At 38.3% G+C, this 243793-nt stretch overlaps 3 protein-coding genes and 1 pseudogene across 5 annotated transcripts; all 4 read left to right on the forward strand.

Annotated features, from left to right (window-relative positions):
- The first annotated feature begins 1309 nt into the window (after positions 1-1309).
- On the forward strand, positions 1310-5804 carry FCRLB (Fc receptor like B). 3 transcript variants are annotated; one of them, XM_058537967.1, is made up of 6 exons: positions 1310-1340; positions 1626-1646; positions 2010-2264; positions 3855-4121; positions 4801-5079; positions 5389-5804. In XM_058537967.1, exons 1-6 carry the CDS (start codon positions 1310-1312, stop codon positions 5802-5804), a joined length of 1269 nt encoding a protein of 422 aa, XP_058393950.1. The 3 variants fall into 3 exon arrangements, with proteins under 3 accessions (XP_058393950.1, XP_058393958.1, XP_058393965.1); XM_058537975.1 differs by having other exon boundaries at positions 4934-5079; positions 5389-5722; XM_058537982.1 differs by lacking the exon at positions 1626-1646 and having other exon boundaries at positions 4934-5079; positions 5389-5722.
- Positions 5805-20377: 14573 nt separating this feature from the next.
- DUSP12 (dual specificity phosphatase 12) lies at positions 20378-25155 on the forward strand. Its single transcript, XM_058539687.1, has 6 exons — positions 20378-20736; positions 21799-21912; positions 21998-22116; positions 22500-22596; positions 22900-23086; positions 24731-25155. The coding sequence occupies exons 1-6, from the start codon at positions 20393-20395 to the stop codon at positions 24890-24892; spliced, it is 1023 nt and encodes a 340-aa protein (XP_058395670.1). The 5' UTR covers positions 20378-20392; the 3' UTR covers positions 24893-25155.
- Positions 25156-31800: 6645 nt separating this feature from the next.
- ATF6 (activating transcription factor 6) lies at positions 31801-242842 on the forward strand (the record flags this gene model as incomplete). Its single annotated transcript, XM_058536922.1, has 16 exons — positions 31801-32026; positions 41861-41937; positions 48596-48683; positions 50661-50767; positions 57836-57965; positions 58575-58778; positions 64950-65170; positions 80264-80449; positions 81599-81690; positions 109018-109149; positions 113547-113660; positions 114743-114842; positions 125299-125366; positions 131740-131854; positions 190116-190200; positions 240024-242842. Coding segments are annotated over 16 exons (2154 nt in total), but the record flags the coding sequence as incomplete, so codon positions are not given.
- LOC131405022 (proteasome activator complex subunit 3-like) lies at positions 160514-163207 on the forward strand (annotated as a pseudogene).
- Positions 242843-243793: the final 951 nt, after the last annotated feature.

A 243793-nucleotide genomic window follows, 5' to 3' on the forward strand; every position in this document is an offset into this window, starting at 1 on the left:
CTTTTCAGACCCATATGACTCTCTCTCCTTTATCAAAATTTGCTCTCAAAACAGGATCTGAAGTGGCCAGCATAGTTTAAATGACCAATCATATTTCCCTAAGAGGCATTTGCATTTTTAACAAGGACTAGCACATTAAGAGAAACTATGAGAGAATTCTCAGAGTGAAGCTTTGGGCATCAGCAAGCAAGGGGGAAAGACACTGTCTTAAAGAGAGTCGACAGTGTCTGACAGTCGATCTCCTTCCTGCCAGAATTCCAAGGGAAGGAGGTGCCCCAGTACTGAACAGCCACAGGTTAGGACAGGAGACCACCCAAGGAGACATACTATCAGGTTGGAAAATTCATTAAGTATTTACATGAGAATTCAGGTTCCCCATTGCTCAGGGTATGATCATGTGTCTCGGAAAGCACAAGAAGTAGGGCCAGGAGGTCGGGTCTGAGAAGATTCTGAGGGACTGACGCAGTGACTTCTCTGCCACAGGTAAGGAGTCCTAGAACTGAGGTGTGGTTGGGCAGATTTGCCGGGATGAATAGAAGGAAGGAAGGCATAAGTGAGTGGAGATGCCATAGGGTGAGATCCTTGGGGTGCATAGGAAAGAAGAGTTTTCTAATTTCCGAGGGTTTTAGGTTTCAGGAAGGAAGAAAGAAGGGGAAACACATTACATTTCTATCCTTGACTGGGACACTGGAAGACAGTGACACAGACGGTGGTTGGCGAGTCATGTCTTTCTGTCTACTCATCTGTGGGAGGATGTGAGCTCTGGGTGCAGGAAACCCAAAGTCAACCTCACTAAAGGCCTCACACCAATGTCTGTTATCAAGGAATGAGCAGAATAAAGACCCTGGGTGGAGCTTGAGGACATGAAAATGTGTCCTCCTCAATTGAGGCTTACAGGGCTGACTGGAAGGTGGGGAGGAGGTGAAATGGGAGTGGGATGTCAACAGGAGCCTGAGGGTGGCAGGGTCACCTGCCAGAGCCTGGGGTTCTATTTGGTTCTCTTGGGCTGCTGAGGGCACAAGCTCTGCTCAGCAGGCCTTCACCACAGAAGTTGGGGCTGGCCTTAGATGTGAGGTGGTTGTAGGAGTGGAGGTGGGACAATGCCTGGTGCTTGGGACACCTGAGAGTTGACACATGTCCAGCCTGTCTCCTGCTCTCTGCAATCTACTATCTTCAGGAATTAGGAATGGGTGGGAGAAGCAGCAATGTCTCTCAGTACTCAGTGGTCAGCGTTGGTCACCTCTCTCTCCTCCCGCATCCCATGTCGGTGCATCTCCGTCGTTCTGCAGCTGCTGCAGGGAAGCCCATCATGTGGGCACTGACAGCCCTCCTGCTCCTGAGTGAGTCCTCAATGAGGCAACAGCAGCATAAGGACTTTGGGTGTGGGGTGTGGGCCAGTGTCTGTGTGTGTGTGTTGGGGGGATATTCAATCCTCGATTCCAAACAATTCATTATCTATTTTTGGAGGGGCAAAGACGCGGGTTCTCAGAGCAGAGGAAACTAAAGGCAGAAGAAAAACAGGTCTTGAGACCTGTTGAGTCTTTCTTGTGGTGAATAGAGTCCCTTTCTTCCATCTCATCTCCAACATTCTCCTTCTTCTTCCTTCTTTAATTCTTGTTTTGCAGTTCCAAGCAATGGGCAAGCCGGTGAGTCTTATACATCCCTGATCCCAGTTTCCTACATCTTCCACTCCAGCCCCCCTAAGTGACCTGCTTGGGTACTCCCCACTTTTTGGCTGTTCTGGGATAGTGCCTTTTCCCACTCCTCCTCAATCCCTGTGACTCAGTTTGCCTGTAGGCACTTAGAAAGGAGTGCACTTAGAAATGTGTGCTAACTGAGGCACTAATAGTGTGTAGCCCAATGCGGTCTCTCCTCCCTGAGAGGTGGGTTAGTAACGTGGGCTGGGTCCCGAAGCTGGAGTTTTCTGAGATTTCTCAACCCTAGAAGGCATCTTTGGGCACCTCACCTTGATTCTCTTTTCCACATTGCCCCCTCCCACACACCCCCAGCTACTCTAGAGAAGCCCATATTGTCTCTACACCCGCCTTGGACCACAATCTTCAAGGGGGAGCGGGTAACCTTGCGGTGTGATGGGTACCACCCTCTGCTCCTGGAGCTCCGGCCCATCAGCACTCTCTGGTATTTGGGACACCTACTCCTGCCCTCTCACAAGAAGAGCATCGAGGTGCAGACACCAGGGGTGTATCGATGCCAGACAAGGGGAGCACCTGTCAGTGACCCCATCCACCTCTCTGTGTCCAATGGTGAGTGGTCTGAGGAGGAGGGAAAGGACAGCACCTGTCTCCTCTGGCAGTACTGGCCCTCCTGTGGGAGAGGACACTGGGCCACTCCCATCGGGGCAGGAACCAGGGGCTATCTCAAGTCTCTGGAGCAGGCAGGGGCCTGCATGGCACTCTGCGAGGGATGCAGTAAAGCTTGTCTGCTCCCAAAGGTCCCCTCACCCTCCTGCCACTGTGGGCGGCAAATAAACATTTCTGTTTGTTTATGAGACTAGTCAGAAGAGCAGAGGCTCTGAGGACCTGGGATACTGGACAGAAAAGTTTGCCAGAGGGCAAGGAGAGAAAGGGCAGAGCAAAGCAGGAAAAGTGAGGGTCCCTGGGCAGGCTGCATGCAGCTGGGGGAATTACTCTTGATTGAACATTGTAGTGCCTCTCTGCGCCTCCCATCAGTAAAATAGGGACCATAATAGTATCTATCTCTTTGGTTGTTATGAAGATTATAAATGAACTACATCATATTGTTAAAGAAAAAAGCAGCAGTTGAACAGAGTACTTAATCAAAATTTTATTACAGACATGTACGTATGTGTACACGAGGGTCAATTAAGAAATTGACTTCCTGGGATACTTACAGGGTTTCAAAACAGAATAAGAGAAATAACAATTTTTCATTAGGGCCCAGGATTGGCTACTTCATAGGGAATATAATATCTTAGCCTGGTAGGTCACAATTTGTATTCAGAATTTAAAGATCATCACTCAGTGTTCAGATTAGCACTTATACACACTTCACATCCACACTCTGGTTTCTCGTTTGGAAATCGATGGTGAGTACAGACAAGATACTGACCATGACAGACTGTGGTTACTGTTTGCGGAACTGAGAGTAGCATATAATTGTGGCTGTTACTTGCAGAATTCATTTTCAATGTAAAACACCTAAAATAGCATCTAGCACATGTTAGGGCTATGTGTTAGCTATGATGATGACGTTGACGGGTAAATACAGAGTGCTGTGGGAAGTACCTAAGGCTGTCCTGGGGCTTAGGGACATTTCCTGGGGGAGATAAGGTCTAAGCCTAGACCTACAGGACAGGCAGACCTCAACTAAGACAGGTGAAGCGGAGTCTTCCCAGCAGGTACAAAGGCTCTGGGCTCCGAGCAGGGCCACTTCTTCCAGCGGTTCAGTATGGCCGCGCTTAGTCTGCATTAGGAGTGGAGGGTGGAGAGGGTAAAGGAGAAATGGGGCAGGGGAGAATACTGAGATGATGCTGGAGTGGTAACCGGGGGCCAGGTCAGGAAGGCCCTGATGCCACCCTAACGAGTTTAAACTGCATTCTGATGGGCGTTACTCTTTGAGGTGGGAACCAAGTCTCAGGCATCTTTGACTTCCTGGTACCTAATCAAAGACCAGTCCTCCCCTTTCCCCACTCACCAACTAATGCTCCCTGCTCTGAGGCTCCTGGGGTGCCTGCCGCTCAGTCAGCGGGGAGTGAGTTGGTGGGGGAGGGGAAGGAGAGCAGCTCTACGGGGGAAGCAGGGAGGTGGAGAATGAGAGACCCCCAGGGCTGAACTTCCTCTTGGAGTTAGGCCTGTCTGTGGTGACTGTCGCAGACTGGCTGATCCTGCAAGTGCCCTATGCTGCGGTGTTCGAGGGCGAGCCGCTGGTCATGCGCTGCCGTGGCTGGTATGATAAAATGGTCTACAAGCTTCACTACTACCACGACGGCCAGGCCGTGCGCTACTTCCACTCCAGCGCCAACTACACAGTGCCGCAGGCGCGCGCCAGCGACAGCGGGCGCTACCAGTGCTCCGGCACCATGCGCATCCCAGTGGAGAGCGCGCCCATGTTCTCCTCCAAGGTGGCCGTGACCGTGCAAGGTGGGGGACACGTGGGGCCCGGGAGGGAGGCAAACGAGCGCTGGGAAGTTGTGGGACAGGAATCAGGCGGAGAAAGGAGAGGCGGAGATTCACGTAGCTGCCACGTGGCAGATTTCTCTGCTAGACCACTGACACTTTCTCCTCTCCTCCGCAGTGAAGGCGCCACTCGATCTGCAGCCTGCGTGGGGGCGGGTGTCCCTTCCACACACCCCGGCTTCTTACTCAGGGTGGGCACTCCACATAGGGGGCAGCTCTGTCCACAGCCCCAGCCAGAATGGTGGCGGCAGTGGTAGGGGGTCGCTGTAGGACTGGGGCAAGGGAATGGCTCCTGTGCGTCCCGCGAGGCAGGCGCAGCGACCCCCTTCTGGGCTGGAGAAGACGAGCTGGGTGTCAGCCGGGATGTGACATTAAGCATCTGGCCCGGTCCCGCCTCTCCAATCTTTTCCCGTCCCTTATGGACTCGGTCCCCCTACCCCACATTTCAGAAGGCTTTCCTTCCTCCCTCCACGCGTCCACACAGACTCCTCCCACACCTTCTTGGCCCCCTGGGTGGCAAGGAGCCCTCGCGGGAAACCGGAAGGAGAGGGGTTGCGGGGCCGTGAACAAGCGGGACCTGGTGCCCTGGGACCTTTGCTCCGGGCTAACGTGCATCCCAGCCACAGGGTCCCCCTCTCCGCAGAGCTGTTCCAGGCCCCAGTGCTGAGGGTGATGGGCCCAGTGGAGGCCCGCGGTGGGGTGGTCGTGCGCTGCGACACGCGCCTGCACCCGCAGAAGCGCGACACGCCGCTGCAGTTCGCCTTCTACAAGTACAGCCGCGCCGTGCGCCGCTTCGACTGGGGCGCCGAGTACACGGTCCCGGAGCCCGAGGTCGAGGAGCTGGAATCGCACTGGTGCGAGGCGGCTACCGCCACCCGCAGCGTTCGGAAACGCAGCCCATGGCTGCAGCTCCCAGGGCGAGGTGAGTGACCTCACGCCCTCCCGGGACGTCCAACCCGGCGGGCAGCCCTGTCTCAGCCTCTGGGCACCTACAGTCTTCCCCGCACTCCTCCTCCTGCCACCTGCACCTGCCTTCCCCTTTCACCGTCCCCGCCCTCTTCAACCCCTTCGGCTCCCTTCCCTCCTCTGCATTCCTAGTCCTGCCCTCCTCCCTCCCCTCCCTGGCCCAGTGCCTCCCTCCCACACACCCAACTCCTCGCCCCCTCCTTCCCCCCGCAGGCCGTGGGAGAAGGATTGCAGCCGCGCGGTACTCAGTGTGTTGCTTTCACAGGTTCTCCCCTGGACTTGGCGTCCACCACCGCCCCCGTCCCACAGGCCCCTGCCTTGGCGCCCAGTAACAAGCCGCTTTCCTTCAGAAAGTCCCCGGTGTCCAGATCTGTCCCATCGGTCACCTCTGTCTCGAACACCACCTCAGCGGGGCTGCAGTTCCCAGCCGGCAGAGCCCCCACTGCTGGACCACCGGCCTGCGCTCCGCCCACCTCCTTGGAACAATCAGCTGGAGCCCTGAAACCCGACGTGAACCTTCTGCTCCGAGAAATGCAGCTGCTCAAAGGCCTTCTCAGCCGGGTGGTCCTGGAATTAAAGGAGCCACAGGCCTTCCCAGAGCACAGGGAAACACTCGAGACCCTCACTTCCCACTTGGCTGCGAGCCCGGGAACACCGGAAACCGCTACTGTGGAGAGCTGAGGTGGGGGGAGGGGGCTACTGTCCCCTCTCCAGACTCATTCATCCCTGGTCTCTCCCGCTTCCCATCACCTGGCGACCTTTCAAAGCCGTCTCTGTTTGCATCCCTTTATTTTGCAGTGGTTTTTAAAGAAGCACGCATAAAGTGTGGTAGTTGATGATCTCAGTCTTACACAGCATATTTGAGCAGTTGGTAACCACAAGGCCTTCCCTCTGATCTCTTCCTTCCCCTCACAGGACTCAGTAAGAAGTTGAAACCTGTTATTTACTACTTAGAGGTTCATGTTTGGAAGTGAATTTAGTCATCCTTAGCTTTTCATATAAGCCCACCCAGCACATATTTCAGCACAGGCAATTTTTTGGTACTTAAGGCCATTGAGGTAACTGAGCCCTGTGGAACATTTTAGGGTCAAGTTGTAATTATTCATAATGAATTTAATGTTAATTTTAAAAAAACTTTCAGTTCTATTTCTGATGAGTTTATACCCTCAAAGTTCTGGGTTCTATTTAGTTTTAGAGAGGGAAAGGTATTCGTGTGGGCCTCCCATTCCAGGTGATAAGGGTCAGAGTTCTGTTAGACTGGCCCAGATGCGCCTCCGGCCCCACTGTAGCTAGATAAACTGGTGGGCTCTGGTAACAGCAGATAGGCCATGCTCATTTTAGCCATAAATTAAACAAGAGGTACCATTTGCACTGACAAATCTCTTTGAAGAAAGTTTAAGTCAAATCCTCAAAATTGCTAAATTCCAGTTTTTTAGCAGTTTTTTTTACTTCCCTAAGAGCGATTCTAACACTAACACACCTAGACACACATGTGCACAATCTGTATCCCACCCTGCGTGGATACTTGACTGTCACTTGAAGGAAAAAAACAAGGGGCCATTTCAATTGCAATTTCAGAGGTGTGCTCCCTACAAGTCCATTTTCATGAATCTCCCATCTGCCTACTACAGCCATTGGTTCTCTGCAGGTTGGTGTGACTTGTTCTCAGGAAGTCTCGCTCTCATTGGATCCATCAGTTAAGCTTCACTGTTACGCTTAGAACTGATAACAACTCTACTCTCCCATTTACTTCTACATGATAGATCTTCAGTCACAACCCAATTTCCCATTTCTTTTTGAGTGATTAACCAGAATACATCAACATCCTTCCTCATTTTCTCCTTAGTATTATCTTCACCATGTTATTATTACAAAGTCACTAAAATTATACAGGGAGAGAGGCAGGCAGGTACACACATAAATTACAATGCAATTTGATAAGTACTCTATGAAACACTATGGGAATGCAGAGAAGGAAGCTGAATCTTGAAGGCAGAGCAAGAATTCACCAAGTGGAGATGTGAAAAAGATTGAGGGGAAGGGCATGTAGGCTGAGGCAGCAAAGGCATGGAGATGTGAAAGTGTGTGTTTACAGAGCTGCCAATAATTGGGAGTCGTTGGAGAATTATGTGGGGGGGGGCGTGTGGAGGGGGCGTATTTTAGGAAGAAGGTGGCAGGAGATGAATGTGAGGAAGTAGAAAGAGATCAGCATGTGAAAGTTTTCTTAAGTCCTTTAGCCTGTTGAGTATTTGGGATGGATATTTGGAAGCATTCCTTAGATGAGGGCATCAATAAGTCTTACTGGAGGAGATGCTAACTTAAAATTAAAAAAGAAGAATCAGATAAACTGATCTCAGTGGACGCTTTCTGATCCCTGAGAAAGTATGTCCAGGCTCCTATAATCCAGTTCTGGGGTTCTAGTTTACAAGGGTCTTTGTGGCTCTGATTTCCAGCTTTCTAAAGCAGGCTCATCTCACTTTTCAGAACTCTCCTCCCAGGAAGCCTTCTATGCTAACCCCCCTCTACCCCAGTGGCCAGGATCCTTCCCCCTTCTGATTTTGTTCCCCTGATTTTCTGCCAGCCCTGATCTAGACGGGAAGTGGCAAGCATCAGTGCCAAGAGGCTTAGTAATCAAAGGATCCCAAGTCATAAAAAAAATAAGTTGATCATTTTTTAAGAGAGCAAAAGAGTGAAATAGCCACTCACAAGACAGTTAGTGTGGCAGTATCGCCTTCATTTACACCTTGTTAACAGCCACGCTATCCTTCTTCTCGTCCTGCCACCTGCCTGCATTTAGAACTAGGGATGTGGGGGATGGGGAAGAAAAAGGTCTTATGAGTGAGAACAAAAATCATTCATGACAATTTTTCTGTAGGTGGAGGGAAGGGAATTGATGTTTACGCCCTCTAGACTCCACTGTCTCTAAGCCCCCCAGCTCTCATAGATCACCCCCTACAATATCTGTTAATGATTTCCCAGGAAAGCCTGCACTGAAGAAATAACAGCTTTGCCTCACCCAGCCTCTGTCTGAGTTTCCAACACGCATTGAGAGAAGCAGAAGGCTAGCTAGCCCAAGGAGAATTTCAGAGCTCATTCCCAAGCATCAAGCACAGCAACAAGATGCTGGAGAAGCCGGGGGAGGAAGCTGCTTCTCTCTGGTTCTCTGATCAGTTCTGTGGCTCAGACTCAGGCCTCAGACCCTAAACTTACTATGTCCACACCAGATACCAAACAAGGAACCCAAATGTCCTCCGTCAGAGAGCAAAAAGGATCCTGGCAGGTTCCATTTGGATCTCAGCCTTACTCTCTCATTCTGTCCTCCCCAAGTTTGTTGCTTATATCAACTTTACTTTACGGAAAGAGGGAACTCTTTGGGTTCCACATTTATGACTTTTTTCCTGAGACAGTGAATCTAATCCTCTAGGTTAAGGTCCAAACTCCCTATCATGGCATAGGGAGCCCATTCACCCTGTACTGCAGCCACACCAACCACTTGCTCTTTCCCCAGCACACCAGCCTCTTTTGTGCCTCTATGCCTTTGCATGTACTTTTGCCTCATCCTGTATGGGGAACTGCACAGGCCTTCTGAGCCCAAGCTTCCTCATCTGCAAAATGAGAGAAATAAATAAAAATAACCCCACAGGGAGAGAGAAACAAATAAACAGACACTTTCATTAAGACAGGAGATGCTAATGTGCTTAGAAGCACAGAGGAAGGGCACTAAACCCAACATGGGGGTTCAGAAACCACTTCCTAGAGAGATGACATCTGCCAGTCCCTATTGATGGACTATTAGATTTTTCCTAAACTTTTGATGTTTCAAATTATGCCGCAATGAATATCCTTACACCTATATCTTTATGCACATATTTGAATATATCTGTGGGATAAACTCCTAGAAGTAGAATTGCTGGATCAAAGGATATGAGTCTTTTTAATTTTAGTAGATATTGTCAAATTATCCCTCAAAGAGGTTGTACCAATTTGCACTTCCACTAATTATGCGTGAGAGAGCTTGTCTCTCCTACCCCAGTCAAGAGAGCACATCATCATACTTTTATTTCTTAATTAAACCCAGAGAACCTCTTGACTCTTTATCCACTGTTGAATGCCTCCAATTGGACCCTGATAGCATTACTAACGGTACATCATGCAGCAGCCCAGCAGTACAGTCCCCCTGGAGTCAATGGCCCTGTTTGTAATGCTAACCCGTCCATTTTCTGAATTCCTTGCTAGCTAGTTCACAGTTAACTAAGGGAAATGCACTCCTGACTATACTTCCTTATTAAACATGGACTTCGGCCAAGTAGAGCTCTTATTCTAAGCCAGATTATCCTAGTTCTTCACCAAATTTCCATGTACTACATGTAACATGCTATAGTTCGCCCATATTGGTTTAGTTTGTTCCCCAGTCATTACTCCTGCAAAGATAATTGGCTTCAATGCTGACATCCTATTTATAATAAGAGGTCTCATATAATTGTACATCCCTGATTCAGCTAACATCTGAGGCTAAAGAATTGGTACAACACACTTTAGTCTTTTTCAGTTCCAAGGAGCCACTCTCGTTACCGTGATGTGGGAGATGACCATTCTCCGATCTCTTAACAGTAATGTGCCCCCAATGTAGCATGTTAAATAGGCAAGCTAATTAGCTTTGGACCTAAAGGTGGCAGAGTATAGAATTTAAAAACCCTGGCTTAGGAGTCAATAGATTTGGGTTCCAGTGTCACTTTTACTACTTACCAGCTATGTAGCCTTGGGCGGGATACTTTATCTCTGAAGTTCGGCTCCCTCATTGTAGGATTGTGGGATAAACCATTAAAGAAAACTCTAAGAAAGAAAAAGTAACCAAGTATCCACACAACGTCTTTTAGGCTTAATTAGAAATAGAATTTTTTTAAATCACAAATCACTCTTACATATGCATAAAAAGGAAAATATGAGGGAAATAAATTGAGTAAGGTATTCCTAAAAGTTTTTCACTTTCAGAGTCTGACTTTTCTCAATCACTTTTTGACTCAGATTTATCTATGTCAAAATCTGTGAATTATCTATGAATTTTCCCACTTTTGTAACATCTTCTTTCCTCTAAAGAGTATTAGTAATGCAGCATTTCTTAAAAGAAGTCATAAGAGTAACAGTCACTGTTTCCAGACTTTTTAACCGGCTTTGTAATTATCTGGAGCTAGCTTACTTTTGACTTCTGGTTCAGGTGTGTTGCTAAACACGTCTGATTCACCACCCACTCCACCTCTCCCCACAACCTACAATTGTTTCACTGTTGTCTCTAGAAATTTCTTCCAAGCTGCTCACACTCACTCTGTAAATTTTGATACTGGCATTTTAATGTTCATGTTTATGTCAGCAATGAAAACTATGACAAGACAGCAATTATAAGATGCGTTATGATTTCAGAGATGTTAAAATATAGTTTTAAAAAATCTTAGAATTAATAAAATAGAAAATGTACCCTGAAAGCAAATCTCAAAATGTCTGGGAAAAAAGTTACATATGACCCTACAAGTAGCCAGAGACTAAAGGTGGACATCTTTAGAGATGAATTGGAGGTCCTCAAAAATCTGATGGAAATTTAAAGACTGTTTAGTTCAACCAAGAAACCACTTCTTGAGACCTTTCTAAACTTCTTCTGCCATATGACCATGCAGCCACACTTGACTTTTTGTGAGGATGTGGCTGGCCCTCATTACCTCCCAAGGACAGCCCACTTTATCTTTGGACAGCTCTGGCAATTAGAAAGTTCTTCCTGGGGCCGGCCCAGTGGCGCAAGAGGTTGGGTGCGCGCGCTCCGCTGCGGCGGCCCGGGGTTCGCTGGTTGGGACCCCAGGCGCGCACCGACGCACTGCTTTGGCAAGCCATGCTGTGGCGGCCTCCCATATAAAGTGGAGGAGGAGGGGCACGGATGTTAGCCCAGGGCCGTCTTCCTCGGCAAAAAAAGAGGAGGATTGGCGGATGTTAGCACAGGGCTGATCTCACAAAAAAAAAAAAAGAAAGAAAGTTCTTCCTTATATACAAGAGCAAAATGATTTTGTTATAACTTCTACTCACTGTTCTTCCTAGGGTTAAACAGAAGAAATCTAATTCCTGGTCCTCTTGTTGGCCCTCCAGATGTTTAAAGACACTGCGTAGGTTACGCTTAGGTTTTCTTAGAGATAGACTCTTTTTTTTAAACTGTTTTTTCAGTGTTTTCAACTGTTTCTAATTTTGAGTTTCTTCTCCACCCTGGCTTTTCTGAGCACATCTCTAGTAGCTCTATATTTGGTTTCAAATGTGGGGCCCACAATGACTGCTCCGGTGGGTGTGTCCAGGGCGAATAAGGCAGGAAGGCATGATTTTATTTTTATTTTTTACAATTAAGCAATTGCACTTGTGACAGGATGTCAAAAGTGATATTCCATGAGACAATAGAAGTGAAATTCTGAAGCCAGATTATCATATGCAGAATTTACAAAGGAAATGGTTAGAGATCTGTTCCTTGACTTTTGGACTCTGAAATCACATCAAGGAGATAAAAAGGGGTCAAGGTACAGAAAGGAGAGAGGACTTGTGAAGGGATTTCTTTGCCATGATGTGAGTCCCCATCAAAATTTTTCCTCATAGTGGGGAGGTATGGGCAGCTTACCACCTCCTCCTCAAGCCTAATGAGGGAGACGCCCATAGAGTCACCCAGAGCGGTCTGAAATGTGTTCCCTGCAGTTGGCAGACAGAGGGAACTGGGCCTGACTCATGTCTGAGAAAGCTAAAGTGAGCTGCAGCTGCAGGATAGAAGAGCCTTTTTGGGGATCAGCCTGCATTACAGAATATCCTGGGGCAAAGCCTTGTGTGTGTATTTCGGTGGTTCATGAAAGACAGAGAGCTGGCATGGGGTTGTCTTGATTCCTATAAAATAAGGCCACCAGGAGGGATAGACAAAGGCACCCAAAAGCTGGAGGTGAATCTGGATGCCTAGGAGCAGAGGGAAGACGTGCAAGCGAACACGTGGAAGACAGATGCATGTGCCTTGAATACAGGACCGGAGGAGAGCAGTCCCCAGAGAAAAGCATCTCCCAACAGACCACAAAAGTGCCCGTGGGAGAAAGAGTTGGCTTTAGCTGCCTGCCAAGCTCAGAGAGCAGGAAGCTGCCCAGCCAAATAAGAACTTTCTGTTACTTTACCCCTTCTCCCTCCTTTCACTCTTCCCTCCAACTTTGGCTTTGGTGAGTAGCAAGGAAACAGATGCAAATGAGAGGGGGAGGAGATGGGGGGGGGAGGAGTGGGGAGAGAGAATGTGAGAGAGAGAGAGAGAGAGAGAGAGACAGAAAGAAAGAGAGAGAGAGAGGGAATCCAATCAAACTCCTTCCCCAAGTCAGGACCTTAGCTGGGTAAGTAGGAGGACAAAGACTTAACTTTGAATAAAGATAAGAGGTCAAATTGAGATCTAGAACTGGGCATTCTAATTTATAAATTGAAACTATGCTTGTGACCTAAAGTCATTACAGGATTGTCCATTACCAAGAGAAGCAGAAAAATCATGGATCATCTCAAACTTTGATGTACACATGAATCACCCAGAGCTCTTCTGCAAATGCAGATTGTGATTCAGTGGCCCTGGAGTGGGGCTTGAGATTCTGCATTTCTAACAAGTTCCCAATTGATGCCAGTACTGCTGGTTCTCAGGCCACACTTTGAGTAGCAGGGTGCTGGGAGCAGGGGAAGATTACCCCATGGGATCAATTTTAAATGGATTATGAAAGATAAAAAAGCTGCATTTTGATCATGCCATGAATTGTGCTTTCAACATACAAGTCATCCACCTTATTTAATGTTTTAAACATAGCATTATTAATGAATATAGTCTTAACATATACATAAACAAATATAACACTACATATAAACATAATATTTAAATGAACAAATATACCATTATTAATGAATATAATCTTCATTTGAGAAAAATCATACCGCCTAGAAAAATGTTCAAGTCTACTTTCAGATACCACCCTCCCACTTGCTCAGTGACTATAGGGGTAACTACTGTTTGACAATTTGGTGTGCACTCTTCTAGATCTTTTATAAAAATCAACTTTTAAAGTATATAGTTATATTGATCTCTGAAAAACAGAATCCACTCTAGCCGGATTAAAGGAAGCCAGCTAGGAAGGAATTTATTACATGGTATTTAATAGTTTACAGAATAGTTGAGAGAGATGAAGCAATAGACTCCAGTTTGAGTTTCAGCAAAGTTTCCTAATATCAGGCCACTAAGGGAGTTGCTGCCTCTTCTGTGGTGAAAAAATCGCCAGTCAAGGACCACACAGCCACTGCTATGATCCGGGAAACAGCCATGATAAGGAAGAAGCTGCTATTTCTGGAGCACCAGGACTGTACTCTGTCTGCTATCATCCAAGAAACGGATGCTCAGGGCCCTGTCTCTTAGCACCACAGAGCTAGAGCCTGGACACTGGGATCTGTGCTATTGCTGCTACAGAAAAACCCCAAACCTCCTTAGCCTGGTTTCCGGAAGCAACAGAAGCTGCAGAAGTACAGCCTCTACTTCACTTTCACTCCCCAAATATCCTCCACGGGGCTTCTGAGCGGCCAGACCTGAGTCACACCTGGCACCCAGCTGCAAGGGAGTCTCAGTCCCTTTTAGCTTTCCAGGCTCTGCAGTTCTGAAAGGCACTGGAGAAGGTAGTGAAGTGGATGTTGACCCCATTTCCACAGACAATAAGGAAGCGAGTCCTAGAATTTTACTGCTATAAAGGACCTAGAGATTTAGGTCCTTAATTTTAGAGATCAGGAGATTGAGACCCAGAGACTAAACAATCTGTTAGCGATGGGGTAGAAACAGAATTCAGGTCTTTTGACATGGAATTCATTGTAGCATAAAGGATAGCCGCTTTTCCAGAAGTCAAATGACATTGTCCAGCCTCATTAAGCTTATTGCCTGCAAACCAACTTGAGAAATTGTTTTCATCTAAGGTACACATCTTTGCCCCCCAATTTATATTTATGTAGTTCATTTTGGGGACAAAAGTGCAGAACCTTATATCTATCTCTTTTGAATTTTGTCTTTGTTAGCTTAAGAAGACAATTTTGGATCCCTGTGTAGTCCCTCTCACCTGTAACACATGCAAATTAGGTAAGCATGTCTTCTGTGCCCTAATCCAAATCACTCAAAAAAAGTTGAAGGAAACAGATTAAAGAAATTTGGGTGATGGCTTTTTCTCACTAGAAATCTCTCTCTTCATTGCCATTGATCCATTTCTCACCCTTTCAGTGCAATTATTTAACCAGTTACCAACCTCCTCAGTTGTTCTAACATCCAGCCTGTATTTCTCAGCCTTGTCCACAAGGAAATGCGTCCAAAAGCCTGGGCAAGTAAAGAGTCAGTGTGTGAGCCTTCCCCCTAATCTGCCTGTCCAGTCATTCTGTCAGGGAAAAAACAGGCTATCAGGGCAAGACTCTTCTTGGTAGGCTCATGCTGGCCCCTAGTGGACACTGCTTCTTTTTTCTTGTTGTGACTATTTTTTATTGAAGTATACTTGACATATAGCATTGTATTAGTTTCAAGTGTACAACATAATGATTCAATATTTTTATATATTGTGAAATGATCACCACAATAAGTCTCATTAACATCCATTACCATACATAGTTACAAAAATTTTTTTTTCTTGTGATGAGAATTTTTAAGATCTACTATTTTAGCAAGTGTGAAACATGCCATACAGTATTATTAACTATAGTCAGCATAATTAATAGAGCTGCTTCTTTTTCTCTGTGCTTACAAGCCATTCCTGCAGTAACCTGCTCTAGAATATCGTTTTAGATTGGAGGCAACCTTACTGGTTTGATAGCCTGAAGGTATAGAAGCAGATGGGGCTTCTCCATTTAGTACTCGGTGGCCCCACTAAGAGATTCTGAGATCCTCTGTGAAAGGGGCTGTGGACACATGAGGCCTGTGAGGGACGTATAGGAGCCCCTTCCCTTGACAGAAGCTGCAACTCTGTGTGGCCGCTGTTAAAGCTGGATGTGGCCGGTGTGACTGAATGCATGTCCCAGGACAGCTTGTGAAGTCTCAGAACAAATCGTCCTGTTTGTCACACATATCAGGCACATTTAATGAAACAATCTCATGTCCTGGCCCTCACATCTCTGTGCCTTCACCCTCACTGCTCTCATCTTTCCGCCAGCCTTTCCAGGCCTTTCCGCCTCACTTCCTTCACCTGTGGGAAGACTCAACTCAAATGCCAACTTTTTGGAGAATTTTTCAGTTTCCTCTAGCCAAAATGAATTTTTTGTTTTGTCTGAGCCCCAGAGCATTTTGTTTGTACTGTCGGTTTAACATATGGTTTGGGTATTTGTACCCCTGTCTACATGGCAGAAACTTGACTCTAAGGTCCTCATTTTATTCCATACTGTATCCCCAGTGCTGAGCAACAACTAATAAACTGAGATAAAACCAAGGCGGGGGAGGTCTTCAAGGAATTTTTAAAAATTCATTGCTTTGGGACCCTATAAAAGTGCTTTCATTGAACATCAAAATCTGTTGTTTTTTTTTAATGCTTTGGGTGGTTTCCTCCTACCAATTTGAAGGTTTGTAAATGGCCCATCTCTATTTTCAGTTCTCATGGCTGGGGATGAGTAAATTATTGGTAAGAATGGGCAAAGAAATACTTCTTGGAAGAGGTGAGATAGCGAATATGAAACACACTTAGAAGAAGAGTATATTTGGTGGTAAGGAGGGGCAAAGAACAGTATTTTAAAAGGATTTGGAAATATTCTGTGGACTGACCAAAAGTTTATAGGATTTCTGTTTATTATGGTTTAAAATCCTTTAAGGAATGTTAGAGCAGGCATTAATTATTAGCCTTGACTTTTTTGGATGGGGACACTGAATTCAGTGGGGACACTGCAATTCAGAGGGCTTAACTGGCTTGGCCAAGTCATACAACTAATACAGGACAGAACGGAAACTAAGTCTAGGACTTGCGCATACAAGTCCAAAGCTCTTTGCACTACAACACACTGGACTAAGTTTAGGCAGCAAAAGAGCCCCAAAGTATGTGCTATTGGGAAGAGGGAACCGTGGCCATTCTCTGCATTTTGTTTGTCTAGGGAAGGGTGGAGGGAGAGGATTTCTGCAAAATGTAACCCAGCAACCCCTTGATATGGAATAGGGAACATCTGTGGTATCCTTTGCTCCACTCATCTGACCCTTTGTTTATCAGTTTCTCTTTGAGTCAAAAAAGGAACTGAAAGCACAACCCAAATATCAATAACCAGTTCCTGCCAATGTTTCTCAGAAGGACAGCTGCACAATGTGATGAGTTTGCAAATGTTGGGGGGTGGGGTGCAGTTGGGAGTAAGGCATGGGGAGTTGTTGGGTCAGTCGACCAAGTTGTCCCCACACAATCAGGGTGCTGCAACTCCATTAAGTCATCTCTGGTCCCAGGGTTTGTGGAGCTGAAGTTACTTCCTCAGAATCTTAACAATAGGTCCTTCTAGGGAGGGAGCACACATCTTTACAGAGACAGACTCTGAACTAATAAATGGACTTACGGATGTGGTTGTAGCAGTGTAGTTGGTTAGGATCTGCTTTCCCCCAATCCTCATGACCATTGAATTCCTGGACTGGTCCCCTCAATGATTCATCTCTGCCTAACAGCTTCCTCAGCACACGCCATCTGCAGCCACTCGTCCCCAACCACAGCTTCTCCTGCTGTCCATCCCCTCTGAGCTGCTTTGGGCGCAGTGGTTCAGCTTGAGATTTCTTTCTCCCACCAATAAGACATGTTGATAAGTTAATCCTTATTACAACTCTGCAACATGGCTATAATTATTCCTATTTTGCAGATGAAGAAACTGGGACGTAGAGAAATCATAACTTTCTGAAGGCACATGATCACATAGTAGTAATAGCAGGGCCAGATGCAGCTTGGGACAACTCAGATCTAGGTTTTCTCTGGCTTCAGACTGTGCCCCTCAAAGACAGTGCCAAATCTGAACTCATCACTTTCTCTCACATCTCACCTTCTACTCACAAACACAGACAAAATAATAGAATTATGTTATTATCATCCATTTATATTTTTGTTCAACATTTTTATTTGGGGGCTTCAAAGTACATTTCTTGTGTATCTTTATAACTGTCCTAGATCTTAAGTCCCATTAAGAACACAAATGACAAACATTTACTGATAATTTACTGGGTGGAGGAGGGCCTGGGCAATATGCTGGGGATAGAAAGAGGAACTTGTCTTTGGACCATGATGGGGAGGTTATGGGGCAGAAAAGGGGAAACTTTCCTGCTCATTGCTCAGCACAGAAAGGTACTTACAGCAAATATTTTTAAAAATGAAAGTGATAAATCCTACATGTGACTGTGGTCAAAAATCTTTGAGAAACAACCAAAGAGTAGAAAGGCTAGGTGATGTGTACATGTTCTCACCCAGTCATGCCATGTTACATAAAATGGGTGTCTTCTAAAAATGCAAGACACATACTTGATGATATAAGAATTTTTGCTTAGTCCATATGTATCAAGGTTGCAGGTTTGCTGGTCATAAAATGAACAGATAAATTGTGCCTTTGTGTGTGTCTAACAATCCTAGGACATAGAGCTTTTTCTTCTTTCCCTGACAAGAAGCAATCCAGCTCCCTCTCCAAAGACAGCATTTCCTTCCCTAGGCCTGAGATCCTACTTTTTCTAGCAGGTTATTTTCATTTTTCCCTATTTTAAGGTAGGTGCAGAAAATATACCTTGCCAAAGGGCAAATGGTGCCACCTAGTGGCTAAAAGTACAACTACAGAAACTGGTCAAGTCACTTCAGCCTCAGGAGTTGAGGCATTTTTATTCACCCAGTTACAAGTACTTACTGAGCCAGGCTCTGTGGGTATTCAATAATAATTCAGATGTGTCTCCTACTCCCCCATCCTTGAAGGAGCTAATAGTCATTTTAGGGAGTTGAAGAAGAAAATCTCATTTCCAACAGAAAAATGATAAAGCTGAGGGAATAATTAGGATACCTTAATAAAATATTCAGGAAATGAACCCTTAATAGTTTTTTTGTTCCTTTTTCCAGAATGTAAATATCTATAATTGTCAATAGTGAACAACTTTAATAATACTGGTTGAAAAAAATAAAAACTACATAGAAAGAACCGTATAAAGCCTATCATGTAAGTCTCCCTCGTGCCAGTTCCCAGAAATAACCACTAACAGTTTGATACATATCTTTCAATATTTTTCATAGATCAACCACTTACTTTGTTATCTTTTTAAATAGTAGCCTAGTATTTCATTGAATGGATAAAACAACTTATTTCACCAATACATTACTTGTAGTCATTTAGATATTTCCAGTATTTCACTAGTCTAGACAATGGATTCTGTATCACGGGTCACCAAGATCACCCTCAGGCTCCTTCAGGATGGCTGATCCACTAGGACTAACAAAACTCAAAGGAGCTGCTATACAAAGTTATGGCTTATTACAGTGAAAGGATACAGATTAAAATCAGCAAGGAGAACAGGCACATGGATGAAATCCAGGAGAAACCAGGTGCAAGCATCCAAGGAAGTTTAAGCAGCAGAATAACACAGTTGGGAATGGGTTGGGGAGGACAATACTAGAGGGAGAGAGTCCAGTTAAGAGATTGGGGCAATCACAAGTCAATGGATGACAAGGGCTAGGGTACTGGCAGAGGGAATAGAGAGGAAGGGAATGTGTTTAAGAGCTATTAAGATGGAGGAGAGAAGGCTATAAGACTAAATGGATACGGGAGATGAAAGAGGAGGAATCAAAGATGACTTTGTTTCCGGTTTGGATGATTAATTGGGTGATGGCTTCATTCACCAAGACGGGGATTAAAGGAGGAGGATCAGTTTGGAGAAAAGTAAATCCATTGATATCCCAGGAGCTAAGGATCAGTGGCACCACAGAGAGGTATAGTGAAGCGAGGACTGAGAGCTCCCATTGGCTTTAACAATCACCTTTCATGTACCTGTTGGCCATTTGTATGTCTTCTTGGGAAAAATCTCTACTCAGTTCCTCTGCCCATTTTTTAATTGGATTGTTTGGGGGTTTTTTTTGCAAATGAGTTGTATGAGTTCCTTATATATTTTGGATATTAACCCCTTATCAGATATGTGATTTGCAAATATTTTCTCCCATCCCATGGGTTGCCTTTTCATTTTGTTGATGGTTTCTTTTGCTGTGCAGAAGCTTTTTAATTTGATATAGTCCCACTTTTTTCTTTTGTTACTTGTTCTTTTGGTATCATATCCAAAAAAACATTGCCAAGATCATTGTGTGGTCTTGGCACGCCTACTGAAGCTCATTTGAGCATACATGTGAGGGTCTATTTCTGGGCTCTCTATTCTGTTCCCTTGGTCCCTGGGTCTGTCTTTATGCCAGTACCATGACTGCTACTTCTTGACCAATTACAGCTTTAGCCTCTCTCTAGCCTTCCCTTCCTATAGGTAAGATTTATTAATATACCCAATCATAGACTCACCCCAACTTCCTGACAGCATCCAATCCAGAGCAAAGCCCTGCTTCCTTAGACCCTATCCAAAATCACCTAACACAAGCCCAAATCCTGTAATGGGATCTTCCTAACACCCTCTTACTGAGATTTCCCCAAATTCTCCACAGTTTATGGTTGAGTAATAAACCCAATTTGTTTAACTACAGGTGGGTTCCTGGTGGCGGCTGGAGGGCACTGACATACAAAAACATAGGATTAATATCTTCAAAACATATAGAACAATTTACATCAACAAGGATTCACATATCAACAAAAAATTGGGCAAAAAGGAAAAATAGTCAGAAAAGAAGAACTACAAACAAATGGCTTTATAAGCATTGGAAAAAAATATTTTACTTCAAATGCATAAAATTATGCGGCTGATTCAGCTGGTGGGACCATCATTTCAAAATTGAGTCCAGCTGCTCCTGCAGAAAGTCCAGAAAATCTCAACACTAAAAGCCTGAGAAACTCTGTATTTAGGGAAGTTTATCCTCCACTACCAAGTTGGGGAGCGGGGGCGGGATACTGGTCGAAAGGCCGCCCTGAATAGGGTCAGATCCGTCTCAGCAGCGGTAACACCCTCCCCAGTTAAGTCCACATTCCCACGGTCGACTTAGTCCTCCGAGGGAGCCGCTGCGCAGCTCAGGCCGGCTGGTCCCAGAGGAAGGACGTTCTAGCCGGCAGCCTACTCGATGGTAGGGCCCGCAGCTGCCCGGCCTCTGGGCGCCGCCATGTTGAAGGCGCGGGGCGGGAGCCATGGCTGCGAGCGCCCCATGCACAGCCAGAGCGGGGCCAGCTCCGCCGGGCAGATGCTGGAAGTGCGGCCAGGGCTATATCTGGGTGGAGCTGCGGCCGTCGCGGAGCCGGGCCACCTGAGGGAGGCGGGCATCACGGCCGTGCTGACGGTGGACTCGGAGGAGCCCGACTTCAAGGCGGAGGCTGGGGTCGAGGGTCTACGGAGCTTCTTCGTGCCAGCGCTGGACAAACCCGAGACCGACCTGCTCAGCCATCTGGACCGGTGCGTGGCCTTCATCGGCCAGGCCCGCGCCGAGGGCCGCGCGGTGTTGGTGCGCTGGTGAGTGGCCCGGTCCGTGAGGGCAGCAGCCCCGCCTCGCTTCCATCCTGCCCGGCACCCTTGTCCTCCTAGGCCCCGGGAGAGGACGAAGGGGCGGTCAGACCGCAGGACCCTCCCTCCACTCCCTCCCGTGGCAGGCGTGTGTCCGGGAGAGGAGGGGCAGGAGGTGGGCCCAGATGGCATGCATGCTTTCAATCATTCATGTTTTGGTTGGTTCGTTTTGCAGCCGCCGAGTGTTTTTTTTTTTTTGGAGGGGGAGAGTTGGGGAGGGTGAGAATAATCAGATAAATGACAAAGTCCCAGCACCTAAAGAGCTTAAAGCTCTTTTGGAGAAGCCAGACACATTCCCAGATGACTGTAATGCAGACTGGGATGCAAGGCGTGTACCAAGGGAGAAAGATTAACAAAGGTTAAGGTTATTCAAACTTCAGAGGAAGAGCGGATTATTTTCAATGGTTTTTTGAGGGGACAGGGTGTGTTTGCTGAAAAAGAGAAAAGGGAGAGAAAAATTGGTCAGGACATAAAGGATTTCTAAGCCATGCCCAGGGGAAAGATGGGATAGGTTGTAGCCATGGCAACAAGATAGAAAATCTTGACGGGTAATTGGAAATTCCTAAGTAGTCCTGTTCAGCTGGATTGGAGTGTAATAACAATAGTTTAAATTTATTGAGTCAGCACTTTTACTGTGTGCCAGCGCTTGTTTTAAATATTTACATAAGGGACAAAAGGTGATAAAATGGAAAGAATCTGGGACTAGATCTCCAGGGCCCTTAAAGTCAAGAGCAAAGGAATTTGGATTTGTTCCAAAGCCATTGTAAAATTTTAAAAAACTAGTGTAATTATTTTGCAATAGGTAATACATTCACATCGTTCAGAATTCAAAAGGAATAAGGAAATAAAGGAATAGTTCTTTTTGTAGTATTTCAGAGGCAAAGGGTTTATTTGAAGAATAAGAAGCAGACGTGAAGTGTCCCTGAATTTTACCATTAATAGGGGGCTGGGGTTTTTTTTTTTTTTTAATTGTTGCTATTTGCTATTTTATTTTAAAGGTCTCTTTTTCAGTCATGCAGGAGTCAGTCGAAGTGTGGCTGTAGTGACTGCTTTCATGATGAAGACTGACCAACTTACCTTTGAAAAAGCCTATGAAAACCTCCAGACTATCAAACCAGAGGCTAAGTGAGTTCTTTGTTATAGTAATAATTCTTCTTTTGTGATTTTATTTATTTAAAGAAAACTTAACTTTACACGTTTGTCCTCACAGGATGAATGAGGGGTTTGAGTGGCAACTGAAATTATACCAGGCCATGGAATATGAAGTAGATACCTCCAGCGCAATTTACAAGCAATATCGTTTACAAAAGGTTACCGAGAAGTATCCAGGTAAGTAATAATTGTTAGTATGTATTAGGCCCTTTCTGGATGCTGTTTACTCTGACACTAAACGCTTCAGGTGTATTATCTCACTTTTCTAGCAGTTCCTTGAGACAGGCACTATTATTTCCTTTTGAAACTGTGGTTTAGCAAGAAGTAATTTGTTCAAGGTCATATAGTGGCGGACTGGGATTTGAACTCGGAGACTATGTGCCCAGAATCCAGGGCTTCTTCACTATTCTCTCCTGTCATCCTGATTTCTCAATACTGGAGTTTTTTTTTTTTCATTTCTGAAGTCAGCACTTGTTGCCTCAATTTGAAGTTAACTGAATTTTGTCTGAAAATGCAGAGTTGATTTTGACAAATGGATACATTTTAATTATGTTGTGTAGAATTGCAGAACTTACCTCAAGAACTCTTTGCTGTTGACCCAACCACCATTTCACAAGGATTGAAAGATGAGGTTCTCTACAAATGTAGAAAGTGCAGGTAAAATATTTTGTATCTTCTGGAGATTTTGTCTTTTCCCAATAGTTGAAAGTAATGAAAGTTTCAACTTCTTAAAATCTGTAGGAAGAATTTGTTTAATTGAATAATACAGAAATTTCTAATTCACATCTCTTTTCAAGAAGAATATAAATTTTTAAAAGTAATCAGGTACTTGTAGAAGTTATTAAAAATTAAAATAGCGTAATCAATGTTATATTATTTGCCCCCTAAGAAATACTATATATTTCATCTATTTTTTCATCCTTTTGGAAGTCAATTTATCTTTTTGTTTGGGAGTTGCAGGCGATCTTTGTTTCGAAGTTCTAGCATTTTGGATCATAACGAAGGAAGTGGTCCTATAGCCTTTGCCCACAAGAGAATGACACCATCTTTCATGCTTACCACAGGGAGTCAGGCTCAATGTATGTCTTATTTCATTGAACCTGTACAGTGGATGGAATCTGCTTTGTTGGGAGTGATGGATGGACAGGTGGGAACACATTTTATTTTCTACGGTTTGATTATATCATCTATGTTTTGTTCCTTAGTCCATTTTAAACTATATTTTTAACTAGCGTTTTACTCCATCTTTACTTTGTTTCTGAAGATTATATCTTTTTAGTGTAGACAAGAATCTATCAAAAATAAATTAATTAAATAAAAACAGGCTGATCTAAAATAGTGAGCCACTTTTTGGTTGACAGCTGTTGGTTTAAGTCACTTAATTCCTTTTAAGGCTATTTATATTTTTTTAAATAAAAGACTAGCGTAAACTAATTAGAATATATTTAACAAAATGAACTTTGTAATAAGTAGGGCAAATCAAAGATTTTAAAATTAGATTTAAAATATCTTCCTTTTCTTCCCTTTTTCTCTTTTGGCTTCATGTATCTCTTTTTTCCCCTGATCTTTCAGTTTAGTATGTTTGCTATGAAATTCTTTTTCATTTCCTGTTAATTCTAAAGAATGCAGCTCATATGAGCATTCTGTGACAGCCACATTTCTTCTTTAGGTTTACTTGATATTAATCTAAAGATAATCTAAGATATAATTAATCTTAATAATGATTTTTAAAGTCTGTATGTATTTTTAAAAATCTGTATAAAAGTTTATGTAAGTTTATATAATGAATATTTTATCAAACTCTTTCACTATATTATTTCATTTGAAGAATACAATAACTTTATAAAATAGGTAGAGCAGATATATTCACATGTTATACGTGAGGAAGTTTAGTTTACATTAGTTAGTGTCTTGCCTAGGAAGAGGTATCCTATATTCAAACTCATGTTTTCAGACAATGCTGCTTTATTGAGATATATAATTCACCCATTTACAGTATATATTTCAATGGTTTTTAGTATATTTACAGTTTTTTACAACCATCACCATTTTCATCACTCCCCAAATAAACCCTGTACTCATTAGCAGTCATTTCTGATTCTTGAGGTATTTGCAGCAGTAGGGTTTTTAATTTTGATAAAGTCTATTTCATCTATTTTTTTCTTTCGTGGATTGTGCTTTTGGCTTGCTGCTTTTATTTAACCTGGAAAATACACAAGGTAAAGGCATTTTTGTGAGAGATTTTTTATCACATTTGTGCATACTTCTTTGTACACTTCTTTGAATTTTCTTATAGAATATACACCTAAAAGTGGAATTCCTTGTTTGAAGAGTGTGTACATTTTAAATATTACTAATATTCTAGGCTGACATTAGAAATGCGCATACATATTTGCTTTTCACTAACACTGAATGCATGTACTCATTTCCCCATACCCTTGGCGTAATGGATATTATAAAACTGGTAGTTTTGTCCATCTGTGAGATGAAAAATGTTAATCCTAAAATGTTTTAATTTGAGTTTTCATGACTACTGAGGACCAACATCTTTATATATTTATCAGGCATTTATAGTTTCTTTTTCTGTAAATTTTCTTAACATCCTCGGCCCATTTTTCTATGTATTTTGTCTTTTTCTTATTGATTTGTAGGAGCTCTTTAGATTATGATTAGATGATAAACTCCTTGAAGGTAGGGGCCATGTCTTACCTGTTTTTATATCCTGTATTGCCAAAGATAATTGTTTTATATAAAAGTGAATGAATGAAGTAACACTTTTGCTTTATTCCAGCTTCTTTGCCCCAAATGCAATGCCAAATTGGGTTCTTTCAATTGGTATGGTGAACAGTGCTCATGTGGTAGATGGATAACACCTGCTTTTCAAATACATAAGAACAGAGTGGATGAAATGAAAACGCTGCCGGTTTTGGGATCACAAACAAGAAAAATATGAACTTGTGACATTTGATAGCTTGAAAAGAAACTTGCTGATGATATGTGCTACCCTTGCTTATTGTCATTCCTAGCAGATTGTCCAGTTTTTAAGCCATCAACATTTCATTTGAAATGTGAGAGATAAAACCACTTGATGTGACTTGGAAACTATGCTTTGTTAGCTTCCTCCACTATTTAAGTAGAATACTTTGTATGGAAATCAAAACTTTTTAATCATGTAAATTATACTTTATTTGATATTAAAATATTCTATAGCCCAGATACTTTCTTTGTTTCATATATTTTAAAAAGTTCTCATGTTTGGATTGTTAGTTATGTGATCTTAAGGTCTGGATGGACAAAATTATGTACGAAAATTGGAAACTATCATGTTTAAATAGATAACCTTTTATTTCCAGAAATATAAAACAGATTTGTTGGGACATATTTTGATATTTATTTCTCTTTCTCTCTTTTAAGAGACACTAGTAAATCTATGTGTGTCTGGATTTTTCTTGGAGATGTAGAAGGAAAGGCCATTAGTAAAACACTGACTAAAATGTGGTTTGCCTATTACTGTTCAGCAATCCCAGTTGTCTAAATTTTTTTTTTTTTTTTGGTGAGGAAGATCAGCCCTGAGCTAACATACATGCTAATCCTCCTCTTTTTGCTGAGGAAGACTGGCTCTGAGCTAACATCTATTGCCAATCCTCCTCCTTTTTTTTTTTCCCCAAAGCCCCAGTAGATAGTTTTATGTCGTAGTTGCACATCCTTCTAGTTGCTGTATGTGGGACGCTGCCTCAGCATGGCCAGAGAAGCGGTGTGTGAGTGCGCGCCCGGGATCCAAACCCGGGCCGCCAGTAGTGGAGTGTGCACACTTAACCACTAAGCCATGGGGCCAGCCCTCAGTTATCTAAATTTTTAGAAAAGCATGTTTAAGATAGCTTTGGAAGTAATCTACTTAAAGAAATATATTAATCTTAAATGTGTTTCTAATGATGAAGAAAATAAAAGTGTAGTAACTACATATCCATTAGTTTTTTAGCCTATGTTAGAGTATTAGAAAAGGTAATATGTCCAGATTAGCTTTTTTTATTTATTTATTTTTTTTGTGAGTAAGATCAGCCCTGAGCTAACATCCATGCCAATCCTCTTTTTGCTGAGGAAGACTGGCCCTGAGCTAACATCTATTGCTACTCTTCCTCGTTTTTTTTTTCTTTTCCCCTTTTTCTCCCCAAGCCCCAGTAGACAGTTGTATGTCATAGTTGTGCATCCTTCCAGTTGCTCTCTGTGAGATGCCGCCTCAGCATGGCCTGAAAAGCAGCACGTTGGTGTGCGCCTGGGATCCGAACCTGGGCCGCCCGTAGTGGAGCACGTGCACTTAACCGCTAAGCCATGGGCCAGCCCCCAGATTAGCTTTTTAAGATGCTCTCTGGAAACTAGAATTTATTTTACTCATTACTGAAGTTAGAATTGGACCTAATTAGATATTTGGACATTTACATGAAATCAGACTTAGCTAATAAAGAGAAATATAGTCCATGCTGTTAAGACATTTTGCATGTTTACACGTGTGTGTATATGTATATAAACGCCAAAATGGGAATTATTTTAAATGCAAAAAAAATAAATAATGATCCTCTTAAAAAATGCCTAACAATTTTTGAAATGTGTAGGAGTGTTATAGATGATTCTTGAGAATATCTCAACGTAAGGACGTGAAGCCTCTGGCAACTTTCATATAATAATTTTTTCTTCATAAAAATCGTATTTTTCTTCATAAAAAATCATTTTCTTCATAAAAATTATATTTTCTTATGAGAAAAAATGTCTCCATTTCTGTCTTAGCTTTCACAATATCTGTTTACTTCTTTATGTTATACTCTAGAATGATTTATAAAAACAATTAGGTTGAACCATAGGAAATTGCCCCCTTTGTAGGTAAAAAGTAGTTGAGTAGCAGCAGTTTCATATGGTTGAGTTAATTATCTGTCATACACTGTAGCATCCAGCACAGACAAAATTACATAGATTTTATTTGAATTTACAATTGTCAATTTAGTAAAAATTTACTGAGCACCTATTTGCACAATTCTAGGTGATACAGTGAACAAACTAGATAAAACCCCTGCCTTCCTATAATTTATATTCTAGCTGAGAAAGACAAAATAATACCTTTTATGAAAGATAATTGCTATTTGCCAATTGGAAATGATTTTGGGGAAATGACTTCATTATGTAAATTTTGAAATTTTGTAAAACATCCACTAAGCAAAAATTTCAGATCTAAAGTCCTTTAATGTTTTAACTTTTGGGGGATAGATAGATCAATTATGCCTTTGTTCTCAAAACAAAACAAATGGAATCCTTTTTAATATTTAGGAATATCAACTTAGAACATTTGGAATTACACATTTGTTGAAAATAGCAATATTAACCTTATTTCAGAGGCCTGTGGTACAGTGAAAACAGTACTGCAGTAGAAGTCAGAGATTAGGCTCTAATTTCTGGCTCCACTGATCACCATCTTCCTGGAAGTGAGCGGGTCTTTTGAAAATTTTCTTCACAAAATAGGATTAACATATGCTCTGCCCTCCTGAGAGGGTTGTTTTAAAGATCATTTGCATTAGCCTTAATTCCTTCTTATATAAAGTAGAGATAACAGTATCCACATCTGGGTTATAATGGGTTATAATGAGGATTTTTGTGATACAATGCAGGTAAAGAACTTAGTATAGTGCCTAGCTAGTAGCATTCAACGTTTTTCCTTGAAATATCTGCAATTTACTGAGCACTTACGGGCCAGTCACTATGCTGAACACTTAATATGGATCATCTAATTTAATCCTCACAACAACACTATGAAATAGATCACTGTTCAGTGTGATACATGTCTTAAAGATGTCATACTGAAAATGTCAATCATATTGTAAAATCTACTAGTACTGATGAAATGTAATTTTTAACTAAATTGTAAATTCACTAGTCAGGCACCCCACCAACATTTGCAGGGTTCTGACAAGAGTGCAGTTGAGGCCCACATTTGTCTTAATGTTTAAAAGTTATAAATCAAGCTACCAAATTATTAAATTAAATGTTTTATTCTCTTGTCTTGACCAGCACACCTTCACAACAACCTGGAAGACCAGGTTTGAGTTTAGAATTCTCTGAGTATATGGTGTTTCACAACAAAACATGGCAATGCAGGGAGAGTTGGCCCCTGGCCCACAGGTGCACCCTTTCCCTCCCCTGGATTTGTTCATGAGAAGCCTGGTATGTATGCATATGTGGACTCCCCAGCTCACATTTCTAAGCTCTACACCATAGGGACAGTTCACCCTTAGGAAGTCAGAGGCCTGAGCAAGCCTTAGAAGCAGGCTTGAAGCTATTTGGACTGTTTGGGTGTCAGAAGCACATCTCCAAAGGGGGCAAATGTTCTGGTTGGGCACACCACCTTGGCACCATGGATTCTTACCCTGTGGGATGAGATTCTGCCAGATGCCAGAGCAGAGTCCTTTATAAAGTGTGGATTTAGGGATTTAGGCAAGGGGCTCCTTTACGTGTCTAGATATAAAACTCTTTCAAATTTCATTTCTCTTCCAAGGGTTTAAGTTGAAAGCAAATGAGGAATAAATTAAAGAAAAAGGATTCAATAACGTTCAACATTCACGATTTTTTTTAAAAAAGGCAGGGTAACTAGAAGCGAAGGAAGCTTCCAGAATCAGAGTGTATATAAAAAATCTACAACAAATTTCTACAGCAAATTTCTTGATGAAAATTGAAAATAAAAGTTTCCTCATATTAAAAAAAACTGCAGAAAGAAATCTTATTTAATGGTAAAACTTTTCAAACTTTCACATTAAAGTTGGGAACGAGTTAAAAGATGCCTACCCTTGCCTCTACCTTCAATATTGGACTGGAGGTCCTAGCCATTGCAATAAAATAAGGGGGGAAGAAAGGTTTAAGGCTTAGAAAAGAAAAAACTTGAACTCACTGATAAAGTTTGACATCTCCAAAAGAGGGATAATTAGAAATTATGTGCCTCCTGAGACAATGCAAGGAAGTACCTATGAAGTATTCTTGCAAAAACAAATGAGGAAGCAAAAAACCATCCAATCAAGTCTCTAAATTTAACTGGCAGTTTACAGGAACAAATCGCCATGAAGATACAATCAGCAGAATCACAAAGGGAAATTCTACAGGACAAATGACAGATTCTTGTCTCTTGTGTTTATTTGAAATTTTCCATATTAAAGGTTAATTTAAAAAAAGATTACATGGTAAATAAAATAAATTTTAACACGTTAGTGTTTGCATACAATAACTTTTTCTATATAGAAAATCCTAGAGAACTTAGACAAAATATTAGAATCACATAATTCAGCAGTTTTTGGATACAAAATTGCTGTATTAAAATCAATAGTGTTTCAGGGCCGGCCCATGGCTTAGCGGTTGGGTGCGCGCGCTCCGCTGCTGGCGGCCTGGGTTCGATCCCTGGCGCGCACCGACACACGACTTCTCTGGCCATGCTGAGGCCGTGTCCCACGTACAGCAGCTAGAAAGATGTGCAGCTATGACATACAACTATCTACTGGGGCTTTGGGGGGAAAAAATAAATAAATAAAATCTGAAAAAAAAAAATCAATAGTGTTTCTATACCCCAGCAATAACCAAATTTAAAAAAATGACATCTAAGACAAAACTATAAAACTATGAAGAGAAAATCTTAAAAAATCTTAACGACCTCAGGAGAGGGAAGGATTTCTTAAGAAAGATACAGATAGCAGAGATCATAAACAAAAGATTGATGAATTTGACTACATTGAAATTAAAACCTAGAGGACAAAAACCCCATAAACAAAGATAAGTGTCAACCTGGGAGAAGGTATTTGCAACATACATACGAGTTAAAGGAGTAGAGTAGGTTGTCTAAAGATGTACATATCCTTGAGAGAAAGAAAATCCAATAGCAAATTTTATAAAAGATAAGAACAGGTAATTCGGAGAAGAGGAAATAGGTTCAATAAACACGAAAAGATGCACTAACTCTTTAATTGTCAGGGAAATAGAAATTATAGCCACACCCTCACAGCGGCAAGAACTGTAAAAGTCTGAGCATATCTAGTGTTGGTGAGAATGTGAAGCAAAGAGAACTCAGCATTGCTAGCAAGGGTGTAAATTCGCATAATTTGGCAAATATTAATACTTCTATTCTACCACCTGGCATATATCTTAAAGATGTTCTTGCATATATGCACAAGAAGACCCACACAAGGATATATTTTACGTAACAGTAAAAAAGTGAAACAATCCAAATGTCCATCAGCAGGGAAATGAAAAAAGACATTGTGATATAGATATTCAAGGAAATACCATATTACAGTTAAAACACGGATAGATCAGAAAGTAATGTTGAGTGAGAAAAGTGATTTGGAGAACAGAAGTATGATATGTTTATGTAAATTAAAAAAAACCCAAAACAATGCTAAATGTATATATCCATAAACACATTTAAACACGGTAAAAGTAGAAATAAAAATGGACTTGAATGATTCCCATAAGATTCATAATAGAAGTTGCCTGCGGGGAGGCAGGGAAATGAGACATTGGAAAAAGCCAAGTTCAACTTTTATCTGTAATATTTAATTTCTTATATTATGAAAAGTTTGAAATGGAAAATGTTAATATTTGTTCATTCTTGGTGATAGGTACACAAACGTTTGTTTCATAATTATCTGCACTTTTTGAATAAAAACTAAAAGTTTTGAAAATTAAAAAAACGAAAACTTGCTGGAGTTCAGTCATGGTGATACTTGTTAAAAAAGGACTAAGGTGTCTGGTGGATACAGAAGAGAAGACTCTTGTTGGTTTTATTTTAGTTTTTATGTCAATTTTTGAATTTGCAGTTGGATGAGAATAAAAGTGTTACAAACTTCACTTGAAATGAAAACCAGTTAGTTATCTGACGCTAGAAAAAATCACCGTTAATGTAAGGGGATTTCGTGAATTTTTTCCGGGGTTGGCTCCGGGGCTATTTTGTATACTGTGGATTATGTAATCTGTAGTAATCACCCAGCCACGAGGAGTTTAGAGGATTCTGGGAAGCATTTGTTTTGTTTAGTAACCACGGGAAAGATTCCACTTGGTCCTGGAGGGATACGTGTTCTTAGGGTAGAGTATTTTAGATGTTCGCCGCTGACAGGCTTTAAAAAGAAATTCGATTAAGCAGCGTTCTTGAAACTGTTTTATCAAACTGAGTTCAAATTTTCAGTTAGAGTTCGTGATGTGTGTGAATTTCTTCTAAACAAAAACGAAGCTTAAGTTTTAGTAACAGAAAGATTGGGAATTTACATTATTGTAGGTCTTAAGGTAAACTCGCTTGGACCTTCACTACTAAGTACTGTGCTTTAGAAATGCATATCTAGGAGATAGGTTTGAGCATGGGGAGTTTATCTTTTATATCTGCTTTGTTTAAATTTGTTTAAATAAAAGTAGGCTTTCTCAAAGTACGATTATTCATAGTATTATTGCTTACCTTGGATACTGTGCCGGTAGAGAGGCAGTTCTAACGAATTTGGAAAAATAGTTGTGTTTTTCTTTCACACACTTGTGTATATGGAGAATTTTTACATTGATAGCGAGTTATTTTAAAAAACTGCACCAAATTTACTTTATTAGTCTCTAATTTTGTTTTGTAGTACCTACACTGTGGTATTAAGAAGCATATTCAGGAAACAAGCCCGTATGTTTAGAATGGGGTTTTACTTTTCATTTTTAATATTATCAACACATTTTATTTAACCGAAGTAGTGTTTACGTGTCTTTTTTTTTTCTTTAAAACAGCGGAACAGAAAGTGCTGAAAACTCCAAAAGGGAAATCTTTATTCACAGATCTTTTTAAATTAGCCTAGTCTCTGACGTCCCTCCTTTCTGGTTTGCGTAAGTCCCTCGTGCAGTAGCAGTTTGTCTTCATTCGGCCACCGTCCCGTCAGCTTTACGGAGTATTTTGTCCGCCTGCCGCCGCCGTCGTCCCAGATATTAGTCACCGAGTTCAGGGCAGGGGAGCGTGTTTTGGGGGAGCCGGCTGGCGTTGCCGGCGCCATGGAGTCACCTTTTAGCCCGGGACTCTCTTACCGGCCGGATGAAGACTGGGGTAAGTGGGGTCTCCGAATGTACGAGGGGTGGCTCCGGGTTTCTCCGTCCCTACTTCCGCCCACTTGTGACAGGTGTGGACGAATGCTGCCCTGGGAACGAAGGCTAACGTGTCGCTTCGGTCCGTGTTCCTAGAAGAGTCAAGTAGAACCGGTTGATTTCTGCCCTGGCAACAGCGAGCGTAACATGTTGCCTGAATGAGATTACTATCGTCTTTCACTGTTTCCCCTGGGAAAGTACCAGGTGATCATTTTGTGGGGCGAAAACAACGTCGTTAAAAAGCATAGGGCAGGATGGCTCTGACCACCAAAAAGGCTGCAAGCTATTTTCTCTGAGTGTGGGGTGTGGGCGATGATTGCCGTGGAGTGTGTTTGTGTGTATGTCTTTGGTTTGTGTGAGAGAATATGAATGTATACAAAAATCTTCATTTCGCAGCTTCCACTATTCCACTAGCCTATTGGTCTAGGCTGATGTCCATCTTGACAGAGAACCAAAGCACCCAAGCACCTGACGTCAGGTACCTGATTACCTAGACCTAATACTCGTAAACGGATATAATCCTGACTGCCCTCCAGATACAGCTCTAAATTTTCTTATTTCGGATATTTTGTTTGGTTTTCTGGTGAGGAAGCGTAGAATGGAATGTAGTGGGAATGAGAGTGGAGAAGCTTTGCCATTTAAGTGTTTAGAGGAACCTTTTATTCACCTCTTGGTTTTGAGACATAGTACTAATACTGTTCTTGGGCCCTGTGGTGAGCCTACGCCATTCACCTACTTTGGAATTTGGGGGAAACCCAGACTGATCTTCATCTTTCCCCCTTGGACCATCATTTTCAGTAGCAACAGTGTAATCTCAATTCCATTTGTTGAACTGAAGTCCTCTTTTGATTTAACAGGGGCAGAACTTATTTTAAATTATATACTGTTAGAGATTTATTTCAGTCCTTGGGTAGATTTTCTGGGAGTTGCTGGAAAAACTTTAGACTGTTCCAACCAAGTGTATTTTCTCAAGCCAAATATAGTACTGTAGTAGTAGTAACGATTACCATTTGTTTAGCGCTTTGTGTCAGGTGCCCTGCTACACTCTTGCATGCATTATTTTATTAAATCCTCCCAACAGTCCAGTGAGGTAGTGTTGTTTTACAAATGGGGAAACTGAGGCTGAGAGAGGCTGAATGCTCCGTTTTATAGCTTGTGAGTGGCAGACGCAGGATCAGAACCAGGTTTGTCTACCTCCAAAGCCTGTGCTCTTAGTCACTATTCTATGATACTTTCCTAAATTATTGCTACCGATTTGATTCTTCCCAAGATCCCTCCAGTTATTAACAAATCTTTTTCAGTATATCGGGTAGTTATGATTTGTTTTTGCAGCTAGTCAACTATTGTCTTTTCATGTTATTTTTTAAACTACAACTGTGGGGCACTTCCTGATAGCATTATTATATTTTGTCTTCTGATACCCAGGCTGCATTTTCCTGACTAACCTGATCAGTTGACTCCTAGACCTAAAGTTCTTTAACAGAGCATTCAGTTCTTTGTAGCCAGTTCACTGACTCACCTCAGGTGTCCTGCCCTGTCCCTCCCTGAATGTGCCCATTTCCCATTGTTTTCCAGGCTTCTCTTTTCAAACTGTTAACAGTCTTCTCTTAGTTGAACACTCTAATTTGGTTCCTTAGGTGTTCAGTAAGTAGGATAGATTTTGCCGGCACTGGAACGAAACACTATAGACTGCTAGTGTTTCTCAGTAGAATGTGGATTCTTTCTCTGAGAGTTGCCATTTTGAGTGTTCAAGTACTACACTGATTTATGTGATTTTTTTTTTTTTTTAGAAGCTGGCCAGTTAAATTTTAAAAAATCAGATTATGTAATTAGTACTTCTTGTGACTCTAGCAACTTTGAATAATTTAAATAAAGCGATTAGCTCAAAATAGCCTATGATGGAATGTGCTTTTTCCCTTTAACTTGGGTAGTGCAATTTAGAGCAGGGGTTTGCAAACATTTTCTGTAAAGGTTCAGATAGTGAATATTTTAGGCCTTGTGGCCATGTGGTCTCTGTTGCAACTACTCAACTCTGCCATTGTAGTGCAAAAGCAGCCATAGACAGTGTAAACGGAGCATGTAAATGAGCATAACTGTGTTCCCATACAGCTTTATTTATGGACACTGAAATTTGAATTTCACATAATTATTTTTAATACTTAATAGGCTGTATTTTTAGTACAGTTTTAGAATTTACAGAATAATTGGGCAGATAGTACATGGAGTTCCATATACACCCCCCTCCTCTAGTTTCCCCTATTGGTAACATCATGCATCAGTGTAGTAGTACATTTGTTACAATTGATGAGCCAGTATTGATGCCGTATCATTAACTCAAGTCCATAGTTTACGTTAAGGTTCTCTCTGTGTTGTACATTTTGTGGGTTTTGACAAATGCCTGATGTTGTGTATCTACCATTTCAGTATCCTATAGAATAGTTTTACTGCCCTAAAAATCTCCTGTGCTCCACTTGTTCGTCTCTCCCTCCCTCCTCCTGAGCCCCCAGCAACCACTGATCTTTTCAGTCTCCCTGGTTTTGCCTTTTCCAGAATGTCATATAGTTGGAATCAGACAGTATGTAGCCTTTTCAAATTGGCTTCTTTCACTTAGCAAAATGCATGTAAGGTCCCTGTATGTCTTTTCGTGGCTTGATAGCTCATTTCTTTCTTTTTTTTTTTTTGAGGAAGATTGGCCCTGCGCTAACATCTGTTGCCAATCTTCCTCTTTTTCTTTTTTCTCCCCAAAGCCCCAGTACATAGTTGTGTATCATAGTTGTAGAGTTGTGGCTCTTCTATGTGGGACACGGCCTCAGCATGGCTTGATGAGTGGTGAGTAGGTCCATGCCCAGGATCCGAACTGGCGAACCTCAGGCTGCCGAAGTGGAACACGCGAACTTAACCACTACGCCACTGGGCCGGCCCCTGATAGCTCATTTCTTTTTAGTGGTGAATAATATTCCATTGTATGGATGTACCACAGTGCATTAATCTCTCAGCCTGCCATAACAAGATATCATAGACTGGGTGGCTTAAAAAACAGAAATTTATTTTCTGACAGTTCTAGAGGCTGGAAGTATGAGATCAGGTGCCAGCATGGTGGAGTTCTGGTGAAGGCTCTCTTCTTGGCTTGTGGATGGCCGCCTTCCTTCTCACTGTGTCTTCACAAGACAGAGGGATGGGAGGGGAGAGAGAGAGGGAGAGAGAAAGTGGTGAGAAGGGAGAGAGAGGAGGGGGGAGGGAGGAGAGGGGAAGGGGGAGAGGGAGGGAGAGAGGCCACAGTCCTATCAGATTAGGGCCCCATTCTCATATCATCATTTACCCTTGACTACCTCTTAAAGACTACCCTATCTCTGGATGCAGTCATATTGGGGGTTAGGGCTTCAACATATAAATTTTGAGGGACACAATTCAGTCCATAGCACACAGTTTGTTTATCCATTTACCTACTAAAGAACATCTTGGTTGCTTTCAAATGTTGGCAGTTATATATTAAGCTGCTATAAATATTCATGTGCAGCTTTTTGTGTGGACATAAGTTTTCAAATCATTTGGGTAAGTACCAAGGAGCACGATTGCTGGATCATGTGATAAGAGTGTGTTTTGTTTTGTAAGAAACTTCCAGTCTGTCTTCCAAAGTGGCTGTACCATTTTGCATTCCCACCAGCTGTGAATGAATGTTCTTGTTCCTCCGTATCCTCGTCAGCATTTGGTGTTGCCAGTGTTTTGGATTTTAGCCATTCTAATAGGTGTGTAGTAGTATCTCGTTGTTATCAGTTCCCTGATAACATATGATGTGGAGCATCTTTTCATATGCTTATTTGTCACCTGTATATCTTCCCTTTCCTCTCTCCTTCCCTCTCTCCCTTCCTGTCTTTCTCACATTTGTATAAAAGCCACTTTTTTGCCACATATAAGTTATATGTACTGAGATCAGAAGCTTCTATCTGCTACTGTGGTTTCTTTTATATCCTCAGTCTCTTTTGTGAAAGTTCTCTATGTCTTCTTTTACTGACTAAAACCTGACTCCCTTCCCACTGCTTTCCCTAAAGCCCTGGTAAACGGTGGCTGTTTTCATTCTCAAAACCTTTTTACCATTAGGGCCTCTGAAGGTGGGATAGGTGTCTTCCTTGTTCTTCGCTGCTACTTTCAGATCATTCTCCTTTCATCCTACCTAAAAACATCCAGGTTTACATCTTACATTGTCACAATATGCTGTCCTCTACTTTTCCCTGGTACAGTCATCTGCTGATTCCTGGTTCATTCTCCCTCACTTTTTGAAAAAGTTTAGCTCTTAGCTTACTGTCGCTTTCTCAAACACTCCTTCCATCATGATTCTTGGATGGTTTCGGTATTCTCAGAGGAGATCCTTCAGCTACCCTGATCTCTTGTTTCCTGGGCCTCCTCTCCACCAGTGATCTTGCCTTCTACCCTGTCTCAGCTATTTACTCCCATGATCATAAGCCTAAACCTTGTCATTACTAATAACATAATCTTAGTTTCAAACGTCCCTCTCTGAGCACCATCTCCTATCTTACCAGCTTACTCCCTTTAGTATTCCAGCAGGACCTTCAACCCTGCTGAGATTCTGCCGTCTTTTCAGTGTCCTTTATCCCCTTTGTGTGTCGTCACTTCCCCTTTACCCAGTTTTAATTCCATGGACAATCATTGTAACCATTCCTCACTTACTCTGTCTTGTATCCTTGTCTCTCTCTTGTTTTGTAGTTCTCTCGGGGATAAAGCACAACCTTGGTTAAATCCACCTCTGCCTGCTCCATGCCTGCACTCGTTTAGCTGAATGTGGCTGAAAAAAGAAATCAATCACGCTGATTGGTCTCAGTTTAAATTTATGCTACTAACCTGAAATAGGCCTTTAAGTGTTACCTGGCCAGTTGTATTTCCCTGGTCCTCTCACTCTCCCACTCTGATGATTGTTTTTATAAAGTTTCTTCTTTCTTCGAACCTTTAGCACCTCTTCCCCCTTCCTTTGAATCAGAAAAGAACTTCCACAATCTCTGGTACCTCATCTACCCACCTACCAGCGTATTTGCCTTCCCTTCTATTGCTGGGAATGAATGGCTTCTTGCTTCTAGCTGGAGCCAGTCCCTTCAACGTGTGCTTTAGATCCCTCCTCCTTTATTCAAGAATATTGCTCAAGCTCCTCCTTCGTATTACTGCAACATCATTTCCCTCTCTACTAGATCATCTCTATCAGTCAACAAACATGCAGTTGCTGCTGCTATCCAGAGTGAAAAAAGGGAAAAAAAAATCCAAACCCTCTTTAGATGTTACTTCCCCTCTAGCTACTACTGCATTTCTCTTCTTTGTGTTACAGCAGAATTCTTTAAAAAAAAAAATTCATGTTCACTGACTCCGGTTTCTCTTCTCTTGTCTCTTGAACTCACTGTAGTCAGGCTCCACCACTCCACCAAAACTGCTCTTTCTAAGGTCACCACTGATTTCCACTTTGTTAAACCCAGTGGCCATTTCTCACCTTAAACTTCTAAAAGACAAATGAACAAATGATCAAGATGTAGGTGGAGTGGGAAAGCTTGCTGAGCAAACTAAAAATAGTAGCTACCATAGTTTACTACTGTTAAGGAAAATCTAAATATTGGTAGTGTGGGATTGGTGAAAAGGGTACAGGCAATAGATTTTAGAGATACTTTAGAGGTAACCAGCACCACTACTTTCTTATGAATCCTTCTGGGATATTCTATAGATATACAAATGTATTTATCAATTTACTCACGGTTTTTTTTAGGTATTGAAAAACCACAGAAAAGTTAAAAGATCAGTACAGTAATAATGTGTATTTCCCTCATCTAGATTTACCAACTGTTAACATCCTGCTGTACTCACTTTTTCTCTCAGTATTACACACACTTCACTCCTCTTTCACCATCTGAAAGTAGGCCACAGATAATACGAAACTTCTAAACAGTTTACTATGTATCTCCTAAGAACAAGGAAATATGTATTTTTAAAAAGCATGAATTTATACTGATACCTACAGTTAAAAGTCGGTAGCACAGAGTGCTTTCTCACCTTCTTGCATTATATACTTATATTTCTTTTCTACTGTGAAAATCCTGATTCCCAATAACATCTTATGTTTTTGTTGTGTGTGTGTGTGAGGAAGATCAGCCCTGTACTAACATCTGCCAATCCTCCTCTTTTTTTGCTGAGGAAGACTGGCCCTGGGCCAACATCTGTGCCCATCTTCCTCCACTTTACACGGGCCGCCGCCACAGCGTGGCTTGCCAAGTGGCGAGTCACTGCGTGCCTGGGATCCGAACCGGCGAATCCTGGGCCGCCACATCCCGGGCCGCCACAGCGGAGCACGGGCACTTAACCACTTGCGCCTCCAGGCTGGCCCCAACGTCTTATGTTTTTATAGGCTCACCGTAGCTGCTCTGTTGAAAATAGGCTGAAGGACAGGCAAGGGCAGAAGCAGGGAAAACATTTGGAGGCTACTGTAACAATCTAAGTGAATTATGTATACTGGTAACAGTGGATGTAACGGAAGTGGTTGGGTTATGGATACATACACATACACATACACACATACATACACATACATATACAAATGTATATACACGTATGTATATTTATTTAAATTTTTAATTTTGTTTCAAAGCTACAGAAAAGTTGTAAAAACAGTATGAAGAACTATTGCATGTCCTTCACAGAGATTCCCTAATTGTTCAATTTTAACACGTTTGCCCGTTTCTCTCTCTTTCTTTAGAGAGAGCAAGAGAGAGAGAGACAGAGAGATGTGTTGACCTGTTACCCTTAAATACTGCAGTATGTACCCCCTCCTCCCAAAACAAGGATACTCCTGTATTACTACCATACACTCTTTCAGTCAGGAAATAAACACTGATACATTACCATCCAGTTCACAGATACTATTCACATTTTGCCATCTGTCTTAATAATGGCTCTTTTTCCTTTCTTGACTAGGATCCTACCTGCAAACCCACATTGCTTTTACTTGTCATGTCCCCTAGTGTTCTTTAATCTGGAATGGTTTCTTAGTCTTTTCCTGTCACTTGTGTCCTCGACAGTCTTTCTTTTTTTTTTTTTTAAGATTTTATTTATTTATCTATTCCCCCCAAAGCCCCAGTAGATAGTTGTATGTCATAGTTGCACATCCTTCTAGTTGCTGTATGTGGGACGCGGCCTCAGCATGGCCAGAGAAGCGGTGCGTCGGTGCGCACCCGGGATCCGAACCCGGGCCGCCAGCAGCGGAGTGGGCGCACTTAACTGCTACGCCACGGGGCCGGCCCTCTCGACAGTCTTAAAGAGTACAGGTCTTTTATTCTATAAGATGACCTTAAACTTGGGTCTATCCACTGTTTCTTTATATCAGCTCATTTATTCTTTTGATGTGTTCCAGTTATTCTCTGAGAATTTCCTTATTTTTCTGTCACAGCAAGATTTTCCAGTCTTATCTTGCACTTTTCCTGTATCAGCTCTGGAATCAGCCATTTTTCCAAGGACTTTAGTGGACTTCCAGTTAGTGAAGTGTAGTATTTAGTTCCAAGATCTGAGCACACAGTATTTTCATTGCTACTGGGATATGGTTGCTTCCAGGAGCTTTCAGCAGACAGAACTAGGAAATATATGTATGTGTATATGTACACAAACATGTATAACTTTCCTGTGTACGTATGTTTTTAAAAAATGAGTTCATACTAACACTTCTAATTCCAGTCCAACATCTTAGGGTTCTTTTCTCAGACAGTGAGAAAATCCATTCTCAGACAGAGAGAAACCTGCCTCCAATTATTTTAGATATATTTAATCATTTTCTCAATTGATTAATGTATTTGTTCAGTGTACCACTCAGGCTGCCTCTTCCATCTGCCACTTTGTTCTCATTCCCACAGCCCCATTTCCTTGGCAGCCTGGGCATGCTGCCACCTCCACTGGGCAACCCCCTCTCTCTCACCCTCCCATTTCCTTGGATACCAGGCACATTCCCACGGATGGTGACACACAAAACTCCACCTCCCGCGTTGCTCTGCTTCCTTGGAAGCTGACATCTCTGTGTTGGGAGGGGTAGGGAAGGAAGAATGGGAAGGAAAGGTAAGAAGCCAGATTACAGATATGTAGTTTGAAGACAGAGCTGACAGGATTTGCTGGTAGTTTGAATATAGAGAGTGAGGAAGAGAAGTAAACAATGACTCCAAGATTTTTGGCCTGAGCTGCTGGGAGAATTGAATTGTCATTAACTGAGATGAAGACAAAGCAGTAGGAGGTTTAGTGGGGATGATCAGGAGCTCGGTTTTGGATGTGTTGTTTGAGATATCCAAGAGGAAGTGTCCAAAAGAAGATGTAGAAAGCTCAGTGTGTGTACGTGCGTCTTGAGGTATTGGCTGGAGATGTGTATTTGAGGATCCTTGGCATATAGATGCTCTTTAAAGCCATGAGCTCAGCTGAGATCACAAAGGGAGTAGAATAGATAGAAAAGTTTGTGCTGAGCCTAGGGACAATTTCATGTTAGAGAGATGAGAAGGAACCAGCAAGGTAGGGCCAACCAGTGAGGTGGGAGGAAAACCAGGTAAGTGTGGTAATTTGGAAGCCAAGTTAAGCAGTCGCTTCAGTTAATATGAAAAGATCAACTGTGTCAAATGCTGCTGATAGGTCAAGTAAGATGAGGACCGTGAATCTGCCATTGACTTGAGCAATGTCAAGGTCATCGGTAACGTTAATAACTGGTGTGTGTGTCGGGGAGGGGAGCTTGATTGGAGTAGGTTCAAGAAAGAATGGGAGAAAAGAAATGAGAGACAGCAGGTAAAGAGAACTCCTTCAAGGAGTTTCAACCTATGTATAAGGTACATAGCCACAGTTATCTGCTTACATGTTTTTCATCCCTGCAGCTGAGTTTAAGGTAGTCCTTGTCTACCAATTGTATGACTAACCTTTCATTATTACTACACACAAAATTTTTGCTATGTATTATTTTGTTTTAGGTTGGTAAAATGTTTCTGTCATTGGCTGAGTTAGTAGACTGGCAGTATAGTTCCTATATATGTGAAGTGAGGAAATCTCCAGAGCAGTTTCAGTGGCATGATAACAAGGGCAAACCTAGGTTTGGGAAACTCTTCAAGGTTCTTGAAGTTCTGAAAATGTTAGAGAAAATAGACACTATACAGATTGTACAGTAATCAGCCTTCTTTGGCCCTGTCAGCGTTTTCTCCTTTCTCTACAGAAAGTTTCAACCTGGTTTATTGAAGAATATTTTCTGTGTCCATAAATTTCTTGGTTTATAATGAAATCTTACTAGGAAATTGGATTATAGTTAGATTTGTTGAAATAAATTTGTTGGTTTAGATGAGTGAGTCCTTTATTGTTTAGATAGAAAATTGGTTGTACCCTTAGCCTTAAGGCCTGTGTGGCAAATACACAGTACATGTGCTGCCATATTTCTCTCCTGTTATTGCAGCTGATCAGCCACGTTACTGTTTTGTGCTCGGCTCAGATGTAGCTTCAGAATTCATGTTAGTAACGTTCCAGAAAGTCACTACCAATTAGTCCAACACAACATGACATAAAAACTGTTTTTTAATCTTTGGTGTAAGGATTTAGTTCACAAGATAAAAATTATGTGGAAAACAGCACATTAATTAGAAACCAGCTTTGAATTAGTTGTCATTCACGCTGCTGGAGTTATCAATAAAGTAACGGCTAATGAGAAACCCTGATAGAGCTGACACAGGGATACAGTGCTTATTCTTTTGTCAAAACATTGAATTGACAGTTAATCTCTATTCTTTGCTTTTGTCCAAAGATTCTACTCTATTTGCTGAACTTGGCTATTTCACAGACACTGATGACCTGCAATTGGATGCAGCAAATGAAACTTACGTGAGTATTTACTAAAGGAGAAATACTGAATAATGTGGTATTTAATCTTTACCCTCATTATTGCAAGAAAGTTTCAGGATGACAGGTTTCAGCTAGTTATTTAGGTTTAGATAATTTTTAGCATTAAGTATGAAAGTTAGTAGCCATTTTGTAGTCAGTAAATTTAGGATTGTAGAAATTGCATTGGTCTTGGTGTGAAAAGACTTGTATTCTCAGTCCATCTTTGGCCTCAGGGGTGGTGACCTTGGAAGAGTCTCTTAACTGCCTACTTCTTGGTTTTTCTAGATACTTTGCTGCATAAGGGAAATGGTGATGTTAAGGGGTGTATGTGAGTCACAGACCCAATCAAGTAGAACTTACTAACTTAACCTTTTTAAAAGTTGTGTATCCTTAGTATAGAAAGCCCTGAAACTGAGATATGTCCTATTTCTTGCCTTTGAATGGTTAGAATTCTGTGTGAAAGCTATTAGTGTAGCCATTTCAGTCCTCGAAAATAACTTAGATTTCTTTTTTTTTTCTTTTCTGGGTTAGTACATATGTATTAGTACATAGTATATTGGCCTATAAACTTATTTTGTCATACTGTTTGATGGAGGAGGTGCTGTTTCACTTGGGAAGTAATTCAAGTGAACAGAGTGATTTTATATGCACATCAAACAGGGTGAATATTTATCACTTATTTTTTAAGCTGTTATTAACCTGAATATAAAAATATATAATGTTTGCTTAGTGAGTTTTTCAGACATTTCTCAAAGAATAGTTTAACAGTTTGTTTTACTATGAATCAATAGAAGAGAGTAAAAATACATGATATTTTTTTAATCAATGGGTGAGATTTTAATGGTTTTTGTTTACTTTGTGAGATGCTTTAGAATGTGGTCTGTTGATTAAATTGGCTTTTAATATTGGCTGGTTGCCTAAGCAACTGATATTCTTTTACAACTTCTATAGCCTAAAACCATCAAGAAACAGTGTTGTGAATTTGAAAGATTCAGGGAAATACGATCCTGATTTTGTAACTAACATTCTTACCTTATGTTAGTCACTCAATCATTCATTTCTTTAGTTTTCCATGAAGGGATTGGATCAGATGGTTTCTGAGGGCCCTTTCTAGCTTTAAAATTGTCATCCTTCTTCCACACAGTAGTAGAGTTTCCCATGAGAAGTCATTGAAGAGCCAGAGTATATAAGTTCTAGTATGTTTCACTTTACATAAAATGGGCCTGTTAAATTTCCAACCAGATAAAATCCTTATGCTGTAAAAGATATTTGATATTTTTGGCTGAAGACTGAGTGATAAGCATCCCTGAAGTAGGTCATGCCCACTATTGCACATGTAAAAGTATTGCTAGCGCTCAGGCAAGCTCATTGCTCAGTTGACTTAGGCTAAGAAAGTTTAAGGATTTTTTGGTTGCTGAAAGTACAAGGCTGTTTAATTTTTTTGATACGTAGATTCAAATAAGAGAAGAAAGCAAAGGACATTGATTTAAAAAGTGGTTCTTTCATGATTTAAGTAATTTTTTCTTTTTTTTCAGGTGAACTTCTACACATTCTCTTTATATAACTTGTAGCAATATTTACTCAGTTAAGGGCAATATGATAAGAAAGTTTCCATTCCCCTTCTGTTACATTCTTAGTAAAAATAAACCACATGATAGACATTTTGAAATGATTTTATTGTAGAAATTATTACCAAATAGTTGTTAATAATTACTACATTAATCTTTACTTTTTGCCTGAGGCTTACTTTCTCTGTTGTTGCTGTTTTATTATCTGTCACATTAAGTTAATACTGACTGTGTTTTGACTTTGTTGTACTGTTTATGTATTAAGTTTACTTCTGTTCTTGTCTCCATAACCCCAGACTCTTAATGTAGTAGTTGGTACTATCTTGATTTCAGACTCATATGAGGGCTCTAAAATCTTGTGGCAGTTCATTTTTTATGTATATAGTATAGGATAGTCATCCAGATGATCCAGAATATGCTTATATTTTTTTCTCTCTCTCTCTCTGTTTTTTTTTTTTTTTTTTTATGAGGAAGATCAGCCCTGAGCTAACATCCATGCTAATCCTCCTCTTTTTGCTGGGAAAGACCGGCACTGAGCTAATATCCATTGCCAATCCTCCTTTTTTCCCCCCAAAGTCCCCCCAGTAGATAGTTGTATGTCATAGTTGCACATCCTTCTAGTTGCTGTATGTGGGACACGGCCTCAGCATGGCCAGAAAAGCAGTGCGTTGGTATGTGCCCGGGTTCCGAACCCCAGCCGCCAGTGGCGGAGCGCGCGCACTTAACTGCTAAGCCACGGGACCGGCCCCTCTTTTTTTTTTTTAATTGTGAAATTTTTGTTGTACGTTATTGTTTGTCAGTCACCATATAAGTGCATCCCTCCACTCCTTGTGCCCACCCCCCGCCCTCCTAGCCCCTGGTAACCCCAGACAGTTCTGTCTGTCCGTGTGTTGGTTTATCTTCCACATATGAGTGAAATCATGCACTATTTGTCTTTCTCTTTGGCTTATTTCACTTAACACAATACCCTCCATGTCCATCCATGTTGTTGCAAATGGGACGATTTTGTCTTTTTTTCATAGCTGAGTAGTATTCCATGGTGTATATATATATATATACCACATCTTCTTTATCGAATCATCAGTCGAGGGACACTTGGGTTGCTTCCGTGTCTTGACTATAGTGAATAAGGCTGCAATGAACATAGGGGTGCATAAGCCTCTTTGGATTGTTGATTTCAGGTTCATTGGGTAGATACCCAGTAGTGGGATAGCTGGATCATAAGGTATTTCTATTTTTAATTTTTTGAGGAATCTCCATACTGTTTTCCATAGAGGCTGCACCAGTTTGCATTCCCACCAGCAGTGGATTAGGGTTCCCCTTTCTCCACAGCCTCTCCAGCATTTGTTGCTTTTTGTCTTGGTGATTATAGCCATTCTAACAGGTATAAGATGATATCTTAGTGTGGTTTTGATTTGCATTTCCCTGATGATTAGTGATGTTGAGCATCTTTTCGTGTTCCTATTGGCCATCTGTATATCTTCTTTGGAGAAGTGTCTGTTCATTTCCTCTGCCCATTTTTTGATTGGGTTGTTTGTTTTTTTTTGTTATTCAGTTGTGTGAGTTCTTTATATGTTATGGAGATTAATCCCTTGTCATATATATGGTTTGCAAATATTTTTTCCCAGCTGGTGGGTTCCCTATTCATTTTGATCCTGGTTTCATTTGCCTTGTAGAAGCTCTTTAATCTGATTAAGTCCTACTTGTTTATTTTTTCTTTTGTTTCCCTTGTCTGAGTAAACATGGAATTCAAAAATATCCCTTTATGGCTGATGACGAATAGTGTACTACCTATATTTTCCTCCAGGAGTTTTATAGTTTCAGGTCTCACTTTCAGGTCTTTGATCCATTTTGAGTTAATTTTTGTGTATGGCGAAAGAAGATGGTCTACTTTCATTCTTTTGCAAGTGGCTGTCCAGTTTTCCCAGCACCATTTATTGAAGAGACTTTCCTTTCTCCACTGTATCTCTTTAGCTCCTTTGTCAAAGATGAGCTGCCCATAGATATGAGGTTTTATTTCTGGACTTTCAATTCTGTTCCATTGATCTGTGTGTCTGTTTTTTTACCAGTACCATGCTGTTTTAATTACTGTCGCTTTGTAGTATGTTTTGAAGTCAGGGATTGTGATTTCTCCAGCCTTGTTCTTCTTTTTCAGGATTGCTTTAGCTATACGGGGTCTTTTCTTGCCCCATATGAATGCTAGTATTCTTTGTTCTATTTCTGTGAAGAATATCCTTGGGATTATGATTGGGATTGCATTGAATCTGTAGATTGCTTTAGGTAGTATGGACATTTTAACAATGTTTATTCTTCCATTCCAAGTGCATGGAATCTTTTTCCATTTCTTTATGTCATCATTGATTTCACTCAGTAATGTCTTGTAGTTTTCATTGTATAGGTCTTTTACTTCCTTGGTTCAATTTACTCCTAGATAGTTTATTCTTTTTGTTGCAATTGTAAATGGGGTTGTCTTCTTGAGTTCTCTTTCTGTTAGTTCATTGTTTGTATATAGAAATGCAACTGATTTCTGTAAGTTGATTTTGTACCCTGCCACTTGGCTGTAGTTGTTGATTATTTCTAATAGTTTTCCAATGGATTCTTTAGGGTTTTCTATATATAAGATCATGTTATCTGCAAACAGCGAGAGTTTCACTTCTTCGTTGCCTATTTGGATTCCTTTTATTCCTTTTTCTTGCCTAATTGCTCTGGCCAGAACCTCCAGTACTGTGTTGAATAAGAGTGGCAAGAGTGGGCACCCTTGTCTTGTCCCTGTTTTCAGAGGGATGGCTTTCACTTTTTCCCCATTGAGTATGATGTTGGCTGTGGGTTTGTCATATATGGCCTTTATTATGTTAAGGTACTTTCCTTCTATACCCATTTTGTTGAGGTTTTTAATCATAAATGGATGTTGGATCTTGTCAAAAGCCTTCTCTGCATCTATTGAGATGATCATATGGTTTTTATTCCTCGTTTTGTTAATATGGTGTATCACATTGATTGATTTGCAGATGTTGAACCATCCTTGTGTCCCTCGTATAAATCTCACTTGGTCTTGGTGTATGATCTTTTTAATGTATTGCTGTATTCGGTTTGCCAACATTTTGTTGAGGATTTTTGCATCTATGTTCATCAGGGATATTGGTCTGTAGTTTTCCTTCTTAGTATTGTCTTTGCCTGGCTTTGGTATCAGGGTGAGTTGGCCTCGTAGAATGTGTTGGGAAGTGTTCCATCTTCCTCTATTGTTTGGAATAGTTTGAGAAGGATAGGTATTAAGTCTTCTTTGAATGTTTGGTAAAATTCTCCAGAGAAGCCATCTGGTCCTGGACTTTTATTTTTTGGGAGGTTTTTGATTACTGTTTTGATCTCTTTACTTGTGATTGGTCTATTCAGGTTCTCTATTTCTTCTTGGTTCAGTTTTGGGAGGTTGTATGAGTCTAGGAATTTATCCATTTCTTCTAGATTGACCAATTTGTTGGTATATAGTTTTTCATAGTATTCTCTTATAATCTTTTGTATTTCTGTGGTATCTGTTGTAATTTCTCCTTTTTCATTTCTAATTTTATTTACTTGAGCCTTCTCTCTTTTTTTCTTGGTGAGTCTGGCTAAGGGTTTGTCAATTTTGTTTATCTTCTCAAAGAACCAGCTCTTTGTTTCATTGATCCTTTCTACTGTTTTTTTTTATTTCAATTTCATTTACTTCTGCTCTGATTTTTATTATTTCCCTCCTTCTGCTAACTTTAGGCTTTGTTTGTTCTTTTTCTAATTCTGTTAGGTGTAGTTTGAGGTTGCTTATTGGGGCTTTTTCTTGTTTGTTAAGGTGGGCCTGTATTGCTATGAGTTTCCCTCTCAGGACCGCTTTTGCTGCATCCCATATGAGTTGGTACGGTATATTTTCATTTTCATTTGTCTCCAGATATGAGTTGATTTCTTCTTTAATTTCATCAATGATCCATTGGTTGTTTAGTAGCATGTTGTTGAGTCTCCACAGCTTTGTCACTTTCCTGGTATTTTCCTTGTAGTTGATTTCTAGCTTCATGGCATTATGGTTGGAAAAGATGCTTGTTATGATTTCAATCTTTTTAAATTTATATAAGCATGCCTTGTTTCCCAGCGTGTGGTCTATTGTTGAGAATGTTCCATGCACGCTTGAGAAGAATGTGTAATCTGCTGCGTTTGGATGGAGGGTCTATATATATATCTGTTAAGTCCATCTCATCAAGTTTTTCGTTTAAGTCCATTATTTCCTTATTGATTTTCTGTCTGGATGACCTGTCCATTGATGAGAGTGGGGTGTTAAGATCCCCTACTATTATTGTGTTGTTGTTAATATCTCCTTTTAGGTTTGTTAATAGTTGCTTTATGTACCTTGGTGCTCCTGTATTGGGTGCACAGAATATGCTTATATTTAAATTTAAAAAAATTTACCATCTAATTGAAAAGAAACTAAGAATTCCTCTAAGAGGTTTATTGACCCCTGTTTGAGAAAATTAGTTTCATCTTCTAGGATTAGACAAATTTTAGAAATTTGAAAAGTACAGAACAGTAGAAAAAAGAAGAAAATTACCCATCTTCCTATGGATCTCTTCCTTCTGGCATAACCATTTCAATATTTGGTATATTTGAAGGTTCATTTAAAGATTCTTTATGATTCCTGCATGTCTTTAGGATACATCTCTATTCTTTCCATTGTATTAGAGATGATGATGTAAATAGGCATTTGCTTTGACTTGTTTTCCTTATTGGCAATGGGAAAACTTATTTTGCTGAATCTCCCTTATGACAAAAGACATTTTGTGTTTCTTGAAATGGTCTGTTCCCATTGAAAAGAATGAGACCAACTGAATCTTGTAGATGTTGAATCCATTACCTCCTTCCTAGTTGTTACTGCTGTGCTGCAAATAATTGAGTTGGTTCATCTCTAGACTATCCAAGATGTATTCTCAAGATGAACCAATTGACTTAGAAAATTATTTTTACTAAGTTAGGTAATAGCGATTATGTTATTTATGGCAAATTGTGTCTGATAGTTTGATTTCTAGATGTATATATTTTATTATTCTAATATTCTTTTGCTGATTTGAAACCTACAGGAAAACAATTTTGATAATCTTGACTTTGATTTGGATTTGATGCCTTGGGAGACAGGCATTTGGGACATGAACAATCAATTCTGTACAGGTAATGATGTATTTTGTTGGTAAAAACTTTAAACGGATCCATGTTATTTTGTGGTTTGGTAATAGTCAAAATTAAGTGGGGTTATTGGATTACTTTGATGAGTTAAAAAATTCCAGAAACTATATATTCTACTTCTGGTGTGGCAGTGCATACATAAATTTCTTTCCAAAGTGGATATAAAGAATTTCATAGTTATGTTTCAGTCGCATAATGAATAAAGAATTTATATCTGAAATACTGATTTTGAATTATATATAATATCTGTATAAGAGATTAACCTATCTGAGAACCAGATAGAACTTAGAGAATCAAAGGGAAGATGCTTGGGGTTACCAGAACTTAGGAACTTGGTATAGGGGCTCCATGCATTTGATGTACATACTTCTGAGGAGTGGACACTACCTGGCTGATGCTAGTATCATTAAGGGGGCTTGATGAGGTGGGTTTTGGGTATGCCGAAAGAAGCTGGAACCTGGAGCAACTCACTTCTGGGATGAAACTGATGGGAGGATGAAGAAATCTCTTCTCCCCTTCTACCTTTTAGCTTCCTTCTAGTATCCCCTATTGACAGGACTTAAAAGGAAGCCAGCTGGAACATGTATTAATAATTTGCATCATAACTATAGGAGGTGGACTTAGAGCTGAGAGACAGTGGGTAAATAACCAGCACATTCTCCATCTAAATTGCAGTCCTCGCCACCCCTGCACTTCCTAGTTCCTTTATTTTATGTGTTTATATATCTTGCTCAATGCCTGTCTTTCCTCATAGAATATGTGCTACACAAGCCCAGTGTTCTGGTTACTATTGTTGTGTAACAAACTGCTCTAAAACTTACTGGCTTAAAACAACAAACATTTTATTATGCTCCCAGAATGTATGGGTCAGGGATTTGGACAGAGTGCACCAGAATAGCTTGTCTCTGCTCCATGATGTCCAGACCTCAACTGGGAAGATTTGAAGGCTGGAGTAAGCTTGGCATTTGGGAGCTAGAATTATCTTAAGATTTCTTCACTCACATGTCTGATTCCTGGTCTGGAATGACTTGAAGACTAGGACTACCGACTAGAATGCCTACATGTGGCCTTTCTGTATGGCTTGGCTTCCTCACAGCATGGTGGTCTCATGGTAGTCACACTTCGAAAGCTCAAATGTGAGTCTTCCAGCACACAAAGTGGAAGCTGCATTGCCTAATGTAACTCAGCCTTGTAATTCACATAGCATTACTTCCATACTCTATTGATTGAAGAAGTCATAAGACCACCTGATTCAAATGGAGGTGAAATAGACTCTACTTCTTGATGAGGAAGTGGCAAGATCATGTTTTAGAGGATCATGAGGGATGGTAGATATTTTGCAGCTAACTTTGGAAAACACAATCTGCTGCAGAGAGCGTTTCCTCCCCCATTGCTAGCCTGTTCTAAATTTGACACCTAGGAACACTGCCTGGGCGATAGTTGCTCAATAAATTTTAATAAATAAATTAGTAGTTCAAAAGATATGAACATTTTTGTGAGTTTTAATTGTATTTTCAAAAATGCTTTCCAAAATAATTCTTTCCTTTTTCTTATGTTTTACAGTTATTTTGGGAGGAATCTATAATTTTTTGCAAATGGTATACTATTCAAAAGGTAGAAAAATTCTACTCTATAGAGTAGAAAAATGTTTCCTTCCACTCTTGTTCCTCAGCCAACAAGTTCTGCTCTCCAGAAACAACCACTGTTACTAATTTCTTATGTTTATTCTTCCAGAGAATTAGTGCAGATGAGAGTAGATATATGTGTATACTCATGTATAATTACACAAATGGAAGCATACTAGATACACTGTGTTCTGCGTCTTGAATTTTCGCTTCATGAAATATTCTGGTGACCTTAGCTTCCATATGATTGAGTTTTAAGAGTAGATTTTACCTTCTTATTCGTTTTGTTTTGAGTTTATATTGTCCAGTGGTAAAATTTTTACTCCGTGTTTTTCAGTTAAAGATATTAAGGCAGAACCTCAGCCGCTTTCTCCGGCTTCCTCAAGTTGTTCAGTCTCATCTCCTCAGTCAGTGGACTCTTATTCTTCAACCCAGCATGTCCCTGTAAGTGACCGATCTCTTACGATGATTTTGGTTATAATGCTATGTGGAAAATATGTATATGGGGGAGGCAGTTAACATTCATTAAGTTTCACTGTGAGCCTTATTATCTCATTTAATCCAGAGGAAATTGAGTCTTGAGGCAGGGTCTTGGGGGAGATAGAATGTTGTTAGTCTCTTTGTTTTTGCCCTCCTTCCTCTGTGTTCTTATCTTGATAATTTCGTTGTTTCGTTTCAGTTTACCAGTGTCCAACATTTTTTTTTGTTTATTGCTTATTGTCTTTTCTCCCTGCTACCCTCTTCCTCCTCCCTATTAGAATATACTTTCTTTTTTTAAAGATTTTATTTATTTATTTATTTTTCCCCCTAAAGCCCCAGTAGATAGTTGTATGTCATAGCTGCACATCCTTCTAGTTGCTGTATGTGGGACGCGGCCTCAGCATGGCCAGAGAAGCAGTGCGTCGGTGCGCGCCCGGGATCCGAACCCGGGCCGCCAGCAGTGGAGTGCACGCACTTAACTGCTAAGCCATGGGGCCGGCCCTAGAATATACTTTCTTTGAGACTGTGGAAGACTGTAAGATGGTGTGTTTTTGTAACTCTTTAGCCATAGAACCTAGAATGGTCTCCTTAGTTCACGAATGCCTAGCACTACCTTTTGAATGGGCTAACGTTTTTATAAAAGTCTGGTAGCTCCTTAAAAATGCTTCTGTCCTCCATCCAGACAAAAGCTCTGAGGCCAGGAAAAGGAAGTACCAAAGGATTAAGGTACTTTTTGGAATGAGGAAAGAGAAAATATAAGAAGAAAAATTCAAATTAATATTTCAGTACATTGTATCTGCTGTAAATTGAGGTATCTTCATTCTGGGAGGCTCTACATCTAGTTAATTACTAAATCCTAAAGATGCTATCCACTTAATGTCTCCAGGATTCATCTTCTCTGCCCCTGCTAGGCTATCATCATCTCACCTGGATTAAGTCAATAGGATTTTAACTGCTCTCTCTGCCTCCTAATTCCCCAAACCTTTGTTAGCAGGGGAGTCTTCAAAAAGAAATCTTTCGAAGTCACAAATTTGATTGTATCAGTTTTTTGCTTAAAACATTTTAATAACTTCCCAACCCTTTTAAGGATGAAATTCAAATTCCCACTGTACTGGGCCCTCCATGATCTGGCTCCTGCTTACTTTTCTAGTCTTGTTTCTCACTCTCCCTTCCTAACCTCAGTCTCCCCTTAGCTTTCACCCTGATACAGAGGTCCTAGCTGAGAACTCTTATGTACTCCACTCATTCAACACCTGGGCCAAGCACTGTTCCAAACACTGGCAGTGAACAAGAGCAGTGAGATCTCTGCCCTTACAGTTTTAGGTTTTTGCACATACTCTTCCTTTTGCCCGGAATAGCCCCATTTTTTTTTCTTTCTTTGGAAACCTCCTATTCATCCTTTTAGTCTCAGTTCAAAAATTACTTCCTCTGTGAAGCTTTTCTCTGATTGTTACTATTGGAAGTTCTCTGTGGTCCCACAATTTCTCCAAAGGACTGGATTTTTTAAAATTTAATTTACTTTTGAAGTCAAAACTATCTAGCAAGGTATATTCACAGAGGCCTGATTTCTGTCTTTTCCTTTCCATCCTTTCTTACACAAAAGGTAGCATACTGTATACCCTGTTCTGCACCGTGCTTGTTTAACTTACTGTTATATCCTGGCAGTAACTCCAATTTCAGGATATAGGATCTTTTTCATTCCTTTTTATGGGAGCATAGCGTGGATATATCATTCTTTATTCAATGATTTCCTTATTGATGAACATTTGTGTTGTTTTCAGTCTTTTCCGGACTCAAATAATGCTGTAGTAAATAATTTGGTAGATAAGTCACTTGATGTTTTGCCAGGATATCTTTGGGATATATTCCTAGAAGTGAGATTGCTGAGATCAAGATGAATACGTTTGTAATGTTGCTGGTGATTGCCAGATTTTCCTCTGTAGGGTTGTACAGTTGTGCATTCTGACCAGCAGTATGTAAGGGGGCCAGTTTTCCCATCATCACTACATAGCATATTTTATTTTCTATTTCTTTTATCGTTAAGTGTGGTTCAACATCTTTTCACATATTTCATACAGATAAGGCCTATTTGCATTTCTTTTTTTATGAACCATCATTTCAAATTTTTGTCCATTTTTCTATTGGATTGTGTTGGTCTTTTTCTCTTCATTCAATTTTTTAAGTGCTTTATTGCATATTAGGATTATTAGTCCTTAGTTTCTGAAATAAATTACAAGTATTTTTTTCTCCAATTTGTCATTTGTCTTTAAGCTTTGTTTCTGGTGTTTATTTTCTCTAGGCATACGTTTTTCCATAGCCAAATTATCGATCTTTTATTGCTTCTTTTTTTTTTTTTATACTCAAAGGAGAGTTTTCATCACTCATAGGTTATAATATTTTTATTCTTGTTTTCTTGCTTATATTAATTTTTTGTTTAGAACAGTCTCAAACTTACAGAAATGTTATAAGTACCTTACAAAGAACTTTTTTTTCCTGAATCATTTGAGAGTAAGTTGCCAACCTGATGCCTTATTACCCTCAAGTACTTTAGTGTCTACTATAAGTCTTCTACAAGCAAGGAAATGTCTTATATAGCCACAATGCAACTATCAAAATCAGGAAACAAACATTAATGCATTACCATCATCTAATCCTCAACCACCATTTAGATTGTGCCAGTTGTCCCGAAGATGTCCTTTAGACTAGTGAAAGGATCTGGTTTAGAATCACACATTGCATTTGGTTATCTTCTCTCTTTAATCTACTTTGGTTGAAACAGTTCATTCTTCCTTGACTTTCATGACCTTGTCACTTCTGGAGATTAAAGACTAGCAGTTTTGTAGAATGTCCCTCAGTCTGATGTTTCCTCAAGATTAGATTCAACGGGCCGGCCCTGTGGCTTAGTGGTTAAATGCGCGTGCTCCGCTGCTGGCAGCCCGGGTTCGGAACTCCGGGCGCGCACCGACGCACCGCTTCTCTGGCCATGCTGAGGCCGGGTCCCACGTACAGCAACTGCAAGGATGTGCAGTTATAACATACAATTATCTACTGGGGCTTTGGGGGAAAAAATAAATAAATAAAATTAAAAAAAAAAAAAAAAGATTAGATTCAAGTTTTGTATCCATGGCAGGAATATTGCAGAAGCGATGCTGTGTCTTGTCTCATTTACGTTTTTTTTCTTTCTTTCTTTTTTTTTTTTTTTTTTGAGGAATATCAGCCCTGAGCTAACATCCATGCCAATCCTCCTCTTTTTGCTGAGGAAGACTGGCCCTGAGCTAACATCTATTGCCAATCCTCCTCCTTTTTTTTTTTTTTTTTCCCTTTTTCTCCCCAAAGCCCCAGTAGATAGTTGTATGTCATAGTTGCACATCCTGCTAGTTGCTGTATGTGGGACGCCACCTCAGCGTGGCTGGACAAGCGGTGCGTCGGTGCGAGCCCGGGAGCTGAACCTGGGCCCCCAGTAGCAGAGCGCGCGCACTTAACTGCTAAGCCACGGGGCCGGCCCCTCATTTACTTTTGATGAGATGGCACTCAATTTCAGTTTCTCTTAAATCTGATGAGGTTCACTTTGTTCACTTGGTTAAGGTGGTGTCTGCCAGGCTATTCTACTGTGAAGTTGGTCTTTCTCCCTTTGCCATAAATATTTTGTGAGGATATATGTAAAAATATCCTGTTTCTCATCAAACTTTAAATTTATTCTTTTATTTGTTTATATCAGTATGAACTCATAGTTTCCTATTTTATTCAACAGGTTATAATCCATTACTATGATTATTATTCTGATTCTTATGTTGTCCTGCATTTGGCCAGTGCCAGTCACTTCACACTGACTCCTATGTTCTTTTAACGTGTCTTTATTGGACTTTGACACCCTAAATCAGGCTGACCCAGTGTGGATACCCTTATCACCCTACTCTGACTCCTCTTGCCCGGCTGATGTTCTCCCCCTGCCACCCCAGCATGAACACCCCCACTACCCACCTTGAGGTCTGACGTTGCACCAGGCTGCCTCTCTACATGGGTGCTGATCTTGCTCTGCCCTGTCTAGTAGCTTTAGGATCAAATTATTCAGGGAGGAATATTTTCTAAGTGACTATTAATACATGTTTTTCATAAGGTTTTATTTTTGGTATTTAGATCTCTGATCCATTTGGAATTATTCTGGTATGTGCTGTGAGATACAAATCCAATTTTTGTTTTCCCAAATGACTATCAAAAGGATTGTTCCAATACCGTTTATTAAAAAGTTCATCTTTTTCTCACTGATTTCAACTTTGTGTATGTATTTTAAATTTATGTAAATAGTACTATATTAGATCTCTTTGTATTTCTTACTTTTAAAAATCAGCACAATGTTTTTAAGGTCAATTCATATTGCCCTGTATACATCAGTCTGTTGCGTCTAACTGCAGAACACTTGAAGTATATGTTCACTTCGGTTTACCTACACCACAATGAACATTGCCAAAACGTCCCCTTGTGGGCCAGTGTGAGAATTCCTATGGGATGTATGCCCGGGGTGAAATTGCTGGGGGGTAGTGTGTGCAGATACTTGATTTGACAGGTACTGCCATATTGCTCTCTAGGATAGCTGTAGTAGTCCACGGTCCTGTCAGCAGTGCTTGAGGATCCTTGTAACTTCTCTTCTCTGCTAATGCTTCCTGGCATTACCTGGCTTTCTCATTTTTGCCAGATGGTGTAAAGTTTTTTTTGTTGTTTGTTTTGTTTTAATTTGTATTTTTTTGCTTACTGATTGTTTTCAGCATTTCTTTACATGCTTATTGGCTTCTTGGATTTTTTTTCTTCTACCAATTGTTTATTCCTATCCTTTGCCAGTTTTTCTACTGAGTTTTTATTTTTCTTATTTATTTGCAAGAATTTCTTGTATATTTGAGATACTAAACTCTTATTGGCTTTAGACATTGCATATATTTTATTCCTTTCTATTATTTGTCTACTAGCTTTGTAGTCTTTATTTAGTAGAAAGTCTTAATTTTGAATTAATCAGATTCATCTTTTTTTTTCTTTGTGTTTTGTGGGGTTTTTTTGAAGTTTTATTTAAGAAGTCCTTCTCTGCTTGCAAGCCACAAAGATGTTCTCTTGCATTTTCTTCTAGTAACTGTATGGTTTACCTTTCACATTTAGATTTCTTAATACCTTTAGAGTTGACCTTAATATGTGGTGTTAGGTAGGAATCTAGTTTTAATTTTCTCTATGTAAGTGAACCAATTTTCCCAATTGTATCACCTTTATAATTATTCTATTAAAGAATATTATATATCTCTCTTACTCAAATTTTCTTTTATGCTTCTCATTTAAGTTTTGTAGTTTTGTTCATATAGGTCCTGCACATTTCTTAGAAAATTAATTCGTAAGTATTTTATAATTGTTATTATAATTGTGAGTGAACTATTTTTCATATTTTCTAAATGATTATTAATACAATATCTTCATAGTGAAATATTTTTTCAGTTGGTTTCTTATATGTGTTCCAAGTAGGCAGCATATCACTTTGCAGACAAAGGCACTTCTGTCCCTTCTATTTGAATATTTATTCCTTTTATTTCATTTTCTAGTATAACTGTGTTTGCTAGAATTACAGAAAAAGTAATTATTTGTTCCTTGTCTTGACTTTAATGGTAATGCATTTAGTATTTCACCATGAAGTATGACTTTGGCTGTACAACTGTGTATAGCTTTTTTTTAATGTTAAGAAAGCATTCCTCTAATCTTTGTTTTCTTGGACTTTTATGGGGAATACTTGCTGAATTTTATCAAATACCTTTTAAGCATCTAAGGCCATGAAGAGAGTAGTTTCCTATCGTACCCTGTGTTTTTCCAGATATATTACAGTATTCTCTGTAAGGTTCATATAACCCAGCTTGTGGCTACACGCTGAGTAGGTGTTAAGGATGAAGGAATGAAGCAATTCTCATTCTCACCAGCATGACTGAGAGTGACCGTTTCTCCCATATTCTCTCTAGGTCGTTTAAATTTTTTCTTATCTGATGATCAAAAAAAAAATTTTTTCTTTTAAATGTGCCGTTGGCTACGATTTGCATTTCCTTTCAGTGAAATGGCTGTTCCTGTCCTTTGTCCATTTTTGGCAAATATTTTCTCCCAATATGTATCTTTTAACTTTGCTTATGGTCTGTTTTTCATTATAAAATATTTTTAATAATTATTTGTTCAAGTCTATTTCTTTTTTCCCTTATGGTTTCTGGATTTTGTGACTTAAGGGGGACTACATCATGCTGAGAGTAACAAGTATTCTCTTAACTTTTCTTTTAATAATCTTATGGATTATTTTGAAGTTGGTATGATGTATGTATGTATGCCTATTCCATTATTATACATAACATCTTTTTGTCTTGAAATTGAAACGCTACCTTTACCCTATGTTAAGTTTATTTATGCTAACAAAATGAGACAGATCCACTGAATGTTAAAAGACTTTTGGAAAATTTTAATATTATCTTCATATATCTCTGTATTATCAATTTACCCATGAAAGAACGTAGCCCTGCTACTTTCAGTGTTTTTCTTTCAAAACATTGGGAACAAAGCCAGTGTTAATAAATAGAAAAGGATAAAAATAGTAAGAATTGTTTGCTTTTGAGATTCTTGTAAGACTGAATAAGAGATTGTGGGGAAAGGATATTGGCATTTTAACTCTAGCCTTAAAATAATGCTAAATGTTTGTATGACTAGGAACCAAGTAAAATATAAAATTTGTGGGAGGAAATGTAGAAGCAAATCAGATCAGTGATTCATCTCTTTAATGTAAGAGGATGACATAGACATAGTCTGTATTTTGAGTTATTTTTTCCTTTAGTATTGATGGATAGTGTTTATTTATCCATAGTCTCAGTACTTAAAATACATAGTTTCTGATACATCACATCTTTGCCTTGAAGTTGTCTTGAAGTGTTTCTCTGTTTATATATGGATCTTACCTCTCTTTCTAAGCAATTTTATGCTCAAGGATTGTATTCTTCTGCATGAATTTGTTTGTGTTTTGTTTTGCTACAGGAGGAGTTGGATTTGTCTTCTACTTCCCAGATGTCTCCCCTTTCCTTATATGGTGAAAGCTCTAATAGTCCCTCCTCAGCAGAGCAACTGAAGGAAGATAAGCCCATCATTGGTCCTAGGAAAGGAACTGGTATTACTCCATCTCCTAACTTCTGTTATTTCTATTTTAGACTGAGCTTAGGTTCCATTTCTTGAAAGAAAATGTTGGATTACATGTATATTTATTAAGCGGGCTTGCTATTTTTAAATTGGTGGACCTATTTTGTTGGTTATGGATGATTAATGTGGAAGGGAAAGGGAAAATAATCTTCTTTGGTTGTCTTATCTATCTATCTTTATAGGTGAAAGGTATTTTAAAATAGACTCAGGGCCTCATCATCTTCAGGAGAGATTTCAAAGTTTCAGTTCAAGATATTGAATGTGAGGGCAATTTGGCTGTGCCAGTTGTTATCTCATTACCTCATTAATCTCTAGGCTTTACTCAGTGATTTTAATTATTCTCCTTTACCAGCTCGTGTATCTCATTCCCAAAGCTGCAGCTTGGTGAAAAGGGAGACCTCAGATTAAGGACTTTTCTTCAGTCCTTTAAGATATAGAGTAGCTATGCTTAAACTCCAATTAAAGATAGTTACTCAGAGGTCAAGATAATGTGTAGAGAAAGGTGTGTAATAGAATCTGTTTTCTAGGAATTGCTGAATTGTCTTCAGATTGATTTGTGGTTTGTTTTGTTTTTCTTCAGTAAATGGACTGACTCCAAAGAAAAACATTCAGATGAATTCAAAACCTTCAATTCAACCCAAGCCTTTATTACTTCCAGCAGCACCCAAGACTCAAACAAACTCCAGCGTTCCAGCGAAAACCATCATTATTCAGACACTACCAACACTCATGCCATTGGCAAAGCAGCAACCAATTATCAGTATACATCCTGCACCTGCTAAAGGTACCTAAGTGAAATTTGAGGCTGTGTATGTTTAATTGGAGGGCACTAAGGCTTGTCATATGGTTTGTTTTAATTCAGGTTATAATTTCTGAGCACATGCTGTGTGTCAGGAATTGTCCTTGGTTCTGAGGATGTTGCAGAGTTGACTAATATGTGGTTCCTGTCCTTACAAGGGAGGTAGCTATCCAGATCAATTACATCTGATACTTCTTTTTTTTTTTACAGTGTTAATTATCAAAACACCTATCTCTGAGACTTGTCATTTTATATAACCACTTGTAGTAAAGAAGAAAATCTGGGAAACTTTCTTGGTGCCATTTTATTCTGAGATTTTTGTGTCTATGAACTTTTTTTGTTTTTAAGGATAGGTCAGTATTTAAAATCATAAGGTCCATTTCAGGTCTAATAGGGGTGTTTTGGCAATAGAATCAGGCTCTTAATCTCTGAGGAGGTGGCATGGTTTGTAAACCTGATCTTCTATGGGGCATTAGGAAGAGACCTGAACCCTCTCTTCAACTAGTTAAGAATGTGTGTGTTTCTATATTTTATCCACCAGATGGCCTCACTTACTTGATTCTACAAGAAGTTGAGGTCAGTATTGAAAGAAGTTCAAATTTGAGGATCTAGTACTATTCAGATATAGGAATAATTTGCACATGGAGAGCTCTTAGACAGATTATTCATCATCATACTCATCCTGATATGTGTCCACATCACTAAAGGAAAACTTGTGCAGCATTCTTTCCCTGGATTTAGCTTGTTGGCACCAAGTAGGACTAGGTGTTAATGGGGTATGGGTTGTAAATAAACACCAACAATTACATTTGCTTTTATGGCTGTATTTCCAGCTATGGATTGTTCACTCATTTCTTTGGAGCATGGTTTTAATGAGGGCAAGGTCATATATTCGATTTCCAGGTACTCTGTTAGCTTTATTCTATTCCATGGTCATAGATAATATGACATTGATGAAAAAAAGAACTAAGTGAGAGACTGGATGGATCAGTGAAAATCCATCAATCAGTCCCTACCAAACAAACAAAGAAACCAACCTGAAATTCCTGCCCTCCCTATAGAGGGTCAAAACTGCTGCCTTTTTCATGGAAAAATAGCAGTCCTGTTGAATGGGTATTCTTATGGTCTGTGAATGGATGTTAAGTGTTCATGAACTTGAAATAAAATGCAAGATTTAGTGTATGTTCATATGTGGATTTTTCTAGGGATAGTCTCTAAAACTTTCATCAGAGTCTCAAAAGGGTCTTTTTCCCAAAGGCTAAGAATTTAAACTTGTGAAGAACCTCATTATAGTTCCCATAAGCTGTTAAAACACATGTATAAAAAGTAAAAGTCTGGGGCCGGCCTGGTGGTGTAATGATTAATTTCGGTGCACTCTGCTTTGGCAGCCCAGGTTCATGGGTTTGGATCCCAGGCGCAGACCTACACCACTCATCAAGCCATGCAGTGGTGGTGACCCACATACAAAATACAGGAAGATTGGCACAGATGTTAGCTCAGAGCCAATCTTCCTCAAGCAAAAAGAGGAAGATTGACAACAGATGTTAGCTTAGGGCCAATCTTCCTCACCAAAAAAAAATAAAAAGAAAAGTCTGACATTAATATGATTAGTGTGTAAAGCAAGGGGTATTCCTAAGAATTAGCTCTTAGCAGACCATTGGCTATGTTTGAGTGATAGAAGATCTTACCTACAGCAAGAAGACAAACTGTTCTTTTCTGAGCAGTTTATCAGTTTCAGAAACCTGAATCATACATTATTTAGAACTTCAGTGCTTTCCCATTATCTGAAGATAGTACTTATTTTGGGGGAGCATATGCTAATACAAGACACTTGTCTGTTTTTATAGTACAATCTAGAGAGGTGGTATTATTTAAGTGTTTGTCTTCCATTTACTTGAGAATGGAGAGGGAGAAAGATGGGAAATATAGGAGATGCATTTTACAGTTAATCCGTGTAAGTATCAGTAGTCAATATTTTACCATTAAACAAGAAGAAGTAATTCTTACAGGATTAAGTGCAAATTCTCTAGCTTAGAATGTAAAACCCATCATGCTTTGGCTCAGTTTAGTTTTCTAAGTATCACTCCTTTCTAAAAACCCCCTCTTCTAGCCCAACTAATCTGGCCATTGTCCTTTGAGTTCTCTTGTTTTCCTAGATTCTTGGCTCATACCATCCTATCTGCCTGAAACAATTCGGCCTACTTCTACATCTAAGTCCTATATATCCGTTAAGACTGTTATGAGTATTGCAGGTGAGAGGTGATGAAAGCCTGGAATATCAGTGAAAGTGGAGATCAGGATAGAGAGTAGAGATGTTAAAAAGTGTAGAATCAGAGGACTTGGTAGTTGGATGGTGTAGAAGGGGGTGGAGGATAGAGAAGAAGGTATCCTCTCTTGGGCTTTTTGGGTAGATGATAGTGCAAATCATTGAAATGGAGGATAGGGGTAAAATAACCAGCCCCAGGTCATTCTGCTAGTGAGAGGTAGAGTCAGAACTTGAGTCCAGGTGGTCTGGCTCAGAGTCTATGTAATTAATCACTGTACTATATTGCCTCTAAAAGAATGCTGAGATGTGGTCCTTGATCTCAAGAATTCTACTGTCTAATTGAGGAGTTAACAAATTTACGTAGTTAAATAACAGTAACTATGAGAACTAATGAATTAATAATACATGCAAAGCCCTTGTGAAGCTATTATTATACAGAAGAGGAGATTAATTATAATAATAATAATAGTAAATAATAGCTAACATTTAAGCTCTTACTATGTGCCAGACTCTGTTCTAAGTGCTTTAGTGCATTATCTTATTTAATCCTTATATCATCTCTGTGAGGATAGGTGCTATTATTATCTCCATTTTATAGATGAGAAAATAAAGACACAAATTATTAACCCAAAGTCACATAGCTATACTATTTTAGACAAAGTAGGCATTCAATAAATGTTTGATACATAGTTTGAAATCTTTGAAGAAAACTGAAAAGGAAGCACTGACTACCACAATCAGTGAGTCATAGGTAGTCAAAAGTATCCAGTGTTGCATCCAGCCGTGTTCCATTAAGGGGGATTTGCATGTAACACCAAAGAAGATTTTGAACATGCTGAAATGGATAAACAGCCATTTGGTGTGTCCTTTTTAACTGTTTCCACACCAGGAACAGTAGTGACTCAGTTCAGCTGCTAGCTGTTGAAGGCCCCAGACAGTCCTTTGCATTGCATTTTGTCATCTGGTGAGCATCTAGCAGGTCAGTGTTGAGCAAGTCGCCATGAGTTTTTAGTTCTTTTTCTTGAATATATTATAATAGAAATTTAGTTGTTTCTCCCCATTCTGTCTTGAACCCAAACATGCCTAGAATATTTAGAGGATCTTTGCTTTAGATGCTGGATAATTTGAGGATAGTTGGGCGCTCTGGGATGAAAGGGCTTGATGTGCATTATGGAAAAAAAGGAGACAGCAGTGGCTGGGTAGGACTTGGAGCCATATCTGGTGCACAGACTTTGCCTGGGTATTGCTCCATCTTCCTCGCTCCGTAATGCGGTTCTCTCAGCAAGGGGATGGTGATAACTGAACAATAGACAGTACAGACTTGGATTATTTTTCTAAATTAGTTTTAAGAAATATTACAAAGCCATCTGCGTGTGTTACCTGCCAATGCTTTAAATTTGTAACTGGCGCTAGAAGTGGGATGGCTTAATTCGACATGACTTAATTCTTTATGTTTACCATCTCCTCCATTGTTTGGAATAGTCCCCAAATTCATTGAACAGTGTTTAGTTTTTTGGGGTCTTTTTATTGTAATTTTTAAACTTAGAAGATGTGGAACACTGCTTCCGATAATGCTCTTTTACAAAGTATGGGTTTAAGTCAGTGGTTCTCAACCTGCAGACTGTGGACCCTGGGGCATGGGTGGTGGGAGCAGTAGCCTTTGGCGTTTTTTTTTTTAATAATTTTATTTATTTATTTTTTTTCCCCCCAAAGCCCCAGTAGATAGTTGTATATCATACTGCACATCCTTCTAGTTGCTGTATGTGGGTCGTGGCCTCAGCATGGCCGGAGAAGTGGTGCGTCGGTGTGCGCCCGGGATCCAAACCCGGGCCACCAGCAGCGGAGCGCGCGCACTTAACCGCTAAGCCACGGGGCCGGCCTGCCTTTGGCGTTTTTTAAGACATCTGCAAATCCATATTTGTAGCAAGCATTTTTGTAGACTGAATAAATAATTTGTTTCATACATATTTGTACTACTGTTTTTCCAATTTTTTGGCTCTACTTCTGATTAATAAACTACAGATTCATCTAAAATCATTACTAAATTCTTAATAGCTTTTCTCATCATGTATTTTCTCAATCCACAGAAACTTAAAGGACAATCATGATCATCTTGGATGACCATGATATTTTTTGATATAAAAGAAGAGTACTTATATTCAGGGTGGGAACCCTTGGTTTAAGTTTTACATGATGATGAGTATGTCTTTTCGTAGTACCAAATTCACTGTAATTTCTTAATAAGTGTTATTAAAAAACCTAACACTTGGGGCCAGCCTGGTGGCTAGTGGTTAAGTTCGCGCCCTCCACTTCAGCGGCCCAGGATTCGTGGGTTTGGATCCGAGGCACGGAACTACGCACTGCTTATCAAGCCATGCTGTGGGGGCATCCCATATACAAAATGGAGGAAGATGGGCATGGTTGTTAGCCCAGGGCCAGTATTCCGTAGCAAAAAAAAAAAAAGACGAGGATTGACAACAGATGTTAGCTCAGGGCTAACCTTCCTCACCAAAAAGAAAAAAACAAAACCTAACACTTGGTCATCTGCTATTTATTTTATTTATTAATTATTTTTATTTGCATATTTGGCCTAAGCATATTTATATCTGCTTATGAGTCATTTTCTCACTTTATATGTTTTTATTTCATAAAAGAAGTTATTCCAAGGGAAAATGAGGAAATAAAAATGTTTAGTGATCGTTTGTGCCCAAGTAAATTGTACATATTACAAATCTGTGAAATTATTTTTCAATCTTTTTTACTAATTTACTAATTTTGGATAAAATGCTATTAATCAAATTCTACCACTTTTAGTATGCTTTTTGAGGCCATCTAAAACATAAATACTTTGAGTTTATAGAAGTGATTTTTTTTTAAGCTAAGACAGATGTTTTTAACAAACAGGTGTTCTGCAGCATTATTTTGATTTTTAGTTTTCCTTGATCCTTTGAAAAACTGAGCTGAGTTTTACATGGGTCATGTTACACTATCTGAAAGTATAATCCTTTTTTTTTCCTTAAAGAAGAGTTATAGATATGTATAAAATTTTGGTTGCCGGTTACTGTGGTACCTTTATTTTGCTGGATAGGCTCGAGCAGCTGTGGATATTAGGCAGGGCTTTCAACAGCTTATAAAATTGGCCAGATCTGAAAGGAAACACTCAGTAGACAAGTAAAATTTTTAATAGACCAATGTTATGAGTTGTATGAGTCTTCTTTAGGTTAATGTTGCTAATTCTTCTCAGATTAGCATAATTTTAAAATAATGTTAAATGTGAAGATTAAGAAAAGATTCGTAGGCCATTTGGGGGGAGAGTGGAGTTGGTATTATCTACAGCCTATTTTAAATTACAGATTTATGTTTCCTGTACATGTTAACTAAGAATTCATCTCAAATGGTTTCAACATTTTTGATATTTGTAGCCTCTTGTTCTTCCACATATTGAGTTACTGAATCTCTGGTAGTATATTTTTAGTGTTGTATGTATTTCTAAATCTCATTAATTTAAAATATATGGTTCTCTGTGTTCAGTATAAAAGGTTTGTTATTTATAATATGAAAAATCCTTTTAGCACTAATAAATTTCAGAGGTTAATACTTGGAGAAATCTTAGCAAATTTGATATGTGTGTAGTTGAGAAAAAAATATGAAAGTATATAGTTAATGATGACTTCAAAGGGCACAAATTTAGTTGGTTTCGTTAAAAACACAACAACAACAACAGTCACCATAAGTGTGTGCTGCTATTGAGTGTGTTTTAATTGGTGGTTTCAAATCCCTCAGTGTGGTCTTACCTGTTAGATCTGCGGAAGAGACCTGAATGTTAAACAGCTTCCCCTGCTGCAGTAGTTAGGCACACTCTGATTCCTTTTCTTTTTTCTCTACCGCAGGTCAGACTGTAGTGCTCTCTCAGCCTACCGTGGTACAACTTCAGGCACCTGGAGTTCTGCCCTCTCCTCAGCCAGTCCTTACTGTTGCTGGCGGAGCCACACAGCTCCCTAATCATGTGGTGAATGTGGTACCGGCCCCCGTGGCGAATAGCCCAGTGAATGGAAAACTGACTGTGACTAAACCTGTCCTACAAAGTACCATGAGAAGTGTGGGCTCAGATGTAAGTTTTAAAATTTAGCGCTTTTTTAGTACCTGATTTAAAAAACAAAAACAAAAACAAAACACACTTTTTTGTTTTTGTTGCCTTGTTTTTGTTTTTTAAAGTTTGTTATATTGTTGCAAATGTGCTGAAATTGTACATCCAGTCTTTTGTGGAAAATTAGGGTAAGGCTTATATTAGAATCTAAGTGAAAAGGTTTTAAAAAATCTGAAGTGGTTTGAGGAAAAGAGAAGTATGCATACCTCTCTCTTCTTTAACTCTTTCTTTTGAACTCTCTTACCACATTCCTCAAGCCCCTCCCCCCAAACCCAATCATACACTAGTATTTTACAGGATTCTTTCATGTTTTCTGATTGAAATATTTTTGGCAACTCCCTAGATAAGAGTCTGTAGACTACTTTTTAGTCAGGGTTTATATTTACCTTCTCTCTTGACTTATTGAAGGGTTTTCACCACTGCATAATGATGACTTGCTACTCTTAGGAATTCTCTTAATGATTTTTTTGGTACTTTCCCATCTTTGAAAACCTTCAAATTTTCTAGCATGTTGTAGTGATTTTTTTGTAATTTATAAATCACAGAAAGTTTCCTAAGATCTGTTATTTCCTAAAACCAGTTATAGCACTTCCCAGCTAATTCGTGCATTCTTTAGAAGTGATACAAAATACCTCATGTTATGTATTCAACAGTAATTGAACATCATAGACCTAAAGTTTAATGAAAGTTAAAATCAAATACTCTAACTGGATTCTCTAAAATTGTGATTGGGAAAGCAAGCCCTATATATTTTCTTTAAAATAAAAGTGAAAGTTACTGGTTGTTAATATGGCTACTCCACCTTTTCTTTAGGTAAAATACCACCTTCTTTAGTATTTTTAAAATCCTGTGAGTTATGTAAGGTTATTTATCAGACTACTGACTGATCTGTCTACCAGAATTTATTAAGTAGCACATCAGTAGCCCATTTAGTTGTGAAATTGCTCCTCTGTTGCATGAACACAACCAAGTAATCTCAATCAGCAATATTGTAAAGACCCATAACAAAGCAGTATTATCTAGTGGAAGTAGAACATTGAAGTTCTACAGTAATTTCCATAGTTTATATAGGTATTGAAATCAGTGCATGCCAGACATGAAGGAGGAAAATTAGTATTGTGTGAGAATAGGCATGGATAGTGCAGGATTAGGCTTGACTATTATATTAGTTTATTTTGAGGGCTGGAAAGGGAGGCATGCTGCTTATGGCATAATAGGCACTGATACATAGTACGTGTTGTAGTTGAAGATAAAATGATATGATGCTGGGATTTGCTTTAAAATACTCTGTGGGGGGATGATGAGCACGGCATAGAGGAAACAAGATTGGCAAAATGTTGACAATCATTGAAGCTGAGTGTGTAACCTTTCTTTCCTTTTGGTGTTTGGGAAGATTTCTACATTAAGTAAATGAATGATAATAATAAAAATCTAAAAATATTCCATGATATTTTCCATTAAAAGATTGTACAGCCAATAAAAGAAAGAGTATGCTTTTCATAGGAGATTGAGAAGGTTAAGAATGATGAAAGAAGATTTTTTTTTTTTTATTCCCCCCCCGCCAAAAGCCCCAGTAGATAGTTGTATGTCATAGCTGCACATCCTTCTAGTTGCTGTATGTGGGACGCGGCCTCAACATGGCCGGAGAAGCGGTGTGTCGGTGCACGCCCGGGATCCGAACCCGGGCTGCCAGCAGCGGAGCGCGTGCACTTAACCGCTAAGCCACGGGGCCGGCCCAAAAGAAGATTTTTTAAATGATGCCTTAAAATTTCCTTTTAATACTCTTTAAATTATGAATTTGAATGTTTCTTCTGTAATACTCCCAAATAGAACTAGCAATAGAAAATATTCAAAGTTGTCTTTATATAATGTGTTAGGACATTTAAAATATTTATCATGAAATATTTTAGACGTGAAAAAGGTAATGACTAATTAGAACTTGTAAAAAATATAAATCAACAGTATATCACAGTTGTTAAAAAATATTAACCTAATCTTAGTCTACATTCATAGAATTATAACGTTTGATTATGGGACAGTCCAGAGGAACATAGCTAGGATGGGGAGAATGTCTAGAAACCATGTCATAGGTAAAGGAATGGTTTAAGCGTTGGCATGATTCATTAAACTGAAGAAGACAAGACTGGTCCCTTCTAATCCTAAGATTCTTTGATACAATCATTGTATTTGAAAACCATAGGAGGCCTTTTTTTTCCCTTCTTGGCTTAATATCTGAATAATGAGCATCTTAATGTTGGGAATCATCATTGTATGCCACTGACCCATTTTGTAATCGCTAAACATTTCAGTTAATTGTTTATTGGTCTATTAGCGAGATATCCTTTATAACTTCTTTGGTGTGAAAGACCATGTCTGTTCTGCTTTTGCACTCTTAAGAGGGCTCTGTAAATTTGGTGAATAATTTACTGATGAAGTCTCAGTCAACATTGAGGAACTGGCGGGTGTGTGAGATGAGAAAGTATAGAACCAACAAGTATTCTCTCTCTCTGTTTTTTTTTTTGGTGAGGAAGATTCGCCCTGAGCTAACATCTGTGCCAATCTTCCTCTATTTTGTATGTGGGATGCCTCCACAGCATGGCTGATGAGTGGAGTAGGTCCGCAGCCAGGATCCAAACCTGTGAACCCGGCCCCACCGAAGCAGAGCGTGCGGAACTTTAACCACTCGGCCGCAGGGCGGGCCTCCTCTTTTTTTTTTTTTCTTCAATGTTTATTTGCTAGCGTTCTTATTACTTTTCAAAATTTAGAGCTGACAGTATTATAAAAGAAAGATTCAAGTACTTGTGTGTCTAGTGCAAGAGACCTAAAGATGATTAGAATAAATTTTCTAGTCAACCTGCATTGAGGTTTTTGTGCTTATTTTTCCTTGGCCAGCACATCAGGAAGTGAGCCAAGCCTTTTCAGTATGAGTTTTCTGGTAGAGGTTTTGACTTAATGTTTATTTCAAGTAAAGAAACATCAATCTGTCCTATCAGCTGGCCAAGCCACTCAGGAACCCAAAGTAGTTCCGGAAGGAGCTGCAGAAGACTTTGATCTGCTCATATAGTCTCCTGGGTTAGTAACTTAGTTGACCTCAATAGTACATGTGTTTGTTAGACTCAAGTCCTGTTAGTTAAATTAGGATAAATTTGATTTAGTATCAATTCCTGATTCAAAATGGCCAGAAGGAAAAAATTTTCATCATGTACTTTTTGTGCTTTTAAACCAAAAGCGTGGTGAAAAAGTTGTCATTCAACAACAACAAAAAGTATATCAGTCTTTTGTGGCTTTGTAATGCTGACATGGCTTCTTTTTTTCTCCCTTTTTTGTTCTTTTGTTTGGCTAGTTTCACTCTCTAGAGGCCTGCCACTGCTATAAGCACCGTTTTTAGCATACCATATTCTGCAGACTGCATTAAGTGCCACATTTTCTGTTATGAAACTGTTTGCCTGGTTCAAATTATAATCTCTCTCTTCCTGCCTTTTGCTGGTAAATCTGTTCTGTTTAACTCTTGGAAACCTCACCTACATTTTCAAGAAATATGGCTTGTTTTTGGCTCTGATCCTGATGGAAAAAATGAACGTGGTCTCTCATTTCAGTGTAGAAGTTCTCTTATGCCGTTTCTTAGTAAAGGGCTATCTTGGAACTACAAAGTTGCCTTCATAGGAGAGCATGCTTATCTTTCTTTAAACGGTTGTTGAATGTTGCCAGACATCAAACCAAGGGCTTGAAAACAAGCAGAAATCTGCATTGCACCTACTGCTTCGACCTACCCATCCTAATTCCATAAAGTTCATGAAACATTACAGCCCTGTTTTTAAGGCTGTGGAATTACGTTGTTTTGGTTATTGAGACAAAAGACCAGGAAAAAAAGTGGTGAAATATTCTACATCTTCCACAGTGGGCCAAGTGGAGCAAAAATCCTTAATGGAAATCAGTAGTTGGGAACAATGGGAATAAAATGATCAGAAACTAGGTCAGACCTAGGAATAACATCAAACGGGAGGCTAATTAAGGGGTACAGGCTATACTAACAGGAGGCCCCAGGTCTTCTTCTCAGCCCATTGAGCCTATTGAGCATCTTCCAAACCCTTTATTACCTTGTACCCTCTTTCTAATTCTTTACTTAGTGATCTTGACCTCTTTCAACCCAGTGCCTACACTTTGGGAGTCCCTGCCCTGGGTTACTAGAGCCATCAGGAGAAGCTGGGTGCTGGGGGGATCCCTTTCCACTGGCCCGAGGTATTAGAAGTGATATGAAGGGGATTCCCCTGGCATATCAAACTGGAACTTCCTACTTCTTTTCTCCGGAGGCAGTGTTACACAGTTAAGTTCAAGATTTCAGGTATTGTTAGTGTTGTGAGCATGGAGTGATGTAATATGGGCCCAGATGGATGCTGTGCTCCCAGTGTTCCTTTATTGCAATGGAGGAATGCTGAGCTTTGGGAATCTACTACTTTTACAGCATGCAGTAAGCAAGTCTCCTCATTGTCCAGAGAGAGACGTTACCTCATCTCTCAAGATTTCTTGCTGGAAACACAACCCTGAGAAATGGCCTGGGTAAAGAGTGGTGAGAGCCTTGTCTTCTTGGCATACCCAGGAAGATGTATAGTAGCACAACTCACAAGAGACCCCCTAGAGGAGTATCTTTCAAGAAAAATATGAATCTAAAAGAATCTGTTTACAGTGCAAAGCAATGCAAAGAAACTCGTAGAAAAATGGAGAGTGCCCAGTGTTTTATTTCAGAAAAAAAGCATAACTTCTACTGTCACTTAAGCTGCTTGTTTTATCTGTAATACCCAAGAATAGGTCTTCTGTTAGGTCAAACTGTGAGCTGAATATGCTTAAATTATGTGGCTAGCTTAGATCTAAGAAGATAAACAATGAATAGATGCTTTTTAGTAACTAAATTCTTTAACAACAAAGATGTTGAGATTATGGTATTTTTTTAGGCTGTAAAGTAGAGGAATCCATCAGAGCAAATTCAGCAGGAAGGATTTGGAGATCTGAAAAGCTATCCAGATTTTAGTTAAAAATTACTTCTGTGCTGACTACTTTTTGGCTTTGCTGCTACCAGGGACTCTGCAAATAAAAGAAAAACATGCTTTGTTAAAATATTTGTAGTTTCTTTTTAGATGGAGGTTTGGGGCTTCTAAAAATTTATCTTGAGTAAAGACTTTGGCAGGTCATTTCATTTGTGGTTACAGTAGCTTTGGGAAGGGAAGTGAACAGAAGGGTTTTTCTGTTTTTTTCCTGATGTCTTGCATTAGGTTAGATCTATGTTGTGGCAATGTTAGCATTCTTTATTCTATATTTTTCAGTTTGGCATCTTGATAAGGTTAATAAGTAATTATTTTTAAAAGGATGCCGATTTATATCTTAAATAATTAAGTACTTCTCTCTCCTTTCTCTGATTTCCTTTCCTGCAACCTGTCCCTGGAGATTCATTCTAGACAGACAGTCCTTCCAGGCCCCACACGCTTTCTAGCTACTTGGTTCGCCTGCCCAGAGGCAGTCACTGTTACTAGTTTTTTATGCATCCTATCTGAGACAGTTCCTTAATATATAAGTATTTGTAGTTTTACCTGTTTATGTATTTACAGAAATGGTGATATGCTATACATGCTGCCCTGCACCTTCTTTCCTCACTTACTATATCTTAGAGATCTTTCTATATCAGAGCATAAAAAGTTTTCTTATTCTTTTAAAAGCTGCGTGGTTGTCTGTTTCATAGGGGTGCCATAATTATTTAAGATTTTTGCAGCTTTTTTCCTTTACAAGCATTGCTCCGTTGAATAACTTGGTACTTATTTCGTTTTGTTCATGTGCAAGTATATCTGTAGGAGAAATTCCTAGAATTGGAATTGGAGAGTGAGAAGGTAGGTAGGTTTTCAATTTTGGTAGATATTACCACATGGCCCTCCATAGGGGTGGTTCTGATTTATTCTTCCACTTGCGGTGTGTGGGAGTGCCAGTCACAGGGCCTCTCAGTGGAGTCCGTGGACAGGTTTCAGTGTTTCCGTAAACAACGCCCCTCTCCTCACCTCACCCTTTTCCTCTCATAATTGTATATAATACTTTGTGTGCATGTGCATTTGTCTGCAGAGAGAGTCCATAGCTTCCTCTGTAGTCTTTTTTGATAGTTTGATCACTTGATAACTTTTGATGTAGTTTTTTAATAGCTTCATTGAGATAAAATTCACATACCATAGAGTTCACCCTTTTAAAGTATACAAATTAGTGGTTTTTTAGTATATTCACAGAGTTGTGCTACCATCACTGATATCTAATTCCAGAATATTTTCATCACCCTAAAAAGAAACTCCATAACCATGAGCAGTCATTCCTCATTCCCCCATCTCCTCAGCCTCTGGCAACCACTAGTCTACTTTCTGTCTGTATGGAATTGCCTGTTCTGGACATTTCATGTCAGTGGAATTATACACGATATGGCGTTTTGTGTATGACTTTCTTTGCTTAGCATAATGTTTTTCAAGGTCCATTTATGTTGTAACTTGTGTCAGTACTATTCCTTTTTATGGCCAAATAATATTTCGTTGTTTGGACATGCCACATTTTGGATTATCCATTCGTCAGTTGATGGACATTTGATGATTTCTGCTTTTTGGCTCTTATGAATAATGCTGCTTTGAACATTCATGTACAACACAACAATGGACAAAATATATGAATAGATAATTCACAAAGGAGATTGGCAAATTTTTTCAACAAAAGTATCAATGGCTATGTATTCTTGAAGGAGTATGCCCTCTGAAAGATTACTTTTACAATATGTGAAAGAATATTAATTGTTAACAGAAGAGAACTTTTGACTGGTTAAAGGTAGTTAAAGAATGATATTCAGGGATTAAAAGTGTTATGGTTAAAATTTTCTGTGGCTCTTACCCCCTGCTTCATTATGAGTTTTAAAGGAAAGTATCTTTATGTCTTTCTTTTAACCCCTTAGTGTTATGTGTGCACTGCAACCCTGTATGTACATGTGTATTAGACTTTGTATATGGTGATAATTTCAGATTTTAAAAAGTTACAGAAGCAAAAATAGTACAGAGAACACCCACGTACCTTGACCCAGATTCACCTGTTACTAACATTTTACCCCATTTGCTTTATTAGTTCTTTCTTTCTATCTCCCTGTCTATCTATCCATCCACACACATACACAATTTTTTTTTTAACTATTTTTGAGTAAGTTACGTACCTCATAGTCTTTACCCCTAAATATTTCAGTGTGTATTTCCTCAGAACAGGAATATTCTCTTACATACCCACAGTACAGTTATGAACTTCATAAATTTACATTTGTAAAATACTTGAATGAACTGTCAATATTACAGTTTTGTCAGTTGACCTAATAATGTTTTTTATTGGACTTTTCCCCCTCCAATACAGGGTCCAGTCTAGGGCCAGATACTGCGTTTAGTTGTCATGTCTCTTTAGCTGCTTTTGTCTGTGTGTGGGGAAGATCAGCCCTGTGCTAATCTGCCAATCCTCCTCTTTTTTTGCTGAGGAAGACTGGCCCTGGGCTAACATCCGTGCCCATCTTCCTCCACTTTATATGGGACGCCGCCACAGCATGGCTTGCCAGGCAGTGCGTTGGTGCGCGCCCGGGATCTGAAGTGGCGAACCCCGGGCCGCCGCAGCGGAGCGCGCGCTCTTAACCGTTTGCGCCACCGGGCTGGCCCTTCTTTAGCTTCTTTTAATCTGGAACATTTCCACAGTCTTTGTCTTTTTGACACTTATGAAGAATTCAGCTCTTTTCTAATATACTTTTGATAAGTACTTCACATTTATATTGGATTATAAATTATTTATTTTCACATAGTCCTATTTGATTCAGTCAGAATCCTTGCAAATTGGGCATCATTTATTCCTGTTTTACCGTTGAAGGAATCAGTTGGTTAAATGTTTCAGCCAAGGCCCTATTGCTAAGATGGCTAGTACTGATAAAATGGTATGTCCCGGGCACTTTTCTAAGTGCATAACTCGCACATACTCACATTAAGCTTCCCAATGGCCCTTTGAGGGGAAAGATAGTCCTGATGAATACAGAGTAAGGAGCAGACTGAGGGCTCTTGGAGGAGTGTGAATTAGATTTTTATTCGTAGGTCCTGTTTTTCTGCTTCTGTAGGGATTAAATGAGATTTCCAGATCTTGTCTGTTTTTGTTTTTTAGTCTGATTTTTTAAATTTGCAATCTGTGAAAATAGGAGCTGGAAGGAGGGCAGATATATTGAGTATTGCTCTAGTTGCACAGTTTATCAGAGCAGCTGTGAGGCACATTGTTGATGGGATTAAGAATTTTTGCCTCCTCACTCAGTTTATTCATAGCTACAGGATATTTCTTTTTACTAGAACTTACGTGTGTATGGTACATTATAGTTTACAAAGAACCTTCATGTCGGTTACTCATTTGTCCTCACCTCAATCATTTGACCTGCATAATTGAGTTAGGATTCAAGCCTAGGCCTTCTCTCAGTCCCATGCAGTGGTCATCACTCTGTGCTCCATTAATGGGGCTTTATTTTTAAGGCAGCCCTGATGCAGTGCAAACTTCAAATTACCTGTGTCTTGAACTTGGCTGCTCCCTTTTCTCTCTCGCTACAAATGTATTCTCTTAATTTTTAAAAATTTTGAGCAGGTGGTTTTAAGTCTTGGGAGACAAAGTTAAAGATTGACCTTTTTTGAACAATTTGGTGGTATCAAATAAAACTTACATCAAAGAATCTCATTCATATTTTATGATACAGTAGTCATTATTGTGCTGCGTGGTAATTAAGTATATATGTTTAGCTTCAGTACTAGAACCATTTTGGTTTTGAATTGGATGAGACCTTTAGAGGATTAATGGGGTGGCTTTAAACTCTTTATCCACAATCCACATTAAGAAATGTATTTTCCATCTCTCTCAATACACACAGTCTAATGAAACAATAGATAAACTCTTACTACGTATAAAGAATTCTGTTTTCTTTTATTCTATACTATGCTTTTCTGTTAAATTTTTTTTAAGGCTGTGGTGATCTACTAAATTTGTCATCCTACCTCATATTGGGTTATAATAGTTTCGAAAACGCTATTCTGGCCTAACTCCCTCTTTTTACTAATGTGTAAATAGACCCTGGAAGAAGAAGCTGTTTTTCTAAGATCTTCCAGTTAATTCTTTGCAATGCTGGGACAAGAATTAAGGACACCTGACTTCCAGTGTTGTCATTTAATGACTTAAATTACTGTTACTTTTATACAGCTGCCACAAGTATTTCTAGGGACATATGAAGCAGAGGAGTTGTTAACTGAAGGGACAGGAAACTGCTCTGAGGATCCGTTGAAGATCCTTGTGCACAGGACTCAGGTCCCTCCACTCTTCAGGAGGCTGGGCCTGCATTGTGGCTTTCCTAAGGGCATCTAGTAGGTACTCCTGCCTCTGCCTATCTGCCAGTTGTTCTTTCCCTTCACTCAGAAAATGAGATTGGGGGGCCAGCCCGATGGTGTAGTGGTTAAGTTCACATGCTCCGCTTCGGCGGCCTGGGGTTCGCAGGTTTGAATCCCGGGCACGAACCAACACACCGCTCATCGAGCTATGCTGTGGGGGCATCCCACATACAAAACAGAGGAAGATGGGCACAGCTGTTAGCTCAGAGCCAATCTTCCTTACCAAAGAAAAAAGAAGATGAGCTTGGAGAGGGCAGACTGGACCTTCAGTCTAGTGGGGATTTTGTCAATTATCCTTTCTTCCTGTAGAAATCATACTACATGTCACCAGGCATTCTTAGTTCCCCCCCCCAAAAAAAGAAAGAATTTGCAGGGTGAAGATTATTTCCTTCACTCTACTAATTAAATGGCTCAGGTTGCCAGTAATGAAGCTTCTTTATTTAATTTTTGCTGAGTAGGAACTGATTATAACACACACACACACACACACACACACACACACACCCCTTAATAAAAGAGTAAAATAAAATTTTGGCTTTCATTCATGAGATTTGAGAAGAGTAGAGGTAGTATAAGTCAAAATTTTCCCTTTTTCTGCTTTAAACAATTTTATGAGAAAAAAGGAGTATACTTAAGATTCTTAAGAGAAATAAGATTAAATATTTACTTTATTTGAATGTTTAAAATAAGGTTGCCACAAATTACACTTCCCAATGATTTTAGCTGTACACATTTTTTAGAATGTATTTATAAATACATTTACTATAATATGCAATAATATATGTCACGTAAATTAGAAGAAATGTGTAAAAAATTTACTTCTTTGGCTTTTATATCAATTTCAAATGGTGAAATTTGTTTCTTTTTTATTTAATTGAAAAACTTTTTTGTCTGCTATGATGAAGAGGTTAATCAGTGACAATTTCTGCTTTGTCCATCAGTTTTAAAGGGAAAGATTCAGCAAAATGAGAATAAGAACTGAAGAAAGACGTGCAGTAAGCCAGTGATTCACTCATAGATTATCAATACTTGATCTGGGTTGAGTTTGTGTGAGATATTGGAATGTATTTCTTAGCGTTGAAATATCCTATTTTAGTATCTTTAATTTATAGCCATTCAGGACTTCAAAGCTCATTTCTTAGCAACATCACAGAATCAATGTTCTAAATAGTCTATTTTATTTGTAAAAAGAACATAATATCTTATAGTGTTTATCAATCGATAACTTTTAAAATTAAAAAACAAAATACAAACAGGCTTGGAATTTTGACTCTTAAATTGATCCAGCCTTTGAAAAGTACTTGTCCATTTGTGAACGTTCTCCTTTTACGTGAGTCCTTCTTATAGACCAATAAATATTTATTTAATAATGAAACACCATATTTTATAGTGCAGTGACACTAACAGGAGAATATTTTGCAGTTGTGAAGCTTTTTCTTTTTTCTTTTTCCAAAGCACAATACTTGGTGGGAGAGTTGTCTGAAGGCAGGATGATCAGAAGCAGGGACTGGCCAGCTGTTCGTGCCTTTCGTTTCAGTTGTGTTAGATCATATGATATGCCCATGGGGGAGATATGTCAATTGATTAATGGGCCAGAGTATTGATTTTGTGTTTTCAGACTGCTAACAGAGGAGATTAAACCTCCAGACACAAGCGGTTCCATAAGCCTTCGTTTTCAAACAGGCATGTAATTAAAACAACCACACAGTTCACTGAGGTTAGAATTCCATGCTGTGATGCAGGACTTCCTATTTGGTGTTTAACAGCAGTGTGGAACTGTTATATAAGGAGCACTGGGCTTGGAGTCAACCGTCCTAAGTTCTAGCCTTAGCTCTCCTATTCTCTAACAGTGGATCGAATGATGAGGTTTATTTTAAAGAATCTTGAAAACTGTCATTCTCATTGCTTGCCAGAGATGATCATGATGCATTGTATGTGCAAAAATCAGTTTACAAAACACTCAGTACAGCGTAATCCTTTTTTTCTTATAAAATACTCCCCCCGCCCCCAAAAAACCTGATAGCACAATGTGTGTGTGTGTATTTAGTAAAATCATAATTTTTTTGCCTAGGAAATACAGAATAATTTAAATATTACGTAGTCAGATAGCTGAAGATAGCTTGCTGAGATGTAAAGTTGGAACTCTGTGTTTGGTGATTCCTCTGGGTTTCATTTATTTTTACTGTCTTTATCCTCTGTATTTATTGGTAGTATTGAGTATTTACTTTATTTTCAGAACTATTATGTTGCATTTTTTTCTATGGGAAGAAATGAATATTTGGCCACAGGTGGTTTTCATTTTTTTAGTATGAGGCATGTGCATTGACAGCCTTTGAAACTTTAATGCTGTGTAATATGCAGGTGCTTTTATTATTTATAGAAATCCGTAATCCTTGTTTGAAATGTATTAAGTGGTATGCCATCTGTAAACCCCCCAAATTCCATAGATTAATTAGCCTTTAAAGTAAGGTTGCCTTTTATCTAACTTTGAGGATAAACTCTTCCATCTGGGAACTTTCTTTTTTATGTTCTTGTTTAGTGTTCTGTGTACTTCAGCACTCTAGTATTAAGTGTTAATCATGGACACTGGCATTCTCAGTAACAATGAAGACCGCTAAGAATAACAAAGATTAAATAAAGCGGCATTGTCCAGTGAATGGTTTGAAATTGGTGAATAATCGATCCATCATGACTTTGCCATTGGGGTGTGTGTGTGTGGGTGTGTGTGTGTGGTTAGCATTACAGAAGAGTGGGATAGTTACTCCATAGGGAAATTTTATGGATGATGGTTGTATAAGTCAGTGTTCTTGTGACGTTTCCATTAAGAAAGGAAAAAAAAAAGGAAAAAACACCTTTTTTTTGACATCTCATGTAATGTTTCTTTTCCTTGTGGGTTGAAAGGTTGTTGACAGTATTTGGTGCTGAGAGATCCCTTGGTTGGCTTTGGTATACCTCTGTTTCTAGGAAATGTAGTATGGGGTGGGAATTCTGTTGTTATTTTAAAAGAAATCAATATTAAATTATTTAATTTTATTTACTAGTCTCAGTAAGAGTTATTGAACACTCCACAGTTGAGTGTTTATTTTTTAAAGTCCATTAAGGGGCCGGCCCGGTGGTGCAGCGGTTAAGTGTGTGCGCTCCACTGTGGTGGCCTGGGGTTCGCAAGTTCGAATCCCGGGCGCGCACCGACGCACCGCGTGCTAAGCCATGCTGTGGCGGTGTCCCATATAAAGTAGAGGAGGATGGGCACGGATGTTAGCCCAGGGCCAATCTTCCTCAAGAAAAAAGGGGAGGATCAGCATTGGATGTTAGCTCAGGGCTAGTCTTCCTCACAAAAAAATAAAATAAAGTGAAAAAATAAAGTCCGTTAATAAACATATAGAGATCAGTAATTCGGTCATCTGTGTACTTACGATTATCACTTTAATATTATTTGGTGCTTTTTATGGACTTCATTTTGCTGCCTCACCCTCTCCCCCAAATAAATTAGATTAATGCTCTAACAAACAGCTTTCATAACTTAGTTTAGAAAACATGACAGAAGGAATTTTGCTCAGTAAGTTTTGATTATGGTAGATATTGTGGGTAGTAAACGAAAAAGTAATATTACATGGTTTTGGCTTCCAAGGTATAAAATCTAGATGAAGAGAGAGAGTCAAAATTCATGAAACAATTGAGAGCGTTAGAGTGTTCAGGTGTATCTTCCAAATTATAAAAGTATAAGAAATTCAGAGAAAATCAAAACTCCAAGTATTTTAGCATAATTAGAGTTTGGAGAGTCCTCAGAATTAGGTTAGTGGAGGTGTTATGAGAGGTTCGGGGATTCGATCGGAGACGTAAAAGACACTTTCCACTCCAAACAAATGGACTGAAGGTATATTTTATTATATAGAGGATAGTAAAGGTGACAGTCTGCAAACAGATCCAAATAGGTCAAATATTAAGAGGGAAAAAACATCAGCCCGACTGGAAAGGGAAAACACCCACATTGGCTGAAGAGAAATGACACAAATCAACCAGAAAGAGAAACACCAGGTTGACCGAAAAGAGAACACATCAAATCAATTACTTCATATCAAATCAATTACTTCACATCAAATCAGTTACTCACAACATCCACGCCCCACTGCCGGGAGAGCCCTGTCAATCGACGCGGCTGGGCAAGGATCACACGTCCTGGGCAAGGTGTCCCTTCCACAGGTGGAACTCTCACCAGGGCTCAGTTTTTAGCAGTTTTTATACCATCAGTAATTTTCAGAGTAAGCAATTATAGAGTTTGCAGAGCAAGCATTTAGTGTTCCCATGCACAAAATGGTTATCAGCGGCGTACGTGCACTGAGCCCCCTGGCTAACGTCCCGGCCCAGTAGTTGTGTACGTGCATTGTTCTCTTTGGTTATCGTTCCAGCCCGGCACAGATGGCCAGTCCATCCCGTGCTACGACGCTCCAAGAGCCTTGAAATGTTACAACTTGCAACTCCCTCTGTGAGAGAAGGGCCAGTTCCCACCACGCAGAAAGCAGCTTTCATATTTCTTTTTGTGCTGGTGGCTGTAGGTCAATGGAGCGGCCAAACATGGCTGTACTCATGTCAAGACAGGAGGAGACAGCATTCCAAATTGGAATAAACAGTTTGAATAAAGAAATGAGTTAGGCATGTGTGGAGATCATGGGGTAGCCTTAAACGATAAGATGGAGGGTGTGGTTTGAATAGTTGTGGGGTTAGGGCAGAAGGTACGGTTAAGTAAGGGGTGGTGACATTATGGAAGGCCTTGAAAGCAAAGGTGGGTAGCTAGCATGCATAACTGGCTTATTTTTGCAATAGAGTAGCAAGATAAAGATGTATTTTGGGGAGGAAGTTTTCTTAGAAATGGTAGACAGGAAGAGATTGAAGACAATTAAAATAGGAGACTATTGCAGTAGTCTAGGGATGAGTTAATGAGTGCCTTTATTAGGAGAGTGGCAGTGGGAATAGAGAGAAAGGAATAACTGTGAGACATACTTTTACTGGAAGAAACTTCGTCATTAGCATATCCTCAATACATATTTAGTAAGTAAATAAGAGATTGAGGGAGGGAATAAATAAGGGAATGAAAGAAAAATAAGTTAAAGGCCACATTTCTCATTAAGGTAAGTATCCTGAGAGATACCACTGATAGAAGATGATAGATAAAAAAAAATCTAGGTGGAGAGAGATGGTGAGTTCACTTTTCCCATGCTGAATTTAAAGTGATAGTGACTCTACAAGTAGAAGTGGCCTTATAAGTAATTGGATATATGGTCCTGGAAAACAGTTAATTAATTCAGGGCCTAAGATTAAAGATGTATGTATACATACTTATATATGTAAAGGTAGCTTCTGAGAGAGTTTCTAAAGGGAAAATTGGAAAATCAATAAATAAGGCTTAGAAAACACCAGAAGAAATCTTTTAACACTTAGATTTTAGAAAGGCTTATTTAATTGTTCGATTTCAGTTTACTTAGTTTGAGTAATATTGTTTTAAAACAACCAGTAACCTGTTTTGAACAGTTTGTTTAAAAATAATTGTAAAAATTTGTGTATTCTGATCTGATTCTAAAATCAGAATATTCTGATTCATTGTAACTTTTCCTAGATTGCTGTGCTAAGGAGACAGCAACGTATGATAAAAAATCGGGAGTCAGCTTGTCAGTCCCGCAAGAAGAAGAAAGAATATATGCTGGGGTTAGAGGCAAGATTAAAGGCAGCCCTTTCAGAGAATGAGAAGCTGAAGAAAGAGAATGGATCACTGAAACGGCAGCTGGATGAAGTTGTATCAGAGGTGAGCGCTCATGACAGAGCCACAAGGAGATGGGTTAAAGTTTTCTTTTTTTCTGATAAATCAATTGAGAAACTTTTACATTTTAAATTAAATTGTATAGGGCCGGCCCCGTGGCTTAGCGGTTAAGTGCGCCCACTCCGCTGCTGGCGGTCCGGGTTCGGATCCCGGGTGCGCACCGACGCGCTGCTTCTCTGGCCGTGCTGAGGCCGCGTCCCATGTACAGCAACTGGAGGGATGTGCAGCTATGACATACAACTATCTACTGGGGCTTTGGGGGAAAAAAAATAAATAAATAAAATTAAAAAAAAATAAATTAAATTGTATAAAATAATTGTACTAGGAAAAGGAGGGCCCTAAAATATTTGCAGTTACGATAAAGCATTGGAAAGAGGAGTTTTTGAATTGTACCTCTCAATCTACATAGAAAAGTTGTCTGTTTTCTGGGTTTCTCCTCACTCAGTACCATAGCACTCTCTTTTCTGACTCAATGAATCACATTGAGGCTCTTAAATAGTCCCACCGGCTCTTCCCTTTTAGAAAAGAAAACAATACAAAATAAAAACTTTTTAATCTTTTCTACGTCCACCTGATCACTATGTTTTTTGCACTTTGTTGCTATGCTGCTTCCAATCAAGTTAATCTCCTCAATTCTGTTCATGAAATCTGATGCTTTCAGGATTTCCCACTGCAATGCTGTCCTGAACCAAATAGATGACTGTGCCCGCTGAGTGGGGCTTCTTATACTGTTTTTTCTGTCTTGCCTCGAGCACATGGGAATATTCCATTATGTTACTGAAAACAATGATTTCAAGAGATGGAGAGAGAAGCTACAGAAGTATCTCAGAATTCTTTCAAGATCCATAAAAGTGTAGAATTGTTGAATTCTCTCCTTTCGTGTGAAGAGGAAGTTGCAACAGAGTAGCTGCTATGTTTCTCCTCTCATGCTTCTCTCCTTTTCTCTCTGCTGGAAAAGGGAACTTGGAAGGCTCTAGTCTAGTCTCTTGAAAAGTTTTATTTCCTCACCTTTGACTTTTGGGTTTTTTTTTTTTTAAACTATTCATATAACTGGTGAGGCATTCTTATCTTAGATGTTGCTTTTGTGAGATTTATGTGTAGTTTAATTCCATTTAATATGGTCATTTCCTTTAGAATCAGAGGCTTAAAGTTCCTAGCCCGAAGCGAAGAGCTATCTGTGTGATGATAGTATTGGCATTTATAGTACTCAACTATGGACCTATGAGGTAAGTGTATAGATACTTGTTTTGGATACTAATGCTAAAAATTTAAATTCTCATTATTTATTATTTTCAGCTCTAGTCATAAGCTAGAGACAAACGGGTTTGTTTTGTTCTTCTCAGAGACAAGAAGGGAGAAGGAAGATTGGTTCCTCTTCCTTGTTCTTTACCTAAGTCTGACAGACAGTTCATGTTTTTTAATGAAGGAAGCCTTAAGTTATCAAATAGATCAGTGGTGAAATGATCAGGACTGTGGGCCTTGAAATCAGACTGCCCGAGTTCCAGTTCTGGCTCTTCCACCTAGTAACTTTGTTGTCTTAAGGTAATCACTTAATCTCTCTGTGCCTCAGTACCTTACCTTTAAAATGAGTGTTATAGGGGCCAGCCCTGTGGCACAGTGGTTAAGTCTGGCCCGCTCCACTTCGGTGGCCCAGGTACATGGGTTCAGATCCCAGGCAGGGACCTACACCACTTGTCAAGCCATGCTCTGGCGGTGACTCACATACAAAATAGAGGAAGATTGGCACAGATGTTAGCTCAGGGCTAATCTTCCTCAAGCAAAAAAAGAGGAAGATTGGCAACAGATGTTAGCTCAGAGCGAATCTTCCTCACCAAAAAAGACCAGGAAAACAAAGATTTGAGAAAGTGCTCTAGGTAGAAAAAAATAACATATTAAAATGGGTGCTATAATAATAATAATAATACCTACCTCAATACTGTGATACTTGAGCATCAGTGATTAGAAGACACTTGGGTGGCTTCATCCCTGGCTAGAAAATAAGCAGTTAGAGCAATAATTCTCAATTTCTGATTTAGTAGGTTTGGAATGGGAATCAAGAATCTAAATATTTTTAAACATTCCAGCTGATTCTGGTACAAGTTTTCAGCTAATCACAACTTGAGAAATGCTGCTTTTAAGTTGGAATAGAATACTAGAATTCAGAGAAATCTTGGGGATCATGTTTTTCAGATTCCCACTCACCATGGCACATTCAACACATGAACAAAATCAGCATCCTAGCTGTTGGGGAGTCAAAGAGTAATTAGACAGTGGCCATGCCTTCAAAGATCTCATGATCTAGCTGCGAGAAGAGACATGTAAAAGGATGGCTATAGTATAATGTGATGAATGTAATAGTAGCTGTGTGAACAAAGTGCTGAAAGACTATAAATGAGAGTATGAATTCCTTGAGGAGAAGGTTCATGACATATTGATAAATGCTCAAAACATTTTTTGTTGAATGACAGAGTGATAAGGGAAATCCCCATAGAAAAAGCTGAATCTTGAAGTGTAATAACAGTTTGCAAGATGGAGAGTATTAGAAAGGCATGCCATGCAGAGGGAACAGAATGTTAAAAGGCACAATTATGAAATGGCCTCACATTTTCAGGAAAGAGTGAAAAATTCAGTGTATCTTGTACCTGTGGGAGTGTGCATGAGGGAAATATGGCTAGAGGTATAAGTAAGGGCCAGATAATGAAGGGCCTAGTATGCTACTATATACAATGAGGCACCCCTAGGTTTTTAGGCAAAGGGTAACATCATAAATTTTGTATATTAGGAGGATGACTCTGAGGGTGGTGTTGGGAATGGACTGGACTGAGGAGAAACTATTGGCAGAGACAGCATTAGGAGACTGTTGATGTATTTAAGGTAATAGATAAGAGTATGACTTAGACTATGGTGATAGAAAGGATGGGTGATCTCAGGGTACATCTCTGAGATAGACTCTATGGGATTTGATAACTAATATGATGTGGGACATGAGGAAGAAAAGAGAGAAATTAAAGATAATTCCAAAATTTCTGTCTTGAGGGACTGAATGATGATGCTGTTATTTGAGGTAGCAAACATAGAAAGGTGAATAGTTTATGATGAAAGACAGTTTTTATTGGTTTTTATTAGTAGTATGGGAAGTTTGTGATACTGACTAGATATTGGGAACTACCATGATAGATAGATAGATAGACAGACTCAGACGGTGGTGGAGTAAATGAGATTATCCAAAGAGAATAAGTAAAAGAAGAAAAGTAATAAGAATCTGAGGGAAACCAGCATGAACAGTAGATAGACTCAGGAAAAGAAACTCAGAGTGAATAGGGTTAGGGACAGAACCTGAAGAAAATAGTTTTCTGAAGCCAAGGGTGAAAAGAGTTTCAAAAGGGGTTTGGGCAGTGGTATCACATGCTGAGGGCTTCAGAGAGGCAGAAAGTGGAGATGAGAACATTGAATTTGGTAATTAGCAGGTCAACTGTAATCTCGGAAAGCAGATTTGTTAGAGGTGGGAGTGAAATCTATATTAAAGTTAGTTGAGAACTGAAAAGAGTGATAAGTTGAATAATCTCTTTTTTATTAATAAAATTTTTTATTATGAAGATTTTCAAACATAAAATTAGAGAAAGTAGTATAATGAACCCCCTTATACCTATCACCCAGCTGTAATAATTATCAACATTTTGCGAGTTTGGCTGAAAAGAGTTTAGGAAGTAGAGACTGAGTATGGACTATCTTTTTAAGAACTTTGAGGCAAAAGGGAAGGAAGAAAATGGGAGGATTTAAGTAGATTCTTTTTAGGATGTGGGAAACTTTAGCAGATGGTCATCTAGCTTTTGATTAAACCTCAGTGAAATGTACTTCTGACAGTTCTTCACATCCTTGAAGATAATTATGTTATCTTTCTTTATTTTTCTCTCTTTTTCCTAGCCCCACCCTGAGGCTTAACATACCTAATTTTTTTACCTATTTGTCCTGCTTTAAGCTTTCAAATCCCCTCACTGGACACTCTTTCATTCATTTCCTTCAAACTGAGCTGCTTCTGTGGTCCAGGCTTGGTGCTTGGTACCCTTTAGCAGTGTACATGTTGGAATGTGGCATCCTAAGCTTAACACATTTCCTCAGATATGTTCTGACCTGTGTAGAATACAGCGAAACTCTTACTTCTTAAGAGCTCTTTTTTTCATGCAGCCTAACATTGTGTTAGCTCTTTTTAATAGATGTATTATTAACTAAAATCCCCATATCTTTTTCACATGTTTGATGGCCACGCTAGGTCACTCCCATTTTATTTCTATATAGTTAGTTTCTAAAAAGTAAAATATAGATCTTGTATTCAACTTTTGTTATCATTTGGTATTAGCACAACTCTTCAGAGCATTTGATATTCCATCATGGCATCCCAGAGACCCATCTACTTTTTAATTAGTATACTAAGACAATTCAGTGCAAAGAGGACATAATTCTAAGGTCACCTATTTTTGAAGGTTCACACTATGCTAGACATGTTAAATAGAATATGCAGAAGAGATACCTGGAGCAAGCATTTAAATTATTAAAAATTTTTTTTACTACTTTATGCGTTATTTACTGTTGACATTTTACCCTATTCATATTAAAATTATTTTCTTGTTTAATTTTTGTGTTTGAGGGACGGGACTTCCTTTATTCATTAAGAGCTATTTCTTGATTAATAAAGGAGGAAAGGAACATGCTAATCAAAACTTTGTCCTCTTGAGTTATGAACTTGAATATAATTAAATTCCTTGAATAAATTGAATCAGATTACTGTGTAGTCAATACAGAGTTACCAGCAACTGTCACAATGAAGCGTTTTATTCTATGACCTCCAGTACCAGAGGGGGCTACATGGATGTAGGCCATTTGTTAGTACTTCTCCAGCTACACTCATTTCTTCCTTCAAAGTCTCTTTTATATAATGACGTTTTCCTCTGACTTCCCTCCATGACTTTTGTCCACAGCCATTGAAGAAAATAGAGCCATAGTTACTTTCTTGCTTCTTTTTAATGACCAGAGTAATACATGAATATATGTTCTTTGTAAAAATTTCAGAAAGTGCAGAACTATGTAAAGTAAAAAGTGAAAGTCTTCTAGTCCACCTTCCTCGCAGCTACTTCCCTTCCTCCAACCTACTCCTTTCTTTATAGATAATTTTTTCCAGATTTCCAGATATATATTACTTTACTAATTCATTGAGAATATATTTGTTGAATATTTACTGATTGCTAGATATAATGCAAGACTAAGAATATAAAGGTGAGCAAAAACTAACATGGTCCATGCCCTTATGGAATTTACAGTCTAATGTAGGTGATATATATTAAATCAATTACTCAGATAAATGCAAAATTATAACGATGTCAAATGCCATGAAGGAAAGGTGCGTGGTATCATGAGACTATATAATAGGTTTGCTTGAGCTAGTTGAAGATTAAGGCACAGTTTCTCTGAGAAAGAGATGATTGTGTTAACATGTAAAAGAAGATATTAGTTAAGATGCAGGAAGAGCATTTCATTTAGAGTAAACAACATGTATAAATGTGCGTATACACACATTTGTGTTTGTGTCTTTGTGTTTATATGTATATAGCTTTTACAATTTGGTTTTACATAAAAGGCATCATATACGTATTATTCAGGAATGTGCTTTCTCACTTGAAAATATGTCAGTACTCACCCTCTTTCAATGGCTACATAGTTTTCTGTAATATGGATATGCCATAATTTAGCAGCTCTCAAACTTTAGGTTTGGGGAACCCCTTTATACCATTAAAAGTTACTGAGGATCCCAAAGAGCTTTTGATTATGTGAGTTATATCTCTTGATATGAATTATATTAGAAATTAAAACTGAGAGATATTTTAAAAATATTTATTCATTTAAAAATAATAATAAACCACTACATGTTAAGATAAATAACATTTTTATGAAAAGTAATTTTCCAAACCCTCAAAAATTTAGTGAGAAGAGTGGCATTATTTTATACTTTTGCAAAAATCTTTGATGTATGACTTAACAGAGCTAGCTAGATTTTCATATCTGTTTCTTCATGCAAATCTGTTGTGACAGATTGTTTTGGTTAAAATAAGTGAAGAAACTCCAGACTCACATAGGTGTGTAGTTGAAAAACGGAGAACCTTGCTGACCTTTTGAAAGAGTTTTGGGATCCCCAGGGCTTCACGCTTTCAGGACTGCTGCCATAATTTATTTAACCATTCTCTTATTAATGAGCATTTAGCTTATTTCCAGTTATTTCCATATATATATAATGTATTCTCCATATATGTAGAGAGAGAGACAGACAGACAGAGCATGTATTGTGTGTGTGTGTATATTAGAATCTTAGAAGTAGACTGGAGGTAGAAGGTATGAATATCTGAAATTGTGATAGATTCTGCCAAATTGCCTTCCAAAAAGACTAGCTGTTTACACTCCCACCAGTAAGTGACAGGAATATCCATTTCTCTCCACCTTTCCTAACATGAATGTTGTAAGTATTTTTTAATATTTGCCTATCTTCTAGATCAAAAATGTTATCTTTACTTCAGCCACACCAGCCTCCTTGCTCTTCCTCAGACATACTAAGCATGCTCCTGCTTCAAGGTCTTCACAGTTGTTATTCCCCCTGCCTGGAATGGTCTTCCCCCAGAGATTCTTCCATCAAGTGTTAGCTCAAATGCCACCGCAGTGAGGCTGTCCGGGACTACCTTCTCTAAATTGCCACCCTGCTCCTGGCACCACACTCCCTATTCTCTCTCTTCCTTTACTTTTCTCTATAGCACCTCTCACCTTCTAGTAACTTACTTATTTCTTTTCTTTTCTTTTTTTCCCTGCAGAAATTTTTATATCTTTTAGTTTTCCAGTGCTTAGAGCAGTGCGTGGCGCCTAGTAGTTACTCAGTAAATATTTGAGGTCTGAATGAATGATCCTCCCCCGCTCAGTTAGAAGTAAGTTATTTTGGGGCTGGTCCCGTGGCTTAGCAGTTGGGTGCGCGTGCTCCTCTGATGGCGGCCCAGGTTCGGATCCTGAGCGCGCACCAAGGCACTGCTTGTTTGGCTATGCTGAGGTGGCGTCCCTCATAACAGCAACTAGAAGGAGGTGCAACTGTGACATACAACTATCTACTGGGGTCTTGGGGAGAAAAAGGGAAAAAAAGGAGGAGGATTGGCAATAGATGTTAGCTCAGGGCTGATCTTCTTCACAAAAAAAAAAGAAGTAAGTTATTTTTTCATATGTCTTCAGCTAGTTGTGTTTCCCTTTTATAAGACTACTTGCAGTCTTGACCTAAAAATCCTTCCTTTTGGTGTGAATTGCTTTGAAGCCACTTGCGTGTATTAAACGTGTATGTAGTATTTGACAACTAACTTGCTTGCCACACTTTGCTTATATTTACTAATTCCTACTTTTCTACCTTTACATACACCATTCCTAAACTGGAAGAACTTCCTTCTCTCTTTCAACGTATGTTTTTTATTTTATTTGTGATTTCAAGAAGCTCTCCCCACAGATATTCTTGGTATTGTTTTATTCAAATGCTTCTTATGCGGTTTGTTACAGACATTTTCTTCCACTTGTGGAAGTTGTGCTTTGTGCTATTATTGTTTCTTACGCATATTTTATCCCAGCTATAAGGTCTCAGATTATGTTGTCTAATTCTTTAATTTTCTCTTGTAGAGATAATACAGTGTTCATCCCAGACAGATATACAGTCATATGTGTTCATTTGCTATTTCTTAAAAACTATGAGCTTTTAGTTCCTCATTTCTTATCTAGGCTATATGAGGTTCTCATTCAGTCAAACATATAGTAAAATACCTGCTCAGGTACTGAGGAAGGAGCCAAGGATGCAAACATGAATAAAAGTACAATCTATTAAGAGAAGCAGATATGTAAACAACTATAATATGAGGAAGAATTATGTAGATGTCATATAAAAATATGGGCATATTCTTGAAGGAACATAGAAGTAACCAGTAATTCTGATAATGGCAGTCACAAAGGCTTTAAGCACTAGCATTCTATGAACAAATAAAGAAGATGGGGGCCGGTCCCGTGGCTTGGCGGTTAAGTGCGCGCGCTCTGCTGCTGGCGGCCCGGGTTCGGATCCCGGGCGCGCACCGACGCGCTGCTTTTCCGGCCATGTTGGGGCCGCGTCCCACATACAGCAAATGGAAGGATGTGCAGCTATAACATACAACTATCCACTGGGGCTTTGGGGGAAAAAAATAAATAAATAAAAAAAAATTTTTTTAAAAATTAAAAATAAAGAAGATGGGATTATGCTGCAGGAAGTGAGGATAGGGTTGGGAGACATCTTGTTGTGGAAGCCCTCATGAGTCAGGAGAGATTTGGGGGAAAAAAGACTAGAAGAAAAATTTTTAAATGAATTAATGGATCCGCACAGCTTCTGAGGTGAAGGGAGTCTGTGGGGATAGATCTCATTTCCGTGAACAGGTAGATTGATCCGTTATGGAAGGAGGAGATGATAGTCTCATTTTATCAAGAAAGGTTTGTGTTCAAAAAATTAGATGGACAGTACAAAAAGAGGAATTAAGAGTGGGAGAAAGTTTAAACACTTGAAAATCCTGAGGAACAACTGGAGAAGATCTGTTTCTATCTTTGTGTGAAGGGTTTAGGAACAGAAAGCCAAGAAGTTGTGGGGGTATTAGGAACTGTTCAAATTTTTTTAAAAACATGTTAAAAGCCTTAGATTGAAGAAAAGCAACAAAGAGAAGCATTGGAAGGAATGAAGAAATATTGAAGTATCTTAACAAGTTGTGAGTATCTCCAGTCACCAAGAAGGAAATAGGAAAGAAACAGGCTATGAAACTCGTAAAAACCAGAAACTATTTCTTCTAGAGAAAATTTGGCATAAACAGTGAAATATCGAAACTGAGAGAACAACAATGATTTGAAAGACTGAAACCTGCCTCAGAACCAACTGTTGGGAATGGAGATATTCCATCATGTATGTTATTTAGAAGGATTTCTTGATTGACCCCATCATTTGCAGTCTCTTCACTGCAAGACTGAGGGTCTTCTCAGGGCTGGGAGTCTGCCAGAGGAACAGGAACTCCCCAGTTGAACCTTATTAGTACCACCTGGAAGATATTTATTCAACAACTTCCACATCCACAGTCTTATATATCTATTAACTTTAAGCAAGCATTATTATGTTTTAATTGGTACAGAAACTGTATAAGCTTTTAAAAAACAAATTGTGAGTTCTAATTGAACTTTTATCAGGTACGACAAAACTAAGTCTAGCCAGACAAATACACATTTTAATCAGAGATTTCCAAAACATTTTAAATTTAGGAACCTAAATTCTTTCAGAACAGATCACATTACCATAATAAAATTGTTAATATTGTTTCAGATGTTCAATGTAGAATTGAACTTTTGTGCTTTATTAGTATGGGTCCAAGTGAAAAAATATATAACATACAAGTTTCCTGAATATAGGTATGCCTTAAGAAACATTTCCTGAAGGCACTTGGTGATGAAATAAAAATACATCTTACATCTAGATTAAGACATTTTTCTCAAAATAATGTGCAGCAAACCTGACTAGTTTGAAGAGTTTTGGATTACTGAATAGTCATCACACAGAAAAAGAAAATAAACTAAACAGACTTAAAAGAGTTAATTTTTCTGACCTTACTGATGTTGTGTGGATGGTAGAGCAGGCATCTAGCTTTTCTTTGGCACAGGATTTCAAGGAGCTGGCCCACTCTGGGTGGTCTGTAAAAATAGTAACTCTAGGCAGCAGGGACTGGCTAAATAAGACAAATGTAAATTTGTAGGAAACCCTCTTCTTACTACTCATTGGGGTTGATTCTGTGATTATTAGTCATATTTTATAGTTGAAGAACCTGAAATTTAACCCAGGTCTCTTTTTTAAAAATCATCATTAAAAAACTCTGCCTTCTCTACTATACCATAAAGTGTTTTATTTTCCTACCATTGTTCAAGAAACCTTAAGAACTGTTTTTGGCAATATGGTGGGCTGGAGATCCAGAGAAAGCCTTTGCAGTTCAATAGACCAGAAACTGCTAGATTAAAAAATAAATCAAAACTCTTTTATTTAATGGCTGAACTGAAAACAAAGTAAGAACTTCTCAGAGGCCAGAATTATTAAGATAACATGAATCCATATGGTAAGCTAGCTTTGGAAGTGTTACTTGTCCTAGAGTTATTTCCTGATCCTTTTGGCCTAGAGTCTGGCAACAGGGAAGAAAGCTCTGGATCCAAACAAGATAGGAAGTCACAACTGAAGCCCCACACTTCCCCTACCCAAATAAAGCTGAAACTTCCAAAAAATGACATTCTTGGTTGCTAAAAGAGAAAAAACCTAGGTTGCTGTACTGCATAGGTAGAGTGCTGGTAAGTACCTGTCTTGGTATTGGCTTTGAATAGAATGGAAATAAAGAAAAAGTCTTCCTTCAGAATTCATTACCACAAGTCCTAACTTATGCAAATTTGAGCCTGAATTTATACACTGGTGTGACCCCCAAAAACACCAAACCAAAAATTTAGTTTCAGTGGCCCTGTGTTGGCGGCACCGCTAGACTCCTGGCATAAGCAAATGCAAACCTTTCTCAGAAGGCACTTTAAACAACCATCCTAAAAATATTGCCACAGAGAGAGTTCCAATTGGACATGAGCCCACATCCCCTCTCCTCCCAAAAATCATTAAACACATCAGGAAACAAGCCACCATGAATAAGAGAGGAAATAACAAACTACAGAATCAGACTCTGAAAGATTACAGATATTTGAATTAACAGATACAAAATGTAAAATAAGTATATTAAATAAAAGAGAGAATTAAAGAATGACAAAGGAACAAAAGACTGTCAGAATTGATCAGGACATTTTGAAAAAAATCTGGAAATGTGATAATTAATAAGTTAAAATTAGGAAAACACTGCCCAGGTTAAAACAACAAAATAGGCACATTTGAAGAAATAGTGAATGGGGAGATGGATCTGAAGAAATTACACAGAATGTAACACAGAGAGACATAGAGATGGAAAACATGAGAAGATATTAAGAGACATGAGGTTACACTACTATAACCAAGTAATCAAAAAACAGCACCAGTCTTGAGATACATCAACATCTTGTACCTCCTGATGAGATGCACTGAAAAGGGCACAATATCACTTATGTGATATTCTTGACAAAAATGCATAACCTGAATTTTATCATAAGAAGCATCAGATAAACCGAGATTGAGGGGACATTCCATAAAAGAAATAGCCTGTAATCTTAAAGAGTGTCACGGTATTCAGGAATAAGGAAAGTAACCTCAAAAGAAGGTTTGAGATGCAGAAATGAATGGCTAACAACAACAGCAAAGGTAATAAATGTAGATGAAGCTTTAAAAAAAGTTGATGATATAAAAACATTAATAATGTCTAGTTTGTAAGGTTAAAACAAATCAGGATGGAAGTAATTTCTGGACAATAATACCTGAGGGGTGTGATCAGAGTTAAAGTACTCAAAATTTCTATTCTTCTTTGGGAAGTAGGTAAAAATATTGATTATGTTTAGTCTTGTTAAATTACATTGGCATTTTAAAGTTTTTGGGTAACCCCTAACAAAATATGATGAGTATATCATTTCAAAATCTATTACAAGAAAAATCATGGAATGAGGTAGACAGATTTCATCTAAAAGAAGGCGTGAAAAGAGAGTGAAAGAAACTACTAGATTACAAAAGCACAAAATAAGATAGTAGAAATGAATCTAGAATATTATCCATAATCACTATAAGTGGAAATGGACTGAAGTCTGCATTTAGAAGGAAAAGATTGTCAGACTGGAGGTGGGAGGGAAAGCAAAATTCAACTTGATGCTGTTTACAAGAGGAATACCTTAAAAGCATAAGGCTACAAGCAAGTTGCAAGTCCAAGGATGGGAAAAGCGAGTAGTCACCAAAAGAAAGCTGGAGCTAGCTGCTCTATTAATATCAGACAAATATACTGTAAAGAGAAAAGCATTATTAGACATAGTCACTCCCTATTGATTAAAAAGTTTAATTTACCAGCAAGATATAATAATTCTGAATTAGTATATACCTAATAATATAGCTTGGAAACAATAGTTAACAGAACTATGGGGGAAGACTGACATTCCACTGCCATAGTGGGAAGTTTTAGTGTACCTCTCTCTTGATAGACCACATAGACAAGAAAATCTGCAAGGATGTAGAAGATTTGAATAGTATCATTATTAAATTTGATCTAATGGCCGTATAAACACTACATTTACAACAAACAGAGTTTTTGAACCATATGTGAAAATTTTTAAAAATTAATCTGCGCTGGGTCATAAAGCACATAAAAAATTTCAAAGACTAACATATAGACTATATTCACTGTCAGTGTAATTAAGCTAGAAATCAATAACAAAAAAGATGATAGCTAAGAACTCCTATACTAAAAAGTAAAAAGCACAATTCTAAATAACCCAGAGATGAAAGAAGATATCATAATGAAGTTATTACTGATGGTATAAAAAATGCTATTTGTCAGACCTTGTAGGAAGTATCATATTGTATAGAATAAGTGAATTGCAGAAGAGTATTTACAGTGTGATTACATTTATATCAAGTTCAAACCAGGAAAACTATATAGTATGCATGTGTGTGCATATGTGGTAGAGCTATAAAGAAAAGCAAGGAAATTGTTATTACAAAATTCAGAGGGGCCTTGAGCAAGTTCAACTGCCTCCTAGGCTGGGCTAAGTATTTCTTCTTTGTTGTTGTTAGTGCTGTCCATTCAGTTCTGACTCCTAGCAACCCAGTGTGCAGCAGAACAGAATCCTGCTGGGTCTTTTTGTGCCATCCTCTCACCTTCTGGCACTGTATCAGACAATGCTCCTCTGCTATTCATAGGGTTTTTATGGCCAATTTTTTCAGAAGTGAGTGGACAGGCCCTTCTTCTTAGTCTGTCTTAGTTTGGAAGCTCTGCTGACACCTCTCCACCATGGGTGACTCTGCTGGTATTTGACAGACTGGTAGCATCACAGCAACATGCAACCACCACAGTATGACAAGTGACAGACAGGTGGTGTGGTTCCCTGACTGGGAAACGAACCTGGGCTGCAGTAATAAAAGCACCGAATCTTAACCACTAGACCACCAGAGTTGGCTCCATTTCTTCTTGGTGCTTCCAAATTATCCTGTTTACATAGCATAGAACTTATCACATTTTACAAGTATGGTGTATCTGTCTTCACCACTATAGACTCGTGTGTTTTTTTTTAAGAATAGAAGCTCTGCCTTATTCCATTTTTTATATCCTCAGCATCTAGCATAATGTGTATAGCACATGCTAGACACTCAGAAAACGTTGCATTGAATTTCTAAGAAGGATTTTGTCAGGCTGACAAGGAGAAAAGAGCATTCCAGGCAGACAGAATATCATGAGCAAATGTTTAGAGGGGTGAAAGAGGATGGCTTTTACCTGCAGTAAGAAGCAGTCAGGGATGGCTAGAGCTCACCTGAGTTTTAGATCGTGCGTAACATATTGTAGCTACTTAATAAATATTTGTTGGATGATGGTTGAGTGACTAAACAAATGAACAAATGAATGATTGAATGTAAATAAGCATGGAATGTATGGTGGGATATGGTAAGCAATAGGGCCGAAAGGGTGGGCTATGGCCAGGTCGTATAGGGCATCATGTTCCCTGTAAAGGAGAAAGGCATGAAGCAGTGATAATGCAAGGTAAGGTTATGTTAAATACCAAGTAATGTGGTGATGTTATGAGTGTTATACTGAGAAGAGGGAGATAAATGGAGATAGTTCTAAGGAAAGGCTTCACAGAAGAGACTAAAATTAAAGATTTATAAGGAGAGGAGAGACATTCCAGGGGAAGCATGTGACACATGACACTTAACCAAGGTGTAATAAGAGATGGAAAAGTAGTTGTTTCCCCCCTTTACCCTTTTTGTTGACTTAAAAAAATAAATAAATAAAAGTCTTTCTACATCCTGGGCCTTTTATGACTGATTAAATTTTCTTTTTTTTTTCCTAGATGTACACTTTCCAAGACAGCTTAACTTTCGTAGCCATTCTCTTTATCTCATTAGTACTACTTTCTGCATTATAAATGTCGTTTCTTCTAATCATTTTTCATGTACTTAACCTTCTAAGAGATGTTGAAATTGGATAGGATACAGTATAAATGGTTATCAAGTTTCAATTTTATGAGTTTGAGGATGTTGACTTGAAAAGCCTCAAAATGAGTTTATTCGGGAATAGCCAAAAGAATCACAATTTGGGATGTGCATGCCATGGCAAATACAACTAACAAAGACGGGGAGCTACCTTTATAGAGAAAAAGGAGGAGTAGGAAGGGGATGGTCTAAACGACAGTCCGTTGGGGGAAAGTAATAGTTCAGGATGGCGACAGCTTCTCGTTGGTTGTGCTGTGGCATTTCTCATTGGCTGGGCTGTTGCTGTGTGGGGAGATCTTCCTTCAGTAGTCAAGTAGTTTCACTTCCTGTCCAAGATGCAAGTGTCTGTCTCTTCCTGTTTGGTGTAATTGATGATATGTGGTATGTTGTGAGAGCTCCCCCTACAGGCTTTTCTGACTCCAGGTTAGTTAAGGTTACTTTTATTAATTTCCACAAGAAAGAGTTATTTTCTTTGTAGGTAGGGGGCTTAACCTTTAGAATTTCCTTCTTTTGAGTTCCTACCTCCTTAAAGCACTGCTCAAATATCATACCTGATGTTGGTCATACCCAATGAATGTGTTTCATTGCTTCTCTGTGCTGATGTGTTTCTGTTTGATTTGTAAGTTTTGTTGTTAAGTTTGTACCTCAAGATCGTTTTGACGTTAGGCAAGTTTAACTCTCCCCGAGACATCGAGGGTTGATGTAAACCTCAGACTTGTATAGATATCCAGAAAATAGGGTGGGGTGGGGGAAATGAGCAGTATTCATTTTAGACCCTTGTAAAAATACTTCTTGGTGCAAGTAAGTTGAATTAATTTAAGAAAAGTGGGGGAAATAAGGGAAGAGAAAGGGAAAATAGATTAATTTTTTTTTTTTTTTTTTTTTTTTTTTTTTTTGAGGAGATCAGCCCTGAGCTAACATCCGCCAATCCTCCTCTTTTTTTTTTTTTTGCTGAGGAAGACGGCCCTGGGCTAACATCTGTGCCTGTCTTCCTCCACTTTATATGGGACGCCGCCACAGCATGGCTTACCAAGCAGTGCGTCGGTGCGCGCCCGGGATCCGAACCAGCGAACCCCGGGCCGCCGCAGCGGAGCGCGCGCACTTAACCGCTTGCGCCACCGGGCCGGCCCCGAAAATAGATTAATTTTGATGGAAAGAAAAGAATTTCCAAAAGGTTCTGTTAGCAACATAAAGTTTAACCAGCAACAAGTTGTGCTAAAAATACTTCGTCCTTTATAAAACAGGGTGATTAAGAGCTAGTTGGAGAAACATCAGTCTAAACACTACTTGCAATCTGTTGCTTATTGTCGGCTTTATGATCTGATTTTGTTGACTGTTGAATAATGGTAGGGACTACAATTTTTATTGCAAAAGTTTATCAGATGTTTTGCAAATTTTCCTTGCCCCCTTAACAGTTTGGATGACTTTTTAAAAAATTCTTTCATGGTGGTTCCCCACTATGGCTGTACGTTATAATCACTATGAAATCTTAAAAAGAGGGCTAGCTGAGCCCTACCCAAAAGCTATGGAATCTGGTAGGATGGGTCTAAGTCATTTGTTGCTTTTTATTTTGCGTGAGGCGATTAGCCCTGTGCTAACATCTGCCAATCTTCCTCTTTTTGCTGAGGAAGACTGGCCCTGGGCTAACATCCGTGCCCATCTTCCTCCACTTTATATGGGACGCCGCCACAGCATGGCTTGCCAAGCAGTGCGTCGGTGCACCCCCGGGATCCGAACCGGCGAACCCCGGGGATCCGAACCGGCGAACCCCAGGCTGCCGCAGCGGAGCGCGTGTACTTAACCGCTTGCACCACCGGGCCAGCCCCAAGTCGTTTGTTTTTAAACAAAATATTTTTCCTCAAGTGATTCTGAAGTATGTCCAGCGTTGAAAACTACTGTGTATTGTTTTGTATTTCTTTCTTTCTGTACATTGGCCCCTATGGAAATTGTAAGAGCACTTATCCATTAAATTAAACATGTATGAGAAGTTTATTAAATCTCTATACAGACACCTCCATATTTATAGGTTTGTCTTCTATAATTGAGGAAACTTTTAGACCTCTATTTTGGACAGAATAGGAGCCACAGCATAACCCTGTGAGAGGAATTTCTTCTTGGCAAAATTGTTATATTTTCCCCTTTCTATTTTAAAAGTTACTATAATTATCCTCCTTTTCTGCAAATCATAAAGCAACATCCCAAGGAGGTTTTAAGTATGCTGGGTCTTAAAAAAAATAAACAAGTGTTTGAAATTGACAGTGCTTTCTCCTTGTTTGTTCTGGGTTAGGTGCTGTCTCCTCACTAGAACTGGAATCTTTATAGTTTAAGACATCAGACTTCGATGAGGAAGGGTAAATCATGCTTCTGAAGGGCCAACTACTCAGTGGTTTTCCTATGAGACTATGTTACAAGGAAAAGGTGACCACAGAATATGGCATTGAATTTGAGACGTCTGGAACTGGTTAGAAATAAGATGTCTGGATTCTAGCATTCTCTAAATTTGTCAGCTTTTCATTATTTTTACAGGAAGAATTCTAGCTTCTTATCCTGAGATGAGCTTGTCCCCAAATCTGGCTCTAATTTTTTTTTTTTTTTTTTTCTATTCAATTACTGAGCACATTTTGCTGTATGATATCACTATTGGCTGTAGGTTAAAAGTTACTGTACAACTTAAATGTCAGAATTCAAACCACCAACTATACATGGTTTTGTTTAGCCAGATTTTTAAATGAAATCTAATTCAAGTTCTTGGCTAAGGTACATTCCACATTTATCAAAGTGACACATAAACTGGAGAAATACAATGCATCTAAGTACCAGGTGTTATTGAATCCGAGATTGCAGCGGAGTAGCAGAGCTAAGGGCAGTCCTTTCCCCACATCGTCTAATTTATTTATGATCTTCAAAAAAGTATCCGCAGAGTAATTGGTTCTCTTTTAGACTCTGTAGATTTCATCCTTTTTTGAAAAAATAAAAGATGGCTTAGAGTCTGGCAAGTGCAGAGCTGTGTTTTGAGGGCACGGAAAATTTTGTTAATGATTTTCTCTAGTTTTGGCCTTCATGTGAGTTGTATATTGGGAAGCTTATAAGGAATATCCTAGTGGCTTTATCATATATCGCTTGGCTACCTTTTCCCCCAAACCTGAGTTGTTATAGTGAAGGGAAAGGGAGTTGAAATCAGAAACCTGCATCCTTTGCTAACTTCCTTCTTTACCTTAAGTCACTGTGTCAGTTTCAAAGGTAGAAGGAGATCATGTGGTAACTTTGGCTGCTTTCTCTCTTGTAAGAGGGTGTCAGTGAGAAACTAGGGCAGATAAGAAAACTGTCAGAGTTTAAGTTGGGTACTTGATATTTTCTTTAGACCACAAATATTAGTTAACATAGACAAGGACCAGTGGATGGTTTGTCTGAAATAGCTTTCTCAAACCACCGTTTTCAGTACTTAGTATATCCAGGTAGAATCATGCTGTATAAGCTGTGCAAAACATAAATAATAAAGGAACGCAGCTTTACTTTGCAGTAAGTGAAGGTCTATCCTAATATCAAGGTAGTATAGAATAACTTTGAAACTTTTGATTGTATAAAAATGTATATGTAATTATTATATATCACTTATGCTTCTAGGCAGTTTGCCATTAATGCCTTATTTTCTCCAGATTTGAGCTGTTTTGTCATTTCAGTAAGAACTGGAAACTTATACTTTAAGGGTCATTCTATAGATTCTTTTAAACTGAGTTATGGCTAGTGTTAGCATGAACTATGACTGTGTGCTGTGCATTTAGATTTCTTGTTGTCTGTCGGTTCTGAACATAAACTGGCATTAACATGTTATGTCTACAGTCAATTTAGCATAATCCATGACCTCTGAGGAGCTAGAATTAGGGAATTACCGATGATCTGTATGCCTTATATGGCTGTCTGTCTCAACCCTTTTACTAGAATTCTCAGTAAAGCAGCATTACTTGCTTTCATTTTTCCTTCCCATTTTTTTTGTGTGAATTTGAAAATGAGAGATAGATGGAAATAAGACTGTTTGAAGAAAAGAAGATGAGTTAAAAAGTGAAGATAATTAGTTCCAGAATAATCTAGGTTGGCTGTATTTTGCTACCATCTGTGCTTGGTTGCTAAAGGTAGCAGTTTTTATGTGTTTGTTATTAAGCTATTATTTATCAAACATTTACTATGCACCAAGTGCTAGTCTAGGCACTTTATATAAATTAATTCCTCTCAGAACTGTAAAGTATTATTATCCCCATTTTACAGATAAGGAAACTGAAGTCACATCTAATATGTGGCAGAGCTAGGATTCACAGTCTGCCTTTGGAGCTCTTACTTTAATCACTAATAGAGCGACAACCACTCAGGCAGAGAAAACGAAGCTGGTATTTACAGATAGAGGAGTTAGGACTCTATCCAGTAACTTTACCCATTCCCTTAAAGCTTAGGATTGGCTGTAAAAGGAGAAAATATTTATTTTATGAGTTGATTGGACTGATGTAAATATAACAGAAGAGAGATTGCACTCAAATTTACAGCCATCTTTCTTGACATTTAGAATGATCACAGGGTGCCTTTCTTGAGTGAGAGGATACCAAAGAGTTGTTCACACACCAACTTTTTATATTAAACATGGACTCATTGACTTCAGCAGTCTAAGTGTAGTGTATTAGTTGTCTATTGCTGTGTAACAAACCATCCCAAAACTTAAAGGCTTAAAACAACAGTCATTTACTTTGCTAGAACATCTGCAGTTTGGGCAGCACTCAGTAGAGATGGCTCTTCTTTGCTCCATGGAGTGTCAACTGAGGTGGCTCCTGTCGCAGGACGTACTTTCAAGATGGCTCACTCATCATGGCCAGCAAGTTGGTGCTGGCTTTCAGCTGGGCCCTGAGCTGGGCCTATGGGCCAGGGTTCTCGGTTTTTCTTCGTTTGGGCCTCTCCACGGGCTGCTTGGCCTTCTTCACAGTATAGTGGCTGGGTTCCAAGAACGAACATCACTTACTAGAAGAGTGCTTGCTTTATAATTGTTCAATGAATGAGTGAAAGAATCTCAGGTTGTTTTCTTGCTCATGTTGGCTCACTTGGCAAACTGCCACTGTAAAGTACATGTTTCTTCTCAGGGTCTGGTATTCCTTGGTTCTGAGAAGCCTATTTAAGGGAGTTTTTTATCTTCACTTGGCAATCTATTTCTTCTTTCAGTCACATTTCTGTTTCTAGTAAACTACCAGTTACTACTAGCCTGCAAAAATCATCTGTGAACCATTCGATAAACAGAAAGAAAAAACTTTTTTAAGATTTGGAGAACTCCCTTGAGAACGCCTTGTCTTTAGCCTCAGTTGCAATGAAAATTAACATAATTTCCTGTTCTTAGATCTGGAGATGGTGTAATAATGAGTTCACCACCTGCCGTTCTTGAGTTATGGGTTAGTTTCCCTAAAATGACGATCTGAATTTTCCTCTTGACACGAGGCAGAATAAAATTTATTTATTTGTTATTAAGAAAAAAAAAAGGAATACCTTCTATGGGTCAGGCATTGTCCTAGAACAAAACAGAGGTCCCTGTACTCCTTACATTCTACTGAGGACAGACAGACAGTAAACATAATAAGTAAGTAAAATGATACAGTTGTAAATTCTTTAAACAAAGGAATAAAGTATAGTAGGGTAAATGGTTTTGCAAGTGTGAGGGTAGTTGTTGGAATTATAGTTTTAAATATCATTGTAAAGTAGACTTTTTTTTTTTTTTTTTGGTGAGGAAGATTGGCCCTGGGCTAACATCTGTACCCATCTTCCTCTACTTTATATGTGGGACACCTGCCACAGCATGGCTTGATAAGTGGTGTGTAGTTCCGCGCCTGGATGCGAACCCACGAACCCCTGGCTGCTGAGGTGGAGCGCACGAACTTTACTACTATGCCACCCGGCCAGCCCCTAAAGTAGACGTTTTGAGCCAAGGCTTAAGGGAGATGACAAGGGTTAACCATATGGATATATGTGGGAACAGCATTCCTGGAGATGGAACAGCCAGTGCAAGGGCCCTAGGGTGGCATGTTCAAGGAAGAGCAAGGAGGCTGGGCTCAGGTGAGCAAGTAGTAGGAAATGATGCCAGAGAGGTAAGATGGAGAGAGAGGTCATGTTTCGTGAGTCCTTGGTCATTCTGAGGATTTGGGCTTTTACCATGAAAGAAATGCAGAACCATCTGAAGGTTTTGAGCAGAAGAGTGACACAATAATCTGACCTAGATTTTAAAACGATGACTTTAGTTGCTATGTTGAGAATAGCCTGAACCTGGCAGGCAGGAAGACAAGCTGTGCCACTGGCTGCTCTGTGTCATCTGCGGGACACGTAGCACTTGTTGACTTATAAAGCATGTTTACAAATCTGTCATCTCATTTGAGTCTTTGAAACACCCTATGAAATATTTGTTGTTTGTCCTATTTTACATATGACGAATTGGAGGCTCAGAGAAGTTAACCAACTTTCCCAGGGCTACTCAAGCAGGGGGGTCTCAGAGCCACACCTTGAACCCAGATCTCCTGATGCCCAATTTTGTGTGTTTTCCACTATTCTCCACTAAAACTTGAAGATCTCCATGCTCTTTTCAGCTTCAAGTGATTTCAGTTTTTGATGTGTGATTAAGAGAGACAGAGCAACAGCAGCATGTGGGTTTCTTTTGGGGATGAGAACTAGTATGATTTTTACCTGCTGAGATGGCTTGAGTTTAAAATTGACCTACTTGTACCACAAGACAACAGGTTTGCAAAGGGTAGAATAGTTTTGGAGATGTGCCATTTTTTGTTCAGCTATTTGGTATGAAAATTGGGTATCTGAAATCATATCTTAAGGATTAAGTGGCTTTATAAATAATCTGAAACAGTTGTTGGCTTTTAGAATTTCATAAATGAAAAAGTAAAGTAACACATTCTTATAATCCTTTTTCCAGACTTTTGGGAAAATTAGAATTGTGTTTTATTAATCTATGTTTTTCAGGCCCATTGGCCCATAACACGAGCAAGGTTTATTGGTGTAATGATTATTTTGTGGCTTAAAACTGTTGTGACTCTTGCAGAGTAGCATGTTTCCGATAATAAAGACATAGGGACTTCTGTTTTCTTAGTATTTATTAGTTTATTTAAAAATACTGAATAGAACCTGATTTAGTTATAAGAAGAGTTTGATTAGATTGCTTTATTAATATCGTGAACTATAAACAGTCACTGAATGCACAGTCATTATACTAACCCTTACTGTGACTCTGAGTCATCTCTTTGTGTACTTGGAAATTTAATATTTCTAAAATTAACAAAAAGGGACATTGAATGATGCAAAAACACTCATGCCAAGAATCTAAAAGTTCATATCAACAATAATTTTCTCATACTCTTTTGTACATTTGGCATTACAAGGACTGTCAAATTCCGTTCTTAATATTTATGGTGTCACAATTGTACTGAGACAATCTTGAATTCTGGCAGTAAAATAGAGCTCCTTCATGTCTTTCAAATATTAATAAAAACAAGGGAAATGTAAGTGCAGTTATTTAGATGGTTAAAATTAGTTTCTATAGGTCATTTCATAGGTTCAAGCATTTATAGTTTTTTTGAGCTGAATTGGATAGTCAGCTTGTCTGTAATTTAGCTTAGGAGAAATTTCATTTTAAGACAGAAAAAAAAAGTCTACAGGGAATGGGGGCCAAAAGACAACAACAACCAAAAACAAGTGAAAAACTTTAAAAGATCCTTTACAGAATTTCTTAATATATTACCTTTTCAAAATACATTCTGGGCCACTGAGTAGATAATAAAATTGAGACTCACAGACTGTTTGGATTCTCATTTTTGCCTCATCTCTGACTCACTCCCATGTTTAAAATACTTAGTTGATTCTGTATAATGGAAGTGTTGTGAAGATCATTTTTGTGAAGTCCATTGAATGAGATCTGAATGAGATCTGAATGAGCCCTTTGGCTAAAAAAGGGTAGAAGTTACAAGGTAGCTATGGTTAAAGGTATATTATCATTACACTGTGATAATCATTACTAATGTGGACAGTGGGGAAAATAGTGATCACCTATGAGCCAAACCAGTCAACATTAAAACTGATTTCTAGCAAGTATAGCTGCTAAGTGATTATAGCACAGTCCAGGTACAGATGGAATAGCCTAAACTGGTAGTTAAACTCAAGGCATTTGCTTGTAACAGCCATAAATTGTGAATTGAAATGCTGGTTTCTTAGCGGTAGTAAAATTAGCGAAAGAGCAATGATCAGTAGAAGGGCTCTTTAAAAATTTCCAAGTATTAACAATTCTGAATAATTTACTTTATAAATCATACATAAACCATACGAATAGTTTTTGATTGTATCCTTCCACATCCCTCCCATCTAAGTCTAACTCTCTCATCCTTCTCCCCAGACTGTCCACTTCTGTTGGATTTGTTGTGAAGAGCTATAACTTTTAGGGAATTGAAGTAGGAAAGATGTTATGAAAAACAAGATTAGTTTAAAATAGTAGTTCTCAAACATTGGTTTGTATCAGAGTCACCTGGACAGCTAGTTAAAACACAGATTGTTGGGGCCGGCCTGGTGACGTGGTGGTTAAGTTCGCGCCCTCTGCTTTGGTGGCCTGGGGTTCGCAGGTTCAGATCCCGGTTGCGGACTGACGCACCGTTAGTCAAGCCATGCTGTGGCAGCGTCCCATATAAAGTAGAGGAAGATGGGCACGGATGTTAGCCCGGGCTAATCTTCCTCGCAAAAACAAACAAACAAACAAAACACACAGATTGTTAGGCACCACCCCTGAGTTTCTGGATGAGTGGTCTAGAGTGGGGCCTAAGAATTTGTGTTTCTAACCAGTTTATCAGGTGATGCTAATGCTGCTGGTCCAGGTGCCACATTTTGAGAATCACTGCTAGAGGAAGGTGCATTCTGATCCAGAGGAACTAACAAAGTGTGTTAATTGCTAATAGACAGTAGGATTCAAGGAAGGAAAAGTGTAGAAGCTACTCCTAGAGGCCACAGCAGCCACTTTGACTTAGCAGTTAACTTTGAGAGCTATCAAGAGAGCCTGCCTAAGGGCTTAAGACCCCTAGGCAGGAAGTAAGAGAGCAGAGGAACTGTTGTAGGAATCTCCTGTTTCTCTGGCAGTGGTAATCACCAAGTAGTCTAGATAAACAGGAGATAAATATAATACCAGTTTTCAGAAGAAAGAAAGTAGATTCCCCCATTAGACCCGGGAATTTAACATAAATCATAGAGAAGATTCTGATATGGAAAGGGATATGATAACTGGGAGGCAAAATTAAAACAGGAACAAAACATACCGGTTTTGTTTCTTTTGTTGAATAAATTGCTAGACTTACTGATATTTTGGCAGGCAAGGCCATCCCTAATCTAGCCTTGCATTATTGTTAGTCTCCTTCCTTCTTTCCCTTCTCTCTCTAAGATGATCCCCTTCCCACTGTGTGTTTACACTTGCATGTGTCCATCCATACACCCTCCCCTGCTTTATCTGCAGTTCCCAAGCAAAAGATGCTCTCTTAAGACTATGTCCTTTTTTCACATACTAGTCTTGTCTGCATGAAGTACCTTCCCTCACTCCCATCCTCCTTTTCCACCTGTTTATTTACTGCTCGTCATTTAAGATAACTTCATGGATCCTCTTGATAGAGATCAAGTGCTCTAGCTATATATGCTTCTATAGCATTCGGTATTAACCTCTGTTATGGCACTAATCACTCTGTTATCTTTTGTGTGTGTGTGTGTGTGTGAGGTAGTTAGCCCTTAGCTAACATCTCTTGCCAATCCTCCTCTTTTTTTGCTGAGGAAGATTGGCCCTGGGCTAACATCCGTGCCCATCTTCTTCTACTTTATATGGGATGCCACCACAGCATGGTTTGATGAGCAGTGCATATGTCCGCACCCAGGATCCAAACCTGCAAACTCTGGGCTACTGTATTGGAGCACGTAAGCTTAACCCCTACGCCACTGGGCCGGCCCCACTCTATTATCTTTTATCTATATCACCTCCCCACACAGATATACACACAAATCTGTAATTTGGTTTTTATCTTTGAATCTTTAACATCAAATATGGTTCCTGGAACATAATAGATATTTAGTACATGTTGAATAAGTGAGTGAATTGATCTGTCTTTCTGGGAAATGTTGTCAACTTAATGCAATGATGGTGTTCCAATTCTGGATCCAAATCCTGGCTTTATTAATTACTCAGAGTGTGCACAATTCTGACACCCATTCTAATGTGTGTTTTTTCCACACCACCAAGCAATTCTCCAACACCAGCTGGGTGTCCTACAGTTCAACTCAATTTTGGCACTATCTACCTGTGATAGTGTCAGATCCCACAGTGTCAGATCCCACAGGCTCGGTCCTACAAGACTGCCCCTTCCCCCAATTTTTCGAATGCCAATTGTTAAGTCCAAGTTGTCACATGTGCTTCTGACCAACCAGTTATATAAATCAGAGGTACCCACGACTTCCTCCTCAGGTTCTGTTAATTTGCTAAAGTGGCTCACAGAACTCAGAGAAACATCTTACTTACTAGAATACCAGTTTATTATAAAGGGATATAACTCAGGAACAGCCAGATGGAAGAGATGCATAGGGCCAGGTATGGGGAAAGGGTGAGGAGCTTCCATGTCCTCTCCAAGAGTGCCACTCTCCCCAAATCTCTACGTTTTCACCAACTCGGAAGCTCTCCAAACCCCTTCCTTTTGGGTTTTTATGGAGGCTTCATTACATGGGTGTGATTGATTAAATCATTGTTATTGGTGATTGAACTCAATCTCCAGCTCCTTTCCCCTCCCTGGAGGTGGGAGTGGAGGGTGCGATTGAAAGTCCCACCCCACTATTCATATGGTTGGTTCCTCTAGTGACCAGCCCCTATTGATCCTTAGGTAACCTAAGGGCCTTCCAAAAGTCACATCATTAACATAATAAAAAACACCTTTATGGCTCTCATCACTTAGGAAATTCCTAGGGTTTTAGGAGTTCTGTGCCGAAAGGGTCGAAGACCAAATATATATTTCTTATTGTAAATCACAATATCACAGTATGACCTTCAGCAAACTGTTTAAACTTTTTGAGCCTCAACTTCCTTTGAGCCTTTATTCCTTAGTACATAATGGGTGTTTAAGAAATGGTAGCTGCTGTTATATTGTGTTTGCATCTTAGAAGAACATTTAACAGTCTTGTAATATACTTATGATCAAGATGGGAAATTTTGGACTAGGTGATATTGATACTGAACCTCTTAATCTCAAGATTGTGCCCCCAGTGCTCAGTAAGCCAATCACTGAGACACCGGTGCTTGGAGGTAGAGAAAGCTTCATTCGAATTGGCCAAAATGAGAAGGTGAGAGTATAGGTTCTCTCAAACCCACTTTAGCAAAAGAAGAAGCAGGGGGTCTTTATAGAGCTAAGGGGCTTGGGAGGGAGGTGGAGCTTCAGAGCAAAGGGGAAGTCTGTGTTTCTTTCACTCCGGATAAGCCCTTGGGCTGCCAGACTTCTTGGTGTCAGTGCCAGCTGGGGACTGGTTATCTGGTGGTTGTAACTTCCTTAAAGGCGTTGTTTTTCTTCTGCAAAACAAGCTTATAAATCCTTGTAATCCTTGAGTCACCCCTCTGGTTAAACAAGAAGACAGCAAATTAACAAGCTATAATGATGTGTGGGCTATGAAGCAAGCATTTGAGCTCAACAAATACATCTAACAGAGACTAAGGTTATTTATTAACTTCTTTTCTCTATATCTGTGTTGGGAACAAGGTCAAAGGGTAACCATGTTCTTATCAAATATTTATAGTAACCCTCAGGTACCCAGCTTCAGTATTACAATTAAATGATAAGTGGTTTAACTTACATTTTTACAGACTTGGAAGGGGCTCCCTACAGACATGTTCCAGGGGCAGGGCTCAATATCTTTGCCCTGTTCTTTTCAATATTTTAATAACAGCTCAGTTGAGGATGTTGATGGCATGCTGATCCTTGCTTGGAGGGAGAATTTCTTTTGCTAATTAGGATCCTAAAAGTTCTTGAATGGTATTTTAAAAGGAATTGGTGTAAATTATTCAACTGGACCAAAAAAGCTCAATTATATAAATTCAGAATTGTAAGTGAGAAAGGAAGGGAAGGGAAAGTAATAGTTCAAAATCAGTTTGTGAGAAAAAGAGTTGGGATTTTAGTTAAACTAGGCTCCATATAAATAGAGTATGATTTAATGGCAAAAAGACCCACATGATATTAGGCCATTGGTGGAGGAATGATATCTAGAACATGGGAAGGAATTACCATGCTCCCTCCTGTAATGGTCATACCACCTGAGAAGTACTGTGGCCAGTTCTGGACACCACCTCTGAGAAGCATATTGACAGAGAAGTGACCAAATATGCTTAAGGAACCTAAGACTGTGCTATAAAGAGGAACATGTGGAAGAAACTATAGCCTTGAAAAAGAAAGCCTAGGGTATGGGGTGGGGGATGTTAGATATCTTTGGACATTGGAGTAAGGCTTGCTTAGACTTGTTCTGAATAGCTGTGGAGTCCAGAACTAGTACTAAAAGGTGGGAGTTATAAAGAAGCACATTTCTAGTTAAAACAAGGGGAAACTTAAATAGATAGAGTGGTAGAGCTCTTCTAGTCACTGGAGGGACTGAGGGAGTACTTCCACCAAACAGGAATGTTGTTATGTGGATATTCCACTAATACAGTGGAGGAGTTGTAGGAGTTGAATTGAGATTCTGTATGGGGGTTGACTTGATTGAGATTCTGTGTAGGAGTTGAATTAATTGAGATTCTGTAAACTGAGGGGAAGTTCTTAACTTTGATTTTGTTTACAGTGAACTTTCCTAAGTAGAATTTTTGGCACCACACTTGAAAGAATTAAAAAGTAAACACTTTTTTTAAAAAGTAAGTTTCAAAAAGAAAAAAAAACCTCTACAGTTATCGTCACATTCTTCATTTGGCTTCCCTACAAAACTGGTATTGTTTACAGCCTCTTTCATGTTTTCTTAAATACTCACCAAACTAAGTTTTCCTGTTTTAGTAGGACATTTCATTAAGCCTCTTACCTCATTTGTGGTAGGGTTTATACTGTTTGTGACCACTCTGGTAAACATTCTCTCTGAAAGATACAACTGTAACAAAATGTAGCCTCAGTTGTAGAAAAAATAAATTTCACACAAGGGCCAGAATTTGGTAGTACACCTTTGAAGAGTTTGCAGTATGCCAAAGTGCCACAGTGTACTGTGTGAGAACCACTGGATGGCAGTGATTCTGGGGGTGAAGAATTGAGAAGAATGGCAAATACAATAAGAGATCAGAAAAAGATTCTAGAGAGGCGTACCTGCTTTCTGTTTCCCCCAACACCACTTTGGCCAAATTTGGAGAGAAACTACTATATCCCCAAAGAACTCCTTTTCTCTTAGAACCACAGGGCCCTTAACTGTGACCCTCTTTCATCAGCCTTACTTTCCTCCTCCCTCTAAATAGAATCTGATGTCCTTTCTTTTGTGCTTCTCTACTGAGATTCCCTTTGTGTTGAATTTCAAGAAGGTTATGACTAGTGTAAATTATGTGAGTGGCATCATAAAATGAAGCACAGACACACGAAATATCTTATTGATGAGCCAAACGTCTAAGCCCATGATTAATGAGTTATAAGTGTTAAAAAACTGTTGCAAACAAATAGGCATATTTGTTTGCTCCAAATACTTACGCCCATCAATAGGACATACACTGATGAATGAAAGTATTAAGGATAGTGGGGATAAAGAAGTAAAGAGGAAATTTTTACATGTAAATAAAAATAGAAGTGTTTTTTAAGTAACTTTTGTTAGCTTTATTTGATAGCCTACTTTCTGGGATTGTGAAAGGCTAATGAATTTGGCTGTTGAAAAAGAGAATAGTGCCCATTTCATTTGCAGTAGTCCCTCATTGAAAACATCAGTTTGCAGCATCCAGGAGGACTTCTTATTTCAATTATCTGAGTTTAAAATTTGTTTGTACATATGTGGTACTTATTTCTACTTTATATACATACATAACATAATATTTTTTAAAGCATATAGAATACCGACTTTATTTAAACAGTTTATAAATAAGGTACTTCTATACTCATAAAAATTATTTTCAAAATTGTTTTTCATATGTATAGGATGTTAAGCTAGAGATTTGACCACATCCATGTGCTGTTTTGACTTGCATCTATGCCCAGCATTCTTGCTGTGTACATGGACCTACAAAGGAATTCTGGTTTGTTTCAGAGCTACAGGTAGTATGCACATGTGTGACATATTTTTATTTCAATTATGGTTTCACATTTTTTATTTTCAGCATGTTGGAACAGGATTCCAGGAGAATGAAGCCTAGTGTGAACCCTGCAAATCAGAGGAGGCATCTTCTAGGATTTTCTGCTAAAGATGTGCAAGACACGTCAGATCCTGTCATCCAGAAAAACAACTACAGGTTAGATGGCATGTCTCTGTCTGTTAAATTGATTTAATGAAACTGAAACAGAGAATTGTATAGTATAACTTTACATCTAAATTGTTTATACACAGTTTTTTGTTGTTTTTTTTAATTTAATTTAATTTTATTTATTTTTTTTAAATTTTTCGTTTATTGCAGTAACATTGGTTTATAACATTGTATAAATTTCAGGTGTACATCATTATACTTCTATTTCTGCATAGATTACATCGTGTTCACCACCCAAATACTAATTACAACCCATCACCACACACATGTGCTGAATTATCCCTTTCGCCCTCCTCCCTCCCCCCTTCCCCTCTGGTAACCACCAGTCCAATCTCTGTCTCTATGTATTTGTTTATTGTTGTTATTATCTACTACTTAATGAAGGAAATCATATGGTATTTGACCTTCTTCCTCTGACTTATTTCACTTTGCATAATACCCTCAATGTCCATCCATGTTGTCACAAGAAATGATGAAATCCAGCCATTTATACACAGTTTTAATTAGTAGAGCAGACAAATTACTCAGGTCATTAATAAATTTTACTGTTAAGACCAGTTCCAAGAATAAATTTACTTTTTGAAACTTTTCCCAGTTTTAGAATTCTTGTAGAGATGTGACCTTAACATCTCAGTTTGTGTGCATTAATATACATATTGAAAGACATACAATATATATACATTATATTGTATTAATGTCTTTAATATAGTTATTTCATTTATCTATCATATGTTTACACATATAATGTATCTAATATTTGTTACTGTATCACCTGTGATGGATATGATATGGTGGAATGATATGGCCGAACCTATTTGCAATCATTAGATAAAATCATTTATACTTGTTTATTGTGATTTTTGCTGAATCTCCCTCCATTGTTACAATTTAATACTGTCTTAGTAGGTGTCCATAGAGCTCGTCAATAGTAAAAGACTTAGAATTTTATGAAAATACAATTTCTATATTATGTTAACTAGAAGAAGGTTATAGTGGACATGTTCAAAGCTGTATACTTTTTTTCTTTTTTCTTTTGTGAGGAAGATCAGCCCTGAACTAACATCAATGCCAATCTCCTCTTTTTGCTGAGGAAGACTGGCCCTGAGCTAACATCTATTGCCAATCCTCCTGGTTTTTTTCCTTTTGTCTCCCCAAAGCCCCAGTAGATAGTTGTATGTCATGGTTGCACATCCTTCTAGTTGCTGTATGTGGGACGCTGCCTCAGCATGGCCGCACACGCGGTGTGTGGGTGCGCACCCGGGATCCAAACCCAGGCCGCCAGCAGTGGAGCGTGCGCACTTAACCGCTAAGCCACGGGGCCAGCCCCAAAGCTGTATACTTTTTGATAAACATTTCCCTTTGTTATTTGGAATTTTTATTAGAGCCAAGTGGAGCTAGGTCCTTGACTAGCAAGGCAAAGGGAGGTCACAGTGTGGCACCCATGGCACAGGAATTCTCATTAACTCTGGCTCCTTAACACTGTCCTTTACTTTAGTGATTTATTTGCTGAAGCTTTTCCTGTTGGTATAGAATGCTTTGCAAGCAGCCTAGAACTCTGACCATCTCAGGGTTAGTGTGGATCTGATTGTCTCCAGATTGGATGTTGGCTTAGATTCTCTGTTTTCTTTCCCCTTCAACTCCACCCAGACCCTTTCCTCGTATTTCTCCTATTGGACTTTTTTTTTTCTGAAGAATATTTTTGGCTGATAGAACAAAGCCAGTCAGCACAGATGTGCAGAAATCATTACTGGAGTTTATCACATGAAAATAAAATTATAAATCAGAAATGTATATTCAAAAGCAGTTTTGAACTTTTCTGATGGACTACAGCGTTTATATTTTTGTAGGTATGCACACCTAATTTTTAAAATAGCACATATGTGACAGGTCTTTATTCTTGTCTTTTTTTAGTGTGGCAAACAGCCTCTTTTCATAGGCATTCAGAATTTACCAAGTACAAGGCAGAGTTTTTGTTCTTCTCCATCAACACTTCGTTTTAGGCTGATCTCCTTTTGTGCATGCAGTTATTACCTGTGTGCCACCGTCTCTGTTTTGTTCCAAATAACTTAACCCTAACAGGCAGAAGAAAGGACTTCAAGAATGTTCCTGGTACAAGTTGTAGGGTGGAATGATCTCCATATCCTCAGCTGTTGCTTCTTTTCCCTAGTGTGTGGCATTTCTTTTCCCTTGTGTGTGGCATATGTAGAAGTCTATCACTTCTACCTTGAAGTTAGTTTTCCACTGTGCCAAAATTATTTTTGTCAAGGATGGCAGTGATTTCAGTGTTGCCAAATTCAATGGAAACTTCTGTCTTCATCTTACTTGATCTTTCCTCAACATTTGGCTGTGTGGATCACTCCTTCCTTGAAACATTCTTCTTTTGTATTGCTATATTTTTTAGTTTCCTCTTTTTTCACAGGCTGCTGCTTCACAGTCTTCCTTGCCGGCTTCTCCTCTATCCAAATCTCAAGGTTTGAAACTGTGAATTTTTAGTTTTCTGTGTGCCTAGGTGACTCATCCATCATTGAGCACACAATCCATGTCTCTATATCCTGATGACTCTCAAATTTATGTTTCCCATCCAGACTTCTCTTCTAAGTCTCCACACTCATATATCCAGTAATTTCTTTGACATCTCTATTTTAGCATTTCAGACTTAACACACACACAGTGAAACTCTATGTCCTTCTCCCTGTTCCACCTCCAAGCACTTCTCTACAGCAGTCTTCCTCACTTCTGTTGCTTAAGCCAGAAATCCTGATTCCTCCCTTTCCATAAGTGCTGTTGATATTCTTTCCAAAAATTATCTTGAATTTGCCCACTGCCACCACCTTAGTCCATACTGCCTTCAGTTTTTGCCTGGATTACTATAGCTCTTTCCTAACTGGTCTCCCAGCTTCCCCTTTTGCCTTCATTGAATCCATTTTTGGTACAATGGTAAGGTGTAAATGTAAACTGAAATTTATCACATTTCTATTTAGCCCCCTTTTGTGGCTTCTCATTACTTTTAGTAATTCCTTATCATAGTCTGGTCTCTCTCTTTCCAACCTTATCTTGTGCCTCCCTCACTTGCTCACAACTCTTCAGATGGTGAGTGGTGTTTAGGTTCCTTAAACCTGCTTTTTTTCCACCTGCCTCCATCTAGAACACTCTTCCCCAAGTTCCTATAGGGCTGGCTGCTTCTCATCCTTTAGGCCTTGACATAAATATCATCTCCTTTTCAGACCATTTTATCTAAAGTAGGTACTGACATTAGTTGTCTGTTTTAACCATTTGTTTCTTTTGTAGCTCTAACCACAGTTTGGATTTATTTTATGCGTTTTGTTTCTTGCATTTGGCCCATGTCCCCCATTAAGGTGTTTGAGGATAGAGACTTTATTTCTCTTGTTCCCTGTTGGATTCCTAGCACCTAGCACATTACCTGGCACACAGTTGGTATTCAGTAAATATTTGTTTAATGAATTAATGAAAAGTGTAAATCTAGCCATGTCCAATTTTATGTGTTTGTATTTTTCCTTTTTGGGTTTTAGTATGTCTAGTTTTCTAAATCCAAAGCATTGTATATAAATAAATTCAAGACACATCTAAGATTTCTTAATGAGAAAGGTTAAAATAGCAGCCTGAAGAGAATAATAGCAATAACGTCCCCAGCTCAAATTCTAATTTTCAACTCAGGTTTTGCTCCCTATGTCACACTCTGGATATGAATCCGTATGATATAGATCAGTGTGATGGTTAGGAAAGTATATTTTTTTAGGCTGATGGAATAACTGGTTAATGTCACTGTGGTGTTTGATTAGTGATTCAGATTCCTCCATGATGCTAAAATTTATATTTAGCTTTTCAATGCTCTCACTTTTCTCCTGTCAAGTATTTTATGCCTCCCCTCTCCCAACCACACATACTATTTTAAGCAGACTATTTGGTTTTATTATCACTGAATTGTGAATGACTATAAAACTTTAGTCCTGGTCACATAATACTGTCTTTTTTCCTGTCAATCAGTGGGTCTTTCCCCCAATTTTCCCCGTTATTGTGTCGCCTCCTGTGTTCCAGCAGCACTGTTTATGCCTTGAGCTCATTGAAGACGTGAACCATGTGTTATCATTGTATCCCTAGTTTCTGGTACATAATAATTGCTCAAAAAATGGTGGCTGGATAAATATGAATTACTATGATAATCTCTGTAGAAAATCAGAAAATGACATTTGTGCTGTATGGTCTATACTTCCCTCCTTTTCTATTACGTTTGCTTCTATCTTGCAGTATGTCTATTTACTATATTTTTATTTCCATGAAAATTAATACTAGTGATGACTTTCTTATAGCAAACTTCTTAAGGATTTAAGATGCAAGGAGACACATTTTGTTCATGTTTATTTCAGATATGATCATTCTGTTTCAAATGACAAAGCCCTCATGGTGCTAACTGAAGAACCACTACTCTATATTCCTCCACCTCCTTGTCAACCCCTGATTAACACCACAGAATCTCTCAGGTGAGTCTTGTAGATTGTTGCAGATATATCTGAGTGGGTTCCTGTGTTTAGCTTTGGAACCTAGAAAGTATTCGTTCAGATTAACTAAGGGGCTAAGAGAATCTCTGAATTATTTGTTGGATAACCATAGGCATATCAATTGTTGTCCATTTTCCCCACCAGCCTGCTAGAGGTGATGAAGGGTCTATTTAATGTGATAGTATTGGGGTTGAGTACTTAAATATGTCTTATTTGAAAACTACAGAATGATATTAATATAAAAATTCAGGGTAATTGTTAGACTTGCGGATGATAACATTTACAGCAGAAGGTACCTTTTTCTTCAAATTAGGAAAGTAATATTTTGAAGATATGTGATTCTGGAGACACTTTCCCCTTAGTATGCCTTTTCTTGTCTATTTTTCCCTTGAATTTTTCCCTCTGATTTTGGATCCTATCTTTCAACCTCAAAAACTGCTTCAGTTTTTTTGTGATAAGTAGTAATCAAGTATAGTTAAATAAGCATAGTCACAACTGCTTCACAAACTGCTCTAGAAAGGAAGCAGAATAAAAGAAAGTTATATTTGAACTAAGCTTTTTTTATTTCCAGTGTTGGAAAATTGGAAAATTTGGATTATAGTGCATTGAAATTTTTTTTTCCCCAGCAGTAGAGTACATTCTTTTCCTTCTCCCAAAAGTGCATGATTTTCAAAGGCTTGAATGCATCTATTTGTTGCTAGGAATCCTGTGACTTGTGAAGTGCTCTCCATCGTCTCCACTGTTTCTGTGTACACAGCCCAAGAGCAGAAACAGGAAATACTTTTTTTGTGGAAAAACCTTTGCATCCAATATTTATATTTGGCAGGTATTTAACTATGGTTTTCTTTGAATTTTGAGCTCGTTATTGAGGAGGCTACCATATAAAAATTCATGTCTTATTAAAAACAACATTAAGTGTCTTAGTTTTTTCAAATCAAAAGGCAACGTTGAGTCATCAGGCACTTGGAATGCTCTTTGGAACCTATAAATATGATTAAATTCATTTTTAACCAAGGGGTGAGACATTTATTTCTATGAAATATGTTAATTAAGCTATTTTATAGGTTAAATCATGAACTTCGAGGGTGGGTTCATAGACATGAAGTGGAAAGGACCAAGTCGAGAAGAATGACGAATAATCAACAGAAAACCCGTATTCTTCAGGTTTGTTTCTGCTTGTCTTCAAACAATGTTTGGCGTATTTGTTGGAAGGCTTCCCCTTGCTGAGTTGCTCTCTTTCCTGGAAGAGTTGGGAAACTTGAACTTCAGCCATTTCCCACTGCCTCCTGCTGCTTCTGATGCAACTGTCACTGCCACTGAAGCCCTCCTCCCAGGTTTTATGGCACTAGATTAGGTTTTATAGCACTAGTATTTCCTGCTCAGGCATGGGGCTGTTTTCTGCTTTCTCCCTCATATTTGCTTTCAAGCCAGGGGTTTCTATGCATGGACATCTGTATCAAATGTTTTTGCCACAAATGGTATAATAAATGATACTATTTATCTCCTCTGTTCTTAGAGCTCTTCAAAAAGAGGACGTTGAAACATAGGATAGCTTGGAAGTGAAGGCAGATCTCCATGGAGGGCATTTTTGAACTTAGACTTGTAGCACTACAGGTTAAGGACAGCTCTTATTTAGAACCTGTTTAATTGGGCTTCCATCTTAATGTTGTTTGCCACAAAGCACTGTTTATAGTCATTCCGTCATTCATCAAATATGTTTTACTACTTCTGAAGCACTTAGACTAGCAACTGGCACGTTGCAAGCTCCCAACAAACATTACCTGTGGTAGTAATAATGAGCCAGGTTCAGTTACAGACCTTGGGTATCCAGTAGTGAGTATGATAAAATTCCTGCCTTCATGGAACCTACATTCTAGTGGGAGAGAGAAATAATAAATGACTAAATAAATATACTCAAAATAAGAGATAAGTTCTCTAAAGAAACAGCAGCGTTGGATATTAGAGTTTGAATTGAGAGGTGAGTGGCTAGTTTAGATTGGGTGGTTAGAGAAGGCTTATCTAAAGAGATTCCACCTGAGTAAGGTATTGTCAAGGTAATTATTGCTAGCTGTTTAACAACTGGCCTCAAATTTTCAGTGGCTTTATGGAATAAAAATTTGTTTCTTACCCACGCAAAGTCTGATGTAGCCTCTCTAGGATGGCTTTCCTCCAAGCAGTGACTAAGGAATCTGGGTTCTTTCCACTTTGTGGCCCCAATAACTTGAAAGTCTTTGCTTCTGGCTTTGGGTGTTAGGGAAGAGAGAGCTTGGCAGATAATGTGAAATGTATTAGGGATCAGGCCTGGAGTTTAGCCAATTTTCAATTGGCTAAAACTCTGTCACTTTTCCTGGTCTCCTTTGCAGTGGGTTAGGAAAATCTAGTCTTCCTGTGTGCTCAGGAAGAAGAAAAGGATTTGATGAGAACATTGCTTTTCCGTAGGCAGAAAATGAAGGAGTAAACAATGTAAAGATCTAGGAGAAAATCTGGTGAAAGAGCTACCAGACAAAGGGAATAGCAAATATAAACACCTTCAGGAGGGAACAATTTGCATGTTTGAGGAACATCAAGAAGTTGAGTAAGGCTGGACTGTAGTGACAAAGAGGAGAGAAGTAGAGGATGACATCAGAGACAGCAAAGGCTAAATCTATCAAACTTCACAGGCTATGGTGAGAACTTTGGATTTCATCCTAGGTGTGAGAGGACAGCATTGAGATGTTTGAGCAGGGGAGTGACTTGATCCAATTTCTATTTTTTTTTTTTAATTGATGTTTTAATAGTTTTTAACATTGTGAAATTTTGGGTTGTACATTTTTGTTTGTCCATCACCATATATATGACTCCCTTCACCCCTTGTGCCCACCCCCCACCCCCATTGCCCCTGGTAACCACAATACTGTTTTCTCTGTCCATGTGTTGGTTTATATTCCACATGAGTGAAATCATACAGTGTTTGTCTTTCTCCTTCTGGCTTACTTCACTTAACATAATACCCTCCAGGCCCATCCATGTCCCAGGCCCAACAATGTCCCATTGTTGCAAATGGGACGATTTTGTCTTTTTTTATGGCCGAGTAGTATTCCATTGTGTGTATATGTATATATATATATATATATATATATACCTCATTTTCTTAATCCAGTCGTCAGTCGAGGGACACTTAGGTTGCTTCCACTTCTTGGCTATGGTGAATAATGCTGCAATGAACATAGGGGTGCATAAGCCTCTTTGGATTGTTGATTTCAGGTTCGTTGGATAGATTTCCCAGTAGTGGGATGGCTGGGTCATAGGGCATCTCTATTTTTTTTTTTTTTTTTTTTTTTTTGTGAGGAGATCAGCCCTGTGCTAACATCCGCCAATCCTCCTCTTTTTTTGCTGAGGAAGACGGCCCTGGGCTAACATCTGTGCCCATCTTCCTCCACTTTATATGGGACGCCGCCACAGCATGGCCTGCCAAGCAGTGCGTTGGTGCGCGCCCGGGATCCGAACCAGCGAACCCCGGGCCGCCGCAGCGGAGCGCGCGCACTTAACCACTTGCGCCACCGGGCCGGCCCCAGGGCATCTCTATTTTTAATTCTTTGAGGAATCTCCATACCTTTTTCCATAGAGGCTGCACCAGTTTGCATTCCCACCAGCTGTGTATGAGGGTTCCTGTTTCTCCACATCCTCTCCAACATTTGTTGTTTTTGTCTTGGTGATTATAGCCATTCTAACGGGCGTGAGGTGATATCTTAGTGTCGTTTTGGTTTGCATTTCCCTGATGATTAGTGATGTTGAACATCTTTTCATGTGCCTATTGGCCATCTGTATATCTTCTTTGGAGAAGTGTCTTTTCATTTCCTCTGCCCCTTTTTTGATCGGGTTGTTTGTTTTTGTGTTGTTCAGTTGTGTGAGTTCTTTAATTATGGAGATCAACCCCTTGTCAGATGTACGTTTTGCAAATATTCTTTCCCAGCTGGTGGGTTGTCTGTTCATCTTGATTCTGGTTTCGTTTGTCTTATAGAAGCTCTTTAATCTGATAAAGTCCCACTTGTTTATTTTTTCTTTAGTTTCCCTAGTCTGAGTAGGCATGTCATCCGAAAAGATTCCTTTATGACCAATGTCAAATAGTGTGTTGCCTATATTTTCTTCTATGAGTTTGATAGTTTCAGGTCTCACCTTCAGGTCTTTGATCCATTTTGAGTTAATTTTTGTGAATGGCAATAGCAGATGGTCCAGTTTCATTCTTTTGCATGTGGCTGTCCAGTTTTCCCAACACCATTTATTGAAGAGACTTTCCTTTCTCCATTGTATGTTCTTAGCACCTTTGTCGAAAATTAGCTGTCCGTATATGTGTGGTTTTATTTCTGGGCTTTCAGTTCTGTTCCATTGATCTGTGTGTCTGTTTTTGTACCAGTACCATGCTGTTTTGATTACTCTTGCTTTGTAGTATGTTTTGAAGTCAGGGATTGTGATGCCTCCTGCTTTGTTCTTTTTTCTTAGGATTGCTTTAGCTATTCGGGGTCTTTTGTTGCCCCATATAAATTTTAGTATTCTTTGTTCTATTTCTGTGAAGAATGTCATTGGGATTCTGATTGGGATTGCGTTGAATCTGTAGATTGCTTTAGGTAATATAGACATTTTAACTATGTTTTTTCTTCCAATCCACGTGCATTTCTTTATGTCATCATCGATTTCTTTCAATAATGTCTTGTAGTTCTCATTGTATAGGTCATTCACCTCCTTGGTAAGATTTACTCCTAGGTATTTTATTCTTTTTGATGCATTTGTAGATGGTGTTATCTTTTTGAGCTCTCTTTCTGTTAGTTCATTATTAGCGTACAGAAATGCAACTGATTTCTGTAGATTGGTTTTGTATCCTGCAACTTTGCTGTAGTTGTTGATTATTTCTAATAGTTTTCCAAGGGATTATTTAGGGTTTCCTATATATAAAATCATGTCATCTGCAAATAGTGAGAGTTTCACTTCTTCGTTACCTATTTGGATTCCTTTTATTCCTTTTCTTGCCTAATTGCTCTGGCCAAAACCTCCAGTACTATGTTGAACAGGAGTGGTGAGAGTGGGCAGCCCTGCCTCGTTCCTGTTCTCAGAGGAATGGCTTTCAGTCTTTCCACGTTGAGTATGATGTTGGCTGTGGGTTTGTCATAAATAGCCTTTATTATGTTGAGGTACTTTCCTTCTATTCCCATTTTGTTGAGAGTTTTTATCATAAATCCATATTGTATCTTGTCAAATGCCTTCTCTGTGTCTATTGAGATGACCATGTGGTTTTTCTTCTTTGTTTTGTTGATGTGCTGTATCACATTGATTGATTTGCGGATGTTGAACCATCCCTGCATCCCTGCTATAAATCCCATTTGATCATGGTCTATGATCTTTTTCATGTATTGCTGTATCCAGTTTGCCAATATTTTGTTGAGGATTTTTGCATCTATGTTCATCAGCCATATTGGCCTGTAATTTTCCTTCTTTATATTGTCTTTGTCTGGCTTTGGTATCAGGGTGATGTTGGCCTCGTAGAATGATTTAGGAAGTGTTCCATCTTCCTCTATTTTTTGGAATAGTTTGAGAAGGATGGGTATTAAATCTTCTTTGAATGTTTGGTAAAATTCATCAGAGAAGCCATCTGGTCCTGGACTTTTATTTTTTGGGAGGTTTTTGATTACTATTTCAATCTCTTTACTTGTGATTGGTCTATTCAGATTATCCATTTCTTCTTGGTTCAGTTTTGGGAGGTTGTATGAGTCTAACAATTTATCCATTTCGTCTAGATTGTCCAATTTGTTGGCATATAATTTCTCATAGTATTCTCTTATAATGCTCTGTATTTCTGTGGTATCCGTTGTACTTTCTCCTCTTTCATTTCTAATTTTATTTACTTGAGCCTTTTCTCTTTTTTTCTTAGTAAGCCTGGCTAAGGCTTTGTTGATTTGTTTATCTTCTCAAAGAACCAACTCTTTGTTTCATTAATCCTTTCTACTGTTTTTTTGGTCTCAATTTCGTTTATTTCTGCTCTGATTTTTATTATTTCTCTCCTTCTGCTGACTTTGGGCTTTGTTTGTTCTTCTTTTTCTAGTTCTGTTAGGTGTAATTTAAGGTTGCTTATTTGGGCTTTTTCTTGTTTGTTAAGGTGGGCTTGTATCGCTATGAGTTTCCCTCTCAGGACCGCTTTTGCTGCATCCCATATGGTTTGGTATGGCATATTTTCATTTTCATTTGTTTCCAGATAGTTTTTGCTTTCTCCTTTAATTTTATCAATGATCCATTGGTTTCAGTAGCATGTTGTTTAATCTCCACGTTTTTGTCACTTTCCCAGTTTTTTTTTCATGGTTCATTTCCAGTTTCATAGCATTATGGTCTGAAAAGATGCTTGTTATGATTTCAATCTTCTTAAATTTATTGAGGCTTGCTTTGTTTCCCAACATATGGTCTAGCCTTGAGAATGTTCCATGCACGCTTGAGAAGAATGTGTAGTCACCTGTTTTTGTTTGGAGTGCTCTGTATATGTCTACTAGGTCCATCTCGTCCAGTTTTTCATTTAAGTCTACTATTTCTTTATTGACTTTTTGTCTGGATGACCTATCCATTGATGTAAGTGGGGTATTGAGATCCCCTACTATTATTGTGTTGTTGTTAATGTCTCCTTTTAGGTTTGTTAATAGTTGCTTTATGTACATTGGTGCTCCTATGTTGGGTGCATATATATTTATAAGTGATATGTCTTCTTGGTGGAGTGTCCCTTTTATCATTATATATTTCCCTTCTTTGTCTTTCTTAACCTGTTTTATCTTGAAGTCTACTTTGTCTGATATGAGTATGGCAACACCTGCTTTCTTTTGTTTGCCATTAGCTTGGAGTATTGTCTTCCATGCTTTCACTCTGAGCCTGTGCTTGTCTTTAGTGCTGAGATGTGTTTCCTGGAGGCAGCATATTGTTGGGTCTTGCTTTTCAATCCATCCTGCCACTCTGTATCTTTTGATTGGAGAGTTTAATCCATTTACATTTAGGGTAATTATTGATATATGAGGGCTTAATGTTGCTGTTTTGTCATTTATTTTCTGGTTCTTTTGCATTTCCTTTGTTTCTTGTCCCATTTGTTTTGGACTGCCAATTCAGTTTGGTTGTTCTGTCTTATGACTCTTCTAGTTTTCTCTTTGTGTATCATATGTGATTTTGTTTTGATTATTTGTTTAGTGGTTACCTTGAGGTTTGTGTAAGAAATCTTGTGTATGAGGTAGTCCATTATCTGATGGCCTCCTATTTCCTTATACTAAGTCAATTCAACCACTTTCCTCTTCCCCTTCTAATTCATTCTTGTTATACCTTATTCTGTCTTCTGTTGTGGCTGTGTGTTTACAGTGATGAGGTTAAATTTATTTTTGGTGAATTCCTTCCTTTGATCTTTGATTTTAGTATTTAAGTAGTTGCTAACCTATTCCGGTAAAGATCTACTATTTTTCTGAGTTTATCTACCTATTTTTCTCCTTGCTCCAAGCTTTGTATTCCCTTTCTCTTCTTTTTTTCAGGCCTGAGAGCCTTCTTGAGTATTTCTTGTAGTGGGGGTCTCATGGCCATGAACTCCCTTAGCTTTTGTTTATCTGGAAGAGTTACTATTTCTCCATCATATTTGAAGGATATTTTTGCTGGATAGAGTATTCTCGGCTGAAAGTTTTTGTCTTTCAGTATTTTGAATATATCATTCCAGTCTCTCCTAGCCTGTAAAGTTTCTGTTGAGAACTCCGCTGAGAGCCTGATGGGAGTTCCTTTGTACGTTATTTTTTGTTTTTGTCTAGCTACCCTTAATATTGTTTCTTTGTCATTGACTCTGGCTAGCCTTACCACTAGGTGTCGTGGAGAGGACCTTTGCCTGTTGACATATTTAGGTGACCTCTTGGCTTTGCTTACTGGTATTACCTGCTCCTTCCCCAGATTTGGGAAATTCTCAGCTATTATTTCCTTGAATAGGCTCTCTGTTCCTCTTTCCCTCTCTTCTCCCTCAGGAATACCTATAATTCTTATGTTACATTTCCTAATAGAGTCAAATATTTCTCTGAGACTTTCTTCATTTCTTTTTAGTCTTAGTTCTCTCTCCCCTTCCATCTGGAGCATATCTGTATTCCTGTCCTCTAAAATGCTAATTCTTTCCTCCATATTGTCAGCTCTGTTCTTTAAAGATTCCAGGTTCTCCTTTATCTCCTCCACTGTGTTCTTCATCTCCAACAGCACTGATTGGTTTTTCTTTATGATTTCAATCTGTTTTGTGAAGAAACTCCCAATGTCATTGAATTGTTTGTCTGTGTTGTCTCGTATTTCGTTGAGTGTTTTTATGATATCTATTTTGAAATCTCTGTTGTTTAGGTTATGGATTTCTGTGTCTTCAGGGTTGGTTTCTGGGTGCTTGTCATTTTCCTTCTGGTCTGGTGATTTCATGTATCTTTGCATTGTGGTTCCTGTGTTATCTTTGTTTTTCCTCACCTTGGAAATCTCTGGTTGCAATTTCCACCCGCCACCACTGTGTGGTGGTAAAGGGCTGTGTAATCTAAGCCCCCTGCACTCTGCCCTGGTTTTTCTGCAGCTATGGACGTGTCAGATCGCTTGGTCTGGTCTCCTGCAGATCGCTTGGTCTGGTCTGGTCGGCTGAGCTGCGGGGTCTGGTTTGTGGGGAGGAGGGGGCTCTCTCTTTTGCCCTCTGGGTCCCTGGCATGTGGGGCTTCTCGTTCCCCCCTCGTTATCTGCTCTCTGGGGTGCTCAGATGTTGATGGTAGCCCTGTGGCTTTTCTGAGTCCTCTGTGTGGGAGTTTTCCACTGGTTGAGAGAGCCTGAAGAGCTACGGTTTCCCCGCAGAGGGCCGCCCCTCCCCCCTCTCTGGGAGCCAGGCGGACAGGGATCGCTGATCTGATGGGGAGGGGGAGGAGTTCTCCTTACCTCTCCCCATTTCCTCCGGGGGCCCAGCACGTTCCACTCTCAGATGTGCAGCAATGTGGATCTTTCCGATCTTGCTTTTCACTGTCTGGGATTCGGTTGTTGGTCTGTGACTGTTCCTTTTGTTGTATCTTATCGGGAGAAGAGTTCACGGGAAAGCTCACTCTGCCATGACGCTCTCTAATTTCTATTTTTAAAAGATCACTCTAACTGCTACACAGAGTAGAGAATGGCAGGGAACATGAGTCTAAGTAAAGAGACCAGTTAAGAAGCCATTTCAATAATCTAGATGAGAGATCATTGCAGCCCATAGAACCATGGCAGATGTGAAGGTGGAGGAAAGTACTTGAAGACCAAATATATTTGAAAGTAGACTGAATAGAAATTGCTGGTGTAAAATAAAAAGGAGTCAATGATAATTCCTATGCCTCGGCTACTGGATGAATGGTGATGCCATTTACTGAGACGAGACTGGGCAAGGAGGAGTTGGAGGCAGGAATCAAGAGTTTTAGAGATGTTAAGTTTGGTATGACTATTAGACATTAAAGTAGAGAAGTAAAGTGGACAATCAGATATCCAGGTATGTAGTTTAGAGGAGAGGTTGAGACTGGAAGTTTATTTGAGATCATATCACCTAGGGAGAAAGTAAAAAGGAAAGAAAAGAGGTGATGAACTGAGCCCTGGGCCAACTCCAACTTAGAGCTGAAAGAGAAAGGATAATCAGCACTTGAGAAGGGAGAGCAGTGGCTAGGAGAGTGCCTTGAGTAGGATAGGAGAAAATATCGGATAGTAGTGTCCCAAAACCCAAGCAAAGAAAGTTGGTTTTTTGTGTTTTTTGTGTGGGAGGAAAATCAGCCCTGAGCTAACATCTGCCAATCCTCCTCTTTTTTTGCTGAGGAAGACTGGCCCTGGGCTAACATCCATGCCCATCTTCCTCTACTTTATATGGGATGCCGCCACAGCATGGCTTGACAAGCGGTGCATTGGTGCGTGCCTGAGATCTGAACCGGCGAACCCCGGGCCGCCACAGCAGAGCACGCACACCCAACCACTTGCACCGCCGGACTGGCCCCCCAAAGAAAGTTTTTTAAGAAGGGGCTGTGATTAACTGTTACAAAGGCTAAGAGAGATTGATTAAGATGAGGACTGAGAAATTCCCATTGGATTTGATTATTGGAACTTGTTAGTGACCTTGACAAAAGTCATTCATTGGAGTGGTGATGACAAAAGCCTGATTGATGTGGATTCAGGAAGTAATAATAAATGAGGAAGTGGAGGAAATTATTTCAGGATGATCCCTCTTAATGGGAACAGAGAAATGGAATAGCTATACAAATCAAGGAAGAGGTTTTATTTTTGGATAGGATATATTTCACCAGATTTACATGTTTATATGCTAATTGAAGTACCTTTAGCTATTTGATTATTTGGAGAATAATTGGAAGCAGTATGTGATATGTTCAAAAGTACACTAAAAGGATGTTGAGAAACACGGGCTTTTAACCATTATGGGTCTGTTTTCATCTATAAAATAGTGAGGGTTAGTCTAGATGAGCTCAAGCTCTGACATTGTGAGATTTCATGATTATCCCGTGTGTGCCTCTGTGGGCCTCTCCAACACCTTTTGTTCATGTATTATGGCAACTTTATTGTTTGTTAGTACTTCTCTTGGCTGTAGACGATCATTACCAATGTCACAGGTACCTCAGAGTCTCAAAGCTGCTTACTGTCATTGGAATGCAATGTCCAGTACTGTAAAAACCCACTTCTGCCGAAGTCTACACATCAGCTGCCACCATGGTCCGAGGGAAAATGGACTCTGTCTCCCTTCTGCTTTCCAAATCTGGTGGCAGTGTATCTTATTGGCAGAACCTAAATTAAATCCAGAAACCTGGTGGCAAAAAAGTTTGAGTACTATAGTTTTCAGGCTTCCATCCCTTGTTGTATAGGGGAAGAGTAAGAAGAGGGCAGGAATAGATAATTGGCAGTAGATAATTCCACGTAGCTGGTATAATGGGCTTTATGAAAAATTAGATTGAAGTTCTTGGCCTAAATGAATTTTTTTGCTGTATCTTTTGATATAATTTTTCATGTTATTCTTTCCTGTTCATTAGATAAATGAATAGAGAGTTGGACCTCAGACCAAAGGCATAGGGTAAAGCAGATGCTACGTGGAAGACAGGTTTCCAGAGTAGCATATGGGAGCCACTAATGGTTTCAGATTGGACTGTTGGCTAAAAAGAGTCATCGGTGAGATCTCTTTAATGGTAGCTTAGTCCATAGGTATATTTAGGCGTGAAGATCTTTTACACAATAGGATCTAGTTTCATTATTATGCTTTAGGAACTTTTCATTGGGAAAATAATTATTTTAGACAAACATAAGTTGCTCTGTGTTTAGTAATACTTGTATGACTTGGTAATAAAACTTAGGGTACTTGGACTAAGCTTTCTTTAAACTTTATAAGTGCCTTAAATGTCTTAATCTCTGTAAGACACATCTCCCAGCCCAGAATGTGACCAAAAGAGTTCTAATTTCTATGTTGATATTTAGTTACGTGAACTTAATATATCATAATATTTGTGAAAAAAAATATGAATACTTTAATGAGAGCTTAGTAAATGTAAATGTAGAATGAGTCAGTATAGGAAATCTTCATATAATTTCGTTATATGGCATTAAATCTTTTTTTTCCCCCCAGGGTGCACTAGAACAGGGCTCAAATTCTCAGCTCATGGCTGTTCAATACACAGAAACTACTAGTATCAGGTAAGAAAGTGTGGAAGCTCTTGGCCAAGGAATTTAAAATACCTAGTATTTTAGTAAAGTTGAAATGCATACTTCCCTTCCGTCTTAAACTTGTTCTTATCTGTGATTTTTATGTTAGTCCACATAACATATACTGCTTCTGAGCACTCCCAGTAAACCCAGATAATTTCAGAGGGTTAACTCTCCCAATCTGTGTTCCTTAAATACAGATTTAGTTGGAATACAGTTCAGTCATAATGTTGCTGTGAATTTTAAATACACATAGCTTTCCTGTCCTTGATTTGCATCTATCTTGTGAGCCAAGGGAAAGGGAATATTATTTTATGAATATCTGCTCTATCCAAGGTGCCCTGCTGAGTGCTTTACATGCGTTTTTTCTTTAAATCTATATAATAGCTTGAAGTGTAGATACCATGGTCCCTATTTTATATATAGAAAAACTGGGCAAGTCACTTATTTTTTCCTAAGTTTTAGAGTCATAGAACCAATAAATGGCAGAATCAGAATTCAGATCCTAGCTATTTAACTTAAAATGCATTTTTCACTACACAATACTACTTAGGATTTCAAAAGATTTCAAAAGATTCCAAAAGGAGTGCTGTACCTAGAGGTTTAAATGTGTTAGCAAAGACATATCTAACTAAAAGGAACAATAATATGGGAGGCAATATAGTGTCATGGTTAAGATGCTAGCTTTCACCTTGGGCAGAATTCAAATCAGAACTGTGCCACTTACTTGCTCTGTGGATTCAAGCAGGTTAACTTAAAGTTTCCTCATCTGCAGAATTCTGCCGGCACAGAATTGATATAATGATTAAATTAGATAATATACGGTCATGCGCTGCATGACGACGTTTTGTTCAACAGTGGACCACATATAGAGCGGTAGTCCTGTAAGGTTAGTGCCATATAGCCTAGGTGTGTAGTAGGCTATACCATGTAGGTTTGTGTAAGTATATGCTATGATGTTTGTACACGGAACATCAAAAGACGAAATCGCCTAACGACACATTTTTCAGAATGTATCCCTGTCGTTAAGAAACACATGACTATATTTAAAGCACTTTGCATGGTACTTGCACGTATTAAGTGTTCAAAAAATGGTAATGGTGATGTGATGATATTGACAACAGTATCACTGAAGTGAAAGTTAAGAGTCTCAGGTTCTATCTGTAGCTGTACCACAGATTTACCATTCACAATTTATTTAATATTAATTTAACGTTTACCGAGAACCAACTGTGTGCCAGTGTTCCAGGCACTGAGAATACATATAAAATGTAAGTTGAAAGCTGTTCATTATCCTGTTAACTGAGAGTTACTATTAAATAGCAGTAAGCAGAATATCAGCAATTAAGAATATTTAAAATCCTGAGATATTCTATTAGCCTGTAGAAACAGATCATTCAGATCTATATAGTAATTAATAATTCTCTGTAACCAGAGTATTTCATTCATTTACTATCTGTTTATTTAAAAATATATCCATTTTCTGATGTATCATTATGATGGCGTATTATTTCTTCATTAGTTAAAAATGTTTTTAATCTCTGTACCTTCCTTTCAAGTTTTGAATCTAAAACTGCTCTAAAAAATAGTCTTTAAAAAGTATTTTAAATGAATTATAGCTGCCCTCATTATTCATGTATTCTGTGTTTGTGTATCCGCCTACTTACTAAAATTTATTTGTAACTCTAAAATCAATACTCAAAGTGCTTTCACAATCCTTTGCAAACATGTGTAGGCATTCCCAGGTAAGGTTTAACAAGGCAACCCTCTGCCTACCTGTTTCAGCTCTTATGTTGTAAAACAAGTGTCCTTTTCAGGGTCTATGTAGTGCCATATTTTTCACATTTTTGTGCTTTTTTGTTGGTGATTTCACTGTTGAAAATGGCCCCTAAGTGTAATACTGAAGTGCTGCCTAGTGTTCATAAGCACAGGAAGACTGTATTGTGCCATATGGAGAAAATACACGTTGGGTAAGCTTCATTCAGGCATGACTTATAGCGGTGTTGACTATGAGTTCAATGTTAATGAATGAACAATATAGTAAAGAAAGTGTCTTTAAACAGAAACACATAAAACAAGGTTGTATATTCATCAGTTGACTAAAATGCTGTAACTAGGGGTTCGCAAGAACCTAACCTTGTATTTCTCTTAGGAGAATGGTTCAGTATTTGCTAATTCAGTGTTCACACTGACTTTATAGAACATAACTACCATGAATAATAAGAATTGACTGTATATTCAAAATATTATAGTCAGAAATGGCCTAGTGAGCAAATGGAATTATTTCAAAGGAAATTCTTACAACTCATTTATAATTTCCCTTTAGGTCAATCTTTCTTTCCTCTTAAGTTAATAAAGTTTGATTGAAAACATAAAAGAAGACCATATAAGAAAGAAAACATATAAGTTTTCTTTTTGGAGAAAAATGAAACATTATTTCTTTAACTCTTCTTTAACTTTGGGGTGTTAGCTTATTGTGCTAAACAGTAAAAGACTGAAAATATTATTAAGAACTATATTAATATCATTTGAGTGTATCTTTTGGGATATGATGTGGTTTGAGGTATTATAATTTAAGTTATAATTTTATCAAGGCACTGACATGGTACTTTTAATATCTATAGCTAGGAATTGTTGAATGGCTCCTATGGAACAGGACCCGTGCTTGGTACTTTACACGTATAACTTCTCTGACCCCAGTAACGATCCTGCAAGGTTTATACGGTTATCTTCATTTTACTGATCAGGAAAGTGGGGTTGCTCAAAGGTTCATTTCCCCAGTAACACCCACTTGAGTTGTGGAGCAGGAATTCCAAGCCAGGTCTACTTGTTTCCAAATCCTAAGCTCTTCCCACCTTTCACACAGCCTCATAGGCAAGTGTACCGTGACAGACTGGACAGAGTGGTGAAAGGTAACTTTCCCTCAGACTTAATTTTTGTTACCCCGCTTTTTAAAATCATGTACACCAATGCAGAAATCTATTTTCTGATACTTTTATTATTTTGACATGTATTGCAATGCACTTGACTGACTGGTACATTTTAGAGCCTTGATTCAGAAATGAAGTTTAGCTTTAGCAAATTGGATCTTACCTTGGCCTTTTCAAAATGTTATTACAGTTATGTGCCACATAATGGCATTTCAGTCAACAACGGACTGCATATACAACTGTGGTCCCATAAGACTATAACGGAGCTGAAAAATTCCTATCGCCTAGTGACACTGTCGCCGTCGTAACGTTGCAGCACAATGCATTACTCACATGTTTGTGGTGATGCTGGTGTAAGCAAACCTACTGTGCCAACTGTATGTGCTATAAAAGTATAGCACATACAGTTATGTACAGTGCATAATACTTGACAATGATAATAGGCGATTATGTTACTGGTTTATGTATTTACTGTACTATACTTTTTATTGTTATTTTAGAGTGTACTCTTTCTACTTATAAAAAAAGTTTACTGTAAAACAATATGTCATGTTACACCGGCAGCAGCCTCTTACATCTCATATTTACCATATCTCTTGATTGCATCATTTTCTCTTGTGCTTGATTTAATCTCATTGTTTTGTTCATCATGGCCCCTAAGCATACAAAATTCACTGCTAATGTTGCCAGTAAGAGATCATGTTGAGTGATTGACCTGGAAATGAAATTAAAAGTGATTAAGCACTATAAAGGTGGAAAATCAGTGATGGTTATTGCTTTCCTGTCTGGCACGTCTCAGTCTTGAAGAACAAGAACAAAGTGACAGAAGCCGTTAAAGGCAATGAGACTAACAAGAATTTGAGAAGGGGGCTGGCCCGGTGGCATAGTGGGTAAGTTCACACGCTCCGCTTCAGCGGCCCGGGGGTCACAGGTTCAGATCCTGGGCGTGGACCTACACACCACTCATCAAGCCATGCTGTGGCCGCATCCCATGTACAAAATAGAGGAATATTGGCACAGATGTTAGCTCAGGGGCAATCTTTCTCAAGTGAAAAAGAGGAAGATTGGCCACAGGTGTTAACTCAGGGCCAATCTTCCTCACCAAAAAAAAAAAAAAGAAAGAAAGAAAGAAAATTTGAGAAGGGCCTATATCAGACAGAGAGAAACTTCTGATGACCTGGATTGAAAACCAGATGCAGAAGCGTATCCCTTTCAGCATCATGATGATCACGGAGAAAGCAAAAAGTTTGTTTGCAATGTTGAAAGAAAAAGCTGGACCTGGCTACAATGTTGAATTTACTGCTAGCTCTGGGTGGTTTAAATGATTCAAGAATTGTTGTTCATTACATTATGTGAAAGTGAGTGGTGAGTCTGCGAGTGCTGATGTGAACGCAGCTGAAGAATTTTTAGAAACTCTAGGTACACTGATTGTGGAGGAAAACTACTTGCCAGAGCAAATATTCATTATGGATGAAACCTCCCTATTCTGGAAATGGTTGCCTGAAAGGACTTTCATCTCTAAGGAGGCCAAATCAATGCCATGTTTCAAGGCTTTTGAGGACAAGATAACAGTCTTGCTTGGGGCAATGTTGCAGGCTACAAATTGAAGCCCTTTCTGATCTGGCACAGTGAGAACCCCAGGGCCTTCAAGCATATCAGTAAGCACATTCTGCCAACATACTACAGGAGCAGTAAGAAATCATGGATGAGCCAGCTTCTCTTCCAAGGTGCCCTCCTGAATTGCCATGCCAGCAGAATGGAGTATACTGTTTGGAGAGTAACATACCTTTCAAGATTTTGCTTATTGTTGATAATGCTCCCAGACATCCTCCTTTTATTGGTAATCTTATCCCAGTATCAAAGCAGTGTCTCTACCTCCAAATACCACCTCTTTGATCCTACCAACGGTCAAGGAGTTATAGCAGCTTTTAAGGCCTAGTACTTGAGAAGGCTATTGTCACAGTTGAGGAAGACACTGAGAAGACATTGATGAAATTCTGGAAGGATTACAACATCTATGACTGCATCAAGAACCTTGCTTGGGCTTTGGGTGATGTCACCAAGGAGTGTATGATGGCATCTGGTGCATTATCTGCCTACAAGCAAATCTCTGATGAAAAAAAAGAAACCAAGCAAACCACCGTGGACATATTTCTGAAAAGAGTGACACCTTCTCAAGAAGAGCCTCAGGCTGGTCCTTTGGGGGCATTCCAGAAGAAGGCATTGTTATCATAGGAGGTGACAGCTCCATGTGTGTTATTGCCCCTAAAGACCTTCCAGTGGGACAAGATGTGGAGATGGAAGACAGTGATATTGATGATCCTGACCCTGTATAGGCTTAGGCTAATGTGTCTTAATGTATGAAAAGCAAAAAAAAAAACAAAAAAACTTTTAAAAATAGAAAAAAGCTTATAGAATAAGGATATAAAGAAAATATTTTTGTGTGTGTGTGTGAGGAAGATCAGCCCTGTGCTAACATCTGCCAATCCTCCTCTTTTTGCTGAGGAAGATTGGCCCTGGGCTAACATCCGTGCCCATCTTCCTCCACTTTATATGGGACGCCGCCACAGCATGGCTTGCCAAGCGGTGTGTCGGTGTGCATCCAGGATCCGAACCAGTGAACCCCAGGCCGCCGGAGCGGAGTGCGCGCACTTAACCGCTTGCGCCACCGGGCCGGCCCCAAGAAAACATTTTTGTACAGCTGTACAATGTGTTTGTGTTTTAAGCTATGTGTTATTACAAGAGTCAAAAAGTTTAAAAAATTAAGAAGTTTTTTGAGTAAAAAATTTACAGTAAGCTAAGGTTAATTTGTTATTAAAGAAAGAAAAATATTTTTTTATAAATTGGGTGTAGCCTAAGTGTACAGTGTTTGTAAAATTTACACTAGTGCACAGTAATGACCTAGGTCTTCACATTCACTCACCACTCGCTCACTGACTCACTCAGAGCACTTCTAGTCCTCCAAGCACCATTCATGGTAAGTGCCCTACACAGGTGTACCATTTTTTATCTTTTATATCATATTTGTACTGTACCTCTTCTATGTTTAGATATGTCTAGATACACAAATACTTACCATTGTGTTACAGTTGCATACAGTATTCAGTACAGTAGCATGCTGTACAGGTTTGTAGCCTAGGACCAGTAGGCTATACCATATAGCCCAGGTATGTAGTAGGCTTTCCCATTTAGGTTTGTGTAAGTACACTCTGTGGTGTTTGCACAATGACAGAATTGCCTAATGACACATTTCTTAGAACATATCCCCTTCATTAAGCAACACATGACTGTATAAAAATTATTGCCAAAATGCCACTAATATTTTGATTGAGAGAGATTCTTATAATTCAGACATAGCCTTAGAATGGGAAGTATTTTTTAGAGGATATGAAATTTATTAGTTTACGAACATTTTGCCTTTTTCTTAACTTCAGCAGGAACTCAGGGAGTGAGCTACAAGTGTATTATGCTTCACCCAGAAGTTATCAAGACTTCTTTGAAGCCATCCGCAGAAGGGGAGACACATTTTATGTTGTGTCATTTCGAAGGGTAAGTTCATTTTGAAAGAATAAAGGAAATATTTTTGAGTATCTACTGTGTACAAGGCATTGTGCTGAATGCTGTGGAAGATAAAAAGATGGGAGGATAGGAAGCAATATAAAATAAATGAGTGGAACAATCTAGGCACTATTAATTCATACATGCTTGACTTTGGACTGTTCAGCATTATGAAGAGGAACATGAAATTGATGTCAGGCAATGAGTTTATATTTAGAAAATATAAACTGCTTATCAATTTTTGTTCTTTGTCCCTCCATAGCTATACTGTTTGTTTACAACCAAAGGAAAAGTAAAAACATAAAAATTTCTGTTTAGGCTTTGTGGTGGTATTCCCATTTGGTTATTGAGAAATAGACTTCCCAAATTTTGGTTTAAGATGAATCATGGGCTGATTAATGTATTGATTGTGGAATGTTTGGATCTATGTTTCTGAGGCACTCTATTCCTCTTTTCTCTCTCCTTCATCAAACATTTACTCCTGTTGGTGAAGAATGTGTTAGATAACTAGTCAGCTTATGCAAAATTAAGTGTTTATACAAGCACTTTTGAATGTTACAGATGTTAGACGAAATGGAAAAAAATGCATAGCTATTTACATTCCATTTTTTTCCCCTATAAAATGAAAATATATTTTTCATAGAGTTGCCATATGAATATCTCTGTCAGAGTGCTGTATGTTAAATCAGGAACACATGAATGAGTTAAAATTCCTTGCTGGTTTGTATCCTCAGTTTTTCTTTTTCTTTTCGGGAAGAGGGAGCATGGTTAGAAATAAGCATATACTAACAGTAAACATTTCATTCTCTGATTATTGTCACCACTCACCATCACTGAAATTCTCAGTTAACTTAGTTCTTTTCCTAAGGTATAAATATCTAGTAGCTCAGAATTTTAGGACCAGAGAACTTGGACACTAGAGAATTAGGAAAATCAAACATTTCATATATTTTTAGTTATTAATCAAATATGCTAGGAGATTTGGACTACTTGAGCAATGGTATCTCATGATTTCTGCCTTTTCACAAAATTCCCTGTGTTCAGCTTATTCTCTCAGACATAATTGGTGTATTTTGATTCTGTACCAGCCTCAAAGTTCATTTTCAGCAGCAAGGGGGCAGCTGAGAACAGGGTTTCAGCAAGGCTCCAACTGTATTGGCTGATGAGAACTAAGTATTTGCTTCAGTGTTGACACAATCATGTTTAAAGTGGAAAAAAATATATAAACTTTTAAAAATGGGATTCAGCACTACAAAGAAGAGACTTGATGAATGTTAAAATGAGTGTGTTGAAGTATATGTTATGGAAGTTATCACAGAAGAATTATTTTTAACACTCAGGTAGCCAAATACTTGTCTTAGGTTCAGGATAATTTCTCTATTATTTGATCAAAACAGTATAGTATATATTAGAAGAAGCAATTGTCAAGCCATGGATTGAAGTTATGGTTAGTAATGTTTTTCTATGGAAGAGAACAAGTATTTGTTACAGAAAAAATAATCCTAGCTTTAAAGGGACTGCATTTTTACAAAGGAAGGTGAATGGTATTCTTTTTTTGATGTATGCATTATGTTTCTTGAATTTGTAAAAGCTATTTCTCATTAGTTTGCTATGAAACGTACTGGTGGAAAATTATTGATTCCCTTCCCCCCCCACCCCCCATCCTTTGATGTTCTAGATGAAACAGTCTTTCTCATGTTTAGGAAAACTGTTCGGACTCTCTCTTACATTCTGTTTGGATTTCTCATTTCCTAATTACTGATTTATCACATTTTGGTATTTTATATCAAGGTCAAGTTAGGATAAACCTGAACTTAATTAGATAACAGTAGTTAGAAAGAGACAACATCCTTTTTCATTTTTTCTTTCTTGTTTTGTTTTAACAGTAGGGATAAGGAAGTTAATTTTATCCTGATGACTATAAACTATGTCATGGGACAGGAATTTGGTTCTTAAATCCTGGATTGTTCTTTTTGTTCTTGCTAAAATGAAAATGAAAGAAATAATGACCTCATGCTTGTTTTTTTCTTCCATTTTGCAATATAAAATATTCTAACAGTTTCATCAAAAAGGCAAGTGGGGGCCGGCCCCGTGGCTTAGTGGTTGAGTGTGCACGCTCTGCTGCTGGTGGCCTGGGTTTGGATCCCGGGCGCTCACCGACGCACGGCTCCTCCGGCCATGCTGAGGCCACGTCCCACATACAGCAACTAGTAGGATGTGCAGCTATGACATACAACTATTTACTAGGGCTTTGGGGGAAAAAAAATAAATAAATAAAATTATTAAAAAAAAAGGCAAGTGGCATCATTTCTTATGCAGAAGGATGTAGACTTTTTCTGCCACTTAGGTTCTTAATTTGGTTGACAGAAATTATTGTAATTGATACTGTATGATTGCATTGGAAATTAAGAAATACAGAGATTCTGAAGCCCCAAGGTTGTGCTTAGTATAAACCAAACATAACAGAGCCAATAAGCAAGTCATATTGTTTTATTTTATAATTGGACATATATTAAAAAATATTTTAATATCTAAAAAAGTAGAAGTAGCCATTGACTGTTTTGTATACTATTATTTAATAAATCATCTCTCTCTCAAACTTATACTCCCTCATAACCTACACTCTTTCATGCTTAAATCTCATTATAGTTGAGCTGCTGAAATGATTTTCTCCAAAGCAGACTCACTCTTGGATAACTACTGAGTTTCTGTTATAGGCCAGCAAGAAAGAATGCTTATGATCCCAGTAGTCCGGACAAAGTTTCAAACCTTTTCCTGTTCTTTTGACTTTCTTTTAAGTTTTTGCCTCCAACACAGTAACTCCAACGCTCTACTCTGTTTCGTTCCAGCTATTCATAACCTGTTTTCCTATAAGTATTTTGTCTTTTTCTCCTCTCTTTGACTTGTTTTAGTATGATGTGGAGTAGGGGGGTGGTGGTAAATAACTTCTCAAGCTTCCAAGTCACTTTGAGTCTGGTATAACTGACACGTTAATTTAAAAAATCCAATTAAGTTTAATGTTTATTTTTTCTTAATGCTTTCATATGATAGTCTGTTTAGGGAGGGAGAGGGCACATTAAACAATATAACCAAATAAATTCAAGAGCATGAAACAGAAACAAATACTCAGGAAAGCTCAAATAAAGTCGGATAAGAAAGTGATTCCATATACACAATGGAATACTACTCAGCCATAAGAAACGATGAAATCCAGCCATTTGTGACAACATGGATGGACATTGAGGGTATTATGCAAAGTGAAGTAAGTCAGAGGGAGAAGGTCAAATACCGTATGATTTTCTTCATTAAGTAGTAGATAATAACAACAATAAACAAACACATAGAGACAGAGATTGGATTGGTGGTTACCAGAGGGGAAGAGGGGAGGGAGGAGGGCGAAAGGGATAATTCGGCACATGAGTTGTAATTGGTATTTGAGTGGTGAACATGATGTAATCTCTGCAGAAATAGAAGTATAATGATGTATACCTGAAATTTATACAATGTTATAAACCAATGTTACTGCAATAAAAATTAAAGTAAAGTATAGAAAAAAAGAAATTAAAAAAAAAAGAAAGTGATTCCATAGCGGAGAGGAAAGATAACATTGAGAAGAAAGCTGGGAAAATGATATTTACTTTATCTATAACTTCAATAAACTTTGAAAAACTATCCTTAGATGCTGCTCTCTTGTCCACTAATAATTAAAGAAAAGAATTTTTTACCTTCCTGGGGCAATTCCCCATTGAAAACAGGTTCTCTTTGATTCAGATGGCTGTGAATGTCAGTTCACCATATTATCTCCACTCTTGTTTGATATTTCTTTTTCAAATGAGATGGATGCCATATTTGGAACACTTTTTATTTCTTTTATATTTTGTTTTCAGTACCCATCCCTCAAATGAAAAACAGACGCTTAAAATTGTCTTTTCATCCGTTTCAAATACATACATAGTGTAACATACGTAAGAAGAACCTGAGCGGTAGCTATAAGCCCGCCTCATAGATGTTTCTCTCTCCCTCTCTTTCTGAGTACTTTATGTATTCTAGATATAGTACTATACTTGGGTATTTTACCCTTCTTGGTCTCTGATAAAAAATTTATTAGCAGTATCATATATGTGGCATGGATTCTAAGGATAACACTTAAGTAGTAGGCTTTTATTATAAGATACATGGAAATTGAAGAACCACAAGAAACTGGCCCAGCAGCCAAAAAATTCCTCTATGCTTGTGCTCCATAGACTGTAATGTACACTCGTCCTCATGGAGAACTGGATTAGTGGCTCGTTGTCGTTCCTGGTTCAATAGCAGCTCCAGTAACTCCATTTCAGCCTTTTTCACACATTGTTCATTCAGACTCTCCTCTTTCTTTCAGCCTCGCCAAACAGAAAGAGGATCTGATTGTATACATATATTTACCATCTCTTATGGAGAATCGCTATGATAATCTTGGCTCATGGTCCGCGGTCCGTTTGTGACCAGGAAAATAGGGTTGATTTCATTAAATGCGTTCTCTTGCTTTGTAAGCCAGCAACTTTATGCAGAAGGAACAGCCTGGGGCCACTCTTCTAAGAAAATGATTGTGGTGGGCCCTTAGAGCTTCATAAACTGTTTACTACGCTATGCAACCTGGCTTAAAAAAAATTCTCTTGTACTGGTCCCTAATTGTTTGATTTAAAAGGCTCATCTTCTCATCTATATCATAAGCCTCTTAAAGGCAGGAAGCATCATATGCTTTTTTATTACCACTCCTGATGCTCAGCACGATGCCAGCCACTCAGTGCTTATTAAACAGAACAATTTTAGGTATGGGTCACTAAGAGAAGGCACAGTGATGGAACTTGGCTGTTCTTCATGATCATTTAAAGAGTGTTTTTACATCTGTTTTGCTTAAAGAAATTCAAATCTATTTTACTGATCTAAGAAATAACACAAGCGGTGCTGAATTCGAGCAGAAAGTTTAGTTAGAGATGACCTTTCTTTTGTCCATTTATGGTTGCACTAGCCAGAGATGCATCAGCTTTGTTCTTATCTCTGAATCTAAGCTTTAGAGCTGAAGAAATCTGAGTGAATTGTTTGACTGTGAAATGTTTAACAGTCAATAGGTACAACTTTGAGGTACTTGCATCCTCATTTTTTAATATTTGCAGAAACATTTTGGAGTGGATTGTCGTTAGACCTCACTGCCTTCTTTTTTTGGGGAAGGGATAGTGTCCGGTATCTGTACAGATTCCGGCAGCATGAGCTAGAAACTTGAAACTTTGGAAAAATATAGGAAAGGCTCTAATTAGTGCAGAAAGGTTGACTGGTGATGTTATTGGTTCAAAATGTTTGCAAAAGTTTATTGCCATGGAAGGCCACAAAAAAAGAATTTCGTAGAACAGCAATATTTCCTAAATTAATACCTAGATTAATTCCTAGTACATGGCTTAGAAGAATGGTGTGTTTTCTTAATGCATATTATTAATTTCTTGAAAATTTCTGTTTAGGTTTAGTTTTTATATAAAATCTTCAGGGGCAGGAGGAATTTCCTTAGTAATCAAAGGAAGTTAGTCAGTTTATAGTCTACTTTAAAAGGATACAGCTCCTTTTGTTTCGAGACTTCACAACTTGAGCATACACGTGGGTCTTGGAGTTGGGCCATTTTTTGATCTCCACTTTCATGGCCTTTTAGCCAAATTCTTTCTCTAGCTGGAAAAAAAAATGTGAATAAATGAGTTTGGAAAGACACTTGCATTAAAAAAAAATATCTTATCTCAGAAGAGAGACTTTTTAAAAAACCTTCTTTTAGAAGGCTTTTTTCTAATTAATTTTTAATTTAATTTGAAATATACTCTCTTTTGGGTCTAAAGCACACTATAAAAAATAGTGCAGAATTGTCTGAGTATCCACTTAACCTAGGTTTACTTAATGATTACATTAGTAACATTCTCTTTATATATCCATTTTCTCTTTCCTTTATATATAAATACTGATACTTTTAATGTATACAACCATTATAGTTTACAAACCTCTTTCACATACATAATCTTCTTAGTTCCTTATGTACATTAGAGTAAGTATTCCTAGTCCTAATCTTCGGATGAAAAAATTGAGGCAAAGAGAGGTTAAGTGGCTTGTCTAAGGACACAAAAATGGTGAGTGGTAGAACTAGGGCAATAATTGAGGTGTTCTAATTTCGTACAGTGATTGTTTTCTTTACATACTGGTGCTGCATTTAGATATATTGCAGAATATGTAAATAGCAAGATGACTGTGTTCCTTCAAAGCCAACCATGTTTCATTGCTAAATCTGCTGGGTAGTTTTGCTGGAGTTATTGCTTAACAATTAAATTTTTTTCTGTTTGTTAATTACTTGATTCTAGCTTAAGCACTTTATTAGCTTACACTTTTTGTAATAGTAAAGAATAACCTAATGGTCTGGAAGGTTATAGTATAACTTCAGATTGCAAACCAGGGAGTAGAATAAATAGGCTTTGAGAGTTTCTGGTTTCTTTTTAAAACAATTGGGAAAAAAATATCTTTGCTTTGTTTTAAAGAGGAAGTAGTTTAGCCAAAATAGACATTGTTTTAATGATTGGTACTTTAGAACGTCTCATAGAGAAGAGTGGTTTTTGTGCATGTGTAAATGCATTTTATTACGGATTCTGTATGTGGCATGCCAGATTCTTGAGATCAGAAACTTTTGATCTCAAGCTCCTTGTTAAATATGAGTTACTGTTGTGTGGTTTTAGGGGATTTAGTCATTTGTTCCTTGGCTCTATAACAAATTGCTGCTAACATAAAAAAAAAGATTTCTGTTATTTAGACTTTTCAGTTGCAAACTCTAAAGTAACTTGTTTTATGTTTGAAAAATGATTATTCAATAGTCTCTATAACTAGACTTGTATATAGAATAGCTATGGACACAAAGAGCTTATAACTCGTGAATAGTTTGAAGTCTTCAAGATTATTAAGATGGTGGACAAATCCACGTGAGTCAGGACAGTTTTCCAACTGTTCATTATTTGTGTGCTCTATTTAGTAGTCTTTATTTTATAATGTGTTTTTCATATGCATTTTTTTCGCCTCCCTTTTAAGGTTGCATGCTTTCTCTGGGCAGAGATAAAGCCTAATCATTCTGTTTTGTCTTTCTACAAGGTCTGTTGCAATGCACTGCAGACTGTGTAGAGCAAATCCTAAATAAATGTTAGCTGCTCAAACTGCTTTTTATTTGTGCCCTTTAACCTTATTTTTTATGTCCTACCATTCAAAAGATGACTAGAAGTGAGGTTTGCAGAAACAAAGGAGGAAAATTTTCTCAATGAATGTTTAAAATTACTTCTGTAATTTGAATAACAATGAAAATTTAAAAAATACATAGTCTACTCTGATGTGGATGGACCTTTAGCTGTAGAATAGAATTGTTTCTGAAAGACTTTTAAAGTTACTGAAGAAAAATGGGATTAATAATTGATACTTTAAAGTTTTGATAGTTTCCTTCTCATCAAATTTCAGGTGTTTTGTAATGAGGGAAGAAAATATTTTCTGAAAGCAAAACTTCATTATAAGAAAGACTATTTCTTCACATGATGAATATGTGAGGGAAAAATGTTTTTTCAACAATTCATAGATGCAGACTTTAGAGACCTGCGTTTTAGTCCTGATTCTGCCACTATTTGCTTTGTGACTTTAGACAAATCACGTCTCCCCTATCTTCAGTTTCCTTACGTGTAAAATGATAAAGTTAGAGTAGATTTGCATTTTCCTTCTAGCTCTAGAAAGCTATAGTATTCTTCTAACTATTTGTGTGTGTTTATCTGTGTGAACACTGTCTTCTTAGAAATCTGTAGTATTGTGTTAAAACTCTTGGAAGTTACTAAATTGGTTCAGTCTAGTGGACTTAGTACATTAAGGGTTTTGAAAAACAACAAAATGTCAAGTTATAAGGTAGGCCTATAAATTAATGAGTTTTGTTTTTTAATAACTGGTGGTCTTGTAATTTATTTAATAATCACTTTTATAGTACATACAATATGCCAATATTTAATCCTCATAATATCCTTATGAGAGGTAGATACAGTTACTATCCTTACTTTACAGATGGGGAACCTGAGGCATGGAGAGGTTAATTAATTTGTCCAAAGTGACATAGTTTGGAAGTGACAGAGCCAGAATTTAATCTAGAACATCTGGCTCCAGAGTCTGTGTTTATGATCACTTCCTTATGTTGCCTTTCTAGAATTTTTATATCCAAATGTCTTATCTTTCAAAGTATTCAACTTGGAATTTAATTCCATCGATCTCTCTGTTCAAAATATATTTTGAGTTTCTTCAGGTTCATTTTCTGTAGAGAACAAGACCAAAGACAAAGCCCTCTGAAAAGCAAGCCACATGCTACTGAAAGTAATAGTGTAGGAGAAACAGGAGGTAGCAGGGAAACACAGAAGAAATGATTAGAGATGTCTAAGGAGAATTGGAATAATATACTACAGATTATGGGGGGAAAAATCAACTTGTTTATTTTGTTTTAAAACGTGGAGGTCAAGGAAGAAGAGTTAAAAAGGACGTGGTCAGCAGTATCAGATATCACAGAGCTCGCTGAGAATGAGAAATGAGAAAAACCCATTTGTCCTGTCTAAACATGGAAAACATGGAAGTCATTGGTGACTTCAGATTACAATTATGGTAGAGTAATCATTACAGAATCCAGTCTAGAGGCAGGTAGGAGAGAATGTGAAAGAAATAAAGTGATAGGTTTGGTAAATTTGGCATTGAGGGGAAGGAGAGATAGCCCAGATATGATTAAAAGGATGAGAACTAAGGGGGTGTGTGTGTGTGTGTGTGTGTGTGTTAAGGATAGGAAAGATATAAAGGTAAAGTATAAGGTAAATAGAGACTATTTTGGTTAATTTATGTACATATAAATATAGGAATGGAGCATATATTTTATTTTTGACAGATGCTTTAAAGGAAAATAAACAAGTCAGTGTTTGTTTCACATCTATATTAATGTTACTGTTTAAAGCAGAGCATGGAGAAAGTTGAAGAAAAATTTTTGTTTATCTGCAGTAGGACTACAAAAAAAAAGAGAGTATGGAATTAAACAGGTTTTTAAAAAATAAAATCATATCTAAAGTATTCCTTGAGACATCAAAAGTCTTCTAAATCTTAAATAAGGAGCTAGTTTTTAATAATGGTAAAGAGTTTTAAAAATATAAAAGTTGATAGAACTATTTCTAATTTAATTTATACATAGATAGTCTTGGAGTTTTTCCTTGTATGAAGTCAGAAAACTAGCAAAGTAGGCTGTTAAATCATTTTATGTCTAAACAAAATTTGGTACAAGCTTTTTGATGATGTCACAAAACTTAATCATGGAGGAAGCAATTATTATAGTTAGGAAAAGTTGATGATTTATGATCTGACTCAGGATTAAGGTCTGAAACACTCGTGTCATTTCCTCCCCTCTCTCATATGTGGTGATTTGTTCATTTTGGACTCTGATTCGTTTAACTTTGACACCATCAGCAAGTCTGAACGCTGACACTTAGTTGATTTTTCCTGAAAAACCCTAAAGCTAATAGTTGTGTGATATTTATTTCAAGGCATTGATGCTAATCCATAAAGAGCCTATTATGGGTAGGCTTTGAGGAGTTTTCCAATTCATAGTCTGGGAATCACACTGGAAGCCAGCAGGATGGATGATGAGCTGAGACAAAGAGTATAGTACGTGCCTAACTAAATAATTGTGTGATTGTTTGCTTAATGTTTGTTTTTCCTGCTAGGCCTTAAGCACCCTGAGGGCAAGAATTATCTCTTAGTCATCACCCTATTCCTAGTATCCAGCATAATACCAGGCATATAGCAGGTATTCAGTAAATACTGAATGAATTAGTGAACAAACGAACGAATGAACTGGATACCAAATCCGTCAGTTTGACATTATATTCTAAATTTGTTTATACCATCACCATAATGTGATAGAGAATCTGTGATAGACCAGCTTCTTGACTGTTTTTATTAGGGCCATCTCTGTCTCATGATAAATCTAGAAATCAGGCTTTGAAAATTAGTGAATTCAAATGCATTTTTAAAAGGTGCCATTTTGCATGAGGGAAGCTATACATCCAGTAAGATTTCTCCAGGTTTCAGAGTCAAAACCCCGATCTTGATAGTACGTCGACAGAAATGATTATTTTTCACTTAGGATGCTGAACAGACTGGTGTCATTTTAAGCTCCAGAATTAATAAACTGTGGACTGAATAAAACCCGTATTTACAGAGGCCCATCTACAATGTGTGTCTCTGGTGTCCTAGAAGGATGGGAAGATGTTAGCATTTTATCCCCTGCACAGTGTTTATTTTGAATATGGAAGGTATTCAAGAAAAACTTGTCAACTTGTTAAGTCTTCAACTCTAGAAATAAATCTTGAAAATAAAACTAAAATCTATCACACACAATAAACAGGCCTGTTATTCAGTTTAAGTTTTATAGTTATTTCTCTTCTGACTCCATTTGTTATTGAATAGAAATTCAATAACTTTTACTCTGTTAAGAATGAGTCTGCCTTGGAGGGGAGTGTCAGATGTTTACTTTGAAGTTCCTTGTAGAGACTGGTTGCTTTCTCCCTCTAAAATGTGCTTTGAATTAGCAGCTTTTGAATATCTATTCTGGTGGAGATACAAGCAATGTGAACTAAAGAGAATGATATATAGTCAAAAAATAGTTTTTCCTTGACTTTAGAATGAAGAAAATCCAACTCAGAGCTATGCAGGCAGACATTTATCTGATCAGATTTTTATCCACTCATCTTCTATATGTTTGACCCTGACCTTTTAGGCTCCTGTTTTGCCATTTGGCCTAAGACCCAACTGAATAATAAGAAAGTGGATTTCCTTAGATTGATGTGGATCAGTGGTTCCTACTTTTTAGTTTAGAACTCCTTTATATTTTCCAAAACACAAAGAAACATTAGTGAGAAGAGTGGCATGGTTTTACATTTTTATGAATCTTTTTAATATTTGGCTTAATAGAAGCCAGCTAGATTCTCATATCTGCTTCTGCATTAATCATTTCTTTTTGGTTGAAATATATGAAGAAAATTTGGCCTCACACAGATATGTAGTTGGATAAGGAAGGAATATTTTTAAAGCCTTTTCAGATAATTGTGGGTATTCTTCTTTGATGCTACACCAAAATTCAACAAGAGAGTTTCTTAAAGGTCAGTTGCAATGTAGAAGCCACATCTATGAACTTTTAGTACTCTGACACCTTAAAATCCATTGGTTTATCTTGCACCACTTTGAATGGATCTTTTACCCATTGCATGATTTTGTAACATCACACATTGGTCATTTGGAAAATATTGGCTTATTGACATGCAGGTCTTCCAAAATGTTGACACATTTTATTATACGATATTAAAAAGTCACATTCTTTAATACTGCCACAAATTTTATCAGAAAAGTCTTTAGGAAGCTGTTAAGGTCATGGTAGCAGATGCAAGTTTCCCAAAATTCTAGTTTCTGCTTGAAGGCTCAAATTTTATCATAGTCAAAAATATTGTCAGCTGTTTTCCTTGAAGTGGCAGGTTCCCTTAATTCATTTTCAAGAAAATGTCTATCAAATACCCAACTCTAAATAACTGTAGTTTGCCTGTCTAACATTCTTTCAAGTAAAACTGGTGTTCCATTAAAAAAAGCTAGTACAGCTCATAACTCAATTACACAAGTGGTTTTCCTCTAGACAACCAGTATACTTTGGGATGCAGCAGAAGTGCTTTATGTGTATTTCCTGTTTTGTCACACAGAATATTAAAAAGAAGTCTACTCAAGGGTGAAGATTTAATAAAATTAATAATTTTTATTGCTTTATCAAGGATATCTTTAAACTGACTGTGTGTGTCTATATCCAGACATGGGGCGATAAATGATACAGTGAACTCTAATACAGTTTGATAGTGCTGTCTTTTTTCTTGTTGTTGTTGTGAGGAAGATCAGCCCTGAGCTGACATCCATGCCAGTCCTCCTCTTTTTGCTGAGGAAGACCGGCCCTAAGCTAACATCTATGGCCAATCCTCCTTTTTTTCTCTTTTTCTCCCCAAAGCCCCAGTAGACAGTTGTATGTCATAGTCGCACATCCTTCTAGTTGCTGTATGTGGGACACTGCCTCAGCATGGCCAGACAAGCGGTGTGTTGGTGCGCACCAGGGATCTGAACCCAGGCCACCAGTAGCAGAGCGCGCGTACTTAACCACTAAGCCACAGGGCCGGCCCCAATACTGCTGTCTTGATTAATGCTAAGGCACCAGAATTGCTTTTGCACCATCAGTGTAAATATCAACACAGTTGTTCCAGGATAAATGATGAGATCCAAAAAAAGTCATTCAACACGGAATGTTTTAGTACTGCTTGTGTTTGTTGCCAAGCATTCCCATAAAAGATCTTTGTTGCTGATTACTTGGTGCTCATACCAAATGAATATATACAAAACATCAAGTCTGTAGATTCTTTCATTTGCAAAACAAAAGCACAATTCTTAGTGGAAATATTAACTCAGTCTTCATTTTTGCAACTAAATCTTTAATTTGATGAGTTACTATATGATTGGAAAGTAGCAGTGCCATGATGTCTTTCACTGAATTTTCATCCAGCAGGCACTAAGCAAGGTCATCCAAGATTTTATTAGTCTCTCAGCTATTGTATATGCTTCTTCAGCCAATGAATTATGATTTACTATGTAAGACGTTTCAGTGGTCTTTTCATTTCTAGTATGAAAAGCTATAACAACAAATTTAGATTTTTTTTTTTTTTTTTTTGCTGAGGAAGATTCTCCCTGAGCTAACATCCATTGCTAATCTTCCTCTTTTTTTGCTTGACGAAGATTAGCTCTGAGCTAACATTTGTGGCAATCTTACTCTATTTTGTACGTGAGTCGCCCCCACAGCATGGCTGATGAGTGGTATAGGTCCGTGCCTGGGACGTGAACCCGCAAACCTGGGCTGCCGAAGTGGAGCGTGCTGAACTTAACCACTAGGCCACAGGGCCGACCCCAAGACATTTTAATTTTTTTTTTTTTTTAAAGATTTTATTTATTTATTTATTTTTCCCCCCAAAGCCCCAGCAGATTGTTGTATGTCATAGCTGCACATCCTTCTAGTTGCTGTATGTGGGACGCGGCCTCAGCATGGCCAGAGAAGCGGTGCGTCCGTGTGCGCCCGGGATCCGAACCCAGGCCGCCAGCAGCGGAGCACGCGCACTTAACCGCTGAGCCATGGGGCTGGCTCAACATTTTAATTTTTAAAGAACTCATCACATCTATGTTTAAAATATTCATTTCCTTCTTCTTTAAACTCTGCATGATTGGTCTCAGAATGACATTGCAACTTAACTGACATCATTGTAGTATCTGAAATGTTTTGTTGCATAAGAGACAATAAAATAAATTATTAACACCTGTAATGCAAGAGAAAGATAGCTTTCAACATATAATTTTTTTTTTTTTTTTGGTGAGGAAGATTGGCCCTGTGCTAACATCTGTGCCCATCTTCCTCTATTTTGTATGTGGGATGCCGTCACAGCATGGCTTGATGAGCAGTGCGTCAGTCCATGCCTAGGATTCGAATCTGCGAATCCCGGGCCGCCGAAATAGAGCGTGGGAACTTAACCACTACACTACCGGAGCAGCCCCTATAATCATTTCTTATTAACAGTTTCAGCCAGTTCTTTGGAGTGGATTCTGCCTTTCCATGAGTCAGAGAATTCTCTAATATGTCAGTTTTATCTTTTTCAGCATCTTAGATGTAGACGGTATAGTTGTGGGTTGAGGAAGCAAGTTTTCTGATCTCTCATTTTTAAGCCAATGATTCAACCTTGAATATAAGAAAAATGTATTACAGATTTTATTTTATAAAATATTAAACTTTAAGAATAACAGTTTTAGATAAAATTTTAAAATTTAGAAAAGTTTCGCAAAAATTTTTAAATATTATTACAAAACAAAACAACAAAGTGTACTTTCTTCTTTGTTACATTTGGATGGAAAGTTGTGGTAGTGAAGTCCGCCCATATAACTAAACTACATAACAACGTGTTTTCAGAACTTTCTCCATTAGTCTGCTACTAGATCATGGAAGGCTTGTATGTCTTAAGATTTATTTTTTCATGTACTCAGCAAATATTTTTTCAGGAACTGTCTAATGAATATTCTGATGATATGCCAGGATCAGGGGTTCCAACGATAAATAAGACAGATACAACCTCTGTGCTCATGCGGCTTATATTTTAGTTGGTCGTGCTGACCAGAAACCAAAAAAAGTAAACAGATTAATTTGTAAAATAATGGACAGATGTAATACGTTTCATGAAGAAACAGAACAGTGGGCTCAGAGAGAATAATAGAGAGGCCTCCTAAGATAGGATCATCAAGAACACTCTCCTGAGAGGTGACATTTAACTGACATCATGAGGTGAGGGTGGGGATTCTGGGCAGAGAAAAGAGCATGTACAAAGGCAGAAAGGCAAGAAAGAGCTTTATTTGAGGTATTGAAAGAAAACCAGTGTGGCAGAAGACTTAGTGAATGGCATGGGGGAGTGGAGCTGAGTCATGAAATTGAGGTTGGAAAGACTCTGGAAGGGGCCAGATCACACAAGGACTTGTGAGCTATGGTAAGGAGTTTGGATTTTATTCTGAGGGCCAGTGAAGGGATTTAAGCAACTGAATGACATGAATGATTTAGTTTGTAGGATGACTTTATTTGCTAAAGTGGATTAGAGGGAGACATAGTAGAAGCAGAGAGACTAATTAGAAGGCTTTTTCAGTAGTCTAGGCAATATGATGATGGCAGTGGAGTGATGAATGGGTTCTAAATGCGTTTTGCAGATAGATTCAGTGGGAATTGGAGATATACTCGATATGTTAAGATTTCTGGCTTGAGTAACTAAGTAGACAGTGCTACTACTGAGATGAAAAAGATTTGGGGTAAGCAGGATAATGTATTTGGTATGAATGTTAAGAATTCTTTTTAACACATTTAAGTTTGAAATGTCAAGGAACTGTGTCAAATTGCTCTGTGCATTTGGGACTTGAGGAGAGGTTAGGTCTGAGCTAAGAAGGTGAATTTAGGAATTGTCAGCTTGGAGATACTTAAATCCATGAGATTTCTCTAGGAAGAGAGTGTAGAGGGAGAAGAGGGTCCGGGACTGAATTAGAGATTCCATTAGAGAAGGATAAACCAGCAAGGGAAACTGAAATGGAGCAACCAGCAGAGTAGGAGGAAAGCTAAGAGAGGAGATGTTTTCAAGAGAGAAGGAGTGGTTGACTTGAAGACTGCTGAGAGGTCAGGTAAGATGAAGGTAAACATCCACTGGATGTGTCAACATGAAGGCCATTGGTATCCTTGACAAGGGCTCTTTAGTGATGAGATGAAAGTGAAAGTTAGATTAAGGATGGATTAGGTGGTAAGGAAATGAAGACAGCATAACTATTTGAAGAATTTTGCCTATAAAAGGGAACAGAGAAAAGATGGTTTTATTATGTTTTTTAACCCAAGATAACAATTTAAAAATTTTTAAAGTAATGAACAGTATATAAAAAGAGAGCAATGTTCAGGGAGAAGTGATGAAGTCCTTGAGAAGGGGCAAAAGGGTGGAATTCATATCACAAGTAGAAAGATTGCCCTTTGCTAGAAGGTGGGACCTTTCTTCTCTTATGGTAGAGGCAAGCCGGGTTCATAGGTAGGAGGTTTGGTTCCAGGAAGATAAGACACCTCTGATCGTTTCTGTTTTCCCACTGAAGTGCAATGTGATGTCAGCTGAGCGTGAGGATTCTGGTGGAGGTATAGGAGATTTGAGGAGAGAGGAGCAGGTATGAAATAGTTGTCTTAGCCAATGGATACTGTGCCTACCAGAGAAACAGTAGAATTATCAGGCCATGGTGGGATGCCAATTTGCAGTGTGAGATAAGTGAAATCTCTGCAAGAAGGTGCCAGGTGTAGGGTTACAGTTGATTAATAAGACAGCCCTTGCACTCAAGGAGTTTATAATCTAAAGAATGAAAGACAAATAGTTAATTACAATACAGTCCTGTGCAGGGAAGCTTTTCTGGAGACTTAACAGCTGAGACCTGACTGCTCTGAAATACCTAAAACAATTACATCATAGCTCATGGTGACAAAAATATTCTAGAAGGTATGATAGTCACAACTGTATTATTACATCTTTATGCAATAGCTTATTTTCTTCCTGCTAACATCATCAGGCATCTTAGAATTTCTGACAGTCATTAATACTTCGAGATGCTGTGAGGAAGAGTGCCATCCCTCTCTTACTCTTCATACCTTTCCTTAATTCCAGCTGTTGGAAGCTAGAAAATTTACAAGAATTTGTAGATGCAACCTAATAGTATTATTTTGTTTTCATTTGGCATATTCTTTTTATCATTTTCAAAATAAATAAAATTTAATTTTATGCTATTATAATCAGGAATATTTGAACATGTAGCATTTACCTTGGATTTCTGCCTTATTGCCTTCTGAGGAGTTAGCCTTGTAACAATTAGAAATCTGGTATACCACTTGGAAGACTCTAATTCTCTTAATATAAGAATAAAACTTTGCGGCTAGTTTGAATTTAATTCTCTGCCATATGAAGCAAAGATTTACTCTTTAACATAGTTTGTAATTAAAATTAATAGTGGAATTTTGTATGTCATGCGATGCTGCTTGTTTTGTTTTTGTTTTTGTATTGTTTTGTTTTGTTTTTGTGAGAAAGATTAGCCCTGAGCTAACATCCGTTGCCAATCCTCTTTTTACTGAGGAAGATTGGCCCTGGGCTAACATCCATGCCCACCTTCCTCTATTTTATATGGGACGCCTGCCACAGCGTGGCTTGACAAGCTGTGTGTTGGTCCACGCTGGGATATGAACCTGCGAACCCTGGGTCGCCAAAGTAAACGGTGCGAACTTAACCACTACACCACCAAGCCGGCCCCTGTTTTGGTTTTTTTTAAGGTGAAGATTTGGGTTTTTCCCCTTTAGCTTTATTGAGATATATATATCATTGTGTAGGTTTAATGTGTACAACATGATGATTGACTACATATATATGTTCAAAATGATTACCACAATAAGCTTAGTTAACACATCCATCACCTCATATAATTGCTTTTTTTTTGTAGTGAGAACATTTAAGATCTAATCTCTTAGCAACTTTCAAGTATATGATACAGTATTGTTAACTATAGTTACCATGCTGTATATTAGATCCCAAGAATTCATTCATCTTATAACTGGAAGCTTGTACTCTTTGACCAACATCTCCCCATTTCCTCCACCTCCCTGCCCCTGGCAGTCGTCATTCTACTCGTTTCTGTGAGTAACATTCTACTCTGTTTCAGCTTTTTTTAGATTCCACTTATAGGTAAGATCGTACAGTATTTATCTTTCTGTATCTGACTTATTTCAGTTAGCATAATACCCTCAAAGTCCATCCATGTTGTTGCAAATGACAGGGTTTCCCTTTTTTGTGGCTAATATTCCATTGTATATATACACCACATTTTCTTTATCCATTCACCCGTCGATAGACACTTAGGTTGTTTCCATGTTTTGGCTATTATGAATAATGGTGCAGTGAACATTGGGGTATCTCTTTGAGATAGTGATTTCATTTCCCTCAGATATATACTCAGAAGTAGGAATGATAGTTCTGTTTTTAATTTTCTGAGGAATCTCCATACTGTTTTCCATGGTGGATTAGTTTTTTTTAAAAAAAAACAGCTTCATTGAGGTGTAATTGACATATAAGAAACTGCACATATTTAACTGCACATTTTATAAATTTTGACATATGTATATATCTGTGAAATCATCACCATAGTCAAGATAATCAACATGCCCATCATTCTGGAAAGTTTTAAGTTTCCCCTTGTCCCTTTGTAATTTCTCCCCACTCACACTCTCTCCTCTCATCAGGTAGCCACTGATCTTCTTTCTGTTACTATAAATTAGTTTACTTTTTTGAAAATAATTTTATATGTAGGAATCATACATTATGTATTTTTTTTCTTCCAGCATAATTATTTTGACATTCATCCACATTGTTGCTTTATCAGTAGTTCATTCCTCACTGCTTAGTATTCCATTGTAGGGATATAACATGATTTGTTTATCCATTCACCTTCCTCTTTTGGCTACTACAAATAAAGCTACTATGAATATTTGTGTACAAGTCTTTATAGGAACATATGGTCTCATTTCTCTTGTGTAAAAACCTAGGAGTAGAATGGCTGCATTATGTGGTAGGTGTATGCTTAGCTTTTTAGGAAACTGCCAAACTATTTTCCAAAGTGGTTGTACTATTTTACATTCTCACCAGTAGTATATGAGAGTTCCAGTTCCTCCACATCCTCACCAACACTTGATATGGCCGTTCTTTTTAATTTTAGTCATTCTAATAGATACGTAGTGGTATCTCAGGTTTTAATGTGCATTTCTCTAATGACTAATAATTTTAACCATCTTTTCATGTGCTTGTTTGCCATCTATATACCTTCTTTGGTGAAGTGTCCATTCAAGTCTTGTGCCCATTTTTAATTGGGTTGTTTGTTTTCTTATAATTGATTTGATAGTTCTTTATATGTTCTAGATACAAATCCTTTATCAGATACATGATTTCTCCCAGTCTGTTGCTTGTCTTTTCAGTTTCTTATCAGTGTTTTTCAAAGAGCAGAAATTCTTAATTTTGATGAAGTCCAATTTATCAGCTTTTTTCTTTTATGGATTGTGTTTTTGTCATTCTAAGAAATCTTTGCCTAACCCAAGGTCACAAAGATTTTCTCACGTTTTCTTCTTAAAATATTATAGTTTTAAGTTTTACATGTAGGTCTATGATCTATTTTGAATTAATTTTTATATATGGCGAAGGGATGTATCAAAGTTCACTTGTTGCATATGGTTATCCAGTATTGTATCATATTCAATGCTGTGTTTTCATCCAGTAGCCTTTAATGGAAGAATTAAAGCAAAGGCAAGTTTAAAAGGTTATACAAAGCTGTCAGGTTTCTTTGTGTTGTCCTTAACTTTCTTGTTAAGTTGTACATTTCGCTGGAACTTCTTAAAACAGTATCCTGTGATTGAACTTCTTCAACCTCAAATTTCCAGTCTTTTTACTTAACCAATAAAATGTTATTTATATACTCCTTGGAAACATAACATATACTGTAGATAATTATAGCAAAAGTGTAATGGGAAGCAGAAGATATTGCCAAACCAAGAATCTGGAGACTAGACGAAATAAACACTTAACATGTGCCTTTATAGATCACAGTGCTGGGAGATACACAGAAAAGTAAGTGAAAGAGGAACTAAAAATAAAGTTCTTATAAGAACCGTCCGCTACTTTTTGTTTAATCTACTAGTGGGTTTTTTTCCTTTTATGTAGTAAAAGAGAGTGCAGAATTAGACCCTGGAATTAATCTTTTAAAAATATATGTATGTATTAATGTGTGTATACTTACACATATTTTAGGTATTGGCTTAAAGAGTAGAAAAATAGCATAGGGTATAGATAGTTTATCCTGTAGTGTTGTGCAGCCTTATTCAGAAATAAGAAAACACGTTTTTCCACTCAGCTGTGTTAGTGGAGAAAATAACTTATAGGGGGCTGATACAGCATTTTTTTTGTAGGCAATCTTATAGCATGGGCTTTGGAGTCAGATGAATCTGGATTTCAACCAGTACTGTGCTACTGCTTACAAACTCCAAGACTTTAGGGAAATACTTTTCAGAGCCTCAATGTCCTTATCTCTAATATGGTAATGTTAATAGTTACCTCTTCCTAGGTTAAGAAGTTTAAACGAAATAATAAATCAAGTACTAGCACAGTACTTAACACATAGCAGGTGTTCCATGTATGTCTGTTTCTCTGTCATCAGGGAATTGACCTTTGAAGCATATAGCTACAGTTTGAAGAACTCATAAATGAATACGACAAGGGGAGAGAGTTCGTTTTTCATTAGATGTAGCACAATCATCCGTGATCCCTCCGTACCCCTAACTCCCCATAAAGATTCATTTTAATGCTATTGTTTTCCTTATCATCCATCAATAGACAGAAAATTAGCATATTTGGAAAGAAAATGAAATCTGAGAGACTACACAACAGTGGCTTTTATGTTACTATCCATTATCTAATTAGGTTTATGAAGGCTGGATTTAGATAATTTAGACCTATCTTTTTTCCCTTTTTAAAAGGAGGGAAAGGGGATCATAAATTTTAAAGGAAGGGCTCTTCCAAACAGAAAGATAGCCAGAATCTCCCTCAGTAGTCTATGCCTCTTATAACAGCCTTTAAAAAAGTGATTTTAGAGTTTTTTAAAAATATTTCCCATATTGTTTCTAATTCAATGTTCATTTCACATAATGTCTATAGAAAAGAGAGAATTAGATTACATACAGAAAATGGAGTAACAGCAGACACCAGGTTTTCTGCTCTTTCTAGGGTTTATTCAAATTGACTATATCCCATTCATTTTAATGGATTTAATGACATCAGTTGATAATTGAAAAGAAACTATGCAGTTTTTAATCTGACCTTTCCATGTTGATAGGAGCCTTATGACTGCCTTATGTCATGAGTTCATCCAGAAAATATAATAAACATTACTTTCGGGCCAGCCCCGTGGCTTAGCGGTTAAGTGTGCGCACTCCGCTACTGGCGGCCTGGGTTTGGATCCCGGGCGCGCACCGATGCACCGCTTCTCCAGCCATGCTGAGGCCGCGTCCCACATACAGCAACTAGAAGGATGTGCAACTATTACATACAACTATCTACTGGGGCTTTGGGGAGGAAAAAAAAAAAAGGAGGAGGATTGGCAATAGATGTTAGCTCAGAGCCGGTCTTCCTCAGCAAAAAGAGGAGGATTAGCGTGGATGTTAGCTCAGTGCTGATCTTCCACACAAAAATAAAATAAATAAATAAATAAATAAAAAAGAATGAGTAAGATGATAAATTTCATTAAAAAATAATAAAAAAATAAACATTACTTTCATTTGTAGCGTAAAGCCAGTCTTGTTTTCTTATAAATGTTAATAACATATACACGTAATCATATGTAGATTTTAAAACAGTTACATAAGCATAGGTTTAGTAATTATTAATAGATGTTATTGCACAAGGTTGCAATTCTTTATTTCTCATTTTTAGATGAAGGCCATTACCTGACATTTTCATATATAATAGAAGTCCATAGGTTATTAAGAAGATCGAAAATTAATGATAAAATAATTTGAATTCATATTATAAAATAGTTCAAGTCTATTATGATGCAACAACTTCACTTAAATCTGAGGCTTTAGGGTCAGCTTTTTAGTTATAAAGTTTATCTTGCTTATTTTTCAGTAAAATATGTGAGTATATATAATATTCTACCATACAGAAAGAAGTGGTCAACGTAATTTCTGTTCATATATGATTGCTGATTATTTGAAAGCTATTATCCTCCTGGGATTATTTTACCAACTTTTTGTTCGGCTTAGATTAGGGAGAATATAGTGTCTCCTTAAGCAAAGTGCTCATTACAACCAAAGCAAGTCCAGACTCAGTTGTTTTTATTTGTATTTTTCAGTTTTTATTGTAGTTTTGTGTAGTTGACCTGAGTTTAAAATATAAAGCCAAGGGGCCGGCCTGGTGGTGCAAGCAGTTAAGTGCACATGCTCCAGTTCAGTGGCCCAAGGTTCGCAGGTTCAGATCCCGGGGGTGCAGCGACGCACTGCTTGTCAAAGCCATGCTGTGGTGGCAGCCCATATAAAGTGGAGGAAGATGGGCACGGATGTTAGCTCAGGGCCAACCTTCCTCAGCAAAAAAAGAGGAGGATTGGCATCAGATGTTAGCTCAGGGCTGACCTTCCTCACAAAAAAAAAAAAAATATATATATATATATATATACACACACACACACACACACAAGAAGGCATATTTACCATCTACCAAAATGTGACTCAATTTCCTTTTGAACATGCTTCTTTTTTAAGAGGGCAAATGGTAGTGATAAATACCAAAATCCAAATTTTTAAAAAACTTTTAGTGCCTCTTTTGTTGCTGTTTAAGAGAAAACATAAATATGAGATATCTTCAGAGCATAAATGATTTCTTTCTTCAGACCTTTAAGAATTGATTTTAGTACCCAAAAAACTTTATTCATGCTAAGTTGTGACTATCTATTTGAATAATTGCTTTACTTTTATAATTAAAATAGCTCTTCCAAAAAAAGCAGCTGTCCTCAAAGAATTATTATTTAATCAAGAGATTTAATAAATTTTACTGTCATTCATTCAATGAAATATTTATTGAGTAGCCATTATGTTCCAGGTTATTCTCACTGCAAAGAATCCAGCAATAAACAAAACAAACCCCTTGCTTTTATATTCTAGAGATGGACACAACAAATATATAAATAAATAATCAGTTGGTGAAAAATGCTGAGAACGAAAATCAAAGTAAAAGAACAGAGTAATTTTTTTGTGTGTGTGAGGGAGATTGGCCCTGAGCTAACATCTGTTTCCAGTCTTTCCTCTATTTTTTGTATGTGGGTCACCGCCACAGCATGGCTTGATGAATGGTGTAGGTCCGCACCTGGGATCCAAACCCACAAATGCAAGCCATCGAAGCAGAGTGTGCCAAACTTAACCACTACACCACTGGGCTGGCCCCAAGGACAGAGTAATTTTAAATGAACATTGAGAAGGTATACTTTTTCAGATTGAAGCATATAAATTCTTTGGCTTATGTTTTTAAATTTCCTTTTGACTATTTCTGTTGCCAGTGAAAATTATTTAGAGTAATTAGAAACTTGTTATACATATTTTGTATACTAATCTAAAACTTTAACCCCAACTAGTGAATTTAGCATTTATAAATGGAAGTGTCTATGGAGAAATAAAATCTTTAGTTAACCACGACTTTACTTTTAGCAGTAAAGTCTGCAGCTCATGAAATTTGTAATTCTGGAGTGGTTTCAGCTTGCACCAGCCCCTGGGGAGCCTGTTGATACACCACTGAGTTACAGATTATTATTCAGCTGTAGAAGTTTTATGCTTAGACATTTTCTTACATCTTCCTCTCTCAGTCAGTTGAAATCTTGTATTTTTGCCAAATAAAACAAATCCCATACTAATAAGAAGCTATAAATAAACAGTAGGAGCATGAGTCAGAGCCAGCATCACCCTTATTTCTTGTGTGTACCTCTCTAGTACTCCCCAACATGTTTATTTTGCACAAACATGTAGTACTGCATAACTACTGTTCTACAGACCAACTCCAGTTACTTAAGTGAGGGCTGTTTTTTAGAGCTAAGCAATACGGTGACTAGTAGAATTCTGGCATATTACCAGAGTCAAAAGCAGAATGTGAAACTCAGCATGCTGTTGATGGGAGAAAAAAGAAATATATTTCCTACCTTTCCTGTATAAATCCCTAAAGAGTTTAGCCCATAAGACTGCTGTTAGATCTCCAAAATGGATTTTTATATGATGTAGCATCATTCAGCAATTTTTCAGGGGGAAAAAAGGAAAAGTTGCTAGAGACTCCCATCTCTTTTGCTAGTCAGGTCCTGTCTGATAAATTTTATCCTATTTTGTTTCATTAATTCATTTATTCATTCAGTAAATGTTCATTGAACACTTATTGTTACCAGGCACTGAGCTACCATAGAATATATAAAAATGAATAAGCTAAAATCCTTGTCTTCAAGGAATTTATTATAGTGGAGCGAAGTAACTTGTAAATCCAAAATTACAACACTGTGATAGGAACTATAAAAGAGATATATAGAGAATACTTTGAGATTACAAATAAAACTACTGTTTATGAAGCATTTACTGTCCTAGCTGTTTTTTTTTTTTTTCCCCAAAGCCCCAGTAGATAGTTGTATGTCATAGCTGCACATTCTTCTAGTTGCTGTATGTGGGATGCGGCCTCAGCATGGCCGGAGAAGCAGTGCGTCGGTGCGCGCCCGGGATCCGAACCCGGGCTGCCAGCAGCGGAGCGCGCGCACTTAACCACTAAGCCACGGGGCCGGCCCCTGTCCTAGCTGTTTTATATATTTCATTTAATCCTTTCAACAGCTCTATGAGGTAGATATTATTACAGTATTTAATTGTGCCAGGAGCACTAACTTCATCTAGGAAGGAGAAGGTGGTATCAGGGAAGGTTTTTTCAGAAAACAATTCTTGAGTTGATTGTAGAAGGATGAATGAGTAGGGTATAGAGTGGGAGAAAGACGAAGACGAGGCAATGTGGCATTTCACTCAGAGAGAGGTGAATATGTAAAAGCATAGGACGGGTGAGAGAACTGTTGTTGGAATGTGGAGTAGGTGCTGGGAAATAAAAGATGGCAGGATCTAGATCATGAAGGAACTTGTGGGCCATGCCTAAGGAATTTGGTCCTTACCCTGTAGAAGATAGAAATATGATCAGACATGCATTTCAGGAAGATAACTCTGTAATTGTTTGTACAAGGCATTAGAAGATGGTTTTTTACTTTTCAAGGAAGTAATTTCTTTTAAGGAAGAAATTCTCCTCCAGCATTGACTTATGTTTATTAAGTACATAAAAACATAAAACTCGAAACATTTTCAACTTATAGTTTTACAGTTACCAAACCAAAATAATTGAATAAATTAAATCTAAATAATATTACAAAGATAAAATTCAAATCAACAACATGAATTTATGTAACAGATTACGTTTTTGTAAAAGTCACTACTGACAAGTGAAGGTGATACTAACTCTCATGGTGCAGGTCCTTTCTATGTTTAATCAGACATTTCCATACTGTTGAGTACTCCGTGATAACTTAATTCTTCCTCTAGTTTTTTCTATGTGAACCACTAAGAAAACTTTTGTTCTCTCCAAACAGTTGTTTGGGAGAAGGAAAAAAAGGATAATCATTCCTAATAGGCTCTTCTCTCACTCATCAATTAAAATAATGGTACTTGGTGCCATCATAATCATAAACAAATGTAATTGCGGGCCCCAGAACTACATGGCAGTTGTAATATGACCCAGAATATGCTTACATCAATTATCTTATCATCCAGATGAATACACACAAATAATTATAGGGAACTGATGGACTCCAATTTGAGAAATGCAGAACTAGATGATTCATTGTTCATCCAGTACATTATTCATACAGGGATTTTGCAAACAAGGAAGACATCAGCGTCTTGGGTGGAAAGTCACTGGCCAAAGCACCTTAAAAAGTCAAGAATCTAGGACCCAGAGGTCAGTAGATTTTTGTTAAAATCAGTGATCTTAAGGACCCTTGAGAGTAGACGTCGTTGTTCCAAACTATACCAATTATGTAATTTGTAAGATAAAATACTGTGAACTTGATGCTATTGCCAGAAGGGGTTCTGCTCACAAATGCACTTTTCAGCCAAAGTAGCCAGTAAACTTTGTTCTTACTTCATTTACGCCCTCTTTGATATGGCCACTAAACACTGATGATCTCAGGAATTCAAGCTAGTTTTTTTTAAATACTTATATTCAACTCTGTAGTACAATTAGTCATCACTGCTAAATAACAAGATAGTGAACAAGAAAATTATACCTTGGTTTGTTGGTATAGAATTCACAGTTCTGCTCCATTTCAAAGGGTGAAGGGAGATTTTGGAATATTGATATAGAGACTCTCCTTCAATAATAGCTAACATTTATTGAGCAATTACCATGTTCAAGGCACTGTGCTAAACTCTTTACATATATTAACTAACTTAATCCTCAAAGCAGCTTTTATGAGATAGCTATTATTATAAAGTTCATTTTATAGATGAAGGGAATGAAGCACAGAGAGGTTTAGTAACTTAGCCAGGGTCACATGGGTAGTAAGTAGCAAAGCCAGGATTTGAACATGGCAGGCTAACTTCATAGCCTTAACCACAATGCTGTATTGCCACTCCTCTTCATCTTCACCTGCATGCACACTTTGGATTTGGAGACTGATTCTGGACATGTTGCATTGGCAACTACAACTGACAAAAGGACACTGCAGCGAATGCCTCTGCATTGTTTATTTCTGTATCCTTACTTGTAGCAGTCTAAGAGGAAGAATGAAGGAAGGAGAAGTGATATGTTTGTCAGCTCTAGAAATTGGCTGTGGCAGGGTTCTCAGTAACTACGTTGTAAAACTAAACATTTTATGATACTCCCTAGGGGTTATTCATAAGTGATAAATGAAGCCATTTGGTCTAGATAACTTAAGATCCATTGCAACCCAGAGATGAAGAATTTTATAAATGTGAAGAGATAAATATTACCACCTGCCAGAGTCTTAAGATTATCTAGATTTAGCCCCACTGATTATATTTCTTCTAACTTTTATAGACAAAGAGAAATCAGTGGGAAAAAAAAGTATTTTGAAGGATTAAATTCCAATCTGTGTCTCAAGGTTACATGTATGTCCGTACAGTTGACACAACAACAGTTGCTTCAAATAGTTTTGTAAATGGAACTCACAGATAGGACCACAGAATCCCTTCTTCACAGGGCATAGTTTCAGAGTTGGAGGATATTTAAAGGATAAATCAATCCATAAATCTGTAGGATTCCTAAAAGAAGAGTGGTGTGTCAGTTATTGGCATCAGTACATGATGAACCCTGCTGGGCTGTGGAGAAAGGAGAACCTGACCTGAACAAGACAACACTCTACACAGCTGTCCCTGGCCTTCCTCCGCCTGTTAGCACTCAGTGTTAATTTCATGGGTCAAATCAAGTGCATTACATAATTTTTAAAAACAACCGCTGATTGCTGATGGTCGATATGGGAAGAAAAATTAGGAGCTGTTAATTTCCTGTCAACTGCTATTTTTCTTAATAAGGGCAAGAAATATGAATAAATAAAATACTTATATCACACTAGAAAAAAGAGCAGTTGAATCTCCCAGAGAATTTTATATTTTATTGTCAGACAACTAAAGAAAATAATTTCATATAAATGGCTACATTAATCAGTATCATAATGTAGGTAGAAAGAAACTGCCTCACTTCTTTAAAAGAAAACTAGAAATGTTTTCTTTTTGAAAATAGAGTAATCATTTGTTAAACTATATATACCATTGAGGATGTTTTTGATATAAAAGGGAATTTCCATAATAGCTCCATTGTAATATTTTATAGGCAAAGTTATGAAAAAATCAAGGTATGAGAAAATTGTGGTCATGTTTCAGTAAGTATTTGTTTTCCTTTTCTCTTTGATAGCCCTAAATTGGTGTAACTTGAATGTAAGTGTGTGTGTGTAAAAATGTATGTATGTCTAATTCACCTCTTAAGAGAAGTTTAGTGTAAATATAAACAGCAATTCTTTCCTTAAGTAAAAAAAAAAAACACACATTATTGAATTCTGCCTTTTTTCATTTCTTCATATCCAAAACTATCACCAAGTACTGTTAATTTTACTTTCTAAAATTCTCTTGATGCTTCTCCTTCAACGCCATCGCCACCACTTTAAATGAGGCATACTTTCTCTCTTGAATTATGGCACCAGTCTCTCTTCCTTTGGTCTCTTTTTCATATCCACCTCCACAACTGAAATCATCCATCTGCATGTATTTTTTCCCTGCCTAAATGTCCTTAATTGGCTTTTATTAAATCCAAGTTCCTTAAGCATGGCAAACAGGGCCCTGCCTCCATGAGCTGGTCCTTGTTTATTTCTCCTGCATCATATCCTGTCCCTTCCCTTAGATCTTAAGAGCCATCTTAAGATCCAACTTAACAGTAGTCCCCCATTACCACCCCAACATACATGTACACCCTTATCCCCCACCCCCACCCCCCACCTTTAACATATAATTCTCTCCACCACATCCTTCTTTGTTGCATTCCTGCAAGACTTGAAGCCGTCCGAACACAGAAACCATCTTTGAATTTCCAACTCCTAATTGGGGCTGAACATAGCTGAGTTGAACACAACTTACATTGCTAGTTTGTTAGTATAGGTATCTTCATATGATACATGTCTAAGTTGAAGCTATGACGCACTCCCCAGATCCCTCCTCAGAACTAAAGGATTTATTTCCCAACTGCTGGAAGTCCTGCTGCCAAATAGCCCTCTTCAGGAACTGCCTTGTCTCCAACTCAGGACAACTCTGAAGGGCCTTTCCCAGTTCCCCATGGGGTCAGCTGGGGCCTTGAGATTGCATCAAAGTCCAACTTCTCCCTCTGTTCTCTCTCTTCCTTTCCACAGGTGTTTATATCAAGAACACTCCCTAAACTTCCTGTAAGCAGACCCTCAGTCGGCTTGCTGGGGAGCTCAACCTGTAACATCTTTGTCTTGTTGATACTTTCCTTTTAGCTCTAGATTTTGTGAAGTTATAGTTAGCTAAAATCTTACTAATTCAAGATCATTTCATCCGATATGTATTGAGCACCTGCTCCATGCCAGGCGCAATGGAAATGAATTAAGACTTGGCCCCTACCCTGAAAGAGTTTACAGTCCAACTGAAGTGACAGTTACATTCGAAACTATACTGTAGCATTTTTATGTTACCGAACCAAGTGGGCTTGCCTCCTGGTGAGTTAAATAAGACTCTACACCAGTGGAAGTTGTCTCACAAAGTAAAGTGTATTTGCAGCAAACAGGAGACCATGAGGAATCATTTCCAAAGTCATGGCGTCCCTGAACAAAGGAGCGCAGGAACTTATGAATATTCAAAAGGGAGAGGTGGGTATTCACTTGCATAGGCTCAGTTGGAGAACACGCTTCCACATAATGAGGCCTAAGCTACTCCTGGAGAGATCTTTGCATTAATAGGGCAAAGGTCATGGGTGTGTAGCTCTTGTGGTGAGGCTTGGTCAGTTTCAGGATGGTTGGTGGTTACATCTCCTTAATATACAAAGGAAAAGAAGCAACTTGGAAAAACAGTTAATTGCTTCCAAACCCACCTTTGAGATTCTCCAGGTGCCTAGTTGGTAACATTTGGAATAATCTTTTTTTGAACTAAACTTCAGTAATTTTAGTATATAAGTCAAAGGCATGGACTTTACTCTGTGGTGTTGCAAAGAACAAAAGGAAAATATTTCAGGGAAAGGAAAAGAAATATAAATAAGTAGGTGAAATTTTAGAAAGTTACAGAATTTCTCTTTATCATTTTAGAAGCCTGTAGGGAAAAGATAGTTTTTTCACTTTTTATTTTGAAATAAGTTCAAACTTACAGAAAACTTACAAGAATAATACTGAACTCCCATACATCCTTTATACAGATTCATCAATTTTTAACATTTCTCCACATGCTTTAGCATTCTTTCTCTGTACATATGCAGATACACAATTTACTTTTCAGAACCATCTGAGAAGAGGTTAAATATATCATGTCACTTTATCCCTTAATACTGTAATGTGTATTTTCTAAAAACAAGGATATTAACCTCTGTAACCACCATACAGTTAAATTCAGGAAAATTTGACTTTGATACTTTAATCTATAGTCCAGATTCAAATTTTGTTCATTATCCTAAAAAAGATGAATTTAAGAAAAGTCACGTAACTTAACATTTGTAATTTAAACTAAAAATTGTATAAAGTAAGCCATAGAAGATCTGAGAAGTTTACTAACTTGATTAAAATACCATGGTGAAGTGAACCACTTGTGACTTTCTAAGGATAGAGCATGGCTAGGCCCAGGTTACCTGTAAAGGTGTGGCTTAAGGGCTCTCCAGAAGTGAGCCTTGCTCTGTAGAGCCCATTTCGTGAGGTGCCTTTCAAAAGAGGTCATGTATTCTGGACCCAGGGATTGTGGATTTCCTTGAGTTCCTATGTAAAGTGCACTGACTTGGCACTGCCTGGTCTTCACAGCGCTTAACTGCAAAAAACGATGTTTTTTGGAACCGTCTTCAAGCTCAGGCTTCCCGCCCGCCAGGCTGGGAGGTAGAGGAGGTGCTGCTGCGGTAACTAGATCTGGCAGAGCCCCCTGACACGTGGTCCTCCATGCTCTAGCGCTGTGCGGGCTGCTGGGACCTCCGGGATGTCATTTCCCACGTGGCAGGGTGTGGTCTGTTGGGATTGGCAGGTGGCAGCAGAAGCCCAAACCCAGCCTGCCACGGAGGGAGAAACCCAGGTGGTGTCCACCCCAATGCTCGACCCCCCTGGAGGTCGTGGCTTCCCCGCTGAAGATAGAGCAGGACATGCAGAGGAAAGTAGATTCGTGTCAGCCTGTATAGCCCAGGAGGCCGAGGATCTGGTGTCCACCTTCTTCCCTCAGAAGCTGTTGGAGCTGGATAGTCAGGTCTAGGCACTCCAGCTGCAAGACCTGCCCAGGTCCGGAGCCCCCTGCCACCCCAGGCACTGTGGGCGATGTGCCCAACCAGGATCTGCCGCCTCTGCAGACCTGGTCCTCGGTCAGAGTACCAGCAGTGCTGGGCGGTGGGGGACAGCTTCTGCGGAGCAACCGGCATCATGTGGAGCTGATTGAGCGAGTAAAACCTGAGCTCGAGCTGTTGCGAGAGAAATGCAACACGCTGCGGGTACAGGTGCAGCTGCTCATCCCAAAGGTGGAGGATGGCAACAACTTCGGAGTGTCTATTCGGGAAGACACCGTGGAGAGCACAGCAGCCTCCTGTCTATGACATTCTCCACCTATTACAACACCCAGGCCAAATTGGTATCCAAAATAGTGAAATACCCCCTGATGGAAGATTATCTCTGCACTGTAGCCGAGGTTGACGAAAACAAGTACCTGAGTGTGCCCCAGATCCTGCTGTAGGTACGGAACCAGTTTGCCACCTTGCCTGAGGTGATCCTCAGAAACATGGAGAAGATCAAGACTCCTTGGAGCACGGACACTGACAACCTATGCTAAGGACTTTTCTCCACCCCAGTTTCCTTCAGGAGTTGGCCGAGCTGTTTAGGCAGCTAGAAGGCTGGTTATTAATGACTCCACATGAAATGACTGGAAATGCAGTTACTGCTTAGTGAGAATTTCATACAGCCTTATCCTCATACTGAATCCTCTTTTGTTGTAATTTTTATTTGATTTTTCTTTCTGGGAGAGAATGGAGACAAACCATCTGGTAGAAGGTACTAAGGTTGGCCAAGGAGAAAGGACTACCATTTTAAGAAGCAGCTTTAGGGACCAGTCTGGTGGTGTAGCAGTTAAGTTCCCATGCTCCACTTCGCTGTCCCGGGGTTCGCAGGGTTGGACCCCGGGCGTGAACCTGTGCACCCGCTGTCAAGCCATGCTGTGGTGGGCGTACCACATAAAATAGATGAAGATGGGCAGAGATGTTAACTCAGGGCCAATCTTCCTCAGCAAAAAGAGGAGGATAAGCAACAGATGTTAGCTCAGGGCTAATCTTCCTCACCAAAAAAAAAGCAGCTTTGTAGATGAACGTTTGCCAAAGTTTTTTTTTTTTTTTTGTGAGGAAGATCAGCCCTGAGCTAACATCTGATGCCAATCCTCCTCTTTTTTTTTTTCTGAGGGAGAGTGGCCCTGAGCTAACATCCGTGCCCATCTTCCTCTACTTTACATGGGACGCCGCCACAGCATGGCTCGACAAGCAGTGCGTCAGTGCTTGCCCAGGATCCGAGCCGTTGAACCCCGGGCCACAGCAGCGGAGCTCGCGCACTTAACTGCTTGCGCCACTGGGCCAGCCCCCCTTTTTTTTTTTTTATGGTGTTGGTGACATTGAATGATCATGCGTTACTCAAAGAAACCTGAAGTTTTAAAGAAGGTTAATTGAAGCTTCTCCTAAGGTTCTGCCATGTGTTACTTTGTTCAGACCAGAAATACTCTGTTTACACCATCATTTGTTTTTTGCAAGGAAAGAAATTTAAAGGGATGTGTTGAGGTCATTGTATGCCTCCAGTTTAGCAAACTGAAATAAAACTTGGTTTTAACATTTTATGATGGCCTAAGTATGCGTATCTGAACTTTAATTTTCTGATGTATAGGATTTCCCTCCTCCTCAGTTGGACTATGATCATACCCTTGATATTTTTCAACTCGGTTGCGTAAGAAAAGTGAGCATATGAAGAGTAATAAATCTTAATTGTTCTAAAGAAAAAGACATCCATGCCTCCCATAGAATGAAGAGGAATCTGTGAAAATGTGTTCCTTGCATAACCTTCTACCATGTCAACATCTTCCGGTTTCCTTTTACACACAGTTTAGAATTTCTTCTGCTTGTCCATTCGTCTCATAAGTCTCTGCTAAATTTTTGAAGCTTTATATCACATTTACTTTTTTTTTCTCAGTTGATTTTCATCTCCCTTCCTCTTTTTTCTCTTGAGATATTTCTCATAGGCCCTTATTAGAGTTTTCCTCTCATATTATATGGGTCTTTCTTTAAATCTGAAGACTCTAAAATGTGACTTTGGATTTTTTCCTCCTGCCTGCTTTTGCTGCCTGGTTGAGGGGAAACCATTGGTGTCTTCTTAGCAGTGATCTATACTGTTGGTATTTTTCAAGTTCAGCATTTCCACATTTTATTTGCAGGTAAGGTAAATTATTGCACTGTGAGTCACCTCATCCATCAGAGAGAATTTCATGCTTGTGATGTGATATGATGAATCTATAATGTTTTTTGTTCAGAATTGTATCTTTTCTAATGATAGATACTTTAGCCAGCTGAAGTGTTAGTCAGAACACCTTTTTTTCAGTACTAGTATTATTTCAGAATCTTCATCACTCAAAAGCACCACCTGTGGAAGTTATATAATATAAATTTGGAAAAGTATGAGTGGGAGTTCTTTTTGATGTCTTTTTCTATATAGGAATGAGATTATTCCTGTGCACAATTGACAGCTTCGTCTCTTTTTTCCATTCAGCTAACTGTGCCCTGAATCTTCATATTTTTGAGACTGTGTACACACATAAGTTATGACCTTAGTCTTTTAATGTATTTTACAGTAATACTTTCATGCAATAAATTATTTTCTCAAACCAGGTTTTTGTGGGAAAATTAGGAGTGATTAAATTTATTTTTTGTGAGAGATGAGAATGTTTTCCATTGAAATTTCTTTTTCATATAAGACCCTCCGAAACTGGGTGACCATATAAGAAAGTATAATATCTATTATTAAAACTTATTTGTAATTCTACCTTTTTTTTCCCTTTTTGCAGTATCTTTTTAAGGATATCTTCCTTGCTATAAATGAAATTATGCCTTCAGATCTTGCTATAGATAGGGTTATAACATGATTATTTTATCTCTTCTTTTCATTGATCCTAATTGCCCCCGCTTCCCCCTTCCCATTTCCCCATTTAATGAGTGCAGTCACTTTTGCATGAGACTTTTTCTTCAGGAGTGTCTCTTCAACAATGTGTTTTGGTTGCCAAGGGTGAAAACCAGCATGACTTTATTTTACCACTTGATTCTATAAGCTGCTTTAAAACATTTCCTATTTAACAGCAAGAATTGTTTAAGATGTAAAACAGAGATGTTTTCTTTTGCATGTTTTTTGAAAAAGAAATATTTCTGAGTTTAAAATACACCACATCACAAGTAGGTGGTTTTTTGTTTTTCTAGGGTGGTAGTGATACCGATTACCTTTTTCTGAGATGGTGTCGATGTCTATCCAGAAAGTGCCTAATGATTCCTGGCATTTATTTTGCTTTTTCATTTTCCTTATCTGTTTCACCAGAATGAGTGAAAAGACTATATTTCTCCATGAGTAAGGTGAATTAACTTGATACATAAAATTCTGTTTCGGTCACCTTTGTTTTTTATCTGTAGGTATATCTAGAAAATGTGCCTTATACTGGGCCCTGTCCTTACTAAAATCGATATGAATATTTGTCTATTTTAAGCTATATAGATTAAAAGGATTTGTAAACTTGTTTAGTAGTAACTTTATTTTCAAAGTAAACTCCTGAAAAATGATTCCAAGGTAAAACAAGTTTATTCTTTTTCTTTTTATTGAGGTAACGTTGGTTTATAACATTGTATAGGTTTCAGGTGTACAACATTATAATTTGACATCTGTATACACTACAGTGTGCTCACCACCAAAAGTGTAGTTTCCATCTGTCGCCATATAATTGACCCCCTTTTACCCATTTCGCCTTCTCCCAGCCCTTTTCCCCTCTGGTAACAACCAATCTGTTGTCTGCTTCTGTGAGTTTAAAAAGTTTATTCTTTTGTTGAACTTCTGAAAGCCTGAGTTTTTCAAATCTTACCTTAAAAAAAACAACCACAAAAGTTATTGTTTAATAGATAAAGACATCTGTTTGTCTTTGACATTTCCCCTCAAGAGTTCTCTTTATTTCCCTTGTGAGGTGTTATACCTGATTCAGAAAAATGCTAAGAACCCTACCGTCAGTTCATACCATCTGACAGGCATTTAATTGCCTGCCAGTCTGTAATGGACAGTGTAAGGGAAGTCCAAACGTTGTTTAGTTTTTCAGCCATAGTTAATCATCTAAGGTTTAAATATCTGTTCTGTACATAATATACCCATTATCTTTTGCTTATTCCTTTTACTCTTAAACTGTCAAACCCTATGCCAGATTGAAATAAATTCTCTCTAATACCCAGGCATGCCTTTTACTAAGAAAATATGCTTGTCCTTCGTACTTAAAGATTTTTGGTATTTGCATTTTTCTCCCTGTTGTAACACTATATCAAACTAAATGCAAGCTGGAATGCTTTTATAAAGTCCCTACTTCTGCAAAAATTAAGCCTTTTGTGATTTTCCTCTTTCTTGCAAATGATTGGAAAAAGGTCTTATGATAATAAAAAACCTATTTTAGGTAGTGTCAAAACATGATATCCAATATAAATCATTTGCCTATTATTAGTACTTTAGGCACCTTTTTTGTTCCTTTTAAAAAGCCAACTGAATTGAGTGTGTGTTTTGATGTTTTGTTCATAAGCAATAGTCTTTAAAACTCATTTTGGAATTAAATAATTTTAGTTTTACATTCCTTTTGTAATTCGTGAAAGCTGCTAACTGAAATTTGATTGGAAACTCTGAAATTAGTAGATCTGGTTTTTAGAATTGAGTGAAATACCTTTCTTAAACCATGTGAATAATGTAGAAGAGGCTTAATTTTAAAGTTCTTAAGCTTTGGAGCTTAGAGTCTTTTTAAATTACTGAGTTGTTCATAAATTCTTCTTTGGTTGTTAGAGGCAACATTTTTTAATAATCCATGAGGTTTTCATATTTCTACAGAATTCTCACCAAATTGTCTCAACCATTAATAGATACCTATGTGATCAATTTAAAATGTTTTTTAATTTCAAAAGGACTATCTCAATGCTCAGAAGTTTGAAAATAAACAGAGGGAAATCACCCATAACCTACTAGTTTAAGAAAATGATTGAAATGTATGTGTGGGTTTCATTTATTTTAAAGGATATGTATGTATTTTTACATCGTTGCAACATAGCATATGCATACTTCTGTAGAGATTAAGCATTTATATTTAAATCCAGTCTTAATAATATTATAATTTTATTTGATTGATATCCCCAGATTCAGATAGCAATAGATAAACCTTCTTTCATTCTATCTTCCAAGGATTCTGAAGGCTCTGTTACCTAACTTTGAGAATGATATTCATCTGAGACGGGGGTTTTGGCTAGAGTGTGGAAAATAGAAATCAAGTAGCCAGGAGGACATGTGCTTAGATGGCTGTGAGAATGTCTAGATATTTACATTAGGATTTTACTCTGCTTTTGAGTTGGGGGTCCATAATGGCATTAGCAATGTATCTGTGATCATTTTATTATTTAGTGTTTATCCCTCCCCCTCCCAAAAAACCCTTTTAATTACCTCCATAAAATATGTACAAGAAAGCAATTACACTGTTGTATACTGATTAGATGAGTTGTTCCTGCTTACATAATTTGGTATGAGTAGGGGAGAATCCTGCTTCCTCTGTCAACATTTAAACATTTCTGAAAGATGCTATTGTGCACTGACATCAAGGCGTTTTTTAAAAATTACTGATCTTTTTGAAAAACAAAGGACTCAGTCAATTACAGAAACAGGTGCTGGACCACCCTTGTTGTCTGCATTAAAACACTGTACCAAGAGATAACTAAGTATCTGCCCACCTCAAACTGAAATTATCCATGGGAAGCAGAATATATATATAGAAGTTTCATGACTTGTCTTTTCATCAGCAATAATAGATGCTTCATGTTAGACAATTATACATTTGTGTATCTTTTTTCTTTGCTTTCTTTGTTGTGATAAGTCTTCAAGTTCCTAAAGGTCAATTAGCAGAATTTTATCAGTGAAGCTTAGTGATTCCCGTCACTCAAATTTAAAATGTTTCACTAGTAAACTGAATTTAATGAATTTTCTCAGAGAATGTCAAGTGTTATTTTTGCTTACTGGTGAAAAGCTAACAGGAGCTGATGAATAAGAATTGAACCTACAATCAGAATTAGGTTCCTTTCACAATTTGGCCATTTATTGTAACATTTGTTTCAAATAATATTACTTTCAAAGTGTAAAGCATTTTGAAATTCTTGAATAAATATATAGTTTCCAATTTAGATTTGTGTGTGTGTGTGTGTGTATGTGTGAGGATGATTAGCCCTGAGCTAACATCTGTTGCCAATCCTCCTCTTTTTTTTTGCTGAGGAAGATTGGTCCTGGGCTAACGTCTCTGTCCGTCTTCCTCTCTATTTTGTATGTGGGATGCCTGCCACAGCATGGCTTGATAAGCGGTGCGTAGGTCCAGGCCTGGGATCTGAACCTGCGAACCCCGGGCCGCTGAAGCAGAGCATATGAACTTAACCTTTACACCACCAGGCCAGCCCCTCCAACTTAGATTTTTGAAATTGAGAGATGTACTTTTGCCCCCTTAATTTTATGGGTGAAGAGAATTAGACCTAGACAGTTTATAGCATCACACACCTCATCTATGGCAAAGCAAAGTCCAGAAGCCACATCATCTTCCATTTTACGCTAGTGTTCTCTTCGCTGCACTACACTGCTTCCTTATCAATAAATGAGATTGTTAAAAGAGTTCTTCTAGAAATATGCAAACCAATGGGGTTCAACAAATTAACACAACAGCCCTACGAAGTAGTGTGTTATTCTATTCTGTGAAATTTAAGGAAATTGAAATGTTTCTAAACCAGAATGGGCTGTAATATTTTTACTTAATTAAAGATTATGTAAAGAAATAAAAAACAATCTCTAAATTTATATGTTAAATTTAACTTTATTTTGTTCATAAAAAATGACCCTTACTAAACAAAACCTAGGAGTTTTAATATCTCCTATTACATATCCTTCTCAGGAGGACTTATTCCACCCCATCAGCAATGCCATTTGTGTGGAGGATGGTGCTATTAGAGCATTTGGAGATAGACCAGGAGAAGTATAGTACAAGAGTTTGTTTGTTTCACTTGAATATTTGGGTTTAAGATATCCTACTGACCAACTCCTCCACCTCCCGTTGGTGGTCACCATCAAAGAACTGCTAAGTGCAGTTGTCATGGCTGCTGTTCCTAGTAACCTACAGAATGAAGGGAGAAAGCAGAGGAGCTGTAGTTTTCTGTTGGAGAGGAAGCCTGAAAGGACCATTTCCCAGAAGAAGTTTATCCTGAGTACAGTTCAGTATACTAGCCACAAGTCTTCAAATGTAACTAGTCCTAATTGAGATGTGCTGTAAGTGTAAAATGCACACTAGAGAATGAAGAAAAAAGTAAAATATCTCAATAATTTTTACGTTGATTGATTACATGTTAAATGATAATATTTTGGATATATTAGGTTAAATAAAATAGATTAAAATTAATTTCACCTGTTTCTTTTTACTTTTTTATTGTGTACTAGAAAGGTTAAAATTATGTATGTGGCTTGCATATATGGCTTGCAGTATATTTATATTAGACAGCACTGCTCTAGAGCTGAGATTTCTAAGGTAATTGAGATGAGCCTTGAAGCTGAACCAAAACCTTCTACACTGATATATTATGGGAACATGGTATTCCATTTAGTGTAGACTTTTTGACTTTTAGTAAAATTTTTATTGGTTTATCATCTGGTTTATAATGTACAACTCTGTAAAAGCCATTCAGAGAGAGACTACACTTTGTGAACCAAGCCTTCTGAGAATCCAACTTATTCTTGGAACTTAGAGGCCTAAAGGAGTGGCTGGATGGCTAGCATGCCCCTTCAGCATGCCTTCTAAACGGCATATCTCTTATCCAGGCTTTAGGTGAGAGCCTAGAGTACTAGTATTCTATATTGCTAATTAAGGGTGGCTCCATATGCTTTAGAAACCAAATAGATGGTAAGTTTGACATCTTAATATGAAAATTGAGACACTTATCTGATAGTGTTTTTATCTGGATGAAAGAATAATGTACCTCTGGTGCCTATGAATACCTACAGGCAGTCGGGCTCTTCCTCAAGGAACAACATTTGAACACTCAGTTAAATCCCCATGATTCCATTAAAATTCCCGTAATTCTTTGTATTATTTTTATGTATATGTATACTTTCTCTAGATAAATTTCTTGAGAATAGTGAGAGGTTTTTAATTCACTCTTTATCGCTTATAGTGTTTTGCATATATTAAGTTTATAAAGTGTTTTGAATTAAGTTGAACTAAACCAAAACTGGATCAAACTAAAGAAAATTGTTTCTCTCTTTTCTCATAAGATACAGTAAGTAAGGCGCTTTGCTACAACTGAGCATGTATGTGGATGTCTGCCCAGGAATATGTCACAGTCGTGAGAGACATCTGAAAATCTGATTCAGAAGTAAACAAGGCCAATTTCAGGCTTCTAATTAAACATTTTTTCATATCACAATAATATAAATGTTTTAAAGTACTCCTGGCAATTCTCCTTCAATATTCCCAGTGATTTCATTAAACCTGTTCATCCTGCAACAGCTGCAAGTTATTCCAGACATCTGTATCAAATCCCCATGCTCTATAAGCCCATTTGAAAGCAACTCTCTCACCCGATTAACAACATCAGTAATTCTCTTATTACTTTTCTAACCAAGAGTTATGGAGAAATGAGTCTAGTGTATCAAAGAGTGAAGAATCCTGAAACTTGTTTTACAAAACTGATTCTCTATGGTCATGAACATAATGCTTTACCCTTCCAGATTTCTGTGTTTAAAATGTCAAACAGTTTTTTAAATACTTGAAAGTTACATAGTTTGTTAAATACTTAAGAAGGAATTCTCTTAGTGTTTTTTTTTGAGGAAGACTGGCCCTGAGTTAACATTTGTTGCCAATCTTCCTCTTTTTGCCTGAGGAAGATTGTCCCGGAGCTAAGGTCTGTGCCAATCTTCCTCTATTTTGTATGTGGGCCGCCGCCACAGCACGGCTTGATGAACGGTGTGTAGGTCCGTGTCCAGGATCCCAACCCAAGAACCCTGGGCCGCCAAAGCAGAGCACGCAAACCTAATCACTACACCACTAGACTAGCCCCTTAGATTTTATTAAGTTTTATTTGCTAATAAATATAAGGACTTAAAACATTCCGTGTAAAAATTATTTCATAAATTTTAAACAGTTTAAATAGAGTAAGTAGAGTGAACTCAGCACACCACTACTTTATTCCTCTGTTTCTTTAATATTGGTAAACGTTTTTCCCTACCTTTTATGCTGTGAGACAAGCACAAAAGGGTTGAACCCATGGCCTTTATATTTCACAGCTTATTCCAATACTTCTATTAGGCACACATCCAGAACTGAAGAAATTTGACAGGCTATGTGATTGCTCTTCTGTGGAGGAGTAATACTCAACTTATGCTCATAGATAATTAACAAATCGCATGAAAAAAGACCTCTTAGAAAGCCATTTTTATGAGCCTCATGAGCTGGGGTTAATATTTTCAATAAGAAGCCAGTAAGTTGAATATAATCTTTTGCATTTAAACTCCACATTATTGTGTTGTATTATAAGAAGTCGAAAGACCAGTGTGGTAGGAAGAATAAAACGTTATTTATGAATGTAATTTATGTTTATGCTTTTCGAAGATTGAGTATTGGCAACAAATGAAGTCAGAATAACTTGATTAAAGCCAGCAAATATTGTGGTTTATTTTTTTTTTAATCTCCTTAATTTTATAGTATGTGCTAAAGTTTTTCCTTTGCAAGTACACATGTAGAGACATAAATTTATGCGTTACCTGAGACATGCTCATTCTGTAAAAGTTTTGTGCAAAACTAATGATCTTGAGATCCATAAGAAAATTTAAAAATTATTCATCACATTTGAAAATTGAAAAATTAAAACTTTGATAAAAGCAAAGCCTACGAGAATTATCATAGTCGGAAAGAAATATTATATTACTCATTCCTTTTAGCTCTTCTTTTCCTACCTCAGAAGTCATTTAAATTTATTCAAAAAGGTTTAATTTAAAAGTTCTGCTTAGAAGATAAATTTGAGACTTTTAGTATTATTTCACAGTAATGCTATGTTTGACCTCTTAATTTAAACATTTTAAACATATGTTTATACAACAGGCAGATTGGTGTTCCTTTTAATGAATTAATACCAGAATATAGTTATTCCTTTATTTAGTGTCTTTGAAACTTCACTAATTTCTAAACTAACTAAATTTACTCTGAAAAGAGTTCTGAAATTTTTAGTTACAGTCAGATTAATGGCTGGTTTATTTTAGAGACAATCTTGATCTCTCCTCAGTAATTTCAAGAAGCAGTATTATTTCATTAAACCATCAAATTGTACTAGTCTGTTGATTAACATATCCTGAGAATTTATTGATCTGTTATTTTGTTCAAGTATATATGAAACTCTGTACATGTTCTTGGGCTTACAATTAGTATTAATGCATTTACTAATTTATGTTTGGGAATATCTTTGCTGTATAATCTTAGTAACTGTTATGATATTTAGTATAAAATTACAGTATACAGACCACTGTGTCAACCACTCATACATTATTCTGTCCTGTTAACAGCAAACCTTATCCTTAACTATTATAAAACAGGTTTTCCTGTTTGTCATACATGTGAAGTATTTATATGTCCTTACGTGAAGTAATTTTTAAAGCCAGTTAGTCTTGAATGAGCAAGACATATTCTTCAGTCCCAACATTCCCCCCTCCCCACCCAGTATACTTAAGTATGTTTTAGGTAAGCCATAAATTGGGTTTATATTCATAGTTTTGGCAATGCTAATGTGAGTAGCAAACAGTAGCTATATTTTGTTTTTAGATTTGATTATTTATAAACAAACAGCTAAGTTATATACTCACGCGAGGTTTGTCATTTAAAACTACTATATTATAATTTTAACTTACTATTTTATATTGGAGTGATTTTTATTTGCTATAAAAGTTTTATATTCTGAGAGTTGTCATCAGATCATGCTTTGATCATTCTTTGATTTTCTGCCTACAGTAGTCATATTTATTTCATCTTTGTGAACAAAGAAAATAATTTAACAATTCTCAGTTCTCTTTGTGAAGAAAGTATATCCTGGGAGCTGTGGAAATAATAAATTCAAAGATTTATAAGACAGTTTTCACTACTCATTACTTGTGACATGTAAGAATAATTACTAATATATAATATTGCCTATACCTATTTTGACTTTAACATTTTAATATGTGACTGTGTTAGAATTGTTCATGCAAATGCATTTTAGGGTCCTATCGATAATACTGAAATAATTCTCTATATTGATGTGAAATTACTTCAACTCACCTTCATTTACAGTCATCCCTAGTTCTTACTTTCATATAATTATGTGTAATTGACATAAATTAGAGGCTATAAAGATTATCTATGATGACAGTTTTTTCCCCTGTATATTTACCATCCTGATCTTATATGATTCAGAGTGATGTTAAAGGTAGTGTATGCTTCCTGATCACACACCAAAAAAAAAAAAATAATAACTAGAAGTACACAAGGGAGAGAGTGGAAATTTTATGTCGTAGACAAATATGACTTGATAGATAATTATGTGTTGTTAAGTTGTTGATGGATATTGATTTCCTTTTATTTAGGGACATCCCAGAAACCTACCCAGATAGTGAGCAGAATCCAGCACTTTAGCAATTTGATAAACTGCCTTTCATGAGTGAAATGTATTCTCCACTTTGAAGGTCTCAATGTCGTTTTTCTTGGTGATTTTAGAAACGTTTATTTTGATTTGGTTGATTGTTGGTATGTTGGAATAAAATTGCTGTTGACCGATCTGGTTCTAAATCCCAGCTGGGCCTCAATTTTTTTGAAAGAGGGCATGGGCTACATGATCTCTGAGGTTTCTTCCTGCCCTATGACTCTGTGCTCTTGCCTAATATATTTTCTGTGATAATTTTGGTTGACTTTTTGAATGTAATAGCAGACCTTTAAGAAAATCCTCTATGTGAGACTTGAGACCTGAGATTTTGGGGTTGAGAGGGAGATGATCATAAAGCCTTCAAAGATGAAAAATGTATGACCTGATTCATATAAGGAGAAAAGATATTCCCAGCACAGAATAATAAAGAGCAAGGGCATTCTGGACACAGGAACCTCACTGTAAAGTTAAGTACACGTGAAAGAACATGGTGGGAAAGAAAAGAAACAAAGGAAATAATTTGAGTTTATTAGAATTCAGGGAGTATTGTACAAGGTAAGGTTGGAGAAGGAAGTTGGGACCTGATTTTCAGTTTATTGGCTATCATCTCCTAGTTAAATAGTCTATATTTATATGCTTTTTGAATGTGACAGATATAGCAAGAGTTGGGAAATAGAAAAACTTCAGGAAAATTTTGAACTGCTTTGGATTATTATTTTTTTAACATTTTAGAAAGCAGCAGTTTAGTATCTTTGCCTAACACTTGTGAGTATGTTGAAACAAAGAAAGGATTAGGATTTGTCAGTTGAATATCTTTACCTCCCTTTATTATCTAGCATTCACTTCCTAGACACTTTCCTTGGTGGGTTTTTTATAATAGTACCTAGTTGTTTTCCTAATTGATAGGCTTTTGTTTCCCTTTTTAGTTTATCACTCCTCTTTATAATTAGCCTGATACTTCAGTCAGCCATTTCAGATTGTCATTCTACACATCTTTTGAGTTCCATGTTGATAGGTGACTTTTCATGATCTTCTGTGAATGTCGTGATCTTCAGAGCTCACACCATTTGGTAGTCTAAAGAGCATATATCCTAATAAAAGATTTACTTGTAAGAACAAAGATCCAAAACTTAGAGAAAAAATCCCCACCTTCCCCCCCCCCCCCCAAAAAAAAACCCTGTAGAGTAAGGAGCATTATTTTGTATAATAACTTGCTTAAGGCCTCCCATCTATTCAGTCTTTGTTTATGAAGAACACTTGTTTGTGTGACCTGGCATTCCAGGGCAGGGCTCAGCATATCTTATTTCCTCTAACGCTTCACCATTAATGACTCATATCAGCACTTCTATAGATCTCACATTGGAGAGTAAACTCCGGTTTAGATTCTTGTTACATTGTTTTGAGAGTTTCCATAGGTAAGTGTTAGGCAGTATCTTAAATGATGGCTTATTTCTTAGAGGCATCTGTTTAACAGCTGAGCTCTGATGAGGAGAGTAAATAATTTTCAATTATTGTGATTTCCTCCAGTTGTACTCCTCATATTACTGTTTCTGATGAGGAGCATATTTTCCAGTTGGGTGCTCTAAATTTTCTTCTTTTATCCTATTTTATGTGTTTGTGAGTTTTATTTTGTTTTTACTATCTTTACAGCTAAGGAAGTTTGTAAAAAAATGAATTTGTCTAGACACTATAATATCTCTAGACATATTAGTCTCTTGAAATGAGTATACCTCATGTTCTGTTCACTTAAGATTTCCTTTAACAATAAGAAAAAAGGTTCCCTCATTCACTTATTCACTTTTTAAAAGTTTTAATGAGCTTCTGTTATTTGCTCAATGTATTCTAGTGCTATCGATACCAAAATTTCAAGCTTCTTATCTCTTGGAAGTCATCTTTGTAGCAACCAGCCCTATATTCCTTTTATTCCTAGTATGTCTCATGATAGTATGAATACAGATTGGTAATAATATTTGCTTTGGTGGAATTTGAGATGTGTTGGGAAAAGACTTCATTTAATTTTGGGCAAGACTATAAATGTTAAAAAAGAGATTTTCTAAGGATATGAGTGAATAATGATGATGATGGAGTAACCACAAACTGACCAGAGCAGATGTTAGTTGTTTCTATTAAATCATGTCTGGGTTGTTAGAAAATGACAATCTGAACTGAAATAAATGGTCATTAATTTAGAGAAGAAACTTTCTTTTTTTTTTTTTTTTTAATTTTTTGTTTATTGCAGTAACATTGGTTTATGACATTGTAAAAATTTCAGGTGTACATCATTGTACTTCTATTTCTGCATAGATTACATCATGTTAACCACCAAAATACTAATTACAACCCATCACTACACACATGTGCCGAATTATCCCTTTCACCCTCCTCCCCCCCCACTTCCCCTCTGGTAACCACCAATCTAATCTCTGTCCCTATGTGTTTGTTTGTTGTTGTTATTATCTACTACTTAATAAAGGAAATCATACGGTATTTGACCTTCTCCCTCTGACTTATTTCACTTTGCGTTATACCCTCAGTGTCCATCCACGTTGTCACAAATGGCTGGATTTCATCGTTTCTTATGGCTGAGTAGTATTCCATTGTGTATATATACCACAGCTTCTTTATCCATTCGTCCCTTGATGGGCACTTAGGTTGCTTCCAAGTCTTGGCTATTGTGAATAACGCTGCAATGAACACAGGGGTGCATGTATCTTTACGCATTGGTGTTTTCAAGTTCTTTGGATAAATACCCAACAGTGGAATAGCTGGATCATATGGTAGTTCTATCCTTGATTTTTTGAGGAATCTCCATACTGTTTTCCATAGTGGCTGCACCAGTTTGCACTCCCACCAGCAGTGTATGAGAGTTCCCTTCTCTCCACATCCTCTCCAACACATGTTGTTTCCTGTCTTGTTAATTATAGCCATTCTGACGGGCGTGAGGTGATATCTCATTGTAGTTTTGATTTGCATTTCCCTGATAGTTAGTGATTTTGAACATCTTTTCATGTGTCTGTTGGCCATCTGTATATCTTCTTTGGAGAAATGTCTGTTCAGGTCTTTTGCCCATTTTTTAATTGGGTTGGTAGTTTTTTTGTTGTTGAGATGCATGAGTTCTTTATATATTTTGGAGATTAAGCCCTGATCAGAAGTATGGTTTGCAAATATCTTCTCCCAATTGTTAGGTTGTCTTTTCGTTTTGTTGATGGTTTCCTTTGCTGTGCAGAAGCTTTTTAGTTTGATGTAGTCCCATTTGTTTATTTTTTCTATTGTTTCTCTTGCCCGGTCAGACGTGGTGTTTGAAAAGATGTTGCTAAGACTGATGTCGAAGAGCATACTGCCTATGTTTTCTTCTAGAAGTTTCACAGTTTCAGGTCTTACATTCAAGTCTTTAATCCATTTGGAGTTAATTTTTGTGTATGGTGTAAGGTAAGGGTCTACTTTCATTTTTTTGCATATGGCCATGCAGTTTTCCCAACACCATTTGTTGAAGAGACTTTCTTTTCCCCATTGTATGTTCTTGGCTCTTTTGTCAAAGATTAGCTGTCCATAGACGTGTGGGTTTATTTCTGGGCTTTCGATTCTATTCCATTGATCTGTGTGTCTGTTTTTGTGCCAGTACCATGCTGTTTTGGTTACTATAGCTTTGTAGTATATTTTGAAATCAGGGAGTGTGATACCTCCAGCTTTGTTCTTTTTTCTCAGGATTCCTTTAGCTATTTGGGGTCTTTTGTTGTTCCATATAAATTTTAGGATTCTTTGTTCTATTTCTGTGAAAAATGTTGTTGGAACTTTGATAGAGATTGCATTGAATCTATAGATGGCTTTAGGAAGTATGGACATCTTAACTATGTTAATTCTTCCAATCCAAGAGCACGGAATATCTTTCCATTTCTTTGTGTCTTCTTCAATTTCTTTCAGAAATGTTTTATAGTTTTTGGTGTACAGATCTTTCACCTCTTTGGTTAAGTTTATTCCTAGGTATTTTATTCTTTTTGTTGCAATTGTAAATGGGATGGTATTCTTAATTTCTCTTTCTGCTACTTCATTGTTAGTGTACAGAAATGCAACTGATTTTTGTATGTTGATTTTGTATCCTGCAACTTTACCATATTCGTTTATTACTTCTAAAAGTTTTCTGGTGGATTCTTTAGGGTTTTCTCTATATAAAATCATGTCATCTGCAAATAGTGACAGTTTCACTTCTTCCTTTCCAATTTGGATCCCTTTTATTTCTTTCTCTTGCCTGATTGCTCTGGCTAGGACTTCCAGTACTATGTTAAATAGGAGTGGTGACAGTGGGCATCCTTGTCTGGTTCCTGTTCTTAGAGGGATGGCTTTCAGTTTTTCACCATTGAGGATGATATTAGCTGTGGGTTTCTCATATATGGTCTTTATTATGTTGAGATACTTTCCTTCTATACCCATTTTATTCAGAGTTTTTATCATAAATGGATGCTGTATCTTGTCAAATGCTTTCTCTGCATCTATTGAGATGATCATGTGATTTTTATTCTTCATTTTATTAATGTGGTGTATTACGTTAATTGATTTGCGAATGTTAAACCTTCCCTGCATCCCCGGAATAAATCCCACTTGATCATGGTGTATAATGTTTTTAACATATTGTTGTAGAGAAGAAACATTCTTATAAAATGCTTTGCTAAACTTAGATTTCTCACTCTTTCACTATAAATAAAATCTAACCGTTCAAGTACATTATATCTATAAGTGAATCTTTTTGCTTCAATGTAAATAAGCTATTGTTATAGCATGAAAGTCATTTGTCTGTAAAATATGAAACAATTTTGAGTGAGATAATTTTTTTCACTAGAAGAGTCATTCATGCTAAAATATTTATTGCATACCTTTAGTCTGAGATGCTAGGAATTGAAGGATGGAGTTTTCCCTTTAAAGCAGTGATTCTTCATTCTTTTTTGATCTTGAACCCTCCCTCTCCCAAGAAAAATGCATATACATATTTAAATATAATGTCTCATATGATTTCAGTAGGCCTGTGAATCTCACCATTGTGAATCTTACCCTGAAGACATGCAGCCGAGCAGAAACAGACATATTAACACAAACTATAGTATGTTCAGTGATTTAAGAGGGATGGGTATAAGAGATTGTGGAAACGTAAATGAAGGGCAGTTAATTTTGCCTAGGCCTAGGTGGTAGAGAATGGAAATGCAAAGGGGAGAAGTAGGTAGGTGGGAATTGGTCCCAGAAGGGTGATAACGGAATTGACACTTTGTACCTTAAAAATGGACTAAAAATGAAAAACAGTAACAAAATGAAATGCTGGCAAAGATGTGGACAAACTGGATCACTCATACATTGCTGATGGGAATGTACAATAATATAGCCACTCTGGAAAAGTTTATAAAACTAAACATGCATTAGATATAACACCAAAAACACAAGTAAGAAACTTTAAAAAATAGATAAATTAGACTTCTTCAAAAGTAAAAACTTTTGTGCTTCAAAGGACACCATTAAGAAAGAGAAAAGAGAACCCACAGAATAGGAAAAACTATTTGCAAATCATATATCTAATAAGGGACTTGTATCCAGGATATATAAAGAAATCTTAGAACTCAACAGTAAAGGACAACCCAGTTTTTAAATGGGCAAGGGATATAAATAGAGAAGATATACAAAAGGCCAATAACACATAAAAAGATGCTTTATATAATTAGCCATTAGTAGAAGTTAAAACTAGAAATGTTTCAAATATTTATTTAATAACTTATTTGAAAATAACAATAAAACAATTACATTTTTAAATCAATAACATTTTTAATGAAAAATAATTATATCCTCCAAAGCAAAAAAAAAATTTTTTTAGTGAGAAGAGTGGCATTGTGTTACAGTTTTGCAAATTTCTAATATCTGATTTAATAGAAAAATAGCAGGGTTCTCTTATGTGTTTCTGCATTCAATCTGTTGTAATGTATTGTTTTGGTTGGAATATGTGAAGAAAACCTAGCCTACTACAGATATGTAGTTGGAAAAAGGAGGAGTATTTTAATAGTATTTTCATAGAGGAAGTGTGCCAATAGAGGAAGATTGGCACAGATGTTAGCTCAGGGCTAATCTTCCTCAAGCAAAAAAAAAAAAAAAAAGGAGGAAGATTGGCAACAGATATTAGCTCAAGGCGAATCTTCCTCAGCAAAAAAAAAAAAAAAAGCCATTGTAATAGCACTCCTGTAGCTAATTTATTTATATTATAAACCATTTTTGGATCCTGGCTATATAAAAGACTATAATAGGTCCTGGGGATTTGGCAATTAACAAAACAGATAAAAATATCAGCTGTTGTAAAGCTTATTTATAAAGACAGTAAGTGTTAGGGAGAAAAGTAAAGCAGAGAAGAGAAAGGACGTGAGTGTGTTTGGTGGGGATATGTCTGTGCAATTTAACTAGAGTAGCCAAGAAAGGCCTCACTGAGAAGTTGACATACGAGTGAAGATTTGAAGGGGGTGAAGGTGTGTGCCATGCACATGTTCCAGGAAAGGATATTCCAGGGTGAATAGCAAGTACAAAGGCCCTGACGCAAGAACATGCGTTGTATGTGTGAGGAACAAGAAAGGTAGCTGTTGCAGCTAGAGTGGAATAAATAAGGAAAAGAACCATAGAAGATGATGTCAGAGAAATAAGTAGGTGCGTCAGAACATACACAGCCTTAAAGGCCATTGGGGTTATTTTAATTTTTCTCTGTGATTGGAAGTCATTGGAGCATTTTGATGTATATTTTAACAGGATCATTCTGGTTGCTGTAATGAGAATAGACTTCAAGTAGGAAAGAGCAGAAGTGAGCAGACCATTTAGGAGGCTATTGTAATTATACAAGTAATAGATAATAATGGCTTGGACTGATGGTTAGATGCCAGATATATTTGGGCTGTAGAATTGATAGGTTTCACTGATGGATTGGTATGGAGTATGAGAAGAATACTATAAGATCTTTGGTCTGAGTATCTGAGAGAAATGGCATTGCCATTGAGATGGGAAACACTATGGGAGAAGCACATTTGAGAGGTATATCAGGAGCTTAGTTTTGGGTATCTTAACTTGGAGACGTCCAAGTGGGTATTTTGAGTAGGCAGTTGGATATAGGAGTCATCAAGGCCAAAGGAGTGAAATGGGCTAGAAATATAAATTTGGGAGTCATCAATGTATAGATAATATTTAAAACCCTGAGACTAAATGAGCTTGCCAAGGAGTGAGTAGAGATAGATGAGAGGAGCTAATGTGGACTTAAGCTCAGGAATGAGAAAGGGACATATTTAGTGTTGGGGGTAAGAAAAATGAAAGAGTCCAAGATCATTCTAGGTTTCTCTTTGGATAAATAGAATTTGATGAAGTTAACTAAAATAGGAAATCTAGGGGAAGATAAATTGTAGTTTAAGGACCTGTAGAATATTCCAGTGGCAATGCCTAGCAAGCAGTTATAAATATGGGTCTTGAGTTAAGGTTTGAGTGGTTTGAGCCAGACATATATTTCAAGTCATGGGACTAGATGAGAATGCCAAGGAAGGATATGGATTGAAAAAATATTTGCCTCTAAGAAACACTAATTTTTAATGTGAGTTGTGGGTAGAAGAGAAGGCAGCAAAGAAAAAAAAAGTTGGAGGTAAATGAGAACTAAGAGAGAATTTGAGGAGTGAGAGTTGAAAGAGTAAAATGCTGCAGAGAGAAAGTAGGGTGAGGACTAGATACAAGCAAGTGGGTTTACCAGTTAGAATACAATATTTATGAGGACTATTACAGTAGAATGGTGGTGACAGAGCCAATTTTCATTACTTTGGGGATCAAGTGGGAGATAAGGGGGGTCCATTGATTTATGACTCAATCTGTTGTCTTTTATTTACCTAAAATAATGCCATGGTTAATCTAATTAAAATTAATGTTTTTGGAAAATGTTAGGTCAGACATTAACCAAGCAATATCAAATATGTCAGAAATGAAATTCCAGTACTGGGCCACTAATGGTGCTTGGTTGTAAACAACAGAAACCTACTATAAACTTAAAGCAGAAACTGCTTACATTAAGCAGAAAAGGAATTTATTGGAAGGCTGTTTGTTAGTTCACAGACTCCTTGGAAGGTTGGAGAATTCAGCTCAGAACACTCGTGGGAACCAAAGGAGGCCACACAGCAAAGAACACAGCCATTGTCTCAGCTCAAGAAGTTGGTTTAGTTGCTTGCCCTTTTCTGAGACTGATTTTGGCATGATGACACATGCAAAAGAAATACAAATCCAAAACCTCAAAAACTTGATAAGTAATGTAGGCCTTTAATGAAGTGTCTTGAAGATACTGCAAACGAAATATTAAATCAAACAATAGACGGCAAAACGTCTGTCTCGCCCCCCGCCCCCAACACACACACCATAGAGTCACTGTCCCAGTCTCTCTGCTAGCACACAACTCAGGCTAGCCCTCTTTACCAATCTCTTTTCTACCCTTCTAACTTCTAGACCTTTTTTCCTGCTAATAACTCATACCTTTTTTAATTTAAACCAATTTAGCTTCTTCCAACTTTCCTTTCCACCTACGACCTTACCTGAACCACACACACAATCCAGCAGTGCTTAAAAAAATAAAAATCCTTGGAAAAAGCACAGAGGTAGAGTAGAAGCTTTGAAAACTTGTGCTTCAATTATTTTTCCCCTGTCATCTTTTAAATTAAAAGAAGTGAAATATGAGGGTGTCCTCTTTTCTTGGTTGATTTCATAGAGAATACCTGTGATGATTGGCACTAGTGTTTGTGAAAAGGAATAGTGAGAGATCATGATGGAAAGAAGCCAGAGGAGTAGGGACCAAATTATAAAGAGCTTTCGTTTCTAGGCTCAGCAGTTTGGATCAGTCATGTGTGCCTGTCATCCTGTTTCTGTTCAGCAGTGGAGCAGTGGCTCTTGGCTATGAGGTGGAAAGGAGTAAACCTAGACAACAATGTCAGCGTCCATGCTCACGCTACCTGTTGCATTTCCTCAGGGACTTCTCTGACCTCAAATTCTTTGGTCCTTTTTTTAAAAAAATTATCAAACACTTATAATAGTGCTTTCTGCGTGCCAGTCACTATTCCAAGTGCTTTCAGGTATTAACTTATTTAATCATTATAAACAATCCATGCAATAGGTATTGTTACTGTCCCTTTGTTCCCTAATAATCTCTTTTCTCGGAAAACTTGTTTAAATTTTTTTTTAATTTTATTTATTTATTTATTTTTCCCCCAAAGCCCCAGTAGATAGTTGTATGTCATAGCTGCACATCCTACTAGTTGCTGTATGTGGGACGCGGCCTCAGCATGGCTGGAGAAGCGGTGTGTCAGTGCGCGCCCAGGATCCGAACCCGGGCCGCCAGCAGCGGAGCACGCGCACTTAACCGCTAAGCCACGGGGCCGGCCCTCAGAAAACTTGTTGACTCAAATTTGCTGTAGCCTCAGACCTCCTCCTCCCCGCTCCCCGTGGTTTGCTTTGGTAGCATCTCTGTAAGATGCAATTTAATCTTCAGGAAATTCACTTCCTACCAGTAGTCTTGAGTAAAGTGAGTTTCTAAAATGAAATATCTTGTAAACATTATGTCTGACAAATTCGCATATGGTTAAAGCCTTTATGCATTTAGTGTTTGATCTTTTCCCTTAATAAGGCAGTTTTTGGATTGCCACACTGTTGGCACTCAACAAATGATGATTGATAACAAGTTTCCGGGGGTGCTAATTTACTTCCCTAAATCACACACTGTCCAGCCTTTGAAAAGCTCTGTATTATATCTGACCAAGTTTTGAACTTTGATTAGCTCAAGTTATTGAATGAAGTAATATGAAGAACAGGGTCAAAGACCTCCTAACCCTCTACCTGTCCAAAGCATGTAACCAGCATTTTATCCAACAGCTTTCTTCAGGGAAAACAATCCTGACTGGTTTAGAAACACTTTCCCTGAAACTCTCATCAAGAGAGAAGAATGATTTGGAAGCTACTGTCTTATCCTTGGGAAAGTATTTACAAGAAACCATTTTGACCAAGAAACTCAAAATTAATTCTGGTTTTAAAAAAGAGAGGCATATATAACTATTAGGTTGAACCTTCTGAAATTATTTATATTTGACCCACAAAAATGACAGTTTTCTGTGGTTCAACCTTATACATTTTTGTCTGAATGAAAGGGGATATCAAGGTCCCTTGGGCAGGTTTGGGGGCTTCCTACAGAGTTTGATATGAGAACCACATCTTAAAGCAAAACTTGAGTTTGCACTTACGAGGATGTCTAGCTAATTTTTCCTCTGGTGATCTCGCCTACATTATCAGGTTTGAATTAAGTGCAAAAATTTTCCTCTTGTCAAAATGTAAACCTTGGCTTACTCTTGGGCCATCTGTTGAGCGCTAATAGTTTTGATTTATTCTTCCTCTGGCTGCCATGCATACTAATGGTACAGATGCAAGCTTTACATTTCCTTTTATTGGTCTGTGGTTTTACTGCATACATTAGGGGCACAAATACCGCATTCATATTACCTATTTATGTTAACTATTCTAGCTTTGAGATGAGTAATGTACTTTGCTTATGTTTTTACTGTGATGGGAAGCCCTACATCATAGACATTTTAATAGACTTTTTAAATGATTACATTCTACTTAATTTTACTACCTCTATTTTTTTGCAATTTTTATTTTCAGGATATGTCACTGTGTGTGTCTGTGTATTTTAATGATTTCAAATTTCCTAATTGCCTTTGCTTTTTACTTGCTTTAATGAATAGACACGTTTGGTTTCTGATCAACAATTAGTATAACTACTAGAAAAGAATATTAGTTTTTTAGTTCAGAATGTTGTAATTTAGATAAGTTTGAAAGGCCTACTTGTAACTGCTGCTTTGGCCCTCTTATGTTTACAGTTTGATATGTTCTTCAGTTTGTTTGGTAGCTTGAAAGATACTTGGTAAGGTAAATAAGGTAGAGTGATGATAGAAAACAAAAGCTCTCTAGGATAGGAACATAGGTTAGAGAAAATTCAATACAAAGCTATTTTTGAAATGAGGATAGATGCTATTTTTATTTTTAATCTGGGTTTAAATAGTTTTCTATATTGGAAAACAAACTCTATCTCAGTAATCTAGTGAATATGGACCAAATATAAAACGTTACGAAGCCATTATTGTTAATATGCAAGGGCCTGATATGTACATCTTTTTGACTGATAGAGATACATGTTGATCCAAGTGAAAGCTGTTCAGTGTCACAAGTGCAGCCTGTTGCAGTCTGTGTTTCCCTCATCCATAAGGGACATCAGTAGATATTAAATACATTCCTTTCTATCAAAGATAAAGGCTCCAACCTGAGTCAGTTTCCTAATACAGGAGAAGCTGTGTTACCTGGTACAACAGAAACTAGTGGATGATCTGTTAATTAATAAAATTGCTTAAATCGAATGGATAAAGAAGATGTGGTATATATACACAATGGAATACTACTCAGCCATAAGAAACGATGAAATCCAGCCATTTGTGACAACATGGGTGGACGTTGAGGGTATAATGCAAAGTGAAATAAGTCAGAGGGAGAAGGTCAAATACCGTATGATTTCCTTCATTAAGTAGTAGATAATAACAACAATAAACAAACACATAGAGACAGAGATTGGATTGGTGGTTACCAGAGGGGAAGGGGGGAGGGAGGAGGGTGAAAGGGATAATTTGGTACATGTGTGTGGTGATGGGTTGTAATTAGTATTTTGGTGGTGAACATGATATAATCTATGCAGAAATAGAAGTATAATGATGTACACCTGAAATTTTTACAATGTTATAAACCAATGTTACTGCAATAAACAAAAAATTTTTTTAAAAAATTGCTTAAAGCAAGGGATCATTAAAATTATATGTACCTTTATTTTATTTCATTATATAAATGTGCATTCATTTGACACATTTTGGTGTAGGGCCAACACCTTTTCTTTGAGTCCGGATCCACTAGAGTTCCATGTTGCCTTTCCCGCATAAACTGTACTCACAATGCATCAACCGTAACTTCCAGTATCAGTTACAGTTACTTTAAATTAGAATAAAAATTTAAAGATAGTTGTTAAGCAATGTGAATGCAGACTGTTATGATTTTTTTCCCGTCTTTTATGGTTGTCTTGCAATGAGAGAAATTTTTTTTAACCAATTCACTTTTATTAAATCTTGCTCTCTTTCTTTTCACACTGTATTTTATCAGTTTAATATTTTATTAGATTACACAGTTACACTAACAAATACAATTAGCAGAAGTAGTTTTGGAAAAAACACAGCTAGTCATGAATGTTCAGTTTGCAATGGGCATAGGTAAGTTTTAGAGGAAGAGAGGGAAGGGTTGTTTAATCTAGTAAGTCAGTTTAAGTTGAGATCCGTTACTACTCTACACAGATGTGTAGAATCAACATTTCACAACACTTAGTCGGACCTTAATTTTATTGTGAATTACCTTAGTCGGACCTTAATTTTATTGTGAATTACCATCATAACCTTCAGCTGAGTAAAATGTAGTCCTGTTCTTTTGATAAGTTAGTCTCCAGTGCTTTAGCTCTCTTAAAAAGAGGAGAAACAGATAACTTTGGATGCTGTGTTATGCACTAATATTTTGTCTTTTTCTAATAAAATACTTGGAAGAGGGAATTGGGAGAATTGTATGAAAATAGCATATTTTCTCATGCACGATATTGCATAACATTGGAAAGCTGATGCTTTATTCTCACGGTGAAATGTTTTGGTGTTTTCCCACCAGTGTTTCTCTAACTTCTTCTGGGAATAAGAGAACAAAGCTTTGATTATAGTGTTTGTCCATATAGTTTCCTCCCTGAAGATATCCCGTGGTGTCTCAGTCCTATAAAGTCCTTTAAGGAGTCCATTTGAAGACATCTTAAAATTAGTGACATGGTTTGGAATGACAGTGCCAAAATATATCACATTTATATTGTGATATAATATATCACAACATAATTTGTGGCAACATCCTTTTTCTACTTTTCCTTTTTATTTTTAAATAGCTTTACTTTGTTGCAGTTGGATTATCTTAACTGACGTAACAGGACGGAAAGAGTTTCGTTCAGATTCGTCAAATTGTACCTCTACTGTTCCAGGATTGAATTTCTGCTATAAGTTCTTTATAAATTAGTAAAATGGGGGGAAAGTACATCAAGAAAGCTAAATAATAAATATGGTGTTTTTATGCTGTTAAAAAAGAGTAAAGCTGTCTCTGATTACTTTAACCCTTATTGAGATTCCTCTTGACCAAATACCTTTAGTACTGTTTCACAAATTTATAATATAACTAGTAATTAGGTTTAGGTTTAGCTATGAGTGACAGAAAATCCAAAATAATAGTGGCTTAGACAAATTAGAATTTTGTTTCTCTCTCATGTGTAAGTTCCAGAGATCTTCTGGGAGCTCCTTGATCAGGATCCATAGCTCTGGCTTGTTATTTCATAATCCTCAGATTGCAGCTTCCATCTCATGGTCCAAGATGACTACTCCAGCTCTAGCAGTCATATCTGCCTTCTAGCTAGCAGAAAGGAGAACAAGGGAGGAGGAGGATTGCCTTCCATCACCACCACCTTGAAGAAGCTGCATGCAGGCACCGTTTCTCCTTTCAGCCCATTGACCAGAACTTGAATATATGGCCTCATTTGGTTGCAAAGGAGGCTAGGGAATAAAGTCTTTATTCTGGGTTTCTTTGTGCCCAACTAAATATGGAAGGTTCTATTTCCATTCTAGTTCCTATGGAAAGCAGAGCAGATATTGGGCACAAGTGGCTGTTTCTGCCACAATTAAACATTGCCACAATTAAACAGCATTGTTTCCCCAACAAAATTAAAAACCTGAATTTATATTCTATGAAAGAAAATATTCTGTGTAGCACGGAGCTGAATACATAGCAGGTCACTATGCTCAGTAAATGTTTTTATGAATGGTAAGAAGTCAATAAATATTTGTTGATTGAGTAAGTAAAGCTCCTTTATTTCTGACGATGTCACTAGTAGAATTAATGATGTGCTAAAAAAAGGAGCGAGATGAACACAGTTGGAGAGAAAAAACTGATTCAAGATTCATTGTTGTGCTAAGGAACATTTAATTTGAGGAAGTGAAAGTAAATGTTAAATGAAGCAACTACGTACACTGTCGCAGGCGTGTGTGTGTGTGTGTGTGTGTGTGTGTATAAATTACTTTGTAACATAAGATAAGCATTATTAAAGTTTGTAGTATAGTGGCTTTGATTCCCTGCAATTCTGATGTTTAGGCCTCTTGGTAAATAAGCACTTTAAATTATAGGTTTTTTCCCCTAAGTTTGCAAACTTTTGATAATTAGAGGTAAGGCAGGTTGACTGTAATAAATTTTTATGCATTCAAGATGTGATTCTTCTTTTTCATAAATAATAATGTGTCTTTTGGCTTTCTGCTACAAAAATAACTTCTTTGTTTAAAATTTAATGAAGAGAGAAAGTAGGGAACATAATGTTTAGGGAAATCATATTTAAAAACGTTTAGTATAGCAACTAGATTTTAGCAGGAAACTCAGATTTAAGTTGGAGACTGACCTTAACCCATGACCAGTGGGATCTAAGTGTGTTTATTTTTACAATAGCCTTAATTTGGGGCTTGCAAGTTTGTTGGTTTGTTTTCTCATTCAATTTTGGGGACGCTAAAGCAGTATTTTAATTATAGGAATTAAGCTATTTATAATTTTCATAGCATGAAGATCAGCAAATTTTGTTTTTTCTTGGTTATAATATGTTATCTTACTCTTGGAAATGTGTGATCTTTGTGTCTAACAATGCACTTTAAAAAAAAACTCCTGTGCTGCAATGCTGGAATTCTAACAGAACAACCTCATCATCTTTTCCCTGCTTTTTAAAAAACAAGTTCTCACAGAAATGTTGCCTTGAATTAGACAAAGCACAAGCGGTTACTGGAAATGTTTTCTAAACAGTTCTGTTCATGTACATCAATTTCAATTTGTTCTTCACGTTTAGATTTTTTCTTAGCTTTACTGATAATTGTATTTCATAGTCACATTGATTTTGAACTAAGTTGCTTTGAATTTTTATCACTCTCAGCTGTGTCAAATCCTACTTTTGATGCTTCCTTTCATGTAGCAGGTTTGTTGACTGAATTTTGAAACGAAGGGACAAGAAAAGAAAGCAAAAGGAGTTACCTTAGGTTCAGCTTTATCTCAGTTGAACCATGCTCCCTTAAATGGAAACACTAATGTACGTTTTTTTCTTTTTACTGTGACAATTCCTATGCTTTTGCTAGGAAGAAAAGGAGTTACTGAAAACAGCAGTAAATATCACAGTCATAAGTCATTTATAATCAGCTTTGGAATACCTACAGATGTACATACCTTTTCCAGAACACTTGTACCTCCCCCATTTTTGAAGCCAAACTCCTCTTGGCTCATTCTTCTTTTTAGTGTTTGTGTGGTTGGAAACCAGAAACCTCAGATGCCTTGGATCACTTATAGATCATCACAAGTTGGCAATATTATATTAAGAACTATATAATTGAACTAGACATGCATTTATAATCTTTTAAAACTCTTTCACTAAACTGTGTGCTTTTTAAGGACAAGAACTATACATCTTCTTTAGTATGTACCTGTTACTCACAAACAAAGTCCAATGCTGTGACTGCCCCAGAGGGAGAAGAGGAGGCTAAATAGGCAAGGCTCCAGGCCCTGGCCCTGCTTCAATGAGAATCTCTTTTATATATCAGTAGTTTGGGATCAGAATTTTTTGGGGGAAAAAAACATTCCTCTTCTTTAAAAAAAAGTTTGAAAAGACTCTATTGGATAGATAACTTCAGTATCTTGTGACATTGTCGAGCCTAGCTCCCTCTTTTTACAGGACTGGAAACAGACCCAGATCATACAGCTATCCAGTGGCAGAACTAGAATTAGAATCCCTCTGTTCTGACTGCTTGACTGATACTCTTTGTAGTATACTGCAGCATATATGTTAGCAGAACCTAGGAGTATTCCAAGAATACTACATAGTGCCTGGTAATGATAGACACTCAGTAAATGTTTATTGCATTATGAATGAATGAACCATAAGATGATTTGTAGTTAATTACCCCTAGGCCAAGTTCAAATAAAAACTGTCATTTTTTGTGATCCCAATGAAATGTTGGCATCTTAGAAACCCTGAGTTTGTTCTGTTATAGGACTAAGCCAATTACTATAAATAACAGATTGTTCTTTGTTAATCTTAGGATCACCTGCTGTTACCAGCTACCACTCATAACAAGACCACACGACCAAAGATGTCAATTGTATTACCTGCAATAAATATAAACGGTAAGTTGAAATTTTATTTATGAATGACATGATATTGCTTTGTTGCACCAAAATTCTCTGGATTAACTAAAAGACATTTGAAATGTTCAGTTGGTCAGGCATATATCCATACATTAATTTTGAAACATTTTTCCACTGTTTTCACAAAATATGACTTTTAAATATCTATACTTGGGGCCGGCCCCATGGTGTAGCGGTTAAGTGCGTGTGCTCCGCTGCTGGCGGCGGGTTCGGATCCTGGGCATGCACAGACGCACTGCTCGTCAGGCCATGCTGTGGTGGCGTCCCACATAAAGTAGAGGAAGATGGGCATGGATGTTAGCCCAGGGCCAGTCTTCCTCAGCAAAAAGAGGAGGATTGGCATGGATGTTAGCTCAGGGCTGATCTTCCTCACAAAAAAAAAACCAAACAAAAAAATAAATAAATATCTATACTTTTTTAAAAAATTACTGTTTTAAAAATTAAAAGATTTAATTTGAAGTTACATGTAAAATTACTACATTTTTAAAAGAAAAAATTCATTTTCTTTTATTTACAAAATTGGAACAGTTAGCATCTTGACTGCTCTATAGATTTGTTGTCTGGGGCCTTTCTGGTTATACATGCAGTATAAGAAGTCCCTGCTGTGTTCTAAGAGTGAAGTTGTAAGGTAAGTTTTTGGAACTCAACGCCATTGACTGTATTGCATAAATGGTGGTATGATTCCCAGACCAAACTTCAGAAGCCTATTTATATTTAATCTGTAATACTGAATCTATCCATACTGATGAATTTGATATTGATAGTATTACTATTGCATTTTGTTCTCCTACTAGTGCTGGGTATTAAGTAAAATACAAATAATACTATAATACTTGGAGACTATCCAAAGATGTCAAGGCATAGTGTACTTGCTTATAGCCTAGAAGGAAAAATAAGATAAGCACAGAAATCACTGTACTCCAAAGAAAAAGTCCCATAACGAATATACAAAGTACTAAAGAAATTTAGTAAAGGAGAGATTACTTCCAGCTGGGCTCTTCATGGAAAAGAGAAATATCTTACTCCCAAAGCCAGCCGTGTGTTGTAAATGAGCTCAGTGTATATTGTTGACTAATTGCTTTCTTTGACACATCATATTGGGCTCTAATGAAACTAGGAGGATTGGCCATCCTTTTCAAGTCCATTTATCTGGTGTAATAGAACTGCCGGTAAATTTTCTGTCTAGTAGTAGAAACTTCGTAGTTTATAAGTAAGACGAAAATGAAAAGCCCCTTGAACTAACCTGCAGTTGAACGGGTCCACATTCTGATTGCTGATCATAATTAAACCACCAAATACAATTATAAAACAAAACACTGGAATTCCAGATAAATTCCAATAAAATTTAGTCTTGGAGAAAAAGTATTACATATTCATTGTACCTTTTAAGACCATAGAGGTCTATAGAATTTCAATGAGCTGTATATAGACAACTTATTAGACATGCTTAGGAGGCAACTTTATAGACATAAAATATTTTGTTTTTGTTGTTAAAGCATAAAAGAATTATGTTAGTCTTAAAAAGACATTTAGAACCAATCAAAAAGAAAAAACTATAACATTGAGAAGAACTTCTCTTTCTTCAGTAAAGGCGTACCTCTGAAACTTCATAGTGCAATCAACTACTACTTCAAGAAGGACAGTATATTCCAAAGAGTACTATATTACACTCCAAAAAATATATTTAGGAAATATCATTTATTCTTATTCCATAGATACCTACGTTTCTCTGCTTGAACCATAATAGATTTAATTTCTGGTCAGCTTATGCTCAGAAAGGCAATTGTCTAGGCTTCAACAAGGCGGAATTCACTTAATTTTGTTGTTCTGATACTGGGTTCTTATGCAAGAAAATGCCTGGTGTTATTTTATAACAGTGAGCTATCCATTTATATTAAGCCAAAAACAATAAGATGCTATTCGACTCTATCTTGGCCAGGGGACCAATTTTTGGAAATGAGCCTTTCGTGGATTTAAAAAATATAATCCTTAGAGGACCATTTCCTTTTTATTCTGGTTTGGATTTCTTTGTACATAAGTTTTGTTTTTTTCCTTTTTAGGATATAGTAAACTATTAGAAAAGTTAAAATTTAAATTCAAGAAATATTGATTGAGTATATTTCATGTGTCAAGTACTGTGCTACATCCTCAGCCTCTTTTCTGAACAGTCCTTTCACCTTGTCAAATAGAGCCTGATTTTTCTTCCCTACCTCATGTACCTCTGAGCCTGCAGGTGGGGTGGGTAGTATCCTTGCTCCCCACTGCAACTTCCAAATTAGCTCTCCTTCAGTCTCCCTAACATCTTTCAAGTATATAACATCAGTCTTTACTCCTCTTACCCTTCTTTGTTGCTGTCTTCTACCCCACCTTCACTGATGACTCTCCACCACTGCTTTTGTCCTCTCTTTATAACTTCTACATCCACGTAGAGGATTCATCCAGCACTCAGGCCTCTTTTGATCCAGTCATCTGTTCTGCGTCACCTCAGCCTCCCATTTACATGGTCATACTCTAGAGCTCATCATCATCAATAATGGCACTCCCTTTGAAATCTCTTCAAGCTTCCCACTTTTACTTACTCTCTTACTGTAATACCCACACTCCAGCTACTTTCTGACCTCACAAGTCTCCAGTCCTCTGACCCTACCACTTTTTCTGCATCTATCACATCCTTAATGGCCATACACTTCTTCTTACCTGGCCGAGATTTCATGTCCCATACTATCACCACTCTCTCGCAAACCCCGCTTACTCTCTGGCTCCTGTTTTCTTAGGTCCCACTTGTCTGTAAAAATCCAACTATCCTCTTTATGCCTGCTTTCAAGCAGCTGAAAGTTGCTAGAAAATATCATCCAGACAAGACAAGTAGATTCACTTCAAATTTATGACCATTAATTCCAAAGGGGCATTCAATCCTGCCGGTCATTGCTAGTAAATTCACTTGCCTTCTCTCTGAAACAAGAATGTCTCACCTTCTCTTCTCAAATCTCCACCATCCCCTCTCCCCACCCCCTCAGCTGATGAACTCACCAAATGCTACATTGAGAAAATAGATGTAATCATACGAGAGCTACCTCATCTTTCCACTACCAACAGCCCAGCTGCATCTCCACCCACAAACTCTGCCTTCCCTCTTGTTGCACTGGAAGAAAAGTCTCTTCTCTTGGGTTCTAAATCTCAACTTTGCTACTTATTAGATATGTATTGTTGGGCAAGTTAATAAACTTTCTGTACCTCAACTTCTTTGTCTGTAAAAGAAGATATTACTAATACTTTCCTCTTAGAGTTGGTGTGAGAATTAAATGAGTAAAAATGCTTTAATTAGTGTTTAGCTATTTTCAGGTTAGACGCTATGTTACCACCTTTGTCATTTGTTGTCATTGTCGTCATCATCACCATCATCTAAGGTGACTCTTTCCTTTTGGACCCTGCATCCCAGCTCCTCTCACAGTATCAAAGACTTGGCTCCTGCGTTTATACCTTTTCTGTCCTGCATGATCAGTTTCGTCTCTACTGGATCATTCTCGTCAACATACAAAATGTCTTAATATTACCTTTGGTGTAGGAAGACTCTTTTAACTCCATGTCCTGTTTCTCTGCTACCCTTCGTAACAAAACTCTTGAAAGAGTTACTTGTACTCATTGCTCCTATTTGCTCATCTCCCATTTCTCTCCCTGCTCATTCGTATCTAGTTTTTGCCCCTCACTCTACCGAAATGCTCTTACAAAAGGGTCACCAGTGACCAATATCTTGCCAAAGCCAAAGGTCATGTCTCCGTTCTAATCTTACCTGACCTCTTAACAGTATTTGACATGGTTGACTATTCTCTCTTTTTTTCAGCTCTCTAATTTTTATTTTTAAAAGTTTCAATTCTACAGAAAAGTTGAAGGTTGAGTACAGTAAATATTTGGAGACCGTTTACCTAGATTTCACCAATTGTTAACATTTTTCCACATTTGCTTCATGTTTATCTATTTACATTCATATGTGTTTTTTCCTGAACCATTTGAGAGTAAGTTGCAGACATTCTGACAATTTATCCCTAAATATTTGAATATGCATCTCCTGAGAAAGGGATATTCTCCTACATAAGCACAATAAAGTGTCCACACTGAAAAAAGAAATGTTTAACATTGATACAATACAGTTTAATATATAGTCCATATTCAGATTTCTACATTTGCCCCCAAAATATTCTTTATAGCTTTTGGGGGGGAGGGATTCAGAATCCAGTCAAAGATCATACATTACATCTGCTTGTCACACCTCTTTAGTCTCCTTTCATCTAGAGCAGCTCCCCTGCCCTTTCTTTTTTTAAATTGTCTTTCATGACAAGTACATTTTTTTAGAAATCAGATTTATTGAGGCATAATGTGCATACAATAAAAATCACCAATTTTATGGGTACAATTTAATGAGTTTTGACAAATGTAAACAGTTGTGAAACCATCACTTCAATCATGATGTGAACATTCTTATTGCTTCAGAAACCTTCCTTGTGTCCCTTTGCAGTCAGTACCTTCAAAGTACATTTTTGACATTCTCTCTTTTTTTGAAATGCTTTATTTTGTAGGCTTTTGTGAAACCATGGCTTGTCTAGTTTTCCTCTTGTATCTCCTTCTCCGTCAGCTTAGCCAGCTTCTCCTCCTCTGTGAGGACAGGAACCTTATTTATTATGTTTGCCACTTAGAACCATATCCCCAGCACCCAGAACAATGCCTGGCCTAGGAAACATGGCAAGATGAAGCACTTGCCTCTCTGTTAGTTCATGTAATGCTCAGCTGCCAGCTAAATGTTATCTTCATTTTATAGATGAAGACATTAAAGCTCAAGAAAGTAATTTGTACCACTTATGCAACCCTACATAACAGAGAGCCAGGATTTAAATTCATTGTATAAAATATGTTCTGATTAATTATTATATTGTTATTTCAGTATTAAAGACAGATGTGCAAATATTGAAAATATTTGGGACTCTAGAATTTAAGATAAACTTTTATACCACTTTATTCTTATGGTATAAGGTTATGCACATTCGTTGAAAGCAGTATAATACAATGTAATGTAATGTTTTGAATTTGATAGACACGTTTGTTGAATGATACAATAAGTAAGGTAAATGTTATTTGGTCATTACTTTGTGGTCACTTGAAAGATTTTACTATTTTAATTCTTTATATGATTAAAAACAACTGGCAAGCACAATTTAGTTTAATCTTTTCAAATGTAAAATAATTGAAATGTGTACTAGGTCACCTTTCTACCACATTAGTTGAGATTTGTAATTCACAATAAAAAGTGAATTGAAATTATCAACCTCCTTTTCAACAATTGTTCTACAAAGGAAAACACATGCAAAAAATCAACCTATAGAACTCTCCTAGTTCCAGAGATAAATTTCTTTGGCTTATTAGGCATATGAATTTGGCAAGCTGTACTGTAATTATATCATTTATAATCTGAAGAGTGTAAGTTACATAGGCACAGGAATTTGGGCACCTGTTTATTGAAAGAGCAGAGATGTTGTGAGGACATTTCTAATATCAAAGTTTCTCATCCTGAGCAATCTAAAGATTTGAGAAAGTTGAATAAAATATGTTGTCTGCCATTTCTGAGTTCAAAAGTTACATGTAACTTGGAAAGAAAAATGAGTTGTGGGTTTGATCTCTCTCTCTCTGACTTAAGTGGAGCCTGTAGAATTTTGGAGAAGGTGGTAGAGGACATAAAGTCAAATTTTATTGGGCAACTGGTTTATGTAGTACCTTGGATAGGGATATTTGGAAAGAGGAATTTGATTTTCCAATTTTAGCAAAGTAAATTAGATTCCCAGGTCAATGTCTGGTCCTAAACTATAATGTATAATGATTCTACTTTGTGGTTTTGAGCTGTGGAGAAAGTCTATACAAGAAATAGCTAAAGAGAGTAGGATGTGGGTGTGAAATTAATGCCATTTAGAAAATACTAGTCACATCGTTCTGTGTTCTCCATGCCAATTTAATTTTTGTAATTTATTGTTTTCCATTTTTCATTCTCTTTATTATTTAATTTCCTTTGTCTCATAAGGGAGTTGAAACAGGTTAGTGAAGCTGCAAGAAAGTCTTTCTTTGTCTGAGGAAATCTTCACACCAAAGATTATTGAAGTAAAATAAAATGCTAGGTGCGCTTACCGGTGGCGTAGTGGTTAAGTTCACACGCTCCACTTTGGCGGCCTGGGGTTCGCAGGTTCGGATCGCGGGCGCGCACCGCTGCACTGCTTGTCAAGCCATGCTGTGGCAGCGTCCCATATAAAGTAGAGGAAGATGGGCATGGATGTTAGCCCAGGGCCAATCTTCCTCAGCAAAAAGAGGAGGATTGGCATCGGATGTTAGCTCAGGGCTAATCTTCCTCACACACACACAAAAAAACCTTATTAAAAACTGATTGCAAATGGTTGGTAGAGCAGTGGATAATGAATTAAAAACTATTGCTATTTTTAAAAAAGAATTCTGGAAGTTCTCCTTATACTGTAAGTCAACATTTCCTGCTTTTAAATTATTTCCATTTATGTTGTGATAAAACTGCTCATTTCCTTTCTTTCACACTTAATAAATAATTCAACAAAATAGAACATAGAAGAGTTTTTTTTTAATGGTAGCTACTTTGTAGACATCTATCATCAGGGAATGAACACAGCCATTAGCAGATACATTCCATAATTTGGCCAGTGCTTTCACTGATTTGGTTTTACTGTTCTCCTTCCCTCTGTCTGCCATGTACCTAGCTTAGTGTGGTACAAGAGTAATAAAAATAAAACTGTAACTCTAATTCTACCCTGTCATTATTAAAGGCCCAAGTAGGTGAACAAATGATTATGAGGCTAAACTACAATTATATTTCATCTCAAAGTAATTTCCATGTAAAGAAAATCAAGAAGAACATACTAGCAATGAAACACCTTTTTAGTTGGAGAGGATATAACAGAATGGCAGGAAGCAAACCAACCAAATAAATGGGTTGGTTTTAATGAGAAGAGTATGTTGATACAACTGCTTTTGATGATCACAGTTTCATAAAAGGGCTATCCCACAGAAAATATGTTTGGAAACTGTCCTGTTTGAGACATGTTCTACTCAAGCAGGCTGGTTGCCCAGGAGAGTTGTGCCTGAAAGTCATGCCTTTTACTCTTATAAATTGATTTCTCCTTAAAGATCTGCCCATTATCTATTTTTTTAAAAATGTATTTACAACCTTGCATTTTCATTGCAGTTCATTCCATTTCAATGTTATATAATCACATCCAGACAGTTGAGTGAATGGAGTCTTCTTCGAAACCATGTTTTAATTTTAAAAAAATGCGTAATCAAATAGGTCTCTGACTTTTGACTCACTACTAAAACCAGTAGTAAAATTCCCACGCTGAGAATTTCTTCTGAGAAAAGTCACACTGTTCACCTAGAAAAAAAAGAGTTTCTTTCTCTCAAAATATATACACAGATCTGTTAATTGTGTATAACTGGCAAGTAAAATGATGAGTGTTCACATTTACTAACTATGATAAGCAATACCTTCGTAAAGACCTAAGTTTACATTTTGAGTGCCTGAATTGAGTTGGCAGTTTTCTAGTAAGAATGCAGTCACCTAAGAGAGGCAGAGTATGACTCAAATTGTCTTTAGAATTTGGGTAAAATTTTGCTCAATTCCTTAGATCCCTTTTTAGCTCACAGCCCGCGTTGATGCTAAGTTACCACCTAGGCCTCGACCAACAGTGATAATTTAGATCAGTTCTAAACCAGAAACAACATGCTAACTAATTTTTTTAAAGAGGGATCAATTAGGTACTAGGTAGTTATAAATCCCAGTATCTACGGTATAGGATTGAACATTAGAAAAATATGATAGATGATAGAATCTTGGTGACTAATATCAATTGGTACCCTGGAAGATAAAACTAGAACTGGACTGTAAAAGAAACTTAGGCTATAAGGATAAGGAAAGGATAAGATAATTAAGTATATAAGGATTGCATTCAGCTACAAGTAACAGCAAACCTAACTAAGCATTTGCTTAAATAAATTCGATTTATTTTTTCTTGTATATTAAGAATTTCACAGCAATGAACCAGTCCATTTGCTGGTGTTGAGTCAACAGTTTAAGGATGCTAGGACTAAAGTTACTGCAATTCTCTTGGTCTTTCCCAGATGATCTCAAAGTGGCTGCTGCAGCTCTAGCCATCTTATCTGTATTTCAGACAGAAAAAAGGAGGAAGGCATGGCATCTATCAGGAAAGCAAATATTTTTCAGAAATTTCTAGCAGACTTTTGCTTATGTCTCATTGGACATAAACTGTGTCACATGCTTATGCCTAGCTTCAAGGGAGGCTCAGAAATGTAATGTTTAACTACACACACCTTGATCTGAAAAAAGTGTGGCCTTCTCTTAGTATGAGAATAATGTATATTGAATGGACAAATTAGCAGTAGCTGCTTGCTGCAGCACTTCATCTGCCAAGTTGGGATTGAGCAAGGTATCTGGGAGGAGACAGTACAGAAAGGATTCATGTCGAAGAGAGATGAGAAATAAGTGTTTACTGCATGGGATACAGCTATATGATTTAGGTCATTAAGGAGTTAAGGAAGTGACTTTAAGCTATCTAACATAAAAATAACACCATGAAAGCTCTGTTAAGAGACTGTTAATCTGGCTGAGGTCTGTAAATACAAAAAACGTTAGGAGGGAAGATAAACTAGGAGGAAGGGTAGGATAAGTCAAAGCTGCAGAGATGAGGTGGAGGCATTGCAACGATCTTGGGGTGAGGCTGTTAAAGGCCTGGAATGGAGAGAAAGGAAAAATGTCCAAAGAAATTTCAAAAGAAAAATCTGTAGCGCTTGGCAACTGAAGGAGAGAGAAGTAAAAGCTGATTTCATGATTTTGAAATAACTGTCCTATAGATATTTCTTGCCACCCTCATTTCCTCTGGTTGGCTTTCTTTCCCGATTATCTCTTGAAGCCATCGGTATCCATTTTTAACTCCTCCCAAACCATTAGGTTATCCCCACTTAGCATAGCCTCTTCTGAACCCTCTTCTACAAAGTAAATCTGAAAATAGATTTTTTAACTGGAAAAAACAGGATTAATGGTAGATCTGCCTTTATGTACTTGGAATACTTATCACTTTGTTGAGAATGATTATTGCTTTGATGATTTACTGGCAACTGCACAGGTAATTTTTTTCCATGAGTAGTTTGTCTTTTTTGTATTTGATTTACTATTAAGCTGTTTAATCTATAGGAACTTTCACGAGACCCCAGAGGTTTAGATTAGATCAGCTTACACTGCATCTTCTAGGATATTAGTACTTCCGTGACCCAAAAGGGCCAGCTGCCGAGTGCACTGTACCTACTGACCTTAGACTCCCATTCACTTTCAGTGAGATCACTTTCACTCCTTCTCCCTTGTGGCAAAAATCTGTTTCTGCTCAAACAGATGGTTTAGCTTTCAAGTAATGAAAACTAGAGATCAGCATCTATTTAAGCCAACAAAATTGGTTTCAGCCTCCTATTAACGCTCCAAAATATGAATTATTTCTTTATTTTACACATATTAAGCTCCTCAGAATGGATTTATCTTTGTACTGGAAAATCAAGAACCTTGTAGTGTGTTAGAAGATTGAGCCATTGCACATAATCTCAAATTTCTGTTTTTCAGAAGAACTGCTTAACAAGCACAGATTCAACTCCTCTGTGTATTCTCTTTTGCAGTGATACCAACTGGAAACACCAGGGATCATAACGTTTTCTGAAGTGTTCCATAGTTCTTTCAGCACTTGCGTGATAATTTCTTTGTTATTTAAGACATCTGCAGGCTGAGGACAGGGTGATTGGCCAGCATCATCTCGGAGATATACATCAAAGACATTGTAATTTTTGTTCATATTGGGAAATACCCTTCCTCTTGGGCTTTTACAAGTAAAAGGTAGAGAGTCCTAAGAAATCTATATTTCATTTTCCTGAATCTAGAATCTTGAAATTGAAAATATGGATTAGAGAGAACTTTTCCTTTGGGGATCCTGAGTACATCAGGCAAGAGTTGCCTTTGGACTCAACCAAATATCCACAGAGATATTTTCCTCCAGATTTATTACAGATTTTACAGAGACAAATGCATGCCTTAAACATAAGATTGAGATTAAATAATGAGACAAATGTGAACTGTAAAATAGTTTGTTGTTAGGAGCAGAGTTGTTAGAAAGGCCATATAATTAACCTCCCTGAATCTCTTTGTTTTCATTCTACTTACTATATAGAACACAGCCTTGTGGGAAATGTGTTCTACTTGGCATCACTACAGTATAGATTAGGACAAAGAAAGACTCATTAATATTCATGTGTTTGAGCCATAAAATATCAGGGTTAAAAAGGCTTTAGTACAAAGTCATCCATGCTAACTTCCTTCCAGTGTTTGGATTCTCTTCTACAACATTTTGCTCAGTGACCAACCAGTTTAGATACAGTCACCTCCAGGGATGAAGACTCCCTGCTTTAAATAGCTCTGGCAATTTGTAAATTGTTCCTTTTCTGGCTCTTCCTTACTTTACCACATAAATCCGCAGGAACACATATAGTCTTTCTTCCATGCGACAGACCTTTAGCTATTTGTATACTGTATACCCTCTAAGTCTTCATATACTAAGGCCTTCTAGTTTTCAGAAGCTATTCCTCTTGTGGCCTAAGTTCAAGGTGCCTCAATTCTGGTCATTCTCTTCTGAATGGGCTCTGGTTTTTCTCCCTTTCTTAAAGAGGGCTGTGAATGCTGAGCTTAATGGAGTATCTCCAAATTCTGTACAGTGTGTATTTCTATTGTGAAACCAGTGTTTTTTTCCAGTTACATCATACATTACACTTTCTAGTCCATAACTCTTTTTCACGTATATTATTACCAAGCCGTGTCTCCTTCATTTTACTTGCTGATTTTGATTTTTGGACTGAAGTTTAGGACTGATTTTATCCTGATGGGACATCTTTTTGATCAGAGTTCCTTACTCAACAAACTTTCAGGGAAGGCTTTCCTAAGCCCATAAAAATAGGTTAGGTGTCCCTCCCCCACCTTACCTGCCCCAAATACTCTGAACTCCCTTATTTTTGTACCATTCATCTCATTTGTAATCAGTAGTTTATTATCTGACTTCCCTGCTAAGCTGTAAGCTCCTTAAGGTTAGGGACCCTGTTTGTTTAATATTTTTTGTTACGTCCTAGTACCTTATAAAAATAAGTGCCTAACACACAGTAGGTGCTCAAAAAAATATTTGTTGAATTCAATTAAATGTATAAAGCATCTGTGCAAGCCAGGCACTATCCTTTGTATCCAAGAAAAAAATGTAATTAATTAAATAAATACACACACACACACACACACACACACACAGTGATATTTGAACTGAATCTTGAAGAATAAGTAGGATTAGCCAAGTGGATGAGACATTCTAGGCAGAAGGAGCATTATAAATAGGGATATCAGAGAAAGAAAAACACTTAGCCCATTTGGAGGATTAAAGTACATAGGTACTGAGGTGTAGAGGAAGCTAGAGAGGCAAGCAGAAGCCAGTTTATGAAGGCCTTGTATGACATGGTACAGAGTTCTGATTTTATCCTGTGAGTAACAGGAGCTACTAGAAGATTTTGAGCAGAGGAGAGGCGCAAATAGAATCATGTTTCAAATACTTCCCTGACAGCAGTATAAAGGATAGATTAGAGGAGATGATGCTTTTACAGGGATAAGAGTTAGGAAGTTATTATAATCATTTAGGCAAGAATTGATGGGTATTTCATATAAGAAAGGATTTTATATATATATATATTTCTATAACCTGCGTATATTATATATGTTATATATATAACCTATATAACAAGTTATGCATAACCCCAACAAGCATAACCCCAAAACCTAGCAGTTTGAGAAAACAAATATTGATTATCTCACATAGTTTCTCAGGGTCAGGAATCTGGGAGCAGCTTAGCAGGGTGATTCTGGCTCCAGGTCTCTTGTGAGGTTGCAGTCAAGCAGTTGTTGGAGCTGAAGGTTTGATTGGGATTGAAGGAGCTGCTCCCAAGCTCGCTCACTGTTGGTAGGTGGCTTCGGCATCTCACCATGTGGGCCTCTCCCTGGGGCTTCCCCCAAAGCAACTGATCCATGAAAGCAAGAAAGTGAGCGAGTGAGAGAGCTCCCAAGACAGAAGCCAGTCTTTTACACCTAATCACAGAAGTGACATACTGTCACTTCTGCCACATGCCCTTGGTTACATAGACTGACCCTGATACATTGTAGGAGAGGACTGCACAAGGCTGTGAATACCAGGAGATAGGGATCATCTTCAAGGCTGTTTACCAAGCTGGCTTTTCACAGTGTATAAAGAGTAAGTCTAGAAGTTGAGAATATTTTGATGGTTTATGGAGATAAGAGGACAGAATACTTCACATAGAAACTATCTTATTGGTCATTCTTCCCAGCTTCCTACTACCGAGAGCAGGTAAAGGCAGCATTTGCTTGACTGAAAGGTGAGATAAAGACCCCATTGCAAATTTAAATAATGGTTACTTTGCAGTCATTGCTTATATACTATAAGATATGATAATCTTGTTTCATATTTGTTTTTATAGTGTAATATAATTGCAGTTCAGATTTATAAATAAGGAGTGCATAACACTATGCTAAGTAATGTACAGATTTCAAAAGAACTCTGAGATGTGATTCATGCCTTCAAAGAGCTAATAATCTTACTGGGAGGCAGACTTAGGGACAGTCTAGCATAACAGCCTCCTGATACAGGTAAGAAAACAGGTTGGGGGAGGCAAATGGTTGATCCAACCCAGCTGCTAATGGAGCTGTGAGCAGAGCCCAGATCTTTAGATCCCCAGGCACAGCACTTTACACATGAAAGGTAATTTGTTTACACCACCAAGGACATTCTTTGAGAATGTAAACCATTTTTATATTTGAAGCAAAATGACTTAGTATTTAATGTGAGGAAAGGCAAGACATAAATTATTTTAGAAGACACTTCTGTCTTCTGTTAGAAGACCAACTCACTCTGTCACCACTTACTGTATGACTTTGAGCTAAATTATAATACATTGGTAAACAGAGAAAATAATTAACACTGCCACATACCTTACAGTGTTTTGAAGCAGGGACCACCCTAATTGACAGTGAGATATTTACATAAATTTTCCCATTTTAAAGTGATAATATCCAGGGTTAAATAAAGTAAGAATTATGGTATAAATTATGAGTGAAAATAGTATGCAAGTATGAGCTACACTGTTAGAATAATGAGAGGGTAGAAATAAATGAAATTAAGCATTTACAAGATTTATTCAGTATATATTACAGTTTAAAATATTTTAGAATTTTGTTTTTTTTCCCCCAAACAAAATGCTTTTTAACCATCCATTGCCTGTATTAATAAATAGTTTAAGTTGCAAATTCAGGTTTAGTTCTCTCTCTTTGAGTACTCACCATGGATATTAAGCATATTTCTGGGTTCTTTAACATATATAATTGCATTTGGTCTTCACAAAGTCTTCATGATATAATTTTATCCCTATTTTATAGCTGAGGTGGCTGAGAATTTAAGAGAACCATAACTGAACTTTCTGAATAGTCCTTTGCAGTCAGTTTTCTGCAGCCCAAGCTCCTAATAGTATTTTCAACCTTTCCCTGAAGTACAGTTTATGACTAAGTGAAGACAGTAGAACTAAGTACCAGTTTATGTTCCCATAATTTCGCAGTAACAGCTACTGGGTTTATGTTCCGATCATCTGTATTTAATATTAAGCACATAATTTGGCATGATGGCCAACAAAAAATGAAGTATTTATATTCATAATAAGATAGATGTGTTCACAAGCTAGTTCCCTGGAATTTCCGTGATAAACCAGAAAGACTTTTTTCACCACTATATTAAAATCTGAAGAAACAAACTGGGAGACTGTAAAGCTCCAGCTTTCTTGGCATCGTAAGTTTACCTAATTAAAGCACTTTTTTAATAAATTCATTCCATCCAAATTTAGCAGACATTGATTTCAAAGTTTGCTTGCTTTTTCCATGGCATTTAAGCATACAAAAGTCTTTTTTTGCGTTTTCTAGTAAGTAAATGTTTAGTCATTTCCCTAAACTATCCTGTCCCAGACCAACAGATCAGTTCTACATTCAAAATAAAACATATCATTTAATAGTAAAAATAAACCGTCTGTCTTCTCACTAATGAATTTACTGTCTACATTTCTGTAGATGTGGCCATGTATTTTCCCAGGAAAACAAGCTTGCACTGAGACTAAGATAGCTAGTAAGTTCCATTAGAAGAACCAGGTTATGAACATGAAAAATCTGCCCCCTACTCTGAGTTTGGCTAATTGTGCTGTTCTCACATATTCTAGCAGATGTACTATCTTGTTGGTGCTGTCTTCTCCCTCTTATCCCAGGGATCCTCATTCAGCATACAGTTAATCAATAACTTTGTTTGTAAGCAGCCAGTTCAATTCCACATTTATTAAGAACCTACTAAAAGCTAGACATTGTTTTAAGAGCTGAGAGATACTATTTAATATGAAAACTATATGTAGTCCTTGCTCCAGATAAACTCACAATATAGTAGAGCATTTTTTTTTAACTTGTAGCTGCTTGTATCAATTAATTTTTTTAATTTTAAGTAACAGAAACTAACTCTGGGTAAATTAAGCAGAATTTCTAGGAGAGCCAGAGAATCAGACTTGAAGGTCCCTTAAATAAAAACAAAGCCCCAAATTACACCACAGAGCTCATCATAGACCATAGCTTGCTCCATTGATATCACTGATTCCAGACTCAGCTTCCAGCACCAGTGCTGTGGCTGGCTCTTGAAACTAGATACTACTGCTTCCAGGGCCACCACCCTCTCAGGAGGGTCTTCATAGCCGTGGCTTCTTTGCAGTCTGGAGATGGTCTATCGCCTAGGTTACACGCCTGCACCCTAGTTACAAGGAAGTCTGGTAAATCAAGTGCCTGGTACTGTACTGGAAAAACCTATAGTTCTCCTTTCCTGTGTCTGTGTCCTTTACTGCTCACACAGAACACTCACAAAACTTCTGGTCATCAAATGTGTGGGATTTTTTCCCCAAACCAAGCAATTCTCTGCAACACCAGCTGGGTGTCCTATAATTTAATTCAATATAATTCAATTCTGACGCTATCTACCTAGAGATAGTATCAGATCCCACATGTTAAGAGCTCAGTCCCACAGACTGCTCCCACTCCACTTTAGATGCCAATCTCAAGTAGTAGGTCCCCAGGTTACCCACAACTTCTGTCCGACTTGGCTACAAATTCGAGGTTCCCATGATCCCCTCCTCAGGTTCGATTAATATGCTAGAGCAGTTCACAGAACTCAGGGAAATATGTACTTACATTTATCAGTTTCTTAAAGCATATGATAAAGGATGCAGATGAACAGCCAGATGTAGAGATACATAGGGCGAGGTCTGGGAAGGTCCCAGGCGCAGGAGCTTCTGTCCCCATGGAAGTGGGGTGCATTACCCTCGTGGTACGTGGATATGTTCACCAACCTGGAAGCTCTCCAGACCTCATACTATGGGGATTTTTATGGAGGCTTCATCACATAGGCATGATTGATCATTAATCCCATTTTCAGCCCCTTTTCGCCTCTCAAGAGAATTGGGGGGTGGTGCTGAAAATTTCAAGCTTCTAATCATGGCTTGGTCTTTCTGGTGAGCACCATCATCCAGGAGCCATCCAGGAGCCCACCCAGGGTGGCCTCATTAAAACAAAAGATGCTCCTGTCACCCAGGAAATTACAAGAGTTTCAGGAGCCCTGCGTCAGGAACTGGGGTCAAAGACCACATGTTAGAACAAAAGATGCTCCTAGTGTTCCTATCATTTAGGAAATTAAAGAGTTTCAGGAGCTCTGTGCCAGGAACCAGGGGCAGAAACCAATATATATTTTCTATTACCTCACAGGTACTTAAACTTATATAGTGGGAGGTAAGCTTTGCTGATAAGAGGGGAGATTTTCTAAACCTAGAAAGATAGTCAGATGCTAAAACGTCTATCAACAGCATTTTGAAAAATCAGAGAAAGTTAAACACAGGAGGAAAGAAGTAGTAAACGACAACCAAGGAGAAATACAGTGAGTTTGGCCTTACTATCACTAAAAGAAGAAAAAAACATCTCTTTTCCTAAATCATTTGATAAAACTCAGTCAGTGGAAGGCTAGGTGATAGCTGATATTCTCAGAAGGTCATAAGGTCCTAAGGACTGTAACCCCCACAGAGGCCCATTTGCTCTCTGCAGGTACAGGAACTATCATCTCTTTGGAAAGGGTTAGCTTCAGCGTAATATCCAAAAAAAACAACAAACCCGAGTTCTCACCCTACTCAGCCCTTAACCAGATGTGTGACTTGTAAGCAAGTAGTTCAGTTTAGTTTACTGTCCTCATCTATAAAATGAGATGGTTGAGGTAGGTGATCTTTGAAGTCCCCTGTGGGCTCTCAAATTCTGTAACTTCTACATGATAGGCTAATGACAATTAATGTTTTTACTTAAATTGATTGTGTGTTTTAGAAGGCCAATATATCATGAGCTTATTTTTTGATGACAGTAAATTTCCTTGAACTCAAAGAATTAAATCTCCACTTCCCACTTAGTTTTTTTGTTTTTGGGTTTTTTTTTTAAAACAATGGTATTTTCCCACACAGTATGGTTTAGGCATTCAAGCTGCAGCAGGGGAAATACTCGTTGAATTTGTCATCATTATTTTTGGCTTCTATCTTTATGAGAGCCTTTTTAGTTTCCTAGTTTCAATGATCTATTTCTCAAATAGATTTTAAACCATAGCATACCTGATTTAACATTTGAGGATTAAATTGCATTTATGATAACGAATTAAAATGTTTTCATGTCTCTTTCAAAAATAGTTTTATATCAATATGAAATACAAGATTCTTCATATTTATTGTAAAGTGGAGAATTTTAGAGACATTCTGTATCCACTAGTCAGCTATTTTCCTGTTTTGATTCAATTGATTCAATGATGGAAATGGTAGCAAATTGAGCATTTAAAATAAAGCGAATCAATTGAACAAATGCTAAACTGTTTTCCACAGCAACTGCACCTTTTACATTCCCACCAGTTGTGTACAAGGCTTCCATTTTCTCCACATTCTTGACACCACTTATTATTGTCTGTCTGTTGATTATAGCCATCGTAGTGGGTATGAAATGGTATGTCAATTGTGGTTTTGATTTGCATTTTACCAATGGCTAATAATGTTGAGCATCTTTTCATATGTTTATTGGCCATTTGTATACCTTCTTTGGAGAACTGTCTCATCAGATCATTTGTCCGTTTTTTAATTTGATTATTTGTCTTTTTATTACTGGGTTGTAAGAGTTCTTTATATATTCTAGATACAAGTTCCATATCAGATATATGATTTACAAATATTTTCACTCATTCTGTGGGTTTATCTCTTCACTTTCTTGAACAAGCCTTATTCTTAACTCTGGTTAAATTTTGGTCTCCTGAACTTTTTGCCAAATTTCCTAAATGTCTCAAGTTGTAAAGTAACCTGAAATTCTTTGAAAGTAGAACTAGACTTTAATTTAAGACTGTAACAGAAAATAGTAATTGTTATAGGAACCAACATTTTTATGGTTGTTTACCATGTGCCAAGCATTGTGTCGAGTGCTTTACAACCCTAAAATATAGATATTCCTGTTATACGGATGAAGAAAAAGAGGCAGGAAGAGGTTATGTGGGTTATAAAAAATCAAAAGGCACTAATAAGTTGGAATGCCAGTGCAGGTTATTTTCTTAACCAATATTCATATTTTGTGTCTTTATATTCCACGATCATGTTTTTAAAAACAATATTATTTTACAGCTTCATTTTTCATCCACTAACAATCCCTAAATTTTTCTCAGGCATGTTGGAGCCTAGTCATTTACTTCTGTGCTTAGATTTTTGCCTCTTTGAAATTGGAATTTCTTAGTTTCTGACCAAATCTTTTCATTAATATAACCTTTTGATTTTTTGACTGTCCCCTCCAAATTGACCCTTTCAAACGAATTCTATTAGTCAAAGTTTTAAAAATATTATAAAGGTAAACTGGCTATTACAAAGTGATTAAATGTATATTTGAGATGTTTTAGATGTCTTTTGGATTAGCTGCTGTTAAGAATTTAACTGATCTACTTCTCCATTAAAATGTATTAGTAGCTCAGTGTATTAGTTATGTATTGCTGTGTAACAAATTACCCCAAAACTTAGTGGCTGAAAACAACATTTATTATTTCCCAGTTTCTATGGGTCAGGAGTCCAGGTGTAGGCTAGCTGGGTGCCTCTGGCTCAAGGTCTTTCATGAGGTTGCATTTAGGCTGTCAGCTGGGGCTGCAGTCTCATTCTGAAGGCTCAGCTTAGGGAGGATCCATGTCCAAAGTTCACTCATGGCTGTTGGTAGGATTCAGTTCCTTGTGATCTATTTGGCTGATATCTGCAGTTTCTCACTGGCTACTGGCCAGAGGCCTCCCTCAGTTCCTTGCCACATGAGCCTGTCTGTAGGAGAGCTCACAACGTGGCATCAGGCTTCTCTCAGAATGAGCAGACAAGCAAGTGCTTAAGATGGAAGCTACAGTCTCTTTATAACCTAATCTCAGAGGTGATATCCCATCACTTTACCACATTCTACTCATTAGAAGCAAATCGTTAAATACAGCCCATACTCAATAGGAGAGAATACCAAGGGTATGAATACCAGGATGTGGGGCTCACTGGGGATGATCTTAGAGGCTGCCTGTCACACTCAGTGAATCTGTTGTACTATCATGGATTACCCAAAAGTCATGGTGTTCCTAGATAAAATATTGACATACGTAATTCCATCATGCAAATAAATAAGATAATTTGATCTTCAGAAGATATGTATTATAAGCAAGTCTCTCCATCCTGATAGATAGATAGATACATAGATAGATACATAGATACATAGATATAATATTTAAAAGCATCTTAATGGTAAATATTCACTATTTATTAATCCATTTTTCTTAGGAGACAGCATTAAAGTTCTGAGACACAATTAGAAGAGAAATTTTTATGTGCAACTTCATTTTTTTTCCTTGACTTAGAAGGATTGACATTATTCAATTTTAGTGATGGAAAACTTTGGCCAGTGTAAAGATGATTTTAATTTAAACATGTTCAACATGCAAAAGAATGTTTTTCTTCCTCTTAAATCATACTATGAACTTCATTTCTAATTTAACAAAATAAGTAGTTCTGAATGGACTTTAATAATTCATTTGTTCAAGAAGGCTTATTGAGTTACTCTCATAACACATTATCAGTTATACCTATAATAAAGTCCACACTCCTAAATTTGGCCTCTATGGCTCAACTGATATCTGTCCATCTCTCCAACTTCATTTCCTTTATCACCACCCCCCCCGTGCTAATTCCACTTCGGTACACAGTCCTTCTTGCTCATCCTCAACCTGACTGCTCATTCGTGCCTCAGGCCTTTCCATTTTTCTGGAAACCTCTTACCCCAGATCATCACGTAGCTCACTCCTTCACTTCATTTACTGCTCTGTTCCAGCATCACTGCCTAAAGGGGTATTCATTCACCACTCTTCATGGTGTAGTAAGGATCATCAAACGCCAAGAACGTGATAAAAATGATGTTGGAGAAAGATTAATCTGCTGACAGTGTACAAGATGACTTGTAGGTAGACAAAAGCTGGATTAGACATGGATGAGCAGAGGCCACAGTTAGGAACTTGCACACTCATTCAGGTGTGAATTGATAACGATCTGACCTGGAAGAAAGCTTAGGACGATGTACTCTTAAGCAAAACACAAGACACTATAGACGATGGCAAGTAATCTACTAAAACCATATTACTTTTTCTTGACCATTTAATTGACCTCATTTTTAAAGGACCCTGTTGAACTCTTTGCATACAGTTTTGTCCATTTTATTGCCTTGACCTTGGAGACTTGTTTGTGAGAAATGCTTCCCTCATGAACACCAGTGTCATGTTGATGAAGGACAGTGGGATCTCCATGGTTACTCTGTGATCATCTCACAGGGGAGATATCTCTCTATGAGCTTAAATGGAAAACATCTGCTATTGGTCTTTCTCTTTACCTATTATAAGGAATGTACAGGGTCAGTCTTCCCTGAACTGGCAGTCTAGTTATCTTTGTATTTTCAGTGAGATTACAAACCACTCTTCCTGCTTGTACACTTGAGTAGAGAAGTCTCATGGATATTTTAGTGTTTGTATCAAGCAAAATGTGGGTGATTTTGGCTGACTCCCCTGCCTGTCTCTATGGCCTACTCAAAGCCTAGGTATTCTTTTAGATCAATTTTTTATTGCTGTCATTCTGGTTCCTGTGTTTTCTGGAATATATATGAGGTTTTCTTCATACATATTTTTTCTTCCTCTCTGTGCCAAGGACGTTTCAGAGACTGCAGAGATGTTATTGTGGGTAAGGAGGTCAGCCTGGTAAAGAATTTTCCTGTCCTCTAAACTGATTAATTTGGCAGTCTCAGATTTAATTCAGTTGATACTATCATGAAAATAGGTGTTGAAGAATAGAAAGTTAGTGAATGCAGTTAAAAAAAAGGAAGTTAGAGAAAAGTTGATGGAGACCAGCTTTTGTGCTAAACTTCTCTGACAGGTTCACAGTCATCTGTGTGATTACTTGTAAGAATATTGATATCAACTGTTATTGTCATGCAGGGAAGTAAAGCTTTCATTTTTAATACAGGTTACTGTATTAAGGAGTAGCATGGATGCTAGTACAAGAACATACAATGGTAAAAGAGCCACCTGAAAACTATGTGAAACAATTTATAGAGTGACAGTTGGAAACTAAGCACAGATCAAGCCAGTGGGTAAGTGTTGGTGGCTAATTAATCTTCAGCTAGTGTGGGGATAGCACAGGTTGTTCTATGAAGAAAAATTTTAATCAGGACACAATGGTTGAAGCCACACACATGTCCTTTGAATGAGGAGGAGGACTGTGCCTGCCCCCACATAAAGTAAAAGCTCCATCCAAGCAGGTACTTCTGTTTCCCATGAGAACTCCTTGGAAGCTGAGCTGACCCTGGTGAGCCACTCAGCAGGAAGACCACCTTCAGCATGAGCAAGGCTACACAAACGGCCTACAGAATACAGATCTTCCCTCTGGTTTATAATGTCAATAAATTGTTGCTACCTTCCTCCCTACCCCTTTAACGGAGCCACTTCACAACCCAAAACCTGATAAAGAAAAGTTTGGGGCCGGCCCCGTGGCTTAGCGGTTAAGTGCACGCGCTCCGCTGCTGGTGGCCTGGGTTCGGATCCTGGGCGCGCACCGAGGCACCGCTTCTCCGGCCATGCTGAGGCCGTGTCCCACATACAGCAACTAGAAGGACGTGCGACTGTGACGTACAACTACCTACTGGGGCTTTGGGGGGGAATAAAATAAAGGAGGAGGATTGGCAATAGATGTTAGCTCAGAGCCGGTCTTCCTCAGCAAAAAGAGGAGGATTAGCATGGATGTTAGCTCAGGGCTGATCTTCCTCGCAAAAAAAAAAAAAAGAAAGAAAAGTTTGATAAAAATAGGGAGCACCAAAATAGCAGGAAATTCTTTATCAGGAATAAAAACCACTGTGTGGTAGGGGCTCAGCTATAAGAAGGAGTGAGTTCTTCAAAGTGACCTCCATCTGTGTGCTGTTGCTCCTGAGACTCCTTCCGTTCATAGACATTTTCTAGTGGTGTTGGCAGAGCTTCTGCTGGGTGCACCACATACTTTCCCAGAGACCTTTTTAAGAAAATGTATGGCCAACGCCCTGTGTGTAAAGGCACATAACTCTCAGGAGTGTGAGTTCAACTGTAAGTTTTTTCCATAGGAGTTATGATTTGGTGGTTTCTCTTCTCAGTTCTCTTCTAATTGTTTTTCCCCTTATTCTTAAGCTCAGTGATTTATTTTTTCCCTGTATTTTTCACATGCTTGTGGAAAGAATAAATATGTTTCCCTGGCACTTAGCATGTTATAAATGTGTTGTTTTCCAAGGAGTAAGCTCATTCTACCACTGAGAGCATTAAACCTGTGTTCCTAAGGTAACCCATGTTTTCCTAGGGGCAGGGGAAGAGTTATGACTAGCTTTCACATTCTCTGCTTTGTTCCTGTGGCATCACCCGTTGTGCTGACCACTCCCAGGAAGTTTCTTCTCAGAAATAACATTACTTTTCTCTCTGCCCTCCTTCCAATTGACCTTCAATTATAGATAGAGAAACTTTATCTATACAGACTTTACAGAGAAATCTTGATATGTACTGCACTCAATTATAAAACAAGATGCAGCTGGGTTTCAGTAATTGGTATGAAGTTGTCACAACTCTTTAGATTAACAGGTACCTATAAACTAGGTAGGATTTTTTTTTTATTGAGGTAACAGTGAATGTTTATAACATTATGTAAATTTCAGGTGTATATCATTGTATTTTGACTTCTGTATAGAGTACGTCATGTTCACCACCAAACGTCTGTTTGCTATCTGTCACCATACACACACCTGCCCCTTTATCCCTTTCGCCCTCCCCTCACCCTCTTCCCCTCTGGTAACCACTAATCTGTTCTGTGTATCTGTTTATTTTCCATATGTGAGTGAAATCATACAGTAATTTCCATCTGACTTATTTCACTTAGCATTATACCCTCAAGATCCATCCATGTTGTTGCATGTGGCAAGATGTCATCTTTTTTATGGCTAATTAGTATTACATTTTATATGTGTATACCACATCTTCTTTATCCATTCATCCATTGATAGGCATTTAGGTTGCTTCCAAGTCTTGGCTATTGTGAATAACGCTGCGGTGAATATAGGTGTGGATATGTCTTTCTGAATTAGTGTTTTTGTGTTCTTTGGATAAATACCCAGAAGTGGAATAGTTGAGTCATATGATATTTCTATTTTTAATTTTTTGAGGACTCTCGTACTGTTTTCCATAGTGGCTACACCAATTTATATTCCCATCAGCAGTGTTCCCTTTTCTCCACATCCTCTTCAACACTTATTATTTGTCTTTTTAATAGTAGCCATTCTGACAGGTGTGAGGTGATATTTCATTGTAGTTTTGATTTGCATTTCCCTAATAATTAGTGATGTTGAACATCTTTTCATGTGCCTGTTGGCCACTTGTATCTTTTTTTTTTTTTTTTTTTTTTGTGAGGGAAATCAGCCCTGAGCTAACATCCATACCAATCCTCCTCTTTTTTTGCTGAGGAAGACTGGCCCTGAGCTAACATCCATGCCCATCTTCCTCCACTTTATGTGGGATACCACCACAGCATGGCCTGACAAGCGGTGCATCAGTGCGCACCCGGGATCCAAACCCGGGCCACCAGCAGCAGAGCGTGTGCACTTAACCGCTACACCATGGAGCCAGCCCCACTTGTGTATCTCCTTTGGAAAAATGTCTGTTCAGGTCCTCTGCCCAATTTTTGATCAGGTTGTTTTATTGTTGAGTTGTATGAGTTCTTTATAGATTTTGGGTATTAACCCTTTATCAAATATATGATTTGCAAATATCTTCTCCCAGTTGGTCGGTTGTCTTTTTGTTTTGTTGATGGTTTCCTTTGCCATGTAGAAGCTTTTTAGTTTGATGTAGTCCCATTTGTTTATTTTTGTTTTGTTTTGTTTCCCTTGTCTGAGTAGACATATTCAGAAAGATACTGCTAAGACTGATGTCAAAGAGTATACTGCCTATGTTTTCTTTTAGGAGTTTTATGGTTTCCCATCTTACATTCAAGTTTTAATCCATTTTGAGTTGATTTTTCTATATGGTGTAAGATAATGGTGTACTTTCATTCTTTTTCATGTGGCTGTCCAGTTTTCCAAACACCACTTATTGAAGAGACTTTCCTTTCTCCGTTGTATGTTCTTGGCTCCTTTGTCAAAGATTAGCTATCCGTAGATGTGTGGGTTTATTTCTGGGCTTTCAATTCTGTTCCATTGATCTATGTGTCTGTTTTTGGCAGGATATTTTTTTAATCCATGTTAGTTATAACATACACACTTGAAAATATCCAGAGAGAAAGATATGCATATAAGCATGGGCGTTTCAGACAGACGGACATAGGTATGAATCTCAGCTCTTCTTAGCTATATGATTTTACTCACTTTGCTCCGAGTTGTAATTTCTTCATATGAGATTGTAGTGAAGAATGATTTAATATATTATGTAAAGTGCTTAATAATATGTCCAGCATATGAAAGCATTCATGATAGGTTCTCAGTAAATAGTGACAGTGCTCAAACATTTCTAATAAAAGAGAATCGATTATATCTAGAGACAGTCCATTGTGCTTCAGACAGCTATAAATGTTAGAAATTTCTTTTTGTGTTGCTCCAAAATCTGTACTTTTCAATTATTGGTTCTAATTCAGTATTCTTAGGCCTCAGAGAAAAGGTCTAATCCCTTGCCCATTTGGTAGGCTTCCAGGTCTTTGAGGATGGCTGTTTTGTACCTCTGCATCTTCTCCCCATTCAGTTCATAGAAACACAGTTCCTTTATCCACTTTCTCATGGCCTGGGTTCAAACCAGCCCAGGATGGAATACCACACTGTAGATGTGTTCTCATCACCAGTGGAGAATAGAACTCTCACCTTTTCTGTTGTCTTCTTAATACAGCCTTAGTTGGCATGAGTTTGGGGGGCAGTTATGTTTCACCTTTGGCTTATCAAACTTATACTTGATTAAAATCTCCAAATCTTTTCCAAACATGTCTCTATTCCACTGTGTCTCCTTCATCATTTATTTGTATGGAATTTTACATTTCGACCTATTAAATTTCTTCTTGTTAGAGTTTGCTCATCTTTTTTCCCCAGCCTATGAAGCTGTTTTGGAGTCCTGATTATGACAGTGAGTGACTTGGCTTTGCACTTGCTCAGCATGTGTTCAGTATCTGCACTCAAATCGTTAAAAGTATTTGACAGGGAAGGAAATTTATGCCTCCAAACTCAACCTACCCCTGAACTCTGGATTCATATATCCAACTGCCTATTTAATATCTCCACTTAGATTTCTAGGTAGGTCACACTTAACCAGCTTCCTGATTCACACCCCCCAATCTTCTCCTCCCGTTGTCTTCCCGTCTCGGTTAATGGCATATCCATCCTTGAGTTTGCACAGCCAAAAACCTTGGAGTCATCCTTGGCTCCTTTCTTTTTCTCCCACACCCCACATCTAATCCCTCAACTAATTCTGCTGACTCTACTTCAAAATATGTCCTGAATCATACCCCTTCTACTTCTCACCTCCTTGCCCTACCACTTTGGACCAGACCATCGGCATACCATGCATGGATACTTCAGTAGACTCCTAGCATTTTCTGCTTTTACCTTTGCTTCCTTTAGTCTCTCCCAAACACTATAGCGAGAGTAATCCTGTTAAAACATAAATTATATCACGTCACTCGTCTGTTCAAAGCCTACCAATAGCTTTCCATCTCACTCAGAGTAAAAGCTAAAGCCCTGACAATTGTCTGCACCACCCTGTATGATTCTGACTCCCCCTACCACACACACACACACACATACGCACACGCACACACACAAACACACTGCATTTCTGACCTCTTTTTCTTCTACCCTATTTTCTCCTCTCTATGCACAGTGTCCTCCTTGCTGCTGCCTGAACATACCAAGCATACTCCCACCTCAGAGCCTTTGTATTTACTGTTCCCTCTGCCTGGAGTGCACTGTCTTCATAGCTTTCAATGTCTGGGAATCTTTCACATGAAACCTTCAGCTCTCATTTTTTGTTTAAGGTATTTTATGAGACTCTATGGTAATAATAGAAGTTATAGGACTCTTGACTAATGGCAACTATAGATTTGGCTTCTGGACTCATATACCTGAATATGTTAAAATTACATCTAAAGGAATAATTGCCTGTATACAGAGTATTGTGTGTGGACAATTTCCTCCCCCAACAGATCATCTCCTTTCCTATTAAACTTCAGTGATTTTTCACAGTACTTGAGATATCCCTGTGAATCGAAGAGAAATACAGGAGCATAAGGATTTTCAAGGAAATGGTCAGATTTCTCAAATGGGAAAAGCACACTAAAGTTTTTATCCATTGGTACCAAAAATTCAGGGTAAACAAAAAATGTTTATAGAAGAAAGTTATGTCAGACTATCAAAAAGATTTTTTTAATTGGAGGCACTGATTTCCAAATAAGAAGGGGTCCCATAAATTACCTCTATTTCCACTTGTCGTGTGGCAGTAGCATTTGTGCTATTAATATGACCTTAAGGGTCTCAAGTTTAACAGCTTAAGCTGTCATTCCTTTATGGGAGTGAGTTTGGATTAGATTTTCAAAGAATTACTCCTTTATAAAAATTTAAGTATTTCATACTGTATTTCAGAGCCTTTGCTTTTTATTAAAACTGTCATTACAGTAGGTTTGATAACAATAATGCTCACTTACAGAAAATTCCTCACTTGATCCTTTGTTTCCTCTTCAGTTACCACCCATTTCTCTATTACCATCTTTAGCAGAGCTCCTTGAAACACTCATCTGTACTTGTTTCCTCCTTCTCTCCTTCTATTCATTCTTTTTTTTTTTTTTTTGTGAGGAAGATCAGCCCTGAGCTAACATCCGTGCTAATCCTCCTCTTTTTGCTGAGGAAGACCGGCTCTGAGCTAACATCTATTGCCAATCCTCCTCCTGTTTTTTTTCCCCCCAAAGCCCTAGTAGATAGTTGTATGTCGTAGTTGCACATCCTTCTAGTTGCTGTATGTGGGACGCGGCCTCAGCATGGCTGGAGAAGCAGTGTGTCAGTGCGCACCCGGGATCCGAACCCCGGCCGCCAGCAGCGGAGCATGTGCACTTAACTGCTAAGCCACGGGGCCAGCCCCCTCCTATTTATTCTTTAACCCACTTCAAATAGTCATTCATCTCATCACTCCCCTGAAACTTCTTGTCAAAGCTACCTTCACCTTCATCTGTCAAATTCTCTTCTCTGTCCTCATCTTCCTGCCAGCAACGTTTGGCACCATCTTAAAACACTTTATTATATGTACTTGATTTCTAGTATGACCTGTTTTGTTTTGTTTTGTTTTTTTATCTTATTTCACTAGCTACTTTTTCTTGTTCTCGTCTATTGACTCTTTCTCTTTTCCCAAACCCTAAACATTGAAATATCCCAGGGCTTAGACCTTAGCCCTGGTTTTTTGCCTAAGTGATTTCATTCAATCCATGGTCTATAAATCACAATATAGGTTAAGCTACTGTAACAAAGAGACACCAGAATGCAGATGCTTAAACAAGGTGAAAGTTTATTTCCCTTTTCTGTGAAAGTAGGTAGATGGTCCAGGACTGATATGATAGCTTGTTAGTATTGGAGACCCAGGCTCTTTCTTTCCTGTTGCTCTGCTGTTCTCAGCATGCTGCCTCCATTTCTTGGTCCCAAATGGCTGTTCCCACCTCTACATTATGTCTGTTTTCTAGCCAGCGGGGAGAAGGACACATCCTTACCCTTTGAGGACAAAGAAGTTAAACCCATTTCTTGTACTCTCATCCCATTGGCCAGAACTGAGTCATGTGACAACAACTTGCTAAAGGGACTCTAGGAAATGTAGTCTTTAATCAGGTAGCCATGAATTCTAGCTAAAATTTGGCAATTCTTTTACTAGAGGAAAAAGAGGATAATGAATTTTGGTGGACAGAGAGCAATTTCTGCCCACATGGCTTTAAATATTATCTATGTCCTGATGCCTCCCAGTTTTGTATCTCTAGCCTTGACCTATTCCCTGAGTTCCAGACTCTATACCCAGCTGTCTCTCCAACATCCCCCAACACCTGTGTGTTCAAAACTGAACTCTTTTTTGGTGGGGAGGGGGTGGGTGGAAGTTGGCCCCTGAGCTAACATCCGTTGCCAGTCTTCCTCTTTTTGCTGAGGAAGATTAGCCCTGAGCTAACATCTATGCCCACCTTCCTCTATTGTATGTGGGATGCTGCCACAGCATGCCTCAATGAGCGGTGCGTAGGTCCGCACCCGGGGTCTGAACCTGTGAACCCTGGGCCACCAAAGCAGAGCGCACAAACTTAACCACTATGCCACCGGGCCAGCCCCCAAAACTGAACTCCTGACTTTTTTTCCCAAACCCTTTCCTCATCTTAGTTCTCCCAGCTGCTCATGCCGGAAGCCTAGGACAACCTTGATTCCTCTCTTTCTCATCCAATATCCAATCCATCTGTAAGTCCTATTAACTTTACCTTCAAAATAGACACCAACTCCTACCACTTCTCACCATCTCCAATCCATCACTCTAATCTAAGCCACCATTATCTCTCAGCCAAATGACTCTAATTCCTCCTAACTAGTAGTCTGTCGTTCTACTCTTCACACAGCAGCCAGAGTGACTTTTTCTTTTAATGTAAATCAAATCATATCCCTGTTCTACTCAAAACCCTACAATGGCTTTTTGTCACACTTAGAAAAATCTCCAAAACTCTTACCCTGGTTTACAGATTCCTGCATGATTGGGTCGCTGCCTTCTTCTTTGACTTTATTTTTCTTCTTCACTCGCCCCACCCTAGCCTCCCTGGCCTTCTTGGGCTTCCTGGAACATGCTGAGCTCAATCCTTCATCAGGCCTTTACACTTGCTAGTCCCTCTGCCTAGAAAACTCTTCTCTCTGGTCCTTCCATGGCTCTCTCTATCTAATCATTTAGATCTCAGCTGAAAGAGGACATCCTCAGAAAGGCTTTCTCTAACCATACTGTTGTTGAATATAGCGTATTCTTTCCTCTTTCTTTCCCCTTCGCTTTCTTTCTCTCCCTCTCTTTCTTTCTCTCCTCTTCCCTTCTTCCTCTCCTGCTCCCCTCCCTCCCTATCACCTGCCCTCCCTCCCTCCTCTGGGTACTTATCCTGTTTTGGTTTCTTCATAGCACTGTCACTATCTGAAACTGTATCTTTGTTTTTGCTCTGATTTCTCCACTATTATATAAGTACCATGAGGGCAGGACTTAGATTTGTTTCTCTAGCCCCTAAGATGGTGTCTGACATGTATTAGGTGCTTAATATTTATTAGATGCTCAAGTACTTCTTCATATTTCATCATAGGCATATAAATACAGGTTAGGCTGCTATAACTAAGAGACGCACCACCATGAAATGGATGGAGTAGGAATTCAGTGTTTGTGTAATGACTAGATATGCAGACTAGAGATGGGCAGAATTTTTTTTGTATTCAGTCACCTAAAATGTTGGACCCAACCAGTCTTCAGTTTGGAAATCAAATCTCAAAGGTCCCAAGAGAATCTGTTTCTATACTATTTTTCTTCTCTGTGGTAAGAGAAAAGAAAAAGCTAACAGGGAATGGAGACATTTCTAAAATATAGGGCATTTTAATGAACCTAAAAGATCTTTCTGAGCCCAAATAAAGTATATGTTGATAAAATTTGAATTGCTACCTCTTCTTGAGAGGTCTCATAGCCTGCTGTCGTGAAAGGATACCCAGACTTTGGAATCAGACGTGGTTCAAATCTGATTCTGCCACTTCACTAGCTGTGTGCTTTTGGGCAATTTACGTAAATCTCTCAGACTCAGATTTCTCATGTGTTAATATTGGGGATATAATAGGTACCTCATAGGGCTATCCTGAGGATTGAATGAAACAGTGTATGCCAGGTGCCTTGGTACAGTTCCCTTCCTGTTTCCATATCCTTTCCCACTTCCCTTTACCTAAACTACTTTGCTCCTCCCTAATGAAAGCATTTACTGCCATTGTATGGTTTAATTGTGTTCATTTTGAAGCAGCCATAGCCGCAGAAGTGGCTTGATATGTGTGTTCTTTAATAGTGTAAGCAGTTAATTAGGTAAATAGAAAACTACAGGAATTGGAAACAAGGTAGGAAATGTGGCAGATTCTTCAATAATCCCTTGATAATCCCTTGTTTTTCCAAATCCTTTTTGAGTAGCCTGTTTGACTGTTTAAAAACAATAAAACTTCTATTTAAGGATAAAACCATTCCACGGTAGATTGTGCCACTTTATTGGGGGGGAGGGTTTTTTTCACCGTGGGTCTAAGAGTCATATTAGACTTTTTGAGATTCCTCTCTTATGTTGAGCTTATATTATTAGCAACATTTATTAGAGTTAAACCAGACCTAATAAGGACAGAGTATGACTCGTGCATCAAGTGGAATATGCTTTAGAATGTTGGGCATACATTAAAAATGTTTGTTCTATACTTTTATATAAGGCAAAACTGATAGAACTCAGCTCTAGAAGAAAAAAGTCAAGATGTATACAATTTAAGATTGAATCATCCATTTGTTCTTGTCTCCATCCTCTACCAGATCTTTCCTCTACATTACCACCAGAGTGACCTATTTAAATAAAATACATATCCTATCCTGTTTCTCACTTCCTTAAAACCCTTCAGTGGTTCCCCATTGCCATTGGGATAAATTCCAAACTGTGTGAACCACCGCTTCTCACCTCTCCAGCCTCGTATTTCCGCTTTCCACCTCACACTTTCTACTTCAACAACACCGTGCACAGAACGTTGCCTCATGACTTCATGTATTTACCAATGCTTATCCCTCTCTAGAATTTCCCCCACTTCCAACCAGGTTGAGGAATCCTTCAGGGTTCAGCTCAAGTGTCACTCCTTCAGAAAGCCTTCCTTGTCACCTCTTTACCCCTCAGGCTAGGGAAGGCACCCCTTCTCTTTGTTCTCATTACACCATATGCATACCCTTATCATGCTTATGCCAGGCACTATATCTGTTTACATAGCTGCTTTCCTTACTGCGTGGTAAATGCCTTGATCATGGGCCAGCTCTTACTCATCTCTGTTTCTCCAGCATCCAGCACAGTGCCCGACACATAACAGATGCTAAGTAAATATTTATGTAATTGAATCATATTGATCATATGAACAAGCTCCCACTGGGAGAACATCTGCCCTGCCTTATATATCTGAGAAAAGCCCTTGTTTATTATACCCTATTAATTGACAGCTGCTTGGCTATATATATTAAATTAATTTAGTCCCTGCTTAAAAAATAAAGGTTAAATTGAGTATATTCATAGCCCTGTTAAGATTACGGAGTGCCTGTTAGAGCAAAAACATAGGTCGTGACTACACTTTACAGTTGGCTTGAGATTTGTGATGCCCAGCTGCAGTCTAGGGTCGCTTTCTCTGTTGGGTGATTTTTCGACTAGATGAGCTAATAGTGTAAAAGTAGCAAATCACTGTTGGTCTGTGGAAGAGGTTGGGTGGCAAGCCTTCTCTGCTTTAAAGTCTTGCTTTTTAAAAAATGCCAAGGAATATAGGTTCTTTTAAGAAAGTTTTTGGCCTGCATCTTCTAAGCCATAAACCGACCCAGTTTTCAGCCTTCAGCCTGGCTCCTGTAGAGATTAATGGTGACCCATATGAACTATGTGGTGACTCTAGCTGTTTTACCAAAGAAGGGCCCCAAGATTTTCATTGAAGAAGCCCAGAAAGAAGAGATGTCACAGATTCTGGTGAGAAGTACTAAGTCACAAGAAGCTGATCGAGATAACTTATCTTAAAAATGAAAGAGAAATAGGAAACTTGCCAAATTTTCTAGTGCTTTCTTAGCACTAAAAGAAGGCTTAAAGAAGGTTTTAATACTTGCCAAATTTTCCTCTCAGAAACCATTTCCACTGTGTGATAGAGATTTGGATATGCTGCTGCAAACCTTTCTTCTTCTTTTTTTTTTTTTTTTGGTATACTAAGTCAGAATTCAAAAGGCTCTGGATAAGGTTTTCATGATAAACAGATAAATCTCACATTGTTTCCAGTGCAGCAACTTCCTCTGGATTCTTTCACTGTCTCCTTAATGTAAGTCTTCGTCACACTTGTATTAACAGTAGAAACACTCTGTGGTATCTCCTTTCATACACTGGTGTTAACAGCATTAACTCCTTAACCCTCACACCACCACAGGAAAATGGCAGTCACTGTAACCCTCATTCATGGAGAGATGGAGAAAATGGATGAACTATGGGGAATGCAATTGATTTTCTCTCCACAAGACCATGACGCAGTGGAAGGCCAGGGCTAGACCCCAGGATCGCTGATTCCCAGGGCTCTTCCCTGTACTCTGACGCCTTTCGGTTCTTGCTACATTGAGAAGTGTATGTTAGGTGCTTGACGTAATATGTTTAACTCTCACAGCCACCCTACGTGTTAGGTATTAATATCCCTGTTACAGATGAAGTTGCAAAAACTTACTAGCTACTACTAATTGGAAAAGCTGGCCTTCAGACTCATATCTGTCATTCCAAAGCCTAATATCTCTCCACTGTGCCACACTGACTCTACACCATAACAATAAGTCATATTTTATGTCACTTTATAGCCTGGAAGTCCTCCACAAACATCATCACATTTAATCCTTAAGAACTTCGGAAATAATTATCATATCCTTTGCAATAAATAAGCAAGACACGAGTCAAAACAATCTTATTGGGCCGGCCCCGTGGCTTAGCGGTTAAGTGTGCGCGCTCCGCTGCTGGCGGCCCGGGTTCGGATCCCGGGCGCGCACCGACGCACCGCTTCTCCTGCCATGCTGAGGCCGCGTCCCACATACAGCAACTAGAAGGATGTGCCGCTATGACATACAACTATCTACTGGGGCTTTGGAGGGGGGAAAAAGTAAATAAATAAAATCTTTAAAAAAAAAAATGATCTTATTAAAACCTAAGTCAGTTCGTGAACCTCCTGCTCAAACCCTCCAATTGTGTTCCATCTAACTAGAGTAAAGGCCTAAATCTATGTGACCTGTAAGGAGTCTGGTCCCTGGATCCCCCTCCCTGGCCTCGTGTCTCCCACTGTCCCCCTCTTTCTCTCTGCCACAGTCCGCTGGCCTCCTTGCTGTTCCTCAGATGCTCAGCACCTTTATACTGGCTGTTCCCTCTGCCTGACAGGCCCTCTCCCCAGATACCTGCAGAACTAACAGGGCTTGACGAAAAAGACTTTTCACCAAAAATCAACTTCCTGGTCAGGCCTTACCAGACCACTCTTTCTAAAATTGCAGTCTAGCCCCCAACATTTCATATGCCCCTTCCATGCTTTAGTTGTGTCTTAAGTCTTCACCATTTTCAAACATACTGTGTATTTACTTCCCTTGGGTATCGTCGGCTTCCTCCTGCCCACTAGAATTGAAATTCTGTGAAGAAATGCTTTTGTCTGTTTTGTTTACTTCTCAACTCCAGCACCTAGAACAAGCTTGGCACATAGTAGGCACTCAGTAAATATTTGATGAGTGAAAATAAATTAGAAAATGGAAGATCAAAAAGGTAAAGTGATTCTCTCCAGAAAATGATGTAGCCCAGAAGTCTCAGAGCTTAAATCGACACTGGTCTTCTGATCCACTTTCTATGCTTTCTCAGTTTGAAGCCTAGCTAGCCAAAATCCAGAAAAAGTTATAAGTAGTGTTATTAAATAAAACCCAGTTGCAAACCATCAACAAAACGAAAAGACAACCTAACAATTGGGAGAAGATATTTGCAAACCATACATCTGATAAGGGCTTAACCTCCAAAATATATAAATAACTCATGCATCTCAACAACAAAAAAACTACCAACCCAATTAAAAAATGGGCAAAAGACCTGAACAGACATTTCTCCAAAGAAGATATACAGATAGCCAACAGACACATGAAAAGATGTTCAAAATCATTAACTATCAGGGAAATGCAAATCAAAACTACAATGAGATATCACCTCACGCCCGTCAGAATGGCTATAATTAACAAGACAGGAAACAACATGTGTTGGAGAGGATGTGGAGAGAAGGGAACTCTCATACACTGCTGGTGGGAGTGCAAACTGGTGCAGCCACTATGGAAAACAGTATGGAGATTCCTCAAAAAATCAAGGATAGAACTACCATATGATCCAGCTATTCCACTGTTGGGTATTTATCCAAAGAACTTGAAAACACCAATGCGTAAAGATACATGCACCCCTGTGTTCATTGCAGCGTTATTCACAATAGCCAAGACTTGGAAGCAACCTAAGTGCCCATCAAGGGACGAATGGATAAAGAAGCTGTGGTATATATACACAATGGAATACTACTCAGCCATAAGAAATGATGAAATCCAGCCATTTGTGACAACATGGATGGACATTGAGGGTATTATGCAAAGTGAAATAAGTCAGAGGAAGAAGGTCAAATACCGTATGATTTCCTTCATTAAGTAGTAGATAATAACAACAATATTGCAACAAAAAGAATAAAATACCTAGGAATAAACTTAACCAAAGAGGTGAAAGATCTGTACACCGAAAACTATAAAACATTTCTGAAAGAAATTGAAGAAGAGACAAAGAAATGGAAAGATATTCCGTGCTCTTGGATTGGAAGAATTAACATAGTTAAGATGTCCATGCTTCCTAAAGCCATCTATAGATTCAATGCAATCCCTATCAAATTTCCAACAACATTTTTCACAGAAATAGAACAAAGAATCCTAAAATTTATATGGAACAACAAAAGACCCCGAATAGCTAAAGGAATCCTGAGAAAAAAGAACAAAGCTGGAGGTATCACACTCCCTGATTTCAAAATATACTACAAAGCTATAGTAACCAAAACAGCATGGTACTGGCACAAAAACAGACACACAGATCAATGGAATAGAATCGAAAGCCCAGAAATAAACCCACACGTCTATGGACAGCTAATCTTTGACAAAAGAGCCAAGAACATACAATGGGGAAAAGAAAGTCTCTTCAACAAATGGTGTTGGGAAAACTGGATAGCCACATGCAAAAAAATGAAAGTAGACCCTTACCTTACACCATACACAAAAATTAACTCCAAATGGATTAAAGACTTGAATGTAAGACCTGAAACTATGAAAATTCTAGAAGAAAACATAGGCAGTACGCTCTTCGACATCGGTCTTAGCAACATATTTTCAAACACCACATCTGACCGGGCAAGAGAAACAATAGAAAAAATAAACAAATGGGACTACATCAAACTAAAAAGCTTCTGCACAGCAAAGGAAACCATCAACAAAACGAAAAGACAACCTAACAATTGGGAGAAGATATTTGCAAACCATACATCTGATAAGGGCTTAATCTCCAAAATATATAAAGAACTCATGCATCTCAACAACAAAAAAACTACCAACCCAATTAAAAAATGGGCAAAAGACCTGAACAGACATTTCTCCAAAGAAGATATACAGATGGCCAACAGACACATGAAAAGATGTTCAAAATCACTAACTATCAGGGAAATGCAAATCAAAACTACAATGAGATATCACCTCACGCCCGTCAGAATGGCTATAATTAACAAGACAGGAAACAACATGTGGGAGAGGATGTGGAGAGAAGGGAACTCTCATACACTGCTGGTGGGAGTGCAAACTGGTGCAGCCACTATGGAAAACAGTATGGAGATTCCTCAAAAAATCAAGGATAGAACTGCCATGTGATCCAGCTATTCCACTGTTGGGTATTTATCCAAAGAACTTGAAAACACCAATTTGCAAAGGTACATGCACCCCTGTGTTCATTGCAGCATTATTCACAATTGCCAAGACTTGGAAGCAACCTAAGTGCCCATCAAGGGACGAATGGATAAAGAAGCTGTGGTATATATACACAATGGAATACTACTCAGCCATAAGAAACGATGAAATCCAGCCATTTGTGACAACATGGATGGACATTGAGGGTATAATGCAAAGTGAAATAAGTCAGAGGGAGAAGGTCAAATACCGTATGATTTCCTTCATTAAGTAGTAGATAATAACAACAATAAACAAACACATAGGGACAGAGATTGGATTGGTGGTTAGCAGAGGGGAAGGGGGGAGGGAGTTCAGGGATAATTCGGTACATGTGTGTGGTGATGGGTTGTAATTAGTATTTTGGTGGTGAGCATGATGTAATCTATGCAGAAATAGAAGTACAGTGATGTACACCTGAAATTTTTACAATGTTATAAACCAATGTTACTGCAATAAACAAAAAATTAAAAAAAAAAAATAACAACAATAAACAAACACATAGAGACAGAGATTGGATTGGTGGTTACCAGAGGGGAAGAGGGGAGGGAAGAGGGCAAAAGGGATAATTCGGCACATGTGTGTGGTGATGGGTTGTAATTAGTATTTGGGTGGTGAACATGATGTAATCTATGCAGAAATAGAAGTATAATGATGTACACCTGAAATTTATACAAGGGTGTAAACCAAGGTTACTGCAATAAACAAACAAACAAAAAAAACAAACAAAACAAAACCAGTTAATTATGAATACTTTTTATGTAATTTGCACTTTTAAAACAATTGTTTCACCAATTACTATATCATAGGGGATATAGACCAGCCTTCCTTTGGACTGTCTCCACGCAGCAGGGATGAGACTAGGTTAGAGAACACAGGAACCTAGGTGTTTCCAGGCCTCTGATTCTGAACTTCTAAAATGAAGGGCTTTGTCATTTCAAAGCCCCACACAGCTCTGACTTATCTTGACTCTATCACAAAAATAGATGAAGTGCCCAGTTTTCTTTTTAATTTGCTCAATTCTATGCATACAGGGTATGCAGAGTTTGTTCTGGGGATGAACTATGCATGGGTATTCCTGCAACTCCGCTTTTATCATTGATTACCCATGCACATGTGTTGGTTCTTTCCCATACGTTTATGCAAAATGTAAGCTCCTCATCTGGCTATATTACATTGCAGGATCAGCAGGCATGCCAGTCGTCTCGTGCAGCCTCTACTGCAGGGAGATTAACCACGGCTTCCTCGGAGTTATCCAAGGGGCAAACAAACCAGAAGGCAAGGCCGCTTAAGGCCAGGGAAATACATCAGGAACAGTACAGTGACACATGGGTCAGGAAAGGAATTATGTCTGCAACATGGCCCTGCACTGATTGCCATTCTGAATTAAGGACACGCACACAGATTGTTAGACCTAAAAGAAGTGCACCAATAAGTCAGGCCAGTGGTTGTCCAACTCTACAACAGTCTTGGCAAAGAAAGTTAAGTGTAATGTTTTGCATTGTATCTCAGCCCAACTGATTTCTTTGGTAGAAATTGTCTCTATAGAGAGTAATATACAGTTATTTTGAGGTGGTGTATGTATCCTTATGAACAGGAGGCAGCTTTCCAAGCTCTTTCACAATATTAGTTATTAAATGCACAAGTTGAATAAGGTTTGTGATTCCCACTCCTATTATACTGCTGCACAAGGGTTTATGACAAAGTGAGCCTGCAAGCCATGGCGAGAGAGAACACGTTTGAGAAAGTAAGAATGGCAAGCTAATTACAGAATTTGGGATTTGATCAGTAATTGAACCAAAACTTTTATGTGAAAACAAAATAAAACCAAACACCAGCATCCTCAGTTACCTTTCTCTCCCTCAGTTTGCATTTGCTTCAGAGGGAATTAGTCTCTTCTTTCTCCTTATCCTCGAGCACCTTTATATCTGCACCTGGTTAAAGGCAGCTCTGTTAATTTCTTTGCTTGAACTGAAGTTTCCTTAATTTATCATAACCATTACTCCTGTCACCGTACCAGCTAGTGTTTGGATTTCACACATATGTCTTGCAATTTCTAAAATACCATCCCATCTCTACTGTATTTCTTCTTGAATGACTTTTCACTGGGAGAAATTACAGTTATCTTTCAAACAGAACTACAAATAGGATCCTAATAACGAGTTTACCATTTTTTAATTTCTGTTACATATAGACATACTGTTATATTATCCTGTAGTTTTTTCGTATCCCCTCTTCTGAACTGTTATCAGTGTTTTTTTCCCTACGTATTTTGTCTGCCGACTTGATTGTAAACTACTTAAAGACAGAAATTGTGTCATGTAATCATTTGGAGCAGAAAACGTGCTAGTTCTATGAATGATCAGAGCTCATCGGGAATTTGGTTAGACGTCTCAGCTGAAAGCAGTCTCCGCCCTGACACCACCCTGTGTCCACCGAGCTCTCAGCCCCCTGCTTTTATGAGCACGTTTCCTCTGATGCTACAGGGTGCCTGACTTCACACCTGCAGAGTCTTGAAAAACAGGAGTGAATGTTAGGAGGAGCCTGGAGAAGAACCTCATTCATTTTATCCCTGATGTTAACACTCCTGTGAGACAACTATGGACCCTCTAAAAAGATTGTTTTTGCTATATCAGTGACACCTATTAGGAATTGTTCCACGAGAGAGCATGAGAAATTCTCTGGAGTTCAAAAAATCAAAATGACATCCTTGATAAAAAATCTCTTTATGGTTTGAGTATCATGGTTAAAACCAGGCATCTCTGGGAATTGGGTCTTGGAGCTATTCTTAGATCGTGTGTTGCATACATTCCACAAGGGCCTTTGGGGATGGAGCGGGCTTAGTTTTTGGTTTTCAGCAGTGTTTGTCAGCTGAATGGAACACTGGAATGTGACATTTGCTCGATTATGCCCATTTTTCATTCAGTATTCATCATTTTCATTGTGGCAGGTCTTATCTTAAAAACAAATAAAACCATCTCTTTGCTTTTGTAAGTTTAGTTTGTAAAACAGATGAAAACAAGAGACTTCTCCACACTGGACTTCATCCCTGGGTCTTATCCTTCATTCTGTTCTCACTCTCCTCAGTGAGTCAGATGACATTTATTGATCAGAGCATTTTATGGTTAATTCACTTTTAAACTTTCCAAAATGCCATTTTGGTGGTATCGTGCCAGGATTTACTCAGTAGCTTTGTAAATATGACTGCTTCCTTTTTCTGAAAGAAATAGGAATAGAACTGAGAAAAAATGGCTTCCCTGCTAAAAAGAGAAATTACTTTTTATGGCTCAAAGAATAATGGTATAACCATAGCGAGAGATGGCTTGTCTGTATTCCACTTTAGAATAATTCAAAAGTCATGATAAATTCTTGGAAAAGAAGCATTGGTTGTAAGATTCATACATGGTGCTATTTGTAGACTTATGTGGTAGTGTATCAGAATTCACAGAATGGAAAAATTACTCAATGTGTAGAGTAGTATATCCAAATTATTTTCTGTTATGGAAATCATAAATATTCCACAATCCTTAAGCCATTTTTTCCCAAGAGTGTGAGAGAAGGGTAACAGCCAGTATGTTCCTAATTTTTTTTTTTTTTGGTTTGGGATATCAGTTCACAGCAGAGCAGTGCCTGCATTGTACTTGGTAGTGACATTTACTAGCTATTCAATCACGTATCCTCTAGTACTTCTTCTCTAAATAATATAGAGATCTTTCCTTAGTTCTTTGTTAGACAACTTTTCTAGATTGGTTTCTAGTAGGGGCAAAAAGGAAAATCATTCTGTGCATCTTTTTCAGAATAAATATTTTCTGGTTACTTCATCTGCAAGAGTAAAGTGAACATTGAAAATACCAAAGTGAACTTCAGTCATTCATAGGAATGTCTAAATAAGGCAATGACCAGTTATTTCTTTTCCATGGTTGTTTTCCATAATTCCATGATTAGCTAAGGATGAGATTGAATTAGCAATCTCAGATCCTCAATATATATTTGGCCTTACCTATTGTTAATGAAACTTGCCTGCAAGTGGGGCTGCATGTTGCAAAGCTTAAACAGAGCAATAAAACTATTTATAAATCCAGACACCTTTATGAAGACCTGTTTCCTTGGTTTCCCTTATATAAGCCTACAAAACTATCAGTTGTAAGTAACTGAGGGAAGTAAACACGTGAACGTTCTCAAATGTCTAGGCTTTTCTGAACATTATGTGATTGAAAAGCAGCCAAGTTTAATGCAGACTGAGAACTGCTGACATTTCAGTGGAGAAAATGAGACCCAGAATGGCAAATATTGTTCTGGACATTGACCTGTGAGCCTGGTCTCCATCCCCCTCCTACCTCCACTTCTGCCCCTTCTTTGAGGGGGAAGGAATCCTCTAGTTAAAAACTGAATCTCTAGAACGGCCTGTCTCTCCTGAGGCAGCTGCTTTACTCTAATTCTTGCTTAGCTCAGTTCCCTGAATGTAGCAGAGGAAAACACTTCCAGCACCCTCTTTAAGTCAGCAGCCTCTTTAAGTCAGCACCCGGTGGGGCCTTGTCCACACAATCAAGGCCTCAGTCATTCATTTATTCAAAAAATGTTTATTGAGTGCTTTCTTTGTGCCAAGCACTGGGGATTCAGCAGTGAACAAACCAATAAAAATGCCTGCCCTCAGGGAGCTGACAAAGCAGACAGCTGTGTCTGAGAAGGTTACAGGAGCCCCGTAACCTGTTTCTGTGCCCTGCAACAGGCTTTATACCTGAGCAAATGTGGAAAAGGAAAGACACTTCCTCCTAGTAAAAATATATATATATATGCAGAATCTTTGCCTTCAGTGTTTTACAAACCACTTTTTGACTATGTATATAAGAAAACTCAGTTTATTGGTTTTTAGTCTAAAATTACAATACCATGTCAGATCTCATTCATTTTAACCTGTTGGCAGTTGTTTCCAGCATTTGAATTAGTTTTTCTGAATATACCTGGTATTGTGTGACTACCATCACAAAAATATACATACATATATATTTTTTTTAGTGAGGAAGATTGGCCCTGAGCTAACATCTGTGGCCAGTCCTCCTCTTGTTGCCATTTTGTATGTGGCTTTCTGCGACAGCATGGCTTGACGAGTGGTGTAGGTCCGTGCCCAGGGTCCGAACCTGCGAACCCAGGCTGCCAAAGCAGAGTGTGCTGAACTTAACCACTATGCCACCGGGCTGGCCCCCAAAAAATATTTTAAGATTCCATTTCATGAATAAAAAGTGTGCTAGGCTTTACAATAGGCTGAGAGTAATTTGGTAATATCAGACTCATTCTTTTAAGGTTTCTTCATGCTGTAAAATTCAAGTGATTCCTTTTAGAAGCTGAGCCTGCCCAACACAATGGGCAAAAATATTGCAGACAAAGCCGTTTTGATGCTTTGAGACAAATATATAATTCCTGTACATTGATTTTAAATGTAGTTAATGAGCCACAGTTTTTCAGGGGAAAGAGTGCTCTTTGACAAAATAATAGTAATTGCAGAGGTTTGGTCCTTAATCTGCCTGTAGTGTAGTTATTCCATGGGTTCTGGATTTTATAGGGAAGTGCTTCTGAACATTGGTTCAGTTTTTATGGGTCTCGAATTTCAGATTGTGACACCATAAAACAGTTTTGTAGTACTTGATGCCAGTGATTTAATTATTAGAAGCAAGAAAGTTATTGGCCATGCCTAGAGTTGGGCCCCAGACCCCGGGCTAAAACTCCAAACTGTGTCTTAAGGCAGCAAATCAGGTCCCAGGTCTAGTTCACTCAGTTTTCAGAATGAATTTTAACCCCAACCCAGTCTTCTCATGGATCCCTTTGTTGCTATGCATACCTGAAGTTCACTTGTTTTCAGTTTTTGAGGCACTAATTGAAATTATATAATCAGATGTCACTTTGGTAGTCTAGAAACTCAATTTGAAGAAATGAGTAATAATTTTGTTAGTCATATCCTTTTTAATGATCTTTCAGGAGCTGTTTGAGATCAGTGAAATGGAACTCTTTTCTATGATCTTATGACAAAACCACCTGCATTTGTGGGCAGCATTTTCAGGGAAAGAGTAGGCAGATCCAGAGAAAAGCAAATCTAATAACCATTAGTGTTTGAACAATTATGGAATTATCCAGATTTCCTCAAATCATCTTAGGAGACTATCAAAAGCCCTAGAGGAGCTGAACTTGACAAAAGTAGGAACTTGACCATATATAGCTTAGACCTCTGTAGCACAGGCCCCTAAATTTCCCAGGGGATAAATTTTATCTAGTCACCTTTAAAACATTTTTGATGTTTATGAATTCAGAATATAAACTCGAGGTTGAAGAGAAGTGACTTTGGCTATGTTTCAGAGACAGAGTCTTAATAAGATTATTTTTGTATTTGAGGATGTTTTAGAAATCCTTTGCTGCTGCCACCATTTCTGGAACTGTTCTGGGGTGGCACTTTCTCAAGTTGGGTCCCAAAATGATGGAACTTTCAGAAAGCAAATAATTACCTGATGACATGACTAGCGAGTATGAGAGGATAGCCTTCTTAACGCTGAGGTCGTGTTCTGTATTTTTCATTGTCTGCTGGGCGCCAGGGACTGTGCTAGCTCTGGGTATGTAGTGATGAATGAAACAGACATGCTCCTTGACTTGATGGAGTCGATGGTCTAGTGGGAGAGACGTATGTTATTAAACAAATGAACAAGCCAGTGTTTAATTACACCTTGTGACAGGTGCTATGAAGGAAAAGAACTGACATGATTTGGGGATGCCACTTGAGTTTTGGTAGTAAGAAAAGGGCTTTCTGAGGGAATGTAGTTGTTTGATGTTTTACCAATATTTTAAATGTAATTCTGCTGCTTTTGCAAAACTCCGGTAGGAAGCGTAAGGGAAGAAACCTCATTTTCTTCTGTAATTCCTCATAGTTTAAGGCACTCAGTAAATGTTGACTGACAGTTTTGTGACCCATCATATGGTGTCCATTTTCCTTTAGAAAACTCGCCCGCTGTCTAATCTGGATACAGAAAATGGGATCTAAATGTTTATAAGAGTCTAACAGTGCCTGGCATGCAATCAGTGCTCAAATAACTGTTGAATGAATGAATGAAGATTACAAATTGAGTTTGGTTTCTCAGTTAAAAGTACTCTCAGTGGTCTGATGAAACTACAAACCTTCCCCTTTCCCTTCACGCCCATCCTTCTTAACACACATGTTCCCATCATTCTTCCCCAAGAGTGATACCATTTGGTCCAGGGCTCCACCTGTCTCTTGTCTGCAGATAACTCCCACATTACAGTTCGGCCCTGTTTTCTCCTGCCAGTCAGTCCTCACCCTTTTTTTCTGCTGCTTGCCGGGCCTCGCCACTGAAATGTCTTCCTGGAATCTCAGACACGTGTGTGCTCAGCTCTCCCCTCAACAACTGTGTGGCTCACCCCTTGCCTCCTGAGCTCTTTACTCAGAGGTCACCTTCCTAGAGAGGCCACCCCTGGGCACCACATCTAAAACTGCAAGCCTCTCCCCACCCCACCCACAATCACTCCATAACCACCTTCCGTGTGTTATTTTTCTCCAGAGCACTTATTTAAATTCTATATACTTATTTGTTTTCTGTCTCCATACTCTCACACTCTCCTTTTATAAGAATTAACTCTATGAGGACAGGGATTTTTTTTTTTTTTTTTTTTTTTTCTGTTTAGTTTACTACTGTATCCTCAGTGCCTGGCACATGGTAGGAATTCAATAAATGTTTGTTAAATGAATGAATATATGTAATAGTCAGGCATTATATGTTACAGTGTTTCTATTGCATTAGAAGATATAGTGAAGAAGTCAGGTGCCTGCACCAGTGTGTACTGTCACTGTGAGTGCACCAGCTACAAATGCAAACTGATGCTAGAGTGTCCTGATGTGTCTTTGCCACAGGTGATGTGATTTTCTGAAATGATGAACAATTCTTGGTTAAGTTCAGAAAAAAACAACATTCACAGCATAGTGCAGTGGTTATAAGAATGTATTCTTGATTGGCCCTAAACTAATATCTGTGTCAGTCTTCCTCTACTTTGTATATGGGACGCTGCTACAGCATGGCTTGACAAGTGGTGTGTAGGTCCGTGCCTGGGATCCAAACCCTCATACCCTGGGCCGCTGAAGGGGAACGCGCGAACTTAACCACTACACCACCAGGCCAGCCCCATGTGAGAATGTATTCTGAGGCCACGCTGCCTAGGTTTGAACTTGCTGCTCTGCCATTCACCAGCTGAGTGACTAGTCACATGATGGTTCTATGCTCCAGCTCTCATCTATAAAATGGGGGATAATAAAAACAATAATAATAATACCTGACTGAGGAGATTATTATGAGAATTAGGTAAACAGTGTCTAGCATACAGAAGCACTATGTGTTTATTAAATAAATAAAGTAAATTATTATTCACTAGTTTTATTCCTGGAAATTTCATGTATATAAAACCCATGTAAAAGTACTTTATATTTAAATGTAAAACAGAGGTTGTATCTAGACTAATATAGTAATAATCAGGGTTTTTTAACCTGCATGAATATCATATGAGATATGGGACAGTTGCTGCATGGGACTGTCCCTGTGCATTGCAGAATGTCCAGCATCCTGGCCCCTGCCCACTAAATTCTAGTAGTTCCCTTAATCATCATGACCACTACAAGTACCCCTTAAGGGTAGGTGGTTTTGTATACATTCTTCTAGGCCCACACACTTTTTTGGGTGAAATCATCATAGATCTTCTAACTAGAAAAAGTCTTTCTCATCTGACTTCCCATTGCTCAGTGTGCATCTCATTCATATAATATTTTAAAAATTCTGATTTATCTTACAGTTAAACATAGGCTATCCCTCTCTGTATTTGGACACTCCCAGCCTAAAATCTCTCCCCTGTCAGAGAAACTCTGTTTTTAATTTCTTCTGGCAAAGGGCAGACATGGTGGTTGCTAGGAGCCCTTTGCTCTTGCACATGTTCTCCCGTATGTCTCTGGAGGGATTCTTCAAGTCAGAAGCACATATTGTGTTTCCATCTGCAATATGACTGTTACTTATTCACTCAGTGTTCTTCCCAGCTGATGAGGGAGAGGTTCTAGTTCTACCACTTGTCCCTCACCCCCTCTTCAGAATTGCTAGATGTTTCTTAAAGGAGCCAAACCTGTTTTCTATAAGTATTTTAACACTGTTCAATAAAATGGAACATTTATATATTGATTATAAAGAAAAAGATCAATATTGGACTTCTCATGGAAGGTTTCTTAAAGTGGGACTTGATATGGGCCTTAAAAGATTAATAGAATTTGACTGGACAGAGAATTTGACTAGGTTGAGAAGAGCAGAAAGGGCTTTTTTCCTAAGCAAAGGAAAATATACCAGCAGAGAGACAATGCGTGGTGTGTTGGGATGGTCAAAACCAGGACTCAGGTTGAAAATTGGAGAGAAGATTGACTGGGCATAGTGGAGTCAGCCTATATGGAAGTTCTTGAAAGCCACTGTGCAAACGTGACATTTTACCACGTCGTTGTTCATTGTATTCCCACTTTCCTGTCCCTTCTACTTCGTCTTCCCTTTTTTACCCTTTTGGGTTTCTTTCCTTATTTTTCCATTTGTTTGTTTTGGTTGAAAGTGTCCCTTGTGATCTGTGAATGGGTGGATTTGTATCTACCTTCATGCCCACCCACACACACATACCCCACACCCTACTGGATTCAGGCACAGATGCTGACAGCCTGTCACTGCCTGTCACCATTGCCTGTCACTAGCTTACACAGAGCAAACTACCTCTTGTTAGGATTAGTATCTGATTCTGAATAGAAATCTGTTTTCTGATATATGCTTCTTTGCAAAGTACTGGTGAAGTCTTGTCACTTTTTAAAATTAAACTTGTCACTTTTTAAAATTTTTTGGATATTTAATTCTGTTTATGGTCAAGGTTCTAGTGTGTGTGTATCTCCCAGCCAACAGCCTCTTGGCAGGCCGTTCTTAATTCAGTTATTGTGTGTTTACAGGATGATCAAAATTCCACATTGCCTAGAGTTTTTCCACCTCCAGTGTCTGGGCACTTTTTCTTGCTTCCTCAGCCCTTCTGAGCATTCAGAATCACATTTTAGTGCTCATCTTTGAAGCCACTCATCTCTTTTCCTTTTTATTTGCCTGATTAATTTTGAATTTGAAGTATTGGTATTTTACACCTTTTTCCTGCCTCAGATCAGTGTTTCCTCTCATTCTGTTTACTTCAGAAGGCCCAGAACATGAGTATTTATATCACTTGTGCAGCACCCAAATGTTTGCTGATAGCAGAGGGAGAGTGAACCTTTAACATTTTCACTCCATACTATTCCTTTTAGTTCTAATTTTCCCAAATAGTCACGGTCTTTTTTCATTAAGTACATAAAAATGGTTTAGCAGTCTTTTCACATAACTCAGCTCTCACAACTCCCTAATCCAATGTTTACCATGTTCCCTCTTGTCAGAAAACCCATGAGCTTTAATGTTTTCTCTTTTTACTAGGGCGCTGCACATTAACAATGCAGACCTGGCCCTTAATGAAAGTGTTCAGTCTGTCCTCAGCCTCTCATATCCTGCCTATGTTTTCCTTCAGGGGCCCTTCCTCTCCTTCCTGCCTGAGCCACCAGAGTCCTCAGGTTCTCATCTCTCCAGTTAGAACCTGCTCTGATATTTTTTATTCACACTGAGGTGCAAATTATAGGCAACAATTGAAAGTGTTGTCCTTTCCTTTTGAACACACATGATATTGCACAGAAGATGGACTTTATAATAAAACTAATATTAATTGGTTTTGGTGAAGGAGCAGGGAAGACCTAATTGAGGAGTAAGTAGAAATCAGGAGTACAGACAGATTAACCATACTCAAAGCCTTCAAGTACAGGATAATAGGAGCTTCATTTGCCACTTTTGAGAGGAGTTCTGGAGCCTCTCTGCTGCTCCTGGAAGCATACCGTGTGAACAGATGCCCAACAGCCCAGTGGAGGGGTCCTACAAAGATCATGAGTTATCGTAAGCTGTTTCCCAGTCTGTCCTCCTGTAATTAAAATAGTTAGAACCTCATCGGTAATGGTGAGACAGCCTCACTAACTGTCCAAGGGGGTTAGTACTGAAACACCCAGAGAACTCTTTTGTAAGATCCCACAGAGGGGACCAAAGAATATTGCTGTAGCCTCTTTAACTATTTTTTAGAGATGTTGGGTAACTTGGGACTCCTAATGGCATGTCACTTCAAACCCTAAAGTATCCAGCTTGTCATTCAGAAGAGGCCTCCTGAATTTAGCTTAAAGCTTTGACATCTTCTCTGGTAGAGTCTTCTTCTAGTAATGCTGATAGTTTCCTTGGCCCAGAAATTGTTACATTCAGAAAGGAGTGAAGAACAGAACCCATTTTAAAGCCACCTCGACCATACCTAGGCTGAGTTTCCTTCTGGTTGGGCTTAAGATAACAGGGCCATTCCAGCCGTGGCTAAGGACTCCCGGCTTTTAGAATCAGGTCACAGCTCTAGTTTTCCCTCAAAGCATCTGAGCTTATATCCTCAAGTTTTTCATCTCTTCTTGATAGTTAAGGTATTAAAGAACTCCAGCTATCAGCTTGAACTGTAGCAGGCACATGGGCTCTAATGACTTCTGCAGGTGGTTTGGCCTATATGAGAGAACCTAGTCTTGATCTTAAACTGTCATCTGGATTCCAAGTTAATCCAGGAAAGCAGTAAAAATTAGAAATGTGTATTACATGTCTCTAATACATATGTTTTCCATTATTTGGTCATCTGTGTCCCAGTGTGCACATGCATATACGCACGCGCACACTCCACGATCTTTCAGTTTTTCTAAAATGGGAAGGGAGACTGGTGTGGCACCTTGAAATCTGAACCCAGTCACGTGTTGTGAATGAAATGACTCCAAATACATTAGCAGGTTGTCCTTCTTCTATGTCCTACTTTTTGGAAAAGAAAACACTTTGATAGGAAACAATGGCTAACTTACAGTCATTCGGATGTAATTCTCTAAGGATAAGCAAATGATTTGATAGCCATTACAAAGTGGCAGGACTTGTAAAATTGGACTTAAGTTTCCACAGCAATGGTCTTAAAGAATAGGTAGGATTAGTTAATACACAGCAGCAGCCAGCTGTTCTTCATCTCTAGTAAGGGTAGGAAAGAAGAAAATTAGCTTCAACTATAATAGAAGAGATTTATAAGACTTGTAATAGAAAATTCGTCATCAATGGAGACTAATTTAAAAATTGCAGCAGATAACCAACCAATAGAAGTGGAGGAATGATGTCTTCCATTGGCTTTAAAGTAGCACACCTCATCTGCTCAAGGCTCTTAAAGTTGACAGAGTATTAGATCTCTCTAATAGTTTCTAACTTTTTGGGCATTGTAGACCGCAGTGAAACTCTGATGGAGCCCCTCTGCAGAAAAATGCACACACAAATAAAATTGCCTGCAATTTCAGGGAACTTAGGGACTCCCTGAAGTCTATGCATTAGACCCAAATTTAAAACACTCTGGGGGCCGGCCCCGTGGCTTAGCGGTTAAGCGCGCGTGCTCCGCTACTGGTGGCCCGGGTTCGGATCCCGGGCGCGCCCCGACGCACCGCTTCTCCGGCCATGCTGAGGCCACGTCCCACATACAGCAACTACAAGGATGTGCAGCTATGACACACAACTATCTACTGGGGCTTTGGGGGAAATAAATAAATAAATAAATAAAATTATAAAAAAAAAAAAACACTCTGGATTAGATGATCTCCGTAAGTCTTTCCTAGCTTCATAAGTGACAAGCTCCATGGCTCAATTCTCCCAAACATATCAATGGAATCTGAAGATCAAATGTCAAACTTTGGATTTTCTTCCTCTGGATTTATAATACTTGGCAGGCACAATGTTGAAGTAAAAAAAAAAAAAGATAATGGAATAGAAAGAATTCTACTTTTAAGTTCAGTTCTTTGTCCTAGAGAAGCCAAGTGTTTAATTTTAAAAATCACTAGCTGGCTCTGTCATCGTCACAAAAAGGCAGTGCAGGACTAGGCCTCCGCCAGCAGTCACTCTTCCCAGTCCCCACACCCAGCTCCTGATGCACAGACTGAGATGCCACGTAGACTACCCAGCATTCTTCCAAGTTCAAACATCTTCTAACTGTGTTGCTATGAATGTCTGGCTGGGTTTGGAAAATATTATCTATTTATACTTCTCTCATCAATTTTATGCTCAAGTTGCATTGACTACAAGTTGGAAAATGACCACCCAGAATTACAAATCAGGAAATAATTTGGCCCTCTCCCTAAAATAAAAAGCTTCATCCTCTTAGGAAGTAAGAATGGAGTCTAGTATGTGTCTCTGTGTATATTAAACTCATGATAATAAGTTAGTTACCCCATCCGTGTTAAGCATGGTTCTATGTGGTTTTCCTTTTCCCTCCTGCAAATAGCCTCTAGTTTACCTGCCAGTCCTATGGCACTCCCTTTAATCCCAAATTGGAAATGTACTTGTCTCTTTGTACCTGGAATCAAGAACTCTGGAATTAAAGAGTGCCTTAATATGGAAGGGAAGTGATCGTGATCTCTGGGAAAGAGCCAGAGGTGTCAGGTGTCTCTAATTGTTGTCAGTCTTCACTGTACTTTATGCTCCTAAGGCAAACCCTTAAATTCGTGGTTGGGAATGTCTTAATGAAATTAGAAATATTACTGATGAAGAGGAGCCAAGCAGTGTTGGCCAAAGTCTCCTGACCATTCACGTGATATGTTAGTCCTTTTGACAATTATTCCTTCCCACTGTAGAAGGGGAAAGGGAGGGCTAAGTGCTCTTCGCTCTACTCGCACTAAAATCTCCTTCTGTTCCACTTGCGCTGGTCATGGTGATATACTGCATGGAAAGCATACAAGACACATGATGTCTGTGGACAGATACTCTGTGGTATTAACTCTGACAGTGGCTCCAGCCCTTATTGAGCCAATGAAGGTTGTTTGAGAACTAGAATTGAGGAGAGGACAGGCCATCCCAGCACCCAGCCCCGCGGTAGCTCTGCTTAGTGACAGATGGAGCCCCTCTGCATCCTTGAAAGCGTATTGACAGTTCACACCCTTAAAGCTCATTTATGTCTTTCTGGGATTGAAGCTTATGGCAGAATTGCACGTTCTGTTGAATATTTATTCCTTGTGTGTATTCCTCCCTGCAGAGAACGTGATCAATGGTCAGGATTATGAAGTGATGATGCAGATTGACTGTCAGGTGATGGACACCAGGATCCTCCACATCAAAAGCTCGTCGGTTCCTCCTTACCTCCGAGACCAGCAGAGGAATCAAACCAACACCTTCTTTGGTTCCCCTCCAGCAGCCACGGAGGCAGCCCACGTCGTCAGCACCATCCCTGAGTCATTACAATAGTACCCTGGGGCTACGTTGGAAAACTAAGAGTGGGACCCTGCCAAATTGAAGAGTGGGTGAGAGAAATGCTTCCTTGCGCCTTCTTGGTGGCGAGCAGAGAACTGCCTCACAACAGAGTTCAAGGGATAGAGAGAGAAAAAAAGAAGCTGCTCTACTTTTCATCATCTGCCCATCTACTTGGAAAGCACTGGAATTCAGATGCAAGGGGAACAGCATTTCTCCAGTGACAAACGTAGCCCTGCACCCTCCAGTGTTGCCTGGTGTGGATTTTTTTCTGTACTTTTCTAAATTGCTTTTGCTTCTGTATTTGCTTTGTGTTTAAATAGTCATCTTCTTTCAAATAAGATCCACTTCTCCTCTCTGCCATTTCACTCATTGATACAGTAAAGAGATTTTTATTTTTATTTACAGCTAATATCACACAGATGTTTCTTGTGATTAGATTTTTCATTAATTTAATGTGAACCCATTGTGGATATTGTGCTTATTGGATAACAAATTTCAAAACCAGAACAGCCAAAAACATCTCCCAAAGAGTCAAAACAATGTGGAGCTTTAGGTAAAGGGAAAATTCCCACTTGGTAAAGTTTATCTTTACTTGGGATTTGCAGGTCACACCTGACACTGCACATGAATAACTGTGTTGGGGGTCAAAGGGTGGGTAGCAAATTTGAGAGAATGAAATGGAAGAGAAGAAGGGTCAGTAATGGGGCTTTGAAAGAGGAGATAGCTCCATTAATACATATGTTTAAAACACTGACAGTTTGATGCAATTGCAGTTTAGGATTAAAGCCACAGCTACCATTTATTTTGAGGACTCGAGGCCACTGAATATTGGCATACATACTTATGTCTTCTCTTTACTAATCTGGTGCAGATCTTCAAGGACCATAGGACAGATCTTTCATTTTCATTGTGAATCCCCACCCACTACAGACCTTCTATTAATGTGATGATACCAAATTCAGCTAAGGAACACGGAGGTGACTTTAGACTAAGCAAACAAGAGCGTTTTCTCTTGAGAATTGACAAGAATTTATTCCTTAAGACTCTGCAGACAGACAGGCAAGCTTGGATTCCTGCTGGGGGAATGCATCCCATAATATGGCAATAATTTTCAGTTTCTCCAGTGAAAAAACAGTGAAGGGATTAACTCTTTTGTCCTTCCATGGTAAAACAAAAAAAAACACTACTGTGTTCACTTACATTTTACTGTACTTGGACTGCTTTCTTCTCCTCTCTGATTTCCACAGTTTCTAAAGTGCCGCCGCCTCCTCCTCTTCCTGTGAAACTTTTCAGTTTCTCAATAGAACTCATTCTGCAAACATTGCATCCTACCCTAACTGACTTACCTTTGTCAGATTTCTTCCCCTCCGTTTCACACTTTATCAATCTCTTCCTCCTTGCAAGAAAAGGAAAGAGAAATTATATCAACTCCTGAAGGATTACATGTAGCTGGTTAGTTTTCTGCCTGTGAAATTAGGCATGGCTTCCAAATAATTTTGAAGAATCACTAATACTTCTAACTCTCTGGATAGTGATGCCTCCCTGCCCAAGCTAGTTAGGTGCTGTCTGAGGAAGTCAGTTCAACTTTTATGAGGGAAAAAGGGGGCTCTGTTGCTCTATTGCCTGGGAATCTGGAGTTTGTAAGGCGTTAATTAGCCTTCCTCTGTTCCCCGTGTACAAACCGTTGAGTCAGTGCAGCACGCCCCTCTGATTGGGCTATCCTGGGTGATGTTCACACAAGAACCATTTTCCCTGGGGACCATCTTACTTCTAATGGGCCCAAGGAATAGAAGGCAAATGCATAGAAGACCTTTGGATTACAGGGCAGTCTTCTCGTGGAGTATCTTCTCCTGGCCTTGCCCCTCCCCATCCTGTGTGAATTAGCCGAACAAGAAGCTGTGACTGGGGCTAGTAGGCAGCGGCAACATGGTCATTCCTAAGCTGCTAATCTTCTACTGGAGCTGTCGTAGCTATCACAGTAGATGCAAACACAGTATCCGTGGAGTGATTATAGATGGTGCTTCCTTCCTCTCCTTTGCACTGAATCACACAAGTACCATCCATCACATGGACTTCTTTTTAGCACCTCGATTTTACTTTATCCCTCTATTCCCAGCTTTTCCTGTGCTCATTTTTACCAACTCATCAGACTGAAGACTTCGGGTATGTTATGTTAGCCCACCGTCATGCCTCTCGTACGGGTGAAAACGTGGGTGACAGTTAGGAAGGAGTTGTGACGGAAGAGCAGGCAGCCCTGGTTGTGGAGTTCAGAGAGCCTGTGAAGTGACCGTCAGAAGCCATCTGGGCCTTGCCTTCTCCGTTCACTCGCTGCCCCTTCAGCTCCTTGTCATTACTTGTTCTGGAGTTGATCTTTTTGAGATGAGGGAATAGGATTCTCTTCAGGGTAAAGTTTCAGGAGATGAGTGAAAGGCAACTAACAAGTACGAAAAAGTATTCTACTTTTTAAATTGCTATCAAAGCTATTATTAATCCCTGAGCACAATAGTAGTTTTTATTTTAATGTCTGTCTGCTAGCACAAGGCCCTTTAGGAAATGGAAAGTTGCTATGCCGGCTTAATAAATTAAACTAGTGTTTTGGCTTAATTTTTTTGGTGAGATTGCCTTTTGAGGATTGCAGCCAGGAATTACGGGGGATGTGTGTGTGTGTGTGTGTGTGTGTGTGTGTGTGTGTGTGTGTGTATTAATTTATTAAGTTTTTAAGTGAGATTTCGTAAGCTTGTGAGAAAATTAGATAAGCTCATGGAGGAGGCCAGTCCACTGTTATTAGATGACTTTGGGCCGCCATTACGGCTGTCTTGGGAAGTGATGGTGGAGACTGCTGGGAACGGTTTTTCCCACGTGGTTGAATTCCCAAGTTTTTAGGCTTAATGGAAGTGGATGTTTGCTGGTGCTAACTACTGAGTCAGACATCAGGAGCTTCTTCCCCTCGGGGTTAACTCACCCAGCAGAACAGGGGCACAGCCCCATTAGAATGTAGTGTAAACGGCCTCCTTCCAAAGTTAGGATTTGTGAAAGGATTGGTCTTGAGACAAATATATTGCTTGCCATGCTTGTAATTTAGAAACTTTAGATTATCAGGTATTTGTGTGTTCACAAGTAAAAAATCCCCCATGATTATAAAAGCTCAGAGCATCTTCTAATGTTTTTGTAAACAACTATAAGCTCCAGCACAATGCTGGCATTTCTTTTCCTTTTTTTTTTTAATTGCAAGAAGTAGACACGGAGGCATTTGAAAGCAGCATTGTTATATGAGTCATCCTTGAGTGTTCTGAATAAACATTACTTAGAAACAGACAAGGAACTTGGGATTCAAACTGATTTTTCTATCATTTTTAAAGAGACACTGTCCTGATTAAACCTTCGTAGCTTTAATCTTCCTCTTGGGCACAAACCCCTGGTAGTCAAGGCAGTGACGTTCCAATAAGACGCTGCTGCTGTGGCATTTGGAGTGATTAAAACTGGAGAAGTCTCAAGCTCTTTGCGATTTCTGTACTGTTTTCTGATTCTTGCCATTTTACTAAACTTAGGTTGTGA

The sequence above is a fragment of the Diceros bicornis genome, chromosome 4 (assembly GCF_020826845.1).
Source record: "Diceros bicornis minor isolate mBicDic1 chromosome 4, mDicBic1.mat.cur, whole genome shotgun sequence".
Taxonomy (NCBI): domain Eukaryota; kingdom Metazoa; phylum Chordata; class Mammalia; order Perissodactyla; family Rhinocerotidae; genus Diceros; species Diceros bicornis.

Coding starts and splice junctions, on each gene's coding strand:
- FCRLB (XM_058537967.1), top strand. CDS start 1,310: ATGTGGGCACTGACAGCCCTCCTGCTCCTGA. Junction 2,265..3,854: donor CCACCTCTCTGTGTCCAATG/GTGAGTGGTCTG, acceptor TGACTGTCGCAG/ACTGGCTGATCCTGCAAGTG. Junction 4,122..4,800: donor GGTGGCCGTGACCGTGCAAG/GTGGGGGACACG, acceptor CCCTCTCCGCAG/AGCTGTTCCAGGCCCCAGTG.
- DUSP12 (XM_058539687.1), top strand. CDS start 20,393: ATGTTGAAGGCGCGGGGCGGGAGCCATGGCTGCGAGCGCCCCATGCAC. Junction 20,737..21,798: donor CGCGCGGTGTTGGTGCGCTG/GTGAGTGGCCCG, acceptor TCTCTTTTTCAG/TCATGCAGGAGTCAGTCGAA. Junction 22,597..22,899: donor TACAAATGTAGAAAGTGCAG/GTAAAATATTTT, acceptor TGGGAGTTGCAG/GCGATCTTTGTTTCGAAGTT.